General features: G+C 42.7%; 1 protein-coding gene and 2 long non-coding RNA genes across 9 annotated transcripts; 1 reads left to right on the forward strand and 2 right to left on the reverse strand.

Annotated features, from left to right (window-relative positions):
- Positions 1-19,238: 19,238 nt before the first annotated feature.
- ARHGAP32 (Rho GTPase activating protein 32) lies at positions 19,239-220,580 on the reverse strand. Of its 7 annotated transcripts, none has more exons than XM_053367595.1 (25): positions 219,873-220,580; positions 133,237-133,345; positions 123,206-123,297; positions 121,849-121,890; positions 121,398-121,482; positions 97,608-97,694; positions 87,824-87,961; positions 86,375-86,467; positions 83,715-83,837; positions 80,975-81,052; positions 77,697-77,778; positions 72,561-72,611; positions 69,969-70,043; positions 47,117-47,266; positions 36,064-36,166; positions 34,944-35,088; positions 34,140-34,222; positions 31,820-31,927; positions 30,178-30,323; positions 28,467-28,668; positions 26,515-26,660; positions 25,820-25,894; positions 24,576-25,454; positions 22,833-23,863; positions 19,239-21,985 (listed from the first exon to the last, which is right to left on the reverse strand). In XM_053367595.1, the coding sequence occupies exons 1-25, from the start codon at positions 220,100-220,102 to the stop codon at positions 19,739-19,741; spliced, it is 6,600 nt and encodes a 2,199-aa protein (XP_053223570.1). In that variant the 5' UTR covers positions 220,103-220,580; the 3' UTR covers positions 19,239-19,738. The 7 variants fall into 7 exon arrangements, with proteins under 7 accessions (XP_053223570.1, XP_053223573.1, XP_053223572.1 ...); XM_053367598.1 differs by lacking the exon at positions 219,873-220,580 and adding an exon at positions 155,882-155,999; XM_053367597.1 differs by lacking the exon at positions 69,969-70,043.
- A 7,256-nt stretch (positions 220,581-227,836) lies between these two features.
- Positions 227,837-229,211, forward strand: LOC128402797 (uncharacterized). The gene is made up of 2 exons (XR_008327774.1): positions 227,837-228,709; positions 229,115-229,211. It is a non-coding gene; the product is annotated as an uncharacterized LOC128402797 (long non-coding RNA).
- On the reverse strand, positions 228,415-234,046 carry LOC128402795 (uncharacterized). The gene is made up of 2 exons (XR_008327773.1): positions 232,761-234,046; positions 228,415-230,257 (listed from the first exon to the last, which is right to left on the reverse strand). It is a non-coding gene; the product is annotated as an uncharacterized LOC128402795 (long non-coding RNA).
- Positions 234,047-286,505: the final 52,459 nt, after the last annotated feature.

Consider the following 286,505-nt stretch of genomic DNA (forward strand, 5'->3'; position numbering starts at 1 on the left):
CCTATTTGCAGGAAAGATTAAGGGGAGGATTTGCAAGGGGTGCAAGCCAGGCAGGTGCTCATGTCCAATTCCCCACCCAAATATTTGCCCTTGAAGCCAACACCCCAATGCCAGTCTTAGTTCTGGATTCAGAGCTTGGCTGGAGAAATATATATTTGCAAATTTCTTCTGCAACTGGGCTCAAGGGGGTGTGGGTGTATGTGGCTCTCAAGTGGTCAACCTTCCAGGTCCTGTAAAGACCCAGATCTGCATAGCTCATGTGCCTTCATCCTTACAAGGGTGGCAGGGAGACAGGTGTCCCTCAAAATGTGCAGCTCCACCCAGAGTTAAACACACAAAGAACCCCAACCAGCAATGGTGCCTTATTTGTGTGGATACAGAGAAATCCCTTTGGGGAAAGTTTCTAATTACAGTGGTAGCTCTAAATATGAACAGGATCCACTCTGGAGCCCTGTTTGCATCTAGAGGTAAACGTATCTAGCGACGGCATGTCTGCGCACACACATGTCGCTTTTCATCACTTCTGCGCATGCGCGTGATGTCATTTTCAGCACCTGCGCATGCGCAAGTGGTGAAACCCAGAAGTAACGCGCTCCGTTACTTCTGGGTTGCCACGGAGTGCAACTCGAACGCGCTCAACTCAAAGCGTATTTAACCCGAGGTATGACTGTAGAGCACTCAGAGAAAAAGCTCCTATCCTCAAAGATTTTTGTTATTAAAATGCATTGGGCATCCCTTTGATACCTCTCCTCATCTCAGGAATAAATCTATATTTGCAGCAGAGGTTGGTCCATTAGGGCAAATGGGGCACTGGCCCACCAACCTCATCCTGCCCTCAGTCAGCCCCCACCTGCCTGCCTTCTTACTTACCACTGGGCCAGGGGGTGGCGCTGGCAGGCAGGTTCCTTCTCCTGAAGGGCCAACATTGTCCTTGTAGAACTCAGCAGGGAGGAGGATGCCGACTTAGCTGGCTCTGCCCATCATTGGCTCTGGCGCCACCTACTGTTGGCCTCCCAACCAGCCACTCTCAATGGGCACCTGCCACCACTGTTCTCCCTTTCCACGACAGCAGTATTCCAGGACAGCGGTGAGCACCTTGTTATCTGGGAAGGCAATATTCTGAACCCACCCCACTGGAAAGAGCTCATACCTCAAGCAACTTGGGTGTAACCTCCCAGGCAGAATAATGGCCTGTAGAGCATACAGTGGTACCTCGGGTTACAGACGCTTCAGGTTACATATGCTTCAGGTTACAGACTCCGCTAACCCAGATATAGTACCTAAGGTTAAGAACTTTGCTTCAGGATGAGAACAGAAATTGCGCGGCGGCAGCAGGAGGCCCCATTAGCTAAAGTGGTGCTTCAGGTTAAGAACAGTTTTAGGTTAAGAACGGCCCTCCAGAACAAATTAAGTTCTTAACCCGAGGTACCACTGTATTTTCATCATGAACCTTGCATGCCCAGAGTGGCACCATGCTTTGCTTTGTGGCCTCGGCAGTACCAATCCCTGAGCAGCTTTGCTCAGGAAGACACAAGATGCAGGTTGGCCACAGCCCATTCGACACCACTTGGGTACCAGAGTACATCTCTGCATCTTGATGTATTTCATCTTGACAGGCATTGTCACAAAGACCTCCTTTTTGCAAATGTCTCCTTTGAGGTATTCTGCAGCTGTTGCCTTTCACCACAACAGGTTCCTGAAATCCTATCATGCGCAGGTGGGATTTGCGGGGGATGAGTTGCGCATAAAACAATCCCCTTCAGTTCTGCAGCTTTCACATAAGCCAGGCAGACAGTGGACATGTTGTGAAGCACTACCTGATCACTCGCAGCCATTGTCCCTTCCCCTTAATTCACTTTGCCTTCCCTTTTCATTCATTGATTCGCTAGAGAATCAGCTTCAAGTCAGGTTTTATTCTCCCCCCCCCCTGCAATGCTTTTATGTGTCAGCAGCCAGACTTCCACATCCTGCTGCATTGATAACACAATTCCAACAGCTCAATCTCTTTTACAGGTCTTCCCAGGTAGTTTCGGCAGTTTCCCCCGGAGAAGTGAAAATGGAAAGCCTTTCTGGCTCCAGGCTCTGATCTGGGTCTCCTTAGCCAGACCAGAAAAACAACAGCCCGGACAGCAGAAAAGCTCAGATCACCAAGGGCTGGTTTGCCTCTAATACTGAATAGCAAATTTGGGGCAATCCTTTTTGACAAGGCACAATTGCTGCTGCTCTTGTTTTCAGCATGAAAGGAACCGAGATTGGATTGCCACGACTGCAACGCGGAGCCCATCCGATTATGAATTGCACAAAACAAAACCCACATGATTCAAGAGTGGTGTAAAGTAGGATGGCACCAGCACAAGAGAATCATAGAATTGTAGAGTTGGAAGAAGGGGCCCCGAGGGTCATCTAGTCCAACCCCCTGCAATGCAGGAATATGCAGTTGTTCCATATGGGGATCGAACCTGCAACCTTGGCATTATCAGAACCAAACTTTAACCAGTTGAGCCATGTCTGCCCTGAAAACAGGAGGTGTTTTCAGCGGCACCGCTGCCAAACCCATCGCTCTCTGTAGGTGGCCGGAAATCTTGTAAGCAGGATCGGCTTGCATAACTGTTAGCCCTCCAGATGCTGTGGGACTACAACTCCCATCCTTCCTCACTGATGGGAACTGCAGTCCAGCAACATCCAGCAACAATTGGCTGCCCAAAGTGCCTCACCCCAAAGAAATGTCCCAGCAGCACACTTACTGATTTCATCATTCTGAATCAAGCCAGAGTACTCATGTCGCACAGGGAGTGTCGTGAGAAAAATCGGAACAGGTCAGAGGAGGATAACAAAGATGGTCAGCAGAATGGAAAACAAGTCTTAGGAAGAAAGATGGACATTTTCAGCCCGCGGAAGTTTTAGTGGGGCCACAACCGACCCAAAGGACTGCTGTGTGGGAAAGGGCAAGGCTTGGTTCTCTGCTGCCCCCTAGAGGGCAGGACAAAATCTCATGGGCAGATCGCAGGTTGACATGGAACTCTTGATGATGAGTTCTAGTTACAGTGGTACCTCTGGTTAAGAACTTAATTCGTCCTGGAGGTCCATTCTTAACCTGAAATTGTTCTTAACCTGAAGCACCACTTTAGCTAATGGGGCCTCCTGCTGCCGCTGCGCCACCGCTGTGCAATTTCTGTTCTCATCCTGAAGCAAATTTCTTAACCTGAGGTACTATTTCTGGGTTAGTGGAGTCTATAACCTGAAGCGTCTGTAACCTGAGGTACCACTGTATTTAGGTTGTGGTGGGTGAGCTCTTCCTCCCTGGGACTGTTCAAGCAGAGGCAGACAGACAGACACCTGTTTGGGATGTTGCAACCTTCGATTTCTCACAGGATGGCCTGCTGCAGCAGCAGCGCCTTCTCCACCAAACAATGGACTCTCCTTCCATTGAGCTTTTAAAGCAGAGGCTGAATGGGCACCTGCCAGGGATTCCTTAGTTGTGATTTCTGCACTGCGGGGGGTTGGACTAGATGGCCCTTGGGTGCCCCTTCCAACTCGACAGTTCCATGTTTCTATGAGACAGCTGTGACTTTCCTAAGCGTGTGGATCCACAGAGGCGAGAGCTTCTCTTTCCTGCACGAAGTACCGCAATCCCACTTCGTGAGCCTTGTTGAAAAGACAGCGGAAGCTGCAGGAAGGGGCTGCCAGTGTAATACGCAGCGGGGCCACGAGGCTTAAGTGGCTGGCTGGCCCTGAATGACGAAAATGGGCTTCCCTTCCTGAAAGCAGACAAAGAGGCCTCAGACAACACAATTATGTGAAAATGCTTCCATGCTTTAAAGGAAATAGATGCCCCTAGAGGATGGGAAGGTCCTCTAGTCTCCCATCATCTGAGCTTCATTTCATGACCTTGATTGGGTTTTAGTATTGGGACACATCCTGGTCTAAAAAGCCCCAGACGCTGAAACCGTCCACTTTCCTCCTAGTTCTGTAGCTCTAAAGCACCTAGTTTTCTCTCTCAGCCCAGTGGGATACAAACATTTCTAAATCCCCACAAAATGGACCGCGGATGTCCCCCCCTCTAGAGTGAGTGCCACAAGGAAGCTACTGGAGTCTGAAACATGGGAGAAACCCGAAACAGGGATTAGGATAAATGCTACCTTCAAAATAAAGGTGTTTATTGAAGATGCTGCTGCAGCAGAAGTCCCTTTTGATTGTTTAAAAAATGCTCTCACACATACACTCTGTGGTACACTTGGAATAAAGATTAATCCAGTCCCACGAACAAAATATGCAAGCAAAGTAGAGGAGCAAGTGCTATAGCAGTTTTCCTGACATTTATTGGTGTCTTTCCAGTTCAACAAGGATCAAAAGCAAGTAATTCCCCCAGCTTTTCCCAGCTGTCTAAAAATACCCTCTGAATCTCAGTGGTATGTTGTGGCTCTGATAAGATGAGAGCTAGAGCATTCCCTGGCCATCAGCCATCTTGCTCAAGTTTTGCAGAGACAGAGGCTGATTTAATGAATTGGGAAGGCTGTCAAACAACCAGTGAAAATCTCAGTTAGGGCACCCCTTCTAGGAAGAGACATGAGGTGCTGTTTCATCTATGCATCCATCCATCCATCCATCCATCCATCCATCCTGTTTCATCCATGATCTCCAAATATCCCCAGTCCCAGATTCAGGAACTCTGTATTAAAAGGAGGGGGGCATTCTGACATTTGGAAAGGGAAGTGCTTTTAATCAGATTTGCACAAAGCTATGTAATTTGCATAGGGGATGATGCAGGCAGCCCCTTTCAATGCAAATTGTGGAGCTGGGTGACAAGGCTGGAATGTGGGACAATTCTCACAACTCCTTTAGGGATGTAATAGGCACTTGTTGTTGTTTGTTGTTTAGTCGTTTAGTCGTGTCTGACTCTTTGTGACCCCATGGACCAGAGCACGCCAGGCACTCCTGTCTTCCACTGCCTCCCGCAGTTTGGTCAAACTCATGCTGGTAGCTTCGAGAACACTGTCCAACCACCTCGTCCTCTGTCGTCCCCTTCTCCTTGTGCCCTCCATCTTTCCCAACATCAGGGTCTTTTCCAGGGAGTCTTCTCTTCTCATGAAGTGGCCAAAGTATTGGAGCCTCAGCTTCAGGATCTGTCCTTCCAGTGAGCACTCAGGGCTGATTTCCTTCAGAATGGAGAGGTTTGATCTTCTTGCAGTCCATGGGACTCTCAAGAGTCTCCTCCAGCACCATAATTCAAAAGCATCACTAGTCCCTGTGATTCAGAGGTAGTTTCCTGAGTACCCCAGCCTAGAATAAGTTTGGGTGACTTACCTTGTTGATACGCTTCTCAAAGGTCACCCAAATATCTGAGCACTGAAGGAATAAAATAGAAACTTGTTGGGTAGGGATATTTGAACAAGATTGCTGACCACCAGCTAGGAAAGTTTGTTTTGAGGTATTGAGCGGAAGTTTCCCACACTGCCCCACCATTTCTTTATAGTGATGAGGACTAGAGACTTCCTCATTTTTTAACTGAACATACACGCTCAACAATTTATTGATTCCTATAAAACTGGCTTAATGAGGTGGAAGTTCAACATGCCTGACTTACATTCTGCACACTGATAGACATGGTCTCCTAAGTTATGGATTCCCCCTCTTCAAATAAAAATCAAAACAATACATCAAAGTAAGGGAAAGAAAGTTGGAAATGAAATTGATATCACCGTGTTATAGAGTTGGAAAGGAACCCAGGGGTCATCTAGTCTAACCCCCTATAAACACATCATATGTTTATGTTAATGATGTTTATTGCCTTTCATGCATTTACGCATAGTTGTCTCAAACCAGTTTGAGCTGGCTTGATGTCTTTGCCAGTCTTCTTTCATTCAATCTCTTTGCTCAGATTCTAACCATGGTTTTATAACCTGCATTCAATACAGAGATGGCCAGGGGATTTGTTGGGGTGGAAGGAAGAAATTTATAAGACTATGGACGCCAGATTTGTCCCTGGCATAACTGAGGGAGGCAATATTCATGATAATTTTTTAAAACAACAACACAGACACACAGATATTGTCCATGTAGCTTAATACTGCCTGCTCTGACTGACAGCCTTTCTCCAGAATCTCATTCAGATAAATGAAGCATCATATTTCCAACAACTTTTTACCAGGTTCTTTTTATTAACTGGATCTGCCCAGGGACTTTCTGCTCTGCTGCTCAGGTTCTGTCCTCCACCATCATAGTGGAACCCTGCCAGTCTTTCAGAGAAAATTACACCTTTCTTGGGAGACATGAGAGGCAGCTAGCAGCAGAAACCACTGCATTTTGGTAACTCAGTAGTTCATGGCAGACTCAGCTGGTCCTCAACCATAGGAAGTGCTGCTTCCTGCAGGAGACCTGCTGCACTAGTTACTGGTAACTTAAACAAGTGAGAATCGACTTAGCAAAGTAAAAGCTGTAAGGGAGGGAGCGTAGGCCTTCCATTTATTGACTCCAATGCTGGCACTCTGGGAAATATCTATAATTTATTTTGCTGTGCGGAAAACATTTGCTGCCAACTTCACCCTTGAAAGAGCAGAGTAGATAATGTAATTGAACCAGCAAATCATTTCCAGTATGGTCCAGCGTTTAGAGGGGTAGGGCTCCAGAGGCCCATCCCTTGTCCTCTTGGAGGCCCAAGATTTTCTTTTTAAAAATAATAATAAAAAAATCATCACATTCATTTCCTGCTAGGCTTAGCACTTAAAAGACACAGAGGTGTGATTTTAGGTCATGTACAGTGGGAGGGGGAAAGTAGCGAGACAAATATATACAGAGAGAGACACATTTCAGACCTTCATAACGGAAGAGTGATGACTATATGGAACAAGGTTCATTGATCAAAAACAAAAAATGACTACTCAGATCTAGAGTTTCCCCATTCTTATGGTTTGTAAGTCCAAAGAGCAAAGTTTTCCAAGGTACACTTTTGTTGCTGTTTCCAAAATAAATACTCTCAGAACACAATAATGCAACGATCTGCATGCTACTTCTAATCCTTTTCGCCCTATGCAAATGACATGCCACTTTACTATTTGCTAAACCCTTGAACTGCTGTGTTGTTTGTTTGAAATTATCATGGATTGTACCTTCCTCAGTTAGAACAGACATAAATCTGGCATCTGTACTGTATAAACAGCTTCTTTCCACCACCCCAAATTCCCTGGCCATAAAGTTCTAGAATGCACAGTTCATCGGACGAAATGGAGACAGTCCAACATCTCATTTTATGTTGTTTTGAGCTGTTCCGTGTACGGTCCAAGCTCACTGCCACCCACCTTCCAAGTCCAATTCTACTTGTAGCAGGAGATCCGAGTATGTTTCCTTACAAGATACTGAGGTTCACGAGGAAGTGCTCAGGGTTCTCACATGCTCTGCCAATCCCTTTCTTCCCACCTGAGACTCAGGTGTGCATGAAGAAGAGGTGGTGGTTGCAGTCACACGACTCTTCACTTTCTGTGCACCAGCCAAAGAACTCACCCCAGTGCGCAGAACTGATTTCCCTGCCCAAACTCTTTTGAAGAGAGCTAAAGATGAAGGAACTGATTCTGTGAATGTTGGCAACAGCATTTTCTTAAGTGGTGCAAGAAAAGAGTCAATCCTCTGCCGCTGGGTAATGTGGCAGGGGAAAGCAGAGCTGGCAAACCACAACTGTCACGGATGAAATCTCATTCAGCAGGCAGAGACAAAAGTCAACCACATATCAGTGGGGCAACAATATAATCCTGAAATGGATGGAATGAGGTTGGAGGGGACAGAAGCATACCTTCCCCAGATCCCTCTTGTTTTTCTGAACCTCCATTTGCAATTATTCCATAGTCTACTGTATTACTACTTTTACTGTCACATTGAGACATAAACAGTGGCCAGGAAAATGGCTTCTTGCCTACTGCTAGTCCCAGTGCCAAATTACCAAATAGGCAGAATAGGCACTAGCCTATGGGCCCCACACATTCTAGGGCAGGCATCCCCAAACTTGGCCCTCCAGATGTTTTGGGACTACAATTCCCATCATCCCTGACCACTGGTCCTGTTAGCTAAGGATGGTGGGAGTTGTAGTCCCAAAACATCTGGAGGGCTGAGTTTGGGGGTGCCTGTTCTAGGGCCTTGCTTGCCTTTCCTCTGAACTGAAACTCAAGAGAGCCTCTCGCTGCTTCTTTCATTGGCTAGCTCTGCTCCCCCTTGCTGGTGATAACAGATGTTCATGTACCAACCAGATACAGAGCAAGTCCTCCTCACCCTTGTGCCCCCCAGCTGCTGGCTCTCTTTGCAGGTGAGGAAGTTCACGAGCAACCACCCCATGGCCTGTGGGGTGGCAGAAGGAGCAGGGGATTAAGCCAGCTTTTCGGGCCAGGCCAAGAGATCTCTCTTGGCCGTTCTACCTGAGCTGAGCTGCTGGCATCAGCAGAAAGCTAATCGCAGCCAAGATAGGGCCCCATAATGAGAAAAGCGCCAACGCAGAGATGATCTTTGGAACTCTTAATTAAGTTTACTAGTTTGGAAGAACAAATCTGGTAATTGGACAAGATTGAAAAGAAAGGGGCACGGAGGGTGAGAGAAGAAAGGCAAGCACCAGAGTGGTACTTAAAAAATGGAGTGGAGAAAAATCCTTTCCGGCTTCAAATATCCCCCCCTCCAATTAATTTTTATTGACTGCTTCTAACTTTATTGACTGCTATGAAAGAGGGCCAGGCTCTCTTTCATAGCTCGGCAACACAGAGTCTGACAATCAGAAAGGACTCTATTTTAGGGGCCTATTATAATGAGAGACGATCCGTAGTTTCTCTACTCCTCCCCCACAATACCAGTATAGTATACAGTCCTGGTTCCTCATCTCAATAAAGGATATAGTAGAGCAGGCATGTCCAACAGGTCGATCATGATCTAACGGTCGATCGCGGGGCATCCCTGGTCGATCCTGGTCAATCGCGTGATCCTGATGGATATCCTCCCACCTCCAAAAACAAAAAACCCCAACAACTTTGCCTCTCTCCCAAAAAACTCAATGCAATGGGTAGATTACTGCCAGGTTTTTTATAGTAGGAGTATATGGCAGTCTCTTGGAAGTTGGACATGCCTGTAGTAGAGCAAGAAGGGGCCAGCCAACCATCAAGGGGGATAGACCAAAGTTACAATCCTAGAGTATATTTAGGGTTTTTTTGAAGGGGGGGAGGTGGATAAGAAAGGGGAGATGCATGGTACAGAGAAAGTGGAAAACGTTTTTCTCACTTTCTCACAATACTAATCTTGGGACCATCCGGTGAAATAGATTTGCAGGAGATTCTGCATGTTTTCCCACCCAACGCACAATTCAAGGATTCGCTACCTGAAGATGGGAGTGGGGATCTGCCTGCTTAAGTGGCCTTAAAAGGGGATGAAAATTCATGGAGGAGAAGATTGTTAATGGCTGCTGGTCACAATGACTAAATTCAGCTTCCAGACTCCATCCTTTGGAGTAAAGGAGGGCATGGAGATCGACACTTTGCAGCAGTTTGGTGGTCACATTGGGGATTTTTCAATGGCCTCCCCCCACCCCCAGCACAGACAACTCACTGCTTATTCCTAAAAAGTTCATCCTTGAGAACCCTCTTCATAATTCATTTACAGAACAATTCTATGCATGTGTGGTGTAGCAGTTAAAGTGTCAAAGAAAGACCTGGGTAACCAGGGTTCAAATCCTCACTCTGGGTGACCTTGGACCAGTCCCTGCCTCTCAGCCTAACGTACCTCGCAGGGTTGTTGTGGAGACATAAATGCAGAGGAGAACTATGGTACATCACCTTGAGCTCCTTGGAAGAAGAGCAGGATACAAATGTAATTAAAAAATAACAACTCAATACAGTAATACTTGGAAGTATATGGTCTGGCATCGAAAGGGTTCCCTCCCTATTAAGTGTGCATAGGGTCACAGCCTCTAGCCCACCCTAGTTCAAAGATCTGAGGTGGGGCAGTTGTATTAAGCTAAAATATACATATGGCGTGTCCCAGTTAAGGCTGCAAGCAAATCCTAAACCGTGGTTCATACTTCAAAATAAACTTGCATAGGATTGGGCCAAACTGGATATAATACAGGAATCCATTACAAGAACCTCTCACTTAACATAAGTTAGAAGCAGCCAGGAAAGAGAAGGGAGTAGATGAAACAAATATTTTTTTATTTTGAATATCTGAACTGTGTCTAGTTTGTACCTTGGAGCCTGACGCCTTGTGGCCAAGTTGTAGAACTGATTTGGAGGAAGATAGCCATCTCCATGTGACACTTGTGACGAAGAAGCTGCTCGTATCGCTCAGACACCCAACGCCTCTTTGTAAACTGTGATGTTACACTCATCATCTCCAACCACCTCAGTCGAGATGCTTATTAATAGCAAGGACACGTCTGCATCCTGACAGCACCTTTCATCATCTCGCCCGGCAAGTGACACCATCCTTCTCAGCGACTTGAAATGGTTTGCTGACCCAGTCCTCAGAAATTGACTCCCTTGCAAACTGATCCTATACATCGTCAATCCAGGATGTGGTTTTGACAAACTCCAGGTAAAAGACGCACGACCCTACACTGCTGAGATTGCCCTTCGCATTAGCAACTAATCAGGCGAGCAGACAGCAGCACTCTGAGATGAATGGGGCTGCCAGCACCTTTTGCGACAGAAGCTTCTGCATCTTGGGAAATGACCTTGGATCATGTGATCGCTGTGCTTTTGGCAGAGGCTGAAGTTCCCTCCATCACACCCCCAACCCAGATGGTGCAGATTAATGAGATTATTGTGTGTGGAACACTCTGAACAGTTGAGATGCACCAAGTATTAACGCTGCTATTCTGTGTATTGGATAGGAGCTGCTTCTGTTCAGCTGGCACCTTTTGAGAGGCCCAGCCGCCATGAGTCTGTCTCCACCCTCTTCCCTGTCCTGTCTTCTATACCAAACTCTGCACCATTCCTTTCTTCTCTCCCACCCTTCCTCAAGGTTGAGTTTGTTATCATATCTTAGGGCTCCTCCAAATGCCATTTATGCAGCATTCATCCTGGTTTGCTGCACAAAGCTTGTGCTGTGGTTAGATTACATGTTTTTTGTTGAAAATTTGCTCCGATTTGTTTGGGGTGTGTGTCATAGGACAATGATGGGAGGTTACAGAACAAGGAGCATCCGTCCTGATTTTTGCTTGCAGGGTGTTTACATGTCATCCCATTTATCATTCGTTCACCTCTCATCACCTTCCAAACAGCAAGAAGTCAGTTCTTTTTAAAAACAAAACAAACAAAACAAAGTTTCTTTATTCTGCTAGGGCAATGGAGCACTTTAATTGCACAAAACTAGTGTTAGATGCTTGAATCCCTCCCACAAAGGCACCCATAGAGAGGTGTGTTGCGTGGCTATGAAGGTACAAAGTTAACAGCATTGCTTGGGGGAATTTTTTTTGGGGGGGGAAGATGCCGTACTTTAGAAGTGGGCACTGGGCAGGAGTCGTCTATGAGTACATATCAAAGTAATTTGCAGTAAATCAGCATGGATTTCCCTCCCAGTTGTTTCTAAAATAGCAAATACCAAACAGCTTGCTTGTGTGCAGGAACCAGGAGTGGGTTTTTGTGTGCCAGGGCTGCAGATTCAGGTCCAGTACTGGAAGAAAGTTCCTGGGCTGAGCATGTGCTTAGATGTGCCCTGACTTCTAAGAAGCTACCCTGCTCCCTCTCCTGCCACCATTTTGCACTGGACTCTAGTTAAAGAGTATTTTGGAGTTCTAAAGCAGGCATAGGCAAACTCGGCCCTCCAAATGTTTTGGGACTACAACTCCCATGATCCCTAGCTAACAGGACCAGTGGTCAGGGATGATGGGAATTGTAGTCCCAAAACATCTGGGGGGCTGAGTTTGCCTATGCCTGTTATAAAGGAACCACCACCAAGTAGATCCTGCAAGCCTTAAGTCTGCCCAGCCCAGTTGTACTGAATGTGCTGAAAATAGGACAGAGATGACTCTAGTGGAAGAGCAACCTGGGGGCACAGAAGGCTTCATGCAGACAATTCCTTGTGGGTTTTCATGAGCAACTCTAAACATGGCTTATGTCCCAATTGAAAGAAACAAATGCAAATATTAGTAGTGATTCCTTGCTCACAGATGCATTTGAAACTGTCTATGTAACTATAAGCAACACTTCACAGCTATCACCGTTTGGGAGATGAACTTCTTAAGGCTACGAAGGTCCCTTCTCATTGTTGTGTTCCAGCAGATTCTTGGGGACAGCCTGCCCTTATGAATGATCTTTGGTGCAAACACAGAGGGAACTGTTGCCCCCTTTAATGACCTTCTGGAAGCTGGTCAAAATCTTCCATGTTAATGTGGCTTCTTGGTCACAGATTGGGTTTAATCCATTGCTCTCAGTGTTGCCACACCCCCCATTGTAATATTTATGTAATTTGCATTTTAAAACTGTTAAATTAAGGTTTGCTTTCCAAAGTGAAGGCAGGACAAAGGTGTTTGAAACAAATATGCACAGAGATGGGCTGTTTCACATCCCTTTCCTATGTATTTCCACCTTTCTGGGGGAAGTCCATAATATTCAATATTTGCAGCAGTTCCCCACATCTATTGTTGAAATATCTAAAGCCCACCGAAATCATTCAAATGTGAATGCAGAGGTAGGAAGATTGCCCACACTGCTCCAGTTTCCTTTTTTTTTTTTTTTGTCAAGCTGACTGCAGTGAGATTGGGGTTCAAAGAACACGCCCCCTCTCTCTCTTCTCTCTATATACGCTGGAGCAAAAAAGAGTGCACAAAGGGGGTAAACCAGGAGAGAGGAGGAACTGAGAAATGAGATTGCAGAGACACATTTCAGGAGGGAAACCAAGAAAGCAGGGGCGATGGCTCCATATACCTTCAGTGATACAGAGAGTTGGGAGAGTGAAAAGGGGGGGATAACAGCGAAAGTGAAGACCTGCAGTGCCAACAGAAAGAAGACGGCTCACTACAAAGCAGAGAGCAAAAAAGGGGGAGTTAGAGAATGGGTTAAAACACACACTTAAAATTGTAACGAATTCTGCAGTGATGAGTGGCTGGGGGCCTTAAGCACTCAAAATAATGCATCTCCAAAGCTTTTAAGAGAGTAACTGCACCCTCCAGTGGACATTATGGGTAAAGCTGCAATATTTTTTTCTCCTTCTGTAGTTTGCATGCTAGAAGTGATATTTCCTTCCATAATTTGCTTCCTATGGCTATCACTAATCTTACATTTTGCATGAAATCTATTGTGTCAAGCAAGGGCTTACACTGCCCTATTGCATCAGGTTTCCATACAGTCCACTTGCAGACTACCATGTGCTTTTCCCATCAAATCCTCTTTTAGACAGTTACCCAAAGAAAGTAACTGGTTGCTAATGCACAGAGAGCATGAGACTATTACTCAGGCTTGTAGATTTAAGACCAACATTGGGTGAAAGATTCCTGCACTAGATGACCCTTGTGGTCCCTTTCCAACTCTACAATTCTATGAAATCCTTATGAAATATGTTGTAGTTTGGCAGGAAGCTAAAGGCGATGGTGAATTTGATGTCCCAGAAGATAGTGCCAACTATCTAAATCACCCTTGAACCTATTAAGTTCTAAGATGGACATGACTTGGGCCCATTGATTTCAATTGGAACATGACTTAGTTGGATACCACCCAGTGCATTTCATGGCCCATTTGAATGGCCCAGTGTGCTACAGTGAAAAACAATAGAATACCAACAGCTAGAGGCAAACTGATTTGCCTCTGCATCCAATGTTTCCCTTTCTAGAGACAAGCAATTATCGTCATATGAAATTCCCTAGATCAGCGATGGAGTGCACATTGGGACATTATACAAAGAAAGGGTGCAAACATTAAGGAGGTGGCCGCAAGAAAGAGTTCTGGCAAGAAGGGTTCTCTGCATCAAATCAAAGGAAGGGTTGAAGGACAAGGCAACATAAACCCCCTCGCTTGTTTCACTTGGGTTTCTTTTTCCAACAAAAATGAATGCATGCTTGTGCAAATTCTGCCCTTAGTTTCACTACCCTTCCTCTGTTGTCTCCAAAGCACTGAATTCTGGATTGTAAGCTTTTCAAGGTGGTGACTTGCCGTCTTTCACCTTGCAAACCACCAGACTGATAGCTATATAGATTGATTGCCACTTGCATTGACATTTTCAGTGTGTGCTGAATTAAATTGTTACCCAGAGTATATCCTTGGCTCTTGGAATTGTAAACCAGATGTGACCATGTGAGGATTGGAGAGGAGGCTTGTGCTCTTTCCAGGGGTGGCCACTTTGTGATCTTTGCAGAAGGAAAAGGGACAAGTGTGAATACTGTACATCGCAAGCCAGTCATTGCCCAGTGAGGATTTGGCTGTTTGCTCCCAAGACGTACCTCCCACCCAAGAGTGCTTCATTGTCAGAGCCACCTGCTGCACACTGGGAAGTAGTGCTATTTTTAAAGCCTTCCTGGATGAAAACAAGGATTGATGGGATTATTTAATGCTCTTCTATTAAAGAACCCCCTTGAAGGTCAAACTTACTTGAGCAGGAATAAAAACATACTGCACATGATCAACAGCTTCTCAGCGTGAGAATTCTTGCCAAGGTGGTGAGGAAAAATATGGACGTTTCAGAGTTACGCATTTCTGGGCAAGAAGCTGCCAGATTGGCTGCTTGCTCACAAGTAGCCACACCAGAAACCAGCCAGGACAGGATGCAGGCAGGTAAGGGTTGGGCTGATAAAAGGCCACAAACCTTTAAGGCTCCTCCTGAAGGCTTCTGAGCATCAGAGGCTATCATGGCCAGGCGGAAGGATGCATAGGAGAAGCCTAAAGCAGGCAGTGGTTGCCTTGGAGGATGAAGTTACCTGTTAGGGAGTGGTAGTCTGGGCAAAGTACATCCCCCCCCCCAATAAACAGGGCCTCTCTACTCTGGCAGGAAGACAGAGTGCAACCTGCTCTGGAAGGAGCAGCTTCCCTAGCACTGAAGGCTCTTTTCTAAGGTCACTGAGGCTACAGGTACATGACAGAGGCTACTCAACCATCTACCAGCAGTAGCTTTGCAGCATACCTGCATTTTCTGCCACGGACTTCTGAGTGCCACTCGAACTGCAGGTCCCCACAACTGACCCCCATCCCCACCAATGGAGTGACAAACACACAGACACTACCAAGTAGGTTTTAACCTGGCTTCATTAATTGTTGAGTTGTACATCTGACTTTTGTGGGACTGTTAGGTTTGTTTGTTTTAATAGCACAAGACACCTCAACTCTTGATCATAGCATTACAGTACAAATTAAAAAATAGAAAATAAAAATAAACCGAGCACACCCGCCCCTTAACAGTGTGGAGAAAATGAGAATCTAAGTATTTACAAGGAATGGGTGGGAGTGCCACAAAATATTTACATGAAAGAGCATGAGTTCATCGGCATATACATTTTACACCAGTTTTCACACACAAAAGTGTAAAAAGAAGAAGAGAGAATAAAAAATAAGACACTATATAAATTAAAGAGAAGAGAACACTTGGAGATCACCCAAGACTTCCCTGGGATGGTTCTCTCATGTGGCTCAAAAATGACTCAAGTTTTCCACAGCAGGAAAATAAACGGCACAACAACCATTTCTTGTTCGTTTTGCACTGGAACTACGCACTAGAAAACTTACTGAAGACACTGAAGTTACTGAGCACATGTTAAACTCTTCCATGCCCATTGCCTCAGTTTCCGTAGCACAAGGGTCTGGAGAAAATGTCATGCCGAAGCCACCTTTAGAAAGGAAAACAGAAACCCAGAACCTACCACTCTGTTCCCTGACATATAATGTCGCACTGCAGTCAGTCAACACTTTGTCATCAACGTACCTAAGGAGGTGAACTGGGGGTGGGATGGGGGAAGAGCATGCAAGGGCCCAAAACTCGCTCTTCCGAAAGGGATCAGAGTTCAAAGTGGGTTTTGGCTTTGTGTGGCAATTTCTGCCACGGCTGTGCAATTCTTGATGAGACCCACCCCCCCTCTGAGGAATAAGCCCCCTCCCCAGTTTTGTCTGCAAAGACATAGGCACAATGTTTTCACTGTCCTCTGCATAAAATTTTAACCTGATTTTGAGGGGAGTGTGGCTGGTAGCTGCTGCCTCTCTGCAACTACCCAGCTGGACAGGACAAGATGATGTCTGGGCCAAGAGTGGAGATGTGTGAGGTGGGACACTAGGGGTGGGGGGTACAGTAGACGCAGAAGCGAGGACAGCAAGAGGAAGAACTTTACAGAAGAGGAGCAGGAGGAAACAGGTGCAGACTGGGGAGTAAGCAGGGTTAAGGAGTAACCAGGAAGGTGAGAAGTACCTGCTAGATCTGCTCAAGGTGCCTATCATGAGCAGGACCTAATTCCCCTCTGAACAGACAGGGAAACTCAGGAGTTAAGACGCATGCACCCTAACTGCGAGGGAAATTCAAATCTGGGTATCCAACGGTGGAAAAAAGCAAGCTCTGCTGAAATTTCAGCAAATGGCAATTAAGGTAAAGGCAGTGAGTGACAAAAAGGAGCAAGAACCTGCCAGGTGAGGCCAAAGGTCAGGTTGCTACAGGTGACAAAGGGCTGGAATTTATGGCTGATTTAAGTTGAATTCCTCATTTAGCCTGTCTTCCCTTGCAGGCATTCCTCTACTTTTCCACTGGTATGAGAGGTTACCTGACCACTTCCTTCCCGCTTGCTATTCCCTCTGTGGTGAGAGCAGAGCTGTGGTTGGGTTCAAACACACAGAAACATGGAATGGGGCAAGAGACTTTTCTCTAATGGTTAGAGAGTCCCAAAATTAACCACAGCACATGAGAAGGACTGCATAGTTAATTTTATGGCTTTCTTAGGTGAGGGGAAGAGGGTTTTGTTTTGTTTTTTAAAGGTACCAACTACTCGAGTGGCAAAAATGTACAGGGAAAGAGGGCGATTGTCACTGCTCCTTCAAGCTTAGGAAACAGTTCCGAATTTAATCGCTTCCTTTTACACTCAAGGCTGTACTGCCACACCATTGCACAACACTTTCTGGACCAACAGCCTCCAAGTCATGTTGGTGATTAGACATAAACAGAGCCAAGTGGATTAAGCGAGGGGTGATAAAATTCAATGTCATGATTTTGAAACTGCTCTGACAAAATGGTCTGGCTAAGGAGACTCAAGTATGCTATTTAAGCACTGTTATGGGAATTACAGAAAGTGGTAGAATTCAAAATCTAACCTGTGTGGGCACTTTATCTCTACAGGGGGATGAGATTTGTGAGCTGAGGGAAATTTCAGTGTTTGCTTAGGGCTGCCACAATGTATTATGATTTACAGGAAGTTGGCTTGGTCCTGATCTTACCTGGAGGGCAGATAATGTAAGGCTGATATATGAAGAGGATACAAGGAAAATTAAGGCTTTCATGAAGACAGAGGCTTGTCCTGTAGCCCTCGCTACCTGAACCTCAAAATATTCTCAACATGGGATGTGCCTGTTGGAACTCTGGACAGAACCTCAATAGAGAGCAACACAGCCATTGCAAGAGGCTGAAGAACTTTACATGGCTGGATGCCAAAATCAAATGGACTTTGGGGGAAGTCTGTGCAGGCCACATCAAGGCTTCTTCTGCTAGTCTGCACAAAGGAGGACAGCTAATTTGATCGCTTGTAGAAAGCAAAGCAAGCTTGCTCCATACAACTGCCAAACTGGAATGGTCCTATTTAGAGATTTCTCCTTTCAACTGCAAAACAAAAAATGTTGAACTTCCTTACCAGGGCAGGGGGCGGAGGCTGAGGTAAACCTGGTTCACAGTGAGTTTTCTGGCCACTAAATTTATATTTAACACAGTCAGGAGCAATGCCCCTAAAATAAGAATTACCAAATCATGGAAATAATCAAAACCAAGAGAGACAAGCTATTCTTATTGTAACAACCCCAGACAAAGTTGGGAAATCCAAAGAACAAAATGACAAGCTGTCTTTGAGAAGTGCTTTGTGCCCTGTAAAATATTTCTCTTATCATTTTAAAGATGGAATGCTGTTGGACAAAAACTTCAGTTCCAAGGTGGTTTGATCCAATTCCTTTCTTCTGGTGCTAGCGGAAAGGGCCTAGGACAGAGAGATGCCCCCGCTGGATACTTCTTGTGGACTTCAGCCCTGCTACAGAGTTTCGTCGTTCAAGACCAAGAAAACACACTGCACCTTGGGATGGGCTCTGGACATTCTGCATCTCATTTCAAGTTCGTAAAAACCAAGCAAAACCCACTGCATCTTGCCTACTGGAATGTCACGTGTTTCCATGGTGGCTGCATGGCAAGAGGCTTCATTGCTCTGACTCTTAAGGGTGAAGTGGGAATCCTGAGGCATCTATTGGTTCCTGTTCCAGCAAGGACAACATGTTTTAAAAGCACTGCATATTCATATAACTTGACTAGAAAAGCAAACTAATACGCTATCTTGCTTCCATGGGGATCTTTTTTAAGAAACAAAACATGGGAGAGAACAATGCACTGATGCATCAACGGCAGCATGTGGAGAATCAGCAGTCTAAATTCACAGAGTGGTTTGCCTTACTGACATGATGAGGGAGGTGCATATGGTGGAGGACTTGGTCACTAAATCACACTTACATGCCCAGGCCCTTGTCACGACTCATAGAGAACCAGCAATGATCAGGGAACCACCAGGCAGAACTACAGATTTACTTTGTTAACTGATGATGGAATGATATGTAGCAGGGAGGTTAAAACAGCTTATCTCTCGCAGGCCTGCCTTGTTGAAATTCCTGGGCGGTGGGCCAGAGCCCAAGCCACTTCACCATTTCAGTTAGACTCACCCAGCAGAAAGGGTCTACCATAGGAAACACACTTGCTGTAAGAAGCTAAGAAATGCAGCTCTCGCTTATCAAACCAAAGCACCATTTACAACAATATCAATGCTGAGTTTCTCTCTCCCCAGACCCCTGCCCTGGATTTCTCAATATTTGATGAAGTAGTTTCTTATGTGTATTTTTACCTTTACCTTTTAAGAAAAAAGAATTTACCTGGGCAACACCTTTTTCCCAGCTACCAGTAGGATCACATCTTACTGCTATCAATGGACATATTTCTTATTAGGTTGGGTCTAAGAAGCACTGGAAGAACATTTTAAGCAGAAAGGTACCATTGCTTTAAAAATAAAATAAAATCTGGGATTGCAGAATTATGCAATTTCCCAGAGTTTGGTGAATTATGCCTAAAAGAACCAAATTAAAATATTTACTAAATCTTGCCATTCAATAAATCTCTTTCTAGTGATCACATACAAGGGACGTTTACCTGGAGAAGAAATGTCTGCATCATCCTATCAATACATACATCATGCACAGGGCTCTGAAGCAAAGTGTCAAAGCTATGGGAAATGCCACTGTTCAAAATCTAAGGAAAGTGAGAACCATTTACAGCATGACCCCTGAATCTCAATCTCTGTTTCTGCTCTGCCTGGAGACTGATTTTTGTCTTCGAGGTTAACAAAAGCCTGCAAGACTGCTGCAACCTACTTTTTAGACCATGTGAGATAAAACTATACATTTACGATATAAAAAACAGTAAGCGGCATGGGGGCTGGAGGGGAGGGAGCTGAGGGGGCGCTAATGGAGAGGGAGTTGCTTCAATGGGGTACTTTGTGTGTCTGTATCACTGAAAAAATAAACCAGTCCACTGTCCAGCAGAGGCTGCTTACACTCTATACCTTCTGCCCTGGAGCTCACTCTGCATGGATCTCAGTCTCGGGCCTCTGCAGGCAGAGCTCTGTGGGCAGGAATGCTCCCTGGCCCAAAGCTGTGGCGTAAGTCCTACTATGCGGATGAGCCAAGGGAGGGACCAAGCCCCCTCCTGCAGCGTAACCCCCTCTTTGGTGCTGAGGCATGGTATGGTAGTCTTCCAAGTTATCGTACTGGGACACCACCGTCATAGTGCTTTGGCGCTTGCCAAGGGTTTGGTACGGGTAGATGAGGGCAGCGTCCCGCTCTATGCTCTCAGGGTGCTGAAGCCGGAGGCTGTGGCTCCGTTCCGGCTTAGGGGGTGGTGCTGCAGGCTGTCCATAGTGCTCGCCCTCTTTAAAGCAGTCCCGGGCGTGTTTCTCAGCAGCGGCAGGCGGCCTGGCCCGATGTCTCTCCATATCAGGCCTGTCCTCTGCCAGCTTCACCTCTTTGTGGTTCAGTCTCAAGGCATCGTGGCTGGCTGGGGCGTACTTCCCACCGGAGTGCTGGTACCCGGTGGATTCTGGTGGTTCCTGGTGGCCCTTTGGTCGGTAGTCAGCATAAGGGGGCCCGTTTTTAGACTCCAGTGGCTGCCTGTGGCTGGCTTCATGGGGCAGGTGCATCCTGTGCTCAGACGAATTGCAACCCGCCTCATGCGGCTTCCTGCTCCTGAGGCTGCTTTGCTTTTGGGGGAGCGACGCTTTCTCTGACTGCCCATTCCCATAGGTTCCGTGGTAATGGGCTCTGTCCACGTCCGGTTCCGGATGTGGCACATAATAGCGCTCCTCCCCTTCAGGGGGCACTACTTTGCCCGGATACTTCCCTTCCTTTCCATCAGCAACCGTGAGGAGTCCAGTTTTCCCAGGATCAGATTTGCTGCGCAGGTGAACGACGTCCACAGTCCTCAGCTCGTCCTGCAGCAGAGGGGCGACATTGTCGTACTGGGACATGACAGGCCCTTTCACTTTCTGGCGTGCGCGGCTCTCTCGGCGGATGGACTGCATCCGGTACTTCTCCATGTCCTCCAGGTCCCAGGAGACATACATGGGCTTGGCGTCAGGCGCAGGCGGCACATCCCTGCTAATGAAACTGTGCTCCTTGCCCGCCAGGTGTCCAGCGAGGCCTCCTCGGGGGTAGGGAGGCAGGCCAGGACAGCGATACAAACTCTTGGTCTGCAGTCGGGAGTAGGACGCAAAGTCTCTGCCTGGGAGTGGGTGCAGCGGCCTCAGCCTCATCGTGCCGTAAGGGTCCAAGTCATAAAACCCACCGTCGGCCGCCGAGTAGCAGGAGGGGCCGGAGGAGCTTGAATAGGGGCTGTACCGGTAATGAACCCGCCCGTTCTCAAAGTAAGGCTGCAGCTGAGTGACATGGTAATCTGTGTGGGGCTGATATGGCTTATATTGGTAGAGGGGCCTTGGGCAATACAAGGGCTCGTCGTCAGGAGGCACCTCGGTGCGGGAGATAGGGACTGACCGGATGGCAGAGGGCGCAGAGACGTGGAGCGAGTGCACTCTCCGGATGGAGGGGTAGGGGGGCGTTTCCTCCACGTAACTCGTGCTCCTCATGGTAGGGCTCATGGAGGACAAGTACTCCACTCGGCTGCGAGGCTTGGCATGATGGACGGACGCGCTCTTCCCTTGAGTGGCGTAGGTGTTGTACCTGGGGCCCATGGAGGTGGGGGTCTCCGACAGCGAGGGGTAGCCAGGGTGCTGCTCAGACTTGCTGTGGTAGAGGTGGGGCGGGATGCTTTCAGCCCTGTACTGGTGGGTGGATGTCGGCTTGTGATGCACGTAGTTCTCCGACACGGGGGGCTCGGGGGAGCTCTCTGGCTTGGAGTGGGAGAAATAGGCAGACTGAAGAGAGGTGTGTTTCGGAGGGGGAGGTGGGGGCGGAGCTTCCTCCACGGGTGGCGGCAGCGTGGATGCAGCCACAAAGGAGTGGTAACTGGCAGCATTCATGGGGTCCACATTGTTTGAATGCATGGCTGCTGCAATTTTACTCTCCATCGTCCTCACGGGTGGCACCGGAGGTGTAAATCCATAGGAGGGCTGAGCTGGGACTGAGTCAGACCTCAGCTGCAGTGGGGGGGCCCTGGCATTTTCTCGAGGCTTTTCCAAGTGGCCTGGGTGAAGCGTGACATGAGGGGTGGCGGAAGTGCACTGGATCGTGGCACTGCCCTCGGTGACGAAAATGGGGGCTGGCTCAGCTGATCTAGGCTCGGGCAGCTTCTCAGGAGGTGCCTCTCCTCGTACCTGGTGGGAGAAAGAACAGCAAGCGTTAGTTGTGACCTCAGCACACTCTTGAGCAGGACAGAGGCAGACTCTGGTGACAAACTGAACTGGTTTCTTTAGCTGGAATGGAACAACTTCACTGACCCTGCTCCTTGCTGAGCTCATGGGAGTGGGTACAAGGTCTGCTTCACAAGCCCGGCAATATGGACAAATGACTCCTTGGCTGGCCGGTGCAGTATTCTCTGCTCCCCAAGCACAGCAAGAGTTCACATCTGGATCTTAAGTAGAGCTTGCACATTCTTTGCTGCCTTTCAACAGGATTGCACCACTACCATGGCAAAGGAAATGAAACCAGCTAGAGACTGGGAAAGCTCTATCTCAAAGCACATCACAATCCAAAGGCACCAGTTGTTGTCTATGGAGGAAAAAAAATTCCTTCCACCCCTCTGTAAGTAATTACAGCTAGCAGGCAAAGAAAGACCACCACCTGCTGCTGAGCTTGGCTGCTACATGTCTGCTTCCTTTGTTATGACAACCCCAAGCATCAACCGACTGAAAACTGACGTTCTCTATGGCTGACTTTCCCCAAAACCTCTTTGTCAAAGTTTTGCTATGTCTAGGAACTTCACTGGCAACTGGCAAAAAGTTATTAACCCCATCCCACCCTGCTGGGCAAATCCAACCATTTTCTATCTTTGAGAAGAAGAAAGCAAATTTAAAAGCCAGCAGAGACAGGTAAACAGTGGTGAAGGCTGAGGATTAGCGATTTTGCCTAAGGTTTTTCCCATTAATCATGATGGGCATAATCTATTCTCCTAAGACTTCCAAGCTGGGCAGAGGGTGGAAGAGGAACCTGTGGATTATTTACCTGACTGAAGCCACTGGAAGCTTTTGTAGCTGCAGCTGGGGCTTGCCCCACAGCTGGCTGATGGTCCCCTGGTCTGTGCACTGGAGCTTGCTGGCTGCCAGCCAGAGCGTGCTGAGCAGCCATGAGCGGTGCTTCTCCCCATGTGTTGCTGCTGGTGGTGGTGACTGTGGTCGGCTGAGGAGGAATATTCGGGCTGACTACTCCAGGATCCATTTCTGTTGCTGCCGTCTGGTTCTTTATCATCATGTATGCCAGGACGGTTGCAGCTGCCTTCTCCCCAGCAGTGACAGGAGGGAACTGGGCTTTGTCTGCTGTGCAGACAGGAAAGTGGAGCTTGCTGGCATGAATTTGGGTCTTGTCCAAAGGGAGGCAAGTGTGGAGATGAGGGTTCTCCATGGGTATCTCTGCTGTAGGTGGTTCTGATTGAACTGCTCCTCTTGCGCAGGGATGATGCTGATGAGGTGGAGGGGGAGGAGGAGGAGGGTGTTTCTGGTCCTCAGGCGTAACAGAATGAGCAAGGTGGTGGTTGTCTCCCAACATACAAGGGTGGAAGTGGGTGTGGTCCCAGCTCATGTTAGTGCCACTGTGAACATCTCCAGACATTTCAGGAGGGAGGAGGGGATGGTCCCGATTTCCAGGTGTGCCATGTAAGTGATTGCTGCCCTCAGGCATGCCACTGATTTGAGGTGCCTGGTCTACAGGTAACCCACTTCTGTGGTGCTCTCCAAGTGCAGCTGCCTGAAAAGTGAGCTGGTTCTCTGGCAAAGCAGCATAGAGGTGGAGCTTTTCTGGAGTGATGCCAGAACACGGATGGAACATTTCTACAGTCCCTCCGCTTTCAGTCTCTGCCGCACCGGCACAGTCAGAATGAACATCTGGCTTCTTCTGGGACTGAGCAGAGGCTTGTTGGGCAGACTCTGCCAGGGCTAAGGCTAGAATGCGTGCAGCGTTTTTCGGAGGAGGAGGAGGAGGGACAACAGAGACAGAATTGACTGGAACAGGATCCTGGGGGGAGTCGAGGGCAACTGCTCCTAGTGGGAGGAAGGGTAGAAAAACAAAAAGAAGAGAATGATTTACTTTATCCTGTAAGGAGAGCGAGAAATTCCTATAGACCATTATAAAAAAATAGATTCTTCCAACATTTCACAGTGGCAACTCCTTGGCGTGACAAAGTGCATCTTCTGTCATACATGCAAACAGGACAGCAGTTCGGCGTGAAAAGCGCAAGAGATTGTCTAAGTTTCCTGTTGCATTCCTAGAGAGCTAGGCAGCAGATAATGCAGAAAGAAAAGGTCAGAACCTTTTGATGGGATCTTGTGTACAATTTAATTTCAGGTTACTTTTGGCCAAAAAAAAGGTCCCTTCTTCAAGTGTAGCCAGATTTATTTATTTATTATTTATTATTTTTTAAAAGTTAAAAATAAAAGAGTTTATCAGGTGGCATATTGATTTGCAAGGACTGCAAGAGATCATTTCACGTTATGAAAGAGTGGAAAGATATAGGGATATATAAAATATTCAAGCATATTTTTTTTTGCGATGCAAGGAGGCCGCAGAGAAGCTTTGGGTTCCTTCAAAGCTTCCTATTAGGACCCGAGCAACCTCCACATGCTCTGGAAGACACGCACTCTGGATTTCTATTACCAGATTGTTTTCCCCCCTCTCTTTTTAAAGGCACGCAGAGAAGCGAGAGAGCTGGTTGCTTGTGAATTTAAAGAAAGAATGGAGGAAAGCACACTGTACCTGGCTGTGTCTGTGCAGAAGGTACAGGCTTACTCTGGCTGCTGTTCAGGGGTTGCTCCACCTCTTCTAGAAGCTCCGGCTTCTTAGCATCTCCTTGACTCTGGAACTCCAGCTGGCATCCTTCGTTTGCTCTCCCCTCAGTGGCCTTCAAGGGGGACACCACCAGGTGGGGTGGGGACCTGCTTGTGGCTTCACTGGTGCCAGACATCCCTTTGGCCCAGTCTGGAGGACCTGCACTCCCTGCTCCCCCTCCGATGACAACATCCGGCATGTGGCTGGGCATGGTGAAGGAGATTGGCTCCAACAAACTCAGTGGCGGAGACTTGAATGGCTTTCGCCCCATCTTGGGGGAGAAGGCATGGGCGACATTTTCAGAGAAAGTTATGGGTTTGGACGGTTTCTCTTCTGTTGGGCTCAAGTCCAGAGTGAAGAAAGGACTCATGGTCTTTTCCTGGTAGGGGGAAACTGGTTCTGAGCTGGTGGCGCTGCCAGGGGTGTGCGACTGGCTGCCCGAGTCTAGTTCCTTCTTAAAGGTGTTTTGCTTATCTTTATTAAAGTCCACTGACTCCAACAGGGAGGTGCTGCTGTCGAGACACTCAGACTCTGCCTTGGGAGGGCTGCACTGAAAAGACATGGGATCAAAATCCAGGCTAGCCACACCGATCTCAGGTGGGCTCAGGTCAACGTCTTCTGCTGACCTTGGAGAGATGAGGGCTGGGACGTGGATATGCCCCTCATCCCCGTCACTCTCGTGGTCATGCGGCACGTTATCATAGGAATTGCAGCGGTTCATGTTTCCCAGGAGCTCCCCATTAAAGGAAGCAGACAATGCATCACTGCTAGACCTTGGTCTTCGGGGTCTAAACAGTTTAGATTCACCTAGCAAAGAAGAGAGCAGATTCCCATTAATATAGTCATCAGGTATATAAACTACAAGCAATGTTCTATTTTCTTCCACTTCTCTGTAACCAGAATAAAGATTGTGCTCAAAAGTTTGGTCTCATGTGTTTGGAGTCAGGATCATTTCTTCCTTTGCCACACCCCAAACTATATCCTAGTTATTCTTTCTAGAACTGCTAGAACTGCTGTGAAATTTTCTGGGGCCGTTTTCTGATGGTACAGCAATTCCTTGGAATTGCTGCTAAAATCAGTCAGGCTGATTTGGCTCATTAAGGAATGTATACAAGCAACTTCCCTCCCCCATCACAAAGGTGAATCAGACCAAAGACCTTTTTCCATCTTACCATCTATAGCATGTAAAGACGAGAGGGACTCTTCACTCTTAGCTGAGCGCAGGGTCCCACTGTCTCCTCGCCCTCCTGGATAACAAAAAACATTTTCATGCATTTAATGGGAACATATTCTCAGACACATATATTTGTTTTTCTTCCATAAGAGGGGACACTTTTTATTTTAAAAGTCCTTAGAACAGGGGTAGGCAACCTAAGGCCTGGGGCCCGGATCCAACCCAATAGCCTTCTCAATCCGGCCCACAGACGGTCCAGGAATCAGCGTGTTTTTACATGAATAGAATGTGTCCTTTTTTTAAAAAAAATGGATCTCTGGGTTATTTGTGGGGCCTGCCTGGTGTTTTTACATGAGTAAAATGTGTGCTTTTATTTAAAATGCATCTCTGGGTTATTTGTGGGGCATAGGAATTCGTTCATCCCCCCCCCCAAAAAAAAAAATAGTCTGGCCCACCACATAGTCTGAGGGATGGTGGACCGGCCCATTGCTGAAAAAGGTTGCTGACCCCTGCCTTAGAACATCGAGGTGATCTGAATCACAGTACTGAACAGCTTTCAAACTGTTCAAGATTAAAACTACAAGTGTGGCTGCTCTTTGATTGACTTCCCTGCATTCCACATGAAGTCAAAGTCAACGCTGCAATCGTTTCTGGCTCAGAATCTCTACTGCCCTGGCTAAGAGGTCCGCATACCTGCGAGGGCTATTGCCTTCATTTCGGAGGGCTCACTTGGGTTGCGCTGCAGCTTCCGTTTGGAAAGAGAAGACGACTTCCCCAGGTTGAAAAAGGAGCGCCAGCTGCCAACAGGAGATTTCTTCATCTTACTGGGTGGTCTCTTTCTGAAGTGAGACAGCAAGAAGGAATTTGCACTTAACAGATTGTGAGAAATCTCTAATTGTGGCAAAGCATACCTGGCTGCAAAAAGAAGAAGAAAATCATCTACGGTAGTAACTTTGCTGCACATCCCTTACAAAATAAAGGCAAGCATAAAAAGCCAATAGATAGATAGATAGAGGCATATAAAGGTAGGGAGATAGTAAAGAATACCAGACTTTAAAACTGTATCTGTGATCCAACTTGAGCAACTCAGTGCTGACAGCACCCAATGCAAAAATGTCAGGTGAAGGGCAGGTTGACAGAAGGATCTGCTTCCCTTACCCCTTCCTGCTCTTAGGCTCAGGTCTTTGGACAACCACAGCAAAGGCGCCACTACTGAGAAGACCCTATCCTGTCTCACTGTTGGGATTCCACCCCCCTCACCTTGATCTGTTATAAACAACCATGGCCTTTTTCAGAAATATGGTATAAAAATACTAAAAGTAAGTAAGAGCTGTTCTGCTGGATCAGAGCAAAAGCCTATCTAGTCCAGCAGTCTGTTTTCACAATGGCCACCCAGACGTCCATTGAAAGAAGCCCACAAGCAGGACACAAAGGCAACGGTTAGATTCACACCCCAGGAATGTCACACAATGCCAAAGATATTGCTAGAAAGGGAGGGAGAAAGTGTCAGCTTTTTTCTTTTTTGGTAGCTGACCATTCCACGTTTGGTGCCCTCTTATTTACAACAGAGGAGCAAACCAACCCCCAGTAGATGTGTGACCCGTCAAGATTAGAGCTTCAAGTGCTGGCAAAATTTAAGGACTTCAAAGAGAGGCAAGCTTTTAAAGCCCCCCATGCTTATGAACAGACCCCCCCACAGACCCCCTAGTAAGTGTACCAGGCAAGCAATGGGAGCAGTGGTGGTGTTGCACAAGCTGATTAACAATGTTTGCCCCTGAATCCCAAAGGACTCTCAAGAACTCTCTCTCTCTCATGAGCTTTGTGCTAACAAACTGTTATGTAGGACATTAGGGAGATGGGAAAGGATTAAATCCTTCCCCTCTTCTCTTTTCATGCACCCACCACTGCAGGTCCTATCATCACTGACTGGCAACGTAGTAAAACAATAGGAAGGGTGGTTTGTGGGTTATGTGGGCTTATGTTGATGGTAAAAGTAAACAGTGATGGATTCTCAAATTAGCTCAGAAAAAAAGGAAATTGGAAACGGGGGGGGGGGGGGCTGAAAAAGGCTCAACAACAAGAATTTTCACCAGAGAAGAAACTACCCAACCAAACACAGCCATAGGCAGGGTAGCTCTGGAGGTGGGATGACTACACCCCCAGGGAGAGAATAGGCTCTGAAGACCCTGCCAATCAAGTTCAGGGGGAGGTGTCGTCCTGTCAAAAGAATGTTCTGCAACCTCCAATCCGGGAAGAGCTCTGGAAAGCTTGCCAATATTTAGGAAAAATCAACATCTAATTTATCAATGGACCACCAACCGCTAATTGAATAAGTTACAGAATATAAAATATACTCACTGAGTGGCATAAGCAAACAAACAAACAGCAATCACCAACTGTCTAAAACTGACATACTTAAGAATCTTTCAACAAAACAGCCAACAAAGACCCTGGAGATTGACCAAGTATAAGGCAACTCCCCTCACCCCCAGCAAACTCTGCTATTGATTATTTGAAAGTGATCATTAGAAAGGCAATGCACAGCAGCCATACAGTCAGCTGCAACAATTCCCCTAGGCAAGTCAGTCCTGTAACTTAAAAGCAGTAACGATGGACACATGTCTTCTAAAGAAAACTGCCTCTACCTTTCAGATGGGAAGTCTATGATTGTGTGGAATTTCCCCTGCAGAGCAGCAGGTCCTTCACCCACTTCAATGTACTTGCTGTCTGCCACGATTGGGGAGTTTATCTGGGCCTGAGTTCTTGCTTGTGCTTCCTCCAAGGTGAGCAGTTTTGTGGAGGGCGAAGACACCAGCAGGGATTTCGGCCTTGACAAGGAACTGTGACCTGCCAGAAAAATGAAAAACAAGGGCAGATGAAGATAAGACACCAGGGGAAGAAGCAACGACAAACCTGTGCAGCAGTTCAGGAGAGAGGTTTGTACAGTGCAGCACTTTGATCCCTACATCCACACCAAAACAGAATCATATTACTGTTTGGTACTTTGAAAGCACGAAAACAAGATGAATGCAGGACCACAGTTGCATTAGGAAACTTGCTTGTAGAATGAAAATAAGTTTGGTTTGAGTTGATTTTGAGTTGATCAGTTGATTTTATAATGTTATTTTCCCTGCCCTTTAGATGACGCTTTAGTAGGAATAAGACTGGACTGACAACTTTCTTTTAAAGCCATAGCAAACTGGACGTTTGAAGTTCTCCATTTGCTTCAAACACATTCGGTCAGCCTACATGCCACCCAAATGCAAACTGCCTAATGGGCGTTGAATGCTCCTTGTCACATCACACAGCAAACCTGTGTGTGCAAGTTTTATCTACAAATTAAACCTAAGCCAGTACAATAATCAGGACAATTATTTGAATTTCCACAGACCATTTTCAAGACTAACGAGCATGCCGACTACTTTGTTTTCCAGAAGAGAGATTTCTTGGAGGTTGTATAACTGAAAGCAGGACCTGCTAGAGATGAGTTAGGAAAGTCTGTGTGCAGGAGTCATGCTGGGCCCAGGCGCAACCTCAGCCAACGAATCCTTTGATGGCGACCCAGACCTTCCAATGATTGACAACTTAGGTGAGTAGACAGAGCTCCCTGAAGCAAGCACTGACGCCACCTCCAGGGGATGCTCTCAAATAATCCTTGGGTTGGGTTGCAGACAGAAGAACCCATGGCTGACTCAAACCTGAAAGCCCAATGTTGCTGCATGACTCTTAAGTAAAGGGCTTGTAAACAGCAACACTTCTCAAGTGTAGAACAAATTCAGACACCTGCAGTTGGGAGGCCAGGCTGCATCAGGCTGTGGTTGGAGCCAGTTGCTAGAAGCATTGCCATGTTGTGCAGTTTTCCCTACTCCTTGCCTTGCCCTGGCCTGCTTTCTTCTGGACCTCCTTAGTTGCCACCCTTTCAACTCCTGTGTAATAATGCTACCTGCTATTAATTACTGGTTATCTTAAAGTTATTATTCTCTGCCTGTATTCCAGCCTTTGCCAAGGGAACCAAAACTAGACACAATACCCTAGAGAGCATGTAAAATCAGAAGAGTATACGTCATGTGAAGCAAAAATTTGTCATGAAAGCTTTTAGAATTTAAAGCGCTATGATCAGCATGGATCATGACAGTTAACAGGGGTCACCTTCCTATGCTTCCATTTTATAAATTTGTTAAGCATCATTAGCTCGCAGTGTAGGGAGGGATAATAAGAGACAACAAAAAGCCTGCATTTCTTCATTTAGGCAGTGAAGTATGAAAATGACACACTTTGATGCCGCTCTATACATATTTTGCAAGTTTTGGAACTCTTTGAATTTTAACCTGCTGTCTCTTCCCTGGGGAAACATACCTGCACTTTCTCGAATCACAGAGCTTAGTTTGGAGCTAAAAAGGACATCCACATGATTGAGAATGAATTCCACAACCACTGACTGAATTCGCACCTCCATAAAAGCAGCCGTTCCACTGAAGCAAGCAGATTCTATCTGCTTTGATCTAAGGAAAAACATGAGAGATGAGATGTTAGCAACAACCAAGCAGGGGGAACTCTGGATCAGCAGAATAACTTGATGTACAACACAACAGGCTTCTCTCCTTCTTGCGCAAGGACAAACATTGTTTGGTGACTCCCATTCACAAAGAAGGCTACTTTCTTTGAAACTGCTGTCCTGGTTCTTTCTGAACTCCTTTGCTCTAATTAGCAATGTTCATACAGTGCCCAAACTGCTCTGCAAAAAACTTTAAGCACTGCAGGTGGAGAAAGATATTTGTCTAGGTGAGAATGGAAAGATGCTAATGGACTCATGAATTCTCCAGCTACTAACAGGGAAGCAAACTTATCCTTGCAATAAAAGACTGGGAAAAGGGGGTATTTCCAATGATGGAAAGACAAACTGTAAAAGTCTAAAAAGCAGCTGCACTGTGCACACATTGCTGCAGAACCTAGGGCCTCTGGCTTGAACATCCTCTCCTACTGCTTGTTGATGATATGTAAGATGGTGATGTATGTATTAAAAGCTTAGTTCGTTAGAGTGTGGTGCTGATAATGCCAAGGTTGCAGGTTTGATCCCTATATGGGACAACCGAATATTCCTGCATTGCAGGGGGTTGGACTAAATGATCCTCAGGGTCCCTTCCAATTCTATGAGTCTATGAATCTATGTAAATTCCTACGTGAATACAGTGTTCCCCACTTGCACAATCTGCCCCTTGCAAAGGAGGGCTGCATAGTTCACCTGAGGAGGGCTTGCTTCCATATATATTTAAAAAGGTGTAAGCTGCATGCCTGAGCCTACATGCTGAACCAGCTCTCAGCAATACGTATTGTAATGGAGGCTGGCAAGCCATCCCTCAAGACAGTGCAAACCAAGAGGGAAATCCAAGTCTTGCAAGGTAAACACAGGCAAGTACCTTTTATTGATGTTGCTCACAGGTTAGAGCATTCAATGAGCTTAAAAAAATAATCCTTTTCAGCCCTGCCTTACAGGACGCAAGTGAATCTGATTAGCTGCCCAACTGGCTGGAGGGCCAGCTGACATGTTCACTGGCTAGGAGGCAGCTTTGCTGGCAAACTCTTGTTCCTCCTCCTCAGGGGAACAAGGAGTGGTGTGGGAAGTCATTCTCTCTTTACCCCCTCAGTTTCCTGGGTTGCGCCAGCAATCTTCTCTTCTCTCCAATCACCTGACATTTCCTGCACAATGCATCTAACTGGGCTGAGGGCACATGTCTCCCTGTCCAGCTTAGCCGTGCTCCCCAGAGTCCCAGGCACATCTCTGTGTATGAGGACTCCAGATTCTTCTTCACCCACTGCTTTGCTTCATGTGTACAAAAAGGTCCAATGTTGAACATGCAAGGTTCCATCAAAATCAAGAGGACCAAAGCCCCCTCCACCACCATCGTTCAGCTCGGCAGGTCCTGGATGCTGAGTGTAAACAAGACATAAGACTATCCTGGCTAAGATACCTCATCTTCAATCAAATAAAAAAAGGTACCTCAGCAGATTTGGTGCCCAGACAATCGCTAAGTTCTTTGTGTGCATGTTGGTGATGGCACAGTAATCAGCGAGGTGAGCCAAATGCCTCATTAGGAACTCCAGAGTCCTGGAAAATGAAGGAGAGCTGTTAGTGGTGAAAGCAAGAATATCACACAAGTTAGTACAGTGGTACCTCGGGTTACATACGCTTCAGGTTACAGACTCCGCTAACCCAGAAATAGTACCTTAGGTTAAGAACTTTGCTTCAGGATGAGAACAGAAATTGTGTTTTGGCGGAGCGGCGGCAGCAGGAGGCCCCATTAGCTAAAGTGGTGCTTCAGGTTAAGAACAGTTTCAGGTTAAGAACGGACCTCCGGAACGAATTAAGTACTTAACCTGAGGTACCACTGTATATTGTCCTACACTTTGCAAAACAGAAAAAAAGAATGGCATTGATATGGATTTGTTTAGCAGCAAACTGAAGTGCTATAAAAATGTGTCCTGAACAAGGCCCAATATTCTGAAAAGTCCATTGACCCACAAGCCTTATTAGGCCTGCCAGAGGTCCCAGTATGGCTGGTGAGACCATTTCCCCAAAGCCATGCTCATCTGCTCCGCACCTCACTGCATTGTGGCAGAAAGGTTGTTAATTTATCCCATCGACCAGGCTTCAGGGAAATTTTACTGAAGCGTCATCATTCTCTGGTGGCCACTAGAGGGAGCGTTCGCAATATTCATCCAGCTAAAGTGTTGAGAAAGGAATACTGACAACCAGGTTCTTCTTCTGTGCTTGGATCATAATTAACAGAAATGTTTAACTGGGAATTTGAAGGTCTATAGTCTGTTGAAGAATAATGTGGTAGAGGGTCCAGGGATACAACCACACACAGCCACAGGGTGTCTTGATGATCCGACTTCAGAATAAAACGAGTACACCACATATACAGCACATATACTGAAGGCTCACACCTGACCTGTCAAATTAATTAAGTTAACGGAGGCCAAAACCTGGCCCTGCAAGGGGGGAACTTAGGCATGTTACTGATTATAGGTTTCCTATAAAATACAATGCTATGTGTAGTGGTGGTGGAGGGTAATTCTGTGCTATCTTGGTCTATGAGGTTATTAGGAGCAGAGCAAGGAGGCCAGCGGCCCGTAATGAGCCACAGCAACAACTATCTTCAGTTCATTCTAAGGGGCTTTCAGCATGCCAAAACCTGCCAAGAAAACCACAGACACCCTAGGGAAAACTTGAATCTTCTCCTGTTCGCATTAAGACGTGTACATTGTATAACAAAGGAGGAACCAGCTTCTCGTATGGAACACAGAAATGGCCTGGTGCCTTCTCCAAGTTACTGTATCTCTGCCGCCACCACCACAGTTCCTGCATGCCCACAGATGCTAAAAGCAGCCAAGTGCTGTAAGCCTCGTCAGAGAAAGCCTTGAAAGGTTTTGCAGGCTTCCCAACCACTTTCCTGACTCATTTTTGCCAGCATTCCCTACTGCCCTTAATGTGGGTTTCACTGAAGCTCTACTGAGTGAGCTGTCCTCGTTCCCTGCTGGCAGCTGAGCACATCTGCTGTCCCAGCTATAGTCAGGCATATTTATGCTTACATTAGCATTTTATATAGTTCACCTTAACTGGCAATCAAATTTGCAGAATCTTGCCTAAAAGGCAAGATTGGCATACCTACATTTCTTGCAATTTCTTTCCATTTCACACCCTGGATTTTCTTGTTTCTACAGGGCGTCCTTCCTGCCTCCATTAAAATACCTTGCAGATCTAATGACCTCTCCTTTCCTTAACAAAATGAGACAGTTCTGCTATTACAGCCCCCATTCTTCGCCCCCTCCCACAGCATGCTTTTCATAATGTCAGCTACAATTATGCAGAATATGTGTTGTTTGTCTTGTTACAGATCTAATTAAAGTCGAAGTCAACTTTATGCAGATACAAATCCTTCAGCATGCACCCAACCATTTAATTTGATAGATGCAAGAATAATGCTGCTTCAATATGCCAGCCATCTTAGGGGGTATAAATTGGAAAGCGAACAGAAAATGTCAACCTTCCTTTTAAGAATGATTATATAATTGCACATTGAATGTGCAAAGCACTTTAGAAAGGAAGACATCAACTCAGGCCCCCACACACAGTACAATGTGAATTTAGATTAGCGTGAATAGTCTTGGTCTGTCTCTGTGTCCCGGGAGAGGCAGAGGTGTGTTGCCAAAACTGCATGGAAAAGGGGGCATAGTCTTGCACAATCAAAGGCACCCAGCAGGGTATGAGAACATAAAAAAAGAATGTGCATTGAGAAAGAGCTGATGATGCGAACCTGTAGTGAGGTGGGGGTAACTGCTGGATGACATCATGGATTTTGACTAATCGTTCTTCATCTGTAGCAGCAGACACAGCATCCTAGAAAGGAACAAAAGCAACAAACCTCAATGCCACGCATTTGCCGCAGGGTGCCACCTATCTGGGTGGCTTCAGAATGCTGTCCTGCTAGTATGGCAATTAGCATGGAAGTCACAGTTCAATGAGGCTGAGAATGAACGGACACTTTCAGTATCCAATGTAGCAAGCATGGCTTTGCAAGACAGGTATTGATCCTACATTAGAATGCAACAATATTATTTATTGCTTTGGAATTCCACCCTGACTGCTACTGGTTAGGGAAGCGTATGCGCAGTTGTTCCCTATTTTAACCCTCACAACAGTACTGCAACAGAGACTGATTAGCCCAAGGTCACCCACTGAGCTACATCATTTGGTAGGGGATTTGAACCCTGGTCTCTTCAATCGAAGTTCATCTGGTGCACTGCACTGCTCTGACAACTGAGCATGCTTCCCTTGGTTGGAAGAAATTGGCCTGTATCATTGGAAATTCTAGATATCCTTGAGGCTTTCCCCCCAGATCCTGTTTCCGGTGGCACATCAAGATAAGGTCATGAGTTGCACCGGAAGAACTGTGAATGAATACTCATGTAACAATTATATACAGGAAGCGTGCCAGTTCTTTAGATGAGAGTTTAATTTAGCTACTGTTAAACGCAATGAAAAGGGGAGATATTTTTGAAGTGTGACTCACACTAATGCTGCCCAGGCAGTAAAAATAGGAGTCCCGTCTTGCACTTACTGAAAATTTCTCATAGAGCTGATAGGTGAGCAGAGGATTTGGGAGTTCTCGGAAATAGAGCTTACAGAGCGAGCCCACACAATGTATATCCTGAATGTATACATCTTTTGTCAAGTCAGGGATTTGCTCAGAGTCAAACTCATGCCTGGAGACAAAGGGAAATAGAGAGAAAAGAGGATAATATATACTCAAAAGATGAAAAGGACTTTGTTTACAGGAAGAAACAAATGCCTCAAACCTCAAGCCACAAAAATCTGTGGTCCTACAGGTTCACATTTTTGCTAGTTGAAATAGCTTCTTGGGAGCCATTTTAGTCGGCTATGAAACCACCAAGCGTGCTCAACAATCAAACTGCCTGTAATCTGGAACACTCCATGAAATTGATTTCATGATATATACTCAACGTTCATGCAGCCAAAATTCAAGCAATTCCAATTATTATATGCAACAGATTTCTGGCTAGGTAGAGCTCCCCATCTGTCAGAATGAAAATAGCATTTCCTTTCAGTCTGAAGACCTAGAAAGAAAAATTGTGAACATGATGGGCCATCCAGGGCCACCCACGGCCCTGCAGATCCAAATCACTGTATGCAGATTCTGTGCAAGCCACAGAGCCAAGAATCACATGAGGAAAATTCTTCTGCAATGGCCTGTCTTGATGAAAGAGCCATAAAAAAACAAAACAAAAGCCATCTACAGAGGGCCGCAGATGGCAGTGCTTGCTCCATGCTGCATAACGTGTCTGGAAATTGCTGTTTCAAATTAGCTAGGTTTAGACACACAGGAGCTAATATGGTGAGTCAGACAACTGGGATCAGAGAAGAGGCAACTGCTGTTTCTGAAGCCTGCATCCACAAAAGCCATAAATAAACTGCAAATTACTTGTTATCCCACAGTCATTCTGTATTCTGAAATAATAGATTGTGGCCTCAGAGCAACACAACTGGTTTCTGTCCCAGCCAATGATACTTTTGGATTCATGGAAAAATACACGATACGTCAAAAATTAAGTGTTTTAGGAACAAACCAGAAAAATTCTCAACGGCATTCAGCAGCAAACCCCAAAACTGATGATAGCATGTTTGAGAGCAACACAACACAACACACACAAAATTCATACCGTAGTTTCTGGATATTCGATGCAATCCCAGATAGACGGTATATTCCATCCACAATGCCATGCTTTTCAATGAATTCAGTGCAACTCTTGAGAACCTGAGGGACTTAAAAGCAAAAAGCAACAGTGTTGGTTGACCATTAGATGCTCTTAGCATCACCTTCTCAGATTCTTCCTGGCTACACACATAGAAAGAAGCCCTTCGAGAAACTACACAGGTAAGAGATTTCTTAAATATCTTTTCAGTACAGCTAGTTCAGCACGTGCTTCTGTTTTCTGTTAAGACAAGACTGAAACCCAAATCACTGCAATGTGTGGCTTCAGATAATGAAATACATGTTGTTCCTGTTTGCACAAAGTCTAAAGCAGCTGTCACCAAAACAGCCAGCTTCAGCTGTATGCTTTCTCATGCCTCCAGCACTGAAGGCAGCAGTAGGATAGGCTCAGCTAAGCTACCACAGCACCAACTGGGCTACCCGCTCCCTCCAAATCCTGAAGTTTTGTAACTTGGGGCAGTTGTGACTGGTGGGCTGCTTGTGGCAGCAGTGCTGGCTAGATGCATGTGTTTAACTTGAATTGCAAGTCTATGATTTGGCTTGCTTTGAGGTATCTGCCTTCCATTTGTTTGGGGTCCAATATGGTGGATTTAGTAACAGCCCTTTGGATTAGATTCAGGTTCAGAGATTCCCATTTGTTAAATGAGCAAATATATTTTTAAATGCTGCATATGTGTGCAGTACACATGACATTTGACATATTGACTCTATGGCTGGGTTCATTTGCTTGGGTTATCTGTTCTACGTTCAGTGTTGGAAGTTTCTTGTGCCTGGGACACAATTGTGTCAGGAAGCCCAATATCCTGCACAGGTGATGTTGCTTGATGGCAGGAACTTGCAAGTACATGCAAGAGATGTGCACCTTTAGAGAATTTTCTGCCACTCAGGCCACCACAATGATGCCCACCACACCTGCCATGTTGTATCCTTTCAGTGCATTTGGGAGGCACAGTGTGAGGTCAGGAACTACACCTCACCCTTTGGAAGGGCGGCAGTTTCATGATGACCACAAAGGTCAGCCAAAATGTTTGTACCCTTGGCACCAACCCCAAGCTACCCTGCTCTGTTTCCTGATCTGCCATTTTTAACTGGATTGAGCCTTCAAATCACAATTTTTCAATGGCATTGACCAGATTGGGCCAAACGTTTTTGGTTCAAAGGCGGGGAGCTCTATCATAAAAGTCTACCCTACTGCTGACTAATAAACGCTAACAGCAAATTCCACCTTAAATTTCGTTTAACTTTAACTTTATAGACTTGTATGTCTGCAACAGAATGGAAAAAACAAGGTAAATCACATCTACAAATTGCAAAACAGTATGTACAGTTAATCTGTAACTGAAAAACTAGAACACAGATTAGGATCAATTGCAAGACAGGTACTATTAGACACACATTAACATTCCATCCAATATACTAACCCTGCTGGCTATTCTACACAATCTGTTTCCTGCTCTATATCCCTATCCTCCATGTAGGATGAAATCAGTCAAAACATCAGCATCTTTTAAGCATGCGTTGTTTTGGTTAAAAAATGACCACTCCACAGACACTCAACTCCCCCCCCCCATGCCATTCCCAGGGAAGTTTGCTTATTATTAAGGGATATCACGGGAAAAACTACCAAAGTTATTTTTAGTTTTACAGTATAAACCTTGCTTTTCATCATACTTCTAAACTATAACAACTCCTTTCTAATTTCTAAATCCAGTCCTTGTCTCCAACACTTTGAATTTAAGATCCTCATATCTTCAATTCCTGCTGGATTCACACTATAACCCAAGTAATAGACCGTAGTAAGGTCTGACATAAAATAGAGATAGGATAGGATAGGAAACAGTTTGGAGTTATAAGATTGACCAACATATTAGGAGCTGAATTTAAAGGACTGAACACAAATACAAAGAATAATCAACACTTTCCCTTTTCTGTTTAGCTCCTATAATTCTCCTTTAACAGGAGGCTGAGGCACTGTACAAAAAAAATGAAGCCACGCATAGCACAAGTTCCCCTCTGGTCCCTGGCACTGCCAAGAACACCTGCCTGTGCTGCCTAATTGAAGCACCTTGTAACAGAGAACGACCTCAGCAGGCATCCAGGCCTCTTGCCCCCCAGGGTTTCCTAGCCTTATAAACAAACAGCGTGGTAGTGCTGTATTTGTCATAATTAAATTTCAGGAGCACCCTACTGTGACATTTAACATCAAGCCAAAGCAGAAAACAGAAAGGGGACAGGGTGATGGGGTGCAGTCACTGCAATATGTTCAATTCACTGGCTCATTCGCCATGCAAGAATTGGAATTAACATTGAACTGACAATGGATACAACAGCCTCATTTGCCCTCCAGGTACCACTAGTTGACAGCTAATTCTTTAGTTTAATTGTCACAATGGACCTTGTCAACATTCAGCTGTGCCAGAAATGGCCAACTCCAAAATTCTTCAAAACAGGTTTATCCCAATCATGTTTTAACTGGGTTGTACTGGGCTCCCTAACAAAAATTAAGATATCCACAAATATGCTTGACTGATGCTTATGACTAAGTAGGCTTTTGTTCATTTAAGTCTCCCTACTTTTCTTGTTTTCTATTTGGGTTCTCTCCCCACCCTGCCCATCTCTAAGAAGGATGATCAGGCATGATCAGTTTGAGTCTATGGATTCTCACAAGTAATTAAAGTCCAATCCTGGACTGAAATGTAACTGCACATATTACAAACTTATATAATAGTGTATGTGTAAAGGGTCGTAGTCTATGCTTCACATGTTGGTCTTTAAAACCAAGTACAGTGGTACCTTGGGTTACAAACTTAATTCATTCCGGAGGTCCGTTCTTAACCTGAAACCATTCTTAACCTGAGGTGTGCTTTCACTAATGGGGTCTTCCGCATGCTGACACGCCGCCAGCACACAATTTCCGTTCTCATCCTGGGGCAAAGTTCGCAACCCGAGGTACTACTTCTGGATTAGCGGAGTTTGTAACCTGAAGTGTTTGTAACCCGAAGCGTTTGTAACCTGAGGTACCACTGTAATGCCCTTTGGCACTGACTGATCTCTCCATCTAAGTTTGTCTGACCCAGTGAGCTCCCAAGTGAGACATCTATCATACATCCTTTGCTTTGTACCAAAGGATGAGGCAACCTTCGCAAGAGGCTTCCTTGTTCAGTTAACTACAATCGTACCTTGGAAGTCAAATGGAATCCATTCCAGAAATCCATTTGACTTCCAAAATGTTCAGAAACCAAACTGTGGCTTCTGATTAGCTGAGGAAGCTCCTGCAGCCAATCAGAAGCTGTGGAAGCCCCGTCAGACATTCGGGTTCCAAAAGAACGTTCGCAAACTGAAACAATCACTTCTGGGTTTGCAGTGTTCGGGAGCCAGAACGTCCAAGTTCCAGGGCGTTCGACAACCAAGATACGACTGTATAGGGAAGTGTTTTTTGTCTACATGAAACTTCCAAATGGGCCATGTGTCCAAACCAACAAAGTATGAGATTGAGGGTTGTATTCAATGAAGCGCTAAGAGATTGTTCCATAAGTGCAACAATTTCTGCTTCCTGGTTTACTAATCTCCCCTTTCCACTCCCTCTCCCGCTTGCTGTTCTGGGGGTTCTGCCAACCCTCTGGTACAGAGTTGGGGAATGCGGGGGGGGGGGGGGGGAGGTCCTATTGCAATAATGGAAAATATTGTGCTGGCTTCCTCTGGTGCAACAATTTAATTGAACGCTCCCCCAAAAATTCATGCTCTTGATTGCAATCATACAATTGTGGAGATGGAAGGGACCACGGGGTCATCTAGTCCAACCAAACTTTCCAAAAGACCCCATTTTAGTCTATTTGCTTATTAATAGGGCTTATTCCTCTGCAGCACAACCCTTAAGGTGACTTTCAGAACTCAAAAACACAATACAATATCCTTGATTTTAAATGGCATGTAGAGAACATGGAAGCCTTCCAGCAGATTAAGATGGCAAAGATGTAAGACAAAGGAAGGGCAAAAGCATGATCACTTTTAATCTGTTGTTTTGTGTTTCCTTTTACATTCCAATAAATGGGGGAGAGCTGCCAGATGTCATGTCATTTCATGATCTTATCCTGGTCTTATCATGATACCCAGGTAACAGAAAGTCTAAATTAGATCACTATGCTGATAGCCTGATGCTGACAGAATGACATCTGTAGTCTTCTGACTGATTACAAAGCATAAGCATTTTTGTTACATACACAGAAATACATGGAAGCGCAATTAACAGAGCTCAAATCAAGCCAGAGGCCTGGATTACTATTTTCAGTTCTTCGGTTTCTAGGCAACATGCCATCAGTGTTTCCCAGATACATCCCTGTCTGCAGAAACCTTGATAAATTTAAACATGGTGAGCCTGTGGGATGCTGAGCACCACAAACATCTCCTGCAGAGAGATAAAGCAATCCGTTTGTGTTTTCTTTCTGATGCCAAAATGACTGTTCCTATTTCTAGAAATAGAAGTGGAAATTAAGGAATAAAGAAGAATTAAGGAGACAACAGTCCTCTCCATTAAGCTGCAAGAGGAATGTAATGTCTAAGCGTCAAAAATATCCCTGGAGGTTTCAGAGATTTTGCTTCATTTCACCACATTGTGGAACTTGAGCGTGAAATGGGCCCTGGGCCCTGGATGTAAATAGCGTCAGGTGTGGATAAGGACTGTGTGGCACCCTCCAAGCTCTAGCCAAAGGAGGAAACACCAGGAAGGCAATGAACAATCGTAAGTGGGCCATGTGGCTTGGCACTTTCCAATAAAACATTCAGTTCAGTTGTTCCCTGGTCTGAAAAAGCTGAAAATTGTGGTGACAGGTCACTTTTTACTTCACCCGACAGCTCCACTGCTTTGCAAGCACAAGTGAAAGGGATTGCCACAACCCAGCTACAGCTCCACTAGGTTTGGCCCAATACACTGAGCTTCCAATGGAGATGAGAACAACCCAGTTAACCCACGGCCATGTCTACTTCCTGAAGGTCAACCCAAGGGGATAATAAGATTCTATTAGATACTGCAATCACTGTTTGTGGGGCTTCCCTTGTGCTTGATCCAGAAGCTGCAGTTAGTGCAGAATGCTGCAGCATCATTGTTGAAAGGAGTGAGGCCTTGTCAGCATATCACACCTGTGCTCGGACAGCTGCACTGACTGCTACTGCAACAAGTTCAAGGTGTTACTATTAGTTTATAAAGCCTTTAACAACTTAGAACCAGTTTACCTACATGATCGCCTTACCCTGCATGTGCCCACTTCACTGCTCTGATCAGTGGAGCTGACACTACTACAGGTGCCACATAATACCCATTCCACATTTGTAAGAAATCCATTGTTTAATGTAGCAGCAACTACACTTTGGAACTCCCTGCCTACTGATATCAAGCATGAGCCTTCCCTATATTCTTTTTGGCACTTGCTGAAAACATTCTTGTTTAGACAAGCCTATCCAGATGCTTAGAAAGCTGGTGTGAATTTTATTCTGTTTTAGTATTTTATCTTTTCTTTTTGTGTGTTTTAAAGTATTTCTTGTATTTTTTTTCTTGTTTTATCTTTTTGTAAATGGCTTTGAGGTTTTTTTATTTTAGGTTTTTCACAATCAGTTCACAAATTTTATGAAATAAATAAATAAATTGAACTGCACAGCTGCTGCCTAGGAACATGTTCCAAATAGCAAACTAGCTGCTCACACTGAATATTTCAGTTTACTCAGATCAGATTCCCTCCTCTGTTTTTGAGACTGATATGCCTCTTGCATTTTAAGAGTCCAGGGGTTCTCAGTCTATTGCTGGAATAAGAATTATTTGTTCAGCCTGGGAGACCAAGGCTGCCCACCAAGTTCTGTTGAAACAGTGTCATTTTCACAATGTCCAAGCCAGGGCCATTTGGCCAGTTAATGGACCATGCCATACTGAAATGCTGCCACTCAGCTGAATTCCATGCACCGGCATAAAGTTAAATCATCACTAGAAAACTGGATAAATCACTGTAAAGCAAAGTGTAGTAATACATTTTGTATCTAAGTCCATGTAAAAAAAGAAAAAGAAAAAGGCAGAAGTGTGGATAGCCAGAAACGCTGCTCTTGAGTAAAAGGACTTAAAATAGTCAACTTTATTTGGACTGTGCTCTGTACTTAACCTGTATTTTCACACAAAGCTGATGAATATCACAGCCGCTTCTATTTTATCACTCAAGTATTGCATTTTTTTATGTTTACAATGAAATATCATCCTATTCTTTCTGTTAGTTCCCAGACTTAATCAGACTTTAATTTCAGAAGCTTGATATTAAAAGTGTTTATGTGAATAAAACTGCCTATGTCATCTTCAGGGAATGTTATGTTTAAATTCTATGCTGTTCCAAAATGTCACCTCCAGCTGGTGTTTCATGAACATCCTGCCATCCTAGTGTAGAAGACACTATCTATGCTGTTGTCTTATGAGTATTGATTCGTATTCATTTGCTGTAATGAACTTCACAGTAAAGGTAAAAGGACCCCTGACCATTAGGTCCAGTCGTGGCCGACTCTGGGGTTGCGGCGCTCATCTTGCTTTATTGGCTGAGGGAGCCAGCGTACAGCTTCCGGGTCATGTGGCCAGCATGACTAAGCCACTTCTGGCGAACCAGAGCAGCACACGGAAACGCTGTTTACCTTCTCGCCAGAGTGGTACCTATTTATCTACTTAAACTTTGACGTGCTTTCGAACTGCTAGGTTGGCAGGAGCTGGGACCGAGCAACGGGAGCTCACCCCGTCGTGGGGATTCGAACCGCCGACCTTCTGATCGGCAAGTCCTAGGCTCTGTGGTTTAACCCACAGTGTCACCTGTGTCCCGCATTCACAGTAAGCAGTAGTAAAAAGCATTCCCAAAGCAGTAGCATCTCAAGAAAACCCAATGCTATAATGAACATATACTTTAGGACAAAATTTAATAATTTGGACATCATAGCTCCTCGCTGTATTTTTTTTTTTAAAAAAAGTTTGGAATGCTGGGTCCTGTATTCAGGCTCAGGAAAGACCCAAAAAGAATTAAAACTCAAGGTACAAGTAAATATACAACAACTAGAGCTGGACTGAAATCTGTCAGATTAATTTCATAGTAAATTAGGTAAGGATTTTTTAGGTAAGAAAAGCAGTTTTAGGGCAGTTGCCCTGCATAGTTATTAACACCATGAGAACGGTGGCTTCAGTTTACCAAAATCTAGGACACTTAAAAATGGGCACATTACCATTCAAATGATTTCAAATGGTTTTAGATCATCTTTAACCTGCTCTAGATCTTACTCCATGCTGCTGCTTCAGTTTCTACCAGAACAAAATCTAAGAGGTTTATTGCTTAATAGAGATTGCCCCACCCCCTTTAGAATTAAAATGCACACTGTTTTAAAAGAAGAATGGTGTAGGTAACTATAGCAATCACTGGCAAGAGCAACATTATGGATTCCATGCCATTATATCTTGTAAGAGAAAAAGCTGAAATGAGTTTGTAAAATCCAAAATGACTCAGTGAATTACCACTATGCCATGTATATTTAAGGCTTCTAAATTATAACAGAAATAATATTAGTATAAGTAAAATCCATTCAAAGACTGGAATGCTTTGTAAATACAGACTGTATATCTTTTGAAGACAAGCCTTTAACATTGCTTAAATCTTCCTAATACATTGCTTAAATTTACTTTATCACAACTGCATGCATATGGGCTTTGAACCGCATAATGCCTTCCTTTCACAGAATAAAGAATTACCCAATTAATAGTTTTCTTCTGGGTCATTAACAACACACTTTTCCATATGCTGTGAAGCTGTTTTTGCAGTTGTTTTACATAAATAGGGGGAAAGGGGCATAAGCAGGTAAATGTTTAAAGTAAATTAAAGAACAAGAGTCTCCTGTCAAGCCTTTTGTCCTCTGTGCTTACTAAAAACATATATCAACAATTCCTATTCATTTCAGAATAGAAAAGAAAGCATCACATATAATTCCCAATGGGAGCCAATGAACATGCACAGAGATGATGCAATACAGAATTATTATCACAACACAAAGCAGTAAACAATGAAGCTGCTTTCCATTTGTAGGTGATGCTAAAAAATTCTCACCAGTTTCTTTTGGGCAAAGCGCTGTTTAACTAGGCCAATGGAAGAAGTAATTCTGAGGTGAGCTGCTGCCAACACCAGCTACCAACAAGGGGAAAGTAAAGAGACCCCAACCTAGTCAGGGGCTACAATATGCTGACAGAGGTTGCACACTATAAAACCACCAAGCATAGCAGGTGGCAGCAAAGCAGAACAAATTGGTAACCCCAGCTGAATGACGAACCGCTACTCCTCAAGGAGTCTTGGTTTGTTTCCAAGTGTTTATTCAGCACAGGGTAGGGAAATGATGTTCAAAGCTAAAGAAACCAAAATACTGCAACTATTTCAAATAAATATTGATCAATATGATTCAAGGAAACAACTAATGCCCAGCTTAATCACCAAGTTGTTAGGATGGAAAGCAAAGCTGGTATTTAATAACCCAAGTCTACTGAAGTTCTTGTTCTCCCTACATAATTTCCAGCCTGAGACAAAATCACATGAAGACTGTGCCACAGGCATTTCATGGCAGCCTTGTAGATTCCACCCACATTTGATATGTTACAGCCTGAGTTTCCCAGCCAGTGGCATGTTGTGCTATAGTGCAATGATCCTGCACTTATATGAAGATGCTGCACTTTTGACACGACCACTCCCAGAGCGGCCTGCCTCCCCAAACAGCCACATCCCAACATGTTGCCTCAGTTACTTTAAGCTGTTTGCTCTGTGATGGTGATGTTTTGGGCAATCTGGACAGCTTTTGAATCCAATCCATTGACTACCTATCTTGATCTAGGTGGCACTTTTAACTCCACAATTATTTGCTACGTGCAGAGTGGGTAGAAAGGAAAAGTGGAGCTGCGTCTGTTTGGCTATAGCTACCTAAATAGTTTGGGCAGCCAAATCTCCATTTACATGGCATTTCACAGAATGACAAAGAGGCAGCTACCAAGCCAACATGGTGCAGTTTAGAAGATAATCTCAGCAATCCTTCTTACTACAGTATTCAAGTCTTCAATAATCCATTAAAGTGAAAATAACTGTTACGAACAGGGTATATGAGAGTAATATACAGGAGCTCTCTCAGAATAAGCAATAGCCTGGCCTGAAATTCTGCCCATGGTGTCCTAAAATCCAGTTCCCTCTCACTTTTGCAGAGTTCTGAATTGACTCATTTTCTTCCTCTACAAATGAAGCTCCAAAATTCAAGTAATAATTCACAAGGGCGCTTTCAGACAAGCACATTTGTCATGCTGCATTTCATTTGCTCCTAGGATCATCCAGTCTCACTACCAATCCTAGAACATTGCCGCTCTGTGCATGCTTTCTCCTAGAGTTGCTTGGGTTTCCTGGGGTTATATAATCAATGCTGACATTACAACATTGTACCCATGCCCACCCAAATCAATTTTATACATGTGAACTATCATCTTTCCAATAGAAACTTTGGGAAACATATGACTCATGTCCTGGATTCTGAAACAGTGTCAAGGGAAAAAACAAAAGTGCAAAATTTATGCAAGGCTACAAACTGTGCCCTGCCATTTAAGGTTCAGCAAAAAATATCTTGGCAAATTTTAGTGCCTGTCATGGTGTAGGTCTTCATCCAATTAAGCACTTGAAACACAAACTGAAATGCAAGCAGGTAATGAGTTACAAGAAAAGCCCAAGGAACTGCAAATACACTACAAAGCTCCCAGGGGTATGAGATCACCAAGCAGCAATGTAACATGCTAATTGTATAAGTATTGACACAAATATTATTAATACTCAGGACTGAGGCAAAGCACATGTTTCAATGGATGGTGTAATCTTTAACTGGGTGATTTTACACTGAAGTGCTTAGCTTCTGAAAGGAAGAAGCCATAAAGAACAGAAGCACCATCAAGACACTACAGAAAACACCCAAGAAGCAGCAATAAACAATGCTTCTTCTCCTGAACCTTTCTCTGCAGGCTGAAGTCAGTATAATTACAGCAGTACACACTCAAATGTTTTGAAAATGTTTGGACTGTTAACAGACCAAATGTGGATTATTAACAGATTGTCCAGTCTCAGGCAGAACTGAGACCTATCAATTTCATTACAGACTATAGTACTTCAATATGCTCCTGGATTTATAAGAGAGGTGCAATGAATTATGTGTTTACCCGCCTGGGATAATCAACAGTTATCCCAAGGCAAGTTGCTGAGTGAAGAACTTCACATGCTTCTTCCCAAACTCTACTCCAGGAAGGAAGGATTCTGCCACAGTACAGCAGTTTGGATCAGATAACCTTTTGGTCCCTGTTGAGCCTTTAATTCTAGCTGTCTGTGGCTAGAAGTCTTCTTATCCATTCAAATGTCAAAGTACAGCTACAACAAACTCAGATTTTTGCCCATTTGCCATCACCTCTTAAGCAAAAGTTGGAAGATATAACAAGATGGACTTTGATGTGTGATGTCATTCAGTTGCCCAGATTATTATTTATTCCAAATATTTTTCTTGAAAAATTAAAACAGCAATAACAATGCATCAGGGAGGCGACATTTTATCCTTGGCTACCGTTCAGATGCCCTTAACTCCTGGGGAAAATGATTGGCCTGATTCTTTCTTAAATCATCATCATGAGGACAACCTGCTTCTGTGAATAATCTCTGACTGATGTCAAAATAATAAATTCACTCTCATATACTCTATGTAACACATCAAACTGTGATATTACAGAAGTGCTGGGTGCCAGGGCAGGACTAATATTATGTCTTAACTGCATAGAAATCTTGGACTGCACTTTCTTAAGAAGAATGAAGAGGTAGATGCTGTAGGTGAAGCATTGTAATGGCTCAAAGAAAAGTAATGCTGGTCAGATCCAAATTGTTCTTTTAGAATTTGCATTGTTGGACACTCTTGAGCCAAAGCATAACATTTTCCTTACTTACCATCATGACCAGAGTTGAGAAGATGTTCTCCAAGGTCGCAGCCAAATACCCTCTCTTTTAAGATCCCACGTTGCTTCAGTTTCTGTTTTGTTGGCCGAGACTTCATGAATGTGCGCAGGAAAGTAATAAGCTTGCCGTGTTTCTTTGACACTGTAAAATTGAAGGGAAAATCTCATTTTGTGGCCAGATAGACAGGAAAGAAGATGTATAATACATTATTTCACTAAACCACAGTTCATTCTTTTCAAAATCAACCCCTATTACTACCATGCACATATCTGATCAGTTTCTGCAACAGCCTCCTCCCTCTTCCCTTATATAAGTGATTCAGGGAAATCAAAATCTGTAATGGAAGACAGAGTTAAGATATAGTAGGACAATAGTTTTAATTGTTATGCTCTCCCCATCTCAGCAGTCTGCTTGCACTTGGTATTTCGTAGCTTTCAGTCTAGTGGGGAGAAGAGGAAAGGAAGGAATGGGTAATGCAGCCCATATGTTTCCTTATGGTTTCATTTCCCGCCATGCTTGCAGAGCTAATCCTTTCATGTCAATTGCTTATGAACAGATCAGTGGTGGGACCCTGACAGGTGAGAAAAGGGAACAAGCATTTCAGAGAGGAAGGAAACTCACTCCTGTACCCTGTGCCCTGCCATAGCATAGTTCTCTGGCCAGTCTAGTCACTGCCAAGTGTTGGTCTGCCTTTACACATGTTTTATACATGTTTTATTTATACATGTTTTAAATGTTGCTAAGCAGGATGTCACATCAGCTAAGTAAGAACTCTAAACTTGAGCCTGGAGGTAGGAGCACAACATCTAGCCAGGGCCCCAAATTAGCATAACAAAAGGCACATTAATAGGGGGGATTGAATAAAATCACAAAACGATAAAGCCTCCCAAGGTTCTGTTATAACCTATGGAGAAGAATTTTCTTTAAGAGGCATACTTGCTCTCAGCTTCTTGTACTGTTACAGAATGATGCCATCACAGAATTTCAGAGTTGGAAGGGACCCCAAGGATCATCTAGTCCAGCCCCCAGGAATGTAGGAATCCCTGCTACAGAATCCCTGACAAGTTGCCATCTAGCCTTTCACAAGAGCTCCATTTAGACTTCCAAATGACAGAGAGGCATATTCAGTTCTGAGAGTTTGGTCATCTTGGACCTGGTAGAGTCTCTGAGTATTCAGAAGGCCTAAAAATTTGACTTTGGGGCCTTTTCAGACACTGGTTAAGTGTTTCACAACAGTCCCCTTTGGGTTCCTATTCATTCTGGGATGGTAGTGTTTGCTTTAACAGTGACCCTAATATTATTGGCATATTGCACTGTTGACTCAAGTATGTGTCATGCATTTTATTATTTTCTTGCTTATTGAAATGTTTCTACTGCAGAGAAAGTGTGAATTTTGTATTATGCTTATTAACCGAATAGTTATTTTTAATCCTTTTTATCAGTTATTAACAGCATTTTTATTTATGGACAATTTTTAATATTGTTTCATATTTGATTTTATTGTATTTGTTTTATTAAGTTTATTGATAGACTCGTTTGGCTTCTTTTGGTAATGAAAGGTTCAAATACTGAACATGAAATAATGGAATTCAATTTTTGAATAAATACAGCACTACTTTGGACAACAGTGATTGCACTGTTGGTACAACCATGGGCATCTAAATTACCATCAGTCAGTAGTGACAGTAGTGAATGGAAGAATGTTATCGAAAACAAAATACACTGAGTGACCAGGAAATAGGAGTACATAATTGCAACTGCTATTACACCAGTAGTTAATGACTCCAGTTTATTGATTACCACCTTGAGAAGCATTAAATGATTCCACAAATGTTTCTACAACCTATTAGCCAATACAAACTCCATGTTCATATGGCCAGGCAAATAGCAAGTGTCAAAAACAAAGAAAGAAGCATAAAACGCCCAAGTCTCTCCCACTGTAAAGACTGTGATGCTCTTCTTGACCTTTAATGTAAAAGGGAGTACAAGTTCTTAGTTGTGTTTTCCAAGTTCCATTGAATTAGAGACAATGCAATTGAGATTCATACACGTAGCAATTACCCCTTGATGAGAAGGAAATGGCCCTATGCCAAAAGGTGAATAAACTTAGCATTAATTTCAATCGGTGAACAGGGCAAAGCTGTTCCATTTTAACTTCTTCTTTGAGCTAAAAAGGAAAAGCTAAGCAGTGTCTTACAAAAGATGCCTGCTCACTCTTACTAAATTGCTTTTGTTTGCAAGCAATTCTCTAGAGACATTCTCTTCAAATAAAAGCCACAACATGAAGCCAGTTGCAACAGGACTTCCTTTATCTCCAGCCTTTTCAGTCTCAGGAAGCTATAAAGCAGTAGTACTGGCTATCAGGCCTTAAGAAAGGGGCAAGTCTACCATCTGGTTAACAGAACAGAACAGAAAAGAAAAGAAGAGAAAAGAAAAGAGAGGTTGGTGACAATCAAAGCACAGCAAGATAAAATACTCTTCTGAGGAAATAGCCATGGTTTCTTTATTTCAAGTGGCAAGATAATATATACCTGCCAGGACTCTCCAATATTAGGCAACTAACTGGGGATCCAAAACTGTTGGGTGCCGACAATTCCAAAGCAATGATACTTATATGACAGGCCACTATAATACAGCATTTCAACATATATGCATTATGACAATACTATGAAACAATAATTTAATACAGAACAGATGAAAAGAAAAATATGCTGAAGGTTATTACAATGAGAGTATCACTCCGAAACATACCCGAGTTCAAAACACACACTGCAGCTTTTTTTGTCAAATGCTGTTATGTTTTACAGCAGGGATTTACAGCAACCCATCACACTGGGTCCCAAGTACATCAGACCTTGGCTGCAGTCAAGGTGCTAATCGGCAACATTTTTGTGCTAGCTGGCTGACTACAAACATTACCTTTTGCCTAGGTATTTTATGAACCTGACAAAGATTAAAAGGAAAGAAACAGCGAGATACTCCCACCATCACTTCAGAAAAGCTTGAAAACATCTCTCTCTCTTTCTCCTCCCCACCCCAAAAAAATATTCAGTTCCAGTTAAGTGTCTTAGTATTTGTGCTTCTCAGATTTGGCTGCTGTGTCTCCTAATCTATTTTCAAGGGGAGCAGAGGATGATTGTCTGGTACTCCTAGGTTGCCAACCAGGAGAAAGTGACTCTACTAATGGTGCTGGGCTGGAGCTTAAGTTTTCCCCACCCTGATATATTTAAATTGAAAGGGAAGATACCAAGGACTAAGCAAAAACAACTAGAGTTGTGTGGCTAAACAAATTTATTATGGCATGTGCTGTTGTGGACCAGAATCCAGTTCACTAATTTTATATTTCGGTCTGAAAAGTAATATCCAAACTCATAATAGCCTCTATAGGTAATATATCCTAAAACACAGTATATATAAGCTTCTAGATAATAGCAAGGGTGCAATCCAGTACTCGAGATACACTAGCTGAGGGAGTACAGTAGGCATAGCCAATGCAATGCCCTCCAGATATTGTTGAACTCTCCAATCACCCCTGGCTGACTTGGGCTGATGGGAATCCAACAATAGCTGATAGAACCATGTTGGCTACCCCTGAGAAGCACCACTACACTGACAGAACATGGTATATTGGTGTCATGCAAGATACACCTGTGCAGCTGTGCTGATGGTGTGCCTGCTGCACCACCATGACCCTGCTGGAGTAGCATCCAAAATGAGATTGGACAGGACAAAGGAGGAGTAGACTTAAGTTGAAGTCCTATGTATCCTCAGATCCCAAACACAGTGGAACTCTGTATCAAACACAAAGCTTGCGTAAGGGAAATTCTCCCTTTCAATTTAATAGAAAAATTAAAATGGAACAAAAGGCACTGCCTCCCATCTCTTGCCCCAACCGCCCCGCCCATGTTGCCATGACCAAGAACTGGATTTGCCATTAGTCTGCAGCCAACCACAGCACACCAACACTTGGATATAACTCCACAACAAGGGACCTATAACTCAGAGAAAAGGGTACATGGCTGAATCACTCTGGCCTAACGTCATGTACTAAGAACATACAAGAGGTCTCTGAGGAGGGAACCAGTGCACAAAACAGCCTGCCAGCTAAAGACACATGGAAATAGCATTTTGCTGACACTGCTGTTCCTAGAACCCTCACAGGTAGCCTGCCTCAGGTCTCCAGACACCTCTGACCACTCATCTAACATGGTGATGTTGCAATGAGGTCATGAAGATGACATGTTGTAAAGATGACCTGGCAAGCACAGATCCTACAACATTCCTACAATAGGGAGGCAACAGCAGAGTACTCTATGCAGGTCAGTGAAGGGAGGAGGAAGTCCGGCTACAAAGTGTCTCCCATATTTCCTCCCCCAACCAGCTGCATGTGAAATCTGTGTCTTGCCTCAACTGTACTTAAACCTTCTCCGCCATCAGCTGGGAGCAGTTTTCCCCACATGCAGATAAGTTCTCTGCTGATCAAGGCCAGGGATTCCACTTCAACCTCTGCCACTTCTGGTCAAACATGCATGAGTGCTTTTCCCTTGCTGAACCACAGTCAGGGTGCACAGAGCAGGGCAAAGGGGCATAAGAGTTCCACTACAGTCCTATGCAGGAAGGTCTAAACATCTCATTGGTCACTGCAATTTCTTCCCCACTCCAGGATGGGGTGGGGAGGTTGAGCCCCAACCATGGACAGAGCACTCAAGTAGCAGCAATCATTCTCCTCTCCCCGTTCCTCACACCTATTCTGCTCCTACATCCAGGGAAGATGAGTTCCAACTTCTGACAACTGATTCTCCCTCCCTCCCTTTTGCTCTGCATAGTTGTGTGCACACCACAAGGGAGACCCACCCTATGGCCAGTAGCAGTGACCAAAACACACCACAAATGGTCCTCTGTAGGGTTACCCCTCCTGTCAAGCTCCACATCTAACAGTTGATGCCTGTGTGCATAGAATGGGTGCGTAGCCTAGAGGGGCAAATCCATCTGCCGCTTTTGCTGCCCACTATTTGATGGTCAAAGTGGCAGAAACCCTGACAAGCCCATACACGTCTATTTTACTTCCAGAACTCACTCCATCCCTGATGCTATTCAATAAGGCTCTAATTTTGCTGTTTCTTTGCTACAAGCGATTGGCAAATACGGGCCAATGGTGGGTTTTCTTCCCATAGTGGGTCATGATCCCCTGCCCCAAGGGAGATGTCTGGGTGCTGTGCTATATGTCCTCTCCTTCCTTCACACACACATCGTACTTTGTGAGAAATGTATGGCATAAGGGAAACCAAACATCTGCCTAGAGCTCCTGGCTGCTGGTCTCTTCCTGTCTGTTCCACAGCATCTTACACTGTGGAAGGTGTTGTGGAATCGTTGTAACTGGCAGGTTGTGTGTGGGATGTGATGATGCCTTCCTGCCAGCATGGGTGGACTGGGGCCTCCCATTTCTGGCCATGTAATTTCCACAACTTCATGCCATGTCATTTTTACAACAACACCACGCTGACTAGGGCAGGCGGGCACTGGTGTGTTACCATGGGAGTGTGGCTGCCACTGTTGCTCTTCTCTGATTTTTGGACCCACATTTTCCTCCCACCTCTCCATCCTCTGGGATAGATGGATGCAGGACAGGGTGGCTGTTGTGTCAGTGCAGTGGTAGAATATGTCTCCCCTTTTGGCATTCTCAGGGGTTAAGTTCCTGTGAAAATGTATTCACACATCTTTCAAAAACATACAGCAACTAAAAGCTCCATGAAGCACATGGGGACAAGCATGCCTTTTCAATCCACTTTTAGGATCTAGTGACAATTTCACAAGAGTTCACAGATGAATAAAGTCACCTACACCATACCACTATTGATTAAAAAGGCATTTAAAACGTGTCCGTCCCTGGTTTGGACTCCTGATGGCAGTCGGATTGCTAACACAGGATTAGTAGCCTAGGAAAGAAAATCTTTCCACATGCAGAATGACCCACATTCCCAGCTCACGGCCAGCATATTGGTTGCTTTTCCTGTTAACGGGTGATTTTACCCCCCTGCTGTGAGGAAAATGTTATGCTAAGGTCAAAAACTAGAACATGTGCAACTGCAGGGATTTAAGCTGATAGTCTGTTTAGGAGCAAAGTCACAGGAGAAACAAGAAGAGGATTCAAAGTATTACTTTGTTCTAGCCTTTGCTCTAAGTGGGTGGGTGGGTGAAATTCTAGTGACTGATTTAAAGGGAAAGAGGGCCATAAATAGCTAAATATGAACAGTCAACTGTTAACCAAGGCTGTGGGTATGTTAACATTTTGTACCAGAAAAATTTGAATTTTATACTGACTGTAAGTTATTCTAATTAAGCAATTTAACTTATTTTTTATCATTATTTATTAATTTAATTTAATTTAATTTAATTTATATACCACCCTTCATCTGGAGAACTCAGGGCAGTTCACAAGATAAAAATACAGGATAAAAGGCTAAAATAAATAGTTAAAACAAAAACAAAACAAAACAATATCCACCCCCTCCCCCAAGTTATTTGCTTCTGCTAGTTGAGGCTTAACCAGCAATGCAAGGAACTGATGTCCCATCCCATGGCCATTGCAAATTCTACCAACTCAGGTCTGGCTCCAGAGCTAAGGACTGGAAGTTTACTCTGAACACATTTACAGCAGAGAATTCAGGGTGCTGAACTGTGCGCCCAGCACAGAGAATGAGCATGTTGTAATGTACCTGTTCCTAAGCATGGTGTGAATTCTCTCACCATGAAACACATTTTGTTCTTGAGCCAGAGAATTTACACCATACACAGAAACTGTGCCCTTATAATTCCACACAGCATGTGTCAATCATGACTGAAGCTACACGTCTGTCAACGCTGAGGTCAGCACCTGACAGAAGAACAGGATTAGCCATGTAATGCATTTTAAATCTTTTCCTTCTGTCAGATGCCCAGCTTTGTATTGATAGGCATGTGCAGTTTCAGTCATGACTAACATATAAGTGTTGACATATAGTAGACCTGCAACTTACTCATGATTTACTTACATGATTGCAACTCTGGGCAAGTGGCAGGAAACTAAATAAATAAATGGAGCGCGGATGAGAAATGTTTGTTTACATGACAACTTATTTCACAATAGAGTTTTCTTTGATCCATCTTAATATGCCTGTTTAATTAAAAATATAATTATGCAGTCACATATTAATACAGTAGACTCGGGGGTTATTATTATTTATTTTAATTATTTTATTTTATTTATGCTGCCCTTTATCTGAGGATCACAGGGCAGTTTACAATATAAAAGCACAAAAATACACAACATAGCAACAAGCATAAGCAATATTGTGCCCTTCAACCATTTTTGGTCTTAGTAGCTAACATCTAGGAGTTCTGATAGGAGCTTGGCAGCTCTGGTCAGCCTTCTTTCCAGTTACAGACCTTTTTTTATAGAAGCATCAGCAGGAAGAAATTGTGAGCTACATCCAATTCTCTTGTGGCCCGATCGGTACAGCAACTTGGCTGCTGTTGAGTTAAAGGCATAATACTGCCATAGTTTAAGCTAGAGGGAACAAAGCAAGTATAGGCCGAAGTTCATACTGACTTGTATGAATATTACTGCTTGTAATATCACCCTGTTAAAAGGTTTGTTCTTGGCTACAGCTCAAGAACTTAACCATAAGCCCAGGTTCAGATATGATGCTAGGCCAAACCTTGGATTACTGCAGTGTGGTGCAGGAGCAAAAAAGACAGGGGTGGAGCAAGATGACCTCTGCAGTCTTGGGAAGCCATTGCTGTGTTGTGCAAACAAGGCCACGGTGTCAAATACACAAGATTTCTATTTTCAAAATTTCTTTAATATAAAAATGGTATCACTTCAAAGCAAGATACTATTAATATATGACAGCACTTTAAAAGGGGCAGATTTTGAGATGATGCAAGAGAGCCAAACAAAAATACCGAAGAGTTATGCAGAAAGGTGTTTCAGGGAGCATGATTGTAAACTGAATTTAAGTACATAACAGGTATTTCCTAATTCTCACTAGAGTTCTATGTCCATCCCACTGCGCATGCAGGGGAGTAATCAAGTCCTAGTCTCTCTTATCTTAGCAGCAGTTTTCGGCTACATCTTATAATCAAGTTTAATTAAGCCTTCTCACTGAGTTATTTTGTAGCTTGATAATCTAACATTCCATCTGCACCGGATCTCTAGTATCTGATTAAGAAGAGCTGAATGCTTCATCTATCAGTAAAGCAGTGCTGTTCTACTGTCAATCGTACTTTGGAAATAGAATCATAGACTTGTAGAATTGGAAGAGACCACAAGGGTCATCTAGTCCAACCCCCGGCAATCCAGGAATCTTTTGTCCAACATGGGGCTTGAACCCACAAAGCTGAGATAAAGAGTCTTATACTCTTTTATTTAATTTATTTATTTATTTATGGCTATTAGCCCATAAAGTATGTACAAACATAAAAACACAGAGACATAAAGACCGATATATCCGACAACAGAGGGTGAACACCACGATGCAAGGGTGGGTAATTGAGCAAAGCCAAATGACAGCTTGGGGCCAGGAGAGCTCCAAGGGACGGTTCACAGAAAAAGAAAAACTGAAGATGAGATCCGACATGCACTCTCATCATAACAGTCCGATTAGTTTTGATGTTTTTGTTGTTTTTTGGTGGTTTTTGTGTGTGAGATAACCGCATTCAGGAATCTCGCCACCTGCAGAGTTACAGAAGGATCTGTATCCTGCAGAAGCAGTGCGGCGTGTAACTCAACAGGCCTGCCAACCAAGCGCAGTAAAGCAGGACCCAGGAATTTAGACCTGGCTATGCTATGTAGGGGACAGTTGAACATTATATGTGGAAGAGATTCAACAGTTTTCCCGTCACACACGCATAGCGGAGACACCAAACCCTTGGAAAATCTGTGGCTCAGCAGGTTCGATGGAAAGACATTGAACCTTGCACGAGTAAATGCAAGTCGGTGTGGTACTGATGAAAGAGATGACATGTATGGTGGAAGGCCAAGTGGTGGAGTTAGTCTTATGCTCTACTGACTGAGCTATCCCAGGAAGATTGCATCAGTATTTAATGAAACATGCCCTAGCAAGCATGCCACTCAATGTCTCAGTTGCTCAGAAAAAGCTGGTTGGAGCCCTGGATCAACAATGAAGTCATTTCCATTACAAATGAGCACTGAGCTAAAACAGAGCGCCATCAATATATTGATTGGCAGGCAAAGTCTGCCAGGAGGTAATACAGTAAAAGGGCAAGTATCCTTAAGAAGAGGCTCTACTTCTCTCTTAAATGTTTTACAAAAACCCTCTCTTGAGGTCATTTCTACAATCAGCCATAAGCAGAGGGAAGAAAACATCTGTCAAAGCAAGACAGCTTGTTTTTTTATTAAATAAACTAATTAGTTAATTCAATGAATTAAAATGCAAATACAAATCAAGTGTAGAATCATCTTCGAGAGCAATATAAACCAATTCACTAAGCACAGCTGAATGAAACATTTTGAATTTTTAAATTATCTGAGTTAAGACTATACTTTAGTACATTTATATCCCATCTTCCACAGAGCTGCAGGTGTGGGCAGTTTTCTTTATCCTCATGTCCAGCCTGCGAGGTAAACAAGGATGAGAGATAGTGACAGGCCCAGTGAGCTTCAGGGCTGAGGTGGGGTTTGAACCTGGGACACAAGCTAAAAACTCTGGCCACTACACCACATTAGGTTGGGATCTGAAACAAAACTATTGATTCTGAGGTCTGCATTCAGACAGCACTTTATTTCTTTTTCCTGATGTTTCCTTACCTGTTCATGCTTAGAACAGAGTGGTCCTTTTTGGTAGCCCTGTTAAGTATCAAAGGAGCGTCACTAGTGGCAACAGCCATTCTCTTCCATTTTATCTCTATGCTCCTTCTACGAATCCAAGTGAAAAGCATAACACTGGCTGTGTGGGGGCAGTGCTGTAGAGGAAATCCTGTCTCTCAATTGGTTGATGCCAGGCTGACAGGGTGCAAAGAGAGGATGGCCCCTGTATAGGCAGAGGCAAGCTGCGATTGGCTAGGGTCTGAGGAGCGGGGGGGGGGGCTGACTCTCAACAAGAGCATGATGACTTGAATTCAAGGTCATGGTGAGGCTTTGGTGCTTATCAATAGTTTTTCTTTCTCGTCGGTGCTGGGCACAATGGTGGTGGCTGCGGCGACAGAGGTGAGTCCCATGTATGTTTGACACGCAGCTGGAAACTGCTGTATGTCAGCGGCCACAGCGCAAGGTGCGGTGAATGAAGACATTTGCCTTGGCGGCTATTGGAAGCCCCACAGGAATCTCATCAGGGTGCTAGAACTACAACTCCCAGTGTGCATTGCAACTAAACTCAAGTGCCCCCCGAAGTGCTTTTGGAATGTGTGTGTGCTCTCCCTATGTTTTAATTATGTTTTATTTGAAATTTATTAATTGCATTTATATCACACTGTTTCCTCCAAGGAGCCCAAGGTGATGTACATAGTTCTAAAATTCTTCTTCTTCTTCCTCTATACCCTGCTTTTTTATCCTGACAGGGACTCAATGTCTGTGTTATTAACAAAAATGTATACATGTGTTTGTATCTAAATATTGTTAAATAAATCATAAAAGTAGAAAGTTGGAAATGATCCTGAGGATCATCTAGTCTAACCCTCTGTGGTGCAGGAATATGCAGCTGGGATATCAGGGATCGAACCTGCAACCTTGACATTATCAGTATTGTGCTCTAACCAACTGAGCTACCTCAATTTCTTAAATAAATATATTAAATCTATTAATTGTGTGCATATATATATATATATATATATATATATATATATATATTGTGTATATTAAGTAATATATTGCAAACACTTTAATTTATGCTATGGAAATTTAATTCAGTGTGTGGCCTGCGGGTTCTGTGTTGAAGTACTTTTGCAGCCCACTTGGTCTGAGAGGTTAGACCACCCTGGTTTAGAAGGAGCAAACAAACTGGGTTATGTAGAAAACAGCCCTCCCCAACTCTTTATCCTCAGCAGTCAACATTTAGAGGTATACCAACACTGAACCTGGAGCTTGCATTTACTTGTTTGAAATAATAGCTACCTCCCTGAAGCTATCAAATCTTCATCTAAAACCTTTCCTCGGTTTAAAGCCATTACCAAACCTTGTGAAACTGAATTCCAGAAGTTCATTATTGTGATGAGCAGCACTTCCCTATACAGGGTTCTTAACCTCGGGTTAAGAACTTAATTCGTTCTGGAGGTCCGTTCTTAACCTGAAACTGTTCTTAATCTAAGGTACCACTTTAGCTAATGGGGCCTCCTGCTGCCGCCACGCCGCCGCCGCACGATTTCTGTTCTCATCCTGAAGCAAAGTTCTTAACCTGAGGTACTATTTCTGGGTTAGCGGAGTCTGTAACCTGAAGCATCTGTAATCCGAGGTACCACTGTATCATCTTTATTATTACTGTGCACCCTACAACCAATTCCAACACCATAGAAGAATCGCCATGAAAAATGTTAGAATCCAAAGTCTGCACAAACTGAGCAGGAAAGATCTGCCAGCGGGGATCTGTTCTGCACAGGGCTTCCTACAAAATGGTTTGGGAGTGGGGTTTGGTCTTGAGAAACTGCAATTGGAGACTGAAGGTGTACTGGTTCCTCTGCCGTTAATTAAATTTGATCAGCATGCTAAACAAAAGCATGGTCGTGTGTGTGGCATATTTCCATGGCAACCTCAATATTATAAAATAGTCTGTTCTTGCTTGTATGGAGACATAAGCAGGTCTGTGCCTAAGAAATGAATTTGCCACCAATGGGACAAAATGTACTGCATTTTCACATAGGTTTTCTTCACATAATTTACTTGGCTCCCAAAAGCAGAAAGCAAGGGCAGGGGCAAAAGGATATCTGGAACAACAATGGAAAAAGGACATAGAGAGCAACACAGCCCTGCAGGACTGTTTCACAGGTCATGCTAAACCTTGCCTTCTGCAACCTGGACACCTCCATTGGCCATGTGGGTTGGGACTAAACATATTGAGGGCAGCAAGCTGGGGAAAACTGTGCTAAACTATGATTTATTGCTACAGGCATGAACCTTGGGGTTCATGTGCTCCTTCTTCCCATCCCCACATGGCCATGAGGTTGGAAATGCTCACTTCAGTTTTCATGCATAATTTTATCTAAACTATGAGTTTCGACAACCAAACCAGTTTCATGGTTTCCCTAAAACAGGCATGAGGACCCTCCAGAGCTCAGGCCAAATTAGGCCTGGCAGGGGTCTTATTATGGCCTCGTAAATTTACGTTTAAGGTTCTACTCACCTGTGGGCACTTTTATCAGACCCAGACACAATTACAAATAAATTGGTTTAAAAAGAAGCAACTGACCAAAGAGATTAGTTTAGTCCTCAAACAGTAGAGGCTGCAAAAAGCCTTGGAGGTGAACTGGCTTGCTAGCCTGTAGACAGTGCAGCAGGGTGAAAAAGATGGCTTTCCCCCACCTGTTGGCCCCACAGTTATGGGTGGGGCCAACAGGTGGGTCCAAAATACAGAATTATGTCAAAGCTATATGATAGGTTTTGCCCTCTAGCTACCTAAGAAGAGGATGTGATGTGTAGAGGGGTTCACTGCTGAATCAGCTGAAATATAAGTCCTTGGACTAAGTGGCTATAGGAATGCTTCCATTCAATGATGATTGATCTCCTTTCAATCTACATTTCACAGGGAAATGCTACTGATCTGGAATATAGTGATTTGATATTCAAGCATTCCCCTGTGTTTAGGCAGCAACTGATAAAAGATGCTGACTCAACTGGAGAAAGGAAGCCCCTGAACGGAGATTTCTGAATTCCCCATAATGGAGACAAATCAAGGAAAGTGTGGGAGAATGAAGTGGTAAAGTTTTCCCTTTTGTGGGTTTTTACCATAAGCCTTTAAACACACTTTGTATGCCTGCTAAAGCAGTTTCCGGTATCCATTGCTTCTCTAGTGGTTTGCTATGAGCTCATGTCTACTCTAAGAAAGCTTTGTTTTACCGCTATAGAATTAATAAGAGCACATGCTTAACACAGACCCAAGGCCAGACATTTTTGAAAGGAGAACAATTATCACAATCTCTATAATTAATACAGGTCAGGAAAAAGAACTTCTTAAAAAGGTTTTATCGAGTCACAGAAAAAGCCTCAGAGTCAGGCAAACGGCTCCAGGGCACAGATACAACAACCCTGACTGCTTGTCAAACAACAAGAAAACTAGTTTGTCTAGATACAACATTTATGGTCCTACACGACAAAGCGTCATTCACTAGTCTTGAGTAACAGGTTTTTACTCCCACCCACCCATGTAACGGGGGGGGGGGGGAGAGAGATTTGGATCAGTATGTTGAAACAGCTGCTGCCCATAAAACAAACTACTTCATTCTTCCGTAGTTCTTGAAGCTTGGCTGACCAGATCAGGTTGGCACACTTGATTGTACCCCTGGAGCAAATTAGGAAATAACCTCTCCCCAAGTATCCTGTAACTGTTTATCAGAGGAGAGGGATACTTCAAATCCGTGCTGGTGTTAAAACAAATGCCTCAAACATTGCACTACATCCATGTTGGCTAAAGACACTAAGTGAATTAAGAAAATGTACAGATGTATCCCCATATTCATGAAAACAGAAGAAACAAGGCAAACCAGAGGTACAGCCTTACCTTTTTCCTCCACTGTTGCAGGCCAGGAACGAAAAGATCAGCCCCACTACCTGGCGAGGCTAGTCTATCGCTGTGCAGTGGAATTCTCTAATCAGCTCAGCACAGCATTCCAGCCTCAGAGGATTATAGCAGGCAGACTGAAAGGTCAGTTGGTATGGAGGAATTTCTTCACTGAAAACACTCAGAAGGAGCGATATTCTTCTTCAGCTCAGCTTTCCTTTCCTCCTCCAGTTCAGAGTCTCTGGCTGCCCCTCCTGGCTACCAATGCATCTAGAGGTGAGCTCAGCACCTCCCTGTGACTCTCTCCGGCTCTGCCTGCAATCTAGGAGGAAGCTCCTCCCAAAGATCTCACCCTTGTGAAACAAGCTACACAAGTCTAGCTCCACCCCACAGAGCCATTCCTCTGCTCAGGTGACTCTCAGACCCGGAGAAGCTGAGGATCTCTCATACTGTTACACATCTTTTTCTTCCTTGGAAAGCTCAATGTGGAGTAATAACCTGTGAACTGGACAACATTCCTAGTCCAGCAATAAACCAAATGAATCAACAGGAAGGGGGAGGAGACAATTAAAGAGGATGACTCAACCACATATGGCAGCTCAAATGCATCGACCACACTAGGGAGTTGGAGTGAAATAATTTCTGTCCATATAGCTTTGTGGGGGAGGGAGTGCAGTAAAACAGACGGAATTGCTTTGCTACTTTCAAATGCAAGTTTCTCAGGATTCTGGACATCCCCCTCGTTTCAGTATAACTGGCACAGATGTGACATTCTCTTTCTCTCTCCCCTCCCCCTCATGATGAGCAGTAAAAGGATTTTTTTTAATCCACAAATGATTTTCGTATCTTAATACCACTCTGTTTAAGCTACTTGGAAAATTGATCAAGGTTAATGGATTTAAGTAGTGTTAACTTGTTTTGGGGGTGCCAATAAATAGATCTAGTATATATAACTAGATCAATTCCAAATGGTTTTAAACAACCCTAGCACAGCCTTTCTGCACAAGACAAAGGACATCTGGAATTTCCTGGAGTCCCATGAAATAGCCATCCAGCTGTTTGGACATGTTCACTGTAAACATCAATACTGCTTGGCAGTTAACTCTTGCTAAAACAGACACATACATAGAACAGCAACTAAAAAAATTTTGCAGACGATTAAAAGTGATGTTATTAAAGAAGAATATGAACTTCAATTAATGAAGTGTGAAATATATCCACTATTGTGTGGAATAAGAATTTGGATTTATTTAACAAGAACGATCTGTTTTGCTTAAACTCTCTAATTATACCAGCTTCTAATGACCATTTATATAAATAACCCAGTCATAGGCAATGCTGTTTTCGCCTCAGGCTATGTAGGCATTTCTTAATGTTAGGTAGCATGCCACTTGCAAGTCTGCAGCCTACCATGTATGCAACCACGATGCAAATTCAACTCCTCAAAGTTAATGAAAATGTCTTGTGTACTAGATAGAACAGTCTTTGCCAACCTGGTGCACTATAGATGTTTTGAAGTACAAGTCCAATCAGCACATCAAGTTAGCAAAGGTTGAGACAGACATGGGTTCAAATCCCTCCTCAGCTGTGAAGCTCAAAGCCAAACTAAACGCTACATGTAATAATAGTAATAATAGTAACTTATTATTTATACCCCACACATCTTGCTGGGTTTCCCCAGCCACTCTAGGCTGCTTCCAGCAAAATATTAAAATACCATAATTCATCAAATATTAAAAGCTTCCCTAAACAGGGCTGCAATCAGGTGCCTTCTAAAAGTCAGATATTTATTTCTTTGCCATCTGCTGGGAGGGCATTCCACAGGGTGGGCGCCACTACTGAGAAGGCCTGGTTCCCTGTAATGTCACTTCTCGCAGTGAGGTAACCGCCAGAAGGCCCTCGGCGCTAGACCTCAGAACGATGGGGGTGGAGACACTCCTTCAGGTACACTGGGCCGAGACCATTTAGGGCTTTAAAGGTCAGCACCAACACTTTGAATTGTGCCCAGAAACGTACTGGGGGCCAATATAGGTCTTTCAGGACCAGTGTTATGTGGTCTTGGCAGCCACTCCCAGTCACCAGTCTAGCTGCTGCATTCTGGATTAGTTGTAGTTTCTGGGTCACCTTCAAAGGTAGCCCCACATAGAGCGCATTGCAGTATTCCAAGCAGAAGATAACCAGAGCATGCACCACTCTGGTGAGACAGTCTGCTGGCAGGTAGGGTATCAGCCTGCATACCAGATGGGGCTGGTAGACGGCTGCCCTGGATACAGAATTGACCTGCTGTGAGTCCAAAATGACTCCTAGGCTGCACATCTGGTCCTTCAGAGGCACAGTTACCCCATTCAGGACCAGCGAGTCCTCCATACCCACCTGCTCCTGTCCCCCCAAAACGGTACTTCTGTCTTGTCAGGATTCAACCTCAATCTGTTAGCCGTCATCCATTCTCCAACCGCTTCCAGACACGTAATTCTATTTCTCAGTGTTTTGTTTAAAGCATGGGTAGGCAAACTAAGGCCCGGGGGCCAGATCTGGCCCAATCGCCTTCTAAATCCAGTCCGTGGAAGGTCCGGCAATCTGCGTGATTTTACATGAGTAGAATGTGTCCTTTTGTTTAAAATGCATCTCTGGGTTATTTGTGGGGCCTGCCTGGTGTTTTAACATGAGTAGAATATGTCCTTTTGTTTAAAATGCATCTCTGGGTTATTTGTTGGGCATTCCCCCCCCCAAGGTCTGAGGGACAGTGGACCGGCCCCCTTATTATTATTATTATTATTATTATTATTATTATTATTTATTATTTGTACCCCGCCCATCTGGCTGGGTTTCCCCAGCCACTCTGGGCGGCTTCCAACAAAGATGAAAGATACACTAAAATGTCACATATTAAAAACTTCCCTGAACAGGGCTGCCTTCAGATGTCTTCTGAATGTCAGGTGGATGTTTATCGCTTTGACATCTGATGGGAGGGAGTTCCACATGGCGGGCGCCACTACTGAGAAGGCCTTCTGCCTGGTTCCCTGTAACTTGGCCTCTCGCAATGAGGGAACCGCCAGAAGGCCCTCGGAGCTGGACCTCAGTGTCCGGGCAGAACGATGGGGGAGGAGACGCTCCTTCAGATATACTGGACTGAGGCCGTTTAGGGCTTTAAAGGTCAGCACAAACACTTTGAATTGTGCTCGGAAACGTACTGGGAGCCAATGTAGGTCTTTCAAGACCGGTGTTATATGGTCTCGGCGGCCGCTCCCAGTCACCAGTCTAGCTGCCGCATTCTGGATTAGTTGTAGTTTCCGGGTCACCTTCAAAGGTAGCCCCACGTAGAGCGCATTGCAGTAGTCCAAGCGGGAGATAACCAGAGCATGTACCACTCTGGCGAGACAGTCTGCAGGCAGATAGGGTCTCAGCCTACGTACCAGATGGAGCTGGTAAACAGCTGCCCTGGATACAGATTTGACCTGTGCCTCCATGGACAGCTGTGAGTCCAAAATGACTCCCAGGCTGCGCACCTGGTCCTTCAGGGGCACAGTTACCCCATTCAGGACCAGGGAATCCTCCACACCTGCCCGCCTCCTGTCCCCCAAAAACAGTACTTCTGTCTTGTCAGGATTCAACCTCAATCTGTTAGCCGCCATCCATCCTCCAACCGCTTCCAGACACTCACACAGGACCTTCACCACCTTCACTGGTTCTGATTTAAAAGAGAGGTAGAGCTGGGTATCATCCGCATACTGATGAACACCCAGCCCAAACCTCCTGATGATCTCTCCCAGTGGCTGCATGTAAATGTTGAAAAGCATGGGGGAGAGGACAGAACCCTGAGGCACCCCACAAGTGAGAGCCCAGGGGTCTGAACACTCATCCCCCACCACCACTTTCTGAACACGGCCCAGGAGGAAGGAGCAGAACCACTGTATGACAGTGCCCCCAGCTCCCAGCCCCTCAAGACGGTCCAGAAGGATGTTATGGTCGATGGTATCAAACGCCGCTGAGAGATCCAGCAGAACTAGGAAACAGCTCTCACCTTTGTCCCTAGCCCGCCGGAGATCATCAACCAGTGCGACCAAGGCAGTTTCAGTTCCATGATAATAATAATAATAAATTTTATTTATATCCCGCCCTCCCCAGCCGAAGCTGGGCTCAGGGCGGCTAACAACAATCAAAATAATCCAACATTCTAAAAACATTCATTATAAAATTAATTAAAATCAAATTAAAATCAAATTGATGGCAACCATTAAGCAAAATTCTGTGCAGATTGCCAGAGGAGGGGGTCAGGCTGCGCCCTGACCAAAGGCCTGGTGGAACAGCTCTGTCTTGCAGGCCCTGCGGAAAGATGTCAGGTCCCGCAGGGCCCTAGTGTCTTGTGACAGAGCGTTCCACCAGATTGGAGCCGCCGCCGAGAAAGCCCTGGCTCTAGTTGAGGCCTGCCTACCCTCTCTGTGGCCTGGGATCTTCAGGATGTTTTTATTTGCAAACCGTAAATTTCTCTGTGGGACATACCTCAGGTAGGTACCCCCGTAGGTACGAGGGTCCTAGGCCGTATAGGGCTTTAAAGGTTAAAACCAGCACCTTAAACCTGATCCTGTACTCCACCGGGAGCCAATTGCGCCGGGCGAGAGCTAGCGGAGGCAATGGAGGCCGAGAAGTAGGACTTCTTAGCGGCCTTCACTGCCATCTTGTAGGTTTTCATAAAAACCCTATAAGATGTTCTTGAGGCTCCGTCACGGGCACCCCGCTATACTCGCTCTAGCCGTCTGAGGTCCCGCTTCATTTTCCGAAGCTCCTCGGTAAACCAGGGAGCCCGGTTTCTGCGGGGTCGCAGAGGGCGCCTAAGTGCGATCTCATCAATGGCTGCTAGGAGCTGGATATTCCAGCCCTCAACAAGCTCAGTCAATGAGTCGCCAGGGGGAGCAAGGTCCCGCAAGGCCTGACGGAATCTATCAGGGTCCATCAGCCTCTGCGGGCGAGCCCAAATTGGCTCGCCACCTAAGCAGGGTGGGGGTGGAAAATCAATCCTGGCTTTCAGAGTGTAGTGATCAGACCATGGCACCTTCATCGAAGGAGACATGATCACATCTATACCGGCGCCAAAGATCAAATCCAGCGTGTGGCCTGCTTGATGTGTGGGGCCCGAAACAAACTGGGAGAGCCCTAGTGTCGCCCTGGAAGACACCAGGTCCAGAGCCTGTGAGGAGGGAATGGCATCAGCATGGATGTTGAAGTCCCCCAATACCAATAGGTTAGGGAACTCCAAGGCCCAGGCGGCCACTGCCTCCAGCAGGCCTGACAGGGTGGCTGCTGGTGCGCTAGGTGGCCGGTACACCAGCTCACCTCGGAGCCCCACACTAGGCCAACACATTCAATGCCGGGAATCGATGGTGATGGTAGAGCCCTGAAAGAACAATCTTCTCAGATTAATAATGAGGCATGTGAGTGAGCCTGAATGATGAGGCCTGAATCCCGACTGGAAGGGATCCAAATGGTCCGCTTCTTCCAGGCGTGCCTGGACTTGTTCAGCAACCACTCGCTCAAACCACTCGTCAGACTACTAACGCTTTCCCCGTTACCCAATTTTCAACTCTGTGGTTCAGCAGGAACCCTGAAAGGAGACGAGATTGGAGTGTGTGTGTGTGTGTGCGCGCGCGCGCGCAGGCAGGCAGGGCAGAGCCAACCTTGGATCCTCAGAATCCAAAGCCATTTTGTTCCTTCAGCACCAGCTTGAAATTTGTGTAATTAATCCCCATGCCCGATTGGTTTCAATGTACTATTTTACTTCTACCACCACCCCATTTAAGATTGCTCTGTCATTATACACTTTTAATAAATGAGATTACATGGGAAAAAAGATTTCAAGAACACCAATTATTATTCTGGATAAAACAAACACCCACCCACCAAATGAGAAAAAGTTCAGATCTGTAAATGTGAAAAATATATTGCTATAAACAGTGATTATTTGTGCACATTATTTGCAGAATGGTGGTCTTCTGCGCACCTGAGAAACATATATTTCAGTGTGCCTCGTTTTAATCCAGCCTTGGTCCACCATTATACACACACACTCGGTCTATTTACATTATGGGACTGTAGGTTTTTGCATTTAGAACCTGATTTGTTGCTGTCATGTTCATTTATATGAATGTATGGTGAATACAAATTGACTGTGTACCATGCTTAATTTGATTTGGCACCATTTTATGTTGACAGCTTGGAAATATGTTGACCATTTGTGTAATTAATTCAAACATTGAAAGCCTTCCTTCTCACCCCCTCCATGCCTTAAATAGATCTGAGATTGAAGGGGATCAGAAGAATTACGGTTCTGAACCTTAAATATTTACAATGTTTCATTACAACTTAGTTTTCTGGGACAATTCATAAGTCATGGTTTTTCTTATGATGAGCTTCTCACAGCATCCCTGTGTGAGAAGTTATGCTGAAAGGCAGTGGCTCACTCACAATTAGCCAATAAGCGCTGGGACTGAACAGGGATGTCAACACAGTTTTGCCCAGTTTTGTCTATGTGCAGTTCTCTATCACCACACTGTTTTCAGGGTTAAAACAATCTTTTGACAAATTGTGGGGATTGCAGAATGGATTTGCGTGGAGACTGGGATTATATGACTTCTATTCTGTGATTGTGATAGTTTAGGGCTACACAATTAACTACTTGCTCACCTGGGGTGAGTAGTTGGAAAAGGATTATTGTTGTGACATCACAGTTAACATCCTGAAGTTCAACAATGACTCCAGAGTTCAGCACCAAGGGCAGAAATCCTGTTATATACACAGACTCTCTTAGTTGTGCCAATAATGAAGGTAATGATGCCTAGCGTCTGTTACTTGCTAAATACCTTAGACTATATCTTCAAAGCACTGCTGTTAAAGTAATTAATGAGCAAATGTGAAAAAGAAGAGGATGATATCAGCACTTCAAGCAATGCAGGAGAAAAGAGGCCTAAATGAACGCCTGCAAGGTGTGACAATTTAATTGCTTAAAGAAATATGTCTACCAGTAAATAAAGGTTGTGTGTGAAAAGTTGAGCTGTGAGTATATTTTTGCTTTGTTTAAAAACAATCAGCTTAGATTTTATAGATCACACAGGATAATGCTCAAAAGTGTCTGTAAGATAACAGAATTGTTGTTGAAGAAGAAGAAGAAGAAGAAGAAGAAGAAGAAGAAGAAGAAGAAGAAGAAGAATTTATTATCATTAGTTATACCCCACCCATCTGGCTGGGTTTCCCCAGCCACTCTGGACGGCTCCCAATAGAATATTAAAAACACAACAAATACATCAAACATTAAAAACTTCCCAAAACAGGGCTGCCTTCAGATGTTTTCTAAAAGTCAGGTAGTTGTTTATTTCCTTGACATTTGATGGGAGGGTGTTCCACAGGGCGGGTGCCACTACCAAGAAGGCCCTCTGCCTGTAACCTCATTTCTCACAGTGAGGGAACCACAGAAGGCCCTCGGCGCTGGACCTCAGTATAGCTCAGCATTATTTTAAAACATGGTACTGGGAACCAGGTCCAGATCCATGCTCATCAAGGGTGTCTGTATTGACTAAATCACCCTCTCTCAACTTCAGTTCTCCATCTATTGACCTTGCCAGAGCTTTGCAACAATGATGAACCTGACCGAAATTGTAACCAAATTGTAAAGCACTTTACAAACCAAGAAGTGATTTATTAATGAAAATACTAATAAAGTAGAATAGCCCTCATTTACCCTCTCAGCCACCAACTTTCTGTTTTACTTACTTGGGTAAAAAGTTGTCCTGGTAAAAAAAGATCTTTACTGTTAGTTGTGATGAGTTAAAATCACCCTCTGCAACCTAGTGTTCAGATCTTTTAAACTACAACTCCCATCAGCCCCAGCCAGCACATGGAGCTGATGGGAGTTGTAATCCAAAACATCTGGAGGGCACTAGCTTGGGGAAGGCTGCGTTAAATGCTTCATCTCTCTTGCTCGCTGCTGTTTTAGGCCAACGTCTCCCACTCCTTTCCACAGAGCATCATGTGGCCAGAGCTTACTTCTGCTCTTTGGGGTGAGCAGCTTGTACTGAGAGAAGTTGTTGGATACCACTGTGGGGTTCCTGCACAATAGCCTGGTATGTTGCTTTGGTCCAAAGCAAAGTGGAGAGAAGGAGCTGAGTAGATCCCGAAAAGGACATCTTTAATGTCAAATCAGAGAAATTGATTCTGACATTTAGAAGGTAACTTCTAATTTCACTTAGGCCCTTAAATAGGACTCAGATTAATGGCTGTTATCTTACAAGCAGAATATATCAAAATAAATACAAGGCTTCATATTTCTACAGTTACCCTATAGCTTCCCAAATTATAAACAAACAGTATGGGCTGCACTAAAAAGTGTCTAAATGAATGGCTCTAAAAAGCTATTTTAATATAGCAAAGATTAGTCACATAACTGTGTTTTGCATAATTTTATTCCAATACATCTTCTTCTTTGGAGATTCTTGCAATGTAGTCAAGACAACTATAGCAACAGCAGTTTCTACTTATAGCTTTGCAGCTGTGTACATAATATGGTCATTTGAGCTGCTGCTAAACTACAGAGATTCAACAATATTTCTTCTCTCTTCTTTCCCGTCCCTCTGTCTTCTCCTCAGTCCTGAGACAAAGTTTCCAGTGGCAGGCAACATATCTGCTTTGGTATGTGTTCATACACATTTGTATTTGTGTGTATATACACCACATTTTACACACACACACACACACACACACACACACACACACACACACCTTATTTATAACCACACCTCAAGGAAACAGCAGCTAAGTATAATTCAAGGTTCACAAACACAGAGAGACACCCAAATTTGCAGGATTCATAGAGCCTATGAATCCATTCGGGTGGGGGTGGGGCGCGCGGAAAATGACTAGTGAACTGCCTGATTTCCATGGCACCTGCCAAGAGAAACATTACACCATCACCTGGATGTTAGGCTCTTTCCCCAACTTATAGATAACAAGTGTCCAGACATAACTAGAACTATAGTCTATCTTCTAACACCAAATCTATATCCATTAATAGGTATTATTGCTAGAACACACAATGTTAGACTCAGGGTTAGTACACTTAAGAGTCTACAGTTGACTGCGACATGCTCTACCTGAGCTCAGCTGGGAATAGTTCAGAGGCTCTGAAACACATGCTGAACCTGGCTTTACACTATCCATCTCCAAATCTGCATGTGGTTTGGGGGGGTGGGATGAGGCAAGAAAGGACAAAAAAATAAATTTTAACATGCTGGTCAATAGCAACTTGATTTGCAAGATACTAATAGCATAGAATAGCTTCAAATCTCTGCTGCTTATTTTAAGCTCCAGAATAAAATTGGTTTGAATTGTTTCTACATATATGCACGTAAAACAGAAATGAGACCCTTGGTCAGAACTTACTATCTACCTCTAACTACAGTAAATGCCACCAAGTCATTAATCTGACTCTGACCAACATCTGGCAGGCCTTTCCTTTATGGGGAAAATGTTCATGGCCTTTTTATTGCTTAGATGTAAGAAGTGCACCCACAACAGATGAATTCAGATGCATCAATTCCCATGGCCAAAAGGATCTAAGATTATGTTACAGAGAAGGAGTGCTCTGCATGTTACAGAGAATGAGTGCTTTAATACATGTTTTAAAAGTACAGCTACAACCCTACCTAATGCACCCAACCAGAGTTGTGGTGGAGTATATCCACTTTGGCACACAAATATATTTGTGAATGCCCAATGCTATGGAGTCAAAGTGTGGCAACCACACACCAATCCAACAATTGTGATCCTAGTCACAGATCTAGGATCTATGGTTGCCAAAAATAAGGAAAACCACAATGTTTAAATTGTTGTGCGGAAGTACTATAAGTTACCTCCTGGACACTTCCTTTTAAAAAAGTAACTTACAAAAATGATTTTTCACATTTGACTGAATAACTGATAGGCAGCAGTGCTGTTATCTATTGACACCAAGGAAGGAAGTAATATAGGCTGAAGGTTGAGGCCAGGTGTGGGGAACCCTTTGGCCCTCAGGTATTGCTGAACTAAAACTCCCATCAGCCCCTGAAGCCATGGTCAATTACCAGATAAGGTGGGCATTATAGCTGAACAACATCTGGAGGATTAAAGGTCCCTCACCCATGATTAAATGCTCCCCGCCCCCATAATGCAATTGAGCTACATGGCATAGAGAAATAGCCCATGTCTTCCCCTCTTTCACCACAACTAAGAGATTTCAAGAAAGTCCATACTGACATGTTCAGTTTGATGAAGAGCTACTTCATATTCCCTATCACTGATGAGGCCAGCCACTGAAAGGGAGTGTGCATGCATGCGCACACTTTAACCTCAATACCACAACACAGATCCACCCTGTTGCAGAGCAGCTCTGTTATAATTACCAATAGTGGCAGAAGAAAAGGGCTCTCCTACTCCATAGTTCTGCTGAAAACATGAGCACATTGCCAATCTGTCTCCTGTGATACCGTATTTTTCGCTCTATAACACGCACCCGACCATAACACGCACGTAGTTTTTAGAGGAGGAAAATCCGTAGGCATGCCACCCGTAGGCATTCCCTCCATAACACGCACAGACATTTCCCCTTACTTTTTAGGAGGAAAAAAGTGAGTGTTATGGTGCAAAAAATACGGTACTTCCTCTTTGTGATTTCTACCCTTGCAAAAGATTGGCTGTGGTCTTTTTGCCCATGTGGTTTAATTTCAAATTGTACAGGCAAAAGGAAGGGCTTCATATGAATTTAGGCAATTGACAAGTGGATGGAGTTAAAATGGCCTCCAGAAGTTGATGGAGGTCAGGATCTGGCCTGCTGACAGGACCCTGGACCAAAGTCTAGGACCAGATTATGGTCTTCCGCTATCGCTACAGCCTCTGATGAAAGTAATTAATATTATAAATATTGTAAGACTGTTTTTCTAAAGCATTTAACAAAAATGAATTATGATGAAATCAATTCCTTCATGGTGGCAGAAGTTACACTGTGAAAAAGGCCTTGAAATATGCCTGTGCAATTCTCGACCACCACTGCCTCTCCACTGCAATCAAACATTACTACAGGGAAAGAGGCTGAGGCAGATGCTTTCACTCTCCATTATGAAGATTGTGAAACCAAAACAAAATGCTTATTACAGAATACACTAAACTAGGGTTTCCAAAATTTGAGTCTCCAGCTGTTTCTCATCATCCCTGACTGCTGGTCCTGCTAGCTAGAGATGATGGGAGTTGTAGTCCAAAAACAGCTGTTTGAAAAACCTGGCATTAAGCTATTACATAGTTTAGTTAGAGAGCCTTTTTTTAAAAAAAAAATCATTCAGAAAATGTACATGACAATATAGCAAATTTTCAAAGCAAACCCTTTTGAGATCCTGTATCTCTGATTCTGGGATATAATTTCACAGATACTGATTGCATGGACTCCAAATGAGATTACAGCTGACTACCCTAACAATCTGAGATTTATTCTGAGAATTTGGAGAAAAAGAAGAGTGATTGTTCTTAATATTTCTGTCCTTCACACTCCAACCCACATTTATTTTACACTTCAAAATTTTAAAGGCATTCTGTGGAAAAATAAAAGCAATAAATCCCACTCTGATGTCTCTGCACATCTCCCAAACAGATAACGATTCAGCTGAATAATACTAAAGGCGATGAGATAGAGAAAAATGAAATAAATGGAAACGTACAAGGGGGGAAGTAGCTCCAGGACGCTGGACGGGCTCCATGGGCAGGGGAGACTGAGAAAGTACAATTCAAAAGAAAATTAATTATTAAAACGAACAGCCATTATAAAAACAGGACATTTTCATTTTAAAAGACTGGAGGGGCCCACACACAATCTTTCCTTTCTAATCCCCTCAGGAGGACTTTTGTGTTGCCATATTGTAAACTGCCCTGTGATCCACAGATGAAAGATGGTGCAGAAATTTAATTAAGAAAGAAAATAAATAAGAGTGAGTCACTTAAAATGCCATAGTTGTCCAAATCTTTTCCGAAATCAAATGGGACTTCATATGGTACAGCACTAAATTGGGAGTGAATCAACAAAATGGATGTATATCCTGGGCTTCTAAACAGAAGAATTAAGTGATGTGATGATGATCATTCCAACAACTTCAAGTGCAACATTTCCAAACAAAGAAATAGTCGATGCTAAACATTCAAAAAATTTCATTGCATTTATAAACAAGTTCAGCCATCTGCCCACTTGACTCTTTCCCCCACCAAACCAGATTTAGTGAAACTGAAGCCAACACAGATGCTTTTATTTATTTCTGTTTGTGCATTTCTTTCTTGAGACATTGCCAAATGGAGGGGGGAAACACAATGAAAGTGAAAATTGCCACTTAGTTTGCCACAATTGCCACATGGTTTGAACAACCACAAATTGGGCATGACAGATCAATGATTTTTGGGGATTATAAACCTACACAAAACCTCCCTTTCCTGGTGAAAGTGGTGCATCTGACTGGTTGTACAGTTCCAAGAGCCCTGGATGAAACAAAACAACATGATTTTGATCTGGCTTCCAGGTGGGGTTCAGGATTAGAACTGCCTTGGTCAACCTTCTGGTTGATGGTCTTCATCAAAAGGTGGGGGGGGGGAAGTAAGACCCTCTTGGTTATCCTACAGCTCATGATTACCCCATACATAGCCCTCTGCATTTCTCTATACCATTAACTACAGCATCCTTCTGGACCAACTGCACACGGTGGGAGTGGAGTCACTGTGTTAAAGTGGTTCCGTTCCTATAGAGGTTACAAAAGTGGTGCTTCAATAGGTTCATGTTTTTAATTAATCCATAATGGGTTTATATTGCAATATTGCTTTATGATTATTTAAATGCCTCTTAAAGAGTCCAGTAAAAAAAAATATTTTAAAATAAATTAAATACACACAGAGCTTAGACATTCTGTTTCAGATGTATGTTAGTAACAATTCCTAATCCAGAAAAAATATCCTACTGAATTTTATTGCATCTTAAAGCACATTTAACCAGTGTGACATTGTCCATTTAAACCCTCACATGAACTGTCCAGCATCCAATTTCACTTCAACGTAATACCCCTAACATTTGAGGGGGAAGTGGCCTCAAGGATTTCACAGGAGCTTCTTTTAGAACTAAAATCATACAGAGAGACAGGCTAAAGAAAACCTACGAGGTGACAGAGGTTTTTCAGGAGTTGACAGTACAAAGCACCCTGCAAGAGAGACTACCATGTTTGTTTGTATCGAGTACACTTTGAATTTCCCCGCCCTGCTTCCTTTTGTCTATCAGAAAGGAAGGCATATACATGTCTGCTGGTTTTCAGGAATGAAAATATAAATGTAGGATTATGTAGTGACAGGTGGTCATATTGAGCCAGGAAGGAAACCAGAGTTCTTAGTTCTAGCCCAGTGCCCTGCACCCCCAACCCTTCCCAATGACAACCCCACAATAGCAGTCAGCTGAATTAAAATATTTGCTTATGGACTGATTCAACTATTTGCTTCATGGGGGCAGTTTGAAATTGCTGCATATGTCAGCCAGCCCTTCATGTGCAGCTGTTCATGTCTAGGATTTAACTTTTTAACCAGTACATGGGGGCATTTGTATGGTAATGCCATACAGGGAGCTGAGGACAACCATCTAATTACAGCAGAAAAGCCAGGTTGTGCCATGATTCCAAGTGGCTGTCAAGTCCAACCATCTTGGAAAAAAATCTCTGTAAGCAACCTTAGCAAACCAATTTTAATTTATATCAATTAATACCGACGCACAAACACATATATGAACAAACACACATAAAAATACCAAATTCATTACCTTTGGTAGACAAAATGCTACTTTATCAGATGCAATGAGATATTAGCATTTAACTATGCACTGCAAGGATTAATTCGAATCAGTACTTTATTCAAGTACTATCACACCAACCTTGAATGTACAAAACGTTTGAAAAAGCTTGAAGGAACCTCTCCTTTTCTGTACAAGGAACTCCAAGGTGCACCTTGTAACTTTGTTAGTATGCTATTATTAGAATCCCTCAACTATACAAAGATCAAGGAACATTCTAAAATCAGTCATATTAAAAACACGTCCCAGACAACATACAAGGCAGATGTAGAATGAGATGAGCATCATGCTTGGTGTTAATAAGAACACATGTAGAGCGTTCATACAAAGTGGATAATATGTGCTACAAAAGACAAAATAAATATGGAAAAGGAATAGAAGAGATCAAGAAAAAAGACGACACCTATTTGTACAAAACTACAGACTGGGCAAGCTGAGGAGGACAGAAACGCCTTCCCCATCCTTATTCCCCACACCACTAGTAATGGAATTATACATCATAAAGGAACACATACTGTTCTGGCAAGCAATGCAAGTTGCATTAAAAGAGCAGTATTTGTATTTCCCTTACCACTTTAGAGCCATACAGATAGAAAGCATGACAGACACTTCCTATAAGGAATAAATTTGGCACTGTCAGCAAGATTAACTAGATTTGCAGTCCTGCCTGCAATATTGGGGTGGGGGCGGGGAGAGCACAGAAGGACACCTTTCTTTCCAGGAGTTTTATGACAGGAATAAACCGTGACCTCTGTACCCGCTACAGTTGTTTGTTTTTTTCATTATTATTACTACTACTACTATTTCTATCTCATTTTTAAAAAAAACATATCACATCCATAAAAATGAAGGACAGCAGCTGGGATCCAGGGTTGCACATCATGCAGGCACACCTTTCTTTTACTGCACATTCCCAGGAAATGCTATAGATGGCAGGACCTAAGTGCGGCAATGCTCTGCACACTCATGATTCCCAGGAACTGAAATTTCAAAGGCATGCTGTCTTCAACACTAGAGGCAGAGCACAGCCATCAAGGCTAGTAGCAACTTTATAGTAGCATCACCCATCATAGCTAGCAGACACCCCGCCCCTTCTCGGTGGGGTGGGAGGGAGATGAACAGTAGCAGGTGGAGGACACTGTCCCTTTATAGCAGGGGTGGGGACCTTGTGACCCTCCAGATGCTGTGGAACTACAACTGCCATCACCTCTGACCACTGGCTATGATGTCTGGGGAGGATGAAAACTGGAGTCCAACAACATTTGGAGGTCCACATGGTTTCTATCCCTGTTTCATAGCATGATCATGCTACTTGCACCTAATTTTATTCATACATATAATTTTCAAAAACAGTATTTCTTTAGGTATCTTAAAAATGAAGGAAACTAAAAGCAAAACAGAAGCTCACTTGACAAAAAATGGAATCCATATTAAAACATAACACAGTGATTACTAAATCAGCATTTATATAGGAAAGGATCTGGCCTAATGCTGGGCTTTCATTTTAGGAACAACAGAGTTAGAACTTTAAGTGTATTTCAAAGCCAATATGTAACAAGGAGTTTTGGCTTCTTTCTGAATACCAGTAACTTTTTCTTAGAAATTAATAAATTTTATGCTACTCTTAAGATAGTTATTAACTTTCAATACTTTTTGAGCAGATCCACACCTTCCATTTAAATCATATCAAATGCGTATTTAAAGCAGGTGACTCCCCAAAGCATCCTTGGAATTGTAGTTTTCCCCTCGCAGAGCCATAATTCTCAGCACCCTTAATAAACTACATTTCCCAGAATTCTTGGGGGGGGGGATCATGTGCTTTAAATGTGTATTGAACATGCTTTAAATGTATGATGTGGGTCTGTCTATAACGGAAGAACATGCAATCCCACATCTATCCAGCTAAAAATTCAATTGATTTTTGAACTCTAAAACCACTTGGCATGTCAAGATTTCTGAACAACTGTTACCACAATTGCAAAATAAGCCTCAAATATTTTGCGCACAAAGTGGAATAATCAATTTCTATAGAAAACATGTAGGAAAGAGGGCCCCAGGAACTGGATCAAAAGATGGAAGGAGGTATACTAAATTTACCCACCAAGGATTTCTTTGTAAAGCAATGGATAAATTTACCGGTAATTTGGTTTTGTAATATCTTTGAATAATCTAATCCTTTGGGATACATCAATACCGTGCATATAAGACAGGTCATCATTAAAAGTGAATTATTCCAAGTGGTAAGCCTAAGGCACCAATCTATTTTCACATATTTGTAAAAGACAAAACATTCCAACTCCAAAGTACTCTTAAAACTATATAAACCTAGAGCAGATACTTTAGAGGAGGGTGCATGGCTTATTTTTACACATGGTTTTTAAAAATATATATATATATAGAGAGAGAGATTTTCTTGTTTTTATTGATGTTTTAAGATTGGAAATAAGTTTTAAATTAGAGAGCATAAATCCACAGAAATAAACAAAGAAACTCCACTATCAATCAGCAAGTAGATGGGATGAAGCAGAGGGTAAAGCAGGTGCATCATAGGTTAGTTTGGCTTAAATTGCAAAGCCAAGCATCATTAGAATCCAGGCTGAAGGGATCTTTTTTATATGGCAAGAAATAAACACTGACAGAAAATGTACACGAACAGAAGAAAGACTACAGTACACTAACCACCACACTAACTGTCTAGCAGCAGTTATACGAAATGCAGAAATCTTACAAAACATATACTAATATTAAAATCAAACCACTGAGAAAATAAATCAAAACTGTGAAATAGCAGAAAGGGTACACTGAAACATACTTGTATCATGGAATGCATACACTGAAATAGTTTTGAATGGGTGACCAATAAATATGAAAGAACACATCAGTGGAATAAATATTTGAGTGAATGCAGTGAGACACTGTAGAAAGGATTTAACATCAACATTCTGTCACATTATATGCATTTGTTTAAAATATAATACACACATACCTGGTTTTGGCACAGAATTGGTCATAGACTGAGGAACTTTGTCATTAATTAGCTCAACACATTCACTAGGAAAGAATCCAACCTGTGACAAAGAGAGACAGATGGAAATTCACGTCTGCAGCATATTTAAGAATAGAATCACACGTAAAGTCATGTTCTAATAGCTTTGCAGTAAAAGGGGATATTTGCACAACACCACAATATTTAAACAATTCAGGCATAATCCTGTAGATTATATTCTTTGTTATAAAATATAACTGCTTTTTAAATTCATGTTGCTGACTATGCTCCCGTTACATGCTTTCTGGATATACTTACGGTCCAAACACATACAATTAAGAGATGGTTCTTAGAAGGCTAGTTCACCAAGTGTAAAGAAAGTGGTTTATTCTAACTTTCTTCTTTTCTTTTTATAACAACTAGGCAAATACTGTATTTCTCGGGCTAGTCACAAATGCAACTTTTTGCCACCATAAAAAAATTAAACCACATAAAACAAACACAGGTGACCAGGAATTACATGCAGGTGAGTGAACAAGGTGGCAGAGGGATAATCTGCTCCATTCATCCTTTGCCAGCCAAGTTGGTGCTTCTTTTTCTCATTGCATTTTACAATGTGTGAATGCACTTAAAGGAACAGACTTAAATAAGTTTTCCACACAGCTTATTTCAGAATACGGGGCTATAATGTTAAGACTTTTTTTTTGTCTAACTAATCTGAGCCAGAGGGTTCAAAATGATTGAAAGAAATCCTTATCTTAGGTCTGTGCACACCCTTGTCATAAACCACTCACCAGGACCAGGAAAATGTCTTTTAATTTTATAGCTCTGAACTCAAATCTTATATTCACAGTTGCCTCATTCTGGATTAGCTGCTTTTTGGCCAGTGTTCTCAACAGCAAAAAACAAACACCTAAATGCTTGGCATATGGTTGCAGCAGCTCTGTATATATGATCAAAACACAACCCATATTGTGAAAAAACACATTGAAGCGCAACCATGACACACAAGTGTACTATAAGCCTTCTGTACTTAGAATGATAACTGCTTCCTCCTTCAATGTACAAGAGAAAACCAGTCTTGCAAACACTGGGCGTAAAAATGACAAATGTCTTAATCTCTGACTAGTACTAGCAAAATTAAATAAGATCCAGCATGATGCTTACTGTCATGGACTGGTTTAGACTATTCCTGGCACTTAATACATTCTGTCTAATTTATATCCGTTACCTTCTTAATTTTGCTTTCTGCCTTGCTCAGTACTACTGCTGTCTATGTACATTCTATTTTAAGGTCTTTCATAACACTTCTAATTTCCCTTCTTGATGGTCCTTGGGGCTGCATGTCACCACTGATCAGTTCTGCTATTTTGCCTTTAATGGCCTTAATCCCTTTCCTTCTACACAACACACTTTCACACTAAAACACTCAAGCCGAAACGATATTTGTGCATTCCATAGTATTCACAGAGGTGTTTTTTAAAAAAGCACCTTGTTTCTATATGGTATGTGTGAAATAAACAAACAAACTGGACATAGTGATGGTTTAGTACATGTGTTACCATTCTTGAAAGAGCACCATACAATTGCTGGCTGGCAAACTAGTATCCATGACAGGGCTTATGACTTCTGTCTCTATAGCATGGGTAGGCAAACTAAGGCTCGGGGGCCGGATCCAGCCCAATCGCCTTCTAAATCCGGCCCGCAGACGGTCCAGGAATCAGCATGTTTTTACATGAGTAGAATGTGTGCTTTTATTTAAAATGCATCTCTGGGTTATTTGTGGGGCATAGAAATTCGTTCACCCCCCAAAAAAATATATAGTGCAGCCCCCCACAAGGTCTGAGGGACAGTGGACCGGCCCCCTGCTGAAAAAGTTTGCTGACCCCTGCTCTATAGGGTCAAATTTGCCATGTGGGGCAACCACATGTCTGCTCCATCCACATATAAAGAGGGTTTACACAATAATGAGCATCAGAGGGAAACAAATCCCACCCCTCCCTCACCTCACTTTGCTGTATCTTCTGGTATCACAACTGGGCTCTGCTGGGGGTGGGAGGGCTACTTAAAATCAGCACACTAGGGAAAGGGCAAGGAGTGGGTTTCACTTCTGTCCCCCTGCATCCTTTTGCATAAAGGGCAGACCTCCCACCCAGCTCTGCTTTATATTTGAATGGGGCAAGTGCATGCTGAAACAGAGAGGCAGTTGCCCCACAAGTCCAGCCTGGTGCTTATTTTAACAGTAGTTTATCTGCCTCTTCAATAAAGCTAGTCTGACAAAGAAAAGTAAGCAAGCAAACCAGAGGCGTAGCGTGGGTTGTCGGCACCCGGGGCAAGGCAAGTAATTTGCGCCCCCTAATCCGTGGATTTTAGCACTTGAGTCCCTCTCTCTCTCTCCGCACCGCACCGCACGCCTGGCACCCCCCCTCCACAGTGGGAGGCGACCCGGCGGCTCGGATTCACACAGCCAGCACTGCAGTGAGAGAGAGTGAGTGAGCCAGGTAGGGGCAGAGAGCTGCGAATGCGAGCGCCCCCCCCCCCGATGTTGCGCCCGATGCGGCCGGCCCCCCCTGCACCCCCCACGCTACACCACTGAAGCAAACTCAGGCTAAAGAAAAGGGGAAAGGGAAATGGAAAGAAACGGTGGGCAGCTCAGGTAATTTCCCCAGCCTCATTTCCACTCCCAAACAGCAACAGAAACAAGGAGTCGGTTTCCTCGATTATGCCGTACAACTGCAAAGAATGTGGGGATTTTAAGTGCAACTCTTCCCAAAGTAGTAGCAGCAGAAAATGTACCTGTCTATACATTCTCATTTCTGCAAAACTATTAAAGCCAAAGGAGTCCACTCCTATGAGCAATCTTTTGACATCTCTGCCCAATCCAGTTCAAATGACAGCCTCAACTCAATCCCAAGAATTGAGTCGAAATTCTTCTCTAGGCTTTGCAGAGGCAGGGTGCCCTGCCAGTTCCAATCCTCTTTGAATGTATGACACTTCTCTTGTCTACAGCCAGACAGTTTTAGAAAAAAGGGGGCATCATGGTACCTATTTATATTAGGGATACTTTGAGGGTCCAGCTCACCTCATATCTAGCATTGTAGTGTCCATATTTTGCTCAGGATTCCAAGGAACGTTTTCAAATCTTTATAGTGTATCCCAGATTTAGGAAACAGTTGCATTAGATTGCATTAGATAACAGTCTATTATTATCGGTAATAATTTGACAAAATGCATCCAATAGCTTCTGAAATATTAACTAATCTAACAGCTGAGTGTACCTGAAATCCATGCTTTCCCCTCCACCAAGTGGTCAATTCTTTTGGAGGCATGTCGATGACTGACACAATGTCTCCCACCTAGAAATGCACAGCATAATTTTCTTACTTTATTTTGAAAAACATTTTGTTAATAAAAGTACAGTTTCTATAGGACTATTTTAAAAAATTACCATTGTGAACATATAGTACCAGTCTCTGCCTATCTATGGCATCAACATTTACAAAATATGAGCTAATGCACCATCAATGCCATACAATGCACATTTTAACATATTTGCAAGGGTGATGCATTTAGTAGTAGTTAAAAGGCCCAAAGCTGTTCTGATTAAAATGCAAACTGAGGAGGAATACACCTCAGAATCATGAACAAATGTGGGAAGAAAATTTGAACAAATGAACTTTTTAAAAAATGAATAACCAGTACTCACTTATGTATTATCTCCTCTGCCCAGCACCGGTGCTGCCCCCCACCCACCATGGGGTTCAGTGTGATATGCTCCTCCAAGTTAAGTTAACAATGCATTAAAGAAATGTGATGTTACATCAGCGGGATGGAAAGATGAGAGAAGGCATTTAAGTATTCCTTTGAGATGACTTGTCTAACATAAAACATTTAAAGTAGTTTGCACGAGTCACTGAGTGCTTGCAAATGACACCAGCAAGACTTCATCTATGCATGTGAGGTTCTTATTATTTGCCCTTTGAGCCTTTCAGACACACCGCACTCATCTTTTTAAGCTTATCTTTGCCACCAGGAGGCATGCATTTTTTTAAAAAAATGAAAGCCAAGCATTTCAGGAATTTAATAGGAATCTGTGGGCCACCCAAAGTGCTTTAGATGGGTTTGTACCAAGTGGTGCAGCCATAAAACTGCCAGCACATTTGCAACGTGAAGCAGGCTTCGGTATGGTTTCAAATTGGATTGAGGTCAATGTGTTGAGATTCTTGCATTGCAGGAGGTTGGTCTAGATGACCTTCAGGGTCCCTTCCAACTCTACAATTCTATGATTCCAATTCTATAAGCCAAGTTTTAAAGGTAAAGGATCCCTGACAGTTAAGTCCAGTCGCGAACGACTCTGGGGTTGCAGCACTCATCTCGCTTTATTGGCCAAGGGAGCCGGCATTTGTCCTCAGACAGTTTTTCCGGGTCATGTGGCCAGCATGACTAAGCTGCTTCTGGCAAAACCAAAGCAGCACATGGAAACACCATTTACTTTCCCGCCCAGACGGTACTTATTTATCTACTTGCACTTTGATGTGCTTTTGAACTGCTAGGTTGGCAGGAGCTGGGACCGAACAACGGGAGCTCACCCTGTCGCAGGGATTCAAACCGCTGACCTTCCGATCGGCAAGCCCAAGGCTCAGTGGTTTACACCACAGTTCCACCCGCGTCCCTAAGCTATGTTTTGGCCACAAAGAAATTTGATATTTATCAGAGTTGCACTGACAATATCTTACTGTATGATATGTTTAGTCATGTAATCTGTCTCTCACACAGGAAGATGCTATGATTAGATATGGCAACAGAAGCCTGGGATAGGGGGCATTATCCAAACTTTTAACAAGAATCTGTTGCTTTGATTTCCTATTATAGTGGTACCTTGGGTTAAGAACTTAATTTGTTCTGGAGGTCCATTCTTAACCTGAAACTGTTCTTAACCTGAGGTACCACTTTAGCTCTGGATTCATTGTTTTAATAGTTGGCCTGCAAATCCTGGTTCAAGGAAAGCTTGGCACCCTTACTGCTGATGCAACACCAGGTTTCAGAGTGGTGGCAGGTAAACTTGCATCGGAGAGAGGGCATGCAATTCTGCTGCTCATATCTTATCTCTAAGCCATTTTTAATATATCCATTAACATTACATTTGCACTAGTTTCAATTTGAGACAGGCTGATAAATGAAAACTGATTTTAATGGCAGGACATTGAATGTTCCTTTGAATTGTACCAAGATTGGTTACTATTGTGATGATGGCATCAGCGGTTAAACCGTTAATTTCTAATAGTGTGCATATATCTTAACTGGGAAAATAATATCCAATTTATTATGCATTTCCTCAGATACTACAAATGGAAAGGCGATGTTTTGAAACATCCAATGAACAGCTGTTTGAACATTCCTTAAGATTCTGAAGAATACTGCCTCAGAGCATAACAGATGATAGCAGCACAGGCAAGCAAGCAATCAGAACATACGCAGAGCACCCAATGGGCATTAGCTAAAAAGGATCAAGTTTTCAAAAGCAGTCAGGGGAATATTTTCATTCAAATACTCAGCCCAGCTGCCAGTGTGAGGCTTGTGTCCAGGGTTTAAAAGAAGCTCTAAACTGAGCACAATAAGCTTCTTTGGAAGGAAGAGGGGTGAAAATGGGTCACTTATTTTCATGCCTAAACACGGGGAAAGTACTTATACAAATCTGTTCTCAATGCCCATTTTCTTAGCAGACATATTGTTTAATGAGCATGGGACACAAAACCACAGGGGAAACATTTTTCAGGTTATGTTATATATGCAAAGATAAATGCTGCTGGACTCCTCAGTATTGAATTTTTAGAATGTTGGCTAGAGGATGTGCAAAAATATTATTATTGAATATATAACTGATTTAATATGTTCATTCTTATTTCCAGAACACATTTAACATGCCCAAAAATCCTTATTAAATAACTGCACAAGCAGTCCTAGGCTAAGTTCTTCCTGCTGCATTTGATAAGGAATACATATCTGTTCATTGCTTACCTCAAAGGAAAGTTCATCTGCTGCCTGAGCAATGTATCTTTTAATAACATGGGCAGCCGCAATAGCAGGGACATTAATGGATGATTCCTCGTGGACTAGAAGGTGATTCCCCTTGTTGTCAATCTGTAAGAAAATACACCATAGACTGTGAAGCAGCTGAGAACATGTGGCTTTGTAGACTAGTTCTGTCACTGTGTGCATGGAGGGAGGTGGGGTTCATGTTGGTTGACAGACACAACAGAGCTTGAAGAGTTCCTTGTAAAAAGAAGTACATTAGAGGCAATATAAGCACGAACAGGTTTCTAAAGTACAGGTTTCCTTTTCACCTATTAAACAGGAAATGGAATTGTGCATCATTGTTTTATTGCAGCATTAGCACATTACTGTATAACCAGGTCTCCACTTCGCTAGGCTCTGCTAACCAGTTTCAACTCCCTGTTCATATTCCTTAGCCACACTGTAACAGCTAACACTGATATATTACAGTGCCATTTGGCACAACCAACATTTAAAAAATGAATACTAGCTTGATGCCTGCATCTGTTTTCTAAAATGGGAGGAAAATGCAATACATTGAGATAACTCCCTTGAATACTGAGACAACGGAATGGAAGTTAAATCACACCATTTCCTAAAGGATAGGCCTCCTCATATAGCAATAAAAATATTGAACTTGTGCACCTTTTTCTTTTACCACAACATGTTTTAATAAACATCTGAATAACCCTTCTTGACAACAAAGGCAGTTTAGTAACAGGCTGGCAGATTTTATGGTAGTATGGAAAGGCTGTTCATAAGAACTTTTATTAATGGCTTGGGGGGGGGCATTCCAGCCTTTCTATTGATAGTTCTCTCTACTGCTCACATATTACAACCTTGGTGTATGACCTATGTGTATATCCGCCCCAGCCTGATAATAGCAAAAGTGCTGTTGATTTAAAAGGTGTCATTATCTTGCTTATGAATTTGTTTCACTCTCGTAACACAGTGCCAGGAATTTTAGGTGTACAACTAAAAATGCACAAAATAAGAATGTGATAAAACATGTTATCATACGCGTACCAAGTAGGCATCATCAGCACGTTGGGGGTTGCAGCTTTTTGCTGAGTACACATTCAGTGCAAACAGAGGATTACAGTACTTCTATTTAGGGCCCAGGGTGATATTTTTTTTAGGGGTGGAAATTGTGAAATGTGCTAAAAAACGCTCACTCAATCAGAATTGAGGCCAGGAACCAAGGCTGAATTTGATTTGGTTTTGTGACACCATATAGTCCAATCTGACTGACTACACTGAATCATCAAGAAGCCTATTCAGAGTGACAGCAGTGCTTCCAACCTCACTTTGATTTGGCTTTGTGATGCTGACATGTTGCCAAGTCTGACCACCTGTGGCACAATATGACCCATGTTGCCCACATGATCATAGCTGTCAACATTTCCCCCTTTTTAAGGGAAATTCCCTTATTCTGAATAGGATTCCTCGCAAGAAAAGGGAAAGGTTGACAGCTATGCACATGATCCCTAATTTGGAAGACCTCCCTCGATTCTAAAGAAAAAAATACATATTATTCATATTAGGCAAAGAAACAGTTTCAAAGAGGCAACAACAGAGTTAAGAGGGATACGGGAGTTGTGAAACATCACCCCCAAAGTCCGTTTTTGTCCCCAATGTTCCACACACTCCTAGCATCATGGCCTTCAGGGCGCTGCTCGGGAACAAACCTAAATAACAAGTTAATCAATGTTTGCCATTTACAAGTTGCTGTACCTATTCAAATGAATAGAATAAAGGAAATTCTTAATTCTGTTCCTCAGGGCAATTCCAGGTTCTGCTTGAGACCAGGCTACCTAAGGGATTGCCTCACTCCTTTCATTCCTGTCAGGCAAGTGGACTCTAAGAGGAAGGACTCCCTCCTCGGGGAAAAGCCCCAAAGAGCCGCACACATGCTCCACGCGACTTTTTAAAGGGAGCGCTGAGCAGAGCCTCCCGCCTGCATTCGCTCCATAAGACGCACACACATTTCCCCTTACTTTTTAGGATGGGAAAACGGCATCTTATAGAGCGAAAAATACGGTAGCTGGTACTAGAAATTGTGCGTTTAGAGTTGCAGAAGCAGCCTGGAATCATGCCCCAGCCGAAATTAGGCAGGTGCCTAACATCTTCATGTTTAGGCAGCTAATGAAAATGTTTTTGTTTAGAAACGTTTTCCCTGAACGATGAAGCAGTCAGCTGTGGAATATTAGCTGTACAATGGTAGACCTCCCCCCGCCCCCCCATTATTTCTAGAGTTTGTCTCTTTTCCAATCTCTCATGTTATCTTGTTATGTACCACTTCCATAGTCTCTCGCAGTGAGGCAGTTTATAAATATGTAAGTAAATAAATAAATAAATCATGTATCATGCTTCATATATTATAAAACAATTCAGTGGTGGGGGCTTAATCCTTCTAGAATATCTGCTTCTTTGATTTTAATCTTATATGGCCCTCTGCAACGCTACTAGAATAGAGGAAATTGCTATAAGCAGCAACTTCTAGCTTTGTAACATTTTATACTTGTGCTCCATTTGCAATTTGCAAGGTTGTAATACAAAGCATCTGACAAGCTAGCAAAAACCCAGGCACATTATGCAACACAATGTCATATACCCTACAGTACCTCCATCCAGGTGAGGGCAGGACCACAGTTAATCTTGTTTCCAGCAATGGATGAGAGTCGTGACAGGTAAGCCATCAGCATCTGGGTGACAAGCTGCAGAGAGTGAGGAAGGAACAGTATAATTCTGCTGATGCAGAGTATCCAAGTTTCAGACTTCAAGATGAGCCAGTCGAAGCCAACAATTTGCTGGAGAAAGCATAAAAATATTTTCCTGCCTCCTAGGATTCTGTGAACCAGGGAACTAGAGACATAAATAATAACTGCTACGCCTTATAACCTAAAAATGTTACCAGATGAGAGACTTCTTCTCACTAGATACCTTAGATACCTTCCATTTGCCATGAATTTCATCTGCCAAAAAAAGAAGAGTATATCTCCAGTACAACCCATGCTTTCCCGTTGGCACATCAAGTATGGCTCAGTGGGGGTTCCTGCTAGGGATTATGTGGATTGATTTGCTTTTCGTTTTACGTGCAGACCTGAGAATTGCTGAGCAAACATGAGGCTCCTGTTTTCTTGTAACTGGAATGCCCTTTGTAACATCAGATAACAAGTAATTTGAACATATTTTTCTGAATTGTCGCAAGGAGTAATAAAATACTATCTCTTAAATGGCCTTAAGAAAAAAGAGAACTTTCTGATAGTAAGGGTTGTTCGACAGTGGAGTTGAACAAGAGGCGGTGGACTCTCCTTCCTTGAAGTTTTTAAGCAGAGGTTGGATCAACGTGTGTCATGGATGCATTGGCTGAGATTCCTGCATAGCAGGGATTTGGACTAGATGACCCTCGGTGTTCCTATGATTCTATACTGAATTAATTATTCTGAAAAATATGCTAACAAAGCCATACAGTTGTGAAGTTGCACTTGGAGAGGCAACACTTTTTATTGCCCTTATACTTGGCATATCTTAAAAACATAAGAACATACATTTTTTTTGAAAGAGATTGCGTACAGGGTTTAATTTTTTTTAAAAAACCAACACCTGAACTTCATAAATTTCAAAATAGTTTGTACATGATAATCCAGAGCATCACATATCTTTAAGAAAAAGTGGGGATATTCCCCATGCCTAACAGTTAAGTTTTCCTGTAAAAGAACACTCCTTTTTCTGTTCATTTCTTATAGTAAATGTTTAGAGAAATATTGAACATTGAAAGTGAATTAAACTCTAATAGGCAGCACAACCCTCTCTTTCTGCTGGAAAAAGCATGGTTGTAGATTTTAATAATTTGCCTACCTCTTATCTGAGCTCTTTCTTCTTGTTTGAAAGCAATGAACTGCTCCCATAGTTACTACTAAGAGCTTCCCCATATAGTTTAGATAACAATAAAATTTTCATGTTAAAAGGCAATTAAGAATAATAATAGATAATAAAAAGGCATAATAAAAAGGCAACATGCTCCTGCCTGCCCGCAGCTTCCTTAGCTAGTGACAACCATAATATTTTACCTCTGGGCTGTCCTTCAAAGCATCGGAGCGGGGTAGCTCCGAGAGCTGGGAGAAGCGCCGGTCATAAATACACAGGTGAAGATGCTTATCAAGCACTCTGAAATCTTCATAGCTGCGCTTCACAATCCAGCTCTTGCCCTGCGGAAGAAGGAACAGAGTACTCAGGTGTTGTTTTTGCTTCCAATTCCCTTTAGCAAGAAATGGCACTTCTAGAAGAAACCCAAGGCAAATGCCTCTGCCGTGCTGTCAACTCTCCTAAGCAAATGAGAGTTTAAACCCATGAGGTTTTCTTTTTCCTTTCAAATTTTAGCCTATGTGGAAACTGCCAAATGCCCTAATACAAAATGAACTTGGTATGTTCCTAGTGTTACTTCACACATTTCTGAATCCACACACACAGAAACCACTGTTCCATCTGGCCCTATAATGCCAGTTCCAAGGAATGGAATCTCCCCAAAGTTGCAGGTAGGCATCTTGGGCCTTATCTTCAAGATAAGGCCCTTTTAGAAGGTGCTCTGCCATTGACTGTGCCACAAATTTATTTCTACCTCTTGAAAGCATATAAATCCAAATATATTCTGCAAAACACATAAAGACTAAGGCTTTGATCTGGCATTTGGTTTCAGGAGAATGTAGAACTAAAATCAGGTAGAGCTTGAAAAGGATGAAATGAAATCATTATTGGAACCTGAGTCAGAATCTACCAGTTTGCATGCCTTTAAGAGCAAATGAAACATATGTTATGATAGCAAATAGAATATTCCCTAATTATTATAGGGATGAATGTATTTTGCCAAATTTTCTTTTTCTGAGGCTCATTTTTATGATCTTAAAGTCCGGTATCAGAAAGCAATTTGATACATACGTCCAGGACACAAATCAACATTCATATTTGAATATCAGCTCAAATCCTGCATCTGTTTTCAAACAGATACAGCACACTGTGATATCTTCTTTGACTACTGAGACATTGGAATGAAAGTTGGTGCTCAACCCCAATATCATCAAATGAAGCAACAAAAGTGAAAAAAGACAATGCAGTGAATATCTTCCTTGAAGATTATGGCATTAGAACCAGAGGAATTGTGCAAGTTTAGGACAGCATTCTGGAATTCAAATGTCAGCTTGATAACAGCATACATTTACAAGTGGTCTAAGTTTCCCTTGAAGATTACAGCATCACAATGAAAGGTTCAACATTATTAATTTCAAGTTCTAGGCAGTTCAATTTCTACATCCCTTGGGGGGGGGGCTGTAATAGGATATCTGAAGCAAAACCTCTCAAACACTTCTTTTCTGCACCAATTACTCTTTATTCAAGTATTTATATATAAGTATCTGTTGTAGAGGGACGTGGGTGGCGCTGTGGGTTAAACCACAGAGCCTAGGACTTGCCAATCAGAAGATTGGTGGTTTGAATCCCCGCGACGGGGTGAGCTCCTGTTGCTCGGTCCCTGCTCCTGCCAACCTAGCAGTTTGAAAGCACGTCAAAATGCAAGTAGTTAAATAGGTACGGCTTCAGCGGGAAGGTAAATGGCGTTTCCGTGCGCTGCTCTGGTTCACCAGAAGCGGCTTAGTCATGCTGGCCACATGACCCGGAAGCTGTATGCCGGCTCCCTTGGCCAATAAAGCGAGATGAGCGCCGCAACCCCAGAGTCGGTCACGACTGGACCTAATGGTCAGGGGTCCCTTTATCTTATCTGGTGTATACTGATACATAAAATGCCAATAAACCATTCATTCAACCAGAGAGCATATAAAAACTTTCCAAAAAGTATTGGTTGTGTAACATTAAGACTCAACAACACAACAATACACAACGGTAGTAAAACAGTTGTGTGTGCATGGCTGAAATCAGGTTGCTTTTCTCCCCACAATTCAGTCTCACTAAGTACTTCTTGCAAGCTATATCCATGTATTAGATAAGTATCTGACCACTGTGTTTGCCCAGAGAAATTATTTTATGAACCTGAAGAGGAACAAGAGCATATAAACAAGTAACACAAGAATAATAAAGAGTTTTCAGCATCCAGCTGCAATGTTCTTCTGTTTTCCTTGATTAAATCTGTATCTGAATGGCAGGCTGAAAAATATACAGCCTAAGTCTCTTGCCATTTGAAAAGGGATTTGCTTCTTCTCTCAACACTTTATTAGATTCCCATCTCTCTTTACAGCTTGTAATTTAAACAATTCACTCTCCGTCACATCCCATGTAAAATATATGATAAGAGCAAAAGGTCACAGAAAGGAAGGAGAAATAAGAGGAGACTCTGGGACTAGTGATGATTTCTGAATGTTAGAAAATTGAGTGCAATAACCTAGCATAAATCTGTAGGAGGCAGCAATATTTTAGCACCCCTAACACTAAGTGGTGAAATATTTAACAGCCAACCAATGAAAAGTATGAAGCAAATGAATATGCGGCTCTTTGAAGATAACTACTGAACCAGCTAACAGCATAAATTAATGCACTTAGCCTATCTCCATGAATGCATTATGTGCCAAATGTGTCACTTAGTGGTATAATAGCACCTTTCACCTAGATATCCTACAATTACTCATAATACATCAATGCCAACAACAACTTTATTTGACTACTGGCATGACTCAGTTTCAGGGTGGCAAACAGGCCAACTCAAGGTCACTGAAAAAAGATGCAGTGGCAGAGCAGCACCTGGCCTGCTGGATATGCAGATGTCACATTCCTGACTAGTAGGTTTACTGCACTGTCCATGTGTGGCCCTAAAGTCTTGAGAGGTTGGCATTAAGCAATAAATCTTCCACCTTCCTTTTAAGTGAATAACTGTTTTTATGATGGCATGGCCTGACTCAGGTGAATTTACTGCAGAAAGGGCAGGGAGGGTTCTGCTCAGAGATTCCCAGAGTAGAAACTGTTTTTTAGCCTGTTGGTACAACTGATTATACTTCTATATCTCCTGCCCAAGGGTAGAAGATTAAAGGGGTGCTGGACAGGGTGTGAATCGTCCCTGAGAATTTTTCTCGCTCTCCTAAGGCAACAATCCCTTGTGATGTCATCTAGCAGGCTCAGGGGACAGCCCATTATATCCTGTGCTGTGTTCACCACCCTCTGTAAAGACTTTCTGTCTGTGGCTGTCAAGTCAACATACCACACTGTGATACAATATGAGAGGACACTTTCTATTATGGACTGGTAGAAGGAGGTCATCAATTGTTGTTTAACGTTGTTCTTTTGCAAGACCCTGAGAATTTAAAGGAATAAACTCTCTCCACACAACCCCCCCCCCCCGATATACAATGAGGCTAGTTCCCCTCTCTTCCTCTGAAAGCGCAACACCATCTCCTTTGTCTTGCTAATATTTAGGTGCAAGTTATTGTCTAAGAACCATGTAGATACTTTTTGAACCTCCTCCCGTACGCTGATCCATCTCCACCTGTAATTAGACCCATTATGGTAGTATCATCTGCAAACTTAATAATTGCAGTGGATGGATCAGATGAAATACAGTCATATGTATACAACGAGTACAGGTAGGGATTCAGCACACATCCCTGTGGGGTGCCAGTGCTGAGCTTCAGGGAGGTAGATGTAACAGGCCCAATCCTCACTGTTTGTGTCTGATCCCTCAGAAATTCTTTAATCCAGTCACAGATGGTAAAAGAAAGGTCTAGTTCCATCAGCTTTTTGATAAGAATGTCCGGAAGGATGGCATTAAAAGCTGAGCTATAATCAATAAACAACATTCTAACATAATTCCCCGGTCTCTCCAGATGACTCGCTGCAAGGTGAAAGGCTGTAGCTATGGCATCATCTGTTGACCTATTTCTCCTATAGGCGAACTGATGTTTATCAAAATCCGGTGGAAAACATGTCCTAAGGTGTTGAAGGAACAATCTCTCGAAGCATTTCATCACTACAAATGTTAATGCAATAGGTCTGTAGTCATTTAGGCACTTAGTTGCTGTTTTCTTTGGGACTGGGACAATGGTGGCTGCTTTCAAACATGATGGAACACAAGCCGTTTGCAGAGAGATGTTAAAAATCCTTGTTAGGACCCCTGCTAGTTGATCGGCACAGTTTTTTACCACTATCCCCAGCACCCCATCTGGACCAGCAGCTTTACTGGGATTCACCGCCCTCAATGCAGCTTTCACTTGATGGTCATATAGAAAAAGTGGCTGAGAGTTTGTAGGCTGGCAGGCAGGAGCTAAGATACCCCATCTTTTTACCTCATAGCGGGCGAAGAAGATGTTCAGCTCCTCTGCCAACAAATCATTGGCCTTAACAGTGTTCCTCATATTGCCCTTGTAGTTGGTGAGATGTTGCAGTCCCTTGCCACACTTGTTTCATGTTGTTATCGGCTAGGCAAAATTCCAGTCCCTTTCTTAATTTACCTTTTTCACTGCAGCCATACACAGGCCCAGCCATAAACCACGACTTTACATTTATGAGCTAACTGCACCCATTTGCTCTAGGCTTGCAAGCAGAAGGAAAAAAACCATAGTCCTTTGCTTAGCATTTAGTTTAAAACAGAGATTCATGACTTGTTTTGCTCCAAAAGGAAAAGGAAAAGGAAAAGGAAAAGAAACCAGGAGAGAATGTGGTTAACTTGTACTAAATTGACACTTAGTGCAGCATAAAAACACCTAATTAGGTCACTTAAATAACAAGGTGCTTTAGAGTGTTCAAACCACTTCATGGACAGGGCTATCCACATTGCAGAGGACAGCCATAGCTTGTTTAAGGCCACCTACACAGTTCATAGCAGAGGTAGCTCTACAGCTCAGCTGTAGCCACTATGTTAACATTTGACTCTAGCTGAGGAGCCAATGTATTTTCAAGCTGTGGCTGAATGCAGCCTTGCTCCATAAAGGAGGTCTACATGGACAATCAGAAATCCTGCCAAGCTAAGTCATTCACTGCAGCCCTAATTGATAGCTTGTCCTCTTAGATTTCAACAGAGATTTCCAATTTCCCTTCATATTTAAATGAAATACATTTGGATATAAGCTAATTGGTTTAATTGAAACTTCTCTCTAGACACACAATGAACTGGAATTAACTGCTATCCATCTGAACCTATCCATTACAGGGAAGCATGCTCATATGATTCTACATTTAACTGCACCATTGCAGTTCTTTCTCTAATGCCCTTCAAGGTCCTATGGTGTCTTCATTTCTAATACTTTAACTTCATGTTACTGATGGGTGTGATGATAATGACAAGCAACAAACAGGTTGCCATCTTCAAGTCACTAATGAATGCACAGCAAGGTAATATAAATCTTATGAATATCTCCATCCAAGTAAGGTTGAGACTAGTAGATCAGCCAAAGGTGATAAAACAAAATGATACAAGAGCTATTTGACAGGAGTTAATACTTGCATTTTGATATACCAGCATATATGGAAGCAAGAATTAATCAAATTCTGTTTCAGAAAGGCTTTCAGAACAAACTAAGGAGAAAGTGTGTATGACACCACACATTCTTGTAAGTTATTGAAATGCATGTCCTTTCATAATAAACAAACAAACAAACAAATATCAAAAAATCAAACATGGAGAGAATTATTCTTTGTAGAAATATCTTCCTCAAGCCTTTTTAAAATAACATTTTCTTTTTTCTGAAAACAAGAGGGATATTACAGGAGCATATTAAAAACTTGCTACAAAATGTCAAGATGATCTCCTGCAGCACAGTCAAGTGCCATATCTAATTATAATAACATGTCATTTATTGGGCAACAGTGGTCATGGGAGGTAGAACCATTACCCCCTTTTCCCTCCCCACCCCTTTTTCCTTTCATGTCATGTCTTTTAGATTGTGAGCCTGTAGGCAAGTCTTGATTTAATTTATTGTACGTAAACTGCTCTAGAAGCCTTTTCAGCTGAAATTGGGATACAAACGCTCTGTGAGTGCATGTGTGTGGCCAAGCTAAAGCCACCATATATTTAAATTAAAATTAATAGTTACAATGCAATCGAATGGTGTTTGGCTTTGGTAGTACAACTGTGTAAAAACTTTTTAACACACAATGGCTGAATCCAGATAAGTGTGCTAGATTTCACTGCAGTCAAACCAACCTACTTGGGAGCCAACCCAATCTTGCCATGTTTCTGCCTTTTGCACAGCTGTCCATCCCATGGAATACAGTATGTTTTCCAGCAGCACTCCAGGTTTTTGAAAATAAAAATGGATTTTTCATGTTAACAACTGCCTCCACCCCCCACCCCCCCATACAATGACCCCTTAGTATAGATGTTGGCAGAAATGGATCAACTATGCTATGCTGGCTCACTGCCATTTTGATATATTTGTATTATAAAAAATAAAATTGCAGGTTTTTTTTTTAATTCTACTACTTTTGGGGGATTAATAGTATTGAGTTGCCAGCTGAACCCAGAATGTTTGTCTCAAGTTTCACTTGACATGGAGCACTGCATGTGTCAAAAGAGTATATATACTCATTGCTTCAATGTTATTGAACTGCTGTATTAATACTAAATGAGGAACAGCTCTTTTTTCAAAAAATATATCCTGAAAGTCATATTGCTTGAAATAGCACTTCATTTTAAACCACAGTTTACTGTTAAAATGGAAATTGCTCCCGTGTCACTCCATCTCTAGCACAAGTTTAGTATTATGTCTAAACTGAGGACAGATATCTGTTCTGTTCAAACAAAAATTGTTAAGTCAAGAACATTGACTTAATGTCATGGTTTGCTTGGAACATAGCACCAAACTAAGGATTATGGCTTGCTGTTCCTGTTTGCACTAAGGTAGGAGTGATACGGGGGCCATCTGCATCTTCATGGTAAACCATAAACTATGGTTTACAACAATAAGCAAATGCTGCAATTATCAGAAGAAACTGGGTGTGCTTGGTGTAAAAATGTCAAGCTACAGACTTCCCTTAAGGAACACTGCGTAAGTGTTCACAAAGCTAAGTGAAGAAAGGTGAAATAATAATGGCAACATAGCCTAACACATAACTCAGAGCACTAAAGACAAAACCAAGGAGATTAAATATAATGGTAGAGTCTAACCTGGACTTCTCTAAGCTAAAGAGGGGTTTAACATATGTCAGGCATAGGCAAACTTGGCCCTCCAGATGTTTTGGGACTACAACTCCCATAATCCCTGACCAACCCAAAACATCTGGAGCGTTGAGTTTGCCTACGCCTGACATATGTAGTGACTGCAAACAAAATATGAATTACATGAAAGAGAAAGTGCTGGTGATGCTTTGTCCACATCCACCTCCACACCCACACACCACAGTTTCATCTGTGAGGAAATTGAAAAGGATATGGAGAAAGTGTATTTAGGGCAACTGTAGTATAATTTGCTAGTCAATTAACTGCTGGAAGAATTTACCTCCAGGTGATTGGATTCCCAAATTTACTTAGCAGAAATGGCCTTTCCATTCATCTTTGGCCACTTACACACACACACACACACACACACACACATCTATATTTCCACCCCAATTCAGTCTACCAAAGCAGAATTCAGATATATTTGTCCACCAGGGACTGTATCTGGGAAGAGATCAGAAATAGGCTTCTGGTTTATACGCTCTTTGTCCTATTCCTCTCACCAAGGGAGGAAAGAAGCAACTGAAAAGGGAGTCCTCACACTGATTTGACCATGGGATTTGGCATCTGACCAGTAACCATCAGGTGAGGTGGGGGTGGAGTGAGGAGAAGCAGAAATTAGTGGGGTTGGAGAGGAGACACTGATAAGCTCCCCAGCACTCTCTCACTTGACTCAAGCAACTCCTCAATTACCTGTAAAACAATATTTAACACCAAGGAAAAACCATGTCATAAAAACTTATTATGCACAACAACACCCCCTCCTTCCAAAATAAACATTTCCAGACTGTAACATGTTTAATGGGATTCTGCCAAGTCAGGCAGAGTTTGAGCTGGCCACATTAAAGTAGCAGTGCTTGAAAGTTTTTTGTCTGATTATCTGCTGCAGATTGAGTTGACAAACTAAAGTACTTTCAACAGGCTACTCAGTGAAGGGAATGTAACAGGTTTTCCAGTCCAGGAGTTCTAAACAGCAGTGCTGGGATGACTCATTTCTTTTGCTTTCCACAATGCTACTTTCATTTGCAGCAAAATGCTCCTAAAGAGCTAAAACTACTGAAAAGTATATAGATTTGGGCCGAGCTAACAAGCTAGCTTCTGGATGCAATCAAAACTATTACACCATTCCAATGGCTTATTTCATCTTAGAACGCTTCAAAAACTACTGCAGCAAGCCCAATATCTGTTGTCATTTATAGTGATTATCCCATATTAATTTCCTTTCATAGCTGTTCCAACTTTTTTGACCTGATGTTGATGACTGATTCAAAAGCAATTGCCTGGGCACATTTACACAGGCCATGAGACTTTGTAGAACAGAGTTGGGAACACAGGAAATATGTGTTGTGCTAGACACTGCATGTATTGTAATTGTATATATTGTACTTCATTGTATTACAGTTTGAATTCCATAGAACTCATATTATAATACAATAAAATTGGGAACTCCTGCACTAAAGCATCCACAAAAATTGGCTGCATGGGTTGCCCAGGCTGCTCTAGTCCTCTGATGGCCCCACGTGTCTTAACATGGTACCAAGCACAAGCCAAATAATCCAGACATTTCTCTCTTGGTTTAAATGAGCATAACTCTTAACATGTGGACACAGCTCCTGAACTGCAGAGTCTGCTAGACAGAAAACTGGAGCTGAAGGCACATCAACTGCTCCCTGCTGAACTTGACACCACTGAGCAGCATCATTGCTGATCATGTACAGTATGTGTGCCAACTATCATGCCCAGGATAATCATTGTGGATTCTCAGTTGATCCAGAGAACTAAGGATGCTTCACTTTGTAGTGTAACATGCAGAGTCTAGTCCTGCTTTTCACTTTGAGGAAAGGCTGTCTGGTCTCTGCCTAATCTTTGTCTTCATGCAGGTTGTTCACCTCTGTTCCCACGACTCCCTACTTTACAGACTGAATAGCTGCAAAATAAAATGGTTTACGTGTGTGCTATCCTCTCAAAACCTTGTGTCTTAGAATGATTAGTAACAGCATTCTGCTTTGTTCAACTCTACAGATGAAAAATATGACCTACGCACTCAACAACTGGTATTTAGTTGAAACACCTGCACCTCATGCAGATAGGATAACTGCCCAGGTTTTTCAAGGCGACAACCTTGGGTACAGCCTAACAGATTCCACAGGATATGGCACTAGGCAAGTAAGAGAGAATCAACAAATGGTTAATCCACATTTTCATTTTGATCCTCAAAAGTTATTTGCCAGGCATAGAAACAAATGCTTCAATAGGTTATATTAAGGGTCATCTGCCATCTTCTATTTCTGACATTGTTACGCCCTGCTTCGGTCCACTGAGTAGCTTTGCTCAATGAACAAGTTTCAAAAATTAGGAAATGAACCACAATATTCTGACAACTGAATGCTAAATCCTGAACCATCATTTCATTGGTTAGTTTAGGAATACAAATAACCTCACTACATGTGCAATCACTACAGAGACACAAGGACACATATACGCATGAGACTGCAATTCCAGGATAAATATTGTTGCAACCGATATAGCAGAAGTTTACATTTCTCATTAAAATCTCAGCATTTCTCCTGATTAAATCTTCAGTATTCCTCTTACCCCACAACAAAGAGTGGAAATGTGAAAAAGCAGGACAGCAGAATATCATATAGTACATGCAGTGTTTCATAAAAGTCATGGGGAAGGTAAAGAAAAGTCTTATTGCTTACCTGACAAGAGATCTGTACAAGATAAACTAGTTCCTTGGATTCACAACCATTCCTTGTTACTTCATTCTGTTCCTCTGGGAGCGAAAGCTACTCCAAGCAGCAATTGGGGGGGGGGGGGGAGAGGACAGAGAGAGAGACCAGGTTAATTAACAAGAAGCATACAAAAAGAAGGAAGTTCAGGTGCATCTTGCTCTATGATGTTTTGTAGATCAAGGAACTTAAACTTGTACTTTTTATCAGACAAAATATTTCACATTCCCTAGAACATAAATCTTTGTATATACTGTTTATTTTCTACACCAAACTTTTAAAAAATAAGCACAGTACGCCAGTAAGACAATTCAGAGAGTTCAACACAAAATATTAAATCCCCAGTCACCAAATACTGCAAAATTCATGTTCAGAGAGGCATTCACACAATCTGCTATGAATATTTATGGGGATCTTGTTGTAACTAACCACTTCATTATATTTTAAGATGCTCAAGCAGTCTCTAAATAAAAGATGTCTAAATTCTAATGAAATTGGAGAAATTTACGGTCACATGATATTTTATAGCAGAAATTTATCAAAATAAAAAGGCAATAAACACTCTATGGCAAGCATCCCCGAAGAGAGCTATATAATCTCAAATTATTCTTGAGTAGACAAAGTTGCCAGGCTTCACCTTGAAAATTCACCCAATCAGTGGGACTTGCTTCCATGAGCAAACAGGTGCTCAGCCTCAGTAAAGTATCCTCCCTTGACTAGACAGAATTTCCTGAATATTAACTATTCCACTATTAGTTGTGTATACCATTAGCTATATATTTCATAAAGAAATGAAAAATAGATCACAGCCAAAAAACATCTTTGCCAGACTTTTAATTTATTTTAAAAGGGAATTCAGAGCCCATTTGGAACATATCCTACTGTCCTGGGTTTGTACCATCTATTCAAAAACAACAATGCTGCACAAAATATATGAAAAGTGCACTGTATGGAACTTAAGCAGGCCAAAAACAGACTATAAAAATGAAAATATAGCATTGATTAGCAAAGACTGTGAGTAAACATTCCATAATATAGGGCATCTCAGTCGTGGACGATTATAATGACAATACAAGGCACACTGGACTAGGCCCCTGCCTGTGTCAACCATATTTTTAAGACCTCTCATTCCCCCACCCTTCTGAATTCACAGTGTGCAATCATTCCTAACATAGGGCTGGTCAACATCCCAGCAACATCTGGAGGGCAGTAACTCCCATCAGCCCCAGCCAGCATGACCAGGGATAATGTGAAGCCCAACAATATATGGAGGCCACTATGTTAGCTAACCTTGTACTAATGCAACAACCTAGAAAAGACCGAGAAACTAAAACAAGATACTCTAAACTCACACAGCCAGGTGTCAGGAGCTGCTGGGGTCTGAACTGGAGCCACAGAACTGTGAGGCGGCCTCAGGCTGGTCAATGGACCGTTCTGAACTGTAAGGACTCTAAAAGACTTTCCAGTTTCAGTGAAGCCTGAGCGACAACTCCTTCCAGAGCTCCGGTGCGTTCCTGTGTATCCTCTAGTTGTCCTTCATTTCTGATTTCTGGCATTGTCCTGACTGCTCCTCCTGGACTCTGGTTCCTGCTTGTTCTTTGTCTCTAATTCCAGGAGTGCTCTTTTTGTCTTCAACTCCATGGCACGCATGGCTCCCTACTCACTTCAAATTTCTGCCTACGGCTGAGCCCGACCACTAAAATGAAATAACAAAGCTACTCCTAACTGCTTTAGCCACTTGCCTTCAGTAAGCATTAATTGCTAGCAGAAACATACAGGAAAAATGACGGAAAGAAGAATAAAAAGTTGTATTGAACTATAGTCAGCCACACTTTGACAGTAAATGGAAAAGCTTATGCTTTACCTGGCAATAAACATATAATTGTATCATGGAAACTAGAAACTTTTTAAAGTTTTCCAAAATGGAGAAGTCTCAGCTTGCTACTCTGCAAGCCAAACAAAAACTTGCAGCTGGCATGACGGCTGTATATAATCCAGTATTTTATATTGGGGGGGGGGGAGAGAATAGAGGGAGAATAAAACATTTTAATGTTTGAGATCTACTTCATTAACTAAGGGTCAGTTCCAAAACCATTCTTCATATCTAGGAACAGTCATGGCCCTTCCAAAGTCACATGAGTATCTCTGTTTGCGTTAGGAGCGCAAGAATTTATGAAGAATCCTGCTTGATCAGGCCAAAGGCCCATCTAATCCAGCATAATGTTCTCACAATGGCCAACATTTGTCCCTGAAAAAGCCCACAAGCAGGGCCCAAACAGAACAGTGTTCTCCTCACTTGTGATTCCTACAGGTATTCAGAGGCATTCTGCCTTGAAGAGTGGAGGTAGAACAGAGCCATCATGGCTAGTGGCCACTGACCCTAAATACATCTACTTAAAGTAAATCCCACTGATTTAGCTGAAATGATTTATGCATATCATTGCTCAAACAGCATCATGAATTAAAAATGTTTCATGAACACTGATTACATACCACTTTCTGCCAATACATCCCAATTTCTCCTGAAAAGAATTCGTGATGCTCAGGCCTACAGATGTCACTTAAACTATCCTCTTCCTATTATATAATCCCTTTTCCCTCAATTGAGAAAATGGGTCATCCCATTTTCACAAGCAGAGGGGTGCAAGTGACCAATTTATTTTCATGAAAAATTGTCCAATTGCTGACAATACTAAATGAACTGTGGCTGTAGTAGAGCAATTGCTTTCATAAGATTAACATACTATCTAATATCAGATGTTCTGATCAAAACAAAGAAAGCAGTGAAGTGCCAAAAGAAAAACTAAGGCTGCAGTCTTACACACAATTGCCTGAAAGTAAGTCCTAATGCTACTTACAAACACAACAACAGTGCCTCTTTCTGAGCAGACAGTCTTGCATGGGACTGCATTGCAATTTTGTTATTCAACGCAATATGTAATGAATAAAGCATGAAATAGATTCGACATGAAAGCAGTTATATACAGAATTTTGTTTAAAGAGCTCTATAATAATTCAAAAAAGGACATTTTATTCAGTTTTCTAAGGCTATTTACTCCATTGTTTATACTTCAGTTCTAAACCTATCTCCATGGAATAAAATCCCTTCTGTTGCAGAGGTGCCATCCAAGCAAACATGCTCAGGATCTCACAGCCTTAAAGTGCTTTATCATCCAGAAAGTTCATGAATCTCATACTTATTTACAATGCATTTTTAGGACAGCATGTGTACATTTGTTCCGGAATTCAATGCGTTGTTTGTGAATGAGTGGTAGTGGCATAAGCAGCAAGCAACCAAAAACCAACAAAAAGAGGATGAAATGAGATTGAACACTCATCAAGGTCTCCAGGACAATTAAGCAAAAACATTTTCAGTGCTGCATATATAAGCAAGCAGTGGAAACAATTTCAAATAATCTCTTCTCTCTAATCAAATTTTGTGCTATCACTGTATGAATCTCTCTCAGTTGAGCAGATTTTGGGCACTATTTTATCTGGATTCAGAGGCCCGGTTCAGGCAGAAACCATTGGTGTTTATTATGACACATAAGCCAGCATTAAACTCATGAAGGAATGAGGTTCAGGAAGTAGGGAGCTGCCTTTTACCAAATCAGAATATTGTTCCACCTAGTTTGGTTTTTCCAACACTGACTTGCAACTTCTCCAGCAGGACTAAACCTAGGATCTTTTACATGAAAAGCATGTTTCCTACCACTAAGCTATGGGCCTTCTGAGTTAAAAGTTTCTTTTGCACTAAGGAGCAAACTATGTTTGGTTGCTGTGTTTGCAAATAGTGGTTTGTTCAAATCACAGCTTAACAAGCCAGAATATCAGTATCCTGGGTTGTTAAAAGACTGTGGCTTGAGCAAATTACTATTTGCAGAGTTTGGAAACAACAGCAAACATCAGAAGCAGCATATTTCTTGAAACCCAGGAAGGGTTCTCCTGCGGTTTTACAGACACGAGCTTCACCTGTTGACATCATGACTATAGCACATCACACCCCTATTTTCACCATATTTCTTTCTCCTCTGTAGAAATGTATATATATCTAAGTTTGTACTGGAAAAGCAGTCTTAAAAGTTGTGTGAAAAATAGCTCAAAGAAACAGGGCAAGAGGTGGGAGTGGGCAGTTAAAACTTAATTACTGCTGAAACATATCTAAGGCATAACTTTTCTTAAAATTTATTAATGATAGTAAATGCAAGTTCCAATAAGGAAAGACAATAGGAAGATTTAGACAATATATTAGAAAAGGTTTTGACCACAATAGAATCAAAGAAGTGAGCTTTTTATCACTGTGTTGCTCTGCAGAGCATCTCTGGAAATGGTTTTAATAACTACTCAGATATATAATATGTGCAATAACCTCTATGCTGTCAAACCTTTAGCCTTCAAATCCACATGATTTATACAATGAACCTTCTAAGAGGTACTAGGAAGACCCACAGAAAGAAGTAAGTCTGCTACTAAGAGATGGCACCAGCAGGCCTTTTCACTCTCTAATAAATTCACTTCTTTAGAGCATAATCTACCATGCATCAGGATTTTTACAAACTAATTTTCAATGGAAGACACGCATCAAGGTGTCCTTCCGGCCTGCTTCTAGCACATACCGTGTGTGTGTACATTTTCACTGCCATAACCAGTAGCAGCACTTTCACATATATATGGGAGTCAGGATCAAGGCTAGTACATCATAAATGCTAGTCATGCTCAGAGTAGACTCACTGAAATTAAGACAGGTGACTAATGTAGATCCATTAATTTAAACAGGCCTACTTCTGAGTAGATGTTAGTTGAATGAAACTCATAATCTCAAATGTAGGTACATGCAGTTATCAACACCACTGCAAATTAAATTTATGTTACAAGTTCTAAATTTCTACTTTAAAAAAATTCAACTGCTCTTATTTCCTTGAAATATATGAAGATTAAAAACAATATTTGAGGGTGTATGAAGTGCTGAAATTCTTTTGTTAAATTACTTAATATTTTTATAACTTATTTTAATACATTGGTTACATTTCAAAACTGCAGATACTGAGGTTAATAAAATGCACATATTTACTTAATAACCACATTTAAATGTTGCCACTCTCAAATTGCTTCCCCAGCTGTTTGTGCAGTTAAGCCCTTACATACTGCAAAAATAAAAATAAAAAGATCCTTTAAGAGCAGCCCCTGCCCATACAGACTACACTTACTCTTGCTACAAATGATCGATTCTTTCCATGGCTGGAATCCGTATCCAAGGCCTAAGAGTTCCAAGGCTGTCCTTAGTTTCCCAGCAGCTAATTGAAAAAACCTTCCAGGCAAGGCATCAGCTCTGAGACACGGAAATGCCAGCGTAGCAAAAATCAAATTAAAATCCTCGCATTCTGCTTGGTCGCCCCTCTTCCTGATTCTAATGTTCCTGTGGATGAATGTGCCTATGAATAGGGACAGAAATCTCCCTCGGTAGCCCTGTTAGCCTTTTCCACACTGCCCATTTCATGCTCAATTTGTGCTGAAGAGAAATCAGTGCTGTTCCTTTCGTTCGTGTTCTCTCTCTCTCTCTCTCTCTCTCTCTCTCTCTCTCTCTCTGGAAAGGTCCCACAAGACGAAGCAGGGAGCTTAACAAGTGCCAAGAGAAACAACGGCGGGAGGGAATGCATGCAAGGATAGTGTTCAAGTTAGGCATTGGGCTGGCTGCTACAACTAAGAATGCAAAAAAGGGACAGGGAGTTGCCATCAGACGTCTGCAATAAAGCATCATCTCACTCCGTTTGGTTTCCAATTCCTGCTGCTTTTCTACTGATTTTACTCTGCCTGGTCTTACAAACCAGTGAAATCCCCTTGAAGTCATAAGTGCTAGAGAGAGTGCAATTCAGGCCAATATTCAGCTTCTTAACATCTATCCAAAAATCAAGCACTGCTGCTGCATGCTTCACAGATTTCTGGAAGAGAAACTAATAAAATGTGAAGGGCAAGTTTTTCTGCTGTTGAAATACAAATTGCTGCCAGAAACAGGTCCGTGCACAGCATTACTCAAATGTGCTAAGACTGCAGTGTCAGTTCATAGAAAAGATTTGTTAGGATCACATAATTAGATTAACATAAAATGCTGGGAAGGAAAAATTAGGAAGAGGAAAATTGGGAAAAATCCACAGCTGTAACATCATTCAACATGCAAGCCAGGGCATCATTTTAAAAATCAAATATTTATTTCCCATCAAGGGCAGAATTAGATCCTTAATTTGATGGAATATATGTCATCAGCAGTTATGTAATTGTAATCATTAGGACTACAATTAACGATTTCAAAAAGTATTTCTATTCCATACTTCAATCAAGGAGGGTTTTAGCATGCCCTTTTGGAGAAATTTGAATCTACATCAATAAAACAAACAAGCATACAACAGAAATCAGCATTGAACTGCATTAAATAATCAGATCTAAGAATACTCAGAACATTACAATTTTCTCACCAAAAAGATACCAGACTTGACTGCAAGCTAATTTCACTGAGGTGCAAGTCCCAGAATTGGGTGCACCACCACTAAAAAGGTCCTTACATCTAACAGTAGTAAGCTCATAGATGTTATCTTATGCTTTCTGCAAGAAACACAGGGTAACTTATCTATTCAACCCCACCTTTCAGATTATTTTCAGAACAGTTAATTAATAAAAACTATTAGGACAACACAAATGTATTAAAACAATGCACAAAACATTTTAAATTAGCAGAAAATGTAGAATATAAATCTATAAAACAATCTTTGCAGCAGAATAAACCAGTTCACATTACATTTCAACAGGGAAAGTTAAGAAGATGTTTGCTGAGTACTGTACAGGTTAAGAGAGGATGTCAGGCAAGCCTCGCTGGGGAGAGAATTTCAAAAACAGAGTGTCACACTATGCTTTGCCCCATTGGCAGCCATTGTGGTGCCCTCCAGAAGTTGCTGGACTCCATCTCCCATCATTCCTGACCACTGGCTATGCTGGAAGGGGCTGGTGGGAGTTAGGAGTCTAACAACATCGAGAGGGTACCACATTGGCTACCTCTGTTCTACCCGATCTCCACCCATAGAGCTTTAGTGGGTGGGGCATCCAGAGAAGGGTCTCCAAAAAAGGAGCTCAGTAGACAGGCAAGTTTGCTAGAGAAAAGTCCCTCATGAACCTAAGTTGCAAGCTGTACAGGGCTTTTTTTAAAAAAGCACCCAAACCTTGAACGGTGCTTGAAAAAGGACCAAGTGTCAGTATAGTTTCAAAATTGACAGCATATTTTCCTTAAAATGGTCCGTTTGTTGTCCAACACCTCCATTCCATTTTGGGGCCAACTAAATATTTTGAGAAATATTTTTTTAAAAAAACCATTTGCATATGCTTGGCATGTTTATGCATGCATGTGTCCATCGTCAAAAACAACCATGTTCCACCCAAGATTGCTGCCTGTATGTAAACTGCCAATGGGCAGCTTCAAAGCCACTGCTCTCCTTTCTTAAAGGTAAAGGGACCCCTGACCATCAGGTCCAGTTGTGACCAACTCTGGGGTTGCGGCGCTCATCTTGCTTTATTGGCTGAGGGAGCCGGCGTATAGCTTCTGGGTCATGTGGCCAGCATGACTAAGCCGCTTCTGGCAAACCAGAGCAGCACACAGAAAAGCCATTTACCTTCCCACCGGAGCGGTACCTATTTATCTACTTGCACTTTGACATACTTCTGAACTGCTAGGTTGGCAGGAGCAGGGACTGAGCAACGGGAGCTCACCCCATCGCGGGGATTCGAACCGCCGACCCTCTGATCGGCAAGTCCTAGGCTCTGTGGTTTAACCCACAGCACCACCCGCGTCCCTTTCTTAGAGATCTCTAAATTAAGACTTGAAACAGAAAGCCCTTCAAATAAGAGGGCTGTCCTCTATAAAACAGAACACACAACCACCTTATATATGCCACATTGCAGTGGTCTTATCTGACGGTTATCAAATAATGGAGAACTATGCCTTATACGGGTTTATCCTACTTTACACTCACAAACACCCTACAAAATAAGTTCGCCTGAGATATAGTGGCTGGAGCAAGGGTACTAGTGAATCTGAATTCTGGTGCTCTAGCTACTGTATTACACAGGAATACTGATTACTATTGCTAAGTCCCGCTGCTGGTTTTCATCAGGAAAAGTAAATATGCTTTTTTTCCAACTATTTTCTTTTACATGGTAGCAGCACCAGGATGTTTACTTTGACTATTATGCCTCAGCTCCCCCAAAAGGTAACAAAACTATGCAGCTAACTGCTCTTCTTTCATAACCTCACAATAACAAATCTACAAGCTAAAACAAGAATTCAACAAACATTACTAAAAGGATAAGGGGGGGTGTCTTCCTCCTCCCTATTACTAGAATCAGGTATTTTTCTAATGAAATAAAAATGTGATTTCACAAAATCACAGAATTATGGGGTCAGAAGGGATCCTGAGGGTCATCTAGTCCAACCCCCTACCTGAAATGCAAGAATCTCTACTAAATCATACATGACAGATGGTCATCCAACCTCTGCTTAAAAACTTCCAAGAAAGGAGAGTCCACCACCTCTTGTGAGAGTCTGTTCCACTGACAAACATTTCTTACTGTCAGAAGGTTCTTCCTGATGTTTAGCTGGCATCTCCTTCTTGTAACTTGAATCCATTGCTTCAGGTCCTAGCTTTTGGAGCAGGAGAAAACAAGCTTGCTGCATCTTCCATGCGACAACCCTTTAGCTATTTCAAGTCTCCTCTTTATCAGGGTAAACAAACCCAATTCCCTCAATTGTTTCTCATTAGGCTTGGTTTCTGTACCCTTGATCATCTTGATCACCCTCTGCTGCACACATGTGCAACATCCTTCTTAAACTGTGGTGCCCAGAATTGGACACACCTGGACAGACCAGGTGTGGTCTGAGCAAGACAGAATAGAAAGGGACTATTACTTCCCTTGATCAGGAAACTGTAAGCAGAACTTCAGTGTCAATACCCACAAAAGAGTTAAATCAGCTCTGAAGTGGTTGCTAGGTTACCGTGCTGTCTTTGCAAGAATTTACTCCAATGAAATCATGCTTCTATCTTATGCATCATCAGAGAATGTTATCCCATGCAGTTGTGGATGGCAAAATGAGCTCAAAACCAAACAAGATTGTGATTTGCAGAAGTCTACTCACATAATTTTATCATTTCTGCAGTTAGCAGATACATTCAGTGACTTTCATCACAAGATGAACATTATTTCCATATACAGGTGCACACATAGGCAGTATTAGAAACTGATATATAAAAGCTAGGAGCTAAATGGCACCTTAAACCTAAGTTATAGGCACAACAATGGAATGTACAGATGCGCTTTTTTATAACAAGAATACAAAGCTGAAATGAATGAACTGCAGCTAAAATATTATGTTCATTTTCCCCATGATCTAGTCCTTCCCCTGCCCAGCCCCATGATATTCTTAAGAGGGTTTGTTCTCCAGTCTTCAGAGAGTAGCTGGAAGTGGGGAGGCAGAAAAAGGTCCTCCTTTCCTTCCACTCTGCAGTTTTAATCTGAAATCTTAGGCACAGTACTGTGCCCAAAACTTAGAAACTGCTTGTGCAAATGAAATTCCCTGTCGCAAAATGTGCCTAGAACAATGGGAGTTTTGAATGCTGCACATAGGATTCACCTTCATATATCTGTATTATACAGGCGAGAGTCTCAACATCTAAAAACAGTAAGCGTACATGTCTTCAGACTCTGAAATATTTTATGCTACTCTTCTAATTGCAAATTCCTTTATTCCCTGCAAAACTAGCATGACTCAGAACTGCCATTTCAGCACCAAACCTAACTTTAGCCACATCAAATCTAACCAGAATATTTCAGAATAAAACCTCAGAGCAGTGGGGAGAAATCCCTGTTCCTCCCACTTTCAGAGTTCAAACAACCTAGTACAGCTATTGCTTTCTATAATTAACTGTTCTTTTCGCCTGCACAGAGTCAAAACAAAGTCCTATATACGCTAAAGTTACCAGATTTTTTTCAATGAATCCAGGGACACTTTTCAACTTCAACTGATTTTGTATGGGGAGTGATTTGTAAATCCGGGGACTGTCCCCTGGAAACGGGGACGTCTGGTAACCTTAATATACACACACTTGGTGGTGGGTTTTACTAAAAGCAGTTTTTCCTTAAAAATAAAAGTATATCAAATAAGGGTACAATTCATTTTTTTCAAAATATGAAAAGCTGATCTCTTAGTAGCCTGAAGCTACAATCCTATGAAGGTTCCCCTATGAATAAGTCCCACTGAACTCAGTCAGACTAACTTCTGATGAGACAAAACTATGATCAATCTGTCCATTTAATAAAAATCTTACTTCTGTGACTGGAATCTCATTTAATTTTAGAGATGAGTAAGTGCCACACAATGACTATGTTCAGACAATACAGGAAGACACAAACTATGCCTTATTGTCAGCAAGAGTACTACAACATGTTGCTAAATCCTGTCCTAGTATGAGTAGGACAACAAACCACATCTTACTTTTTATTGTATTATTACACTTGCATAATGCCCATCTAACCAAATTCTCTGGATAGGTCACAAACTATTAAAAATACATAATACAATCTTAAGTTCAAAAGATTTAAATACTAAAAGCAATTATAAATAAGTAAAGATAAAGGTAAAGGACCCCTGACAGTTAAGTCCAGTTGCAAACGACTCTGGGGTTGCGGCGCTCATCTCGCTTTACTGGCCAAGGGAGCAGACGTTTCTCCACAGACAGTTTTTCCAGGTCATGTGGCCAGCATGACAAAGCCGCTTCTGGCAAAACAAGAGCAGCGCACAGAAACACCATTTACCGGTACCTTCCCGCCGAAGCGGTACCTATTTATTTACTTGCACTTTGATGTGCTTTCTAACTGCTAGGTTGGCAGGAGCTGGGACCGAGAAACAGGAGCTCACCCCGTCGCAGGGATTTGAACCGCCGACCTTCCGATCAGCAAGCCCTAGGCTCTGTGGTTTAGACCACAGCGCCACCCACATCTCTTATAAATAAGTAAAGCATGTTAAAACCAACACAAACAGAGTACCTAAAAGAAATTTAAAAACAACAAAGGGAATAATTTAGTGGGAAGATCTAAAAGCACTAACTATAATGGATACAGCTATTTTAAAGAGTCTGGGAGAACACATGGAGATAGACAATGGCTGAACTCAAATGTTCTTCTATATGCTCTTTTCCACACTGTGCTGCAGCAGTTTCATTGCCAGAAGAGCAGGATATGTTCCCTCTCCTCCCATGAATGTTTTTGTACTTTTCAGATTTCCAATTCACCTCAGCTGGATGAATCTGCTTTTGAAATTCCCCTCAGTTTTAAAAACATTGCCACCAACTCCAGGAGGCAGGAAAAAAACACCATACACATCCTAGTACCCCTCCATCTTGTATCATCTTGAATGATCACAATTACAATCTGTTTTGGAAAGTCATCTGACTGAAAGGCAGGGTTTATATGTGGCAGTGATGGTGTCAGAACTTACTGCAGCTATGCAGATGGATGAAGAAACTGAAGCCTCCAAACTAGACTTTTTTAGCTGGTGAAAGTATGCAAATTTCGCTGGCCACGTGTACCACGTGGAGGTTCAAATGAATGGGACCTCCATGTAAATATGTCCATGATGCAAGCTCAACATCAACTCTTTCCACTCCCCCAATACATTACGGCCCCTGTGCTGGGGAGCAAAATAGCAAATAATGACTAGAACATAAGACTTGAGAGAGAGAAAATAAATGCAGGTCAGCAGACATGATGAACACAAAACAAAATGTAGAATTAAAGAGGAGACATGCCTGACTAATCACTATGATAATGATGCTTATGTGATGTCCTTCGGCTATTTTACAGGTAATGCTTCCCATCCACCCCAATCTCTCCATAAGCACACAGAGGGAGAAATTTAGCTCTAGTGTTTCTTTTGCCAGAAGTATACAGGTTAGGAGGCTATTCCTTTGGCAGTGATCTGTAAAATGGTCAGCTTGGGGTCATTAGCTTTGCTTCCCACTGCCAAATAAGCTGCAGTTCTTAGGCTTAATAGGCTCCCAAAGCCCTTTTCAGCAAACTAACCAACAGGCTGTTGGCTCCCACTTAAGAGTGACAGCAGTCCTCCATCACTAGGGTCTAGCACAATCCATGCAAGCACTTTCTTGAGTCTCCTTTAGGTCAATTACTTCTCTCATCACCATGGAAACCAGTTCTTCAAGCTGCACCGTCAGAATTCCATAAGCCTCCAAACTCAAACCCAAGGGCTGCACAGTAAGCAGAGACAACGTCAGGATCACAAATAGAATCAGCCTTGAGAGTTAAAGAGGGATATAATTAGCCAGAAATGGAACTAAGTGAATTTCTTAAGTACAAACCAAAAAGATGGAGCATCTGTATGATAACAAAAGAAGAGAGCTGGGAACTTCTAACTTGTATGTAGTAACTCATCAGTGTAAAAAGGAAATGAGAAGCAATCTTTCTGACCTTAGTCTTTCCTACTGTGTATTTTGGAACTAGAAACCCACAGTAAATTTAAAAGAAATTTACAGATTACATTATTAAAGAACACATGCCATCAAATCTTTCAACAGTCAATGCTGGCTAGAGAATACAGGTGGTGCATTTGCCTGCCTGCCTTTGTTTTATGAAATGTATGCCCTGCTTTTTAACCCATTTTTCAAAGTGGCTTGCCCCTGCTTGCCCATTGCTCCCAGCCATCTTAGACCTGCAGGCGCTAGAACCACAGAATGCAACAACCTTCGCATTCTGCTGGAAACAGATGTGGGTACCAAAGCAATGCCTCACTTTTTTGGATGGCAGATACATTTCCTTCATCAGACAAATCAGCTCTCTTCCCCACATTTCAACAGCTTGTACTCAGACAGCAACATCCATCATCCTTCACATGCTTGCCAGGGCTGATGAGTTGTAGTCCAAAATTTGGAAGGTGCCAGCTTGGAGAACAGCGTTTCAGGGAACAGAACCCACAGCTAGAATAGCTTCAGTACGAGTGCCTCACTCCTCATGCTCCCCAAGCCTCATACCTCACCTTCTCAGTAAGTTGCAGTTGGTTTTTGAGAGCTGCCATCATTTGCAATTTTCATATAAATCGCGTACTGTTAGACCATGTTTCAGGAGTCACTTTAAATGAATAAAATTTTAGCCCTCAGGAGGTAAAGAGATAAAGTGCTGTAGACAAGTGTTTTAAAAATCTGCAGCTTAGCATTGTTATAGAATCATAGAATCATAGAGTTGGAAGAGACCACAAGGGCCATCGAGTCCAACCCCCTGCCAAGCAGGAAACACCATCAGTTATATGGGCACACACAGCTGCAAAAGCATCTCTCTCTATCACTCACAAGCCTCAAATTCCCAGATACAACAGTGAATACAACACAACAGAGAATTGCTCTGATCTTAAGCAAACACACCAACTGTCCTTATTAACATCTAAATCTGGGGGCAACCGGCTTTAATTTTTCAAGTGGAGAACACCCATGCTTCCATCACAGTACTTCGCTGGTGGAACCTGAAATTTATTTAGAACCTTAATTAGATAAAACTGAGATAAGTGTACAGGAGACAACCTGTGATTATATATTAAAACTGTTACAACCAGAACTTTGGGTTCAGGTTTGTTTTTTAAAAAGCATGCCTTATGACATTCCCTCACTCTTCTACCCCTGCACACCATTTTTATGGGCCACCTAACCTGAATAAGAGTTTTGGGGCACACAAATGCTTCCTTGCTATTCTGGAACATTTCAGTTACTCCTAAGGAGTAAGCATCGCACAGCTGTTCTTTTGGGATGATGTTATGTTTGCTTTTTTGCTACCTGCAGTTTTTTGTATTGGACATCTTTGTGGCACTAAACACTAGGTGGCAGTGTACTACAAAAAATAGTGTGTGCTACTATTGCAACATGCAGAATCATACATCAATATATCTTCTCAGCTATACCTGAGCAGGGCAAAACTGATAATCAAAAACGTAGCAAAAATTGATAATGTGCATCTGCGCATTTTGATAGTAGCTATTTATCATGTAAAGAAGAAAGGAATTTTTTCCATGCCACAACATGATTTAGACAATAGTGGGGCTGCTGCACTGCCCAGCCATTCAGCTTCTATTTGCGTCATTAGCTGGCCTGAATTCCCAGCTTTCTTGCTTAAAAAGCAAGTCTCTAACCCTTCTGGCATCAGGGACACAAGGCAAAATATGCAGGAACTATTCACATCATTCATTTTGTGAGAAAGCAGCCTGGGGTGTAGGGGGTATTAGGGGAGGGGTAGTACATCGGGGGCAAGGACATGCCATGCTCTTTCTGGGGTACTTTGTCCACATTTGGTACTCCATCCTGCACTCAGCTCTCACCTGTGGCTCTTAGATGCTGTCAGGATGCAACAGTGGCCACACCCATAGAAATGGCTTTGATTGGCTGGCTAAACCAAGTGAGGGTAGCCGATGAGCATCAAACCAACAATGAATTAGGGACTTCCCCTGCATATGAAGACGGGCTCTGGCAGATCAAATGAACAAGACCGATAGTGGATCCAACAGTCAAGAAGGTGGTATCTGCACATGCTGTAGAGGGAAGTGGGGGTAACTGGGGCTCGTCAACCTCGGAAGGTAATCCATCTGGGAGAAGGAAACTCTGGTCCTAAGCCTCTGCTGCCTTGCAAGATATCTTCAGAAGAACATAAGGCTTAAGGAGTAAACTCTACACAAATCCAGAGAAGAAAGTTGGATGGTGCCTTGTACGCGTCCTTCTGGCAACTCCTGCAGCCCAGCTGGCACCAAGCGTATTTCTCTGCTTTCCTTTGAAAATCAGCTTTCCTTTGCACATCAGCAAGGCCAGGATGGAGGTCCTGTTGTCTGGGCAGCCCAGGACCTCTGTACACACTGCCCAGGCCTGAGCTCCAAGGAGGTCACTTTGGTGCTGTTAACGCAACAGTTTGAGGCACACTCCGTTGCTTCTTGAGACAGACAGGTGCCAACAACTTCCAGATGTCATGGCTTTCTCAGCGATTTAGAACATTGTGTGATTACCACATGATCACATTAATTGCTAGAAATATGCAATACCTGAAAAACAACATAGGGGAATCCCATCTTAATGAACCCCATCAGCAGAAGCCCTGTCCAAGGGCGTTGACTTGTGCAATGGGACTTCCCTCCATGTGCCCCCCCCCAAAAAAATGATTGGAGGGATCAGCAGAACCCCCAGAACAGCATATGAGAGAGAGGACTATTCCATCTAGAAAGCTGCTTGAACAGACAGAAAATTTCAAATAGCACAACAATGACTTCCTCTTAAAATGCCACTTAAAATAAATTCCATTTAAAATCAGTCAAGCTGAGAGCCTCTCTTCATTTTGGGTAATAAGGGCACTAGAAAGACAGAAAATGTCCATGTGAGAAAATGAAGAGGGATTTCAGTTTGTAAGCATGCAAGATGGATAAGGTCCATGAAATTAAACAGCCTAGTTTTACTGTTCTTTTCCTGAAATATCAAGTGTGGATTTCCTCATTTTTTCAGCCATTGTCTGCTTCAACAGTGAGTCTCTCTCTTGAGTTACACAACTGTTCCGTTTTCCAGCAGTCTATCACTAAGCTTAAAAGATATGAAGATATGAATAAAAACATATTTTTTCCTATAATGCGATACTGTGTGTTTTAACATCACGTTCTCATCTTTCCAGGCCTACATCTGCTCAAAACTATGAAAATAAAGGTAGGTGAAGCAACAAAGGAATTATGTCTCCTTGTCAACCATTCATTTAGAGAACTGTACCTTTTGAAGAAACAGACCAGTTAATTTAGCTGAAAACTCATTACAGGTTGCACATGCTTCAGGCTTTTACTACTCATGCCTCTTTAGCTTTCCATGCATGATGGGGATTTCAACTCCTTTGTTTTCTCACGTTTAGTCTAGGATATATTTCATACAAAAGGCCTAAAAAGTCATGCAAGTAAACAAAGCTCTGTGCTTTAGAATGCCAAATGTCATATAAGCCAGACATTTTACAGAAGACTTTGAAATTTTAATGTGTTTTGATGGCACTATATGGGCTGCGATATTGATTTCATGAGTTGTGGGACACTTTCAGAATACATTCTAATGATTTTGTAGGTATTAAAGCCATCTCAGTTGTTGATTGTTTCTCTCAAGTTACAATACAGCCGAAGAAACAAAAAGCACTAGTTCAAGACATCGACTTGGCTATCATCTTGAATTCTGAGCTTCCTCTTAAGAAATCAGCCTGGGAAAAGCAGTTTTTCACAGTTTCAGAACAGCCAGATTAGTCCTTAACAGTGGGTCCTCAAAAATTAACCAAAAGAAGCCTCTTGCATTTCATTTTTGGAGAAATAAGCCTAGACAAATTCATGAAATGGAGCTTTGTGTGTTGAGTGCCAGGGGGCATGATCAATATGAGGTTCTTTACAGAAGAAACTCTCACTTCATTCACAAGAATGAGAGAATTTAGGTCAAGTGAAATGGACAAAGCGGTGTCAACACTTTGCCTCGGGGTCTCTGGAGAATACAAACAACTCCACTTTTATTGCTGTTAGGCTAAGGGAGATCAGCCTCATAACAAAATTGGTCCCTGAAATGCAGAATTGAAAAATGTTCCATTTCAGATACGTTTGTAAAAAATAAAAACCTTCTCTCATACCTCATCCCCCTTTTAAAAAAACCTGTGCTCTTATAATTCACAAACCAGTATATTTATACCAAGAGTGCATCTGTTTATTACTTTTTGGAATGAAAACTTGTATAACAATATTCAGCCCTCTATATACTTCAGAGTACTGTAAACATTCAGAGTTTGTATCTCTGGAAACTAACATGAGCTTCATCTTTGGTATTTTCACGTGTTTTACACAGACACACACACACACACACACACACACACACACACACGAGTCCCCAGCCTTCATATTGTATTCTGGCCAAGAAACAAAACCTGAGTAGGCAGGACCACACGGATAGCAGTTGCTTGCATAGTTCCCACTGGCTCCCATTAACTTCTGCAGGGAAGAAAATGTGAAGCAATGGAGAGTATAGTTGAGATGGCACAGTACCTTTGACACCAGATACAGTGGTACCTCGGGTTAAGAACTTAATTCGTTCTGGAGGTCCGTTCTTAACCTGAAACTGTTCTTAACCTGAAGCACCACTTTAGTTAATGGGGCCTCCTGCTGCTGCTGCACCGCCGCTGCACGATTTCTGTTCTTATCCTGAAGCAAAGCTCTTAACCCGAGGTAATATTTCTGGGTTAGCGCAGTCTGTAACTTGAAGCGTATGTAACCTTAACGTATGTAACTCAAGGTACCACTGTACTGAGATTACCATGGAGTAAGTTTAGCTGGAGCCCCTCCATATTACAGACCTTTCTCTACCCACCCACACCTGTCATAACAATGAGCATTGTGGTAGCAGTTAAGAGAATTCAGAAGTTGTTGTAGTGGTAGTCTTACGTTGTGTTTGTGTATAAAACCACTCACATGGCAGAGTTGCAAGCTATATGTAGCTTTGTTCCCAGTGTCAGCAGTACTGAATACATTTTCTACAAAGACAGAGATAGTGTGTGTGTTGCAAAGTTGCCTTTGCCAGAGTAATACCGTTGTTTTACTCAAGCAAGGGCGTTACTTGGAGCATGAAAGGACTCTGTATGACCAACTAACCGATGTGCACTCTTAATCTGTGATTAAAGTTCTAAATAGATTGATTAATCAAATAAGCTTTCAGCCCTACTGAAATATTATTCAATATTATTTCAGCCCTACTGAAATATTATTTAATATTATTATTTATTAAAGCATGTATTGAAATGGAATGCAAATAGCATTGTGCCAAGATCAGTTCTGGACCATTTTGTTTCTTCTGTCTGTGCTCTCAGGCGTAGGAGTAAAAATGAATATTCACACATGTGATCTCTCAGTTGACACAAATTAGCCCTTCAGGCAGTATAGTCTGAGTATGAAAGCAAGAATCTGTACCCGCATAAAAACAGGCCATTGGAACAGATCAGAGGTTGGAGTTGCATTGCTACACAAAAAATTCCATTCCATTATTCACGGAATCCCTGGCACTGCCCATTATATGTGTGTATTATTGGTATTAGCAATGCCAGAAAAGCCTTTACTTCAGCTCAGTACTGTTTTGATGTAGAATATATTTTCCAAACTTCTCAGGTTTTCAGCCAATATTTTGTTCTGCTTTTCTGCTTCTAGATTTTGTAACACTTTTTAAATGTGCTCTAAGTTATAATGACCCATTTTGCAGAACGGGTCCAAAATTGTTCTTTCTATGCTGGCTCCCAGCTGACCACAATTAATGAACTAGGAACTCGGCTTGGGAATAGTTCTTCCACACCACAGTTAAGAAGTTCATAGAAGCCAATAACCAACAACCGTTTTGCAAATGGGAAAGGAAAATAGGTAATCTTCTGGGTCAGCTGTTGTTGGTTCTGCTGTAAAAGTGTAGTTTTCAATACACTGAGTTGTATCCAGCTAAGTTCTACTCTACCTATTGAAAATAATGGAGTTAAGTAACTCTTGTTCATTAACTTCAATGAGAAGTCACACTGACACTGGATACAAACCACTGTTTTTATTGACTTTTCTATGTTTTATAATGTGAGCTGCTTTGGTATTTTCTGCAAAATGCAAAGTGTTACAAACATTATTTTAAATAAATTAAAAAACTGAAATCATAAAATCATAAAACTGTAGATTTGGAAGGGACCACGAGGGTCACCTAATCCTACCCCCCGCAATGCAGGAATCTGAACTAAAAGTGATGTGAAGAACTCATGGTGGTGCTTTTTACTTCAGATATTACCTTGATTTTATAGATACCTTTGCTCATTTCTGCCACCTCACATATGTATTCTTATTAATATGGAATATATTATATGAGATTTAGTATTGCCTCCCCAGGGATGTTGTTATACCTTTATGTTTGTTTAGTTTCTGTTTATGTGTTTAAAAATGCAATGAATTTGTTTTTTTGTTTTTAAAATAGCTCCTGTAGAGACGGGTATTGGTAAGGAATTGTTATATGAAAACTGTGAAGCCTCACTTTTTTTGCTACAAATAAATACGTAGTGTTTCAAATATTGTTGTTGTTGTTTAGTCGTTTAGTCGTGTCCGACTCTTCGTGACCCCATGGACCAGAGAACGCCAGGCACCTCTGCCCTCCACTGCCTCCCGCAGTTTGGTCAAACTCATGCTGGTAACCTCGAAAACACTATCCAACCATCTCGTCCTCTGTCGCCCCCTTCTCCATCTTTCCCAACATCAGGGTCTTCTCCAGGGAGTCTTCTCTTCTCATGAGGTGGCCAAAGTACTGGAGCCTCAGCTTCACAATCTGTCCTTCCAGTGAGCACTCAGGGCTGATTTCCTTCAGAATGGAGAGGTTTGATCTTCTTGCAGTCCATGGGACTCTCAAGAGTCTCCTCCAGCACCATAATTCAAAAGCATCAATTCTTCGGCGATCAGCCTTCTTTATGGTCCAGCTCTCACTTCCATACATCACTAGTTTCAAATATTAATTACCCATAATTAAAATTCTAGCCCAGAAAGGGCAAAAAGCAATAGCCATTTTCCTACAGCCAGATCTGATAATTAGTCTTCTCCATAAGTGGATTCACAGCCTTTCTCCACCTTGTGCTATAATACTGTCAGATGTTGCAAGCTAAGTGGGGTTGGAGACGGTCAGTATGTGAATTAGATACTTGGTTCTTTGCTATGATACACACTGTTGATAATCCGATCTGCAGATTTCAGTTACTATTTATGTAATGTTTCCCTATAGTGAAACATGTAACAGTGAGAGTTCTCAAATTGTTTGGAACACCCAAGAAATGGTTGGATTTTAGCATGTACAGTACTACCCTTGGATTCAAGCACTAGCCCCAGACACATTAAGACTCTGGCAGTCTGATCATACAGCATAACTGGATAGTACCAACTGCTTAGAATACTGTAAATCCAAAATGACATTTTTGAAGGTATGCCAGAGGTATTCCAGATTTCCTGTTATTGTGTTAGAATTCAGAGTCTAACCATTTCTCTTGATTCCAAAGTTTGACAGCTTTTCTTGTTGTCTTAATGTTACAACAGAAAACTGGTTATAATCTTGAACAGTTTTGGGTTGAGTAGGGAATTGTATAAGGCCCACCTCCCGTCCGTTGAATATTCTTGTCTACTGCACCACACTGTTTGTGTGTATCAAATAGTGTATTGAATAGAGGCCAGGGCAGGGGGAGTGCAATCTTTACTCCTGCTTCTTGAGCTCTCTGAAGGCCCAGGTAGCCTCAGTGGCTAAAACTGCCTTTTGTTTGGTTCACCAACCACAGCCATTCCTGTATAGGGATAGCCTGACCACTGTAGTCCATGCAATGGTAGCCTCAAGACTGTAATGTGCTCAGGAGGCTGCCCAGGAGGAGAGGAGCTGCAAGCAATCGGGAGACTGTACCTGCGTGCAACCTGTATTTGCTTCGCCCATTTCATTCCTTTCCAGGTTCTGGGAGTCAGTGGGGAGGGGAGCTTGTCGCAACAGGAGAGGGAGACACCCATGCCTCTTGGTCTCCATCTTCTCCGGCTTCTGCCTCCGATTCTTGGCTTCTCTCTGCCACAGACTCTCCCTTCTAAGCCCTATTACCCTTTCAGCTTCTGATACCTCCTTTCCCCAGTCTTCTCCCTCTTCTCCCTGTGACCACCCATCATTGTCCCACCATCACTCCTCAGGCTCTGAGCCTTCTTTCCTTGGGGGTTCTCCAGCCAGTTTTGCCCACCACTCCTCTGTGTCCATCCGGTCCATGACACAAACACTCACCAATAGAGCAAACTTAAGTTTATCATTTGAAGAATGACCTTTCAGCACACACTGTAAAATCCACTAGCTCAGTCTTGAAAGATTAATGCAATAATAAATATAATTTACTTTCTCAATACACTGGTGAATTCTTGCTCTTGACAGCAGCAAAGCACATCCTATTTCTGAAGGGATGGTATTCCAGTAAATTTTGTGATCTGCAGAGCTAACTAATTTTTAATCCCAAAGCAGTCTTACTGTTCAGTAATTTTTTCACAAATAAAGAACTTTTCATTTCAGAATATTAAACTAAAATAGAATACATATGCTTCATGACTTTATTGATGGAAACAACATTTTAAACCTTGATTTGCTGAGGGCTGTTTAAATACCTTCAGTTGCAAACCAAGACTTGAATGTCAAACAGAGTGGGGGAGGAACCATGTTGTCTGATTTTTTATGTATTCATTCATTCATTCATTCACTCTTTTTTCCTAGGCTGCCCTTCACCAAACAGAATCTCAGGGCGTGCACAAAATACCCAAATCCATCAAGTGTTATCATTCCTGATTTTAGAAGAAAGAGCAGCAATTATTTAACCTATACCCTTCTTTTTGTTTGGGTCCCCTATATTTCATTATATATTTTGTTAGTGACTAATTGTGGCGCTGTGGGTAAAACCTCAGCGCCTAGGACTTGCCGATCGCATGGTTGGCGGTTCGAATCCCCGCGGCAGGGTGAGCTCCCGTCTTTCGGTCCCAGCTCCTGCCCACCTAGCAGTTCGAAAGCACCCTTAAGTGCAAGTAGATAAATAGGTACCGCTTTATAGCAGGAAGGTATAGCAGGAAGAGCAGCTTCGTCACACTGGCCACGTGACCCGGAAGTGTCTCCGGACAGCGCTGGCCCCCGGCCTCTTAAGTGAGATGGGCGCACAACCCTAGAGTCGGACACGACTGGCCCATAAGGGCAGGGGTACCTTTACCTTTTTAATTGTAAACATGTAAAACATCTAAGAATTCATGTCTGTAAAAGTAATTTCAGTCCTACCGACTTGCTTCAAATTCAGATGTTGCACCCCAAATGTAAGTAATCATGCAAACAACAACACACCAATAGCCTTTTCCCCTCCATCAGTTAATAAAACAATTTCCATTTTCAACCCACAATTAAAAGTAACACTGAAACAATGCAATTGGGTTTACTCAGATGTCAAGCTAAACCAGTGGTCGGGGACCTCCAGCCCATGAGCTTAATTAGGTCCAGTAGAGGCTGTTTTCCCAAACCAGCCTCACTTGTCCTACACTTGATGCCATATGTGATGTCAGGTGTGGGGCATCTAAAGACCTGGCTTCAAAGGAACAATTGGGAACTTAAAGTGCATTCCTGATTGTTCTACGGCAAGTGGGGCTCACTGACAACACAGATCCGCTGTTTGGCACTGTCCTCTGGGATCGGCTGCATGGGAAACTCCCCAGGGCAGTCCACAGAGCTTGCTCTCAGTGCCAATCAACTGACTGGTGTGGGGAACAAGCACCTTTGATCAGCTGATTGGAAGTGAGAGTAAGGCCCACTGAAGTTTTCCATTGGCAGGTGTAATTTGGACTGCCAGTCACGGGGGGGGGGGGGGGACCATTTGCAGGTGCAGTTTGAATATAAATCACACCTGGAAACAGATTTCAAAAGGCCTTGCTGTAACTACTGATCAACTGATTGGCAGTTACAGCAAATCCTTTCAGCCTCGTGCTGTCTTCCCAAAGTCAGTTAAGCAATGTGCCAGACTTTGGAAAGCAAGCATGAGGCTCCAGCAGGGCCCTAGTTTTAGCCTAGAACTCTCCCACCACCTTCCCTAAACTGGGAAAGTGCTAACTAGGCTTTAAGAAGGGGGCATGAGGACTCTAGGACCCTGTCAGAGCCCTAACACCTCCTTCCCAGAGCCTCACTTACCCAGCTTTGAAAAGGCAGTGCAAGGACTTGGGAGGCAGGTGTCAAATGTGGCTGAGGGAAGCCCAAAAGGGTCTTGAGGGCCACATGTGGCCCTTGGACCACACATGGGACCAGCCTGATCTAGATTCAGCTTCATTGGTTGGTTTAGCTTTAGCAATATTAGGAACAATGAGTAATTGGGAACTTAACAAAGCTTTTAACCAAAGTCCTATTTAAGCTATGTTTATTAAAAGCTAGGAAAGTGTTTAAAAGCTGTTAAACAAGGAGCAAGATCACAATTAAAAATCCATTATCAGAAATGCCAGATAATATTCAGAAGCCTGCTTTTATGTCTCAAGACTGTGATTCAACTCCCTTATACAAGCCATTTAATCAGTCAGGATGCACAATTTTAACACTTTCAATAATAGCTTTACTGTGGAAATATATGTTTAATGCAGTGGAAAGATTCAGTATTCATGTCACCTTTAATGAGAGTAGAATAAAAAACTCAGATTTAGATTATTTGTTGCACATTCCTGAGTTACATTTAACAGTAAACACTTCTTCAAAAAGGTGACAGAACTGATTTCAATTAGAAACACAAGGGCACTTTAAATGTGCTGCACAGTCCAATAGTCACACACTCACCCCATTATTACTAGGAAAAAGAAGATCACACTCATTCAAATATGTGGAAGCAATAAGGATTCAAAACAGGATTGCCCCAATCCAAAGAAGAATGCGAGAATATGAAATGCAGAAACAGAGGCAGGAAGGTTGGAGGGAGGTTGCAAAACAGTCAGAAGATGTAAGAGTAGACCACCAGTGGGTGGGCGTAGACAACGTTCAAAGCCTGTGGACTGTGAACATACATGTTCCCTAATAATAACATGCTTTATAATAGAGCTCGCCAAACTGCCTGTAGTTAACTAATGTCAGTTTAACAGAAAAATGCCATTGGCAGGAAACTCACCTGTATATTGCCAAAGTCTACATTTTCATAATGGAAGTGTGCACATTCTGCCATCTTTGGAAAGTGGCCCTTGGTAAAGGATAACCTGAAACACAAGTAACAGATGAGACGCAGAACGTCACAGCAATTAAAGTTCACTGCCTTAGTTAGATACAGGTTATACCAAAAGTATTATTAGGATACCTAATAATCCCAAGTAAAACAGAACAGGGAGTGCTGGCAATGTGACACAAGGAAGCAGTGAGGAAAAGAAGACTACAAGGAATGCAAATCGTTAAGTTTCATCTGTCCCAGGCTTTTAACAGGACAGTACATTCCAACCCACTGAACACCAGTGCCTAAAGGGAAGATGCAGGGACAAGGTGTTCATCCTCAAATGCCATGGGAGAGGGGATAGTCAAGCAACATGGGTGCCCTTATACCATCAGAACAAATGAAACCAGAATTTTACCTGTGAAAGGAATCACAGCCCATCAGTCCAGGATTGGTAGATCTGGGGGGGGGGGGGGCAGGGGGGGGTAAGAGAATTTTTTAAAAAATTCTTTGTCTAGTTTAAATCTTATGCATCCTAAGTGCCTTTCAAGCATCCTAACTGCATAAATTTTCTGGTGTAATGAGGCTATATTTAAGCAGGTGCTGAAGCTGGTTTTACCTCCTAGAGCAAATATTCCGGTTGTGAAACAAGAAGATTGTGATCACCACTCACTCTTCCCATGGGAATTTAAGAGGGAAATGAGATTTAGCATCTGGCTTCTCCCTACTAGAAAATAGGGTCATCAGCTTTTCTATGAGAATCAGCAGATGATAGATGGGTGTTCTGAATAAATCCATCTATGTTGGACAGCCCTCTGAACCGTAAATCAACATTATAGCTAAAGAAGGGTCAAGCACACATCCAGCTAGCAGATTATACAGGCCTGCATTCTGCTTAAGGCAGGAAAAACAGAGGAACAAGTGAACAAAACAAGGGAAAGGAGGACAATCAAAGATATAGTTAGCATGGAACTTGGAAGAAATACCCCCCAACTTCTGTTAGTAAAGGCAAATCTTTTTTCTGAATTAATGTTATAGACCCACTTCATTCTTACACATAAGAATGGTATTTTAAGCTTATTTTAGACAACATGTCATACCACACAGATTAAAGAATGCTTATCTGTGGCCTATTTTGATGCCTGAAACATAAATCAGGGTTTGCTGTTGCAAGCTGGTCAGAAACCAGAAGGAAAGAGGCAAACCATACTTTATGCTAACCACAGTTTAGTGTTATGTATCATTTGACAAGATCATAATTAGTTTATTGCTCCATATGAACCTTGAGTCTAGAGGGTTGAATAGACAGAAACAAAAGCAGACAAGCAGTTTTAACTCAAGTTTGTGGAGATGTAACCATTAGCCATGGTTAATGACACTTAAGAGAAAGTACTAGCGAGAGGAAGGGAGTACATGACCCTAAGGCCCAATGGTTAGAGACTAGCAGCACCAGGTCACATTGTCGGATTCAGTTCAGTCATTATTACTCCAAAACAGCTGGTAATAAAAGATTACTTGAAGGAATTGTGGAGAAGGGAGAGAAGTGCATAATCGCCTGTTGTTCTTTCCTAGTTTTCAGCTGTAACAAGTTAAGAAGCACTGAAAGTGTGGGTGGGCTCTCAGCTAATATGAACCTATTTCCTGTTGCCTTTGGATAACACTAATTTGTTTGTTTGTTTTTAAGCACAACAGTAACAATTTGACTAGTACCTTGGACTCAACCCCCGAGAGCCCAAAAGCTACAAAAATGACAATGATGAGACAAAGCAGCTTACTTTTTCACATTCTTCACTTTCATGCTAGCTGTGCTGCCACATGTCCGCAATGGTAGTTCTCCTGAAATCTCAGGGATGTCTGCTCCTCTTGCCTGGAGGGGAAGAAAATAAAAGAGCAAGAAAAGTTCAGATGCTTTTAACAGTAAAGCCTTGTCAATTCCCAAGAGGTAGGAAACTCCAAGCTGGATCTTACAGATTAAGTAAATATGCAAAGACAGCTAAGCTACTTTAAAAACAGGTGTTTGATCCCGGGGCTTCTAAATCACATTTCAACTTTTAAAAAGCTTCCAAAGAAAGCAGGAGGCACCCAACATTTTTCACTGCCAAAAGGATAACTATGAATGGTTTCTTCACTTGTGTTGCCATGCTCCCAGGATGCAGAGCAGGAAGGTGCAGTTGAGTGTCCTGGATTTGAACCAGAAAGGCCAAAGTTCAACTGACGCTCACTAAATTACCATAGGACTGATGCAATCTCTTTTGTCTTTTTCATTTCTAAGAACAGTTTATTAAGACTTTCTATATCAAAGAAAAATAAGCAAAGAAATGATAAATGCTTGGAAGACTGCAGCACTCTCTTATCCCAACTTCTTTTACAAGGCTCTTTATAGGACAAAGAACCGAATAGCCCCATGTTTACTGCTTTGAGCTTCTTAGAGGAAGGATGGAATATAAATTACTGCATCATCAGAGATCAGTGCACACACACAAAGACAGGAGCCACTTTCCCCTCTGACTGATAAATGTTCCCAATCAGCTGACAGTTGAAGCCAAATGTTCTTTCTGGCAGGGAGAGGTAAATAAAGCTCATTACAGCTGCTGCTTTTTTGGCCAGTGGATGTGGCCAGGGTGGTCTTCTCTTTGCTGTGATTCTCCTCCCAGGGACAGAAAGGTGCAGCCTTCAAGGGGTCCCTGGTATCCTGGCCATTAACAGAGGCCAAAAGTAATCCCTAAGAATTCTGTACATTGCTCAGAAGCTTTCCATAAACACATAAAATACTGAACCACAGCATCTGAACAGGAATGTGAACCTGGCATGGAATATACAATTTAAATGTAATTGCTTTTCTAAAGATCACTGAATTATAATTAAATAGCATTATTATTTTAAGCCTAGATATTTCGGGGAGAGGATTTTAGATATATGGCCATTTATCTGAGATCCTTTTGTGTATAAGAATGGATCTTGGAGACTATACTTGGAAGGAAGTTCCCAGACCAGGATTTCCCCTGTGTACTGCAATCCCCTCTGCCCCTCCCAGTCATTCCTAAAGATCAGGAAACTATTCCAAATGGGGTGGACTAGGGTACTGGATGGCGGGGTGGTCCTGCTGTAGGAGGGGGAGTTTCCAAGAACCTCACACACATAGAAACAGACCTGCATCTGTAGGTAATCAAAGGAAAATGATACCCACAGTATTGCACTATTTGGAGATGGGTGCATTTTCCTATCATTTTTGCAATGTACACATTCATCCACTATAGAAGAGAGAGAAGCTGCAAACATTTAATACTCTGCATGCAGTACCGTTTTGCCTCTGGATCTCAGTTCAAAATAAATATATATTTTAAAATTATAGCATTCACACAAGCTTAAATTCTTCAAAAAAAGAAAGAAAGAAAGAAAGAAAGAAAGAAAGAAAGAAATTAAGTTCCTTTAGCTCAAAAGGGGGAAATGAATGGGCAAGAAAAAGGCAGCACAGTCCTTTTATAACTGAACCCTCATAGAAATACAAATCCAGAAGCAAGTTAACAAGCACCAAATATTATTGTCTACTTTAGTGGAAAATGTGGAAGGGGGACTCCTGCTTATGAAGAAAACACTTTCTAAAATACAATATATTTTATGAAATGTATTTGACATCCTTTTGTGTTTCTGGTAATGAAAATTCTTTTTTTAAAAAATAAATCTGAAACAGCTGAATTATTTAACTTTAAAAATTGTCTGGCAAGCAAGTTTCTCTGTAGTTTCTCTTTTTCACTTCCAATATTTTATGCATCAATGTTCTGTAAAACCTAGTAATTGCATAACAAATCTACTTATGCAAATTATTTACTCCAACTCTTCTCCCTTAATATTACAGCAGTTCCTAACTGTCATTCCAAACCCTGATAAACCAATTAGGGCATGATCAAAGTCTGAATACAAGCATCACACACACACACTTAGGAGTGGTAACATTCTGGAGGCCGCTGCACATAAGCAAATACCGCATAAATGAGGAGCGCTCTCTAAAAACCCTGCAAATTGCTATTTTCCCCTGCTCTCCAGCGATCTCTCCCACTCTCTCCACACAACTCTCTCTTCAACTACAGGTGAAGCTCTGGGACCTGCCGGAGGATGCACTGAAAAGTGGCTGCTTCGGCAGTTGTGCTACCATTCATGTCAGCTGCTAAGCGGGGAGGCTGAGCAGCCAAAACAAAGCCCTGTTGCGCCTCATGAGCCATGAAAACTTCGCAAGTATCTTTTGCCATTTCCTGGTTTGAAACTTCCTTCCTTCCTTCCTTCCTTCCTTCCTTCCTTCCTTCCCTCCTTCCTGGTGCCATGCATATGCACAGTCGACTGTGCGTAAGAGGGGGGACACCTGTACCAGTAAAGAGTTGGATTCAACTTTCAACAGCTTTTGAGGAAATTGAGCCCTGTTTATTGAGACGGTGTCTGACGACTGAATAGTCTATTGCAGTTGACACCAAAAAGGGAGGGACAACCAGTGCCAGTAACAACAGAATCAGGATTCAATATGACCTTAACAGATTGGAGAACTGGGCCCAAGCTAACAAAATGAATTTCAATAGGGACAAATGTAAGGTGTTGCACTTAGACAGGAAGAACCAGCGGAACAAATGTAAGATGGGGGACAAGTGAATTGGCATTCTAGGGGAATACATTTCTGCAGTATTCTGTAGTCTACCTAGCACCCTGCAAAGCTTCAACACTGGTCCCTCTTTCATGACTGTCATGTACCTTTATCCAAACATCCCTATGTCCCTTCCCTTTAACCATAACTCTTTGAGGCTGTACACCTCTTTGACATTAAGGTCAGGCTCTGCTCTGAGCAAGTGAGACTTTATCAAATAGAAATGAAACCCAAAGACAACTGCCTTTTAAAAAATGGAATTCATTTACAAAGTGAAAAGAGTAGGTTCTAAGCTTAATCCTCAAAGTACCATATTTTTCCCTCTATTACACGCAGATTTTTTCTCCTAAAAAGTAAGGGGAAATGTCTGTGCGTGTTATTGAGCGAATGTGTGGTCCCTGGAGCTGACAAGCGCAAGTGAAGGCAAAAATCAGGCAAATATCAAATCGTCCGGAGAAGGGAGGAAAGTAGGAAGCTGCTGCTTTCCTGCATTCTGCCTCAGGGTCTTACTGCCCACCCGCTTCTGTTTCCTTACTATGTTTGCTCAAACGGAACAAAGAGCAGAGAAAACCCCTCCCCTCCAGGCAAGCAGAGCCTCTCCGTGCGTCTGGGACTCGAAGGCAACATGCAGGTTGGGGGGGGGGGGGAGAGAGAGAGAGAGAGAGAGAGAGAGAGAGAGAGAGAGCGCGAGCTGGCTGGCTTGTGGGGGGGGGACTTTTGCCTTCCTTTCCTCCCTCCGGTAAAACCCCTCTCCTGCATTCTTAGCCAGCTGCTTCTCTGCACACCCCTCTCCTTGTCGCTTCTATGTTTTTCCTTCCCTCCCTACTTAAAACGTGGTTCCAATCACGGATCCACATGGATCCTCAGGATCTTTGCATTGAGTCACCCCAAATTCACCATCAGATCACATAGCAATGATCTGATGCAAAAACAGGGCTGCAATGGTGCAAAAACATGGTTACAAAGCACGGATCCACATGGATCCTCAGGATCTTTGCATTGGGTCACCCCAAATTCACCATCAGATCACATAGCATGTCCATGGCTACAGCCTGCACCAAAAAAATCATGCACCCACTGTTGCCTGGGGCTGCAATGGTACAAAAACGTGGTTACAAAGCATGGATCCACATGGATCCTCAGGATCTTTGCATTGGGTCACCCCAAATTCACCATCAGATCACATAGCATGTCCATGGCTACAGCCTGCACCAAAAAAATCATGCACCCACTGTTGCCTGGGGCTGCAATGGTACAAAAACGTGGTTACAAAGCATGGATCCACATGGATCCTCAGGATCTTTGCATTGGGTCACCCCAAATTCACCATCAGATCACATAGCATGTCCATGGCTACAGCCTGCACCAAAAAAATCACGCACCCACTGTTGCCTGGGGCTGCAATGGTGCAAAAACGTGGTTACAAAGCACGGATCCACATGGATCCTCAGGATCTTTGCATTGGGTCACCCCAAATTCACCATCAGATCACATAGCATGTCCATGGCTACAGCCTGCACCAAAAAAATCACGCACCCACTGTTGCCTGGGGCTGCAATGGTGCAAAAACGTGGTTACAAAGCATGGATCCACATGGACCCTCAGGACAGGATCTTTGCATTGGGTCACCCCAAATTCACCATCAGATCACATAGCATGTCCATGGCTACAGCCTGCACCAAAAAAATCACGCACCCACTGTTGCCTGGGGCTGCAATGGTGCAAAAACGTGGTTACAAAGCATGGATCCACATGGATCCTCAGGATCTTTGCATTGGGCTACCCCAAACTCACCGTCAAATCACATGTCTGTGGCCGCAGCATGAAGCACAAAAATGATACATCCACTGTTTCATTCAGAATTTTTTTTCTTGTTTTCCTCCTCTAAAAACTATGTGCGTGTTATGGTCAGGTGCGTGTTATCGAGCGAAAAATACGGTAGTTGCAGCAGCTCAAGCTTCAGGGAAAGATTTGAAGAGACACAGGTGGAGCTTTCACACTACGGGGTTTTCAGCACCCAGCTTCCCACCCAAGTACTCTACGCTTCCTAAAAAGCTGCACTGGGAAGTCAGATAAACCCTTTCAAGCAGCCTCTGAGGCTGCATAAGGAGCAGCAGTTACTCTGATAAACATCAAAGGTTTTAAAAAGCCATTGCGTTATTGCATTAAAGGACTGAGCATTCTAAATCTCTTGCCTAGGGGTAAATCTTAGAGAGGAGGGCAAAACATTAAGGCACCTGCTGCATTTCTTTTTCCCAAGCACTGAGACACATAGACCTCTGGTGGAACACAAGCACAGCTGATGTTCCCAGCTGGTGCATGGTATCTAGAGGGCTTCACCCATCCCTAGACTGCTCAGAATTACTTTGAGGCTTGCCCAGAGAACCAAAGCACTGTAAAGGCAGCAGCATTTTTGTCTTTGAGGTTATGCTGACTCTGCCTGATACCCCCCCCCCTCTTGGGAGTGGCAGTTACCATTTTGGCTACATATAGAATATAGGATGATGTTCCTTGCAAAGAAGAAGAAGAAGAAGAAGAGGAGGAGGAGGAGGAGGAGGAGGAGGAGGAGGAGGAGGAGGAGGAGGAGGAGGAGCTGGCCCAAAGTCACCCAGCAGCTGCATGTGGAGGAGGAGAAGAAGAGTTTGGATATGATATCCCGCTTTATCACTACCCGAAGGAGTCTCAAAGCGGCTAACATTCTCCTTTCCCTTCCTCCCCCACAACAAACACTCCACAGCAGCTGCATGTGGAGGAGCGGAGATGCAAACCTGGCTCACCAGATTACGAGTCTACCACTCTTAACCACTGTGTTCCCTGACATTAAGTTTTCAATGTGCATGGAAGTCACATACAACTCCCTTGTAGTTTGGAGGCTACCCAACTCCCCTCATCTGCTGTTTGTGTGAATGAGGCTCTGAGTGAAGGTGGATACAATGTAATGGGCTAAATCACATGAAGCAAAATTGGTGGATTAAGGATTGAAGCCACAGAAACAGAAAAGAACAGAAATGGCAAATCATATTTAATTACTAAGACATTTGAACAGATTTTAACTTGTTTAATTGAAATTATTAGCCTGCTTTAACATTTTATCTGCTTTTGACAAAAGTGATTCTCAAGTAGGACTAATACAGTTTGTAGAATATATGAGAAACGGACTCCCTGCCTATTTGCAATTAGGCAGGCCTCCTCATGATGCTGTTTTGAACATCTGCTGAAAAGAATTCTTTCTGGACGCATGATTTTAAACCAGCTATAACCAAATCTGTTTAGTGTTTCTTTTGTGCATATTGTTTTAGTAAGTTTTAAATTTATTTTTAATGGTATTGTTTTATCCAGCTTCTTTGGGAGGAAGGGTGGAATACACATTTAATAAAATAAATAAATGAAAGACAATAGCAAGACATCAACAGTCTACATTTTCTTTACATAACCACAGAACTCTACATTGACAACATAGTAATAAAATTGTTTTCACTGCAGAAAGAAACAACAAAAAATACTGGGCTAAAGTTGACCAGGAACAAAGCAATCATGGACAGCTTTACTGGGATAAATAGACAGATGAATAGATGTAATGATGGAGATTCTTCAATGGTGCCCTCTAACAGAAGTGAGTACTGTCTTTTGGTAATATTGTGGAGTTGGAACATTTGACTTCTGTATGTTCATAATTAAATAGCATTAGAATAATGAGCAGCCAGTTAGCTGGAAGTATATGACATGTATTGCTACTGGTATTATCTTCCCATGATGGTATAGAGAAGTGACACAACCCATGTCTAGATTGCTCATGTTCTACAACTGTCATTCAAGACAAGGAGTGGAAAAAGACAGCTGTTAGGGATAGACCATGAATACTGGACAGGTGAAGAGGAGTCAGAAAGCAACAGTGGATCAAGTGGCCTGAGAATGCAATGATTCATAAAAAAGTTTTATGAAGTAAGTGGGGCTTGAAAGAGGGCAGGGACAGAGCAAGGCCATGAAGAAAAGGAAGGTGCAAGAAACTCAGAGAACTGTGTAACAAAATACAGTCTCAGGGCTGTGCTTTATTATTTATTCTTGTGAACTGCCTTGGGAGCTCTTTAGAGGGCTGAAAAGGCAGCATATAAAGGTTTCTGGACATAAAATTTACAATCCACTATGTTGTGAGTCCACAGGGGAAGTAAGTTACAGCAATTTCACCACAGCAATTTCAATCACTGTCCCCAAAGAGCTCACAATCTAAACGATGTCTAACTCCTTGAAGAAACCATTGGCAGCAGAACAACTGCTCTGTTTAATAGTCAATGGTCACACTTGCAAGTCATGCTTAACCATGCCTGCCTCCCTTCCCGCTTAAAGTGCAGGCTCCATGCTATGCCATTACACTGTTTAACAATATCTTACATTATCACAATGTATTCTATGACATACAAGACCTTCCAGTTTCCTCTCCTACACGTAAATGGAAGGGGCACAATGACTTTCACATTCCTTCCAACATATTAAGTCTCTCCAAGGTAACCATCAAAAATGGTGATGAACACTCATTCTAGATCTGTATGTTGTTATCTTATTTTAGATTAATTTAATAACAGGTAATAAAATGTGCAGCCTTCTTAATCCTTCTTAACCAATTAATTGTGGCATTATTAACCGTTTTTGAAGCATATAACTTTTCACAACCATTTGCTGGACATGGGGGGGGGGGGGTTTGGGAGGGGAGAAAGGCTGACAGGCTACAGCCAACAGCATAACCAGTTCAGGTGAATAACAATTAGAATAGCCCTGCATTTCAAGAGTTAAACAAAAAGCAATACATCAGTTTTGCATGAGCTGTCAGAAGATGTCAATTACAAGACTCATTTGGGAGTGAAATAAAAGCCCTCCACAAACATGATTTTATTTTTAGGAAGCCTAGTGATGGCAAAATTTGACAGCTGCAGAAGCTAGGTTTTAATTGTCATACAGGAGCCTGCTTTTTTTAAAAAAATAAATGCAACACTCCCTATGCTGCAACATCAGTTTTAAAAGACGATCACCTCCATACAACTAGAATGCTCAGTTTCTAATGACCTTTCTGCTGTAGTTAATAGTTTGGTTCAACTAGGGATGATGAGATCTTTGAAGTGATCACTAAGGTATGTACCAGAAGAGCAACTTCACGGCATAAAATCAATAGGTTTGGAAAAGGAGTATTGCTATGAAGACATTCTGCTCCTCGGTATAGTTTCCTAATATAAGAATATGAATATCCAAAAACTTCAGAAGTTGGACATGGCTCTCAGACTTTGATAGTCACTGCCCATATTTCCATATGAAGAACTGTCTTAACTAACAGACTATACAGCCTACCAGAAACACACACGGAGAGAGAGGTACTGTGCAGATGCAACCATGTCCCTCCTATGGAGTACATCTGACTCTCAATCACAACTGTTATTTACAGGACTCCTACTTATTTCTGCTGAACAACAAACAAATGTGTTGGGTTTTCTGTGCATCACTTTAGGAACTTTAGGTGAAAGTCCACGGTAAATGAAAAATAAAATAATTATTGCCTCTATCTCAAAAGGGATCTTGACTTCAGATCATACTGCCTTTTTTGAAACACAGTAGAAGACTAGAGAGACATGCCAAACTAATATATACGCTATACTTTTCCTGTTGTGTTATGGACTTCCTCACCCTGATGCCTTTCATCATGATCATCATCATCCTAGATTTATTTAGCTCAAGCCTTTTGATTTAACTGCGCTCAATCTTTGCAAGGATACCAGGAACACATGCCTGAAGTCACATGAGCACAAAACAGAACAAGTAATAAGCTTGGAAATTTTAACACTAAGGGCACAGAAAGGGAACAGAAAGCCTCCATAAAAAAATTCCTCTGCAATATACGTTAACAAAGACAATAATAGCTATACCGAAATCTATTTCAAAAAGAAGAAGTAAAATTCCTAGATTAGTATAAATATAAGAAAGAATATACCTGCTTACTAGTTAAGAGAGCAGGGCAGCTTGGGTGCCTTTCCTATCAACACTTTAGTTAATGTCATTTTTTCTAATTAACTGGTTCCTTGAGTAAGATTCTCCAAATGGCATCTTTTAACTAGAACTGAGTTTGATGCATTTCTCCATGAGGTGACATAAACAGGATTGTTGCCTGGGATTTAAATACACAAACAGTGAGAAAACTTTTTATGTTTTTTGACCCCAAATACTGTCAACAGTCAATGCGATTTTTTAATCCAAACGATGTGAAGAACTTCAGAATTTTAAGTTTTGATCATCTGCTTTTCTGAAAAATCAAATGTTTAACATACTTTTGGATTTACTTGTTTTGTTGTTGTTGTTGTTTTGTTTCCCTGGCAAAGCAAAACATACGCTAAAAATGGACTTCATCCCTCACTTTTCACATTTTCTAAATGCTGCTTGTGAATTAAACATATGAGCAAGGGAGAAATTTTAATAATGTAAACTTTCCGATTGGTGAGTTTTGAGGGAACTCAGACCAGATTAATCTTGTTAATCATTTTTACGTAACAGAAAGGTAGCCGTGTTGGTCTGCCATAGTCAAAACAAAAAAATTATTTCCTTCCAGTAGCACCTTAAAGACCAACTAAGTTAGTTCTTGGTATGAGCTTTCGTGTGCATGCATACGAAAGCTCATACCAAGAACTAACTTAGTTGGTCTTTAAGGTGCTACTGGAAGTGGTATCTGAAGAAGTGTGCATGCACACGAAAGCTCATACCAAGAACTAACTTAGTTGGTCTTTAAGGTGCTACTGGAAGGAAATAATTTTTTTATTTTTACGTAAGTTATGTTTCAATGACCATTTTCCACTAGAAAGACGGGGGAAAGATCACACGTTATGGATCCTAGCTGAAAGAGAGCTTAATGCAAATTGAAAATCATTGCAACATTATGGAACATTTAAACGATCACTAGGCATGCTTCAAGGCATGTATTCATGGAACAGAATCACCAGGCATCATCATCTCCTTCTCACTATTGGTATATATCCAAAGAATGTAATGTGTTTGCACAATACTCAATTTTATAAATATGATCTAAGTGGGATGATTTTTTGGGGGGTGGGGCGGGGGAGGCAGTAAACCACACTCTATAAACCAGTGAACAGCATTTCAAGGACTACAGACAACAATGCATAAAAGGAAGTGAAACTTTACCATTGCACTGAGAGTCTCTTCCCAATCTGGTCTTTCACGGGGATGAATGCTTCTCTGAAGTTCTGGCACAAAATCATCCTCTTCTGCATGCAAAGAGGACTTCATCATCCTAGAGTAAAATGATGTAGTCATTAGATAAATTCCACATTCTGAGCAAGTTTTGATCATTTTGAACATAATGATACTTTAAATGCACCTATCTCATCTTGCGAACCTGCTCTAGCTTTTCTTTTTTAAATTTCTAAACCTGTTTGTAAACTCTAGAAAGCTCTTATCCTAATAACAGCAATCAATTTCCAGAACTACTGTTTGGAACACATTTGTTCAAGGGAAGATTTGTTTTCAGGCTGCCTAACTTTAACTCGCAGATCTATTAACTACACTACCATAATTTCTGCAGATGACACTTTAAGCCAACTTTGCAAATAAATCCACAGAAGTCCATGTTAGTCTTCCTCTGCACAGGACAAAATACATAACTTTCGTAAAATGTTTTTGCCTAGTTACTTAGCTACCTGCTGCAGGCCATGGAGCAAATGGCTGTTTAAAGCCTGCTATGTGGCATTCTTTCACCAAGTTTCACTGTTGTATTAAGCAAGGGTTTTAGACTGTTGAATGTCTTGCTATGCGGCATTCTTCCACCAAGGTTTTACACTGTACACATCTCCTTACACTATACACGTCGCTTAAAATACTTCCCTTATAAATACAAATTTTCCAATTTTCTCTTCACAATTGTGAGGTAAAGGTAGATATATTAGACCTATTACACAGTGCACTGGGGGCCCAGCCTGACAAATTAATATTATTAATTTTTACAGTACTTTCACCACACTCCAGCATGGAATGGAAAAGAGGGGAGGTGGTATCTAGGCAATATATTGAACTGTACATCAGAAACTTCAACCCTGGTAAAATGGCAACAGTACATATGTTCACGCTACTACAGATTAAAGATTGTCATAAGCAGGTAGCATTCACAATTAATAAGGTTTTTCAAAGATTCCTTCATGTTTTGTTTTCTTTAGTTTTGTTCCATTTATGTACATCCATCTTGCACAAGGTCTCTCAAACCATTTCCAACCTTCAGGGGCTGTAGAGAACATAGGTGTATTAATCACTGCCACAGATGACAATTATCTCCATTCTGGCAGTGCTAAGACTCGTGTCTATTTCTGGGCACATCACGGAATGCTGACAGATTGCCCCCGTCATGGTTCCTTGATGGGTTTGGACTTATTGTATGAATTCAAATATGGTCATTTGGTGAACTAAGATTCTCACATCAGAAGGATACTTGTCCATTTGTAAAGTAGCCCATTCCTTCATATCTGCATACATTTATTACATGTCATACTTGAGCTTAGTTATACTTCCCACAGGAGTCAGTAGGTAGTTTAATCTTATTGTTCCTCTTCTGGTTCAAATATAGGAGTTCTGACTACTGTTAATTATTTAGTTATGCATTACTTCTGCAGAGGATTTTTCATCCAAATTGATGAGATTCTAAGACAATAGTTTATCTGCATAAAATTTTCATAAAGATCTGGACCTGGATTCATATTTAAAGCTAAAACTACAGATATTAAGTCTGAGGAACTTGTGCCTTATTGTCTTTAACCCCACAAGGGTTGGGGGACCCTACAGAGCAGGTTTTGGGTATGTTGGGACTGCTGGAGAAACCTTGTGTTGCTATTAATGAAGATTTTGATTGAGCAAGTGGGCAGACATAATTGGATGCCACCCAATATACACTGTTGCATTAGAAGAACAGGTATGTGATTGGTCCAGCCATCTCCTAGAGCCTATCAGCCACATTAGGCCCTCGATCTCACTCAATGAGGCCACGCACCCCCACACCCCCACTGTGCCTTCATTACCTTCCAATAGCAATCACATCACAATATGCTTTCCTATCACAACAGAGCTGCCACCATTGCAAAAAGCAAAGTAAGAGAGACTGGCAGAAGCCCAACAACGGTGAATGGTGGCTAGGAAGGTTTAACATCTTCTGCCATTTCCAAAAACAATATGTAGTTTTAAAATTCTGTTTTATCCTTTTTTCCATATCTGGTAATGTGACTCAGTTATTTCTTCAATTTCTTAATTAAAGGACATGGATAGAATCTTGCTAACAAACATGATACATTGCATTTTTGTTCTCTGTTGTCTTTGGAACTGAATTCTTTTGTGCAAGGCCACTACTTAAAATCAATGTGGCTTGTTCAGAAGTTCCAATTTCTCTGGAGTGTTCCCATTAATTTATATTCATATTTGAAGAGGTGACCTTTAAGACTACATAACTCATTAAGTCAAATAATGAAAGGGTATTAGTCACAGCTTCCTGTGCCCACTGGCTTACATTATAACAAAATCAAACAAGAACAGTTAAGTCTTATTTCTGGTTGTCACAAATTTGCTTGTTTTTATAGATGACTTACATATCACTTGCATGCTTACATCCACATTAACACTCCTTGCCACAAGCCACATGTGACTATCATTTCTTAAAATAAATAAAACATTCAAATGTCAGATGTCAAAACACACAGGACCTTTTACCAGCTTCAGCTGGTACAACAGCTATGACCATTCTGGACCAGGAAAGCATGACTACCCTAGATATGTAGAACCAAATGGTGCAAATGACCCGGAAGACCTGTAAACAGCAATTGGTAGTCAAGATAATCCCAGGATTATTTGGTATTTACTGAAAGAATGAACTCATAAATGTTTATCTGCTTGCTTGGAAGCCTTGGTTTTGGTTCAATTAGTTGGGAGAGTGGAGGCTTCTCACGCTGGCTAGCTGTCAGCTACTTCCCTCACCTGGGAGATGGATGAGAGATGGGAAGGGGCCTCTAAGGTAGAGGTGAGTTAACTGGGTTACTGTTTGCAGTTTACATAGCTTGCTTTTTGTATAAGTAACACTTTACATATTAACTCTTCACGGACAAAGCCATGGTGCTTGCCACTTCAGTGTTGGTCGTGAGGTGTAGTAGCAAGGAATCATGTATGGTTTGCTGTATGCAAGTCTCTTGATATAGCTCTTTTTTAAACTGCTGAATTTATTTATATTTTGGGGCAGAATATAATTATTGATTCATAAAGTAATAATAAACTGCTTCAAGGTTTCTACAATCATGCGGTATACAAATCCAGTTAAATAAAATAAATTATCAGCCTAATCACTTCTGAAGAGCCTAAGATCTAAAAATGGGTTCTCTCACAGTTATGTAAGTCCCACTGAAAACAATGGATCTTTCAGTTCAGCCATTGGCAGGGAAGAGATGAATGAGCCTTAGAGTTATTCTCAATCTCTCCCTGGATTCTATCCTAGGAAATAATCTGAAAAGAGGGTCCTAGCAACTGCACTACACTACTTTCTGAAAATGCACTCTCTTTTTCAAGTAATTTTGCAAAAGATGGAAACTTGTTTCAGTGCCTACCAAGGAATCTATTTAAACCAACTACTATGCAAGAAAGGTCAAAGCTTTCTAGGTCTGCTGACAAAAAGAGAATAACTTTCTAGGCTTTGCCCTACTCTAAATATTCAAATAAACTGTTTCTGTCCAGTAATCTCCCAAGGGCAAGTCTAACAATCTTTAAATACAGAACATGAAAGAACTGCAGTCCCAAATTTAACCTTGATATGCCAATCTAATGGAACACAAACACTGGTTGAGACCCCTGTATCAGCAAAGCTATTTTTTTGAATATACTGGCTACCAAGGTAATCCTGAGAGGATCCTTTAATTACATGATTTCAATGTGATTTTCACTGTATTCTCCCTCCCACTCCTTTGTTATCCACATTAACAAAATAGGTAAAGGTAAAGGGACCCCTGACCATTAGGTCCAGTCGTGAGCGACTCTGGGGTTGCGGCGCTCATCTCGCTTTATTGGCTGAGGGAGCCGGCGTACAGCTTCCGGGTCACGTGGCCAGCATGACTAAAACCAGATTAAGACGTGGACAGCATGACTAACCAGAGCAGCGCATGGAAACGCCGTTTGCCTTCCCGCCAGTATTTATCTACTTGCACTTGACTTGTGGAAGCACAGGTATCTTTTATCTTGAAATGTACAGTGGTACCTCTGGTTACGTACTTAATTCGTTCCAGAGGTCCGTTTTTAACCTGAAACTGTTCTTAACCTGAAGCACCACTTTAGCTAATGGGGCCTCCCGCTGCTGCCGCGCCACAATTTCTGTTCTCATCCTGAAGCAAAGTTCTTAACCCAAGGTACTATTTCTGGGTTAGCGGAGTCTGTATCCTAAAGTGTATGTAACCTGAAGCGTGTAACCCGAGATACCACTGTACCTTCCTTATATAGCCTCATGCATGTACTTTTTGATCCTGTAAAGTTTGTTCCATTTGGCTGTCTACCATCCAGTGTGATGGCTAACTGAATATGACCAAAGTAACTAGCCTATACTAATGTTTGTCTGCTTATTGTTAAGTGAACACTTCTGAGGTTATTTTCTCTATGAATGGGCTGAAAATATTCAAAATGTAAAATGTAAATATTAATAAATCTTCCACTAAAGGGAAAAAAGTCACATTTGCTGTCTTTTCATATGTGAACCACCCTGTGATCTTTGGATGAAGGGTGGTATACAAATTTAATATATAAATAAAAATACTCCTCAATATTCATGGAAAAGCAAGTGCAGACTGGATGTGGGAAGACTCTGCATCCTATTTTACAATACTCTTTGTTGCTTTTACTGCAACTGACTAACACAGCAACCCCTTTAGCACTTATTTATGTCATTTATACCCCACCACCACCTTTCCTCCGAGGAGCTCAAGGTGGCAACGTGGTTCTCTAGCAAGTCCGTTTCACCCTCACAACAACCCTGTGAGGTAGATTAGGTTGAGAGATAGTGGCTGGCCCAAAGTCACCCAGTGAGAGTGCCATGACGTAGTGATATGAACCAAGGTCTCCTGGGGCCTAGTCTGATATACTCGCCACTGCAATTCACTGCTCTCAATAAGAAGAAATGATGTTCTGGATTTATCTAGATGGTCATAAAAGAAAACACTTTCTTAATGTCCAATGCTGTTTGTAAAGAGGGGGAGGCAATTTCAGGAGACCTATGAGTACAGCTGTGTCAGCCTATTACCTCTCTTAAGCCTACTTTTATGCTCATTAAACATACTGAACGATATAAAGAACAATCCTGAATTCAATACCGAAGGTCGCTCAAGTTATCATCCAGTTGCCTCTTGTCATGCGTGCAGCTGGGTAAGAATTTAATACTAATTACTACGTTTCCTTGAAATGCTCAAGTCTTTATGACAAGGTATTAAAGTTTTACTAAATTCCAATTAATAGATTGATGGAAGGAGGAGGTGAAACAATACCCTGGTAATAAATCAGTGGCTTAGTTTTAAGAGGGCAAGTCTTAATTCACATTCCCCTCCTATCGGTTGCAAATTAAAACAACCTACTTTCCAGAGGATTTGGCCATTAGCAATACGCTTAACTGCAAGCCACTAACCTGATTGCCCACAAAAGCAGAACAGACACAAATGCAGAGGTTGAAATTTCCCCTGAGCTGTCTTCCCACGCAACATAGCAAACAAACATAAGGGAAAGTGCTACTTATGAAGAAAGATGTGTAAGGTCACCTCAAAGAGAGATTTGGAAGGTCACTATCTAATGCGTAAGTCTGTCTGTTTTCCTTCTTTTGGTACGACAAATAACCCTGAGGGTGCATTCCAAAAGGCCTGCCTCAATTCAGTTCACATCCGTTTGTATCGTGAACAGAAAACCTGCCCTGGCCACGAAGTGTACCACTTCTTTTTTCCCCCTAATGGTCCTTCTCATTTTTATTAGTCCCACATTAATGCCATCCATGGTGCAAATAGTGCAAAAGAAGGTGAAGCGCATTCCTCTGGTGACATGTGTAAAAACAACAACACCTGGGTGTGTTTTGCTAGCTAAGAAGGATGGGACCAATGAAGGATGGGACTACAAGGCATGACATTGCACCACCATCACTAGCAGATATGCTAGCACAAATATTTGAGCTCAAGATGCCAGTTAGGTTAACATTTCTCTCCAATCCACACTGCCTTGTGCTAGAGGCAGACATATTTCAATATGACCCTTTTAATTATTCTGAGTTGTACTGTGGATAATGAAAATGTTTTCCTGCGCAAAAATAAAAAAGAACTTCAAAGCCTTGGCACTGCATATTACAGACCCAATTCACGAAGCTTTTTTCAAAAAAAAGGGTGGAGAAAGAGGCTAGGATCTAACTGGTCCATAGATACTTAAATATTTTCACTTGAAAGGCTGGTATGTAGCATAGAATAGTAACCGTCATGGTTGGCCCTGTTTTTAGCTTTGAAAAAATCCGTCTCAGAACCCATTAAAAAGTGCTAGAAGAACAATGACGAATGTCATTTATGCTGATGCTAGTGAAGAAAAGCAAAATAATGAACTGACCCTGCTATTAGCCTTACACAAGAAATGAGGCATTGTTGAAAGCAAACTGAGGCAGTCTTCCATTAGTTAAAAGAAACTAAGGAAAACAGGCATAACCAATTTGTTTCAAGCTTAGGGTTCATTTCTTAATTGAATCAGGAAAGTTTGAGAAATCAACAAGAACAATATTTTCAGCAAAATTAACAGCTAACAATTAAGGTATGCAAATATAAATGAGCAGAAGTAATTCCTATTCCATTTTTCCAAGTACACAATTTCTCATGGCCGCATTAAAGATTTCAACCAAGGCAGGCCCAGTTCATAGTTCATCTCCCATGATGCAAAATGGACTGGCCATTTTCCTCACTAATAACCCTTTCAAACCAATTCACTAAAAGTTTCTGGACCACAAAAAAATGACCTAGCCTGCTTACAAGACCACTAACAAATAGAGTTATTTGTGACACAGTTAAACACCTGAAAGAACAGAACGAACCACTTTGCTGTTTGCAACGTCTTCCCTACTTGGTTTCCCAAAAGCAATTTTTACCACCCAGTGGTTATTTATAAGCCAATTTTAATTATTTTATGGCATTTATATTGTGCTTTAAAAATATCATTTCTAAGCAATATATACAAACATTTGCCATACAAAGAATAATAAAAATTCATCGTAAAACCAAACATAAACCCAAAGCCTACAATGCAAACCGTAACTGCCAGCCTCCCTGCAAATGTAATAAAGAAAAGCAGCCCAGAAAGCAGCCTGGTAAAGTAGCTTCTAAAACAGCAGAAGGAGATTATAATAATAATGTCACAACCACTAAATCGATATGCATAAAGGAGGGTGGGAACATGTGAAGAAAAAAACAATCTGAAAGAGAAAACACACTTGACAAGAAAAAGAATGAGCCATTCTAGGTCATTCAAATGGTCTACGGGTAGGTCAAGGAACAATTTTCACAGAATATAATTTCCCAAAACATCATTAGCATGTTTTATTATTTACTACAGAAAAATGGTCCACTTGCACATCAGGGTGCAGGAAAAATGTTTGGAACTGCTGTACGTCTAGAGCAGTTAGTGGTGACAAGTGAAATGCCAGGATGCCAACACTTTTTAAATGTGATCAATTATCTATTGTAGCTTACTGGTAGGACCAAAACCAATAATGAATCATGAGTTAATTAATACCAGATATCTCATGCTAATCTGATATCCACTCAACAGATGATGATGATGATTATACCACCCTTCATACAAGGATCACACGGTGGTTCACCATATAAAACACAAAATGCATAACTTGGTAACAAACAAAAACAATACCCCCCCCAGTTTTAAAGGTCATATATTGTTTAATTAGCCAAGGGCTAATTGTAACATACCTCAACATAATGAGCAGTTCTATTAGTAATTCACAGCAGGAGGAAAAGCAACATTTTAGAGAAGATGGCATTCATGAAAATTGATACTCCTTTTCAATATTTACTTCTGCAGCTACCATATTTTTCTGTAAATAACATGCCCCTGTTTATAATTTGGGGGACTCCAAATTAAGAAAACAGGGGGAGATTGCTGAGCTTTTTGGGGGGAGGATTGCTGAAAAAAGCTCACCTGCTAGACCTACGCTGCTACTTGCATGCATCCCAAAAGCCAGCTATCATCTGTCCCCTCACTGGCGGATGCCACCAATCACCCGCCCAATTGCTGCAGCGACAGCCAATCAACAAGAGCCCTTGCTGCAGCCACCAATAACAAGCCCAAGAGTCGCAGACAATCTCCGGCTCACGGAAGCAACCAGTCCCAGGTCACTCCTATGAACTACCAGTGTATAAGACGACCCCCAATTTTAAACATTATTTTAAAATGAAAAATCCTAGTCTTATACACGGAAAAATGTGGTAGTTTCCCTACTGCAATTCCACCATTTCTGTGAAAATATAATGATATATGATTTCTTCCCACACACTCCAGCTATTCTACCTGGACTCTAAAATAAACCTAGGCCATAAAAGTAGTTGATATTCTGATAATGGAAGCACCTTCATTATAATAACTGTTTCCTGCATGCTTAGGGACAAATAGCTTGCACAAAACAAACTCAATATGTACCGAACAATGTTTTTAACCCACTTCGTTACAGCATTAGCAATTTAAGTATCGTTCCAAGCAATGATTCTGCATAAATCATTATGAAATATGCATTGTGTTTTAAAGGTAGGAATTGCCAGCAATGCTTCTAAGAGAGTAATTAGAAAAGAATAATGGCTATAGCTCCTCTCTAATGAATCCTTTATTTGATGCGGAGGAATTATAAAGCTGTCCCCACTCGCAACCATTCATATTGATATTATATCCATAACTTTTTAATAACTTATTGTATAACCTATAGGTGCAGGCCTATGAAATTCCATGTAATAACATGCAATGGTTCCAGATCTTCACAACTTAATGCCAGAGTAAAATTTTCAGACTAAAGTCTATTCTCTCCTGTGAGTCACTAGTTCAGAATTATATTAATCTGCACTATAACCAAGAATGAAGTGTTAGATTTAAGAAGCAGCTGCTTGCCAGCTGGCACATCCATCCATATTTTACCACACACAGCAAGTAGCTAAGGATTCTCAAACTACTCCATCCTCAACGTATTTTCTTATTATGGTGAACTATATATTCTGCCATCAGACTCTCTCCAATTTTGTCTCCTCTAAAAATAATGTAGGGAATCTGTAATTTTCTATGCTCTTAAAACATGAAACTGTCAAAATTAACTGTCAGAGGAGCTCTCTGCTCGATAGCTTTATTCTTATTCAGCTATTTGTCACAGAGAGAAACCTGGTACAAAACCAAATGTGTTTTTTTAAGGTCACTATGGTACCTTGGAGTCAGAAAATCAAATTTACAAAACTTCAGTCTGTTTGCCTCAGTTCCTTCTTTATACTGATTTATTTCACTTATCCCTTTGCCTAATGTTACCATATTTGGGGAAATGGTCATTGTCAATATACTGCCCCTGAGAATAAGTGATGAATTTTAAACAAAACAGTTTATGAACCTACTTTCATACAATTATAACACCCAGATAAGCATAAAGCATAAGTTCACTAATTACGGCAGCCAGAACCAACAATGAAAATCAATCAGTAAACAGCTGGGGGAAATAAAAATGGGAAAAATAAAAAGATTCCCTACATTATTTTTAGAGGAGACAAAATTGGAGAGAGTCTGATGGCAGAGTATATAGTTCACCATAATAAGAAATTGTTGCTGGTATAATTGTTGCTGGTGATTACTGGTCTTAATGGTTTTTATGAATATTGTGAATCAGTTTGAATAAAAGAACAAACATTTAAATGATTAAATCATTTAAATAAAATGGTAAACATACATTTTTAAAAATAAAATAAAGAGGGGCTTACAGATATTGGTGAATAATATATAATTTGCTTGCTCTAAACTGATAAGTGTGTCTAACTACTGATAATATTCATTCATATGGAAAACAGTGTAACTGGGAATCCCATTTTACGTAAAGTCAGCAATACAACTTTAAATGCCCAAAAGTAAAAACATGACAATATGGTGCCTTCCATGCATTGTCGCAACTATAGCACAGTTCAGAATTATGAGCAATTTTTTAATGATGTCGAACTGCTGCAAGTGTGACAGCTCTCATTTGCCTCATGCTTGTCTTAAAGAAGCTTTCTAGCCCAAAATGTCTGTGTTCTCAAGAAGCAGCCAGTCTTTCAGCCAGCAGAATGCTGCTGATTCATAGTAAAGTTTAAAGTCTTGCAGGGCAAATCCGCCTCTTTCCTTTGCATCAGTTAATATCTTAAATTTTATTCTGGGCTTCTTGCCCTGCCAGACAAATCTAGAAATATCTTTCTGCCACCTCTTGAAACAATCCATTTTGTCCACAATCTGCAATGTTTGAAACAAAAACAACATTCTAGGCAAAACATTCATCTTTATAGCTGCAATTCGACCCAACAAGGAAAGCTTCAAATTTGACCAAATTTCTAAATCTTTTTTCACTTCCGTCCAACATTTTTCATAATTATCTTTAAACAAATTCCCATTTTTAGCTGTCATATTAATCCCCAAATATTTCACTTTCTTAACCACAGTTAAACCTGTCTCATTTTGAAACCTCTCTCTTTCGATCGGTGTTAAGTTTTTCTCTAAAACCTTAGTTTTTGACTTGTTCAGTTTAAATCCTGCCACTTGACCAAATTCTTGAATTAGTTCTAAAACCCTTTTGGTACTAGATCCTGGCTCCTGTAACGTCAGTACTAAATCATCTGCAAATGCTCTCAATTTGTACTGTTTGGCTCCGACCTGTATACCTTTAACCAACCGGTCCCTTCTGATCATGTTCAGCAGAACCTCCAGGACCGATATAAAAAGCAATGAAGAGATTGGGCACCCCTGTCGTGTCCCTTTTTCTATCTTAAATTCTTCCGTCACCACATTGTTTACAATTAATTTTGCCTTTTGTTCAGAATATATTGCACCTATACCATTTTCAAAACCTTGGCCTACCCCCATCCCCTGTAGGTTCTTCTTCATAAAACTCCAAGAGATGTTGTCAAAAGCTTTCTCCGCATCCACAAATATCAGAACTGCTTTAGTGTTTATATTCACTTCTAGTTTTTCCAATATATCAATTATATTCCTCAAATTATCAGACAAGTGCCTTCCCGGGAGAAAGCCCACTTGATCTTTATGAATCTCTTCCATCAATACTTTTTTCAATCTCTTGGCCAGAATGTCAGCAAAAATTTTGTAATCCACATTAAGTAACGATATAGGGCGGTAGTTCTTAAAGCTGAGTCTTTTCAGTCTCTGTTTTCGGTATAAGTGTAATATACGCCTCTTTCCACGACTCTGGTGCCCTTTTCCCTTCCAAAATTTCATTGCAGACTTCCTTTAAAGGTTGTAATAGCCACTCTTTCAAAGATTTATAATATCTAGAAGTCAGCCCATCCGGTCCTGGAGATTTGCCCAATTGCATATTTTGAATGGCACCTTCTACTTCCTGTTCAGATATTTTATAATTCAACATTAATTTGCTTTCTTGGGAGATTTTCTGTAATCCATTTATTTTCAAAAATCGGTCTATGTCCATTTCTTTCTGAGGCCCTTGTGAATATAATTGTTTAAAGTACTTCTGGAAACAGTTTCTAATCTCAATTGGGTTATGTATGTTATTTCCTTCCACTTCTAAATTTGTAATAGTATTTAGTTTTTGTCTTTTTTTCATTTGCCAAACCAGCAGTTTCCCACATTTGTTGGCTGATTCAAATGTCTTTTGTCTCATTTGTTTAATTTTCCATTCTATTTCCTGATTCATCATTTCCATATATTGTACTTGATATAATTTTATTTCTCTCAAAATCTCCTGCGACTTTGGTTTTGCCCTCAATTTCTTCTCACTTTCTTTTATTTTCTCCAAAATTTTATCTTTCTTCTCATTTTGACTTCTCTTCTTTATTGCATTCTGTTGTATCAGAAACCCTCTCATAACAGCTTTGCTTGCGTCCCAGATTACTCTTTTTTCTACATTGGTGTTCATATTTATTTCAAAATAGTCTCTCAAAGTTTTTTGGGCCTTTTTATACACTTCTTCATCTCCAAATAAGGTGTCAATTCATCCTCCATCTGAAGGAGCCGGTTGATATTTGCTTCATCTCCATCCTTAGAGCGCTATGGTCGGAGCAAGTTTTTGGGCAGATTTCCACTTTCTTTATCTTTGGTGCCATTCCTCTAGTTACCCATATTTGGTCAATTCTAGTCCATGTCATCTTGGCTTCAGAAAAGAAGGTTCCCTCTCTTCCCAAGGGATTCTTTGTTCTCCAAATGTCCACTAAGTCCATATTGTCTGTCATCTCGAAAAAGGTTTTGGGTAGTCTCCCATCCTTGGTGACTACCTGCCTTTGTGCCTTATCCATGTTTGTAGATACTACTCCATTCATGTCCCCCATCAAAATCAGGTTATAATCCAAATAGTCCAATAAAATCTCATGCAACTTTTTAAAGAATTCAGATTTCCCCTCATTCGGTGCATAAATTCCTACAATCAAAAATTTCTCTCCTTGAACTTGAATTTCAATTGCCAGGAATCTTCCTTGTTCATCTTTAAAAATTAGTTTCAGTAATAGTCTCTCCTTTGCATATATCGCAACTCCTCTTTTTTTGACTTTATCAGATGAAATAAACTCCTGTCCCAATCTCTTGTTAATAAGTATTTTCCTGTGTAACCTTGTTACATGCGTTTCTTGTAGGCAAATCAAGTCCAATTGTTCCTTTTTTAGTAGGTGAAAAACACTTTTTCTCTTCTGAGGGGAGTTAAGGCCATTACAATTCCAACTTAAAAGTGGAATACAAAAAAGTGGAATACAAAAAAGGGACGTATGAGGAGGTCCGGGAAACAAGTTAAAAGAAAATAAGCAATTGAAAATTTATGTGTTTCTAAATTTTCTTTATTCTGTATTTTTTTTATTTATCTGTTTTTTCTCTTTTTTATTTTATTGTAATATCTTAAAAAAAATCTTAATAAATATATTATAAAAAAATAATAAAGAAGCTTTCTAGCATCAATGCATCTTCAGGGATTCTAAAGCAACCCTTTGGCCTTTAACAGTATTAAAAAAACAAATACTATGGAAGATGAGCCAGCTTTTCTACTGAATGTTCTTATGCAACTGATCCCATTTTAAGGAGTTTGTTAGACTTTAAAGCCATGATTGGTGAGTAGTCAGGATATCTGCACTACTGTTTTGGCCCATATTAACCTCCCATTTTTATTTATGCTTTTTTTTTAAGACCTGAAGAAAAGGCCTTGCTATGATTCCATTCATTGCATGAAAGGAGGGTGGGGTGCCAATGGGTTCTGTTATTGCCCTGTAGCTTTAGAACAAGTTATGCCAGGAGGTCCACCTATCATTGGTAGAGTTCAGGCACAGACAAGAAGACTATTCTCTCATGTATGACATCTGTTACTAAAATAGCAAAGCACAGAAGAGTAACTACTGTATTATCATTACTAGTGTTTGCTGAATAAACACAACATTAGACAAATTAGCCCGTCCTAGTTGAAAAAGCAAACCTGAAGAGACTTTCCTCAGCTAGACTAGACACTGAAATCCCTGCCCAGATAATTCAATATAACGGCTTGAGTTAGAGGTGTGGTAGCGGAGGACTATCTGTCATTTACATGTAGTAGAAGCACCAGTGATTCTAGGTAAAGAGATGTTATTTTACATGTAGTTTCAGGACATAATAGAGTTCACTTGGCTCTTTGTTTCTTACCTGAAAACTGATTTTTTTTAAAAAAATTATTTGGGTGGGTCAGCTCTACAATTAGTACATACATTTAGTGTCTGCATTTGTTTAACAAAGTCACAACAAAAACTAGAAATTGTTATCCAATTATACATTGTATCCCTCCCAAAAAGGTACGGAGAAGTTGGGGGATGCATTTCTTCTCTGTGACAATTTACAAACACAAAAAGGGAACTATATTTAATTAAATTTATCCTGCTGTATTTCTCACCAGGTTCATTTTACAACTGCTTGTCAACTTCTCAGGTAATGCTGTTTGCCTTTGACCTGAAAAATCCCTGCTGGATTTCCAGAAATGTGCTGTTTCCATGTGGGCCCACTATTAACCTGTATTAACAGATCATTTTCCACTAATTGTGATATATATTAAATATCCTAAGTAAGGCCAAGACTGGATCCCACTGAACATTCTGTGTTATAATATCACTAACAGTCAAAACTAATGTGTACCAAAAAGACTTATTTTTATCAAACTGCCTTGTTTTAGTATCTTCAGCCTCTGGCTTTTTATTTGAAACAGACGGCTTGGCGCCTTTTCAAATTTCACTCTTCAGCCTGCTCTTTTGTCCTATCAACATCACATTTCTGCCTCCACTCCCCAATTTTTCTTTACCTTCTTGAGTACACCACTGCCACATTTTTTTCTTAGATTATCAAACTGTCATCTGTATTATTCTGCAAAAACTGTTTTAGTTTATATTTCTTGCTATCTTCTCCCTGCTGAAAAAAAAAGATTGTTCCTCTGTTCCTGTTTGGCTCAATCTATCTTCAGCACTCTGATACTGTCAGTCATTCTTGTCTTACTGCATTTCTTGCAAGTTTGGGATCCTGTTCTTATCAGAACATTCACTCTTTTTTTGTAGATATGTTCACGGCACGCCATTCTCCATTCTTTCCACTCCAGTGGAAAGTGTGTGATTCCTGGCCCTATTATTTCCATTTGTATTTTCCATTTGTACTTTTACTTAATCCCCTGGTTTCAAGTGCCATTTTTATGTTGACTATATCCCATTACATCCTTCCTCCTGCTATATCAGCATCTATTTGACCGTCTTCCATGTCCAGAATTTTAATGTGCCCATGACAGAATACTTAACCAGGTATTAGTTATACTTAAAGTATATTGTTATATTTTATTTAAACCACTTAGGTTTTATGAATAAGCTGCCTATAAATTATGTTAAATAAATAAATAAATAAATAAATAAATAAATAAAATGCTCCACTCTTTTGCTACTCTAATTCTATTACAAAATTTTGTCATTTCTGTCACTATAATATACACTGGTACCTCTGGTTACAAACACATCGGGTTACAAACACTTTGGGTTACAGACTCCGCTAACCCGGAAGCAGTACCTCGGGTTAAGAACTTTGCCCCAGAATGGAACAGAAATCGTGCGGTGGCGGGGAGAGGCCCCATTAGCTAAAGTGGTATCTCAGGTTAAGAACGGTTTCAGGTTAAGAATGAACCTCCAGAACAAATTAAGTTTGTAACCAGAGGTACCACTGTACATATCTAAGATTCTTATGACTTTGTCCAGATACTGCCAAAACTTTGTTTGAAGCACCTGCTATTTTACATGTTGATTGTTGTAATATTTGTTTTATCTGCCTTCCTCATTCTGACCTTCCTGCTTTTTTTCTATTTTAATTCTGCTATTTGGCACATTTTCATCCACTTTTTCATTATCAGTTCCCTCTTAATTTACCTTATTATTTCCTGCTCATGACACTGACTTTTTTCCATCCCACACTGAATGCAAATAGAATTTTCAAATTAGAGCCTGATCACACCCCTTCTATCTCCCCTTCCCCGTTTCTTGTTATTATCTCCATAATTCTGACATTCTTATTCCTCACTTCCTTGTTCAGACTCTCTTTGGCCTCTTCTTACAACAGGGGTGGGGGATCTTCTTCAACACAAGGTCTGCATTGCCCTTCTGAGCAATCTTCCAGGGGCTACGTACAGTAGATAGAGCAATTAATGTGAATTTTACCTTTGCAGAATAGTCTAGTTTCTACACACATACACCCCGCTCCAGCCTTCTATCTGAGTGGCCACTGTGAGAAAAGGATGCTGAACTAGATGGGCCATTGGTCTGATCCAGCAGACTCTTGCTATGTTCATCAAGGGAAGTAAGAGCCATTATAAGAGTTCAAGCCCACATTCAAGTCAGGCAAAAAACTATTACAGAGGTGGAGGGGTATGTCGCCTAGGGAAGAGGCCTGAGGGGCCACATAAGGCTCCAGCGGCCTGAGGCTGCCCATTTCTGTCTTATGAGTCAGAACTGCCAATCCCCTCATCTACACATCATGCTATTATAGTCTCCCCTTTAAAACATGTCTTAAAGGTGACTTCATCTCTCTGACCTTCCATTCCTGACAGATGTCTTTTCACCTCATGGTCAGCAATAATTTAAATTTACTTTGTGACACATCCCTCAAATTGTTAGACCACTTCTTTATTTTTCTACTACAATATTAACTATAATTAATATTAGCTACTACAATATTAGCTATTTTATAAATGATTATTTAAAAATATACAGAAATCACACTAGAAACAGCCCCAGTATATTTCATCATGAGAAATAGGCACAAATGCTGAGGATGGCACTGAAAATCCATTTTGGTTGTGCCATACTTGCTTACAAGCAGGCTTCAAGATTTGGTTGCCACACTCACCATGGCAACTGTGCTACAGCCCCCCAGTGCTCATTATGAGCAAATAGGCTTTCTTGCAACTATGAAACGGCAGAGGCAAGTGCAACATAGAGAGCTGCCTTATACTGTGGCAATTGGTCTATCTAGCTCAGTATTGTGTACACTATCTTAGAAGCAGCTCTCAAGGGTTTCAGGAACGGGTCTCTCCAGACCCTACCTGGGGATGCAAGGGATTGAACTTGCACCTTCCATATCCAAAGCAGATGCCCTACCAATTGAGCTACAGCCCTTTCCCAAAGTTCCAAAGTGGGCAGGAAAGTTGGAGGTTGTCTATTCACTCAGAGATGGGACAGATCCTTCAAGTCACTCATGCACTGCGATTGCCTCAGAGCGGCCAAACCAGAGGGGGTTGTTTTGCTGCTTGGAGGTGGGCACCTACTGTGCCTTATCTCAGTGCACCAAGCCCTCTGCCATTCTTTCCCATGAGAAAGGGTTTGGTTCATCTGTTTCTGGACAGAGGTTCTTGGGGAGGTCTTACTGGAAAGGTTGCAAAGTGGGAGCTGGTGAATACAGGCAAAAGCTATAGGCATTTCTTTTTGGACAACATTTATATCAAATGTACAATGTTCATTACCAATACTTGTACTGTAATATATATAGCAACTTATACTGTATTGCATTCAAGAGTTTCAGTGGTAGTGCTGGTTGCAATGAAGCTCCTGACAATAATTGACCAAGTTGCTCTGATATCACAGTGCAGAATGCCTTATGAAATGAGGGCCATAGGCAACAATCATGAGAGGCCTGGCATCTAATCAATGAGGATGAGAAGTGGTCCACACTAGAGGACCAAGGAAAATAGATGGACAAAGAGGAAGTATCAGAGAGCGAAACAAACTGGAAATGAGAACTAGCAAAGAGGTGCAGAAATTGCCAGAAGCTACTTCAGGTCACATATTGATTTGAGATGGTCAACTTAAATCTTTGGCTGCATGCCTCTAGCTCTCTATTTATTATTATAAAACTTTCCTATCCGCATATCCTGCTACCAGATCAAAATATTGCTGTCAAGAATCATGAACCAATGTCAACCAATATTTAGATTCTGGCTTGGGTTCTCCTGTCATTCCCTAAATAAATTAATACTAATACTAATAATTTTATTATTTATACACCACCCATCTGGCTGGGTTTCCCCAGCCACTGGACTGCTTCCAGCAGAATATAAAAACATAATAAAATGTCAAATGTTAAAAACTTCCCAATACAGGGCTGCCTTCAGATGTCTTCTAAAAGTTGTGTAGTTCTTTATCTCCTTGACATCTGATGGGAGGGCGCTTCACATGGAGGGTGCTACTGCCAAGAACATCCTCTGCCTTGTTCCCTGTAAATTCATTTCCTGTAGTGAGGGAACCGCCAGAAGACCCTCAGAGGTAGACCTCAGTGTCCGGGCTGAATGAAGGGGGTGGAGACACTTCTTCAGGTATACTGGACTGAGGCCATTTAGTGCTTTAAAGGTCAGTACCGGCACATTGAATTGTGCTCGGAAACATACTGCGAGCCAGTGAAGATCCATTGGAACTGGTGTTATTTTGTCCCAACAGCCACTCCCAGTCACCAGTCTAGCTGCCACATTCTGGATTAGTTGTAGTTTCAGGATCACCTTCAAAGGTAGCCCCATGTAGAGCTCATTGCAGTAGTCCAAGCAGGAGATAACCAGAGCATGTACCACTCTGGTGAGACAGCCTGCAGGCAGGTAGAGTCTCAGCCAGTGTGCTAGATGGAGCTGGTAGACAGGTGCCCTGGATACAGAACTGACCTGTGCCTCCCTGGACAGCTGTGATTCCAAAATGACTCCTAGGCTGTGCACATGGTCCTTCAGGGGCACAGTTGCCCCATTCAGGACCAGGGAGTCCCCCACACCACCCACCCCCTGTCCCCACCATCCATCCTCCAACTGCCCTCAGACACTCACACTAAAACTGGTATATCAACCATGCTATGCTGCCCAGAAATCTTATGAAGAATATGGATATGGGTCACAAATTAACAGAAAATATTTTAAATAGCTCAGATCCAAATTAAACGTTATGTGTCACTCTACAAAAGTAATTTTAAAATGAACTCTGAATTAATTTATACATGTTGAGCGCTTATTTGCAACCTCTTTAAACTGCATTCATGACCTTCTCTGAAATAAACTGAGGTCCTTCTTTTCCATGTAAACAAACAACCATGGATGAAAGTGACTTTTGAGGTCAAGCATTATAAATATGACACAGCAGGTTGTACATTATTGTAGTAAATTCTGAATATTTTATGCTTTGCCAGCCAAATGGCACAAACGTTTAACATTCTATCCTGCCCTTCCTTCTGAATTTCTGAGTATGTGCAGTCTGATCTATTTGACTGCAAGCTAGTGGGCTGTGTCCAATGACAACTCAGAGTAGACCCACTGAAACCAATAGAGCTAAATTAGCCATCTCTATTAATTTCAAGAGGTCCACTTTGAATACAACTAGCACTGGATACACTCCAATATGTTTATTAGATTTTAGGAACCAGTTAGTATTAATGAGAAAATCACAAAATGGTTAACTATTTAAGCAATTTTAAATAGTTTCCCACTGGCCATTTAAATGACAGCCTACCCCACTTACAATGTATTTTTCTGGAAGGCCACACCATGCACATCAAAGCACACTGGAGCTCACAGCCTCACCCTTCTTTTGAAATCTTTCCCATCCTGCTCTCCTTTCCCATTTCTCAATCCACACCATGCCCTTGCTTGAACTGCTTTATCATGTCTGATCTTGCCTGCTCCATACTGTAAGCTCTGCCAAGCAGGGGAAACTGCCTACTGTATTCTGCAAACTTTGTCTGTCATGGAAATCATTAAATAATAATTAGAGAATCTAAGTCAGATAGTAAATCAAGTCCAAATAGCTTCTATTTACAATTTCAAAAGGCATGAACAAAAAGAGCAGCTTTAAGATCAAACACTTTAATTACAAGCTCTTTAACTGACTTGTGGAATTCACTACTGCAGGATATGATTAAGTCAACTAGACTCCTTGTGTCTTTAAAAATGATTTGTGACACAACAAACAAAGTTGATTATGCACTAGCTAGAATAAAAGTACAAGGTCTAATAATCCTTGTGGTTTGGGGGCTCTACAAGCATTTGCATTTCAGTGACAATATACACTACTATCTCCTTAACTACCTTTCACAGCTGAGGTGTCTTAGTACGCCATGGTTTGATGTGAGAAAACAAGGTTCATGTCCAAACCTCACCTGTACACTCTATATCAGGTATGGCCAACCATTTGAGACCCAGGATGCACTTTTAACCCAAACATTGATTTGAGGACCAAATTTTTAACCTTCTACCATATATCTGCATGGCAGTAGTAGTTCGTGTTGCAACCCACTTTGAATCAAACCATGACCCACTAATGGGTCCCATTCCACCAGGTGAAGATCAGTGCATTAGATGGCTTTATCCATCTCTCTCTAGCCTTTAACTGCTACTTTACAAAATGGGAATAATAGTAACCCTACCTTGCTGGCCTGTTGCAAGAATGAATGAAATAAAAGATTAACACTCTCCAGGAGCCCTTATAATTGGATGGTCCAAGTAGGCCAAAGTCTTATATACTGTGATGTGGAAACCAGCTCATAGTACGCAAGTTTTCTAAATTAAGTTCCCAAAATATAATACTAACAGTATTAAAGTATTTTCCCCCTGTGGTTTATTAAATGCCTGTTAAAGTGGTATAGATGGTAAAGGTAAAGGTACCCCTGACCGTTAGGTCCAGTCGCAAGTGACTCTGGGGTTGTGGCGCTCATCTCGCTCTATAAGCTGAGGGAGCCGGCGTTTGTCCTCAGACAGCTTCCGGATCATGTGGCCAGCATGACTAAGCCCCTTCTGGCGAACCAGAGCAGCACACGGAAACACTGTTTACCTTCCCACCGGAGTGGTACCTATTTATCTACTTGCACTTTGACGTGCTTTTGCACTGCTAGGTGGGCAGGAGCTGGGACTGAACAATGGGAGCTCACCCCGTTGCAGGGATTCGAACCGCCAACCTTCTGATCGGCAAGACCTAGGCTCTGTGGTTTAGACCACAGCGCCACCCGCATCTCTCTAAATACTGCCTTTGGGTAAATGGCATGGCTATAACCTGTTCCAAGACAGAATAAATTGCACCCCATACTTGCAACAGCTCAACTTCAGAGCTCACAGCACTGGACTTTTCCATTTGTGCTGAGGTCACTGAAAATCTGTAAACTGTAATATCTCAGTTGATCAACAAAGCTCTAATAATTGATTACAGTTTGCAGCTAACTGAAAGAAAATTTATTCACTCTAACACTTTAATCTTATTTAGGAGTTTTAAAATGCTGAGATCTACTTTTGGCAATTATTAGAGTAAGTGTTGCCATCACACACCTCTGAAGCAGAATAGAAGGCCAGAGAAGTAAAGGGAATTGGGAGTGAAGGACATACTTGGATATATGCAGTGCATGGGGGGTGGGGAAGAGAGAGAGAAAAAAAGAAACACACTAAATACCATATTTCTTTTACCAATAAAAGAATGCCATCTTTATTCTTCATATCATTACCAGCTTATGTATACTTGGGTGGCAATTTGCACAGTAAACACAGATATTTGAACTCCAGGTGGTTTTCATTCACAGAAGCCCTTCATTCTTACTTGTGTAAGAGCAAAGAGTTTTAGAATATCAGTGTTCATTCAAGAGCACAAGCATACCAGCACTGGGAAACGTTTTGATTCATATGTTTTCTAAGAACAGCAGTAAATGAAACACTGTAAAACAGGGCCAGGCCAGCCATTAGGCAAACTTAAGTAATTACTTCAGGCAGCAGATAGGGGAGGGACAACATCAGCAGTTATTTCTCATACCCCCCCCTTGCCACCAGTATTCTATTCTGTTGGGCAGCTTGTCCCAGGCCCCACTTAACTGTCTTGCTGTACACAGGGAATGGGGAGGGCTGTCTTATCACCAGTTCAGATTCAGCTGGCAATCCAGTCAGCTTCTGTATATGGAATGAAAAGGGGCACAATTCTGATATGTGCCTCAGATAGCAAAACGTCTTGGGCCAGCCCTACCTGTAAGAGAGCCAGGGCAGGGGACATCTACTCCAAGCTTACCCACCCCACCCACCAGAAAAAGTCTTTAGGGAAACTACTCTGGACCATTTAAATTCATTAGCTAGCTACTGAGTCCTTCAGGTGGGTGGAGTCCCCATGGTGAAATACCTGAACTTTGTATATCTGCATATAAACTGAAATAGGAGACCTTGGAACCACCTACTTTCTGCTCATAAATAACTGTAAGTCTTGCAAAACAACCATATTTTTTTTAAAAAAACCATAAAGGTAGGAGGTTGCAGTTGTTGCCATTAAGGTAAGTTTTCACTATTAATGACAACTCTACTCCATAAAAATTATGTCATCTTTGCCTAGAAGAACATCCCAACTGAAATTAAATAATAGGATTATTTTAGATCAACTGCAATATAAATCTGAGGCCAAGGTAATGGAAAAGATTTGCCCTAAAGTTATCAGCACTAATTCATTCCGCAAGAATTTTTACTAAACAACCAGGACTCAAACTAGCTTTTAAGAACTACAGTATTAAATTTAGTCTGCAGTCCATATATATATTGCAGATGCAAACACTGAACAATTCCTTGTAATTCAGCTCATAAGAATTGTATTTAATCCAATTTAGCAATGTGTCATATTATGTGTATTTTAGACATAACATTGCAGTATTACTCTACACAGACAACAAATAGTTAAACATCACCACAAAAATTAAAATGGGGGGAGGACAGAAAGCCATGATTATACTATGCCTACTTTTTAATATGACTATATACCGTAATTAAATAAAGGTGTCTGAAGGACAATTGTTTTGTTCCATCCCAATAACTTCCTCCTATATGTATTAAAAGGAATCTGCATTTATGAAATAATTACATGATTATTAATATTGTGGCATGTATTTTATTACCGAATTATTGGCTTAAATAAAACATGGAACAAACATTTTTCCTTAGAAACAGTTAGCATATCTGATGTTTGTTTGTTTGTTTGAAATGAGACGTGAATTTAAACATCCCTCAAAAAGCCCTTTCTCTGGGTGATTTATTGATAGTACTGACCTTTTGGATTCATCAAGATTGCCTTCAGTCCTTATCGCCCCTGCAGTAGAAGCTGCTGAATAGATATTGGTAAAAGCAGCAGCAGCGGCAGCTGCTCCAATCCCTCCCTCCATGTTGCACACACAAGCACAGACTGCAGAAGCAGAGAGAGGAGGCAAAGGCACGAGAATCCAAGGAGGAAAGGGCTAAGGACCAAAAGTTGCTTCTTTTCTTCCCCCCACCTGCCCAATAATACAACAGACAGGCTGTTTTCCCCCTCTGTAAGGTTCAAAAATGCTAGCAATTAACAGAACCTCCTCAAACAATTTCTGGTAATAATTCTATCAGAGAACAACAACAAAAAAACAACAACCCAGCTTGCAAACACCAGGTTTCTATTCTTTCTTCATTCAGTGGTTCACATTTTCTTCAGGCTGCTACAGGCATTTCAACTGTAACCCTTTCCAAGCTGAGGCATAGACAGTTTGTTTTCTGCGTTGCAAAATGACACCGTAGGAATAGGCATTCATCTGGTGCGGACCTGTCCTGTGACTAGCTGCAGATTGTGTCTAATTAGAATAAGACATTTAGAATTGAATTTGCACACAGCTCGCAACCTAACCTTGAGCAGGTCACTTAATCTCTTTGAAATTCAGCTCTTCCCCTATAAAGGTTTGACGCTGCACTGGAAAGACTATTAATATTTATGATGCACTCCGACACCTTCGTGTTTATGCCACTTTTTGAATTTGCTGCAGTGTATAAAACTTGGGTTGCAAGCTTTAATTGATGAATCAACATAAGCTATAGGAGGTGATGGACTTCAAAGCAATTTGCAGCCCACAGACTGTAAGTTACAAAAATGTGCAGATGTGGTAATAGCAGGATACGAATCTTAGATGCCCCTCTTAAGGATGAAGATGTGAGCATTCAGTAAGTTCTGTTATAGTTGTTTGTAAAATATATGTACACTGCCTTTCTGCCCTAGTTGGCATTTAAACTGGTTTAACAGATCTCAAACACAGTATTGTCGTAAAAACTTAAAAAGCAATAAAATAAAATGCAGGCCCCTCAACAGGGGCAGGGAGTTCACATGATCAGTTGGCCTGGAATTGTATTTCCCATAGCACTTCTGCATATTAAATATTAAATGTGTAGTAACAATTATAACCCATTAACATGGTTAATAAATGGCGAATATTAAGACCACGAAAATGAAAGAGTAGTCTGACAGATCAGGCCAATGGCCCTTCTAGTCTACAGTGGCCAACCAGATGCATGTAGGAAACCAGCAAGCAGAATTCCAGCACAAGAGCACTATCGCCTCCCACAATTTCCAGCAACTGGTATTCAGAAGCATTGCTACCTCCAACTGTGAAGGTAGAGTGTAGCCATCATAACTAGTAGCTATTGATAGCCCTCTCCTCCATGAATTTGTCTAATCCTCTTTTCAAGCCATTCAAGGTGGCCATCATCACCTCCTGCAGAAGCAAGTTCCATAGTTTGACAATGTGCTGCATGAAGAACTTTCTTTCATCTGTCCTGAAACTTCCAACTTCCAGCTTCAATGGATGTCCACAAATTCTAGTATTATGAGAGAGGGAGGAAAACTTCTCGCTTTCTTCATGTATTTCTTGCATAACTTTATAAACTTCTATCCTATCACCTCTCACTTGCTTCTTTTTCTAAACTAAGGATTCCCAAACGCTGCAACCTTTCTTCATAGGGGAGTCGTTCAATCCCCATTATGAGGGAGAAAAAAATACAACCTACTGGAAGTTTCACCTTGGAAGTTTGTGAAAGTGTTATAGGGAAGGCAAGGGTCATCAAGCACATAGATCTTGTTCAGTATAACAGCCAGGTGAGCTTCACCATTTGTTCATGTTGTACAACAGTTTTTAGGCTGACAGAAACTTTTTTACGTAGCTACACAATGTACTAAGCAGTCAGCACTATGTATGCTGTGTAATATTGATCGAATAGACCACAAAGCTCTAGCAAGAAAAATACTATGAGCCCAAAGGCCAGAATATTTTAATTCTAGACCCTCTCATATTAGAAAATACCTAGCTAGTTTTATAAGGAAGGAGTTTACTGCAAACCTGTTTCCCTTACAGCCACTTATTGCAGGAAGAAGCTGTAATCACGTGGAAGTTTGCCAATCACCCCAGGATACAAGCTTTCCCACTGAATCAACAGGGCCTTTGCACAAGTAATTTTGCATAGAATTGTGTATTTAAGGTGAAAGACCCATCAATTTTGACTATTAATCCAACATATGTTTCCCAAAGAATATTTGCCATATGATCTAGCCAGATGCTATGACTAAAGATGTTACTTTCACAGGTGTGTATTTGGCATTCTGAAAACGCCCTTCAAATGCAGCACCATCTCTTGGACAACTCTATCCTCAATCACCTAGGTTACAGTTGTTCTTTGAGGCAGGTATGTTTGATGCAACATCTTCAAATCAGAACTCTTATTTTAAGTTTATGAACAGGTGCTTCAACAACTGTACCCTGTATTATTGTCCTCTTGTATCTAGATAATCTGGACAATATCCTTTATGTCCCAGACAGCAACTCCCCAAACCTTAGCAACAAGATATCTTACTTTTTGCTGATGGCACATTGTTGTCACCTAATTTTGGACCTGGTTTTAAAAGGCTTTTGGTCATGTTTAAAATTGCTTACAAACAAATCATCTGAACCTAGGATCATGGCCAAACAAACCAGTATCAGGAAATAAGCAACAAACCACAATCTCTGAAGAGCAAAGCAAGAGCACCTGAGCTATATGCACCAGCATGCAGCTCATGAACAGTATGATTTAGCTAACCACACATAATGGCTTAGTACTGAATACAAATGAGGCAATACTAGGTTTCACAGGATAGCGAACATTTACATGTCAGCCTAAGTTGGCAGGCGTATATAAAAGACATAGCACCAAATTAAATGGTTTGCTTTAGTCAGTTGAGAGGTCAAGGTACCTGGAGGACTGGGTCTCCAGATTTTTAGATAGTGGCACTCAAAATGAGTTGCAGGATAGATGAAACAGACTACAGCTTTCAACAAAAGCAAGTCCATGATATTAGCATAGTAATAGATGCTCTTATGCAAGATCATGTAGAATTCTAGGTCTTCTCAATAGCCATTTCTGGGAAATTCCCAAAGGAACTTCATCTCTTTTCATTTGAGGAGACACTTATAGAAGCCTCAAAGTAGGTCAAGATTAGTTCTGCATCCTAAATTCAAACAATAAACAAAAACTTGCAGAATGCTATTCAAGCATTCTTCTTGGTGGCAGATGAAGAAAGGGTGAACTGAATGTTTACACAAAAGAAATAGGTAACAATCCTTGTTAGGGGTCTGGAAAAGCACATTATTTTAATACTTGGTTCACCCCAGTCAGTATCAAGTAGAATCTGTATAGCAGACTATTGCCAATATTATTATCAACTAATCATAAATGATAAGAGATTTTTTTCCCTTGCCCAGGCAACAGAAGTTACGAAACACAACAGCTCAAGAAGTCTGTCATATACAGTGGTACCTTGGTTTTTGAACAGAATGCGTTCCGGGAGTGTGTTCGACTCCCAGAACTATTTGAAAACCAAAGTGCAGCTTCCAATTGGCTACAGGAGCTTCCTGCAGTCAACCAGAAGCCACGGTGGACGTTCGACTTCTGAAAATCATTCAAAAACCAGAACACTCACTTCTGGGTTTTGATCATTCGGGAGCCAATTTGTTCGGGAGCCAAGAAGTTCAGCTTCCAAGGCACAACTTACTAGTATATTTAGCAGCAGTAACAACACACTGAACGAGTCTCTTGGTGTTGATTTCTCTAGAAATCATACAGAAACTTGTGGAGGCGGAGCCAGTGGTGTGCTGCACATATGCACAGCTACACCCTATACTGGAAGTGTATACTCTAAGTGCTACTTGGAACTCAACCACTGGGGGAAATCAAAAGCTACTACCTCATCAAGCAAGTAGCAGCAGCTGCTGCAAATGATGGGCATGTGAGCTGATAGCAGTAAACAGAGGGTGGATAGAGAAGAGGTAACTGTAGTAGTGAGAAGAGTGCAGCTGTAACTGCCCAATTCTTCAACTGGGACCAGCAAACAAGAGGCGGCAACCTATGCCAGAGGTGACATGTCCTTAGGACTAGAAGGTAATACTCAATTACTACATAGGGGTTACCATTTTTTCCCAGCAAAGTTTTTGTGCTGCCATCACAGGGATGGTGAACCTCTGGCCCTCCGGGTGTTGCTGGAATACAATTCCTATAACACCAACCATCAACCATGCTGGCTGGAGCTTCTGAACACAGTGTAGCCTACTATGTGCAAACATGCACAGCATCAGGCTGCATCCTCCTTATCATGGTTCTTAATCATTTTTATTGTCTGAATCACTATTAACATTTATTAGATTTCTTTCCCACCCTTCACCATGAGGTCCCAGGATGGTTATAGCAATTTAAAAATGCAATATTAAAATAAGTTAGAATATGGTTAAATGCTGGGAATGCATAGCGTGTGTTCACCCATTGTTAAAGATGCACATTCAAAATAACTTAATACTATTTAACACTTGCACTCTACTTTCAAGTTTTCAGAGTGCTTCATATGCATCATCTAGTAGCAATTCTGTACACTGAGGCTGAGGGGAATCTCTTGTCTAAGACTACCAAGAGACTTCATAACACAGGTGAGACTCAAACTAGGAACTTCCCAATTTGTAGCTTAGCTATTAAGATACACGAGCTCGCCTAATGTGGGATTACTCACACTCCTTTAACCACCCAATCATATTTTCAGATGGTAGTTACACATGGGAAGAGGGCAGATTTCACCCACCCATTCAATGCAAGTTTATAATGTGATCAGTGATTCATATTAATAATCAATGATCCATATCTGTGTTTGCATAACTCATGTTTGTGGGAGCATTAATGTTGGCAGCAGTGGTTCACAGGTTACAATTGTCTCATGTATGAAGAGGTAACAAGATAGAAAATAGGAGGGGCATTTGAACTCTGTTCTGTTGCACTGTCCAGCACATGCCAAGTTACTTGGGGTGGGGAAGAGTTGAAACATAAAGTGTTACTTAGGGTGACAAAAATGCCTTGAGCTGAGCCTGGAGATGTACCCTCATTGTCTGACTCCTAGACATCTGTTCCTCCAACTTTATCATTTTCCAGGGGAAAAAGATAGAAGAAAGGGGTTGTGGCATCTGCATTTGGCAGGCAGGAATGAACAGGTGTTTCTTTTAGTACTATCTTTAATACAGTTGACATTTTAACTAATATTTTTAAAATGCTGCCTTCCTTAATCATTCGTGGCATGGATTCAAAATATAATAGTGGCTGCTGCACGATGGGCTTGTCTACAAATATATTTTTAACACACCCATAATCACTGAAATTGGGGTGCCAAGACTAAAAAGCATTCTGCAAGCAATGAAAATACCTTGCATAAGAAGAGTAAGCAAAACACTCTTGAGGACTGCCAAGTACAACTTGCATCAATTATTTAGCTTTCATGGGGTTTACTCTAAAAATAAACATGGGGGGATGAGAACTTCCAATAAAAACTATTTGCATTAGTGATATTTTCTTCAGGTCTGTAGGATTCTAAAGTAAATTCCCTGATCACCAAAACAAATTATAGGCATATCATCATTCTTCTCCAAAAAAAATTAAAATAAAAGCTAAGCTACTGATGTCTGCAGGAAATAGACTTTAAAAATTTGTCACAGATGCAAAGTCTCCAGGACCGGATGGGCTGACTTCCAGATATTACAGATCTTTGAAGGAGTGACTATTACAACCTTTGAAGGAAGTCTGCAATGAAATTTTGGAAGGGAAAAGGGCACCAGAGTCGTAGAAAGAGGCATATATTACACTTATACCGAAAACAGAGACTGAAAAGAATCAACTTAAGAACTACCGTCCCATATCCTTATTAAATGTGGATTACAAATTTTTTGCTGACATTTTGGCTAAGAGACTGAAAAAAGTATTGATTGAAGAGATTCATAAGGACCAAGCGGGCTTTCTCCCGGGAAGACACCTATCTGACAACCTGAGGAACATAATTGACATTTTGGAAAAGTTAGAAGTGAATATAAACACTAAAGCAGTTCTGATATTTGTGGATGCGGAGAAAGCTTTTGACAACATCTCTTGGAGTTTTATGAAAAAGAACTTACAGGGTATGGGGGTAGGCCAAGGTTTTGAAAATGGTATAGGTGCAATATACTCTGAACAAAAGGCTAAATTAATTGTAAACAACGTGGTTACGGAAGAATTTAAGATAGAAAAAGGGACACAACAGGGGTGCCCAATTTCCCCATTGCTTTTTATATCAGTCCTGGAGGTCCTGCTGAACATGATTAGAAGGGACCGGTTGGTTAAAGGTATACAGGTCGGAGCCAAACAGTATAAATTGAGAGCATTTGCAGATGACTTAGTCTTGATGTTACAGGAGCCAGAATCTAGTACTAAAAGGGTTTTAGAACTAATTCAAGAGTTTGGTCAGGTGGCAGGATTCAAATTGAACAAGTCAAAAACTAAGGTTTTAGAGAAAAACTTAACATTGACTGAAAGAGAGAGGTTTCAGAATGAAACAGGTTTGACTGTGGTTAAGAAAGTGAAATACCTGGGGATTAATATGACAGCTAAAAATGGGAATTTGTTTAAAGATAACTATGAAAAATGTTGGACGGAAGTGAAAAAAGATCTAGAAATTTGGTCAAATTTGAAGCTTTCCTTGTTGGGTCGAATTGCAGTCATAAAGATGAATGTATTGCCTAGAATGTTGTTTTTGTTTCAAACATTGCAAATTGTGGACAAGATGGACTGTTTCAAGAAGTGGAAGAAAGATATTTCTAGATTTGTCTGGCAGGGCAAGAAGCCCAGAATAAAATTTAAAATACTAACCGATGCAAAAGAAAGAGGTGGATTTGCCCTGCCAGACTTTAAACTTTATTATGAATCAGCAGCATTCTGCTGGTTGAAAGACTGGCTGCTTCTTGAGAACACAGACATTTTGGATTTAGAAGGTTTTAACAACGTTTTTGGGTGGCATGCATATTTGTGGTATGACAAGGTTAAAGCACATAAAGCATTTAAAAACCATATTGTCAGGAAAGCATTGTTTAATGTTTGGATTAGATATAAGGATTTATTGGAAAATAAAACCCCAAGGTGGTTGTCACCAATGGAAGCGAAAGCTCAGAAAAAGCTCAATATGGAGGCCAAATGGCCGAAATATTGGGAAATTTTGGAACAAGAAGGAGATAGACTGAAACTGCAGAGTTTTGAGAAACTAAAAAACAAAGTGCGAGATTGGCTTCATTATTATCAGATAATGGAGGCATATAATTTGGATAAGAAAATCGGCTTCCAGGTGGAAAAATCAAAATTGGAAACAGAACTGTTAGAACCTAAAACTAAGATTTTGTCAAAGATGTATAACTTGCTGTTGAAGTGGAACACTCAGGATGAGACGGTTAAATCTGCTATGATTAAATGGGCACAAGATGTTGGACATAACATTATGTTTGCTGACTGGGAACAGTTGTGGACCACAGGTATGAAATTTACGGCATGTAATGCCTTAAGAGAGAATATTATGAAAATGATATACAGGTGGTACATGACCCCAGTCAAGCTTGCAAAAATTTATCATTTGCCCGACAATAAATGTTGGAAATGCAAAGAAAATGAAGGTACATTCTTTCACCTTTGGTGGACGTGCCCCAAGATTAAGGCTTTCTGGGAAATGATCTATAATGAATTGAAAAAGGTATTTAAATATACCTTCCTGAAGAAACCAGAGGCCTTTCTTCTGGGCATAGTCGGCCAATTGGTGTCAAAGAAGGATAGAACTTTTTTTATGTATGCTACAACAGCAGCAAGAATACTTATCGCAAAGTACTGGAAGACACAGGATCTACCCACTCTGGAAGAATGGCAGATGAAGATGATTGACTACATGGGTTTGGCAGAAATGACTGGCAGAATCCGTGACCAGGGAGAAGAGTCGGCGGAAGAAGATTGGAAGAAATTTAAGGACTATTTACAGAAATATTGTAAAATTAAAGAATGTTAGAATGATGTTGGATAGAAATTAAGTGGTTTCCAGCTGTAATGTTTTGAGTGACATGGGGGGGGGGAAAGGTGCAGAAATAGGTTAAAAATTACTGATAAGGATTTGCTGAACTAACAATTTGAACTGGAATACAAAAAAGGGAGGTATGAGGAGGTCGGGGAAATATGTTAATGGAAAATAAGTATTGTGAACTTTATGTGTTTTTAAACTTTTTTGTATTTCTCTATTTTTTGTTATTTTTTCTTTTTTCTTTTTGATTCTTTTTTATTGTATTAATTTTGAAAACTCTAATAAATATCTTTTAAAAAATAAAAATAAAAATTTGTCACAGATGCCAACTATAAAAGGGTTGCAGTTCCAAAGCAGGACTACTCTTGCACTGTATTTTGTTATAAAGGGACAACCCTGAGATGGAAAAGGTAGAGGATCAGTTGATACTACTTATTCCTTAACAGGATGTTAGCCTTAGTTGACTAAACAGCAATACAGGATTAGTAACAAAACGAAAGAGCACCAAATCATGATGGCATGAACACTCAATTAGAAGTTCTGATAGAAATAAGCCAATTTTTGTAGTTTTGTGGTTTTTTCCAGGAAAAGGATGGGTCTAGGGGTGTTTTGACACTTCATTAAATCTAAAAATGTACTCTTACCTGGTTTCAACACAGTCACAAACAATAGCACCATGTTTAAGAACTCATTTCACACCCATCTAGAATACATCTGTATTATACAGCCATGTTTGCTTAACAGGCAGACACACTCGGCTGGTTGGGCAAACCCTTGAGATCACCACATAGATTAAAATCCTTAATTCAGATGGGAAGGAAAATTGGGGATAATGTATACAAAACTCAGCAGTATATAAATATTGAGAGCAATACATGTCCCTATATCTGGGGTTCCCAGTTGCCATCACAGTAGATCAGACACTCCCATTAGCACTTGTCAAGGTCTCCTACACTTTCCAATCTTTAATATATATATATTTTCCAACAAAAATGAGGTTGCAGTTTTTTGGCGGTGGGAGGTGTTGCTCATTTTGGATAGCTGACCTGCTTTTTTGTCTATGTCTTTTTTGTTTGTGGGTATGCACTGAGCATCACCAGTATTTGTGAAATTGGTTTTTTATGATGCCAAGAACACTTCTTTGATCTCCAAGGCCAAAAAGACTAGGGACTGCTGACCTACACAGATTTCCAAGCCAATATCGAAAAGCTGTGGTGAAACACAAGGCTCAACTGAATGGATGAGCCGCAGTAGCAGAACAGTTTGGGAACTGCGGGTTTTTTGTGTGCAAAGGGTTTTACTCCCAAGTAAGTTTACATATGACTGCAGCCTTAATATGGTTAATTTAGATCATAGGAACATAGAGCTGGAAGGGACCCTGAGGATCATCTAGTCCAACCCCCTGCAATGCAGGAATATGCAGCTGTCCCATATGGGGATCAAACCTGCAACCTTGGTGTTATCAGCACCATGCTCTAACCAACTGAGCTAATTTCAGTGCCACATTTCTAAAGCAACAGATCTCTGGACTCCATCTACTGTGGAAGTCATACCCTCCAGGCTTGGGTGTTCTTCTTAAACTAGGAGTGGCCCTATTGCCAGTGTTCAAAGACATACAGAATCATAGAATTGTTTTTATGATGTCATATGGTCTAGGAATGAACCCTAACACTGGAAACAAGTTCGGGGATAAGACCAAGCCCAAATTATTATCAGAATAGTTTAGTAGCTGAGCTGTGACCAGTGGCCACCTGAACAATTTCAGCTGCCTGCCCCCTGCTCCTGAACTCCATGTTTAAGCCTCAAAGTAAAACTCCAAAATGAAAACAGTGAAAATGCTAAGCAAGTGTTAGCAATATATTCAACACCCCTCCCTTCCAAGACAGATGATGCATGTTTCCAGTTCTCTGGTCTTGCAGCATAAGAAGAATTATACCTACAGCATTACTCACAATAAAAGGTTTTTGTCATCATCAGACGCCTGAGTCATCAATCACCTTCATAAGTTATTTACTGCTTTGCAGTGTTTGACCTCAATGGCAATTATTTCCTCGAAGGAGCCATATGTACCAATTCTTGCACAGAATTCAGAGCACAGGAAAATAAGCTTCTTTCCTTTTAAAAAAGCCGCCACATTTTCAGTGACAAAGTCTGCATTTCCGTAACAAACCTGTGCTTACCACACAGGAGCCAATCAGACCTGCTTAACTTCTTCATTTTTAGTGCTATGGAGAAACCAATCATGATCAATGGGGATACTGATACATCCAAACCAAGGATCATGTTTTGTTCCACTCCAAACAAACCATGGGTTAGCCAATGCTAATTCTACTCAGAGAAGGCCCACTGAAATGAATGGACATTTCAGTGGGTCTACTCAGAGTACAACTTAGCTGAATAGAACCTCATAATAAGCCAATATTTGTTTTCTGCTTACCCATTGTGGTTTTAGCAAAACAGACCACAATTCCTAGTTCAGACATATCATAAGAGGCAAGGATCATGGTTTGGTTCCTTCATGCACCAGCAGTGCGGAGAGGTAAGACAGCCCAGATCAGCACATTTGCAGTAAACCATTAACTATAGCTTACTGTGAAGCACAATGAGGTAGATTGTTTCGTGTTAGTGCACTGTCTCATATATGAGCACATGCCGTGAAGCACAATCTTATAAAAAAACCCCAGATTATTTTGGATATATATTACTTGCTAATACAAGACTTCTGGAGGTGGGCAAAAATGAAGTATAGATATGGCCCAAAGGAAGCAAAATATTCCCAAGGTCACGTAATTAATCAAATCAAAATGAGACAGAACCCTTACAAGTTCTTAAATTTCTGCCCTCACACTAAGCAAAGTGGAAAATCAACAAAGCTGGAAACTTAAGAAACAAAAACCTGAAGCTTTGTTTACTATAAATTAGATAAAGTTTTAAGGCACATTCCCATCTGAAACAAGCCTGTACAGAAATGAGTGGTAGCAACACAAGTACATAACAAACATAAGGGGTGAGGGGTGTTAATAGAAGCTGCTGCTAATTAAGGGCACATTGGTCAAACAGAGGACATTTTGTTTGTGGTGTTTAGGGACTGAAAATATAAAAAATTTAGGTATTTCCTTCAAAGACCAGGTGATATTTTTATTTAATAAAAAGGCTCTCAGAAAGGTAGAAATTACTGAAGATTTTGCAATATACAATTTGCCTCATGTAAGACATTTTAGGGCTGGCCCAACTAACACATATTCCAACCAAGCAGAAAATCTCCAAAAACTCCATTACAATGCACAATCTGAAGCTGGCATCTTATTTAAACTATAAGCTTTCTGTTTTTCACCCACCATGAAGTGGTTGGAGAAATAGACAGATTTTCTGGCATTCTGCTCTCACACTTTTCCTACATATGTGGAAACCAATTGTGAAGCTGACATTGACTAGATGACTATTTCCGGATTTGGCTGCTCTTCAAACAAAATACACTGAACAATGACTTTTGCTGTGCGTGCCCGTCCGTCCATCCGTCATGCCTTCAAGGAGGCACAGCCTGCTTACTTCAGGTTCTTCCAATGCCACAGCCTTTGCCCTTTCAAGCAGCAAATGCTGGCATTCATGTTTGCATGTAACCTTCCCTCGCAGAGGGAACAAAACAGCAGAAGCTTAAATACCATTGCCAAATATAATGTTTTCAACTTCGTATTTTTATAAATAAAAAAATGACATTTTACTTCAGGTATAAAAGAAGACTAGGCCCAGTGGCACGTTGACTCCTCTGTTCACTTTTCCTGTCATTTCTCTGGCCAACTGTCAGGGATGATGGCAGCTGTAGTCCAGGAAACATCTGGAGGGTGACAGGTTCCCCATCCCTGAGTTCAAGTGCTATGCTAGGACTGGAGAGAACCAATTTCAAGAAACCTACTGAGTGACCTCAGGACTGTCACTATCTCTCAGTCAAACTTACCACATGGGGTGGTTATGAGAATGAAATGGGGGAGGGGACTATTATTAATAATAATATTATCATTATTATTATTATTATTATCATCACCTCCACAATCACTTCAATCTACAAACCACCCTTCTCCCCAAAGTAGCCCCCAGGTATTTGATGGTTATGGGACTTACAGAAGGATGTGGGGGCGCCATACCACGTCACAATGAGAGAGATCAAGGCTCCAACAACCAATACAGCACAAGATTCAAGCCCCTTTATCATTCCGACTCAATGCCTGCCTTATTGAAGACTTCAACATGCAACCTTATACTCCGTAGGTATGACTTAAATCCCATATTTGGAGATTCTTCTGCTCACAGTTTCACTCAGCTGGATGGTACAGATTGCTACGCCCTGGAATACCTTATGTCAAAATTTTTTTCACACACAGAAATTCTCACATTGTACACACATTTAGAGCCCAGCATACATAAATATTCTGGAAACAAAAATTAACAGGAAAGCTGTCATCGCATGCAGAATGAATATGTGTGTGTGAGGGGGGGGAGTAAATTGAATCATATGCTGTGTGACTAATGAGATGCTGAACATGTCAGCACACCATGGGACAGGGCTAAATTTATTGCTACAAGAAATGTATTATTAAAAGTAGTGATTTGGATAATGAGATTATGATAGCTAGGCTGAAGAAATCAGATCTCATACCTAGCTAGAAATCTTCCCAAATGAAACCTACAAAACGGAGGCCTGTGGTTTTTCAGGAAGAACAGTAAAGTTCCACTGACTTAAAGTCAACATCTACCCAAATCCTAAGAGCACACATACACAGAAACCTGGCAACATACTAAATTTACCATAGCCACATTTTTTAATTCTAAGTGAACAGTACTTTTTGCTTTCCTACTTGTCACTTCTGTTCCAGATCACCAAACTATCTGGACATATTACACCCAATGAAAGTGGTCCTTCGGTATCCTGGAGGAAGCATAAAGCCACCATAACTAGTAGCCATTGGCAGCCTTATGCATTCATCTGTTGCCTTTTAAAACTCATCTCTAGTTGGCAACAATCACATCTTGCTGGTGATAGTCAACACTGAATGGCAGTGGCTATCCAGGGTTTCAGACAGTGGAAACTCTCAACTCCACCTGGAGATGATGGGGGTTGAAACTGGGGCCTTCTACATGTAAAGCAGGAACCTCACTTAACTAATGGATAAAATATCACTGAAAGGCAGCCAAGACTAGAAGACCTCACACTCATTTGCACTGGGACTGCAGGTTCTAGCCCTATCTATCAGCTAAGGATCTAAATGACTGGCTGCAATGTCCCCCAGTGCATATGTGCACATACTAGTCTGTTTCACATGCCCAAATGAGAATGAAATATGTGAAAGGAAACAAAAAATGCATCCTGACCTTTCATGCTCTAGAAGAGTACCATATATAAATAAGCTGCAGATTTGCAGGAAATGTTCATACACAAACTGGGGCCAGTAATTTCAATAGCCTCTCTCACCATTCTTTTATTTTAATACACATTTTTATCTTTCTTTCTTTACTACATACAATCCAGGTGATAATCCAATATAACTGCTGTTAGCTTGAACAAGTAACATAAACATTGTATTTTAGATTTTGTACTCATTCCTAAGGGACTAGGGTTGACATGTTTAAAATGATACACAACGAACTTCATTCTGAGGTAGTTTCCTTCTTTCTACAAATGCATGGCAATCCTTTGAAACTGCAGCTATACACAGAATATAGAAAGCTAGATTCTTCAAATGAGTTACTGAATAAACAGAAAACAGTAATTAGTTTTATCCACTCTAACACCCTTACATATTGTAACAATAAATAAGAAAAGCAGTTCCCTACAGCTAATTTACTGGTTCTCATGTGGCTCTATATGGTTGCTGTTACCACTGCTTAAAATATGCTATTGGTATAAACCAGGCAGTTTTTTAATTCTTCATGAAATCAATACAATGTGGCCTGACCTAGCCCAACACAGTGCTCTTCTAGTTCTACAATTGCTTTTTGTGGCAAAAACAAACTTGTTATTTGGCTAATTTATTTGTTTAATAAACACAGAAATGCTCCGTGTTTTCTGAGACCAAGGGTGCAGAAATCTACAACCGAGGAAGTAGTGAAAATGAATTAACATTGTCAACAGCAACTTCTTTAGTTATAAAGTATAAACTAGTACGTTGACAGTAGAGCTGGGTCACTTTGCAAAACTGGCTCAGTATTAAACAGATCCTGTGTGGTAGTGGAAGATGTGAAGCTAAATAGCAGGAGATGCAGGAATGCACAACACATACCAAAACAAATGAATTCACTGCCACAAGATGTGGTGTTGGCCACAAATTTAGATGGCATTAAAGGAAATTTGAGAAATTCATGTAGAATAAGGCCATCAACAGCTACTAATCATGATGCCTATGTGCAACCTCTAGGATCAGATGCAACATGCCTCTGGGTACCAGCTGCTAGGAACAACAGCAGATGAGAGCTGAAGCCTTCATGCCCTGCTCATGAACCTCCCAGAGGCATCTGGAGGGCCGATGTGAAAAACAGGATTCTGAACTAGAAATGTCTTTTTTTCAATTCAGTAGGGCATATTGTCCTGGCATGTTTTGCACTGCATAAGCCCCTGCCCACTTATCCCTTCAGCCACCTGTTTTTTCCACTGAGTGCTATGAATATAGTGCCACATCATTGGGGGGAGTGTATGGAGAAGGCATCTCAGGAGGAAGGCTGGGGGTGGATGAAGAATTAGGCACCCAGCCACCATTACTACACTGCAAATTATGCTCATTCCACCTCACAGCTATTTTGAAGCTGGTCAGCTACAAACTAGGATCAACTATCACTATTTTGTGAGAGGGATTTATTTGCATATTATAAAATTTAGGTTAAATTAAAGTGCATTCAAGGTCTCTCTCTCTCTCTCTCTCTCTCAACAAATCTGCTTTTTAAAACAATCTGAGTTTTTGCTGTATGGAAAGTGAAAGGGGAAATGCACTAGAGTAGGGGTAGGGAACTTTTGGGCCCTTCAGATGTTGCTGAACCACAACTCCCATCAGTCCCAGCCAGCATGGCCAGTGGTCAGGAGTGACAGGAGCTGTAGTAAAGCAACATCTGGCAGGCCAAATGCACAAGAAAGTGTGGGATAATGATCAGCTGGTGAAAAGTTGTATAACCTCCATGCAAAAAAAATAATTAAGATAAATGCTCAATAGATAAATGGTTGTCATAGAACCTTGGCACAAACAAATCAGAATGAATACTCAAGAGATCATCTAGAACAGACCTAGGTTCTCAACCACTGATTTATTGCCAAGCATGCATTTTGCTCCCCCAAAATCAAATTGTTAAGAGTATGGACCGTACTCAGTTATGATGAAGGAAATCAACTAACTGAATCTTGTGCACAAAAGAGCAACAAAGATGCTGAGGTGTCTGGAAATCAATTATTATATAGAAATGTTGTATGTTTAGCCTGGAGAACAGGTTACTAAGAGGGGAAATGTTGCCAAATAATCGATGTCCTGCCACATAGATGAAAAACAAATCAGTTTTTTCTTGCTCCTGATTTTTCTTGCATGATGCTGTAATGGTGGGTTTCCTGCACATTTCTTCTTCTATTTAACAGCATTGGGCTAATCCCCTGTTCTCAGCTCTTGTACAGAAGAGTGGCACCACCTTCAAGAGAGTTGGTGTTAGTTTTTTAATAACACAATTAAAAACAGAAACACCACTGCTTCTTATATATATATCAATGGACATGCTTGCTACTGTTTAATAACAAAACACATAGGTCACAAACACTCCATTAAATACTTGTGCACACTTGCATACAATGCAGTACTACAAGGAGGTTTGGAAAACAGTCCTTATGACCAAATTGGCATGGCAGGTGAAAGTTTATGACAAAGAATGGTTGCTTCACAATTCAACACAAACCTTGATTTTTAGATGAAAATAAGCTTGCCATCCCAAGAGTACAGACTCACTATGATTCACAAGAGAAAATATGTTTTGAAGCTAAATTAAAACTGTCTTTGAATAGCAGCAGCTGAAACACCTCAGTATAATCTTTCAAACCCAACCAAGCAAATAAAATATTGTCTCAGTATGTTTTATTTGATAAGACATGTGACCTAGTTTAGGCTTCGCCTTGCCTTGATTATAATTAACAGTAATTTGTACAGATTCCAATTTAATACATGAACTCACTCATTGAGAAAGGCAAACTGGCTGATTCAAAGCCAACACAAATGCTTAAATATGTTTTATGATGTTTAATTTAAAACAACGAGAAGATATACAGCAAATCGGGCTTCCATATTACTCCCTTCTTGAAGACAGCAGGATGCAAGGTTGGAATACATACGGACAACTACATTTGGACAAAATGTACCATTTAATAGGCATATATGACTTGCTTTGAGAAAGCTTTTGATGCAGTGCACTGATAAAATGGAATCCCTTTTACTTTTGATTCTTATTTTAAAATGCCCATATAGCTGGAAGACCACTTATGCAAGGATTTATCCTGCCCTCTCTTTCGGCTCCTACTGTCCTCACAAAGCCTCACAGGAGGGTCAGGAACTTTCCTGAACAGTATGAGCCTTTTCCATATTATTAGGAGCAGGCCTATAGGGGGAGGGCAGTTGGGTATACTTGCCCTGGACCTCAGAGGGTTAAGAGTAGGGCCCCCCGCTAGGGTCCTGCCAGACTTACGCTATCATGCCAAGAATGAGACTCCTGCCCCAGGCATAAGATAAGCTCTGCACGGGCCTGGTTAGGAATCTGAAGGTGAATTTTAGTCTTAAAAGTTGGTAGGTTAGGATGTATGGGAATTGCCAGGGATGGGGAAGAGAGACTAGGGAGGGGGAGCTGAATGGAGAAGTGTGGTTAATTGCATTACTTTGTTATTTTTGCAAAGAAAAATGGTCAAACCATTAACAATAAAGTAGGGCTTTTGTTTGTTTTTTGCTTTTGTAGTTAGGGGGAAAGTTGTCAAACAGAGACATGTTTTTAGACTCATTTTCCAGCTTAAGACCACAGCTGAGAGAGTTCCTAGACAAAAGAAAAAGGCTTACATTGTCTCATGCTTAGTGGGGGGGGGAGGGGTTCCCCCTCATACTCAACTAAACTAAAGGCCGCCTGTAAAAGCTTCAGGAGCAGTTTGTCCTATTTCTTGAAAACAGGAGGTGGCCTTTTAAACTTTGTACCTTTTTGGTTTCTTATTTTCTGTTTAATAATGAATGGAACAAATTTATGGCATACACTGAAACAGATGTAAAAAATCTAAAAATCACAGTAGGCTCGATATAACGCTTGTGACGTAAAGAGTTTTAAGAAAATGAAACTGCAGATAGAAAACTTTTTATAACACATTCCGAAACCGAGTTGAAGGGAAGTCAATTATTGTTGTGTGATTTAGTTATTTAGTTATTGTAAGTTAATTTGTTAGTGTCTCATGTTATGTAATGTTTTTCTTTTTTTTATTATTTTTTGCTGTTTTTTTGTGTCATGTTTGTCTTTTTTGTTGTTTTAATGTTTGATGTGGTATAAGGAATTGAAACCAATAAAAAATTGAAAAAAAAATAAAAAAAAGAAAAGAGGGGGTGGCCTAGAAAACCTCATGTAGAAATATAGTTCACCATGTAGCCCTGTAGACTGTATCTACAGAGCCTATTCATGATGTTATGCTACAAAACATGTGATGGTATATTCAGGCAGCAATCGAGGCAATGTCAGTTAATGTATTTTGATTGCGAGAGATGGTAAGCAGCTATTGTCCTTCCTCTGCCACCCCAACCTCGTATTCCCAAACAAACTTAAAGTGTCTCAAGTGTCAAATTGTGCTTCATCCAGACTCATTCTGGTTGCTTCTAGATGACTTGTTTATTGAGCATTCACCGTAGGTTGTTTACACTAAGTTGGTGGGGAGGTTATATGATGTTTATTGAACACTCAGTCAGATTTCTTTGCATGGAAGTTTTACAACATTGCATGAAGCAATTGTTATCCCACACTTTTCAGTATTCTTTCCATCACATGCCACAAAATTCTGGATGTTCTTGTTTTTGTAAGTGGGTTTGTTACACAAGTGCATCAAATCCACCAGTTATCCCAACTGAATTTGGTATGCAATCATTGCTATTTGCCGGAAAGAGCCAGCCCGGACGCAACCTTTGTCAGGCAGAAACTGCACTCCTTTCCTTACAAGCAGTTGTATAGGAACCGGAAGTCGCTCCAAACAAACCAGTCTCCATAGAGAAGCAAGTACAAACAATCCTTCTCTCCTACCAACTCCTTTCATGGTTTTATAGCAACTCATCTGTATGACAATCATGTCCACTCTGTTAGAATTGATCTCTGAATAGCAAATTACATTTCAAAGGAAAGTAAAAAGTGTGGGGTGGATGGGGAACCATTTTGTTTATTCCAACCATGCAACTCCAACACAGGGAAGAATAAAACAGACAAAATGTATTCTTTCAAAGCCAGTAGCAGTCATTAAATAATTGCTATTTGACACTCAAGGTGAAACTTGCAGCATGGCAAAGCCTACCTTGTATCAATGAAAGCTGCTAACAGTCACACAAACAAAATGGTTGGTTTTAAAGGAAACAATTGTGAAGGTAAGAGTTCATTAATCTAAGAATCACCCATATTGGTTCTAATACTAATTCTGAGCCTTCTCAACAGGTATCAAATTACAAAAACAACTGATATGCTGCTGGTTCTAACATGTTAAATAGTGGCAGTACAGTGGTACCTCAGGTTAAGAACTTAATTCGTTCTGGAGGTTCGTTCTTAACCTGAAACTGTTCTTAACCTGAGATACCACTTTAGCTAATGGGGCCTCCCGCTGTCGCAGTGCCACCGTACAATTTCTGTTCTCATCCTGAAGCAAAGTTCTTAACCCGAGATACTATTTCTGGGTTAGCGGAGTTTGTAACCTGAAGCATCTGTAATCTGAAGAAGAGGAGTTTGGATTTGATATCCCGCTTTATCACTACCCAAAGGAGTCTCAAAGTGGCTAACATTCTCCTTTCCCTTCCTCCCCCACAACAAACACTCTGTGAGGTGAGTGGGGCTGAGAGACTTCAGAGAAGTGTGACTAGCCCAAGGTCACCCAGCAGCTGCATGTGGAGGAGCAGAGACACGAACCCGGTTCCTCAGATTACGAGACTACCGCTCTTAACCAGTACACCACACTGGATCACGTGAAGCGTCTGTAACCCGAGGTACCACTGTATAGTGGTAGTATAGCTAAGGTCTTATGTACTGTATTCGGTAGGAACTACAGCAGATATTCTTCATTCTTAAATATGTGGTAAATTTGCAGAGTGTCTTCCGCTTCATATATAGTTTCTCTGTGGTATCTGAATGTGGAGATGTGGCTTTAAGCTATTGATATTTTTTATTAGACTGAGCCAAAACGAAACCACCTCGAGTTTGTGGGCTATCCTTCAAAAATCCTGCTAGATAAATCTAGCAGCTGCATGAGAACTATTATGCAAAATGTTAAGTATGGTTTTAATTCTGAATTATGATCAAACACAGACACATTTAAAACCTTGCACTTTTCACAACAACCCTATGGATTGTATTGAGGCTCAATAAGTATCATTTCAATGAACTCCAAATCTAGCAAGGATGGTGGAGATAAAGCCTTTTTACAAAGCACCATCTAACTCTGCAACATTTGGAATTATATTAATAGCAGTCAAAAGTAGAATATACTGAGTAACTGGTACATACATATTCATTATCACACACATCACACATTTTTAAAGAGTTGTGGAGTCTTTATTTTCCCTTCTCTCCAACACTTGTCATTACTGGAAAAAGTGCCAACTTTGGAATAAGACAATAGTCCACCTCAAAAACACTCTTCCAAAAATGCATGCTTGATTCAGTGCTTAATTAATTAACAAATTATTTGGTCTTCAACACATTTATAGCGTACCTTCCAACATTTCTGCAATGAAAACAGGGGCGTCCTATATTATTTATTATATTATTTATTATAATAAATAACGCGGGTGGCGCTGTGGGTAAAACCTCAGCGCCTAGGACTTGCCGATCGCATGGTCGGCGGTTCGAATCCCTGCGGAGGGGTGAGCTCCCGTCGTTCGGTCCCAGCTCCTGCCCACCTAGCAGTTCGAAAGCACCCTGAAGTGCAAGTAGATAAATAGGTACCGCTGTATAGTGGGAAGGTAAACGGCATTTCTGTGTGCTGCTCTGGTGCCGGTTCGCCAGAGCAGCTTCGTCACGCTGGCCACGTGACCCGGAAGTGTCTGCGGACAGCGCTGGTTCCCGGCCTCTAGAGTGAGATGAGCGCACAACCCTAGAGTCTGTCAAGACTGGCCCGTACGGGCAGGGGTACCTTTACCTTTACCCCATCTGACTGAGTTGCCCCAGCAGTCAACTTCACACCCTCCAACATTTCTCCGATGAAAAAAGGGATGTCCTAAGGAAAAGTGAGACATTCCAGGAACAAATCAGAAACCAGGGCAGCTTCTGTAAATCTGGCACTGTCCCTGGAATATAGGGACACCTGGAGGGTCTGTTCTAGTCTTAATGTATAACTGTGTACTTGGAAACCCATGTTAAAAACAAAACAAAACCCTGCTCTTCTGAAATGTTAACCTATTTGCAAAACTGATATAACACGTACAAGAAAAAACTGGTGATAGTGTGTATTTAGACAAAGACAGAAGATGACCAGATAAAGGAGCAAGCTGGTAGGAAATGAAAACATGACTAATTTCTACATATTTTAAAAGAGGGGGAGGCTGAAAAGTCCTTCCCTGTTACTGACAAATATGCTGCCTTGACCAACAGCCACTTGCTATCATAACAGGTTATCCAGAAAAGCAGTATGTTACTGTGGCAATACAGGTGAGACAACAACAACAGTCAGATGGGCTGAGAACACGATTTCTTTCATCACTGTTCTCCACTGACTCCAATGGATTCCTCCACCAAAAGTTCTAGGAATAATTAAAATTATCACTCACTCTTTCTACATAATTTGTGAGTTGAACTGTTCTGAGAACCCTTCAAGATTGAAGAGCAGTATAAAAATGTAATGCATGTTTAAATTGTAACACACCCAAGAGATGTATTAAACTTCATTAGTGTGGAAAAAAATAACTCAACATGGCTGCAGTTTTATGTTCTATACCTGCATAGCTCCTAAGGAGAAAGATTTTCTTTAGTGCAAAGTGTTTCATATAAATTTCAATTCCTAAGCACACATACAATACTTATAATGCAGTGTGATGCTTTCATCTTGCTCAGAGAACACCACCACCAATTTCTTTCTGGGTGAATGAAATCTAAACATCATTGATGACTGTCAGGGAACTGACATCAGAGCGAGAGGTGAAGGGGAGGCTCCCAGATTCTGCTGGCGAAGGACCCAGCACCAGGAGGAGAAGCAGCTCGGTAGAGGGGGAAGGAAATCAGCGCAACACCAGGGATAAAGGGGGGCAGATGGGGGAAGCGGAGAGAGAGCTCAGGGACTCTTCACTGGACATCAGTGAGGAGAGCACAGGTCCTCCACTACCCACGCCCTCCCTGCGCAGAAGACTCCCGCGCAGTGAGAGGAGGAGGAGACTGGGAGTCAAACAGCTTCTATGCTGGAAGAGGTTTAAGAAACGCCCACAGACAGATTCTGCTAGCGACTGAGACAGCCACGCGGAGATGGGCTGTGCAGTCAGAACGGTTTAACCAGGCAACTTAGCCTAGAGAGGCGGCAGTTTACGCACGAGTAACTCATACCCATTACACTGACATACTATTTTATAGCCCAAAACCCTGTTAGTGACTCCAAAACTCCCACACTACTTCCAGTGGGAGACATGTCTAAGTATTGAGTTTACCAGCTCACTACCGCCACCTGAGGAACTTCATCTGTTACCCTCAGTCACCTCAATTACGCAGGGGTCATCTGGCTGCTGTTTAATCTCCCAAGATTATAGTCACTATATAACTTTCAAGGGAAATAGATTAATGCACCACGTAGGGATTGAATATTTCTGAACCCCACTGATACGGAAACAATATATAAACATTTCTTTAGAATTATGAAAAAAAGACTCACTCAATAACCACAGTAAGCAAAGAAAGGTAGTGATGTAAGATTTTAAAGTAAACCACTAGTTAGCATTCTGCACTACACTTAATACATAAATTTAGATATTGAGTACATAACCTCTACAATTAAGAATAATACTTCCATTTCAAATTTTTAGATTCTGGATTTTACAAGATTTTACACAGGATAATCATTATAGTGGTTATTACTCTCACACAGAAAAACATATTTTCAAGTTTTCAACACCTTTAGCTATGAAGAGAAGTAAATCAAAAATTCTATTTCAGATTATTTTAAAAGAGTGAACTGATTGAAGCAATCCAGTTTCCAGAAACACCTACGTATAAGGCATGATTCACCACAAATCCTAATTATCAGCCAGGACTGCAGTTCCTAGTTACTATGACAATGTCAATATCTCTGAGGTGTATAGTCTTACCCTGAAAGGTAAACCATTCAGAATAAATCATGGACCAGAGAATCTGAGAAAAGAAATTCAAAGGAAACTGTTTATCACAGTCACTTGATGGAAAGGCAACAACTGCTAAAAGTTATGACAATTCAGTCATTCAATGTTGCTATTTCTAGAGACTAACAACACCTGAATGTCTATGTGTCATCTCAAAAGTAATGTTTTATTCTATACACTGTTTAAAAATGGCACTTTTTCAAAATGCATAGGATGCCAAGGCTGTATTTGAACATCAGCTAACTCTCGCCTCGAAGCCTATGTAAGTTACGCCACTTCGGTCTTGCTGAAGACAACGCCTAAGCCTAACTGCCAGTTCTAAATATGAGAATGTGTTCAGTCAGGTTTAAAAATGGAGCAAAAGCAGTCTTGAAAATAACCAGGGGGTGGGCGGGAGGAGATTACTAGTCTGAAAAAAGAAAAAGAAAAAGAGGGCTGGCAGAGGAATGATGAGGAGCTGCATTTTTATGCTGGACACAGAATAGGGCTTGCCTCCTCTAGCAGCCTGCTTGATTTCTATGTCAAGTGCAGAAGAGGAACAGAGGGTCCCATCCCTCCCTCACCAGCCCACTCTTTTGCCTACACTGAATTCCTAACTCCCTGTGGCTACCAGGCTAGTACTTAATTATAAGGCTGAACTAAACCTAGGTTCAGTATTGGTTTGAAAACCATTTCAACTTAAAGGAGTCTACAATCATGCACTGAGGTTCGACTTCCACATATAATATTGACTTCTTTAAAGATGTGAACCTTTTATTCCACACACACCCAGTTTCACATCTACAAACTCGAACATAGCCAGGTTAGGAAACCCACCAAAGATAAAGTTTGCAAATTACACATTACAAAGTGATATATAAAGTATGGACACACTTGATGGATCCCACCACCAACCTGGAATAAATTCAGTCTCAAAAAGTTAACCTGACAATTGAGATGCACTGAACATCCATGAGACTATTCTACTGTGATAGCACAGAGTGAACTTTTCAATATTTAATGGGCCTTGAAAGCATCTTTGTTGTTGGCAAGCTGCAAGTGCCAGTGATTTGACTTTAAAAATGTGATTCAGAAAAAAGTGTGTACTTAATAACACATTTAAAAGCTCCAATGACTAGAGCTGGTGCTTTATATTTATTAATGTTTATCCGACTCATCTCTTTTATTAAATTTCTTACATTTGCTCTTTGGGAGATACCACAAACCACATACCCATTAACTGCGTACTATATTTTTCTCAGCACTAAACAACATTTCATTTTATGTAAGAAAAACTATTTAAGGAAACTAGAAGATGGGAAAATGCCAAAAAGGAACTATAGCTAGAAAATTGCATTCACTGGCCTGGTTCACATGACACACTTAGTCAAACCTTCGCTTAGTGAGACCTCGCCAGCTCCCTGAGAGTTTGCAGCTGCTTATCCCCTCCCTGTTCCTTTTTGCCAACTATGCCACACAAACTAAACTTGTTGGAGGGGGGAGTATTGTTTTGTTGTTTTAGCTATTTGCTTTGTGAACCACTCTGAGATCTTGTGATGAAGGGCAGTATATAAATCTAATAAATAAATAATAATAAACAAAAAACAAACTTGAGTTGTGTGAACTCATGGTTAAGCTCCTTTCTGACTAACTACGAGCTGCAGCCAAGGGTTGTTCTTGGCTAAAACTTGTGGCTAGCGACAAGAGAGATTAACTACAAGTCCCGGTTCAAACAACATGCTAAACTGAAGCATGGCTTAGCTTAACATGGTTGCCAAAAAGGACCAGGGAGGATATAAGCACATGTGAGCCACTCCCAGAGTTCCCATATGTTCACATGGTTTGGCTTAGCATCTCATGCAAATAAGCTTGTCACAGAACATTAATATTATTCTTTCACTTGAAAGTAATGATGCAGCTAAAGACAGAATTTAAATGGCATCATCAGTGGAAGGGCCAGAAATGATTTTACTTTAGAAGCCCTGTAATGTACAAGATAACTCCAATGGCCTGGTTTGCATCATTAAACCATGGTTTGGCCTTGTATGGGCAAACCTCAATGAGACAGAGTGGCTCATGCATTCTTCTTCCCATCTCCTCCGACATGGTTCAGAATAAGACTTCTGCAGAGTTTCAGTTTCCAAGAATCTCAGCTTAGTGCAATGTGTGATGACAACAAACAAGGATGATGATGATGGCGGTTACTATTATTAATTCATTTTATATATCACCCTTAATCCAAAGATTCCAGGGTGACATACAACATAAAGAACATAATTTACACAAAATAATAACAGCATAATAATAAAATAATCAAAACAACAGTTCCCCCCCCACACACACATTTAACAGGCAATCATTATTTAATGGCTGAAACCCTGGGTAAAGAAGTCTGTTTTCGCCTGGCGCCTAAACAGTTTAGTTGTTAAACAAGCCAACTTCAGCTGCAATGTATTGTGTACTTGACAAGCTCGCTGTCACTGCAATTCTAGGTAAACTGGGGGTGGGGAGGGACAGTATCAAGCTAATGGTAAGCCACCATACATAACAGATAAGCTGTGTTTGGCTTGGTGGGTGAGAAATTGTACAGGTCTGCCTTATAGGATGCTTTTCTTTGAACTCCTGGTAATTATCAAAATGGTTGCCAGATTTCTCAGCACACACATACTAATGCTAAAGAGCCACACAGGAAAGGCAGAATAAATTTGAGACAAATTTGCAACTCACTTTTTCATTGTGTTTAAAAAGAGGAAAAATATGTGGGTAAAATAAAAAGAGGGGAAAGAATGGTTAATAAACATTTAAGGAAACAGATGGCAACTCAACGGCTTCACTTCCACATCATATTGAAATTGTGAGATTTCCACTTAAATTTGACAGTCTATTTGAATCTCATGTTGAATACATTTGATCGACCTCCTTAAAAATCCTTTCCTTCCCCACCCCCAGGCATCTAGCTCATTTTCCATTTTTAAAGCTTTTCTTGTAGAATTAATAGATGCTGAAATACTGCCAGCCATAAAAGGACAACTCACTTTCATTAAAAGCTTAGTTCCCTCCATAGATTAGAAAGGAATTGTCAGCCCAAAGCACATGACTCCATATGCTCTACTGCATATGCTAATTCATCTAAATATATGAACATTTAAATTGGACTTCTGATTAGCTGCAAGAATGAGTCAAAAAGTAGACAGGTGGCCAAGCAAAACCTACTCACCTCTGATCCAAACTGTTTTAGAGAATTTATGCAAAGGGAGAAGTCCCAGATTCACACCGTTTTACACTCATTTAATGAAAACTCAAAGAGGAATGGTCTGCTAAAATTGTGTCATTGCACCAATACTGGCATTCCTCATAACAGTCCTCATGAGAATAGTATCTGGCCCATAATATAAAATGTGGCTTTTAAATTTTAAATTAAAAAGTAACAGTTAATAGGCAACACACACACAGGATCTGTTAGCCTCACCATATCAAAACATCTTCCTCATTCCCACCAAAACATCACAAACTACTTTTTAAATTTAAGCGTCCATTTTGTTAGGATATTTCCATTCCACCTTAAAAGGGAGCAGGCTGTGAGTCACAGAGTCTGCGTATTTCCTGTTTCACAGGATGTTTCTGTTGTGTCTTTGCTTTCGTTTCTCCCTTGTTGCCTGAACAAGCAAGCAGGCAGTCATGTTTTTCTTTGTTCTGATCAACGCTGAATAAACTTGGAAAAATGCTCTCCTGCTGTGCATCTTTCGCTGTGTGAATTCTGCTGATAGTGTGTGCACCAGCCCAAGAATGTGGCAAGCTATTTCTGAGGCTTCGTGTCGCTGATTGCTGATACTGCGTGTCTACGGGAGATCGATGGATCGTCCAGCAGCCGGCTTGGGGGCTATGATGGACTTTGTCTCCCTGGCAGTATCCCAACACATTTAACTACATTGCATGGCTGTAGTTTGCTAAGGCAGTTGGGAATTGTAGCTCTGTGAAGAGTAAACTACAGCTCCAAGGATTCTTTGGAGGAAGCCATGGGCTTTAAATATATGGTGTGTGGCTGTGAGAAAAAAAGTAGCACTTTTCCCTGCTTTTCCAAGGAGTAAGTTAAAACCCAATATATGTGCAAGCTGCACGCACAACTCTAGAGACACACAGGGCCACCAGAGAGCCCTGCTGCTTTTGTCAGCTGGGAAACATTGGGGCTTCATGGAACATGCAGGGTAGCACCACATCACAAAACTGGCATTTCCCTTGACTTACATGGAGAAGGCAAAGTTTGAGTAGGGCCGAAAAAGAGAGAGGGATGGGCATCCACTCTTTGAAGTAATACACATAGAGCTAATGTTCTGAGGAAAGGAAATTACGGAAGACAGCAGCTGCCAACCTTTTTGATAAGCATGCCACAAATTAAAAGTCTAAATATGCTCAAGTGCAGCTCCCAACACCTTCTGGTGTTTGCTCTTCTAGTCAACTTAAAGAAGAAGCTGTGTGGCACTGGAGGAGCACACAGGAATATTGTTGACTGAACCTACAGGCCCGAAAGCTACTACAGTATCATCAAGTCTTCAGATAATCAATTGAGTACACTCTCACAATGTACTGCAAGCACCACTGATTTATTACAACCACCATTTCACAACTGCTTCTGCTCACACAATCTTACAGAAGTTATCTGCAATATATTGTTACTTAGTTTCTGGCATGCAGCATGTTCCTGCTGTGTGAATAATCTGTTTCACAGTCTACCCCAAATAAAGGATGTTGCTTTTCAATCTTAGAGCATATATTACTAGCTTGAGACCAACAGCTCCGAAAGGATTAGAAAATAATCTGTCTTCCAGAGAAGTACCGTATTTTTCGCACGATTGGACGCACCGGACCATAGGGCGCACCTAGTTTTTTGGGGGGGAAATAAAGGAAAAAAATTTTCCATTTCCCCCCCAAAAGCAGGTCAGGGAAACCGTCGAGGAACAGCGGGATAGTGGCGCTGCGCCTCCCTGCTGTCCCCCGAGCTTGTGGGGCTGGCTGATGTCTGCCTGGCGCGCGGGGCGCTCTGCTTCAGGGCGCCCCGCCCGCCGGGCGGCAGGCTGCTATCCGCAGCTTGGGAAGCCTTGCGGGGAACTCCTGCAGGGCTCCCCACGCTGCGGATGTCTGCCCGGCGCGAGGGGCGCTCTGATTCAGGGCGCCCCGCCCGCCGGGCGGCAGGCTGCTATCCGCAGCTTGGGGAGCCTTGCGGGGAACTCCTGCAGGGCTCCCCACCCTGCGGATGTCTGCCCGACGGGAGGGGCGCTCTGATTCAGGGCGCCCCGCCCGCCGGGCGGCAGGCTGCTATCCGCAGCTTGGGGAGCCTTGCGGGGAACTCCTGCAGGGCTCCCCACCCTGCGGATGTGTTCCCGAAGCACCGGGCGCTCTGCTTTCAGGGCGCCCGACGCTCCGGGAAGCAGGCTGCTATCCGCGGCCTAGACATCCCTGCGGGACCTCCCGCAGGGTTGCCTAGGCTGCGGATGTGTTCCCGAAGCGCCGGGCGCTCTGCTTTCAGGGCGCCCAACGCTCCGGGAAGCAGGCTGCTATCCGCAGCCTAGACATCCCTGCGGGATCTCCCGCAGGGTTGCCTAGGCTGCGGATGTGTTCCCGAAGCGCCGGGCGCTCTGCTTTCAGGGCGCCCGACGCTCCGGGAAGCAGGCTGCTATCCGCAGCCTAGACATCCCTGCGGGATCTCCCGCAGGGTTGCCTAGGCTGCGGATGTGTTCCCGAAGCGCCGGGCGCTCTGCTTTCAGGGCGCCCGACGCTCCGGGAAGCAGGCTGCTATCCGCAGCCTAGACATCCCTGCGGGACCTCCCGCAGGGTTGCCTAGGCTGCGGATGTGTTCCCGAAGCGCCGGGCGCTCTGCTTTCAGGGCGCCCGACGCTCCGGGAAGCAGGCTGCTATCCGCAGCCTAGACATCCCTGCGGGACCTCCCGCAGGGTTGCCTAGGCTGCGGATGTGTTCCCGAAGCGCCGGGCGCTCTGCTTTCAGGGCGCCCGACGCTCCGGGAAGCAGGCTGCTATCCGCAGCCTAGACATCCCTGCGGGATCTCCCGCAGGGTTGCCTAGGCTGCGGATGTGTTCCCGAAGCGCCGGGCGCTCTGCTTTCAGGGCGCCCGACGCTCCGGGAAGCAGGCTGCTATCCGCAGCCTAGACATCCCTGCGGGACCTCCCGCAGGGTTGCCTAGGCTGCGGATGTGTTCCCGAAGCGCCGGGCGCTCTGCTTTCAGGGCGTCCGAGGCTCCGGGAAGCAGGCTGCCATCCGCAGCCTAGACACGGCTAGCGGAGCGCTAATCCCGAAGCTTGGGGCTGCGGAGCTCAGCGCGCCCCAAGCTTCTGGGTGCCGGCAAGGTCTAGACGGCTAGCGGAGACCTTGCCGGCACCCAGAAGCTTGGGGCGCCCTGAGCTCCGCACGCCCCAAGCTTCGGGATTAATGCAGCGCTCCGCTAGCCGTGGGAGAGCTGGGTCTCCCACGGCTAGCAGATAGCTTCCTGAAGCCTGGAGAGCGAGAGGGGTCGGTGCGCACCGACCCCTCTCACTTTCCAGGCTTCAGCGAAACCCTGCATTCGCTCCATAGGACGCACACACATTTTCCCTTGCTTTTTAGGAGGGAAAAAGTGCGTCCTATGGTGCGAAAAATACGGTATATAACACAGGAAGCAAACTTCCAGCCTTAAATTGGAAATGTATAACTTGGTACTATCTACTTAACAGTGGTGGCTGTGAAAAAGGGAAAGTCCATGTTAAGGATCATTAGGAAAAGGATAAAGGATAAAACTGCCAATATTGTAATGCCTTTATACAAATCTATTGTGCAACCATGTGTTCAGTTCTTGTCACTGCCCTTCAGCATGCAAAATGAAGGTCTAAAAAGGGTAGGGGACCAACATTTGAGGCTTTTTGGTAGACAGAAAAGGCAAATAAGGGAGGACATGATAATACTAATATCAAATTATGCATGGTGCCACAAGAGTGAATAGAAAGAACTTTATTTCTTTCTTTTAATAGACTACTATAACCAGATGTCATCCAGTGAAATTGAATGATGGGAGATTTAGAAAAAAGAAAAGCAAGTATTACAAGATGGGGTGATGCTCATCAACACGGATGACTTTAAAAGGGATTACACAAATTAATGCTATGCAAGGCTATCAATGGCTAATAGCTATAATGGCTATATTCGCTATATTGCCTATATTCGCTATATGGCTATATTGCTTCCACTGTTGGAGGCAATATGCTTCTGAATGTCAATCACTGGGGAGCAGTAATTAGAGAGAGCTATTTCATTCATGGGACATCCTGCTTGTGCGCTTCCCACAGAAAGCTGCTTGCTAACCATTGGAAACAGAATGTTGGCTAGATAGGTATTTGGTCTGACCCAGTACAACTCTTCTTCTGTTCTTTTTCATGGAGGAAATATTCCACTCAGCATAAGAAAGTATTTGATTTACTGTCAGCCTGTTCTTTTAAATATTTGCAAATATATTCTGGTAATTAGTTTTGCCATCCTGCACTTTGCTTAATCATTGTGAACCTGAATAAATTGCTGTCATTTGTCTATTTAAAGCAGTCCTCAGGTAAAACAAGGTGATCTGGCATACAGCCAACAAGGAATTCTTGCACCTAAACATTTAAAAATTGCTTCCGTACAGTTTTCCGTTCCCAGTGTTTAAGATCAATGACAGCAAGTAGCCAAAAATATCTTCCTGTTCTCATATAACAGGGGGTTATTGACATCAATGGTTGTCCACCCACATTTCACATCATTTGCATGCTTTGTATTACTTAACATTTGTGCTCTCAAAATTCTCTCTCAAAATTCTAGAATCATATTAAAACTAAGAAGCCCCTAATTCTAACAAAAGCATAGGCTGCAACTTTCTAAAGAATGTACTTATAACAAAGGGGAGGTGATGCATGGGTAGGTAAACTAAGGCCCGGGGGCCGGATCAGGCCCAGTTGCCTTCTGGATCCGGCCTGCGGACGGTCCAGGAATCACTGTGTGGATCAGCGTGGATCTGATCGTTTGGGCTGCGCCAGCGCGTGTGTTCGGCGGTGCCTCCTCCCTCCCTCCTCCTCGCTTCTCCCGGCCCTGCCTAGAGCCGAGAGGAAGGGGGCTGGGCTTTGTTGATGCCAGCAGCAGCAGCGTTAGCACTCAATCGGCCACCATTGTAAGCAAACTCAATTCGGGCTTTATTGCTGCCAGCCCCTCTCCGGAGCCCCTTCGTGCGCCACTCATCGTCCCGCTGCCGCCAGCCCCTGCAGCTCACAAGACACAGGTAAGCAGCCACTGGGGCTTGGCCAGTGCTGTGGAAAAGGGAGGGGAGAGTCGTGGGGGTGGGGGATGGCTTACCTTGAGTAGAATGTGTTCTTTTATTTAAAATGCATCTCTGTGTTATTTGTGGGAATTCGTTCATCCCCCCCCCCAAAAAAAAATGTAGTCCGGCCCCCCACCAGGTCTGAGGGACAGTGGACTGGCCCCCTGCTGAAAAAGTTTGCCGACCCCTGAGTTAGTGTGTTGCAGTGGGACCTGAAAGACCAGGATTCAAACCCCCAGGCAGCCATGAAGATTGCCAAGTCACTTTGGGCTAGGTCTCTCAGCTTTGCCCTCTCACAGGGTTGTTGGGAAGATAAAATGCAGCTGAGGGGAAGCTTGAGCTCCTTGGAGGAAAGGTGTGATATAAATGTTATCAGGATTACATTCTGCTCCCTCATCACATGAGATCTTAGGCCTGGCCACAACAATTTAAAACAGAACAAAACGGGGGGGGGGGCTACACTTTTTACTCATCACCTTGACAGCACAATCCTGTTTGTGCAATTTTATTCAACAGTACTTACTCCTAGGTGAATGAGTATATAGCAGTGCAACCTAAAAATCTAATATAGACAGATAGATAGATAGATAGATAGATAGATAGCAACAACTATTGTGAGAACCAACAACCATGCCTATGTGCATTTGGATAAGAAAAATCTGATGAGTTTAACACTGACTGGGAAGTGGTATACACATATTAAAAGTGTCATAATATGATCTCCAATGCTCTGCTGTGCTTGATTGTGTAATATATTGTTATATGGATCATTTGTTATGATATTTAAAGTCTGGTAAATATTTTTCCATTAATTTATTTAAATGATTATAATATTAACTGAATGACAATCTAAGATGTGGTTTTGTTAAATGTTCTATTAAATTTCATTCATTTGTTAAGCAATTGCCTTTTCAGTTAAAAATTCTGCCCTCAATTCTAAATCTTTTTAAAAAGGCCAAATATTCACTTCCATAATTATGTTATTGCAAAGTTCCCTAAAGGAAAAACTGAAATGGGAGAAAGTCAAGCTACAACAATAATAAGGTTTTATATACCCTTGTCCAAATGTGAGGGCTACTAAAGTTAAGAAGCTGTGACTACAAATTGTTTAAAATGGATTTTCTTCCCAAGCCAGGCTGGTATTAGTAGCTTTATAAATGGAATTCTTCCATTTCTGCCCTCATTTTCTATCATCCATACCTATTGCTGAAAAAAGAACTAAAATGAGACACAGACAATAGATAATGTTGCTTCCCTGGTTTCCTACATTATTTGTAACCTCATTCCTATCCTGCTGACAGTCAACCTAAAACATTTTCCAATGCATAGGAAATGCACTAGTGACTGGAATCCATAAGGAATCCTGCTGACACAGATTTAGATAACCACTGGTTCATTGCATATTATGATGAAATGTTCTTAAAATGCTGACTTCTAGGAGTCATTAAATTTCTGCTTCACTAACCTTTCTGAGGAAAGAAGAACAGGAGACAAATAGTTTCTACAGTGCACTAAATTAAGACCAGCTGCTATGCTCCAGCTCTGACAGCTCTGAATTCTTTCCCCAGTCAAATCTTTGCATGTACATTTTACTATCATTTTTCAACTGAAACAGTGTTTCAGAAACTAGTTCCTAATGTACTTATTTTGGAAATTGCACATTATTACACTCAGAAAGTTAAGAACACCTGGAGAAAGGATATACTCTAAACAGAGAAATACTTAGTTATGCATTCAATTAACTTTTTACAAAATGTCCAAAATCTCGCTATCCTTTAAATCCCCATTCTCACCAGTCTTGCATTATCCCTTGGGAATAAACACATGCAAACCCTTCCCTTCTGCTCTGGGCAAATATGAAATACCAAATATAATTGTGGAAAGGTGACTCTCACAGTGCTCAAGAATAATGTTTGTGAGCAAATGGCTGTTGGTTTCTTTTATCCATATAGTATTTGAAAATGGATATCAGAATTAAACTCTGGAACAGATTTTGTATTATACACTACTTTGCCAAATGGAAAATGATATCCTAAAATTGCATAAAGAAAATTCTGTCATAATAAAAGACCTAAAGCTTGTAAACACATAAAGTAGTTGCATATCAGTTATGTAAAATACAGACTGCAGATTTTAAGTGCTTTGACTTTTTTCTTCCCCGTAGTCAACAAGAATAAGAAATTGTATTAAAATCAGGCTCCAAGTACGTAATAGCACAAACACACTTGCTTTAGGATTCTTGGTGTTTTTTTAATTATTTTATTTCAAGTATACCTAGGGGCATACTCTGAACACCTGCCTCAGGAAAAATGGAACAAAATACAGAGAGAATTCTTACAGAAGAGTAGTAGTCAAGCCAATATACCTGCTCCAAGAATTACCACTTTGCAATGTGTTAAATCAGGGCTGGGGCAGGACTCCTTGTATACACAGTTTGTATTCAGGAAACCAACATTTCAATCTTCTAGGAGTCCCTTATCAAATTAACCTTCTGTTTTACTTCAAATTACCCATGACAACACTTTCCACCAAATCAGAATGCTTTATCCAGGTGTCTGGAAAGAATTCTCAAGAGCCCCTGAAGTCTTCATCACACAATGCTAAATAAAAAGTTAGAATGCTAGTTCTAAATCTTTGGACTTCCAGCACCTGACATTGTCCCACACTTTAGTTCTATAATATTAGATCATAGAACTGTAGAGATGGAAGGGACCATGCGGGTCATCTAGATCAACCCCATCGTTTTGCCCAATGTGGGGCTCAAACCCACAATCCTGAAATTAAGTCTCATGCTCTACAGACTGAGCTTCCCACAGCCTGTTTGATTTGATTTCCCAGATTTCCATTGAGTTGTGTTAATACACACTCCTCCTCTTTCCCCACAACCATTCTAATTTCAGTTCTGATAAGTGATTTACTACTCAATGTGCAGCTCTAGTGTTTTTCGGACCACCTGCATTTCATTTTAACCTGAACTCCAACAATAGCCTGGTAGTCTGAATTCCTCAGCATCAAGCCCAGCACACTACGTAACTGCACTTTCTTGTAGATGCACCACGTCTGGAAAACAGAATAGAAAGCTATTACAGTCTTCAGCTTGACATTTTTTTAAGCCTATAAAGAATTATATCCTCTGGGGTCAGTTATACTGAATGAATCGTAATTTAAAATAAAAGTTTGGGATTAAATTTCATCTGTTCAAGTTCATCTGCCAAGTTCATCTGCTGTCTCAAAAGTATAACTTACAATTATTGGAGACAAAATTTTGCAAACGTCCTGATTTGAGCAATCATTACCTTCGTGTATTCATTCTAGTCCATTACTGGCTATGTTTAAGGGCCAAACAACACACTGCATTAGAGCTCTGTGATCTGAATTCCTGCACAAATTTTCACCTTCAAATTTTCACATGCCTTATGGGTCAAATTATGCAATCCTAAACTAATAGAAATCTATCTTTCTGTTCTCTTTGAAGAGTACATACTGCTCAAACTCTAGAATTACACTAAAAATATTGCCAGGGCTAATGACAGACACTAAAAACAGCACAATAGAGAGAGTCATAATGCACCTCTGTCAGGGACTGGCAGGGCTCTGAGGAGAGTGTGGATGAGGGGGTAGAAATTTATGGGGTTTCTCCCCTCTCACGAGGCAGGAGTCAGGGGTGTAGGATGGGGAGGGGTCTGAGCAGTTGTAGATGGGGAAGGAGGTACAAGACACAAGGTAAGAGCCAGAGTTGGAGGATGGACAGTATGCACCAGGAATGGGAGAGACAGTGCCTGAAGGGAGTGGGTGGCAGAATCTCCTCTGCCCCTGCAATCTCCCAGGACCAAGAGGGGCTTGAAGAGTAAGAGTGGATTGACAACTTCCATGTAGAAGGAATTGCAGGTTGCCTGTGCTCATGCCATCAGATGAGGATACTAAAGTTTGTGGGAGGACGCTGGCCAGCCTGTTGCTCCAACAGCTCAGCTCAAAGCGCAAGCCCATGGAGGGCCACCAGCCACCTACCCACCAGAAACAATGTATGTGCATGTTTAGTGCACCTTAGGAGCAACGGTAAGTTCATGCTATGTCAATAAAGAATTAAATGATGGGCCAGGTCAATAGGAAGATTACCACTCCTACCCTACACTGCACCAGAAATACAAACAAGTTTGCACATAATGCAGTAACATTTCTGTGCAATCTAGGCCAGCCATGTGAATATTCATTCTTGTGAAGCTTTAGTAGAGTGAATTCAAATGAACCTCATCCACAAAGGCATTTTAGGAGAAAAGAGAATAAGAACTCTAACAAACAGCCACAGTCTTGCTTTCACAAAAGGGATCAGAAATAGGTACAGACCATTTTGCTTCGTTTTATGAATTTTCTCCTCTATCCATTCCATCTATTACTGACAAGTGAAAAGAATGACCTAGCAATACTGTGCAGGGTTAAGGCATACAAAAGTATTGTAAAAAGTTGCTTTAAAAAGTTAAAAAGGATTTTTCAGGTGCTACTGAATCATATTAAAATATGAGTCCATGGTGGTTTACAGTGAATCAGAAAAATACATTTACCTTATGCTAACAGCTGGAAATATACTCTGGTCTAGTCTACACATGCTGCAGAATGAGGAGGAGGCACACCAAGGTAGAATAGTAAAATTGTAAGGGTCCACGAGCCTAGTCCAACAAGGGTCATCTAGTTCAATCCCCCGAAATGCAGAAATCTTTTTGCCCAACCTGGGGCTTGAACCTATGATCTTGAGTTTAAGAGTCTCATGCTCTACCTACTGAGCTATGTGGGCGTGCTGCACTGCAGCACTTCAGAATGCAATGGGGATCACATTTTTGCAGTGGTGGTTTTTCCCCTGAAAGGAAAATGGTGCAGGTACTCACCATGAAGTTGTTACAGTAATGTTTTTACTTTTAACATTTTTAAAAAGGTACCAGTACTGCATACCCTTGACCACCCCACCCCCAGAAAAAAATGCTGCATTTTTGATGGCTGGAATAGGCAGATAATGTGAGTTACTGCCAAAACCCAAGGGAACACCTTTTTCCTGACAGGACTGTAAATTCCAAAATTCTCAGAGTGAAGCAGCTGCAGGAATTTTTCTGTTAGGGAAACTGAGACTTGCACTTCCAGTAATAAGAAAAGAGATGCTCTACCTGGTTCTGGATTACCTGCTCCCACGGTCTCACTCTTTCAACACCCCAAGGTAATTATTATTATTATTTTGCCTTGGGGAAGGGGGAGGTAATGATAGTTTCCAGGATCAGGACAAACGAACAAACAAGCAAGCACCGCTGCTTAAACATTCACAGCACCCTTATATACATGGTGCAGGTACTCACCATGAAGTCGTTACAGCAACGTTTTTGCTTTTAACATTTTTAAAAAGGTACCAGTAGTACATACCCTTGACCACCCCCAGAAAAAAATGCTGCACGCCTGCTTAAACATTCACGGTACCCTTATATACATGGCAGCTAACCACAAAGAGCAAAAGAGTAGTACTTTTCAAGTGCAACACGATCCCTTGTTTAATAAGAAAGATGAATTTGTGAGCACTGTAAATGCTAGAGAGAACAGCTTAAATAAGCAGGAATATTACGTGCTTCTGCGAATACAACTGAAATCACAGTACTTAATCCCTGTAGCTATTTTTATTTCATTAGAAAATGCAGATTTTAAATAACTAAATCTCCTGTGGATAAAGCTCCCAATCGCACTGAAAGGGACACTGCTTGGCCATTTGGCATTATTCTTAATCTGCAGCACACACACAGTTCATATTCTATTCTTGTCAAATGATAAAATTTGTTTTAAAAAACCCAAAATGTGATAAATTCCATTTTTAACATGAGATTTTAATGCATGTTAAAATCTACCACTGCACTGGGATAAAGAGGTTACTCCTTCAGTTTTCCAATCTAAAACAATAATCCAAAAAATGCAACACTTGCTTAGCCATTTAAATGCAAGACCACCTTGTTTTCAGAAAGGATTTGCACAGTCTGAAATTCAGCATTCTGTCATAACCGAATGTATAGATTCATTGTTGTATTTGAGATTATTGGGGGCATTGGAGATCACATGCTTATTTATTTTGATCTCTTTTCACCTTCACCCTATGTCGCAATAGCTCCAAGACCTAAATCTATCAAAAGGCCTCATTTTGCCACAATTCTGAGTTGCCAGAAAGAACTGTTCCACATGCCATGCATATCCAACGAATAGTCATCAATGTCCAGCAACGCTGCAGCCTAAAATTGGCCAAGTACGCCTATCTTGCCTCCTCCTTTGATGGCCCAAGGAACAGGGAATGAAAACTTTTTCTGTCAAGGTTTTTATAACAGCATGTGAAAGGCTGTTTTTATTTTTAGGGCAGGTAGGCATTCGCCTCTTGCAGTCCCAGGAATTTCTTAAAGATCGTTGGTGATGGAATATATGGTGTGGATGCTCTTCTACCAACAGTGCAAGTATTGTAGAAGATTTACCGTATTTTTCGCCCTATAGGACGCACTTTTTCCCCTCCAAAAATGAAGGGGAAATGTGTGTGCATCCTATGGGGCGAATGCAGCCTTTCGCTGAAGCCTGGAGAGCAAGAGGGGTCGGTGCGCAACGACCCCTCTCGCTCTCCAGGCTTCGTGGACCTCTCCGCAAGCAGGACCGCTCCCACTGCTTGCGGAGAGTTGCCTGCACGCCGAAGCCTGCGTGCGCTGAGATCAGCGCGCCCAGGCTTCGCGGACCTCTCAGCAAGCAGCGGGAGCCAGCGCTGGGCTCCCACGGCTTGCAGAGAGCTGCCTATTTGGGGGCTGGGGTCGGGGGAAGCTCGGGCCTCCTCCGCCGCAGCCCCGCGCCTGGGGGGGGAAATAATTTTTTTCCCTTTATTTCCCCCCCAAAAAACTAGGTGCGCCTTATGGGACGGTGTGTCCTATAGGGCGAAAAATACGGTAACTACGTGCAGTCTGAAACCACATTGGGGCATGTGATCACTAAACATGCAGAAATCCATTCAAAAATAGATCTAACATTACAAACATTTCCAAGCATTTCAATCTGTGGTGGTTTTCTCTCACACACACCCCTTTCTTATTTAATAAAGGTACCACTCCACAGTTGCAGTAAAAATCTATGGTCCAAAACAACCATTATATATCTGAGACATTTCAGGTATTATTCCGCAAAAAAACAACTGAAACTGAGACCAGAACAGGAAGAGACTTCCTTTAAGTTTCTAGAAGAGATTAGTGTATCTCTAGAAATAAAAAGCTTTACAAAGAACCACACAATCATACATTCTTCCAGCTGACAAATCCCTTTCCTGACAAACATTAAGTTCACCATGTAAGTGAATAGAGCTCATTGTGCTAAATTATTCATAAGCTAATATTAAAGGCTTTAAAATAACAGAACTGTACATGATAGAAAGCAATTATTTCATTTATAGTACCATTAAATCCCAACTATCACTGTGAGGAAGCTATATTTTAGTTCCATGTGGCCTATATCATTTTTGATCTTTAGGTCTGGGAAACCAGAATCTATCTTCAGAAAATTAAACTGCACATCACAACCAAAATGAAAGATTTGTAGCACTAGTACAAGTTTCCTTTAATGATAGTGGTGAAAGAGAGAACATCTTTTTTACACTATGCTTTATACCATGTTGTTGTTGTTTTTAAGAGTGGAAGGTAGTTTTCAGGAATCATTTTCCTAAGGTTTTATTTTAAGCATTGTTACTAAAGTATTCACATTTCAATAAGAAAAAAATGCTGTGGTATTCAGAATGTTAGAACTCTGAACACAAAGGTAGCTTACTGTTATTAACATACATTACAGAAATGAACCTTCATGACACGACACTGAATTATTGGCCTATGTTGCTTTGTTTTAATCCTGCTAAAAGTTTTCATTTAAAGCTATGCCAGCCCTTGAAAAGGAAAATGGTTTGTATAGATTCAAATTAAATCCAACTTCAAACCCATAAGGTAGGAAAAGATAGGGCCACCACCTATGTTATGAAGAGGAACCTGGAAATACAATCATGGGGGTATAGGTAAAGGGACCCCTGACCATTAGGTCCAGTCGTGGCCGACTCTGGGGTTGCGGCGCTCATCTCGCTTTATTGGCCGAGGGAGCCGGCGTACAGCTTCCGGATGATGTGGCCAGCATGACTAAGCCGCTTCTGGCAAACTAGAGAAGCGCACAGAAACGCATTTACCTTCCCGCTGGAGCAGTACCTATTTATCTACTTGCACTTTGATGTGCTTTCGAACTGCTAGGTTGGCAGGAGCAGGGACCAAGCAACTGGAGCTCACCCCGTCATGGGGATTCGAACTGCCAACCTTCTGGTCGGCAAGTACTAGGCTCTGTGGTTTAACCCACAGCGCCACCCGCGTCCCTTAATCATGGGGGTACTAATGCTAAATCCTAAAAACAAGTATTCTGTTTAAAAAGTTATCAAATAAATGTTTAGTCAATTAAAATGCAATATAAGGCCATCCATCCAAGTACTTTTTGCACTCATTGACCAGACACTGGAAGCAAGGAAGACATTTACTTAGTTACTTCCTGCCAAGCAACTGGGTAGAATACTTGCCTGAAGAGTATATCTACAGATTGCAGCACAGGTCCAGGTGGCTATGCTGAAGCCCAAATAATTTTTGTATGAACTGAGCAAGCATATTATTAGCAGGAGGGGGGAAGTGCTTTCTGTTATTCTTTATACAGTACATAAAAATTCCATCAGTTTTAGTCACTGCATCTGTTTGCAGGAGGTTTATTAAAGGATTTGAAAGTTGGTTAGACCTTCCCTTGATTTCCTTTTAATAACCAGCTAAATGACAGAACAATGAAACCATTACTGGAGACACTACTCTAACAGTTTTACAGCTGAGATACTTTATTTCATGATAGAAGCTACATTTCATGATACTGCCATCATAACAAACACACACCTTCAAATGAGTGTTGTTCATACAGAGTTTTCATGAAGCACTTGATAGTCTTAAAAAGCCTAACACTTGTCACAATGAAATGATTAGACTATCAGTAATGTCAATGACACTCTCTTCCTCCCTCACACACCCTCTAGTTTCAGAGAAACAAAAAATGATTTCCAGATTCCAATTATAAAGTCTCTACAACACATGTATTAAAATTTCAGCAAGATATTTTTATTCTTAAACTTCCAGGCTTTCCACTTCACAAGGTACATTTGTTTTATGAGTGAATGATCATTTAATGTACTTCAATGCATTATCGATTCAGTGGTGAAAGCTTATAGGCTCTTTGTTCTAAAGCACATAATATAATTTATAGGAAAGTGCCAGGGATCAAAGCCAAAAAAATTAATGTGCAGAACAATGTATGGTGGGGAAAGGGTTGCTATGAGATACATACCAGCCAAATATATAGATGTATTTCTGGCTGATTTAAATGTAGGTACATTATGTCAGGGAAGGAAAAGCTGCACATCAAATGCTACGAACCAAAATATATTTAGTATGTAAGCTATATTTTATGTATCCTAAAAAACTGAATGTTATTGGAATGTTTGCAAACTGAAATAAAGTTGACTAAACCACTGTTTCCTTTAACGTCATCCAAGCCTCCAGATTCAAAACAAATTCAGAAATACATTTCTGAAAATGACTAGCTTCGTAATTGCAAGCATCCCAGTTTTATAAGAAAAGCATTTTTGTAGAATCTTTACTTTGCATTCAAATTTGTTGCCTCTGTGCCATAAAAGAGATTAGAATTTTATTTATTTACAGTATTTATAAAACATTTTCAATCCCCAAACAAGGAACAAAGTAAATGAAAACAAACACAGAAAAGCAATATACAAAAACTGCAAAATCATATATACAAGACCAATAATTTTCCTACCTCCTCACATTCCACTATGGTAACAGATTAGCATTGAACCCATATTCATCTTGCATGATAATCATGTCCAAAGCTAGTAAACTTTCCAAATGATTGTTTCTTAAAATTCTATAGAAGGATCACCTTATTGATTCAAATGTACAATTCCCAGCTTACTAATCATAGTTTAGCAGCCAAGAATGACCAATGGGTCCCCTCCTCACCACTTGTGATCTTGTTTAAATCTATAGTTATTTCAAAATCTTTGTTAGTAAACTGGTATTAAATCATACTTCCCTAAGAAAAGCTTACATTTCACAGCACAACATCGCCATGTAATGAAAGCCATATTCCTTCCATGTTTTAATCCAAAGAAGGCATGTGAAATGCAGCACAAGTGCACTTTAGATTCTGTTACACATTCAGCCCAGCTCTAATGTTCAGGAGCTTGTTTTTTCTTAAATTCAGAGAACTGTGGAACTAAAAATCTATTTAAAGGACAGAATGTTAGACTTGGACTGGGGAGACTTGGGTTAGAATCCATACACAAATACATAAAGCTCAATGGTTCACCTTCAAATCTAGGACCAATCACACCAATTCAACCTAACCAACCTCACAGTCTTGTTGTTATAATAAAACTGGATTCCCATCTCATTACTGATACTGTAAGTGTAAGTACCTCTGGGACCCTTGGTTTCCAGACCCTTTATCATCATGGTTGTCCTCCTCTACACACATTCCTGTGGGTCAATATCTTCCTTAAACTGTATTGCCCAGACCTGGGCACAGTACTCCAGGTAAGATCTAACCAAGTGTGAATAGAGTGGTAGTAATAATACATCCTTTGGTCTGGATACCATACTTCTGTTGAAACAGCCTACAATTGCACTAACTTTTTTTTTTTTTTTTTTGCTGTTACATCACACTGAAGCATGAACATTTTCAACAAATATTTTTTTGCCCGTGTGATGAAAACTGAAAGGACACACACACACACGGTCTTGAACATGAGAAATCATGTGTGAAGAATCATTTCAAAACCACCCCATCCAAGAAACAAGAGGCATCCTTATACCATTCCTATATAAACAGAAATAACAATTGTGAAAGCATCCCCATTAGTATTTGCTTCTAATTTATATTTAATCTGAAATGCCCAACAAAAACATAACAATAGCGTTTTGATTTGGCCTTGTGGGTATTTTGAGAAAGCTAACAGAACATGAAATAAGCAAGTATTAAAAGTAAGTCTAAATTAATATTTGTAAAGTAGTAAAGCTTTAAAAATGCTAAACACTGTTTTATACTTAATAGCAGCAAATACAATATTCTGAGGCTGTTATCAAGTTCCATTTATACTTGCCAAACACATGGGGGCAGTTGACAACAGCATTACAGATCATGTACAACTGTTCTCAAAGGATTTCAGAGAGACAAGTACACTCGTTTGCAATTCAATAAACCTCTCTTTCTCACGCTCAAGTGGTGACCTCTTCTTATATACACACACAAGAAGCTACAGCCAAAACCGGAGAATCTCCGGTCCCAATCTACATTTCAAAGCCCACAAACAAAATAATAATAGGTCTTACATTATTAAACATGCTTAATATTTACATCTATTCACATGATCTACATTTTTATGCAAAAGACTAATCAAGAGAAAGAGGTAGTGCATGTTAATACAAAACATGGTATATCAAACTGGCTCTGAACCACTATTCACTTCTACCACTGCCCAACATGCTGGAAGATGGAAAGAGCAGAGGACAGGGCATTAAGTAAAAATTTCCTTCAGAAATCTATATGGGAAGCTGTGGCACTGTCAGACTCCCTAGCAAACAACTATGGAAATGGGGAGTTATTGGGCAACATTCACGCATAGTAAGCCAAACTTTCTGGATACCTGAGGTTTACTGGAAATAAGTGAAGTTTTGGTGCACCCTGCCCAATCACTCCTTCTTAGCTCCTTCTGTGGCACAAGGAAGGTAAACAAATCCAGGATGTCTTGGCTTACCATTGGGTCCCAACCACAGATTCTGTTGGCTTGCTGCTGGTGGCTAAAATAACTGCAAATGTGAATATTTTACCCCTTGGCAAAACCGGGAGGTGAAGGGGACATGGTGGCCTACATCCAATGAAGAATGCACCCAAGGAGGCTTTGGACTGTTTTCTGAACAGCAATCTTCTCACTCCACCTCATTACATGATAAACCATTGTAAAAGAGAAGTAAGTGAGTGAGTGAGTTATTTCTTTGCCGCCCATCTGACTGGGTTACCCCAGACACCCTGGGTGGCTTCCAACAAATTAAAACATACTAAGACATGACATCAAACATTAAAAACTTCCCTATACAAGGGCTACCTTCAGATGTTTTCTAAAAACTTTAGAAGACATCTAGAAAACTCTAGAACTTTGGATCCCAAAGTGTCACACTGATCATGGTAGAGCGGAAAGTGAAGCTACAACCTGGTGAGGCTACAACCACAGCTAGTCAGTTTGGTGTGTGATCCTTACACTGTGCAAGGTCTCTGGTTCAAGACGTGGTCAAGTCCCCCATGGGGATGATGCCGCCTATATAGGGAAGGGCTGTGATTCATTTGCAGAGCACATACTGTACAGGTCCTAAATTCAATCCCTAGCATCTCCAAGTCAAATTAGGATAGATTCCTGTTTGGAGAGCCACTGTCAGACAGAGTAGACAGCACTAAGCTCGCCACCCAGAATCTCATCTTTAGCTTTCATAGTCAGATGCAACAGAGCATCAGAAGAAACCTTAAGACAGTTTTCCAGGGTAGAATTAGCCTCCAGGGCTATACCTAATGCACTGTGTTGTTGTTTTTTAAAGAAAAAAACCTTAATATAGACCACAAGTTTAGAACGCTCTGCCTTGAACCAATCTGGTTTATTATAGGGACAAAAAACAACAGATTCAGAATTTCTGGTAATCAAAAGCCTTCTCCTCTTTGCAATACATATCTCAATAGCCAGTGTTCAGCCATTAGATTTACATGTATAATGTTTATAATTTATAATATAAATTATGGGTTGTATGCAATGTTAGCCAAACTCAGAGTAGACATATTGAAATTAATGACCATGAGTAACTTTGGTCCATCAATTTAAATGGGTCTCCTCAGTGTAGTACTTAGCTGATATGACCCAAAAATTATACTTACATTCATAATATCATTTTATATTAAAGATCCTTACTGCTTTTAATTCTTCATGCTCTTTTAAAAATCCAGGACTCATTATTTGTAACAAAATGAAGCAATGTCAAACTTTTTTAAACAATCTATTCAATTGTACAAGACATTCATAAAAGATTTACTCCTTTAGTCCTATTTCCTATTCATTCTGCTTCGAAGTAACCTTTGGGGCTATTTAAAGAAGCAATTAATTTTCAAGTTATTTTGAAGAGATCTCCCCTACTCCATACATCAAAGAAGGTGATATCCTTCAAGTGACGCTATCACTGTTTCCTCCAGAGCCTGGACATTTAAAAGAATGACTCAAGCTTTATAAATGCAGCTTCAAATGTGAGAATCTTTCCATTTATGAGACTCTACATAAGGACAAAATAAAAAGATTTTGTTGAACAGAACACATAAAAATAATAAAATGCCACACTAAGCAATGGTCTTTTTATAGTCTTTTCACTATATTAAGCAGCCACAAAAGGTTATAAGAATGTCATTTGATCAACAATGACATTTTTGAAGAGATTAAAGGCCTTCATAAAGCTCAAGTAATATGAAGGAGATGACTTGCAAGAATTAGTTGTCACTGCACTGCTTATTTCACCCTCTGATAAACACAAATAGCTTGTTCTACACAAGCAAACAGTACACTAAAATATGAACATTAGCACGTTTTTACAAAAACATAAATAAAAGAAGCCTAAATGATCAATAATGTAGGTACCTGTGAGAAAGCTGAACGCTTGAGTATCGATGAAATTTATTCCACAGAGAACAAACACAAGACAACTCCATACTCCAAAACAAGGATTGAGCAAGACATATGCAGCTTCTGCCCACTGACTGCAGTGATACAGATTTTATTTACTACGCTTCATAGCTAAAACTTAAGTGCACACACTGTATGTGAAACTTTACTTTGGAACTTGGATATCCTACTGGGTGACCATTACATTTCCCATTTCAAAGGAAGATGATTTACTTATTCATTTGATGCTTTTATACCCTGCACTTCTACTGCTACTATTGTGAGTTCAGGGCACTTTCAACATTAAAAATTAAAGTGCAATAAAAGCAATATAAGACAGACGGACAGACAGAAAAGAGTAACTTAAAACAGGGATTAGTCACTAGTATTTCATCAAATGTCTGTCAAAACAAAAATGTATCAACTAGTGGCAAAAGGCCAGGAGAGAGGGGGACAAATAGACCTCCTGAGAAAAAGTCTGATAGCCTAGGTGCAACCACATAACATGATATCTTAAAGAGAGGACAAGACAACACAGAAGGTGCCCTGGACCAAATCCATTTAGGATTTTTTAAGAAAAATACTCAACATTCAGTGTTATGCTGTAATGTTTATAGGAATTAACCAGTCAGTGTGAGTTATGGGAAGTAGTGATGAGCAAAAGTTCTTTGCCTCACAAGTGGAAAATAATCCTATTTTTTTACAGCATCTTTTCTGAACCATCCATTATTCTATGACCTGGATATGCTTTTGCAATATAAAGAACTGGGCAAGCAATGACACTTAGAAGCTTATTTATAAACCGTAAACCGAGTACTAGTATGATAGGATTAAAAATTTATCAAATAATTCATTTTTTATCAGCTGCAGTGTTGGTCAACTAGCAAACATGAATTTAACACCTCACAAAGCTCTTGCCATTTTAAAACCCTGCTGTGCTCAAGTGTCTAGTTGCAGTCATTTATGCCATTTTAACATCAGAGAGTCTAAGAAAATTTTGGAAGATTTTGGTTCTGTGATCCTTCTATCAACCAGGCACATTGTGCTGCTAAAGAAGCTATACAAATCTGGCTCTGAGCACAGTTCAGAAGTGATGGTGCTAACCTTTAAGGTCCTAAATGGTCTTGGCCCTGTATACCTGAAGGAGCATATCTACCCGCATCCTTCAGCCTGGACACCGAGATCCACCTCCAAGGACCTTCTGGTGGTTCCCTTACTGCAAGAAGTGAAGTTATAGGGAACCAGGCAGAAGGCCTTCTCAATAGTGGCGCCCACTCAGTGGAATGCCTTCCCATCAGATGTCAAGAAAATAAACAACTATTTCACTTTTAAAAGACATCTGAAGCAGTGTTAGAAACTGGGATAGAAAAGCTAGGAGCCAAATAGCTTCTGGGACCTGGGTTGTGGGCACCAAAACAGAATGTCTAGTCACCAAGGGGGCGGGGTCAGCAACACTTTTTATTTATCATTTTGATAAGCATGAATTAATATGCAATTCACATAAGTGACACATTGTTATCAGAAATTGTTAATACATGTTTAATTTGGTGTTGACAATTAAAATATTGGTACCATACTTCAGTTTTCAAAACACTACTCTCTACTGTTAAACTCCTTAATATATTGTCTATCCTTAACATATACTTCAAGCCTTCAAAGCACAGACATTTCAGCAATCCTTGAGCAAAAAATGGCACCCAGACTTTTTGAGGTGCTCACAAATGGAGAATCCACTACTACTGCCCATTATATTAACAAAAACAGGTCTCCAGTGTTGGCAGGGCTGTTGGCAGGGAGTAGGACTGCAAAGTTGCAGTGGAACTTTATGAGGAAACATCATGTTTAACTAATTGGCAAATCTTAGATCCTAAGCTTTCCTTCTTTTAAAAAAATTTTAGATTAAGATAAAACTCCTGCACGAGGTGTTGATCTCATTGTTAATAGCAGCAGCACTTGTTGGAACTACACTGGTATTCCTTACATTTAAGCATTTAAAATTTTCATCACCTGCAGAAACACCACCCCAAAGCAAAGGCTTTTGTTCATTACAAAATCACTTTAGGATAATTGACGAGACAGCAATTATAATTGTTATTTTAGGAATGCACTCCCCAGGGAGGTTCACATGGCGCCTTCATTATACACCTTTAGGTGCTAGGCAAAAAACATTCCTCTTCAACCAGGCCTCTGCCTCACTAATATTCTAAATCCTTTTAAATGTATGGGGGGGGGTATTGGTTTGGTTTGTTCTTCTTGTTTTTATAACGTATTTTTGTGCTTTTATCTTATATTTTTATGGTGTGAACCATCTTGAGATCTTATGGAAGAACAGAGGTATAGAAATTTAAAGAATAATAATAAATACTACAGGGGAATTTAATTTAAGACAAAGGTACATACATCAAGCACTAGAGACATACAGAAAAAGGAATTCCTTAAAACCTACAGCACTAACAGATCTGGACACTTTCCTTTGCTTACAACATCCAGCATCTTCTAAACTAAGGGACAGGGTCATACATATATATATATGTGTGTATATATATATGTAGGTATACATCCCTCTTCAGGTGCTCAGTACAAAGTTTATAGCCTCTCTCCCTCTCCACATGCAAAGCTGCTCCCTCCATTTAGTACCATATTCACTTGAGTCTAATGTGACATCGAATCTAATGTGCACCTCAATTTTCAGAACCTTGAAACCAAAAAATGTATTTGCTGGTGAATGTAAATGTGCCATCAAATCTAATACACACCTTAATTTTTGCAGCGTAATTTGCCCCAAAAAGGTGAGCATTAGATTGAGTAAATACAGTATTTTTCACTCCACCCAACCCCACCAAATAATACCCTCTCCTACGGTGCAGATATAGCTTAAGAGCTCAGAATCTGCCTCTCTCCCTGAGAATATATTCCAAATACCTCCCAGTCAACCAGTTCTGGCCACTTTATTCCAAGATCAGGTAGATATTTTTAAGAACAAGGAAAGCTTGCTTTGTAAGTTTACTGAGTGGAAAAGCTGGAGTGGATTACTGTGCAAGGTGAAATAACTATTAGCTCAGCTTTGGTACTGAGAATCAATTCCTAAACTAATCATTTACTCACAGAACTGTCTTCCTTAATTCAAAGTCTTTGTGTGTTGCCCATGAAAACAAAAAGGAGTTGTAAGAAATGGCTATGTATTTTATTAAGCAAATGGGAGGAGCAGTTCCTACTTTCTAAAGAAAAAAGGTGTTGATGTTTATCTGCATAAGATAGGACATCATCTTTTTAGTCCTTTGGAAGGACCAGCTGCAGTTGCTAATTAACTGCCCTAAGATCACGCTGAGATCTTGTGATGAAGGGTGGTATATAAATCTAATAAATACAGTGGTACCTCGGGTTACATACGCTTCAGGTTACATACGTTTCAGGTTACAGACTCCGCTAACCTAGAAATAGTACCTTGGGTTAAGAACTTTGCTTCAGGATGAGAACAGAAATCGTGCTCCAGCGGCGCGGAAGCAGCAGGAGGCCCCATTAGCTAAAGTGATGCTTCAGGTTAAGAACAGTTTCAGGTTAAGAACGGACCTCCGGAACAAATTAAGCTCTTAACCCAAGGTACCACTGTATAATTAATTGAAGTTTGGCACACACAAAAAGCCCTCTGCACATGATGGGAGGCACATAGCTCCTTAAAGAATGGAGAAGCAGGTTGCAGTTTCTTAGCTGCAGATGCTCAGCCTCTCTCCGTCATCTGTCTGTTTCACAGCTTGTCATGCACAGAAGGGTCCTTGTTCTTATCTGTGCAATGTTGGGAGTATGTAGGTCTCACCAATTAATGTCTCCAGTTCCTCTCAGTTTCCATTACCTCTCATCCTCTGGCATGAAAAAGGTTTCCATCCTTAATCTTCCCCTGGCTCTGCTCACCCATCTCCCTTTGGAGTCACTGTTTGCTTTTGCTTTCTTCCCTCTCAAAAGTGATTAATGTCACCAATCTTTATTGCTGACCAAACATCAGAAAATGAGGTTTGCATCCATTCCATCAGACATAATGTTTGTAAATAATAATAATAATAACTTAACCATAGAAGTTCTCCACAAAATAAGAACGAGAGATATGGTACTGGTAGCAACTAGCTTTTCCCCCCATATCCAAACCAAATCTGTGGTGCCTGGCCCAAGCTTCTTTATGAAACTGTTGGCATTTTAGAAGCCTTTTTTGCCATGCCTAACTTATTAACCATTTCCAACTGACTATGGAGCTTTTTCCTTATAAGAAAGACACTGGGGTGAAGAGAAGGATGACTGAAGCAAGCCAGCATTGCAACTGACAGGTACATCTGTCAATGCAACAATGCCTTACATTGCTACGGGCTTGCAGTTCAGCTCCTGTTAAGTAGAAGAAACCTCAATTACTGTTTTTGATGGATACTGGATAATTCCTGAAGCCCTGCACGTATTCCACATATCATATGAAGAAGGGCCATTACCTTGGTGTGGAAAATATACTCTGGATGCAGAAAATCCCTGGGTCAACCCCCAGTATCCCCAGGTAGAGTTATGAGAGAACCCCGTCTAAAACCCTGTAGAGCCACTGCCAGTCAATGCAAAACAGGGGTATGAAACTGGATTCAGTCAGTGGACCAGATCCTGAGGGCCCCATGACAGGGCTTTAAAATAATGTTAGGCAAGTTCATGGAGGAGAGGGTTACCGATGGCTACTTGCCATGATGGCTATTCTCTGCCCTCACAGCTGAAGGCAGCAATGCTTCTGAATGCCAGTTATTGGAAACCACGGGAGAGTGTGCTCTTGTGTTCAAATCCTCCTTGCTGGTTTCCCACAGGCAACTGTTCAGTCACTGTGAGAACAGGATGCTAGACTAGCTGGGCCATTGGTCGGATCCAGCAGGATCTTATGGTCTTACTAGTTCAATGATGTTCACGGCCTCTGGACCAATGCAGAGTGTCAGGATATTAATGCCAAAAGCTTCATCTCTGGCTTGTGCTTCCCTTCCTAGCAAAGAACAGATCCAATCTGCCTTTTTGAAATACTGGACTAGGATCCTAAGAACCAGGCCTGTGTAGTGCTTGTCTGAAGCCTGGGGCAGGAGTCTTGTTCTTGGCATGACAGTGTAAATCTGGCAGGGGGCCCTGGCTGGCTTAGCCCTCTGAGGCCCAAGGCAAGTGTACCCAGCTGCCACCTCCTCTACACAAGCCTGCTAAAAACTCCTTTAGACACAGTCAAAAGCTTGTGCAAATTTAATGTGTTTTGTTTTTCTTTTCTTTTTCACTTTCCCTTTGAACACATTTCTTAACACAAATTACATTTTGAAACTGCCTTAGTTTCAAAAGGTATTTCCCATGTGCAGGGTCAATGAACTGCGGCCATATTCAGCAGCCAATATATCTACTAGCCTGCTGAAACACAGTAAAACAGCCTCTGAGCAGATGCAGTGTCCTTCCCTTTACACTAAAACATGCCCCCATCCCTCTTCCACATAGCATCGAGAATAACTTATAAAATAGGCATCCTATCTTTAGAAATTTAACATTGTCCTCACCTCCTCAGAAAATATTCCATACTCAACAGTACGTCTCCCAGTAACTATACTGGTTTTTGTTTTGCATATCTTTTATTTAGGGAACTGTGGAAAAACACATCGAACAGTAAGTCTGCTTTTCTTTCTAATGTGACACGGCTCAGAATCTGCTCATACATAATTCTGTGCATAACTACTTGCCTGGGAAAGTTGTATATCTCCAAGTTTGTGTTCCCTAGCTCTAAAGTGAGGTTTTATGATTAAGATTATTGACACAGCTTCCCACCCATTGAAAACCGTTAACAGACACAAAAATTATCTGCCACAGACTCAACAGCTGGCCTTGAGTTTATCTCTCAACCTCCATGTTCCTGCCAGTAAAATAGGAGTATTAATTGGTTGCTTTTGAGCAGGTCTTTCTACACTTTTGCTGGTCATGGGAGGGGGGGAGAGAGAGAGAGAGAGAGAGAGAGAGAGAGAGAGAGAGAGAGAGAGTGTTTGTAGATAGAATCCATGAATCCATAGTAACTCTGATCTGAACTGGTCACTCTAGTGTATGGAATAGGTAACTGGCTCCATCCTCTGTGCCACCATTTTGCATCTTACTTTGGTTGATATATCTGTGCTCCAGTAAAAACACAAAGGAGATCATTCATTTCTGAGGTCTGTTCATCTCCGATATCACTTGACACAGCAACTCTTGCTTAGAACATTTCACCTAATCATGAACACTCTTGAAAAACAATGCACAATTGTTTTATGAAAGGCAACAGTGATCAAATTCAATCCTAACTGCTACTGAAACAGTCATCAGCTAGTGTACATTCCAAATCAGACCATAAGTACTACAGAAATGCACAGTGCAAAAGCTAAGACACTTGCATAAACAGTGATTCACACTGGGCTTTGTGTGTTTTGTTTGATACCGAAGAGAAAATACAAGAATGAACAAAGAACTCATTACTTCTTTCCCTGCTGTTTTTCAACATGTGTCAATACTAACGGGCTTCATCTTAGAAAAAATAGCAACATTCCTGCAGAAGGTCAAATATGGAATGATGGGCAAAAATTAATCTTATTAAAATGCCCCTTACTCTTTCAAAACAAAAGTACTTCCACAACCTGGGCTCCATTACAGAGGCCTTTTCCCAGTCAATCAGATCTCCTTCGGCAACAGAGCACAATGTAAGGTTTTGGATGAGCAAAGTGAGTAGGGGGCAGGAGTCTATCACACAGTCCTGGTCCCTAACTTGCTTCCAGTGTTAAAAACTCTCATATATATATGTGTGTTGTTGTTTAGTCATTTAGTCATGTCCGACTCTTCGTGACCCCATGGACCAGAGCACGCCAGGCACTCCTGTCTTCCACTGCCTCTCGCAGTTTGGTATATATATATATGAGAGGCACCAAGTGGCTCCTTAAACCAAGGTTATAGTTGCTAAAACGGAATGTCTAGTTTGCCCTTTTGGGGCAAGGGGGCTCTAAAGTCTTATTTTTTCACATGACCAAATATGTCAAGAAAAACATTTCTCAATCTAAGCACAGGTCCTCAAAGGACTTCAGAAATCTGAAGAAACCTTTTTATTGAAAACACCCTGTGCTTTGGAGTGTGAGAATGTTGTTTATTAAAGGGGCATTCATTTTGTCCAAGTAAGTTTATGCCATTAACAGTTTTTAATAAGGACATTAAAACAGGAATATGCAAAGAGATGGAAAGGATGATCTCTTGTCTCCTGGCAGTTATTCCGATTCTTCAAACAATACATTCTTCAGATGCACAGCCACTAAGATTCAAAGGTCACTGGAGTCTTTGTATCCAGTTGTATGGTAGTTAACAAACAAACTTTTGTTCTTCTTTTTCTCAATGGAATAAGTTGCAGCCACAATAATTGAGTTCTGCATTCAAGGCTTGCATATGCATAATTTAGCTACAGGACTCTGGATCCCATTTATACTTAACAGAGTCACCGATTATAAATGAATCTCTTATATTTTACATGCACATGAATGAGAAAAAGAACCCAGTGTGGCTTCTCCCTTGCATCAAAGAAGTTCCTTCAGATTATTTGTTCTCTATTTTTAATGCACTATATTCTTCTACTCTTTAAATTAGAACTGGCAACTCTACCAGGATTTAACTATTGTCTGTAATAATCAAGAAAGTGATTAATTCTTTTTGGATGAATTCATCCCCATTATGTAAATAATATAAACATAAAGCAAAGAATATCAGAGAGAACAGCAGCCAAGTATGCAACAAGCTGCTACAGTGCAACTGCATAGCTGATTTCAGATATTGGTGGTAATATCTGTAAAGTACAAAATATATTTTCTAATGATATACAGCAGACAATTGTACTCCAATTAATTCAGACACTCTAAGCAGGACATGGACCCAATAAAAAGTGGGGAGGGGAATGTAATTGTTTCAGATCTATATTGGTTGACTACACAATGGAACAAATCAAGAGAAATCACACATTTCACAAAATAAAACGGGGTGGGGCATAAATGCAACTGCTTCAAAGCCATGGTATATTCCAGGCATAGGCAAACTTGGCCCTCCAGATGTTTTGGGACTACCACTGGTCCTGTTAGCTAGGGATCATGGGAATTGTGTCCCAAAACATCTGGAGGGCCGAGTTTGCCTATACATGATATATTCTCTCTAGTGATGGTATCCAGAAGTCTAAAGCTCAAAATTAGCTGAGGTGGCCAATGGAAGCTAAGATCAACAGAAAGGACTCTCTCAGGTGTGCTTGAAGGAAGAAGAAATAAATGGAAGGATCACTGATCTGCAAGGACAAAGATGTGGAAGAAGCTGCATGCACTCTTATATTGTTTCCACCCTTCTCCAAAATAGGAACTGTGTACAACCTGAGTGTTGAGGGGTCAGGCTTATAGCTCAACAAGGACTTGATACCTATCTACCTTAAAATACACAGCTCTTCCAGGCAATATTAATTTCATCCTAGAGTACAAAAAGAACATACTAAAGTGCTCTCAGAACTTACACCTTATTTGAGAAATCCTGAAGAACAGGTGAGGAGCCACAGAATTGGGAAAGGCCAAATTTCCCGTGCTTCAAAAAAGTGAAACGGGGAATCTGGGAAACACCATAATTCAACAAAATAGCGGTGTGTATTGGGAGGTCGGAAGAACCTTAATTTACAATACAAAATTGCCAATAATATGCAGAGGCTGATTATTATAATTTATTAAGTGGTTTCTGTGTGCACTGAGCTTCACACACCCTAAGAGAGGTCAAAATAATCTCCCTTTTCACAGATGTAGAGCTGAAGCTGATGATTATTTGCCATCCAGAGCATTCATCGAAGTTTTACAATGTGAACCAAAGGCTTTCTGGTTCACAGGTGTGAGAGGAGTCTGTCTGCCTTTAATTCTTACTGGCCCAACTTACATGAATCATATAAAGTTGCAGGTTTCTTCCCTACCCTGCATTCATTCTTCAGTCCAATCTCTAGTTCACATGTAACAATTAATTACACTCTTGCAAGAAAACTGGCATTGCGGCAATTTTAAGATTCCAGAATGTTTTCTTAGTTCTCCAAAACCTACTGCAACTAAAGCAGAACACTTTTTAACACAAGCAGGGGAACCTTAAGTGTATTTTCTCTGAAGTCCACTAAGCTAAAAAGATACTTATTTTCTAGTAAGCACGGTTAAAATTGCAACTTATGACTTCAATATCCTAATCACACATACTGGACTGTAAATCCCACTAACCACCACAGGAGTACTAAATTTTCACATTTATATCCTGCACACTCTCCTTAAGAGCTCCATTAGTGCCATAAGACAGGACCAAGCTGTACCTGTGGTATCCTTTTCCCAACAAATCCCATGCAAATACAGCAGGGCATAGGGCAGAAAGGTTCAAAGGATTTTTTTTAAAGAAAACACACTGTTTCTTCTTTAAGAAGAAAGCCTTGCTTATTTTAAATGAGGATTGCACACAAGGATAAGCCAAGACTCTCTGAAAGTTAAACTAAACCCAGCAGAAGTCCGCCTTTTAGCCACATAGAAGGAAGAGGGAAGAAACCAGTGCCTCACTCAGATTCTTGGAATCCTTCTCATATAACACTAAACTATAGTAAACAGGGCACAGTAACAGCAGGACCTGTTTGCCAAGTTTCTCATACTGAAAAAAAATACAGTGGGCTCACCACTTACATGCTATTTATTTACACTATTGCAACCTGTCAGAGTTCCAAGGCCATTGCACAACCCTCCCAGAGCCCGGTAAATGAGGTGAAGGACAAGGCCTGCTCCAGACAGGTAGGAATGGTTGGGGGGTGGTTCTTGTGGTTCGTGATTTTGCATGATTTTACCTTTGTGCATGGACCCCCAGAGCCCTTGCGTAGGTGGTGGGCCCACTGTATACCAAAAATCCAATACTGTCATATTGCTTTCTTGAGATTGTAAGTGATCACCAAAAATACTAAAAAAATTCAACATTCCACATTATATTTCTGAACTTTAGCAAAAACTTTGCAAACAAGTCACTTCTGCTGCTTCATAATGTCTCAACGACAAATCTGAGAAAAACAAGCCAACTTCAAATCTTAGTTTATGAAGCTGGTTTGTTTCAATAAACCATAGCTAGGACTAATCACAGTTTGCCTGGGTTTGGATACAATGCTAAACTGTGGTTAATCAAAGTGAAAAGCTTATCAGTTAGCTCTGTTGGTTAGGGCATGGTGCTGATAACACCAAGGCTGCAGGTTCTATCCCCATACAGGCCACTTGTATATTCCTGCATTGGCTGAGGTTGAACCAAATGACCCTCGGGATCCCTTCCAACTCTCCAATTCTATTATCACAGGTGCTACAATTCTAGAGATGCAACCATATTATCTCACTACAATCATCCACTGAGTTATCCTGGTTTTGTTATGCCATCCAACTAGTTGCAACCTGCACTGAGTTCAGTTCTCTTACATATCTGATTCCATTAAGTAATCTGCAACAAAGTTCCACCTTATATAGAAATAAAAACAGCAACTACTGTACTAGCTCTTGCTTATTCAAAATCCTGGACACTTACTTGTAAATGAACATGAATGGCATTTGACTTAAGCTTGGCTTTGCTCAAATAGGACTTCCAAACAAGTGTACAAAGAAGTGCAACTTTAGCCATCATATCTTGCTCAGTATCCTTGCAAGTGCACAGAAACAAAAAAAATGGTCCCTAGACTAATAATTTGGTGTGCGAAGTCTCAAGAGCCACTCAGTTTTCTAGATGATACTAGGCTGTGTAAAGGCTCTAGTTAATCAAAATGTTTTACTATAGCTTATGTTTGTATGTTTAAGGAAATAAATTACTTTCAAAGAAGAAAATTACTTAAATCAGTCCTTTCTTAATCATTTGAGGCTGCACTCCTACACACATTATCCTGGGGCTTACAACTGAGTAGTCATCCCTAGGATGAAACCATTCTGATTTAAAATTAATATTGGATTCTAACCATACAGCCTCTCTCTTTGCTTGGGATTGTTGCTACCACATCATAAATCAAACCTTTCCCCTGGGGAAGGTTTGGCCCATGGGTCCCATTTTTAGACCTTCTTTCTATGGATCTATGATTGCTCATCATTTTTTATTTGAATTGCAATCCATAATTCCCTGTATGGCTTTTGCTTCTTTCCTGCTAGAAAGAATCCTGCTGGCCCTTCCTACTGTTCTGCTGCTGGGATACATTTGGGGGTCAAGAGGATTTAAACTACTGATAGCTTTTAAAAAGCTTTCAAAGAAAAAGCAAATGTGATCTTGCCCAGGACCTCCGAACAAAAGTCATGACTTATTTGTTCTTGAAGGTTCTATTTACTGCAACCACAACCCTTGGGGCAAAGAGCCAAGGAGACACAACCTCTGGGGTCCTTGCCCTCTTCACAGTAACTGCAGACCTCAATACAGCATTAGGTAGAGGCACAGAGGCAGCAACAGGGGGCACAGTAGGTACAACTCAGCAACACATCACTCCCATGTTGCCAATACCAAAATGGCATAATCTGTAAACTGTTATTAGATGTATTCTTTTGTTAACCTGATATGTGGGCCTCCAATTAAGAAGCAATTTCTGGTAATGGTTATGAGGATTTGTGTTTATCTCAATTACTGAGCCAATGAACATTTCAAAGACTGGCATAATTGGAAAAGAGTTGCTGTTACTCTTACATAACATGAAATGCAGAATTGCCTCTACAATGCTAGTAAATAAATGAACTTTTCCTTGATTTTTGGTGTTTAAAGCCAGTATCTGAACTGCGAAATTTAATGGGCATACAAACTATTCTTGATGGCCACAAACTGCTACAGGGCCCCAACCCAGATCTCAACACATTCCAGATCAGGGATACTCTGGCTACTTTCTCTTCAAAGGTTTAGCCCTCAGGGGAAGCTCAGAGCAGTTGTTTTTACAGGCATCAATTACAGCCATCCTACCCACTGGGCCACAAGAGCCTGCTGTGACTATGGGCTCTGCCTCTCCATGATTTTGTGTGTGGGAAGAGGTGTGGACTAAATAAGATGCTGTCATTGTAGATTCATTCTATAACCACAGTTTGAAGGTGCCTTCTGTACATGGCTAATGTGGGAGTGTCATCCATATAAAAGTTCACAACTGGTGTATGGCAGCAGAGTTGGCAGAGGTGTTGGTAAGGTTACATTGTCCTTTGTTGCTGCAGCTATTCTTTCAACTTTGCTGCTGAGAGTGCACAGGATGATAGCAATGTTATGCATCATTAGCTCTCTCTAGGGGTTTTCAGTATAAAGGAATGATAAAATCACTCTGACTATCAATTTATTAAGTAGATTTAAAGGACAGCTTGTGTTGGCTTTGAATGTCAGTTACTAAAACAAGAGGTTTCCATTCAACAACACACATAGAACATGTGCATCTACAATTATTCACAAGCTCGCAAAGCATGAGAATTTCAGAAGAAATCACAAAAGATATTTCCATTTCAAAATAAAGGCTGAGTATAAGTATTCATTTCTGAAGAGCGAAGGCAACATCATAGCTTTGCATAAAAAGAGCCGTGAATGATCAGGCAAAAGGCCCATCTAATCCAGCATCCTGTTCTCATCATGGTCACAAGACCAGAGTGCAGCACCACTCTACCCATTTGTGATCCCCAGCAACTGGTGTATATAGAGGCATACAACTTCTGATCCTTTTAACAAATGCAACAGTAGCCTTGATCCAGCAACTATTTAATTAAGTACATGCACTAGCTGGAAGGGAGGGCAAGCTGCATAGTAAAGCAGAAAACTATTTTTTTCCAACTTCTGTAATGAACCAGCAGACTGGAAAAAAATTATTACCTTGTGGTGCAAGGGTCTGAACCTGAAGAGCAGCCTACATATAAGCAGCTGTTAGCCTGGCCAGTTTTGCTCCTCAGCAAAACTCTAAAAGAAAAAAAAAAGTATTCTTCAACACCCTGCAGATTAGCAGTGCACCATTCAAACAGGCCCGGGCTGCTCACCAGCCAACTCTATTTACACAACCAGTTAAGATAATAGGTGTTGTAGTTAAGATCATAGAATCATAAAATTGTAGCACTGGAAGGGACCCCAAGGGTCATCTACTCTGACAAATAAGACAGTTTGTTATGGCGACCGTAACCTAGATTTGCCGATCAGAAGGTCGGCAGTTCAAATCCCCGCGACGGGGTGAGCTCCCATTGCTCGGTCCCTGCTCCTGCCAACCTAGCAGTTCAAAAGCACATCAAAGTGCAAGTAGATAAATAGGTACCGCTCCGGCGGGAAGGTAAACGGCGTTTCCGTGGGCTGCTCTGGTTTGCCAGAAGCGGCTTAGTCATGCTGGCCACATGACCCAGAAGCTGTACGCCGGCTCCCTCGGCCAATAAAGCAAGATGAGCATCACAACCCCAGAGTCGGTCACGACTGGACCTAATGGTCAGGGGTCCCTTTACCTTTAACCTAGATTTAAAGTGTCATTTGGCACCTAGCTTATATATCTGAGTTTCTAACACTGACTTCAGTGTACAGTGGTACCTCAGATTACAGATGCTTCAGGTTACAGACTCTGCTAACCCAGAAATAGTACCTTGGGTTAAGAACTTTGCTTCAGGATAAGAACAGAAATCACACGACGGCGGTGCGGCGGCAGCGGGAGGCCCCATTAGCAAACGTGGTACCTTAGGTTAAGAACAGTTTCAGGTCAAGAACGGACCTCTGGAACAATTTACCGTAAGTTCTTAACCCGAGGTACCACTGTACTTTCCCTTCCTATAAAAGCTAGAGACAGGGAACTTGCATAGGCTGAAAGTATAGTAGGCTATGAGGTTAGGATGAAAGATAGAAACAAACAAACACACACTTTGTTGAGCAGTCTTCCAATGAAAACTGGTTTACTGTAGCAGCGAACTGCCACTTAATTCATTTAAACTACTTTGACCAGAAAAAGTGATATTTCAATACACTTGTGTACATATACTTATGGCACAATAAGAACCTGAATTTGATATCTGCCAATGCTAATAAAAACCTGGAGTATACTTGGAATGTTGTAGTTTGTATGGTCAAAATATACTCAAAATTGAATTTTATTTTTATCTTCAGATTGTTCCAATAGGTTCAAATAAAAAAGCATGTGCCCTATTCAAGCAAATTAAGTAAAGTTCAAAATCTATTTCTATGCTGTTTGCTTAGAATTTTGGTATATAATTTGCTACTTGCAATAAACTGCTCACTCTCATTGTCTACCATTACTATACATCACTGTGGAGAGCCATTAACTTTAGCAGTTAACTCTTGTGTTGCTTTAGAACCTTTGCAAGTATACTTGACTCCCATTGAAATGAATGTGATGTACTCACACTCTCTGAGCACTTAATACTGGTGAGCTTTTTACTTACTATCCCTATTTTTAAGTACTTTCATTGTTAATAACAAATAAGATTTCTGACTAAGTAGTGTTTCAGCAAGGCTGCAATTCTAAGCTTATTTAGAAATCCCACTGAAAGCAACCATGGGTTACTTACTTCTGAATGAACATAGTTAATATTTTATTGTAAAAAGGACATAGAGTGGATACAGAAAGTAAAGCATAAGAGTTACCGTATTTTTCGCTCTATAAGACGCACCAGAACACAAGACGCACCTAGTTTTTGGAGGAGGAAAACAAGAAATATTCTGAATCTCAGAAGCCAGAACAGCAAGAGGGATCACTGTGCAGTGAAAGCAGCAATCCCTCTTGCTGTTCTGGCTTCTGGGATAGCTGCGCAGCCTGCATTCGCTCCATAAGACGCACACACATTTCCCGTTACTTTTCAGGAAGGAAAAAGTGAGTCTTATAGAGCAAAAAATACGGTAAGTGAATTCTATTCCTTATCTCAAAAGGAATTGTCACATAGCCTTAGCTCCATCCAATGTGTTAATACTTCAGACATTTCCAAAACTGAATCTAGCAGGGGGTTCGGTAATTTCAGACATGGGCCAGAGAAAAGCAGTGTAAGACAGAAAACCTTAACATGTTCCACTTCAACTGATGATTAACAATGTAAGAAGAACCCTGCTGGATCAGACCAGTGGCCCATCTAGTCCAGCATCCTGTTCTCACAGTGGCCAACCAGATGCCTGTTGGGTATGTTCAGTTCAATCTCGAGCAAAAGGAAGTATTTGACTACTTATAATACAGAGCATATTGCTCATGAAAAATTGTTTAACATTGAACAAATCAAAGTCATTGTGGAACTTAAGGGTTTTAGGCTGCAATCCAAACAATAGCTAAAGAGAGACAGAGGTTAGCAGTCTGGCAAAGCTACCACTGTATCTGCAGCACTGCAGCACACTGGTCAGGGCAGATCAAGTCCAATGCCATCATTTGACTGGGTTACAGTGAACCCTGAACCAGCTAAGTCCCTCCTACTCACCCAGAATGCCCAGCCTGGAGGTTTTTTTGTAAGCTGCTGCCAGCAGGCATCCCACCAGAAGTATTTCTGCCCATGCAAGTGTTTGGCAGGTGAAACAGGAAGTTCTGCACCAGCAGAGGCTGGCAGGGATTGGGAAAGGACACCTCCACTGATTCCAAACCCACTCCACAGCCCAGGGCAAAAGAAGTTTGGACCACAGTCTTACATTTGTATTGTTTATACAGAATCTCTTTCAAGTATGGTTTTGCATACTTATTATTGTAAATTGCTTAAGGATGGATGCCTTTGACAGAGTGAACGAAGTTATTAATATAATGTTAATACAATTTACTAACTAAACTACACAGGAAAGATAGCACAGCAAGATGCCTAAATGCCTTCAAGGTTTCTCATAATACACAACTCTTGTCAACACCAGTGACTCAAGAAAAGTACAGCTACACAATCCAAGAAGAAATACAGTGGTACCTCTGGTTATGAACGTAATTCGTTCCAGAGGTCCATTCTTAACCTGAAACCGTTCTTAACCTGAGGTACCACTTTAGCTAATGGGGCCTCCCGCTGCCGCCGCACCACCGGCGCATGATTTTTGTTCTCATCCTGAGGTAAAGTTTTTAACCCAAGGTACTACTTCCAGAGGGGCGCGGGTGGCGCTGTGGGTAAAATCTCAGTGCCTAGGGCTTGCCGATCGTATGGTCGGCGGTTTGAATCCCCGTGGCGGGGTGAGCTCCCGTCATTCGGTCCCAGCTCCTGCCCACCTAGCAGTTCGAAAGCACCCCTAAGTGCAAGTAGATAAATAGGTACCGCTTTATAGCGGGAAGGTAAACAATGTTTCCGTGTGCTGCGCTGGTGCTGGCTCGCCAGAGCAGCTTTGTCACACTGGCCACGTGACCCGGAAGTGTCTCCAGACAGCGCTGGCCCCTGGCCTCTTAAGTGAGATGGGCGCACAACCCTAGAGTCGGACACGACTGGCCCGTACAGGCAGGGGTACCTTTACCCTTTACCTTTACTACTTCCAGATTAGCAGAGTCTTTAACCCGAAGTGTTTGTAACCTGAGGTACCACTGTACTAACAAGGAACTCAAAGACTGTTTGAAAAGTATTATTCACACCACCTGGAAAAGAAAATATCACTCAAACTACCAACTATACAGAAGGTAATAATTAATGTAATTCTAGTGCTGCATTAACATTTTTTTAAAGGTCCCAGGTGTTGGACTCCCAAATGTCTTTCTTCAAAAATAAATGTTTCCCATGGATAATGTTATTATATCTTTTCCTCTCATGTGGGCAGAATTGGCAATAAACTACTTTCTTGGGGGGGGGGAGCTGAGGAGCCACAGAAACTTAATCTTTTCTCCCCCAAACAGGTAAAAAGAGGAAGCAATGTCCACATTTGTTTGAAACAAAGAAAAACTTGGCATAGCCTAGAATAAATAAAGGTGTGTAGATTAAACACTATGAGAAACAAAACAAAAAGAAAGCCTGTTTAGAAAGCAATGGAACTGTTCGCTGATTCAGTAACAAAACATGCCGATTTCTACTGAAGATTATACTGGGAATCTGAGATTTCTTTATTTTCACCTTCAAAAGAACAAAGGCTATGGAGAGATTCCTAAAGTGAACTGGTTAAGGGCATTTCATTCTAAACACATACTGAGAACACAATGAGAAGCAAATACAAGGAAGGGCACAGGCATGTGTTTTTGCAGTCTCTATCCACTGCGGCACCCACCACCACACACACAATTTGGGAAGTACTTGCTCCCTGTCATCATACAAGCCAAGATCACAATGTGCATGTTTTATGGCTGCCCCTGCACACTCTAGAATAACTTCTCATTCTCTCCCAATCACTGAACCCTGCCTTGTGGGGCCTAGAACAACTCCCTTAGCTGCACTTTTTAAAAGATTTCACAGTAGTTCCCACAGCAGGCTACTGGCTGGATGTCCTTTTAATTTAAAGCAATGTCTCCTAGTTTGGAGCCTGACAGCTCTCAAGGGGCCCTTGTGAAACCTAAAGCACCCCATAGCAGTAACATCACTCTCCACAACTCATAAAGAGGTCTGCCCTCAGAAACTAACAGGTCAAGCTTTCATCCACACTCACACCTCCACGCGTTCTGAGAACACAGTCCAGCATGAATCCACTACAACCCACGAATCCACTACAATCCTCATCCCACTAGCTACGTTATATGAACAGCTCTATAAAAAAGCAATAGTCTTTTGGCAACTTAAAAGACTAACAAATATAGCATGGCATAAACTTTTGTGAACATAATCTTGAATCACATATAAATATAACACACATTTGGTGTGGGGGGGATTTCCTCTGGAAACACTTCTAGAAAGGATGTCTAAACACAATCCTAGATATGTCTACTCATTGGGGCTTACCTTCAGGTAAGTGGATACAGGATTGCAATCCTAATTTCACTTGCACCTGGGAGTAGGTCTACATCTGAGTAGATCTGTATAGGATTATGCTGTCAATGTACCTTAATAGATTCCCTTAGTATAAGAAGCAACTCTGGCCTTGAGGGAAACCCATGGAAGCATCCCAGGTTTCCCCTAACCCAAGACACCCCAATGAAACTGACCCAAGTCAATGGGTCGGGGACAGGAAGGAGAGAAATGGATGCTTTTAGGCATGTGAGAGTGAGGGAGGTTAGGTAGTGGTTAGCAGACTGAACTCCAGGCATACACAGCCAAATCCAACTGCATTTACTGAGTACGTATGAAAGGCACTTGCTGAATGGCACACAATGGGATTGCACAAACACAATCTGATGCACCTATTTGGAAGTAAGCTAGATTGAACACTTTAGAACTTCTGAATAAAAATAATGTCTGGGGTGCATCTGGATCTCCATGTGGTGTTCCATGAGACAGATTATCAACTGGATGCCAGGAACCCCAACTGAGGGGCATTCGGAGAGCAGTCGCTCCCACACCCCCAGGCACAGATCCCGACAGGCTGGCCATCCCAACCCCCAAAAGACTTCCCCCTCTACAGAGATCCTTCAAGCTAGATGCACAGGCGGACCTCCACGGAGCCCGTTAAGCCGGAGGGCAACCTGCACCGAGCTGGAGCTGCCATGCAGGTGCACAACATCCCACCTCCACCGCCAAGCCTGTGCACGTTTGCTTGGGAGCAAGCCCCACTTGCACTCAAGGAGGAGCTTGCACCCAAGGCACCCTGTGCACGCGCGCGCGCACACACACATATATAAAGAGGGCTGCATGGCCGGGCAGCCCCACTCTGGGACCCCAGGAACGAGTCTCCCCTTCCCCCGCCCGTGGGAAACACACAGAACGAAGCTAGCCTAGCCCAACCCTGCAATCACCTCCGCCGTGCAGCTGCACCCCTCGGCCCCACAGCGCGGCGCCCTTCCCAGACACGAGGCCCCACAGAGCCAGATCTGTGGAATCCACCTCCTTGTTCAATTGGGGGGGGGGCGATTAAAGATGTTTGATTCTTCCAGGGAATGGAGGGGTCCCTCCCTCCGGCGAGCGTGCCCCGGATCGCAGCGCTGCACGCCGGCTCCAGAGCAAAGCTCCTCCAGCGCGGCTGTCTCTCTCTCTCAGGTAAGCGCCCCCTGGATCGGAGCCCTGCTGCTGCAACAACGGCGGCGCACGCTGCCTGGGGAGGGAGCCCCGCTGGCGTGCATGGCGGGTGGGGGTAGCTGCTCTCAGGTGAGCGTGGCCCGGATGGCGGGCCCCCACCCACCTCCCCCACCCCCGGCGTGTAGGCGCGCTTACCTCCTGCTCGAGGGGAGAGCAAGGGGCGGCGGCGCCTCCCAGCCCCTTCCCGCCCACAGCAGCGGCGGCGGCGGCGGCGCTGCCCTTCGCGGCGGCTCCTCTTCCTCCTGCGCGCTCGGCCGCCTCTCGCTGGAGGACCCGGCGGTGGTGGTCTTCCTCCGCCGCCGCCGCCTGCTCCTCCTCTTCAGCGGCCCCGGCGCGTCCTGGGGGCGTCCGTCTGGAGGGGGCATCCCGCGCCGGCCTCGCCTCGCCTCATCGTCCTCCGGGAGACCCCCGACTCCCTACCCAGAGGCGGGGGAGGGGGGAAGGTAAGGGCCCCCCCCGCACACAACAAAAGCCTGAGGCGGGGGGGAGATGAAGGGAGGGGCGAATTTTTTTCAAAAAATTAACCGTTTGAGGAGGGGGGGAGGGACGAAGCGCCGCCTCTTTATTTCTGAGGAGAAACGGAATGAAAGCTGAGGTAGGTGGCGGGGGGGATGGAGGCGCCGCTTCCCCTCCGCTCTTCTTCTCCTCAGCGCCCTTTCCTCTCTCCCTTCCCGCCGCTCTGTAGGCGCCTCAGCGCAAAAAGCGGGGAGGCAGACTGAGAGAGAGGCCCCGCGCCACGACCACACCGGCTCCGCACTGGGGAAGGGTCGGCGGCGGCTGCCCGCGAGGGAGAATGAGAGGAGGAGGAGGAGGCGAGGAGCCGCAGCCAGGCAGGCGCAAGGCCCATGCGCGCCGCCCAAGCCACGCCCCCTTCTCTCGCTCGCTCGCTCGCTCGGAAGGTGGGGGAGAAAGGGGGCGACGGGAGTTCGGAGTGGGGCGGGGGAGGGGAGAGGAGCTCCTCCTCCTGCGTGGAGCGCCCTGGGGGCGGGAGGATAAGTTCAATGTGCCGTGTTGGGAAGGGGGAGGGCTCAGGGACTGGGTACGATCCTATACCTGGGGGAGGGCGTGGGCAGAAGGCGGGTCTCCCTCTCTGGGCGGGATGCGCGAGCTCCCCAGGGGGTTGCGCTCCGATCCCAGCTTGCAAAAGGGGTGGCTGGGCTGGCCTCGTCTGGCGCTGTTGGTTTTTCTTGCAGCAGTTATAAAAGAGGAAGAAAAAGCAGTGAAATAGTATCAGAATCATAGAGTTGGAAGGGGTCCTGAGGGTCATCCAGCCCACCCCCACCCCATTGTAGCATTCGAACCCGCGACCCAAAGTCTCATGCTCTACCGACAGAGTTACTTATGTCATGCTGTCTTAAGTCTTCCTTCTTTGGGGGAAGTCATATGCTTTAAATGTCCGTTTTAATTGTATGGTGTGGATCTTGATTTGGACAGTGGCAATACATAAATTCCCCATTCCCTTAAATTAGGCAGCTGAAATGAAGAAAACCTGGGCTAACCCTGAGTGAGCTTTAGTGGCAAATCTGATTGTGAGCTCCAATCAGATCTGGTACTGAAAACCCATCCCAGACTCTGAGTGTGTTCAAGGGTACCCAGTTCTCTCACTATGTTTGTCTTTTACAAGGTGGCTCAGGTTGGCAAATCTTGGGGTTCTGGTAGGTTCTACAAACCCAAAGTGTACCTACCCCAGCTATACCTTCTTAACCTGGGAATAAGCCCTGCAGGACTTGATGAGGCTTATTTTTGAAGAAGTGTGCATGGGGTTATGCTGTATTTTATGCTATTATAGCAACTAGATAGAAAACATGAGCCCCTCTGCTCACAATCTGAAAACCAGCAACACAGAAAAAGCAACAAAGAAATATTGTGGCACCTTAAAGACTTAACACAAAACTAGCTCACGAAAGCTTATGGCATAGTAAACGTCGTTAAGTTTTTTTGATGCCACAATTTAGACTCTGCTGTGTTTTGTTTTGTTTTGTTTGCAACAGACTAACACAAAGACCACTCTGGCTTCCTGCTTTGGGGGGGGGGCGTCATTCACAGTGTGGTACAATACCTTATTTAACCCACAAAGGCTGTGTATACATTGTTGGCTTAAAAGGCATCTAGGACTAGATTGTTGGGTTTTTTCCTGCATTTGGACTGAAGCTGGTTTGGGGGGAAATGCATTGGAAAGCAGCATTTCGTAAGGAAGTCCACAACAGACATCGATTGTGACCAAAGTGCGTACACATGATTGGTTGTGATTCCTGCATTGCAGGGGGGTTGGCCTGGTGACCTTTATGGTTGCGTACGACTCTAGTTCTATGATTCATCACTTCCCAAACCAGAGGTAGGAGGAGCACCCTGGCAGTAGAGTATAGGGGAATGTGTACAAAGCCAACGTCACCTGTAAATTTCGAAACATGACACAAAAAGGAGAGGAGAGCTAGAGGGACTGGGTGGGGCTTTGCACAAGGTGGGAAAGAATGAAAGAAAGGAAAAATTGACAGTGTCATCTTATGTGTGCTAACATGAAAGCAGGTTCCACTCTGTGTCTAAATGGGGCTTACTCCCAGAACAATTTGTGTGTGGGAATAGGTCCCATTGAGTTCAGCTCAATTTGCTTCTGAATAGGCATGGTTAGGATTGCCCTGTAATGCTGAAATCCTATGTGCACTTACTACAGAGTCCGTTCTGGAGACTAAATGGGACTTCTGGCCTATAGCACTTCAGATTGCAAATGGGAGCTTGCAGGACTGAATGTTTTTACACACACACACACAGTACATAGAAAACTGCAGGTCAGGGCTACATAACATGCCAGTTTTCTGTGTACATGGAAGTGGTTTTGTATAAGATGCATTGGAAGTCCAAGGGTCAGTGGAAGCATCCTGCCTAATTATTTTAAAGAGTGGTCCCAGCCTAACAAGCTGTTGTTGCACTGGGGCCTCAGTATTTAACTTTTTACTTAGGTTAACAGGAAACAGAAATGCTTTAAAAAATACTTTCACATTATTTTTATTCTTTTGCAATCAAAAGACTGTACATATACAAACCCCTTACTACAGCCACCTCCATAAAGCCTCTGATATTTTGCCATGTGGCCACATCCACACAATACATTTAAAGCACATGAAGCACATAAAGCAAATCCTGGGATCCTTGCGACATGGAATGACAGCCTGTGAGCAACCACTCTTCAGTATAACTTGGGGGGGGGGTCTCCTATCATATTTGAAGACCTACCTTCTCCTTGAGCAACTCTTTCAACCCAGCACAGAAGAGTAATCTGGAGAGGTATAGTCAGGTGGGAAGGAGTCATCGGGCAACCACAGCACATTTATAGCTTGGAAGTGTATGTGGCTTGGCTGAGTCAACGGTGAGTTTCATGCATGGGTGTGTGAGCTGGGCTGAGCATATTGGGCTGTTCCAGTTACTGCAGCCTAAAGCTATTTCTTCACATTGCCTTGCATCATAGTGTTTTCAGTCCTAATATGCAGGATTCAGAAGTTGGTTGGGGCGGGGTGGGGCGTTCAGGATAGTTATTCCTAATTATTTTTATTTCTTTAAATAGATATTTTAAAAAACACAAAATTTGAATATGGTGTTGGGGAGATAAAAACAAAATACATAAAATGTAACATTAAAAGAGAAAAAAATACATTATATCCACCTGTAAAACCCGCATGAGCAAGCCCAACCATGCTACATGAAAAATATTGGTGGGGTAAAAAGTCTTCAGGAGGCACTTTAAAAAGCAATTTTTTGTGCCATCATAATTTCCCGGGAGGGGGAATATTATTACGTACATAAATAAGATGTTCTAGCACACCTGAGTCACATTCCCTTCTGGACTTGGGACATTGAAAGGTCGCTGTGTTTGTGTATAAAAGGAACTCTTCCCCCACAAACTTCGTTGTTGTTGTTATCCATCTGCCTCGAGAGACAACGGAGTGTGCTTCCAGAGGTGAAGTCAAACCACTGCATTAACAGCACTAAAGTGACCTCCCTGGGGCGTAAGCCTGGTCAGTGTGTATGGAGGTTCTGGACTGCCCAGATGACAATATTGCCTCGCTGAGATAGTCCATAGGAAAGCAGATAAATACATTTGGCACTAGATTGGCTTCAGGAGTTGCCAGAAGGAGGCATACAAGGCACCATTCAACAGTCTTAGAGACACCACTCCAAATTTGTGTAGGGTTCACTCCTTAGCCTTTTCTTCTCCTGCATCCTACAAGGCAGCAGAAGTTTAGGATCAGAGTTTTCCTTCTCCTACATGGCCTATTTTCCCAGGTTGAAGAGCCCCATCTGCCCCTCAGGAACTGCCTTCTTGACCATTGGACCCATTATAGGTCTCATCTCCTCAATCCACTGGAGATTGTCTTTGCATGCAGGGAAAGTCCCTAACTCACCAAGGGTTTGAGACCCATTGGCTACCATCACCTGGTTTTGCCGGCCAGTTGAAGCTGTTCCCAGGTTGAAGCTGCTGTTGCACGCTGACAGCTTCTAGGAGCCACAGGTGAGAGCTGAGTGCAGGGTGGGAACCAAAGGTGGACAAGAAGGAGCACGACACCCCAAACACCAAACACCCTACAAACACGGACATTGCAAATATGATCAGTCAGTTTACGAAAGGATACCTTGACCTTGCCAGGAGCTGCCTACATGCTCTTTCCACCTGAGTTGCCTCTTGACTGTAAAAGAAAAAAAGCATAAACTAAAATAAGATAGGGGATTGCTATCTCATCATTACCCATTTTTTTAAACCCTAGTGCAAGCGTTCTTAATAATAATAATAATAATAATAATAATAATAATAATAATAATAATTTTTATTTATACCCCGCCCTCCCCAGCCAAGGCCGGGCTCAGGGCGGCTTAAGAAGGCCTGATATGGTAGTATGATATTATATGTGACTATACGGGAAGTTAAGCTGCCACGTAAAGGATAGCACGTTTTAGTGAGAAATAAAACTGCACTATTGCTCAGCAAAATATTTTCCAAGAACAAAGGAATTCTTAGCATTTGAAGACCTTGCAATGCATCCTTTTGAAATTTCTTTCCTTTTCCCATTAAATATTTTTAGTGCTGTTCCCCTGCTGAATTACTGGGAGCAGCCTCTGTTCCCAGAATGGCTCTAAATCAACTTGAACTCGACTTAGGTCCTTGCCTTTGCGTCACTGTGTGAGATCAGCCTCGGATCAATAAGTTGCTGCCTGTGCCTTTCATGAATTATGGAATCATTGATCATAGATAATTCAGTAGTTTTGGTCGCAATTGCAATTAAACATTAATATGTCACAAATCCCTCTTGCACTTGATCGTGCAATCGTAACACTTTAATTGTAAAAGAAAGTTACGCTCTTCTCTCAGATGTTGGGAGAATGCCACTAACAATGTCTTAAAGATGCTGTACTCAGCAGCTGCTCCTAAGAAACTGACCACCAAAGCATCACCAATCTTTGTTGTGAACAACGGGAAGGAATCAACATTGGTTTTGGTTGTTATATTTCACTGACCCAACTGTGACTGCAGCAGTGTTCGAAACTCCCATTGTTCTATGCACATTTTGCAATAGGGAATTTCATCAGTGTGAGCAGTTTCTGAACTCTGGGCACAGTACTGCGCCTAAAAGTTCAGATTAAAACTGTAGAGTGGAAGGAAAGGAGGACCTTTTTTATGCCTCCCCACTTCCAGCTACTCTCTGAAGACTGGAGAAGAGACCCTCTTAAGAATATTAGCGGGGTAGGCAAGGGAAGGACTAGATCCTGTGAAAAATGAACATAATATTTTAGATACAGTTCATTCATTTTCAGCTTTGTATTCTTGTTATTTAAAAAGTGCACCTAGATATTCTGTTGTTGTGCCAATAAGCTAGGTTTAAGGTGCCATTTAGCTCCTATCTTTCATATCTCAGTTTTTAACACTGGACTATAGGGTAGGTACATTTTCATACTGTACAGAATCCTGGAGACACGAATAATGCAGAGAGCTGAATGTAACCAAAATGTAAAAAAAGCAACCTATGGGGTTTTGGAAATCCTAAACAAACAACTAGGATGAAGTCCAGCTTACATCAGTAGGACTTACCGTATTTTTCGCTCTATAACACACACCCGGCCATAACACGTATGTAGTTTTTAGAGGAGGAAAATCCATAGGCATGCCACCCGTAGGCATTCCCTCCATAACACGCACAGACATTTCCCCTTACTTTTTAGGAGGAAAAAAGTGAGTGTTATGGTGCAAAAAATACGGTACCTCCAAGTACCTGGTTGCTCCTTGCCCTGAGTAGTAGAGCTGTGTGCAGAATGCCTTCCGCATTCTGTTTTATGTTCACCCCAACAAAGCCCACCCCCACTGCTGCTCTTCGGCAGCAGACTCTGCAAATAGGTCAGCCATATTTCTGGGGAAGATGTACACAAGGGAGGCTTGTAATAGATGAGTGCTAGTCTATTTTTTGCTGTTCTAACAAAGAGAAATGCTGAATCCAATTCCAGAAAGACTGTGTGACCAAGAAAACATTAGAAAAATTAGGAAGGGGTGCGTGTGAAACATTTCAAAAAGAGCAGTTCCCTTAAAGCTAACACATTAGGAAATGTGTATGCAGACATTCATCCTGCAGTGTTTCAGGATCCTGTTTTTTGCTCTAGGTAAGGGCAGTGCGCTTTCTGATTACACGCTCCACAAGGCCAGTTCTTGAATTCCCAGTCTGGGCCCCTATTTGCCAGCACCAGCCACAGCACTAGGAGGCAGCTGACAGTGTTGTGAGACAATGAAGTCAAAGGCTGATATCCATGACCTTTGCAACTTGACTTTTCTTGACCTGGACCGTCTTGGCAGAGTTTTAAAAAGACAGCCAAACAAAGCAAAACAAAACTGTAGCCTAGGTTTTTTTTTACCTTTCACATTCAGTCCTGCCTACAGGTTGCTTCTTGTCTTTTCCTATCTATTCTGCAATCAAGAGGCCGGTAGAATCCAAGTCTCACTCCAGGCTGGAAATTAGACATAAGCTGCAATTTGAAGAATGCAATTCCTTCACATAATGTGATCAGGAAGTAGAGGCCACGAAGTCAGTCTTTCTCTTTCCTCCTCCTCTTCCTTTTTTCTACTATTTCCCATAGTCTCAGGTCACTTTCCCATGTGCAGTTTTGCTGTTTGCGTATGCACAAAATATGAAGAGTTCAGATGGCAATAGCAGTGAAAGCACCCAGCAAGACCGCTGAGTTGATCATACTAAATCCACGAAGTATGAGAGCCTACGTATGAGAGAAGTGGTTGTGGAAAAGTGAGGCGGTTCTGTATCACAGAATTGGGCAGCAGCTTCTGCAACACAGAAACACCATGCTGGAGGGGAGACAGCCACGGCTATTTTGCATCTGTTATTTATGCATGATTGTCATTTGAATTAAAAGTTCGAGAAGCTTAAAGCTATCAAAACTGCCATAGGGCAGGAAAACAATCTCCATCTATTAAATATTAAAACAGCTGGCACTTAAAGCAGGTTTTAAATAACCCAATTCATTCCGGGGACTACCTTAATCAGTAGAGTACTGTACAATAAATGTCTCTATTCTGCCCCCTGCCCCCGTACCAAATAAATACAGGTTTTGTTTGTTTAATGTCAAGACCAGTCATGGGAAGTCCTTTTTTAGTCCAAGGGGCCACTTTTGCCTTTTGGGGGCCAAATGCCAGTGGTGGGCGGGGCCGGAGGGAAAAGTTGGGTGGAGCCACAGGTGTGACACCCCTTTGCACAGCAGGCTACATTGCAGCCTAGTGAAATCCACACACATGCACACACCTCTCCCTCCAGCCTCCATCCATGCAAGAAAACAGGAAGATCATCCTGTTGCGGCCAGGCAAAAGCACACAAAGAGGGTTCAGAGTAGGGCCAGTGAGGAGTCTAGGCTGAGAAGTGGATGTTGCCAAGTGCAAATCTTGAGGACTGGATAAGGAGACCTGTTTTTGGAGATACATAGTGAAGGGAACGGGGGTGGGGAGGACACCAAGGTTTAGCTATCCCTAGGATGTGTCAGATTAATAACATTTCTAGAAAAGACAATTAGGTTTGTTGACAAAGGAAATGCCATACATAGAACAAGGGTGGGTGGGGTGGGAGGGAGTCCATTGCTTGAAGCCCAGAACACTCAACTTGGAAATGACGTCAAATTCTTAAGTCAGTGAATGTTTTGTTTTTGTTTTTTAGCTGTGACTAGGCTCTTGCCCTTTGCAATCTGGAAGGAAAGGTCATTCAGCTTTGCTCACCGCAACTCTGCATCATTGGGGGATGTCAAAGAGCCTTTGCACAAGGGGCAGCAAAGAGGAACCTGTCAATCCCATTAGTCCAACAGATCAGCACAGGCAAAGCAACATCACTCGCAGAAATGGAGTGATCTGTTATCGGGCCGGCTCCATCAATAGAGATTTCTTCCCATGTGCATAGCAAGGATCTCCAAAGTGACTTGTTGATGCATTTTGGGCTATCTTGGAAACAGAGTTGTCTAAACAGCCCCCTTGTTTTGACTTTGCACATGGGAGCAGCTTGCTAGAGCACTCTCATGGCCAAAATATGCTAAGTATCCCAGAGAGGACAAAATATGGGACCTTTGTCAAGTGTATTCGCTGATGATATTTTGGCTTGTCCCTTTTCCCCCCTATGCTCTGTCCTCTAAACTGTTTTTCATGCGTCCACATGGGAGAAAGAAGATTGGCAAGGGGCAGCAGGGGGAACTGTCCCAATGGAGCAGTCCTGAAGCTGCTTTTGCATAGGGAGCTGATAATAAGGGCAGAGTGCTTCATGGCCAAGTGGTGAAGACTTACCATCAGGAATACATATTATTCCAGAGACTGCATTAACTCTGATCACTCCAAAGGAGACTCTTACTTGCTGGGAAAACAAACATGGACCTTCAACCCCCTGCAGATGTTTTACAAAGACACCAAGCTTTTTTTAAAAAACAACAACAACCTTGTGTTTCCTTACCAGGTAAGTATTTGCTTTTTTGTAAAGTTCCATGTCTCAATGGTCCTTGAGTCATTCTTGTTTGAGATACCTCTTAGTTTCAGTGCTGCCTTGGTAGCACTCGAGGGTGGGGACGAAAGCAGAATGAGTTAGCTCCACCTGTCATTGACTCTAGCTTCCCCAGCCATTTGCTCTGGCTCCCCCTACTGTTGACCTCCCAGCCTTCCACCCTACCAGTCCTAATGAGCACCAGCCACCATTGCAGCCCCCAGTCTCCCTACTGACCATCCCTAGTACTAGATTGACCAGATTAAAGGGGGCAGGGCATGTTTCATATTTTGTTAATAGAAGATGGCATTGTGAGCAGGGACAATTCATCAGGAAGGGATTCAAAAAGCTTCTCTTGATGAATTCCTGTTGTCTCCACAGCTATTAAAAGTGCAAGAGCACTGATCTCCTTGAAAGAAAAAGATCAGTTCACTTTAACAGCAACTCCAGCAAAGACAGGGAAAAACACACAAGAAAAGTATACGTGAAATGAAGCATGGCCTTAGTTTGGCTACCAGCACTCACCTCAGGAGTAATAAGGATTTGCAAGCAGGCAGGGGACCAAAGGTTTTCAGTGGATCAGTTCCCAGTGTTATTTGATGCCACCCTAAAACCTGATCGCCGTGAAGCTCCCTATTCACTCTTATATAATTCAGTGAAATTGATCTCCACTACAGGAGAAGAGAACTGGGTTCACTTTCACAGTGATTGTTATGTGTCTTTATTATTCACAAACAGGCTGAGAGAAACACAAGGGGTGTGTCTGTGCTCGAAGGAGAAAGAGGGTCAGTGTGTGGCTGCAGTGCTGCTGGGTGTAATTTAAGAGGTGCTTAAGTCGAACGTTTTGCTTCCTGGTCTGAGCCCTTCCCAGAAACTGTGAACCAAATCAGTGCATTTATTCCATCCTCAGTTTACACCTGCATAACAACAAAAGAGTGTTTGCTGCACCAAAGACATATTATCACTGCTTTTTTCCTGGGTGGGTACACAGGGGTACGCATACCTCTAAACATTTTGTGAATCTTTGTATTTTTGTCCATTTACTGTATTTATTTTTCCAAATTTGAACTATAAAATGGTGATTTTCCTGAGTCAAAATGAGAATAACCCTAAACGTTTTCTTAGAAAAAAAGCACTGCATATTATAGTTACAATATAGAGGAGGCATCCTTCAAAGGAACACGGCATCAACGCGCAAGACACCTTAGCAGAAAATGCCACCGCAACCAAGAGCTAGCCATACAGAAAAGAAAAGAAAAGAGAAAAGAAGAAAAGAAAACCATAACAAGAACTTGATTCTGCATACATGACCCCTGTTTGTCAGAACATTTAAAAATTAACTTGTCTGAAGTTAGTTTGCTGTTGTCCAATACGCCGTCGTCTTTTGCTCTTGCACTTTTTATGCCAGCGTTGTTATTCACCTGCTGTAATGTTTAGCCTCAGGATGTTCTTTGGTGCAGAAGCAGGTGTGGACTCATTACTCCTCCTGCAGGTGCTCTGCCATGCTTTTCAGAAGCCATTATCCTGTGAATAGAATTGCAGAGATGGAGCAGTTGCAGAGCAGGGTCCCTTCTATCACCTCCACTGAAAGCCCACCTCCCCTTCTCCATCAGACTCCTGGCCCTGAACTGTTTCAAATTCAGTTGGTAATTGCAACTCAAAGAAATGGTACCCGAGTTTTCTGTTTTCCTCTTTCTTCCTCGTTCGTTTCCCCTCTCATGCCATGTCTTTAGGCAACGGGCAGCTAACCTTTCTCAGACCTATGGCTAATCCTCTGGTCTAGGCTCTCAGGTCAAAGTGGATGCAGCCAAACTATGAATGTGGGTATGGCTGAAGTGGGATTGAGAAAATGATGCAACAGCCTTTACTTTTAGGCATCCTAGAAAAGTAGCAATATTTAAAAACTTCCCAGGCCTTTAAAAACCTAACGTGGCATGCAGATGTGTGAAACTGAAAGTTTGCTGCTTATCCAAACAGAAATTAAATAAGTTAATGCAATTATATTGTAAGGATGAAAAAACTAACAAAAAATATTCCCATATGTTTGGTCACTTCTCTGCTTCTCCTACTGGAATTAAAGTTAAAAAAAAACAACATCTTGATTTCAATAGGACCAAGGCTTCATCAATATAATCTTTACCCTCGGCTATCCTCTGTCTAGATGTATTAATGCACCTGGGAAGTGTACTGTTCACAGTAAAGATAAGTCTGTAGATAGAAATCAAGCTCCAAGCTTTTAAACTGCAGATCTTAATACCAATTGCAGGTTGAAGGTGAGAGAGAAAAAGGAGGCTTAACTTTAGCAGGAAATGCTCTAGAGAAAACTAGTAGCAGGTGTTGTAAGTAAGAACTGAAAAGGTTTGGCAGAGATTTGTGCATTTACCCAGGACTGAGGAACTCATGTGCTGACTGGCAGAAAAGTACATTGACAAGACAGCAATGCATGGAAGGAAAAGAACAATATTGAGAGTACCTTCTAGGCCAAGGCCGAGCCGGGGGAAGAGTTAGGAGCTTGAGGTCCTGAGTTTTGTGAGTCACTATGACAATACAAAGATTGCTGTAAAGCCAAGCCGGTCAGTAATGGACAAGAGACATGCCCTTCAGCATTTTTTAGGAAGAAAGCTTCAAGGCGCGTCTGCTCTGTAGAGAAGTTGGCATTCCTCAATACAAGGCTGAAGATGTATCACAGTGCAAAGCACTACCATTTAGAAGAGAAAGGCAGGCAATTACTGGGAAGATTAAGAAAAAGCCCAATTGGATTCTTTTGGCAAGACTGCTGAATCATCACAACTTTATGGGCCAGTTCAGGCAAATAGTCTCTGCATTGACTTTCACTGGCACAGCCTGTTGACAATAAGGCAAAACTAATTAGCCTGAAGAAGTTTAACTCACAGTGAACACCAGCTTGTCTGATGAGCTTCGACTACGGAGTCCATCACCACATTTACATCCCATGTTTCCAAGGTTCTCCTCCTCCCCATTTTGTCCTCACAACAGCTTTGTGAGGCAGGCAAGGCTAAGGAACACTGACTGACCCCAAGGTCTCCCAGTGATTTGAAGCCTGGCCTCCAGATCCTAGCCCAGCACTCTAACCATTACACCACATGGACTCATCGTAAACTGGACGGTTTCCAGTCAGCTGATCCCACTAGACTATCATTGCATAGCCTCTGCAAACTCCACATATGTCGAGGGCAAGCTGCTAATAAATTAAAGGTAAAGGTAAAGGGACCCCTGACCATTAGGGCCAGTCGTGACCGACTCTGGGGTTGCAGCACTCATCTCGCTTTATTGGCTGACGGAGCCGGCGTACAGCTTCCGGGTCATGTTGCCAGCATGACTAAGCCACTTCTGGCAAACCAGAGCAGCGCACGGAAACACCATTTACCTTCCCGCCAGAGCGGTACCTATTTATCTACTTGCACTTTGACGTGCTTTCGAACTGCTAGGTTGGCAGGAGCAGGGACCGAGCAACGGGAGCTCACCCTCTCGCGGGGATTCGAACCGCCCACCTTCTGATCACTAAGTCCTAGGCTCTGTGGTTTAAACCCACAGCGCCACCTGCGTCCTGGGTGCAAATTCCCACTCAGCCATGAAACTCTCTGGGTTGTTATTGGGCTTGTCAAGGAGAGGCTGTAGCTCAGTGGCCGTGCAGCTGGCCCAGCCGTGCCCCTACCTGTCCCACATTGTGGACAAGGTTTTGTGGAAAGCAGCCTTGTCGACCAAATTGCCAGGATTATTTTGGCCCAGGGCTCAGATGTTCACCACCACTGCTATACACAATGAAGCTTGTTAAGTCATGACATATTGTGCTGATAGGAAATCAGGAGAGCTGTGCAGCATTGATTGGACAGGCGCGGGGAGATTTTTTTTGCACTGCCATTTCTGAGTAGAAGCAGTTTATTGGAGTCATCATAATTTCAGCAACAGTTGTTTAAATCACATCAATGTTTTGTGTGTGTGTGAGGGGGGGGGAGGGAGAGAGAGAGATCAACCAACAATTAAGGCACTATTGTGAACTACTGACCTGCAATTCTTGGTCTGCAGAATCACTGAGATCCTAACAGAGTGAGACCCGTAGGCAATATTAGGAATTCAGGGCTATCCTGGAGAAACACTCCCTGCCATCTGTTCTGCAGGGTCCAGCGAGCTCCCTATTTTGCCGAAGAACATCGTAAATTGCTTTCTCATATGAAGCCAATGATCTTAGGAGCTTAAATAGGTGCTTCAGCCAAGTGCATACAACTGCATGAGGGAATAACTAAGAAAAGGAAAGCCTGATGAGAAGCCAGGCAATGGCAGAAGATCACACCGCTAAAATGGAGATTAGCATCTGATGCAGCGAATGTTCCAAGAGCCGGAATCTAAGCAGCCCATGCGCACGTACTTTGGGTAGGCAATTGCCACAGCTGAGGCAGGGAGCTAAAGATAAACAAAGTGGACGGCAAACATTTCTCCCCTTCCAGTGGTCTTCTTTCCTTTGTCCTTGCCTCCTATTTCCAAGTGGGGTCGTGCAGTGCCCCTGCTGCCTGGCAGTTCTTTGTTCTGGAATCCTAGCCGTTCTGCTCTCTCCGCTTCCAAGCCTTGCTGTTTCACCACATTGACGACTGCAGGAGCCCCCATGGGAGGCTGATATATGTGGCATCCAGAATGTAAAAGGATGCTGTTTTCCAAGCAAGTCACTCTTTATTATCACAGCAGGAAACGGATATCAGAGTGAAATTTGCAGCGAATGTTTATTAGATGGTGTGTCTGCCAGAGGTGGGCAATTTTGATCACCAGCCTATTATGATGATGAATCACAGAATCTATTAATCATGGAACGGCAGGGAAAAGGAGCTGCCTCCATTTGCTCACTTGTCTTTTTGGAAAAGAGCTTCCTGACTTCATTTCATCTTATGCTTTATTGTTAACATCTTATTTATTAACAGCTGTGGGAAAATAACGTCTGTGCCTCTCTTTGGAGCAGCTACGGCAATTGCATGGCGGGAAAGCAAAGTTCCCCTCACAGCAACCACACAATGTGCTTCATCACTGACTTGGGAAGCACCACCACTGCATCCTTGGCAAGAAAAACTCTCAGACAGTCTTAGCTGTGATGCAAATTCTCTCCATGCAGAGAGGAGGATCTGTGTGTTTGAAGAGGTTGCTCCAATTTCCATCAGTCCCTGACCTCTGTCCATGCTGGCTGCAACTCAGGGTAGCTGCAGTTCTACTGGCAAAATTAACAAAAGGAATTTCAGTAGGGACAGTAGGTTCAGCACATAGGCAGGTATAATCAGATTCAGAAATACAGGATGGGGAACACCTGGCTTGACACAAGTACATGTGAGAAGGAACTAGGGGTCTTATAGACTACAAGCCTAACATAAGCCAAGAGTGTGATGCAGCAGCAAAAAAACAAGGGAGGGTGCATCGAAAAAAGTCTAGTATCCAGATCAAGGGAAATAATAGTCCCACTCTATTCTGCGTTGGTCAAACCCCACCTGGAGTCCTGTATCTAGTTCTGCCACAATTTAAGAAGGCTTTGAAAAGCTGGAACGTGTGCAGAGGAGGGCAAACAATTTCATAAAGGGTCTGGAAACATATGAGCCAACACCTAGGGGCCAAGATCCCTTAACATATTTGAGCCTGGGGGCATGGCTTAGCAGCATCTGCCCTGACCCACAGCAGGCTGTATTTCTGCCCCCCCCCCGAAAATATTCATAGCTAAAAGGATTGTCCTAGGAGGGAACCTAAGGAAACACAAGCACTCTTTTTACGGGGAGTGCCCAATTTTTAGCCGTGACACACGCAGCCGCTGTGCCGGCATATCCAGTGCCTCAGCCTTATGCCCAGCAGCCTCTTCTTTGATTGCGCCCTGCTCCTGCTGGTGCTGGGTTCAGGTAGTGGTGCTTTTTTGAAGACCTTCTGGTCCCTGGAGACGAGGGAACGGAGACCAAGGCATGAGGGGGTCTTCTTAATATTCTTTTTCACACTGGCCTCATTCACTTTGGGCTCCAGGTGTTCTTCTTTGTTGTCACCAGACGGAGGCCACAGCCCCTCCGCAGCATCTGCAGGTGAATTATTGATGCCAGGCTGCTCTGGTAGAGACCCTTCTTCTTCTTCCTTTTCCTGCTGCCATTCAGGACTTAGTAGATCTGTACAACGTAGTCTCAGGGTCTCCTTGCTTTCGCCTTCCTCTTCTGGGGGGCTGCCTGTTGGTCCTCTCACCATTTTCGCACCCATTGATCTTCAGACTTTGCTGATTGTCACTCCCGCTTTCTCACTGTCCAATATGTTGTGATTTTTGAAATAAATTTAGGCACCAGTTTTTCCGATTCTGTTGCAGCTAAGCCACCCAAGAGCTGTTGAGCCAAAGCTGGGTCTCAACTGCCAAGGGAGGTTGGGATTCTGAGCTGATGTCATAGACTGGTTCCAACCAGTCCATTTCCTCTAAGGGGGGGGGACCTGTTTCCGTTTAGGGTGACCGCTTAACACACCACCCAAGAGAAAAAGGAGAAAAGCGGAGAAATCTTTTAGTTCTGTAGCAAGAAAGAATGAGTGCCAGGAGTTTTCTTTCCCTTGCCCTCCTCCATTGCAACACCTTTTCCTTTTCCTCCTCCTCCTCTTCCTCCTCCTCCTTAATATTTTTATTAAAGTTTTCTTGGTTTAAAAAAACACACAATAAGGGAGGAGAGCAGGGCAGGGGGCGGGACTTCAAGTTGTCCGGCCCCTGGACGGCAGGCTGCGCATGCACACAGGCCAGCTGGCCATCATCTTCCCACCCATGGTAAAATGTATTGCATGTCTATTTAAGTCAGTAATTCTCTCCAAAGTGGCATCCGTCCCTTTAAATTAGCAACTGCAAACATTATGCAAATCTGTATCATCTTTTTGGTGACACATTTCCTCTTCCTTTTTTGGCCGCTCTAGGCTTTAACTTGCAGATCATCTCCTTGTGCATTCATGTTGCCTAAATAGGAAGGGTTTAAAAGAATCATAAACTGACAAAATAACTACCATTATTTTTAAATATTTTCTCCTTTATACCACATCATTTGACTTAATGCACCTAAGAATGCTGCTCTTTCTCAACTCAATTGCCTCCATTTGATCCAATAAATGTCTACGTGCCCACTGAGGCTCTCCCCCCCCCAGTTGCTTTGGTGCTCTTGTAATAAAACACTGTTTTATTTCCACTTTCCTTTTCTTATGCAGTGAGAGGAAATAGCCTCTGTCCTGAGCTCCCTGGGGTACAACAAAACCATTTCTCCTCAGATAAATCAAGCTCTATAGCAAAATAAATTACCACGGGGTAAGCAAGTATTTGTTGGTCAGAGGGCCAGTTTACACACACAACTTTGGAGGTTTATATTCCTTCTTTTAATGAAATGATTCTCAAGGCATCTAACAAATAATAGGCATACCACACACACATACACCACCCAAAGCTCATACATATATAGCACACAGTGGTCTTTGTGTTTTAAATTGTATATATTTTAACTTAGTTTGGCAATTTTATCTGTTTAGTTGTTTACTATTTGCTTGTACTTTTGTACACAAAATGCACTGACTAGTGTCTGATGCAAATATCTATCATCTATCGACTGATCGATCGATCGCACAACAACAGCACATGCTTCCCTGAGGTCTTGCTCTCTGAGGGCAGCTGCCAGCCTGAGTTGTGGATGCTTCCAACAGTGGGAAGATGTTTCAAACTGGGGCTCTCAGCAAGCAGGCTCCAGCTCCTTAGGTCCTGTGCCACCAGCTTGGTTTCTATAGGAAACCTGCGAGACTCAGCTTTGTGGCCTGAGGGCTGCATCTAGCAAGACCATAGCTCAGAGGGCACAGCACCTGCTTTCCATGCAGGAGGTCCCAGATTCAGTCCCTGGCCCTCCAGGCAGGGCTGGGGAAGACCCCTGAGGAGCTGCTGCCATTCAGCGCAGACAGCATTGAGCTCAACAGAAAGCACCTTCCTGCATCTCCATGCCTGCATGTTGGCACAGGCCCATCCTGGTTGCCCAGGCCTCATCAGAGCTTCTCCTTCAGCCAGAGTAACCTGTCTCCACTGCAAGAGTCCTCCCTACACACCTGCTCTCTTTTGCTGGTTGCTGTCTTGGATCTTGACGCCTGTCTAGTTTTCGTTGCTACGCTTCTGCCTCTGACATCCACTTTACAGCACAGGAGGGGAGAGGTGCTCTTGTGCTTGAATCCTGCTTGCATGTTTCCCATAGGCATCCGGTTGGCCACTGTGAGAACAGGAGGTTGGACTGGACAGACTGTTGGCCTGATCTTATGTTCTTAGGTTCCTTTGTTCCTGTGCACAATATACTGGTACCTCGGGTTAAATATTTAATTCGTTCCGGAGGTCCATTCTTAACCTGAAACTGTTCTTAACCTGAAGCACCACTTTAGCTAATGGAGCCTCCTGCTGCCACCACGCCTCCAGAGCACGATTTCTGTTCTCATCCTGAAGCAAAGTTCTTAACCTGAAGCACTATTTCTGGGTTAGCGGAGTTTGTAACCTGAAGCATATGTAACCTGAGGTACCACTGTATGTGCAAACTGGAATTGTTTCTCAAAGGCCTTATTTGAGGGGGGAAACGGTTGACCCAGCACTTTGACACATTCCAGGTGGATGAGTTTAAGCTGCAGGCTGGTTTAAGGTCACTGATTGAGCCTCCCAGCAAGGAACAGACTTTGCTGTAACCCAGGCTGGTTTTGCTGGAGCAGTGCATGTTCTGGCTTCCCCTGAAGATTGTGTGTGTGTGTGTGTGTGTGTGTGCGTGCGCACACGCTTCATTTCTCAATCTGCTTTTTCTTCCCAATGCAAACATGAATTAAACAAAATTGAGATAACTCTGCAGGAGCATAGATTAGCTCTAGCTCCTGGGCATAGCTCTTGGCTCCCCTCCAGTGGTGAAGAGGTAGATTCTGAAGCACAGGAGCTTAACCTGAGAGCCTTTGCCACGCCCTCAAGGAGAGCAACCAAGGAGCTGTGTCAAACCATTACACACATACCGAAGAGAAGCAGCACATAGGATAACACATAGGCTATTGGGACCAGTATGGCTGCAATCCTATTCATTGTTCCCTGGCAATGAGCTCCCTTAAACTCAGTGGTGCTCCCTTTTGATTGCCCAGGTTCCTTCTGTAAAACTTAAGTGAGATACCTTCCATCAGCTGAAACACAACCTTGATCTTTTAACTAGAACTGCAAAACATCTTATAAAGAACTTGAACTGCTATTTGAAGTAGGAACTCCGTCAAATAAAAGTAGGGCTTGGATGTTTTCTCAATTCTCTGACTTCTTCTGTGCTAATCTCTCACAGGCAGGGATAATGAATCTTTCAAGTTCTGTTCTAAGCAAACTTGAAAGACTCATTAGCCCTGCTTTCCATTGCCAGAGCAAGTAGGATCCATCAATGGTCCTGGCACTCCAGCAGATGGCATCACTGCTGCTGTGCTGGAAAATACAGCTAGGCTATGATGCTCCATGCTCCTCCTCCTCTGTATCACAACTCCCTTCTGGCCGCTGCCTATGGGGGTAGTTTGAAGCATGCCCAGAGTGCTCCCAACCACCACCATTTTAAAAACCAAGCTCTCATTCTTGTCACCCACTTAAAAGCGTTGTAAAACAAAACCACAATATTGTGGGGTTCAGTTAGTTTGGGCCTTACATGGTTCTGGCCTTAATGTATTTTGACGATGCATTAAGTATGCTTTCTTAAAACCCCTCCTTCCCAGGAAAAAGAAGACCAAATGTAGCTGTCATTTCACTTATTTATTATTAATAATTTCTATTTTATTTTTAGTGCTCAAAAGAGCGTTAAAATCCCCAAAGCCTCATGAAGAGAGGCATTAGTGGTCCAGTCTTACCAGAGGGCATGGAAGAGGGTTGTGAAGGAACCAGGAGATAATGGTTTGCCCAAAGCCATCCAATGGGTTATTGGATGGAGCAGGATTGTAAATCCAGACTCCTGGGTCCAAGCCTAGTACATTATCTGTTGGATCACAGTTGCTGTCTTCAACAGTTTGTATCAAATGCCACAGGCGGCTGGGGGAAGTGAGGTGTAAATGGGAATGCAATACCCCTTGTGCTCACTGTGCAAATTGGATCTCAGTGATAGTGACATTCACACCAGACATTTAAAGCACTATGATGCCACTTCAAACAGTTGCGGCTTTCCCCAAAGAATTATGGGAGGTGTCACAGGTGCTGAGAGTTGGTAGGAGACACCCCTGTTCCCCCTCAGAGCTACAATTTTCAGCCTAAAGACAGAGTGATTTTTAAAGCACTCTGGGAATTGTAACTCAGGGATAGGAATAGGGGTTTCCTACAGATATCTCCAGGTGGGGCTGGGAACGTTCTCTGCCTGAAACCCTGGAGAGCTGCTGATAGTCATCATACTGAACTAGATGGATCAATGGTCTGGTTCCTACACTTGACAGCTAATAATAATAAAATGGGCCTTATGCTATGTACTTCTGGTTTTTGGTATTAATATATAATGGATCAACACAGCTGCCTGTATCTTTGGACTCTCCTTGGGGACATGGATGAGCTGTCATGATGAGTTCCTGAGCTTCATGATTTACCAACATACCGTTGGAATTATGATTTTAAAAACCTGGATGGAAATTAATCTGCACCAAGGTCTTCTCCAGATGAATGGCATGTGAAACTGCTCTATACTGAGTTTAGAGCATTGGTCCACCTGTCAATCCCGATGACAACTCTCCAGAAATTCAGGCGTCATCTTTCCAAGTCCTGTTCCATGACAACCTTTTCACTGGGGCTGCCATGCCATATATTAAACCTGGGGCATTCTGCATGGAAAGTTGATGGTTGGGGCTTCAAAGTGCAGCCCTGGGGCCCCCTGTGCTGCACTTTGAAGTTCTAACCATCAGGTGACCCATTGGTGCGTCAGAAGCTCCTTTTACCTGCCCAAGCATGGTGTCATATACAATGCCACGTGATTGGCAGGTGGGCATGGCTTGGCCTGGTGCTAGAGGTTCCCCACCCCACCATATACTGTATGCTCTACACCAACCTGGCACCCTGAAACAGCAGCCAGATGCTCACCTTTTGAGGGCATTACTATTAACCCTTTGACTGTAAGTAACAGCTGAATATTGGGATTGGGAACTAACCACTGGAAATGTCTGGTGCAGAACTTTCCTCCACATGAAAAAAAGGAGTCAGTCTTGAACCCAGGGCTTTTTCTAAGCTGGAACTCACAGGAACCTCTTTCCACGGTGCTGGGGAAAGTGGTCGAAGAAGAGAAGTCCTCTCCCTAAAAAAAGCTCAGCAAGTTCTGGCACCTCTTTTTCTAGAAAAAGAAAGCCTTGCTTGAACCCAACATTGGCCTGGCCTCCTCTCAGCCACACTGCCCTGCCTCCCAGATAGCTTACACAGCCATTCATGTATTCATGAATGAACAGCCCCAGTGATCTGGCTGTGTAAACACCTGAGGACAGTTATTTGCACTGGGCAAATGATTTATACTCCCGGATTGCTTTCATTCTGATGAGCTCCTTGTTCGCTGTGGTCACACTTTCTGTTTCCACATTGAAGAGAGGGTGCTACCACAGAAAAGCAGACCAGGCCTCTAATGTATTTTGTTCAGAGCAGCCAAAAATTTGCCCCCCATCCCACACCATCAACTACTTACTTGCCGACACAGAGGAACGTTGTGCCTGCCATGTTAAGTCACTGAAATTGTAAATGCTTGTATGCATCACTATGTGTTTACATTTGATTAGTTGGTAACTGAATTCTAGGGAGTTCTCTAGTAGTTCTCATGTGATTGGCTAACATTGGTCACAGGGGAGATATCTAGTGAAGGAGAGACTTCATTTTATGTGAAGCAAAATGACTATGTTTTAAGATCCACTGTGAACACTGCTAAGTTGAATAGAGTGTTGGAGTGTTTCTTCTCTGCTTGAAAGAAAGACAGCAAAATTGCAGGAGAAGGTAAAAGTGGAAATCTCTCATAGGAGCTGCAAGGCATGGCCTAATTGAGATACAGAAGGCTGAGTGCTGAGCTCTGGAAAGAGAGGAAAATACAGTTGTTTGGAAGTTAGAAGAAGAGACTGTAAGACTTGGAGTAGCATGTGGCCATAAATATGTTGTAATTCCTCTATATGTTTCTGCAAGTAAAGTTTTGAATGTTAAAGTTTGGACATGGACTTAATTTCCAAAGAAGGGTATCAGTCATAAATACAATTTGAGTTTCTTAGCTGAGATTTTGCTACTCTTACTTCAACATGCCTCACACCCTCTGTGCCAGAGTTCCCAGCTCACCTCAATCCCCTGTGTGATTCTGTGCACATGAAGTGATGGGGTACCCAAACCTTTGGGGGCCAGTGGGCACATTTGTAGTTTTGAGGAAGTGCTGTGGTCTTCAGTCACAAAATGGCAGTCGTGGGGGGGGGGTGTGGGAGGATCACACAAAATGTCTGCCACATCTAAAACAGCAGGAAAAGAAACACAAAATGGTGTGCGCAGCTGCTCTCATGCTCCCTCAGAGAGAGACGTCCTTTTCCCCTCTCCTCCCTTCAAAGGAAATGTCAAAATGTGTGGAACAGAGACTCCCTCCCCCCACACACACTTGTCTCTTTGGGGCTGCATCCTTTTCACAAAAGCCCTGCAGTACAAGATCGGAGCTACTGCAGGAACTTTCTTTAGCATTAGGCTAAGATCCAAAGAGCTTTTTAGACACACCCGAGGGCTTAGGCATGTTTCACAGGATTTTTTCCCCCACTTTCCCCATTTGAACAGCAGCTCCTTCCCTCCCTCCTTCCTTGCCATTTCACAAAGTAATTTTGAAAGATGCTTCACAATCCAGAGAGGCTTGCTATGTGGCCTGGCATGCTTCTGACTCAGGACAAGGCCGTGTCGTATGTCATCCACAGCGCATAGTTGAACTATGGAATTCACTCCCACAAGACGTAGTGATTAGCAGCTGACTTGGATGGCTTCAAGAGAGGATTAGACAAATTCACAGAGGAGGATATCAGTGGCTACTAACAGCCATGCTCTACCTCCACTGTTGGCGAACTTGTGGCCCTCCAGATGTTGGTGGCCAGCAGCTCTCATCCTCCTTGACCATTGGCAATGCTGGCCAGGGCTCCTGGGAGTTGAGAGTCCAGCAACATCTGGAGGCCCACAGGCTCCCCAACCCTGAATCAGAACCGGTCCAAGACCACCCAATGAGATACACTAGGATTTGTTCCAACATTCTGCTCCAGAACTAGGAGACCTGTGTCCCTCCAGATGTTATTGGACTGCAGGTCCCATCAGCCCCCAGATAACCTGGCCAATGGTCAGGAGTGATGACAGTTGTCGTCCTGGAGGGACACTCACGGGGTCCCTGCCTCTTTTCACAATACCAAACTAGCTGCGGTCCCTTCCTGCAAATGTTTATCCTGACAGTTGAATCCATTATCCTAGTGCTCATGTCCTCCACAGCAAAAGCAGTAAGACAATGGTTCCTGTAACTTCCTACCCAGCCAAGCAATGCTGACATATTTTTATCATCAGCTTGACACCCTCCATCTGCAGACAGCAACTAGGATCCCTGAGCCCCTGGGCTCTGCTTTGCCGCATCAAGTGTTCTTTCACACTTGCTGAGTTGTCTGATGAATTTAAACAAGACGTGGACAACTCTAAACAGTGGCTTTAAGTGCTGGCTGAGTGTCCCTCTAAATAACTGAAGAAGGAAGATCAGAACAATCAGGAGCTGCCAGCCCACTTTTGAAAAACCATTCTAAGCCAAGCTAGATGGAACTGCTGACTGCGGCTGTTGGCAAAGGATAGAGCAGGCTCAGCGCATTGGAGAACTTTGATTGAAAACATATTTAATGGGTTGTCTCCAAGGTTATTGGTTATTGAAATTAATGGAGAGAACTATCTTAAGCCCGTTGATTTCAGTAGATTTACTCTGTGTAGAACTTGGTTGGATGCAACCCTTTGGGTTTTTATCATCACTAGGTGATGGTCAACAATCAAAAGGGATAGGTGGGTGGTTGTGTTTGTATAAAGCTTAAAAACATGCCCATCCTTTGCAACCGACTGTTATACAACCTTGAATACACAACCTTTTATATTTCGGTTTCTCAGAGACCAATGCATAATTAAACGTGTGTGAGTGTCTATCTGTTTAGTCCTATTTAGTTCAGGACTGGGGGGAAATCCAACCTTTTATCTGCTCCAGATGTTCCTTAAGGTACAATAAAAATGAGAAAGAATCTCATGGCACCTTAAAGACAAAGAGATTTATTGCAGAAGATGCTTTTATGGACCCAGGGTCCACTTCATTAGGCTCTAGCCCACAAAACTCCATGTCATTACAACAAATCTAGGCATGAGAATAGGCAATAGATATTTTGCTTATATGGCTCATATTTTGCTGCTGCAGTTTGAGAAGTCTAAAATAAATGAGTCTCAGCAGACCACAATAGTAGATCCCATGAGGATCTAGTACATGCACAGAGCAAGATCCACAATAAGTGATGGCTGTACTCTTACTTTGTGCTGGTTAGGCCTGGCTTCCAGCTAATGTAGTGCTAAGGATCAGCACAAGGATCTAGTAAATCTTACACTTGTATGTTCTTGTGAAGGCCAAGGAAAGGATCCTTGCTCTCTTTTTGAAAAATATATACAGTGGTACCTTAGTTCTCAAACTTAATCCGTTCCAGAAATTCGTTCCAAAACCAAGGGACACTTTCCCATAGAAAGTAATGCAAAACTGATTAATCAGTTCCAGACTTTTAAAAACAACTCCTAATAAAACAGCAATTTAACATGAATTTTACTAACGAGACCATTGATCCATAAAATGAAAGCAATAATCAATGTATTGTACTATAAAATAAGACAGTATCGTAGATGATAAAAATAAAAAATTTCTTACATGCACTGATGATAATCATTGTTTGGATGGGGGGGGCGCTTTTATCCATTTCCACAGTCACACAATCAAATCAATCAGTAGCTGAACTGGGTTCCACACAGTCACAAAAACAAATTAACCGAAAAAGCCTGAAAAACAAAATAAATAGCAAAAACAAAAGCGCCAAACTTAATCTGTTCTGGAAGTCCATTTGACTTCTGAAATGTTTGAAAAGCAAGGCACAGCTTCTGATTGGTGCAGGCGTCCCGGAAACAATAGGCGACAACCACATCGGATGTTCGGCTTCCGAAAAACATTCAAAAACCAAAACAGTTACTTCTGGGTTTTTGGTGTTTGGGAACCACAGCGTTTGAGTACCAAGGTACCACTATATTTAATTTTTATTTACATTTTTAATACAGATGTGCATCCCACATCCCCTCCCCCCTTTCATACCAATCACGACATACAACTAAATACCTAGTGACTCCCACCCTTTTCCTGGTTTTTTTTTTAAGTTTTCTACTAAATTGCGTATCCCAAATTGTTAATCTTCAAATTTCTTCCTCTGTTAATTTCTATTAGCTCCTATTCTGCTGAATTTACTCAAGACCTGCTGGGTTATTTACTTGTTTATACTGGTTCTTTAAATATTCAACAACCGTTACCCAATCCTCCTTATATTCTTTAACATCCTTATCTCTTATCCTATTTGTTATGCCTGCCAATTCAGCATATTCAAGCATTTTAAACTGCCACTCTTCCTTAGTGGGTACTTGTTCTCCACTTTTGTGCCAATAAGATTCTAGCTTCAGAGAAATAGGAATTTGGACAAGATTGAATTTAACACTCTGGGTTAGAATTTCGGCTATTAAAATGAATATCTTACCAAAATTCCTGTTCCTTTTCCAAATGATCCCCATAATAGGTAAAGATGAATGTTTTTAAAAATGGAAAATGGACCTAACAAAATTTATATGGCAAGGCAAAAAGCCATGGATCAAACATAAATTATTAACAGACATAAAAGAACAGGGTGGCTTTGGACTCCCAGACCTGAGAATATACTATGATGCGGCATGTTTTAGTTGGATCAGAGACTGGATTACATTAGATAATAATGACATTTTAGACTTAGAGGGGTGGAAGAACAGATACGGCTGGCATGCCTATCTAATTTACAACAAAGTGGCGGTGCATAAAGAATTTCTAAGTCATGTAATTAGAAATTCGTTATATAAGGTCTGGGTGAGACATAGAAGGTTGTTAGAACTGAAAACCCCATGATGGGTTTCACCGTTAGAAGTAATATCAGTCAAAAAGAAAAACACGACAGGAAGATTGGTGACATACCAGCAGCTCCTAAAGGAGGAACAGGGCCAATTAAAATTAAAACTATATGAAGAGGTGACCCAATACTGCACCACATGGTTACAATATCATCAAATTGCCCAAATATTTAATCAGGACAAAGCAATAGGATTTGAAAAAGAAGAATCAAAACTACAAAAAGTATTATTACAAAACTCGAAAAAGAGTATATCCAAAATGTATAATTTATTATTAGAATGGGAGTTAAAGGATGAAGAAGTAAAAGAAGTTATGACTAAATGGGCATGCGATATAGGTTATGCAATTCAGCTGGAATGGGAGAAATTATGGAAAAGTGATATTAAATTTACGGCATGTTACACAATCAGAGAAAATTTGATGGAAATGGTGTACCAATGGTACTTAACTCTGGTAAAATTGGCTAAAATTTACAAATTAAAATCAAATACCTGTTGGAGATGCAAGAAAGAAATAGGAACAATGTTTCACATGTGGTGGGAATGCTGACCTATTAAACAATTTTGGAATGAAATATATGAAGAAATCAAAGATGTTTAAAATATCTTTTAGTAAAAAACTGGAAGCATTCCTTTTAGGTATAATCACAAACCATATTCCTGACAATCAAAGGAAAGTATTCCTCGATGTGACAACAGCTGCCAGGATGCTCATAGCAAAAAAATTGGAATGGGAGAAAAATTCCATCAATGAAAGAATGGCAAATAAAATTGAATACAGTGGTACCTCAGGTTACATACGCTTCAGGTTACATACGCTTCACGTTACAGACTCTGCTAACCCAGAAATAGTACCTCGGGTTAAGAACTTTGCTTCAGGATGAGAACAGAAATCGTGCTCCAGCGGCGCGGCAGTAGCAGGAGGTCCCATTAGCTAAAGTGGTGCTTCAGGTTAAGAACAGTTTCAGGTTAAAAACGGACCTCCGGAACGAATTAAGTACGTAACCAGAGGTACCACTGTATATAAATCTGGCAAGACTCACAGCATTCATAAGGGGACAGTCGGACCAAAAATTATTAAAAGAATGGGGATGTGCTAAAGAATATATGAAAAAACATTGTTCTGGAGTAAGCATATTGGTATGTAATGAATGATGCTTTGCAGGGTTAAAGAAAGAGAAAAATGGTGTAAAAAGTATAAAGTTAGAAGTAATCTACATTAGACACAACAACTTAGAAAGAGTAAAAATTTCAAGGTCTTAGAACAAAGGAAGGAAGTCAATATGTGTATATGTATGTAATGACTAGATTAGAATGATGATATGGTTTTATTTGTAGATGTGTGTTTTTGGTTTTTGTTTTTGTTTTGTTCTTTTTTCTTTTGTGTTCTTTTTTTCTTGTTTGTACTGTTTTATTTCGGATTCAATGTCTGTAATTTTTGTTGTAATTTTGCTTTGAAAATAAAATATAAATAAATAAATAAATAAAAAGATTCTAGCTGCAGTGGTGGCATAGAATAATAAATTCTTTTTTTTTTTAGGGACTTCTGTTACCATTCCCAAGAGGAATGTCTCAGGCTTTATTGGGAAGGTGTGTGTGTGTGTGTGTGTGTGATTGTAAATTACTTCCCATAATTCCCTGATTACTTTACAGAACCACATGTGGAAAAAAGATCTCTCTACTTCATTGCATTTCCAACATTTGCCTTTTTCTCTTTTAAACATTTTCGCTAGTTTGGCAGGTGTTAAGTACCACCCTTGCTGTCTTTTCCTGGCAATTGGAAAAGCAACGTGGAATAATTTTTAAGAGTCAATTGCAAATATATTCACTGCCATTGTAATAGGGGTACAAATGCCAGGAGCTGCCTTGTTCTGAATCGGGCCAATGGAGAGAGCATGGAGTACAATATTTGGATGATGAAGGCAACCATGCAAACCCATCACTGTGCCTCTCCACCTTTGCAGTGTCAGGAAGTGTTTTAATCAGCACAGCTGCTGCCTTAGGCACCAGAAGCTGATGAAAGATCTTTAAAGGGATAGATTCTCTCTTTCTTTCCCATGGACTTGGAATAAAGTGTCATAATTGTAGGGGAGAGTGGTATGAGAGAGACGAGGAACAACTAAGTGCAGCATTAAAACGAGGAGAGAGAGAGAGAGAGAGAGAGAGAGAGAGAGAGAGAGAGGGAGGCTCCTTTGGCACCAGCCTCACCTAAAAGAGTGCTAGGCCCATTGGGAGAAGCTTGGTTCATGAATAATTGGGCATCAAACTTCAAAAATTCCTTTTCCAAAGATGGGGAAACCCATATCCATTCAGATTTTCTGAACTGTAACTCCCATCATCCCGGACTATTAAGAATTCTGGATGGAGTTGATGGGAATGCAAGTTCAAAGAAGAACTTCAAAGCCACAGGTTACCCATCTCTCTCCTTCTCTCTCTGTCTTTTATGTCCTTGTGCTGAATAGCACCCCAGCACACCTCCTCTGGTTCATCATCCCCAAATATATTGCTGAATGAATGGATAATGCCACTAGAATATCACGGGGTGACTCACTGCTGCTTTCCTGCAGGGTAAACATGATGCTCAAAAGCAGCCTGTAAAATACAATGAGCTGAGCAATCCGGATGCTGCAGCAAGCTGGCGATATGATTGCAAAGATCAGGCCAGAGAGTGGCCTCCTTGTCCTCTTGTCTCAAAATCAGCCACAGGTACAAAGCCTGTGTGTGTGTGTGTGTGTGTGTGTGTGTGTGTGTAATGCTTATAGTCGCACCCTTTTGTGCATTCAGCTCAGCTAAAATAAAATGCACACACCGGAATTGGGCAGGGGAGGAGTAGACTGTATTAAAGGTCATGATGTTCTGCTGACCTTTCTCTCTGTGCTTTGATTCTTGGTGGTTCGATAGTGTTCTTTCATTCTCTTCCTCTCAGTAGCATCATTACACGTTCCAGCCTCTTCTCAGTCCATTTATTTGTTTTCTCATCCAGCTTTACTGAACCATTCATAAAATTTCACATCTCTAAGATGGGTTTGCAAAGAAACGATATTTTTATGCATGGTTGTTACATTAGCAAATATTTTGACGGAGGGCTTGCTTGCCTAAGCGTCTGGTTTTCTGACGGCTGGGAAACTGTTATAAATTGAACCAAGTGCCTTGCTGTGTTATCTCGTAAACTTTTGCTCCTTTGTTCATCTGATTCTTTTTCTAGTTCTGCATCATCAAAACTGTGAGATCGTAAGACTACGTTTTGTGAAGACGTGCTTTGAGCACTACGAAAGCTCTCTGCAGAAATACTGAGCATTATTTAGGTCCCATTTTGCCGGGGCCTCTTGCATTGTGCTTGCTGAGAAGAAGTGGTTTGTCAGAGGCTCTTTTGAGAAAGTGAGGTTCTATTAGTCACTTTTCAAAAGTCAAAATATCCTGGCTATTGTTTCTACCAGAGCTCTCAATGTGGTTGCAATACAACCAGTAGTTCCCAATCTTTTTTCAGTCTCCTCTACCATACCCTGTAATAAGCATTATTCAGAAACAGCAGTTTCTGAATAATAACATTCAAAACAGTAACAGTTAATTGCACATTTATTGAAAATCCAGTTAAAACTATTTAGTTTAGTCAATTTAACAAAACCGATGAAGTTGATCTAGTGATACCAGCTTGTCAAAGTCCGAGAGTCATTTATACCTCCAGTTCTTGCCTGCCACCCCATGACCTCTTAACAACCCCTTAGCTAGGGAATCCCACTGCCCGTCCGTCCCCCCACTTGGGGGTGCTACCATCCACTTAGGGAACCACTGTTTTAGATGCATAGGCAGAAAAATTAACACAAGTTAAACAAAGAACATAGCAAAGACTTGGTGAACAAACTATAGCAGTTGATCCCAAGTCTGATGCCCTCCAGATTTAACTGACAGGGCATGAGGACAGAGGGAACTGGCAAGATTGGCTTTGCTCCTTTTCCTGCTGACAGCGGCCTCACCAGAAGAAAGCTGTGCAGAATCCTGCTCCCTGGTTCAAGCAGCATCACGGCCCTCGAAGTCAGTCCAAGTGCAAGACGGCTTGGGCTGCACATGCTGCGCTTGCAACCGTTTTCACAGTCCAATTTCAGCACAAATCAGTCTGAGTTCGCTGTTGGGGAGATGCCCTTTCTCCTATTTCTTAAAGCCAAGAGCCTGATTCTAAGCAGCTGTCTCCAACGTTTTCCTTAGAGGGTGGGGGCAGAAGAACCAGGCTTTAAATGTTTACCCAAATCAAGCATTTTCCATACATTGAGAAACATTTTAAAAGAGAGTGTTGGATCAGTCTGAGCAAGAACTTGCCAGTTTCTAGTGGATTGGCTGCCTGTGATCGTTTCATCCAAATTTTTAAAATATCCCCCTCCCATCAGTTTCTGTCTTAAGCACTTGGCTCACCTCCCTGTGCACACGGCAGTCGACTAACAGTGAATCTGGCAGCTGATCTTGTGCTTCTGGGACATTTTCTTCAAGCTATTATCCTCCAGGATTGAATATTTCAGGATTTGTAGTCCAAAGAAACCACAGAATATTGGACTCCTTTCTTGCTCATTCTGTGTGGGGTCCTGGAGATATTGTCAGAATTGACTGGTATTTGAAACTGGGGATTGGTATGCGTGTGCAAAAAGCGGTGTGTGTGGAGATTTTCTCATTGATTTTGAAGTTTATTTCCCACTCATTTTTGGTTCATTTATTTCCCCCCATTTCCCCCACTTGTTTCAGTGGGAGACTCAGCCAGCCTTCTGCTGCCTCTAACTTTGTTGTTTTACAATGCACGTGGCATGAAATCTACAAACATCCTGTTAGCAAGCCGTTAGTTCTGGCAGATTTCAGGCATATTGGATAAAACACCCCCATTTTTCAAGCAGCTGTACATAAAGTACACAGACACAGCCTAGCTGCCACCAAGTACTTCCTACTGAGCCAGGTTCAGAGTTCTTGCAGTAATTTATAAAGCCCTGAAAAAATTAAGTCCTGGGTTCCTCAGGGATCGCCTGAACCCTTATGTACCAGCCCATTCACTGAGATCATCTGCAGGAGCGTCATGGGTTGTCCCCTGCGTTGGCGAGACTCACCTGACAGCAATGAGAAACTGAGCCTTTCATGTCATCATTGGCCCAGTCCGGTGGAACTCTCTGCCCTTGGATATTCATCCATGTTAATGGTTAATTGATGTTCTGTTTTTTACTGTATGTTTTTATTGCTGTAAACAACTTTGATATGTTTTCTATGATATGGTGCCACACTCTACGTGCCTTTCCCCTCCCCCCCTCCTTCTTTACCTCAAGCACAAAATCATTTGGGGGGCCTCACAGGTTCTCTATCCCCGGCATGAGACACTTATTTAAAATAAAAAAAACATAGAATGGCATTGTCTGGCTTGTTGTTGTTGTTAAAATTTGTATACTGCTCTTCATCTGTAGATCTTGGGGTGGTTCACAAGATAAAACCACAAAATACATAATAAAAACAAGAAGAGAACAAAATGAAACAAAACTGCCTTTGACCCTGGAAGCCTGTGGCCAACATTTAGACTCTCCATTGATTTCCTTCCCTCTCCTCTCCTCACCACACCCAGACATATGCATCACCCCCCGCTTGCCATGGCTTTTCTGGCTAGGGGCTCATGCCATTTTTGAAATCCGCCCTCACTCCATTCCCTGAAACCCAGCTGTGATACTGCCAACCACAAGGTCTGGGATTTCTAGCCGAAAACCGCAAAACAGAGTAGCTCTCTCTGTCCTGACGTGAACTATTAAACCATGGTGGAGATTGTGTCTTGAATCTTTTATGGCTGCCTTCTTCAGTCTCTCCCCTTTCCTCCCTCTGAATGCTTTTAGCAGCAACAGCAGAAGAAGAAGCAATTATTGAGAAGTTACTTTGTGGGCTCAGGGCAGATGCCTTCCAACATCTCCCAACTCTCCCTTTGATAAGTCTTTGGAAAGGAGAGCAAAAGGCCTCAAATGGCCCAGTTCGGAGGCTGTGCGCTGTCCTGCAAATGAGTACCTGTCAGTAATAATCTACAGCGGATCTGGGCTTTAGACACAGCTTTGGCCGAGAGGAAATAACGACAGGTCCTGTATTTATAATAATGGGGAAGGGGTGCTTTTCTGTCGGAGTCTGACAAGAAGCCAACAAAATGTCAGAATCAATGGGCTGCTAATAGAACAAACCACGGCTGTTGTAAGGAAGGGGGTTCTTTGTACAGATAATGATGCCTGCTCTGGGCCGTATTGATCTGGTAGATTGATGGAGACAGGCAGAGCTTATAGCTGCTTCAGCATCCCATTCCCAGAAAGACGCAATGAGAAAATGGACCTTGGCTGGCCAGGGATGCAGACCCCAGGGGGTGATCTTGCAGATAGAAGCCACATAATGCTTCGTTGTGGGTGCTGTCCATGGTCGGAGGCAGCAGTGCTTCTGAATATTAGTTGCTGGAAGACACATGAGGGGAGACGGCTCTTGTGCTTGGCTCCTGCTTGTGGACTTCTGACTGGGGCATCTGCTTGGCCCCTAGGAGGACAGGATGCTAGGCTAGGTGGGCCATTAGCCTGGTCCAGCAGGGTCCTTCAACATTCCTAAGGAGTAGGTGCGCACTCTGAGGTTGCTGAGAGGAACCAAAACACCTTATGTTGTTTGGTGCATCTTATATAACTCTTTTATAACTGCACACACATTACAGCTACCAGAATCCTTATACAGTGGTACCTCGGTTTTCGAATGTCTCTGTTGCCAAACATTTCGATTTTTGAATGCTGTAAACCCGGAAGTAAGTGCTTCAGTTTTTGAACGTGCCTCGGAAGTTGAACCATAAACGCGGCTTTCGTATTGAGTTTTCCATTTTGAGGCTTCTGTACTGAGTTTTCGGTTTTCGAACATTTCGGAACTCAAATGGTCTTCCAGAACAGATTACCTACAAAAACCAAGGTACCACTGTATTTCAGGCCCTGTCATCTCCCCCAGTTAAAGGCCTTAGCTGTTTATCATCAAATATATTTTACAGGTGCTTTTAAAATATTATTATTTAAATGATTTATATCCCACACTTTGAAAACACTCCCAGAGCACCTCAGTCAACACATTGAAACAGAGTTCTATAATAATAAAATACAAATTTAAATCTGCTTACAAAAAAAACCCCCAAAGAGCAAGAGCAAATGGAAATAAAACTGACACATAAAGGCGCCAGGAAATAAAGTCCTTGCCTTTACTGTCACAGAAATTACAAAAAAAGAAGAAGGTGGCAGCAGATTCCATAATTGGGGGGCTGTCACTGAAAGGGCAGGATCTCTGCCTGCCAGTCACCAGTCCAGGGCACCTGAAGAAACACCTCGGAGAAGGTGATCTCTGTGGGCTCATGTGGAGAGAGGCAATTCTCCAGGCACCAAGCTGTGAAAAGGAGTGAGGTATCGGCCCCAACCAGCTTGGCTGATGATCAGGGATGATGGAGGTATGGTCTAGCAACACCTGGGGGCCCAGCCCTGCTGTGAAGGACAGCGTCAATACTTGGAAAGAGCCTTGAAATGGGCCTGGAAGCCAGTGTCGTTCTTTAAGCAAAGGAAAGATACCTTTCCAACCCCAGGTCCCAGTTAGGAGGTCTTGCATTTGCATTCTGAATTAATGGCAGTTTCAGAATCACATGCTAAGGCAGCCCCACATATAATGTGTTATAATAATCTAACCTAGGAGTTATAATAGAAGAGGAGAAGAAGAGTTTGGATTTGATATCCTGCTTTATCACTACGCTAAGGAGTCTCAAAGCGGCTAACAATCTCCTTTCCCTTTCTCCCCACAACAAACACTCTGTGAGGTGAGTGGGGCTGAGAGACTTCAGAGAAGTGTGACTGGCCCAAGGTCACCCAGCAGCTGCATGTGGAGGAGCAGGGAAGCGAACCTGGTTCACCGGATTACGAGTCCATTGCTCTTAACCACTACACCACACTGGCTTTATTTATTATTAATAAATAATAAAGAACAGGTCTGCAGGTCTTATCAGGTAAAGGAGGTGTGTATATATCAGCCTAGCACTGGAAAAAACCCCAGGTGCTGGGTAAAACTAAATTGGTGGATAATGCATATAATCCCATCTTTGGACAGGATCCACTGCTTTAAAACGGAAGTCTCGCTTTGAGAGGTTTGATAAAGTTTGTTAATGAAGTGGCAGTGCCCTCATGCAGAACAGCTGGCCTCCTGCGGCCTCAAGACCTTTGGAAACCAAAGGTATCCCTTTTGAGGGCAAGAAAGCAAAACAAAATGGCGGAGGGAACCAACAAAGAGGGGCAAAGTGCAGGGAGCCCAGTGCAGTGCAGCAACAGCAGCAGAACCAATCTGTACCACAGGGAACACCCCAAGCCCTTTCCTCCTTCCCTCTTCTTGGTTACTGGCAGCGACACTCAGTTTTGGGAGGCCCAGTGAGAAATGCTGCCCCCCTGCCCCTCCCAACCTAGCACTGCTGCCTTGGACTATACAGTGGTACCTCGGAACTCGAACGGCTCCATTCTCGAACATTTCAGCTCCCAAACGCCAAAAACCCAGAAGTAAGTGCTCCAATTTTCAAATGTTCCTCGGAACACCAACGTCCAACGCGGCTTCCACTGTGCAAAAACCTAGCTGTTGACCAATCGGAAGCCGCGCCTCGGAACTCGAACATTTCAGAAGTCAAACAGTCTTCCGGAACGGATTACGTTCGAGTTCTGAGGTACCACTGTAATTCCCATTGGTCCTTCCAATGTGGCTCTGCCAGCTGAGGATGATGGGAGCTGTGGAACAAAACATCTGGAGGGAAGCATGTTGAGAAAGACCAGGCAATAACGAAAAGAATACCGTGCTGTTTACACATGAAGGAAAAGATTAAGAAACATAGACCATGTCTTGGTTTGTTTCAGAGCATCTGAATTAAGGCAAGAGACAGCTGACTTTGAGAATAATTTCAAGAGCATCGAATTTCCCTAAATCTCTGTAGATATATTAAACACTGACTCAGCTCCGCCGTCTGTCTTTCCCTGACACGTACCTTGCTAGAAGAGAACGTCATTTTTGACAGCCACCCGTTCTGTGCATAGAGCGATGCACGCCTTCCAGGGTCTGTTTTGCATTTGGATAGTCGTATTTAAAGTGTAAAAGAGCTGCCATCTGGTTTTATAAAGAGACATAGACATACACAAACCATAACCCATAAGAAATGCAGATGTTCCCATATTTACAACCTCTGACGCTTTGGCTCAGCCTAGGAATCTTATACTGGGGGGGGGGGGTCAGTTAACATCGCTGTGAGAAGCAGCACTTTCAGATTTCTCAACCCTTTGTGCTTTCAAACATGATCAGGGCCTTTGTCTGTGCAGGTTGCCAGTCCATTTCCAAGCCAATTCAAAGTGTTGTTTAAAACCATTAGAGACTTAAAAGGCTTGGGACCAGGGGACTCCAAAGATCACTTCCTCCCAGGGGAATGGCACTCCCTCAGAAGGTGCTGGGCTCTTTTTTGTTGGAGGTTTTTAAACAGATGTTGGATGGCCGTCTGCCGTGGATGCTTTAGCTGTGATTCCTTCATTGCAGGGGGTTGGATGAGATGGCGCTTGGGGTCTCCTCCAGCTCTACAATTTGATGATTCTGACCTACCCGGACCATAAGACCCTGTTGCTCAGGAGCACAATACATCAAGGACCGCCTCTTTCTATATAAACCTATCCGGACCCTGAGATCATCTTCTGAGACCCTTCATTGTGTGCCTCCTCCTCAAGAGGTCCAGAGGGTGGCAACATGAGAAGGGGCCTTCTCTGCAGTGGCTCCCCGTCTGTGGAATTCTCTCCCCAGGGAAGTTCACCTGGTGCCTTCATTAGACACCTTTAGGCACCAGGCAAAAACGTTCCTTTTTAACCAGGCCTTTGTCTGACTTGATCTACACCCTATACCCTTTTTAAAATGCTGGTTCTTGGGGGGGGGGCATTATTGTTTTGTTTTTGTTTTTATTAGGTATTTTGTGGTTTTACATCTTGATTTTATTCCATGAACTGCCCTGAGACCCCCGGATATAGGGTAGTATATAAATTCAAATAATAATAATAATAATAATAATAATAATAATAATAATAATACCTCCTCGAATGTGGTGTGGTGGGCAGACAAAGGGCTGTTTTGACAGGAGCACCCACAGTTCTGGGATGCTCCACAAAGATGCCTGGTTGATGCCAATGTTATTGGTGTCCTTTGGGGCTCCAGCAAAGTCCTTTTTATTTTCACAAATGCTTTAAGATGGTTTTAAAGATCTTCAGTGGGTTGGGTGTTTGTTTGTTATTTAGCTTTGCTGTGTTAAAGTACATTTTGCTCTTGCTAGCCTAATTTTATTCCTTCACTAAGGGTTCAGTCAGAACCTCTGACCAACCTGATGGAGCTACAGGCTACATACACAGCCCTGGAGCTTGTGCTGGTCAAGGTACGCGGTGGGGGCCAGGAAGAAATGCCCCGTTACTGTGCACCAGTCTGGTGCAGCAAAAAGGCCTGGACTGAGCCTGCTGCTGTCGTGTGTCAATGACAAGGTCTGCACAAGAACCTGGGTCAGCTAACCCCCTCCCCCTGCCTGCACTTCCTCAAAGTATCCCATTTGGCGCAGGGGGGGTTTCTTTTGAATGCTCCCTGGTAGGGGCTGGTAAAGGGACACCACGACTCCGTCTGACCCTGATTCCAGGGGTTTCGATAGTACTGTGAATTTTGTACTGCAGTTGGTTGTGCTCCCTGCTTAAGTCAACGTGGTGTAGCAGTTAGAGTGTTGGACTAGGACCTTGCAAGACCAGGGTTCGAATTCCCACTCGGCCATGAAACTCACTGGGTGAGCTTGAGGCAGTCACTGCTTCTCAGCTTAACCTACCTCACAGGGTTGTTGTGGGAATTAAATGAGGAAAGAGAGAGCCATGTACGCCACATTGAGCTCCTGGGGGGCAGGAAGGTGGGATATAAATGCAATAAATAAATAATCCTTAGAGCACTTGTTGACAATTTCAATGGGTTTCCACTTTCACTTTTAACTGCATTCTGAATTGGGCAATGTATGGATGATGTCAATATTTGGAACCGAGCCCCACTGTTCAATGGGCCGTAATCCTCGTTAAGTGTCCTCAGGGCTGCAGCGTCCATCTCTCATTGCTATTTAGTTTGGCCTCCTACTTAAATGTTTTATCAAGGACACACTAGGCTTTGAGCAGATAAAAAATAATTATTATACTGTGGAACAATACATCAATGGAAAACAAGCGGCTCTCTGCAGTTTATTTTATTTCATTACTGGTTGAGCCGAGGCACCAGAGTTTGGCACTGCTGCCTCTGTCAGCCTTGTGGGATGAAAGCCCTTTCTTAATGAAAAGGACTCGCTTGTTTCTCCTGCTGGGGTGTGAACCTGTCTGCCTCAGATTCTCCTTGAATAGGGTGAAAGAATCTGCATTCGCCACATAAGGCCTGCAGACCCCGCTCACAAAAGGAGAGGCTTGAATGAGAGGCAGAGAAAGGGAGCCTCCAAACTGGGGCGGGTGGCAAAAGAGAATCACTCCTCCTTTGAGATTCTTTCCTGCTCCAGACCTGCTTGCATTTCATCCTAGGACATGGAGGAGCGGTCTGCTAATTAGGCTGCATCCTTGCTAGGCTCTTGCGCACTTTCCTTCTCAGCCCACCACGCTGAGTTGGGATTTGTTTTCCCACCTTGCAGTGAAGGAAGCCCTGAGTCACTCTCCCACAGCCGCACAATGAGTCAGCAGCTGCACGGTGACTCAGCAGCAGCTCCAACAGAGACGTGGCAAGCGCATGAATGGACCCTGTGTGCAGTTCCCGTCGCCTCAATGCAAAAAGTTGCAGTTGCTGGAAAAGGTTCAGAATAGGGTAGCCAAAACGGTCACAGGGATGGAGCAACAGGGATGAAGAAGGGTTGTAGCATCTGATGCTGTTTTAGATCAGAGTGAAAGGCAAGTAAGAGGCAACGTGATAGGAATTTATAAAATTATGCACTGCATGGAGAAAGTGCACAGAGAAAAGCTTTTCTCCCTCTTTCACGGCACTAGAACTCGTGGGCATCCCACGAAGCTGAATGTTGGAAGATTCAGGAGAGAGAAAAGGAAGGACCTCTTCATGCAGTGCTGTGGAACTGTGGAACTCCCTCCCACAGAAGGCAGTGGTGGCCACCAACCTAAGGTAAAGGTAAAGGGACCCCTGACCATTAGGTCTAGTCGTGGCCGACTCTGGGGTTGCGGCGCTCATCTTGCTTTATTGGCCGAGGGAGCTGGCATACAGCTTCCGCGTCATGTGGCCAGCATGACAAAGCCACTTCTGGCGAACCAGAGCAGCGCACGGAAACGCCGTTTACCTTCCTGCTGGAGCGGTACCTATTTATCTACTTGCACTTTGACGTGCTTTTGAACTGCTGGGTTGGCAGGAGCAGGGACCGAGCAACGGGAGCTCACCCCGTCACGAGGATTTGAACCACCAACCTTCTGATCGGCAAGTCCTAGGCTCTGTGGTTTAACCCACAGCGCCACCCGCGTCCCTGGCCTCAAAAGAGGATTCGGCAAATTCATGGAGGAAAGAGCTCTTGATGGCTGCTAGCTGTGATGGCTATGCTTTGCCACCACATGTGGAAGCAGCAATGCTTCTAAATCCCAGTTGCTGGAAACTGCAGGAAGGGAGAGTGCTGTTGTGCTTGGGTCCTGCTTGTGGGTTTTCCCTGGGGGTGTGTGTGTGTTTGCATCTGGTTGGCCACTGTGAGAACAAGATGCTGGACTAGATGGGCCATTGGCCTGGTCCAGCAGGCTCTTCTTTCATTCTTGTTTCCCACTAAGGAGATCCATGCAGTGCAAGATCACAGGGGCATCTCCCTGGCTGTATTAGGAGCTGTGGACAGGAAGTGGATGCATACCTGAGCTGTCTGTCTGTACTAGAGGTTCGCTTAGATAACATCAGACTCAAAAATGGTGGGCCCCTATAAGAGCCTTAAGTCGTTCCACCTCCATCGTTCTGCCTGGACACTGAGGTCCAGCACCGAGGGCCTTCTGGTGGTTCCCTCACTGCGAGAAGCCAAGTTACAGGGAACCAGGCAGAGGGCCTTCTCAGTAGTGGCACCCGCCCTGTGGAACGCCCTCCCACCAGATGTCAAAGAGAACAACAACTACCAAACTTTTAAAAGACATCTGAAGGCAGCCCTGTTTAGGGAAGCTTTTAATGTTTAATAAAGGTAAAGGTAAAGGTACCCCTGCCCGTACGGGCCAGTCTTGACAGACTCTAGGGTTGTGCGCCCATCTCACTCAAGAGGCCGGGGGCCAGCGCTGTCCGGAGACACTTCCGGGTCACGTGGCCAGCTCTGGCGAGCCAGAACCGCACACGGAAACGCCGTTTACCTTCCCGCTAGTAAGCGGGCCCTATTTATCTACTTGCACCCGGGTTATTGTATTTTAGTGCTTTGTTGGAAGCTGCCCAGAGTGGCTGGGAAAACCCAGCCAGATGGGCAGGGTATAAATTATTATTATTATTATTATTATTAGTTCAAAGGCTCTTATAGGGGCCCACCACTTTTGATGTCAAAGTGCATTACTTGGAAACATGGCAAGCCAGCCTTGTTGCATTGGGGAGCCTTTCTGCCTTTCGTGTTGAGTGGGGCCCTGAGCATCTGCCCCAGAGTCCTGCCCCACACTATCTGCATGCGACTGAGCCTGGTGTCGGGCAACCTTAAGATAACACAGCATCCAGAGAGGACTTCCTTTTCTTTTCTTTTTTACACCATAGGGACTAGAATCTTTGTTAGGAGACGGATGCTGTGTCACATTGCAGAGGCTTGTAACACTGCAACCAGGTTTCCATAGCCTGGCACCCTCCAGCTGTTTTAAATACAACTCTTATCTGGTTGGGCTGATGGTCGTCGTCATCCAAACAGCTGGAGGGCACCAGGTTGGGGAAGGGTAGCCTAAATAACCAAACATGAAGAGAAGAAAGCAGGGCGGTTGGGGGGGGGGAGAGGAATGCAAGCATGGATAGCGGCAGAAACAAAAAGTTCACAGGCCAATAAACAAAGGAAATGAACTGTGGGAAACGGGCTAAGAAAGAGCTCAAGGAAATCTGCACAGCAGCACCCCAGAGAGAGAAAGAGGCGGCTGGGTCTTCAGGCTCCAGCTGTGGCAGCACAAGTTGTGCAGAGCCGATGGAGGAGGCTGCTCATCATCTGCCTTTCCTCTTGTGCTTCCACTGGGAATGGCTGCTCATGTAGAAATGACCCCAGGACTCTTCTTGGCTCTTCCTTTCCGTTCAGAGTCTCTCTGGGATGCTCAGCCATCTGTCTGTTTGTTGTAGTTGGAGCATCCATGGGAATGCAGCGTACAGTGGTACCTCGGGTTACATACGCTTCAGGTTACATACGCTTCAGGTTACAGACTCCGCTAACCCAGAAATAGTGCTTCAGGTTAAGAACTTTGCTTCAGGATGAGAACAGAAATTGTGCTCCGGCAGCGCGGCGGCAGCAGGAGGCCCCATTAGCTAAAGTGGTGCTTCAGGTTAAGAACGGACCTCCGGAACAAATTAAGTACTTAACCTAAGGTACCACTGTACTGTACTTGGGATCTCTCTGTCTGTCTATCTGTCTGTCTGAAGATCACAGAGCAGTTCACAACATAAAAACACATAACTAGAATACAAAATACATAATAAAACAAGAACAAACCAGTAACCCTGCTCCCACAAACACATTTAAAAGCGGGGCTTTTTTTTCAACTGAACTCACCTGAACTCAGTTCTGGCCCCTCTCAGGTGGGCGCCATTGCCATTCTAAGAGAACGAGGGAGGTGTTCATGGTGAGTTCCTTCACCTCTTTTTCTAGAAAAATAGCACTGTAAAAGGCCATAGAGTATTAATCAGCCAAAGGCCTGGTTATAGAGAAAGGTTTCCACCTGGTGCCTAAAAATATGTAATGAAGGCACCAGGAGAGCCTTCCTCAGGAGAACATTGCACAAAAATATGTATATTGGGGAAACCTGTACTAGAAAAATGTGTATATCACTTGAAATGGTCCCTAAAAATCTGAAGAAGTTGCATGAGAAATCACAAAGTGAGGTGGAAATGTGGAAGGCTCATTTGAAAACACAGAGAGAAACCAAAAGTGACAGCTCCACCCACCCCTATCCTGCACTACCTGATCACTGGGGAGAAATGACTGCTCACACCTGACTGGTCAATGTGCAGAGGTGGCGCTGGGCTCTGTTCTGCACAGGGCATGTGAATGATGACAAATTTCCCATGGCAAAGGCTAATGCAGATGGACACGGCCTGATTAAGTAATTGTGGTTTCCTCTAACACTCTAACAGCTTCCAGATGCTGCTATAAAGGGCCTCAGATGCGCTCCTGGGCACCGCAGCCTGACCTGAACATCCGTGTATATTGGATGGGGAAAGGAAAACATCCTGCTCATTTGCGACGCTGAATTCCACCTCCAGGCAGTGGAGGCTGGTCAGTTCGGGCAAATGGGGCAGTGTCCCACCAGTCCCAGTCTACCTTTGGCCAGCCCCCACCTGCCTGCCTTCTTGCCCACAACCAGTCCTAGCTGCCAGCTTCTTCCTCAGTCTCAGAGTCTCAGAGTTGCCTTTGTACAATAGAGCTCAGCTGGTGCTCATCAGATTTTTTTGGACTACAATTCCCATCAGTCCTTGCCAGCATGGCTGATTGTAAGGGATGGTGAGGACTGCATTCAAAACATCTGGAGGGCACCGTGTTGGGGAAGGACCTGATACTTTTAAAAAGTGGAAACGCCAGGGGTTGAACCTGGGAACTTTTATAGGCAGTGTTTGTACTCTACTGCAATGCTGTGCAACCTAATATAAGCAGCCTTAACACCCGATATAAGGGATGCGGGTGGCACTGTGGGTTAAACCACAGAGCCTAGGACAGAAGGTCGGCGGTTCGAATCCCCGCGACGGGGTGAGCTCCCATTGCTCGGTCCCTCCTCCTGCCAACCTAGCAGTTCACAAGCACGTCAGAGTGCAAGTAGATAAATAGGTACCACTCCGGTGGGAAGGTAAACAGCATTTCCGTGCGCTGCTCTGGTTTCACCAGAAGCGGCTTAGTCATGCTGGCCACATGACCCGGAAGCTGTACGCCGGCTCCCTCGGTCAATAAAGCGAGATGAGCGCCACAACCCCAGAGTCGTCTGTGACTGGACCTAATGGTCAGGGGTCCCTTTACCTACCTAATATCTGATATATAGGTCAGACTATAGAATGCCCCACGCTATCACTGATAAACTGGCCCATAAACCTCTGTGATTGAATGATGAGGTTCCAGAGCACAGCGTAAGTTTCAAATGCAATTGAATCCCAGGGAATTTCCTTACAATGCTTCTATAATGAAGTTGAAGATTAAATGCAGGCCGCCTTATAAGAACACCTTTTTGTAATGCGATTGGAGCTGCAAAACTGATCCGCTGTGTGGTTAGCTCCCAAACCACCCTAGTCACAAGTGAAAAGTAAGAAGACCCTTTGCTGGATCAGGCCAAGGGGGACCCATCCAGTCTAGCATCCTGCTCTCACAGGGACCAACCAGAGTCCCCATGGGAAACGTGCAAGGAGGACCAGAGAAGAAGAGTTCAGATTTGGATTTGATATCCCGCTTTATCACTACCTGAAGGAGTCTCAAAGCGACTAACATTCTCCTTTCCCTTCCTCCCCCACAACAAACACTCTGTGAGGTGAGTGAGGCTGAGAGACTTCAGAGAAGTGTGACTAGCCCAAGGTCACCCAGCAGCTGCATGTGGAGGAGCGGAGATGCGAACCCGGTTCACCAGATTACGAGTCCACCGCTCTTAACCACTACACCACACTGGCTGAGTGTGGTGCACAAGAACAGCGCATTCTGCCCAGCTGCAATTCTTATCATAGATTGCACACATTACGTGGGTACATCTAGCTTCAGCATCAGCATTCTCCATGGAGGTAATGTACTGGAGTGAGAGACACACTACTGTACAGCCCAAGGGATCTGCACTGGAACACATTACCCGGGCAGCATTGGATCTGACCACAAGGGTGCAGTTTTTCCAGGAATAACTATGCCACAAAAGTAATGTGCAAACTAGGTTAGGGGAGTAGCAGCGGGGGGGTGGAAATGAACGGAACATCAGGATGCATGTGTTTATTTATTGTGTTGATATGTCAACCTTTAGAAGACATATGAAGGGAAGTTTTTTTAATGCTTAATGCTTTATGGTGTGTTTATATATGTTGGAAGCTGCCCAGAATGGCTGAGGTAGGGTTGCCATATGTCCAGAATTCTCTGTACATATCTGGAGTACTGCAACTGGAAGCAGTGTCCAGGCAGAAATCGCTGAAATGTCCAGGAAAATCTGGACATATGGCAACCCATGTGGGCAGTGTCGTTCTTAGCGACTTTCCTTAAAAATACCTCAATAAATAACTCTCTTCTTCTTTTTTGGCACGTGAATTTGCCCAAAAATCTCAAAAACTTTGGTAAAAAAAAAGCTGGGGCAACCAGGCTATTATTATTATTATTATTATTCCCATCTTCCACCAATGAGCTTCAGGTAGCATAAATAGTTCCTCCTCTATCTTCAAAGAAGTTGGCCAAGTTAACTGTGAGTTGGCCAAGCTTCATAACTGAGTAGGGATTTTAACCTGGTTCCCTGTGCTCCTGGTCCAACATCCTAAAACCACAATCTCTCACTAACTCTCATGATAAAGCCTTAGAAATGAATCTGATATAAGTCAAGTACCTAGTCCTCAGCATTACAGCTGGAGAATGTTTTCACAATTCAGGTTTCGAAGATGGACCATTGGTCTCTGATGCTGCATTCCTTTACAGGGTCAAAAAACATCTTTGCGAGAACCCAAATCTCTTCTGTTGATACACTGCCACCTGGTGGTCCTTTCTAAGCCTGAGAAGCAAAGTCCATTTATTTGTCTTCTTGGGTGATGTGCTTCTAAGACAGTCGTAGGCAAACTCGGCCCTCCAGATGTTTTGGGACTACAACTCCCATCATCCCTACCTAAGAGGACCAGTGGTCAGGGATGATGGGAGTTGAAGTCCCAAAACATCTGGAGGGCCGAGTTTGCCTATGCCTGTTCTAAGACATGACTTCCTTTGTTTTCCAGGCCATGGAGCTCATCTCGTCAGCCCCTAAAGAGCCTATGGCACCTGGTATTCCTAAGTGGGCCCCGATCCCGGTACTAACCAGGTCTGGCCCTGCTTAGCTTCATAGGAGATTTGTTCAAGATCGTAGGGTGTGTTTAGGGTAGTTTGGAGATGCCTAGGGCAAGAGTCCCTTGAGCTGGGCTCAGAAGTGGACTGCAGCCGACGTAGCTCTTTCAACAGCCGCAAGAGTTATGTCTCCAACAAATGGCCTTAGATCCTTGCAGGAGAAGGATAATAGCATGCTGATGAACCATCCTCTCTGTATTTATAGAAAACAGTATTTATAGGGAACAGTCAATTAGAGGCAAACTTGCAGCAGTGTGTTAGCAGCTAAGAGGACGTATTGATCCAGCCTGATCTTGCTTAGCTAAAGAGGGTTGGGAAAAAATGGCTGCTTGTTTTGTTTTTTGTTTTTTCCCTGGCTGCTGTTATGAACGCAAGTTTTTTTTTTATTTTTAGAAACTGCATTGCTGTTTGACTCTTAAACCAGCAGAGGGAGCTGTGGCTCTATCATCCGCTGCAGAAGCAATTGGCGAGCACCTCTGGAATCACTGCTGACGGCTCACTGAAATGGCACCCTGCTCTGGAAATCCAGGCGAAGAAGAAGAAGAAGAAGAAGAAGAAGAAGAAGAAGAAGAAGAAGAAGAAGAAGAAGAAATGCCTGGGAACGAAGGAAGCTGCCTTGTACCAAGCCAGACCACAGGCCCATCTCACAGAATAGAATCGTAGAGTTGGAAGGGACCCTGAGGGCCAATCCCCTGCAATGCAGGGATACACAGCTGTCCCTAGCTCAGTTTTGCTTACCCTGGGATATGGGTGGCACTGTGGTCTAAACCACTGAGCCTCTTGGGCTTGCCAATAGGAAGGTCGGCGGTTCGTATCCTCACGACGGGGTGAGCTCCCGTTGCTCTGTCCCAGCTCCTGCCAACCTAGCAGTTCGAAAGCACACCAGTACAAATAGATAAATAGGTACCGCTGCGGCGGGAAGGTAAACAGTGTTTCCCTGTGCTCTGGTTTCCGTCACGGTGTTCCGTTGTGCCAAAAGTGGTTTTACTCCTGCTGGCCACGACCTGGAAAGCTGTCGGTGGACAAACGCCGGCTCCCTCAACCTGAAAGTGAGATGAGCACCGCAACCCCATAGTCGCCTTTGACTGGACTTAACCGTCCATGGGTCCTTTACCTTTACCTACTGCTTACCTTGAATGGCATCAGATTTCCAGGGCTTTGGACGGGAGTCTTTCCCAATTTGGATTGAGCCCAGAACCTTCAGCATACAAAGCAAGTGATCCACAAGTGCCCAATTTTCTCCATTAAGAGGTGGCGGCGTGGCAATAAATTCTGAAGCCCAGAAACTCACGGCAGCCACCATAGCCATAACCCCAAGGAAATTTATTATTGTTAATTATCATTTTTTTTAACATCGACCCTTCATCAAGAGACCACAACTTACAGCGTAAAACACAAAATGCATCATATGATAATAGTAAAGGAGGGGGGAGAGAATCCAAAAATGCATGCAGGGGTGTTGAATCTGTCTGTCTACCTGCCTGTCCCCCAGAAAGTAGCAGTACATCATGCCCATTTTATTAGTATCAGTGAGCAGACAGTCATAGGGTCGTGAGCTGGGAGAGAGTGGAAAGGGTCAACATGGGTTGGGTGGCAAAGTGACGTTTAAAGTGATGTTGGCATTCACTGAAGCTTAGAAACAGGGATCTTGCCGTTCAACAGTCTTGCAGGGCTCTGGTGACATAACAATAGAACCAGCGAAGTTTATGGAAGGAAGCTTTCCTTTTTAAACTTTTATTTATTTATACTTTTCAAGTTTATACATTTCACTAATTTTATCCATTTCACTAATTTTACAATCATTTTGACATTTCAGAACTTGACCTCCTTCCCTGTCTTTCTGTGGTTCCTTAAATTTATTTTTAATATCTTCTGCATTTCCAAATTAACTTAATTTGCTCATTTATTCATCTTCTTTAAATACATACTCTTATAAAACTGCAGGTTATTACAATCATCTTGCCAGTGTTTTTAACTGTTTATAATTTATCTGTAAATACTCAATAAACCATTTCCATTCTTTTGTTGTTGTTTTAAAAAAAGTTATCTTGATTTCTTATTCTTCCGGTAAGTTTCGCCATTTCTGCATATTCCATAAGTTTTTTTATCCAATTCTTCCTTTACCTCTGCTTCTTTCCATTTTGGGGCAAGTAACATTCTTGCTGCTGTAGTAGCATACACAAATAAGTTTCTATACACTTTAGGTAGTTCTGTCCCTATAACTCCCAAATGAAAAGCTTCCGGTTTTGGAAGGGAGCTTTCCTGTACTTCTCTCCATCTGCACCAACCAGTGCCTCTCAGAAAGCCCTTGGGAGGTCATGGGGTCCCGCTGAAGGCTAGAATTTGCAGGTTGGTGGGAAGGGGGAGAAGTGACCCAAACTGAGTGGTCCCCATGGATTGTTTATTCTGTGAACTTGGCCAGCAATGCTCCACCGACTCTATAACCAGTTTATCTCCGAGCCTGGCTTAGGCTGGGGATAGATAGATAGATAGATAGATATAGATAGATAGATGATAGATAGATAGATAGATAGATAGATAGATAGATAGATAGATAGATAGATGATAGATAGATGGATGGATGGATAGATATCTTTATTGTCATTGTCCCATATAGAACAATGAAATTGAAAAACTACATAAAACATTCAAAAAACTCTAAAAACTATGAAACCCCAATTTAAAATACACTATACTATACTATACTATACATTACACTATACTATAGAGGGGGCTGGCGGGATAGAAATAAAATTTTATTATTGTTATTGTTGTTGTTATTATTATTATTGTTGTTGTTGTTGTTATTATTATTATTATTATATACACAGGGTCCTTTTTCTGTCTTTCTCCCTCCCTCCCTCCCTCTCTCCCTCCCTCTTTTCTTTATTTGCTCTCTCTCTGTCTCTCTGCATCAGTTGGCCAACAGAACTGATCCATAAGAACATCAGAACAGCCTGCTGGATCAGGCCAATGGCCCACTTATGGCAGCATCCTGTTCCCACAGTGGCCTACCAGATGCCTGTGGGAAACCCACAAGAGCAGGATTTGAGCCCCGGAGCCCTCTCCCCTCCTGCGGTTTCCAACAACTGGCTTTCAGAAGCATCGCTGCCTCCATCAAGTCGCCCCTCGCCTTAAATGTAATGGAAACATTTACTAACGAATTAGTCCTCATTGCAGCCATTACGAGGAAATGCTTAATTCGCAGTAGCCACCAGATAACTGGGTTTAATTAATAAATCTGGGTGGCGTCTCCTAAACCGCAGGAAGGGATTACAGGAGTTAATGCAACTGTCTGCTGGTCTTCTACGGAAGAATTTGGCCACCTGCTTTTAAACATGAAAAAGTGCGCTACTCCCTGTCCCATCACTTGCAAATGGGGGGTGGGGAGAAAGGAGGGCAATTGGTTACGAAAACACAGGATGTCCTTTGGGATGTTTGAATTTAGGCTGCATGGGTTCTAGGCATGGGAAGGTCAGATTCCCTGCAATTTTACTAAAAGCTCATCCGGATGACCTATTTATTAAGCATGCATCCTGATTTCCTTGTGCAAAGCTTGCTCAGAGGTTAGGTTATATCCAGTTTTCATGGAGCATTTGTTCTGATTTGTTTGCAGGGTGTTTATACCCCTTCCTGTTAACCATTCATTCATCTCTCACTTTTTGATGCCTTTCCCTGACACTTTCCTAACTGCAGATGGTCCATTTCTCTTTAAAGGGGGATTTATTGACTCAGTGCTACAGAGCCCTTTAGTCCACTTTAACTGTGTAAGCCAAAGTTCTGGTAGGGACAGTCAAGAGGCATCTCACCCCCCAGGTGCCTCTAATATCTTATAGGTACCTTCTACTTTATTGGTGCTTTCGAAATGGGATCAGCAGGAGGCCCTCTCCTGCAGAGTTGGGTGTGTAATGGGAGAGATTTTTGTTTTCATTTATTAGTTCAATATCATGTTTACTGCATGGTAATAGATGGCGACTTGCATGAGATGGTGATTCTTTTCTTGCTTGGTTAATGAATCAGACACCAGCAGCATCCATTGCCTGTAGATCAAAGCAGTTTGTTGTGTTGTTGCCTGTTAACAAAAAGGCTCATCAGATGTCGATGCTCCATATTCCAGAAAATTGCACACCTACGTTTGTGACAAAGGTGTGCTGTGTAAAAGTACACAGATCTCTTGCTCGCTGCTTTGAGTCTCCTGCTATCTTTTTTCTTTTTTGCAGAACTATCATCGCTGCTGAATATGTAGTGAAGAAACCATCCCACGTAAAAAAAGTATAGTGACACACACACTTAAAAGACAGCCACCCCAAATCTATGAGAATGATCCTTGGAAGCCCTAATTATTACCAGCAACTACTGGCAGAAAGCATTCCAACTGCGCACTATATTGTATTGTGAATAGAACATCTCAAACGTAGCCCTCGCTGCACCAATAGGTTGTGATCTAGTCGCATAGCAACCCAGAGCTCTGAAGGGCAGCCAAAAAAGTAATATTTCAAGAGCAGGAGGTTGCTGAGCACTCTTCCCTCTTTCTCTCCCGGCGTTGTTATCACCCACTGCAATTCATTTGCATCCTTTTTACTTCCCAGCTCACCGTCAAGTGCAGAGTTCCATCGCGCAGCTAAGTATCGTTTGCCGCCATTTCCCTTGCTTTTCCTATTATAGCTGCCTATTTTCTGGGACCGCGGGTGATAATTGGTTTGCTTGGGAGATCAATTAAGTAAAGCTGTGCAGGCCAATCCTGCAGAACTTTTATCTGGAATAAGTTCTGCTGAGCTCAAGGTGTCAAGGAGGGAGTTATTTCCAAGTAAGTGTGTGCACATACCGTATTTTTCGCTCTATAAGACACACCAGACCACCAGACGCACCTAGTTTTTGGAGGAGGAAAACAAGAAAAAAAATATTCTGAATCTCAGAAGCCAGCACAGCAAGAGGGATCGCTGCGCAGTGAAAGCAGCAATCCCTCTTGCTGTTCTGGCTTCTGGGATAGCTGCGCAGCCTGCATTCGCTCCATAAGACGCACACACATTTCCCCTTACTTTTTAGAAGGAAAAAAGTGAGTCTTATAGAGCAAAAAATACGGTATGTGTGAACGTGCAAACATAGGGAGCTGCCATGGGCTAAGTCTGGCCTTTGGTCCATATGGCTCAATTCCATCTGCTCTGTCTGGCAGAGGCAGTCTCTCCCAGGCCTGGCTGGAGATGCTGCCAGGGGCTGAAGCAGGCATGGAGATGCAGGACTTGTAAATGATGGAGGTGACTCTTGATCAGCTAAGGCTGAAGGGCACGCCAGATTTATTTATTTAGGATGCTGCTGACAAGCAGATTGCTGTTCAGAAAGGCACCTTGGATGTGCCACACACAAAAGAAAAAGGCAGATACGATAACATCAATCCAACAGTATACAGTACACAGAGATCAGTGGCAACTGTAGTTGGTATCAGCAGTCTGGCATCAAAAACACCCAGTGGTTGGCACCTGACTTATTTCAAGAGGCAGACTGTTCCACAGAGCAGGAGCCACAACACTGAGGACACTCAGGTGTGATCAGCTGTGGTTCCTGCTTTGCTAGATGACCTTGGCAGTCCCTTCCAACTCTACAACTCTATGATTACATAAATACAAAATGGGGCTGGGGAAATTTTTTTCTCAAGGAGCTGCCACTTTGGGTAGCAGATTTGGAGGCTTCCAAATGACCTTTTTATTAAGGATTCATCATGATTCATTTGCAGGGAGACCAGATGACACTGATTATTTAATGAACATTCATTTCGTCTTGCCTGCTGGGAGTTTAGATGATGATGCATCCAAGCCAGTGTTATCCTGCCGACTTCCCAGTGCACTCTCCACCACTTTCCTTATCACAAAGAAGCCCACCAGATCTCCAGATCCACCGTTAGTTTTTTACATGGTTTTTCTTGCGTGGTTTCATGAATAACGGGATATTAGGGATGCCATATTTCAAACAGTGAAAATCCAGATGGAAAAGTTGCTGAGCTTTTATTGCCCAAATTTGTTCACCTTTTTTTGGCAAATATGCAATACAAATAATAGAAATTGAAGTTTATGAGCTATTTTTAAGGGAAATAATCAAAAACAACACTGCCAACATGGGTTGCCATGTCTGGATTTTCCTGGACATTTTAAGCGACATTTTTAGCGATTTCTGCTGGGACACTGCTTCAGACTGCAGTATTCCAATAGGTCCAGGAAAACACATAAACATTTGTAATAAAATAAATAACCATGCAGCTCAAATTTGCCAGTATGCAATTGAATCCCCCCAACTACCCTGAAATTAGCGGCAGTTCAGAAGCACCCTTTGTATGCCATGAAAGGATGACAAAGAAGGTTTGGGTTTCATGAGGACAGGTAGCTTGAAAACAACCCAGTGCTTTCTTGCTTTATTTATTTATTTGAAACCCACCTTTTACCATCTCGGAAAACATGGCTATATACTTTTCGCACTGTTCTATGGAGAAAAAGCTTTGGGCCAAGGAGAATGTCAAGGTTACAGAGACCAGAGTTGAACGGAGAAGGAAGGGAAGGCAAACGTGAAATGCTGGAGGTGGCTCCTTCCACGCAGGGGGGCTTAGGCAGTTGTTGAGTGCAATTCTCCAAGGGTTAGCTCAACGTAATGCCCCCAAAGCTCCAGGGCTTAACCAATGGCACCAGAGCTCAAATCAGAGACTTTACATCTACATGTGCTTTAATTTCCTAATTATTCTCAGTGACAATTGGATTACTTGTCTTCTCGCTGATAATGAACATACTTTCTCTGAAAGAGCATGGAGGGGAGAGAATGGGTCACGGCAGGGGCAGTGTTAGGGGGTGGCACAGGGAACCCAAGACCCAAGGCTTGGCAGGAGGCTCTGCTGGGGCACTGGATCTCCTCCCCCTTTGCCCTCCCTTAATATTTTTTTGGGGGGTAGTTTTGCTAACAGGACGGGTGATAAGTGTATTGCAAATTGACAGTCACCTGACATCTTAATCTTCCCATAGGCATCTCTCTCTCTACATTAGTCATGGGCCTATATCCTTTGTCCTTTAAGTACCTGGCAATGCTCTGGTTCATGGGGCAGGATTGATTTTGGATGGAAAGGTTTTTTTAAAAAAACCCTGAGGATATTATCAGCATGGGATATACTAATTCATAAGAATGTAAGGGGAGCATGGCTGCTGGGTCAGGCCAATGGTCTATCTTGCCCAACATCCTGTTCTCACAGTGGCCAACCAGATGGCTGGGGAAACCCCTAAGCAAGACCCAAGCACAAGAGCCCTCTTCTCTGCTGTGGTTTCTAGAATTCTGCACTGCTGCCTCCAGCTGTGGGGGCAGAGCATAGCCATTGTGGCTTGTGGCCATGGATAGCCCCCTCCTGCTCCATGAAGAATTGCCAATCCAAAGTTGGTGGCCATCAATGGCTCCTCTGGGAGCGAGTTCCATAGTTTAACTATGGGCTGTGTGAAGAATGGTGTTCTTTTCTCTGCTCTGAATCTTCAGGGATGGGGAACCTCAGAGCTGGGGGACAGATCCTTGTTCTCCTCACTAAAAAAATATCTCTCATGCATACTCTTTCCCCACACTTAGAATAATTTGATTGTAGAGTTGGAAGGGACCATGAGGGCCATTGGGTCCACCTGCCTGCAATGCAGGAATCTTTTGCCCAATGTGGGACTCAAACCCACCATCCTGAGACTAAGTCTCTCCTGCTCTACCGGCTGAGCTATCCACCCTTTACTGGCCGTTGTGTGCTTTCTCCTGGCTGGAATGCAGCCTTGAACTCCGATAATGCTTCTTGCTTGCCTTGAGACGGGTATGTGAGTGCGTGTAGAGATACGATACAAGAATCTTTATTGTTATTGTCCCATACAGAATAAAAAAATTGAAAAAATCTACATCAGACATTCAAAACCAACAAGCCTGCTATCCCAGCCTGGTTAACCCCCTAAAAACTGATTCCCCATAATTAAATACAATATACTCCCCCAGAGACTGCCTCACACTGCGTTTAAAACCAAAATCGCATTTGGATAAAAACTGTTTCTCAGGCAGCTAGTCCTAGTCTTTACAACCCTGTACCTTCTTCCAGAAGGCAGAAACTGAAAGAGATAATTTCCGGGGTGCGTACTATCCTGCACTATCTCTGCAGCTTTCTTATGTCTGTTAAAGGCCAAATCAATATTCATTGCTCCTCCTACTTTTGCCTCCAGCCCCACCCATCTGAAGGTCCACAGGTTCACTATCACTACTGTAGGAACATAAAAGAGCCTTCCTGGGTCAGGTCCATCTCGTCCCACATCTTGTTCCTCACACAGAGCCAGTGTGGTGTAGTGGTTAAGAGCGGTAGTCTCGTAATCTGGGGAACCGGGTTCGCGTCTCCGCTCCTCCACATGCAGCTGCTGGGTGACCTTGGGCTAGTCACACTTCTTTGAAGTCTCTCAGCCTCACTCACCTCACAGAGTGTTTGTTGTGGGGGAGGAAGGGAAAGGAGAATGTGAGCCGCTTTGAGACTCCTTAAAGGGAGTGAAAGGCGGGATATCAAATCCAAACTCTACAGTGTCCCACTAGATGCCCCCAAGGAAAAGCCCAGAAGAAGGACATGAGTACGGCAGCTCTCTTCTCAGCTTGGTGCCTCTGATCCAGGAGGTGGTAGATCGCCATTGCAGCTGGTAGCGACTGATAGTCTCATCCTCCATGCCTAATGTCCCTTTCTAAAATCACCACATTCTGTAATGGCCAATTCTGTAGTTTCAACTCTACACCGGATCCTCTTAAGAAAGCGGGAAACTTTGCGGGGAGTGGGAGAGCTAGAGAAGAGAAGCTCACAGGTGCTGGGATCTGGAAGTCCACCCATGAGCTCGGAGGGGTGCTCTTGCTTCTACTCGCCCTTGCAACAGCAGAGCCCATCCAGCCTGTCTCTGGTACAAATTGGTTTGCAAATTAAGATGCCTGTCTAGGAACCAGTTATGAAGACTGATGTCCGATGGTTTTGGTGAGCCTCTCACCGACAGAAGTGGTGGCAGACTGTCAAAGCCGCTTAAGCTCCTGGGATGACACCTGCTCACACTCTATGAATAGACGCCTTGTGGAAAGCTAGTGCCGGGCAGGTGTCTCGGCGGATATTAGAGACCTAGACGCTGATCCCTGGAGCCTGGAGAATGAGCCATTACAAAGCAAATGGAGTCTTTAGGCTGGTGGTGCAATGAGAACAGCAGCCCCCTCCTGCGTCTCTTGCTCTGGGAGATCTAGACGCCCTGTGCTGGGTGCAATGCTGGGTGCAGTACACGTTCCCACACACTTTCTAGTGACTGTGCACATCCCTAGCTTCACCATTATGAGAAACCCAGCCTTTTTGGGCAGAAAAGGGCCTGCCTTTCCCTTTGAGGGCACCTCTAGCCCATCCCAGGAAACATAGGTTTGCACAACCCAAGTGGATTAAAATGCCCTGCCACCCCAGGACAACAAATCCATTGTAAAAAAGAAACTGACTAGGCAGGTGCAGGCATGGCCAAACTTGACCCGCCAGCTGTTTTGGGACTGCAGCTCCCATCATCCCTAGCTAACAGGACCAACGGTCAGGGATGATGGGAATTGTAGTCCCAAAACAGCTAGAGGGCCAAACTTGGCCATGCCTGGATTAGGGCTACATTGACACCACACATGTAAAGCACTGCAATGCCACTTTAAACAGTCACAGCTTCTCCCAAAGAATTCTGGGAGCTGTAGTTTCTTAAGGGTGCTGAGAGTTGTTTTAAGACACCATTCATCTCCCAGAGCTGCAATTCCCAGAATTCCTTGGAAAGAGGGCACCCACAACCAACACAGGATTTAAGCCTGCCTACTGCCCATTTGATGACACCAGGCAAGAAGTTCCCCACCTCTGCATCAGGGTGTTGAGTCTATAAGTCTCCAGTTTGGAGAAACAAACTCCAGTTTGGTTTCCCTTCTGCAGCATTAATTTGGGGCAGTGTGTTTCATGATCTCATCATGACTCCGTTTAGTGAGCCACAAACTGAGCCTGATAATGCCGATCTCTCCACTTCTTCCAACAAAAGGCTTAATTAATTCCCCGACTCCAGAGCAAGAGTTACGTTCTTTCTGACTCACTGTCAGTCATGCAGTTTTTCGAGGTGTCAATTAGTGTAATTAGATTTCCCTAATGAATGCTGATTTATGGGATGTGCTGCTCAGTTTTCCATCTTCTGATGCGATAAGGACTAAAAACCTGCATAGCAAGCAGGTGGCCCGATTTGGATCTCACTCACCTCAAGTTTAAAAACCACAAGAAGTCAGACTTAGTCCTATTACACAGGCATCCAAGCAGTGTCAATGAGGTGCTTTCAAAATGGGTTGCCAGTTTTGCTACTGCAGAGCTCAGCCCAGCCCAGTGGAAGCTCCTTCAAGGCCCATCCATTGATGGCAAGGAGAAAGTTAAGGAAGTAGTTGAAGTCATCTTATTGAAGTTAACACACACTCTCTCCTTTCAATCATTTTGATTCAATGCATGGAAGGTGCGGTGTGAAGATGGTGGATTCTTGGAAGGTGGTGGACTCTCCTTCGTTGGAGCTTTTTAAACAGAAGTTGGCCATCTGTCAGGGGTTCTTGAGCTGTGATTCCTGCCTTGTAGAGGGTTATACTTCATGATCCTCAGGGTCCCTTTCAACCCTGTGATTCTGTGGTTTCTCATCCTTGCTCTACACTTGACAGGCAGTGGCTGTTCAGGATCCCACGCAGAAAGGGGCCTGTCCCAAGATCCACTAGGTGAAGGTAAAGGGACCCCTGACCATTAGATCCAGTCATGACCGACTCTGGGGTTGCGGCGCTCATCTCGCTTTATTGGCTGAGAGAGCCGGCGTACAGCTTCCGGGTCATGTGGCCAGCATGACTAAGCCGCTTCTGGCAAACCAGAGCAGTGCACGGAACCGCCGTTTACCTTCCCGCTGGAGCAGTACCTATTTATCTACTTGCACTTTGACGTGCTTTCGAACTGCTAGGTTGGCAGGAGCAGGGACCGAGCAACGGGAGCTCACCCTGTCGCGGGGATTCGAACCACCGACCTTCTGATTGGCAAGCCCTAGGCTCTGTGGTTTAACCCACAGCGCCACCCGAGTCCCTTCAAGATCCGCTACCTAACAATAAACAAGCCTGAAGATGCGAGGGATTGAACCACAGACCTTTTACATGCAAAGCTATTACTCTTCTCTCTGTGTACTCATTCTGCTACTCATATAAACTGATCCTCATCCTCTGTCTACAGAACAGGTGGGGTTGGGAGTCCTGTTTCTGATGCAAGATCAGGCTGATTATGGGAGACTCTAGGAGTTTCTTGTTTGGTAGCATCAAGCTTTGCTCTTGCCTGAGATGCATAATAATAATAATAATATTTTGTTTGTTACCAACATCCACAGGAGGGACACGGGTGGCGCTGTGGGTTAAACCACAGAGCCTAGGGCTAGGTCAGCGGTTTGAATCCCGTGACGGGGTGAGCTCTCGTTGCTCAGTCCCTGCTCCTGCCAAGCTAGCAGTTCAAAAGCACGTCAAAGTGCAAGTAGATAAATAGGTACCACTCCGGCGGGAAAGTAAACGGCATTTCCATGCTCTGGTTCACCAGAAGCGGCTTAGTCATGCTGGCCACATGACCCGGAAGCTGTACGCCGGTTCCCTCAGCCAATAAAGCGAGATGAGCGCCGCAACCCCAGAGTCGGCCACGACTGGACCTAATGGTCAGGGGTCCCTTTACCTTTACCTTTTACCAACATCCACAAGCAACTGCAAACATAAACATAAATACATTTTGAAAGGGTAACTCTCCTGCTCTTGAAATAATGGCCTATATGGAAACCTATGAAACTTTCCCAGGCATGTCTGGGGATATCAGTGACTCTCCCTGGAAATTTCTGCATTAACAACCTGTGCTCTGCTACGGAGGCCTTTCTAGAATCCAAGACATCACCCTGCCCTACCAGATCATTAGCACTACGTCATTATAATTAATTAGTCAATCAATTAATGCTTGGCATTTGCATGCCACTTGCTAGCCACACTCTCAGGGTGGCTCAATGCTAATGTGTGAGCCACACAGTGTCTACTCAGAATTCATCCTATCTGTACCCTGCAGGACTTACTCTGAGGTAGGGACGGGGGAGAAATTCAATTCCATTCACATTAAAAGCTGAATCCATCAAATTCACTCTTTCAGTAACAGCATGAGAGCTGAGCTGTCCTTCAATATTTGCACTTACCTGAACTTTGCAATGGAGTTCTCCAGCTTAGCATTGTTTGTGAAAATGCGTATAATATTAGGGTGAAATACGCATTCAAAGGAATATATGGGTGGAAACAATATGTAAGAATTCATTATATTAGGGGGAAATGCTTGCAAAAATGTGCACATTGGTCAAAACTGCGTATGATTCCCAGCACCCTTAGCAAATTACAGTTCAAAGGATTCTTTCATGCTTTGAAGGTCTGGTGTGAATGTGACCCAATCCCCTTTGCAAGCTTCTTTATCCTTTGCAATTTCAGTGTGACCCCTTGTAGAACTCAGCAGGGACCAGGATGGGGCAAACCTAGAATTAGTTGGCTCCGACTGCCATTGGCTCTTCTGCCACCTACTGTTGACCTCCTGCATTACACCCCACCACTCCTCATGAGCACCAGCCACCATGGGTTGCTGGGACACAACAGCTGGAAGAGAGATCCTGCACTCCTATCCTGCTTGTGGGCTTCCCAAAGGCATCTTGTTGGCCACTGTGGGCTTCCACCTCTGAATCCTGCCCAGATATTACTTAGGGTGCCAAAAAACTGCACGAAATGGGACATGCTAGAACTGTAAACACTGACAAACCTGGACCTATTTAGAGAGATGTTTACAGGGTGTGCACATTTTCCAAAGGGTGTTACAGGGGAGCTGCTGCATATTCCTGAGTAGGCGCCAAGAAAGGGCAGTTTCCTTTTTGGCAGGTGCAAATTAGATTTTTTTTCCCCCTTGCACTGTGAAAGAGGTAAGGAGTTAACAGCAAGAAAAACAAACAAGAATGCAAATGCTTTCATAGAGATTTGGAAATTAGGCTGTACAAAGAGGATCTGTTGTCAAGGATAAACGTGACTGCCACATCAGCCCTAAGTGTGAACAGTATTGGCTAAGAAAGGTATTTTCATGAACAACTTAATGTAAGATAGCACAGATCGCTCCTTTGTTTCCCTTTCCCACTGACTCTCAACATCTTGCTTAAGGTGTGGAGCAAATAGAGCTGTTGATTCTGCAACAATCAGAACCCTGGAGGCTACCAAGCCCAGCCATGTCCACAGTCTTTGGCCAGGAGTGGGGTTGTTGAGCTCCAGCTCCCATCAAGCCCAGCCAGCAAGGAAGAAGTGAGCTATAGCCCAATAAAATCTGGAGGACCGCAGTTCAGCCATCACTACCTTTGACCTTTAGACCTCCATTGAGGAATACACAACCCAAGACATAGGGTGAGGACATTGGTGACAGCAGCCACAGCAGGCTAAGTATTTAATAATAATAATAATAATAATAATAATAATAATAATAATAATAATAATAATTTATACCCCAGCCACTCTGGGCTGCTTCCAACTGAATATTAAAAACAAAACAGCATCAGACATTAAAAACTTCCCTAAACAGGGCCACCTTCAGTTGCCTTTTAAAAGTAAAATAGTTGTTTATTGCCTTGACATCTGCTGGGAGGGCGTTCCACAGGGCAGGCACCACTACCGAGAAGGCCCTCTGCTTGGTTCCCTGTAACCTCACTTCTCGCAACGAGGGAACTGCCAGAAGGCCCTTGGAGCTGGACTTCAGTGTCCGGGCTGAACTATGGGGGTGGAGACGTTCCTTCAGGTATACAGGACCGAGGCCGTTTAGGGCTTTAAAGGTCAGCACCAACAGTTTGAATTGTGCTCGGAAATGTACTTATGAGCAGATTTTGCTAAGTTGGTTACTGAATCACCCATTGGTCATGCTCTTCTCTGTTTCATGCACACTACCCACTTCTTTGTTTCTCCCCCATCTTTTGTCCATCATGGGTAGTGTGTGTAGGGTTCTCCTGCAGCTTTTCATCCTGGCAACCTGACCTGGACAGGCTTAGCCTCATGGACATTGCTTTATAGCTGGGGGAGGGAAACTGTGGTCCTCCAGACGTTGTTGGACAACAACATCCCTACCATCCCTGACTTTTATGGCTCAGAATCCATTTGGTCAGGCACATGAATTGGCCTTGCAAGTTCATATGCAATAAGATCAACTAGTCCAGCAGGCCAGTAGTTCACAAACATTCTATGAGTTGGAGTATAGCAATAAAACTGCTAGCACATGCTAAGCTAAGCAGGGTCGAGTATGGTTTCAAATTGGATGGGGAACCATGTGTTGAGATTCCAGCATTACAGGAGGTTGAACTAGATGACCCTTGATGGATAATCTTTTGCAGTGATTTTTTTCTAGGGGGACATAGGGGTACGCATACCCCTAAACATTTTGTGAATCTAAGTTTGGCCTCATTGAGGGGTAGTATTTCAATATGAGTAGGAAAATGAGAGCACCCTTAAACATTTTTAGGGGGGGAAGCACTAATACCTGCCACACAGGTATAGCACCCTGAATGAGGCCAAAATTTGGCACCCCCAAATGAATCTTCTCAGTGGTGGATCTTCTTAATTTTGCACCCCTTCGGCTCAGTGCCCCGGGTGTGAGCACCACCTGAACCGCCCTAAATCTGGCACTGCCCTCAGGGTCCCTTCCAACTCTACCATTCTATGATTCTGTTTGCATTTTGGCTAGGCACCTCTGTTCTTTACTGAGGCAAATAACAACCCAGTGTCCTCCATGATTCTTTGAAGGAGTCAACGTATTCCAGGACTGTACCACTTTAGTGTGCAGGACAGGATGAGCAAATGCTTCAGAACACACACATGAGATGTGCATATATAGCAACTAGCAGGTCCGGGAAATGGCTAGGATAATGGACTTGGTAGTTTACTAAGTGTGGGGATTATTGATTTATTGGTAGCATGTGACTGAACCAGGACTGACAACCTCATTGGGAGATTCACCTCTCCTTCCTTCCTTTTTTCAGAGCAGACTTCCCTACCCCCTTCCGTCTCTCCACATATTGCGTTCCTGATGAAATGCTGGGGCTGCTTTTCGCCAGACAAGGAGGCCTTTGGGTGATTCCAACAGCTGTAAGGGGGACTGAGCCCACATGGCAGATGTTTGCCATTCAAGCCGCTTCATTTCTCTTGGAAACAACCCCCCCCCCCAATTCTTCCTGGCTGTTCTTGACTGACAGCCGGCGTGTGTTTCATGCGACATAAACCATATTATTGCACAGGCTTCTTTTAAAAAAAACAAAAAACTCATTATTGAAACATTTTCCTGGACCCTTTCAGAGAACTCTGATCACATCTGTGAGTTTTGCATGAGGCTGTGGCGTGTTCTTGACCAGTTTATTCTCCCAGTTCTGGGCAGCCAAATCAGACTCCAAGCTGATGGTCAGAAGCTCTGAGACTGAAGATTAAAATAAATGTTTGCTCCAGACCTGGACCCAGGGCACTTTCACAAAGAATGTCTCAATGCTTTGTTGAAGCCGAGGTCTCCTCTTGGTTAGCCTTCTGCCAGATGTGCAAGAGCCTGCAGCAATAACACGGGGCAAGGCAGTCTGTCTATGCTCACAAGCACCTCTCTCCTTTATTGTTCCTTCTCAGATCCCATGGCTTGGCAACAGCATTAATAGCAGGGTTCAGACCTAAACCCCAGAAGTAAAAATGGCACAAAGGGTTCGAATCACTTCACAAACACAATATTGCAAAAGGCCAGTAAGGTAAGGCAGTGCAATTCCTGTAGATGTGAAACTGAGAGCATAGTGCAGCAGTTGCCAATGTGATGCCCTCCAGATGTTGTTGGATTTCAGCTCCCAACCACCCTGACCACTGACCATGCTGGCTGGTGCTGATACAGCTGCAGTCTAACAACATCCCAAGGGCTTGCTAGCTAGTGATTTTGTGGCCAAGGTGAGCCGTGACCCAGGGATCGCCTGACTCCTAGCTCATGCCAGCGTTTTCCCACAAGACATCATTGAATTGCAGAGCTGGAAGGGACCACAAGGGTCATTTAGTCCAGCCCCTTGCAATGAAGGAATCATTTGCCCAAGGTTAGACTCGAACCCGCGATCTTGAGATTAAGAGCTGTGCTCCACCAAGTAGCACGTTTCAGTGCTCAAAGTATTGGGAGTGGGGAGGTGGTGGTGAGGCACTTAATGCAATTCACAGTCCTCATTCCCCAAGGCTTTTCATTTCTAGGAAATTTGTGCCCTGCTCTTTATCCTTCTCAAAACAGTAGCGCAGGGACACCACAGAAGGTAACCCTCCTCCTCTGTAATTCCAGCCCTTGCTCACCTCAGATTCCCTCTCGCTTTTGGTGTGGTGTTTAGGTGTTGCCAATTCCTAGAGGCCGAGGTCCCTTTGCCCCAATAAAATATTTGAGGGTGCCTCCCCCCAAGTTGATGAGCATAGCCATTCAAATGGTGCGTGTGTGCCACATATTGTGATCGATTACGTGGGGCGGGGCTTACCTGCCCCTCCCCAATATTTTATTCAAGTTGGCCCCCCTGCTAAGGCTGGAGGGAATGTGGGGGTGGGGGACAACTGAAGGCGCATCTCTCATTCAGAGCAAGTTTTGCCATTCTGTTCAAAGTCCAACTGAAGTCTCCAGTTTGAAAGCTGAAGTCGAAAGCTTGCCATATGTCCTCTTTTTCCAGGACATGTCCTCTTTCTCATGGGTAGAGTCGTCATCCATAGTTAAAAGCGTCCTCTATTTTGCTCTTCAAAACATGGCAACCCAACTTGCACATATGAGCGTTTAGGGTTGTCTCCAAAGCTCAAAGTAGTCCATTTGAAATTAATGGCCATGACTCTCTTAGGTTAATTAATGTAAATGGGTTTAGCACTACTACTGGGGGCTGCCACCCCTGCTTCTGTGGCTCACCAAACCCTCTTAACCCCACCCCATGCCAGATCCCTCCCCCAACCCCCCCAACCCCCCTCTGCTCCTTCCAGCTGAGAAAGGCCGGATGAGGTGCCAAGCCTGACTCCCTAAGTTCTATTTTATTCACCTTAGAGACGACATTTGAACCCGTGTCCTCAACAGCAGTTATTGGGGCATTTCTATTGCCGCTGAGCATTCTGGCCAGTCATACTTTTGCAAGTGCATGTCACCCGCCCCCCCCCCATCCCTGCCTTGAAACAAAAGGCACTTTGAAGCCCCGAACGGACCCTTAAGAATAAAATTAAGAGGAACCCTGTGTCCAGCTTCTCATGCGCTGAGCCAGAGTCCGGCTTATCAGCTTGAGGACCAGCCGGGCTTCGCACCTGAAGCCTCAGAGGGAGAAGCAACCTCCGCTCCTTCGACGCGTCAGCCTAAAATCCTCCAGCCTTAAGACTCCACCGGACTCTTCGCCAGCTGCCGCCGCGTTTGCTAAAACGGATGTGCAGGCAGGGCTGAAATTGGCCCTTCGCTTGTGAATGACAAACGGCCGGCCGAGACTGGAGTCGCGGCTTGTCGATTTCACGCGCAAGAAACTGACCTCAGCTCAGAGGGGGATCCCCGCGCGCAGCGGGAACGCGCGCAGAAATGTTTCCACAACTCTTGTTATTCCGTCTCCGTTGAGAAGCGCCAAAGACGCTTCGTCTTCTCCCAGCTCAGCTGTTTCTGTTTCATTCTTAAAATCAGAGCAGCAACAACAGCTATTAATATTTTACTACAACAACATTTTTTTAAAATAAACTTGTCGCTGGGCGTGCGAACGCCCCCCCCCCGTCGCGAAATTAAAAACAAAAGTCTAAATCATCTCTCGAAAACTGTCCGGTTTATTTTATTCGTTATTATTCTATTTACACACCGCTTGATTGTAAACCAACAACAACAACTTCCAAGTGGTTTCCAAGAGAGCGAGAGAGAGAGATAAAGCAATAAAATTAACACTAAGGAAAAATCAACAACAATTTAAAACTTTCGGAAAGTTAAAAGAACAATAGGGTAACAATAGACTAAAACTCGCATCGACTTCCTAAACATCTGGGGAGACACGTGGAGGTATCGCGTGGCCTTTTATTAGGTCCCTGCTTCCCTAAAATTCCTTGTACAGTATTTGCTGATGGCTCCCGTCCTGGGAGTCAATAGGACTACGCCAGCGTAAATGGGAATATGCGCGCGCCTGTGTTTTCACTACGCTGGATTCGCATTGCCCACACAGGCGAGTGTCATTGGGCAGCAGACCCAGGAAAGGGAACTTCTCTTGCGCAAGCACCGCTGGAATGAATTCCTCATTTCTTCTACTTGGTCCAAATTTCAGGTTTTGTCTGGATGCTAGGACATTTCCGGTCCCATTTTTTTATTCCTGGAAATCAAGCTTGTGGGAGGACTGCAGCCCGGGTTTGTTCATGTTTAAAAACCTGGTCAGAGCTCCAAATTATTTCTATGAACATTTTTTGCACGAACACTAATTAATATTTGCAGAAGTTTTCCATCTAGGACGACTAACTTGCCCTTAGATGCAATCCTACCTTCGCGGTTCTCTTTGGTTGAACGCCAAAACCGGTTTTATGAAGGTCACCCTCATTTAAAAGAACAAAAGAAATAAAGAAATAAAGAATAGATTAACTAATATAAAGGCTCGCTCAGTGTCAGGATCTCACCCGGCTTAATTTGGCGGGGGGCGGGGAGGCTGCGCGGAACCGAACTGCTATTTCCCCTCTAAAGGATGAAAGCTTTTGGTGATCAAAGGAAAAAATAGAAGACTAACGAACAAGTCTGGACTCTGGGGAAGAAGAGTTGCAGGAGAGGATGCTTTTCAGCCCCGGGCCCCGATCCTCGACTTACAAAGTGACACGGATGTCCAGAAAGCAGCCCTCCAAGGAAGCACGCTTGAGGAGAGAATAAAGCAATTTTCAATGGGTCTATATCTAAGTAAAGCTTCCCAGGGAACACGCTTGGGATGAGAAGAAGGAACTTTTCGGGCCAGTACGATCTGGGCGCGTGAATTAGCCTCTCCTCACGTGCTTTCCCTGTGATCTCGGTGGCCTTTTGTGGTTGTTGTGCTCTGTGATGTTTGTTAGATGCGACACGTCGGGTGATACTAGCCAACGCCAGTCCGACTCAGAGGAGACCCATGGAAATGACTGGGCAGTCATTTAACATTAAGGTTCCACTCATTCCAAAGGGTCCGCTCTCTGAGTAAAAACTTCCTTGGCTGTCTGTCACCCGCTGGCTTTGGTTTGTGCGGGCGCGAGACAAGGGAGTCAGGACCAGATCCCATTGGGATCCAGTGGGGCGTTCTGTGTCCTGGGGCTCCCAGCTATGCACGACACACACCTCCCTGGGAGTAAGCCCACTGAAGACAGTGGTACTTTTCTCAGAAGTAAGAGTTGGGTTTCACCTGTCCCCTTCCCTTCCTACCGGAGGTGGTGGTTGACTTCTGCTGGGTGACCCCCACCCCGCCCAGGTCCTTTCCAGTCCTCGCAACAGGGATCATCAGCACATCACGGGATCTCGCTTTATTACACGATAGGGTTTGATTTTTTTATAAAGCTTTTGTTTTTTAAAAAAAGAATTTGGATGTGGTGCATTTTAAATCCACATGCATCTATTATTATTATTATTATTATTATTATTATTATTATTATTATTATTATTATTATTATTATTTCCCCCCCCATTTTTTTCATTGCAAGGAGCCATTATAAACCAACAGTGATGACTTTTCCAGTTACATGTCGCTGAATCCCAGCCCTGTCCCGAGCAGTTTCGATACAACAGAATGGGACTTCGCTGATTTCCATGTGATAGTTTTGCATTTGTCGTGGATCAGGTTGTTTTGACGCTCCTGGAGAGCCCAGTGGGGCCATTTAAAAATATGAAGGTAAATTCAGAAAAGGGGAGCGGAATTCACAGAGGAAAAATATATGAGCGCAAAACTTCACAGTCGAAGAGGACATTATTGATTAATAGGAAAAAAATAATCCATAGCGTTTGGAAATATGTTATATTATAGTAGAGGACCCAAAGCTACCTATTTATGAGAAGAGCTCGAAATTGTTGCTGTGAATTGATAGGTCTCTGAGTACTATTTTACGCATGGAAACCCACGGAAGACAATGGCAACTCCCCGAGTGTAAAGAGAGTTTGATTCGCCTGCAAAAGAAAAATTGCGACGGAGATACAGATCTATAGATCGATGGTGATATTACAACGGAGATATTACGAATCACGTTATTCCTCACTTTTGCAGACACTGAAATGTTTGGATTGCTATTGTGCGGTCAGCATAACCTTAGGAGAAAGAAAATTAAAAAATTAGCAACGTAGTCCTCTGAGATATATTCATTGCATTTAGGCGAACATGGATAACTTCCTGTCTCCCGGGGGCTCAGAGCGCTTTAAAAAAGGGGGGCCCCCACCTATATTTATGTCCCCAAGACCCCATTACATTCGTAGCCGAAGACTGCCATTCTCTGCTCGCTTTCCTGGGTCTAACCCCCGCCCCCCCCGATATAAGGGGGCTCACTTCCAGTTGCACATTAACATATCTTAAGAAGCAGTGCTGCAATCCTAAACGTGTCTACTCCGAAGTAAGTCTCTCTGGGTTCAGTGGAGCTTCCTCCCAGGGCATAGCTGTCAACTTTTCCTCTTGCGAGGAATCCTATTCAGAATAAGGGAATTTCCCTTTTAAAAAAGGGAAACGTTGACAGCTGTGTCCCAGGGAGCTGCGTCTGGGATTGCAGCCTAAAGGACTTGGGGGAGGGGGGGAGAGACCAAACGAGGCAAAAAGGTCCCTTTCTGAGGCATCCAAGTGAAAAGTGATCTGGGCGCTGAGTCGATCCCATTCCTTCCCCACCAACAAAACAGAGACGAGCGATAACACCCCCGATATTTTATTTGGGTGCTATTTGTTTCTTTGCTTAAGCCGTTTTATTCGCTCCTTGCCTTGGAAAGTTTTACACAGAAAGGCAGAATCCAAATATTTTCAATTACTAAATTGTACAAGGCAGGTATCCTGAGCGTATGCGTTCAGGAGGAGCCGGCCTCGCTGTTTTCAGCGCAGTTTACTCGCGAGTAGGTGTGTCTGCGGCTGCAGGCGAAGATCGAGCACACACATTCCCGCCAGCACTGAAGGGCCTGACGCAGCGCAGACCGCAGCTCGCAAGAGTCGAAGAGCTTCGCGGGTCCGAAAGACTGCGAAAAACTCGGGCGAAGCGCCCCTGGCCCTGTCCGAGCCCGGCGGGGAAGGCGGATCCGGGCCGAGGTTGCTGGAATAATGCGCGCTTCTTGGGGGACACTTTGCATAGGGGTTTTTGAAAGGTTTTATTTCCTTACTATTGGAGAAGTCTGCGTTGAAAACGCGCAGCCTGGGGGAAAGTACCTTGGCTCACACAAATAGCTCTTCTGAAGGTGTGTGTGTGTGTGTGTGTGTGTGTGTGTGTGTGTGTGTGTGTGTGTGTTTTAAAAACCAAAAACTACACATATATAAGGCGCCAGGAGAAAACATTCCTCCGCAATCAGGCCTTCAGCCATTAATAATCTTTGGCTTTTTAATGGTTTTTCCCCCCTTCTAATTTTGAACTGAGTTTATCTGGTTGTCTTTTATATTGTTAAATCGCTTTGAAATAGTGTCACACTACGCAAAGAAATGTAATTAATAATAATGATATATTCAGTAATTAATGACAGTTCGCCTTGGCACAGAACGAGGCGTGGCACGGTGGTGAAAGCAACTCGGAAAGCTGCAAGGGCCGCGATCCCCGGGAAAGAAGAAACGGCAAGTCCTAAACATCAAGCGGACACCCAGAGAGAAGGAAAAGGCAGAGGCTCCGCGGCTGTTCGTGGTTTTTTGCTTTTTTATTTACGCGGAGGATAGTTGCAAGGAAGCCTGGAGACCTCTGCAATTTTATTTTATTTTTATAATTTTTCATTGGCGCAAAAGATAACTTACAGCAGCACCCTTTACAGCGTGCATTAAAAAAATAAATATTTTTTGTTTTCCTGCACTTTTCTTCTTTTTAGTGGCATCTGCAGAGGTGGGTGGGTGGATTTAAAACAAATCAAACTGAGGCATCAAAGGCCCCCGGGAACAAAATCCCTGGGGGGAGGGGGGAGAGAAGAGGCCAAGGAGTTTAAAAAGCTTTAATAACAAGAGGAGCAATAATTCCGGAGATGAAAATCGACAGTCTTTTCTTTTTCTTTTTTGCCAACCAGCGAGCAGAATTGAAAGAGAGGAGAAAATGCAAGGGTCGCCGCGTCTTGGGTTTGCTGCCGGTATTGGTTACTCCCCATCCCAAATAAATTGCGCCTTAGCGAGCAGGAGTGACCGAGGGCAGATTCAGGGAGAAACGGATCTTGCGCCAAGCTGGATCTCCCTTGACTGGCTCCTTAGTTCTTCCCTGATCTTAACCCAGCAAAGAGGGGGCGGAAATCTCTTTTAGAGACTGAATCCCTCAAACACCACCGCAAAGGTGAGGGCAGCAGGACCTCAGATTCACCTCAGATCCAGCTGCTGACTCTTTGTGATGTTTTTAGCGTTGGGTGTATCAACTCAGATCTAACAAAATCGACGTGAATATACTAAGAATGTTCTCAAAAGGATACATATTTCTTGGCAAAATCATGTCAGCACCGCAAATACAATTCGATGGGCTCCGGAAGACCCTGCAAGCGACCCCCCTCCAGGCCACAAGGAAGTGTTTCCTCCTGGCCCGACCCCGCGCGCAAACTCCGGACGCTGCGTCGACTTTCCAAAGCAGCGAGCGATAGGATCGCAGCCGTGGTTGGAAGTCCCGGGGCTTAACGAGGGAGGGATTGACAGAGCAAGCCCTGGCACGCTTACTCCAAAGTAGACCTCAGTGTGCGCAATAGAGGTTCCCACCCCCCACCCCTCAAATCAGTGTCTGCAGCCTCCAGCACCCGCTCCGGGGCTGCGCAAAGCGAGTCAAGCGCCGCTTCCATCCGAGCGAACGCGCGGAAGGGAAGACCGGGTTTTGCAGCTGGGAAGTGCCCAGATATTTTTAGACGGGTGACTGAGCTTTCTTGGGGATCGCTGGGACCCTGTGTGGTGTGTGTGTGTGTAAACAAATTATAAGAGTTCGAAGGGACACCAAGGGTCAACTAGTCCACCCCCCCGCAGGGCAGGAACCGGTGCGGAATAACCTCGAGGGCATTTCGGATCGCGCTGCTGGCCCCGTCTAAACGCGCTTTGCGAAAGTTTCCCGAACTTCGCAGACGGAGCGCTCCTTCTCTCCTGAAAGGGTTGGGGATGTTCAGACTTGAGGAAGAGGAGGAGGAGGAAGGCATTCACGTCCGT

This window comes from Podarcis raffonei, chromosome 15 (assembly GCF_027172205.1).
Source record: "Podarcis raffonei isolate rPodRaf1 chromosome 15, rPodRaf1.pri, whole genome shotgun sequence".
Classification (NCBI taxonomy): Eukaryota; Metazoa; Chordata; class Lepidosauria; order Squamata; family Lacertidae; genus Podarcis; species Podarcis raffonei.

What these genes read in the sequence shown, in the direction of transcription:
- ARHGAP32 (XM_053367595.1), bottom strand. Translation starts at nt 220,102, where the DNA reads ATGCCCCCTCCAGACGGACGCCCCCAGGACGCGCCGGGGCCGCTGAAG. An exon ending in GCTCTCCCCTCGAGCAGGAG is followed by an intron (nt 133,346 to 219,872) that starts GTAAGCGCGCCT and finishes ATTTTACTCTAG; the next exon opens with GATGATGAAGTCCTCTTTGC. An exon ending in CTTCCAGTGGCTTCAGTCAG is followed by an intron (nt 21,986 to 22,832) that starts GTAAATAATCCA and finishes TTCTCCCACCAG; the next exon opens with GTACGAGGAGAGGCACCTCC.